This window comes from Xyrauchen texanus, chromosome 2, assembly GCF_025860055.1.
Source record: "Xyrauchen texanus isolate HMW12.3.18 chromosome 2, RBS_HiC_50CHRs, whole genome shotgun sequence".
NCBI classification, from domain to species: Eukaryota; Metazoa; Chordata; class Actinopteri; order Cypriniformes; family Catostomidae; genus Xyrauchen; species Xyrauchen texanus.
This window is the reverse complement of record NC_068277.1, coordinates 14,494,149-14,713,893: the sequence shown is the minus strand read 5'-3', so window position 1 is coordinate 14,713,893 and position 219,745 is coordinate 14,494,149. Positions and strand designations below refer to the sequence as shown.

General features: G+C 39.9%; 3 protein-coding genes across 3 annotated transcripts; 2 read left to right on the top strand and 1 right to left on the bottom strand.

The window, feature by feature from the left end:
• Positions 1–13,506: 13,506 nt before the first annotated feature.
• On the top strand, positions 13,507–17,505 carry LOC127618679 (L-rhamnose-binding lectin CSL2-like). Its single transcript, XM_052091272.1, has 10 exons — positions 13,507–13,614; positions 13,780–13,803; positions 13,959–14,015; positions 14,109–14,241; positions 14,314–14,423; positions 14,806–14,856; positions 14,994–15,032; positions 15,750–15,879; positions 16,023–16,132; positions 17,233–17,505. Exons 1-9 carry the CDS (start codon positions 13,545–13,547, stop codon positions 16,126–16,128), a joined length of 720 nt encoding a protein of 239 aa, XP_051947232.1. The 5' UTR covers positions 13,507–13,544; the 3' UTR covers positions 16,129–16,132; positions 17,233–17,505.
• Positions 17,506–18,895: 1,390 nt separating this feature from the next.
• LOC127661498 (succinate dehydrogenase assembly factor 2, mitochondrial) lies at positions 18,896–22,994 on the top strand. Its single transcript, XM_052152234.1, has 4 exons — positions 18,896–19,041; positions 21,287–21,498; positions 21,821–21,930; positions 22,550–22,994. Exons 1-4 carry the CDS (start codon positions 19,015–19,017, stop codon positions 22,675–22,677), a joined length of 477 nt encoding a protein of 158 aa, XP_052008194.1. The 5' UTR covers positions 18,896–19,014; the 3' UTR covers positions 22,678–22,994.
• Positions 22,995–40,278: 17,284 nt separating this feature from the next.
• syt7b (synaptotagmin VIIb) lies at positions 40,279–215,995 on the bottom strand. The gene is made up of 11 exons (XM_052151998.1): positions 215,884–215,995; positions 161,091–161,194; positions 146,942–147,039; positions 143,341–143,475; positions 105,164–105,283; positions 59,780–59,903; positions 56,076–56,343; positions 48,156–48,325; positions 42,294–42,408; positions 41,332–41,531; positions 40,279–40,394 (listed from the first exon to the last, which is right to left on the bottom strand). Exons 1-11 carry the CDS (start codon positions 215,915–215,917, stop codon positions 40,290–40,292), a joined length of 1,473 nt encoding a protein of 490 aa, XP_052007958.1. The 5' UTR covers positions 215,918–215,995; the 3' UTR covers positions 40,279–40,289.
• Positions 215,996–219,745: the final 3,750 nt, after the last annotated feature.

Below are 219,745 nucleotides of genomic sequence, written 5' to 3'. Positions count from 1 at the left end.
TGAGGTCATTCCACAGCATCATTATTGGGTTAAGGTCTGGGCTCTGACTGGGCCACTCCAAAAGGTGTATTTTCTTCTTTTGAAGCCATTCTGTAGTGGATTTAGTTTGATTTTTAGGGTCATTGTCCTGCCGCATCACCCAACTTCTACTGTGCTTCAGCTGGCACACGGCCACCCTGACATTATCCTGTAGGATATCTTGACAAATTGGGAATTCATTTTTTCCTCGATGGCAAGTGGTCCAGGCCCAGAAGCAGCAAAGCAAACCCCAAATCATGATGCTCCCTCCACCGTACTTCACCATTGGGATGATGTCTTCATGTTGGTATGCGGTGCCCTTTTTATGTCGTATGTAATGCTGCATGTTTTTCCCAAACAATTCAACCTTAGTTTCATCAGTCCACAGTACATTTTCCCAGTAGCGGTGTGAAGTGTGACAAGATTGTCTTTGACAGACTTCAGATGCAAGCAATATTTTGGTTGGAAAGCAGTGGCTTCCTTTGTGGTGTCCTGCCATGAACACCATACCTATTTCAAGTTTTCTGTATAGTGGACTCCAGAACAGAGATGTTAACCAGTTCCAAATATTCTTTCAGTCTTCAGCTTTCACTCTAGGATTCTTTTCGACATCATTGAGCATTCAAGTGCGCCCTTTGAGTAATTTTGGCCAGATGGCCACTTCTAAGGAAAGTGGCCACAGTACTAAATCGTCTCCATTTATAGACAATTTGTCTAATTGTGACAGCTGAATATCTAAGCTCTTCAAGATAATTTTGTAACCTTATCCAGCTTTATGCAAAGCAATAATTCTTGATTGTAGGTCTTCTGAAGTCTCTTTTTTTTTTTTTTTTTTGGCAAGGCATGGTCCACGTCAGCAGATGCTTCTTGTGAATAGCAAACTCAAAATGTTTGAGTGCTTTTTATTAGTCAAAGTATCTCTAACCCACACCACCAATCTTGCTTCATTAACTGAATGCCAAGTTTGCCCATTCCTGATTCTAGCATTGTTTGTCACCTTTAGCCTTGAGGTTCACTTTTTCAACAGCACTGTGAATGTATAGTGGGATGAGTTCAATAAAGACATTAAAGATTATAATTGTTTGTGTGTTGTTAGATTATGCACATTGCCCTTTGTCTACTTGTCTATAAAGATTAGATCACATTTTATGAGCAATTCATGAAGAAAACCAGCTAATTCCAAAGGGTTCACATACTTTCCCTGGCCACTGTATATTTTAGAATGAACTAATAAGTTCAGAGCCGAGCTTACTTCTTTTGGGAGCATATCTAGGGTGTATGAGAAAAACAGTTGGAAAGAAAGAGGAAGAACGTATCGGTTACCTAACGTAACCTCGGTTCTCTCTAGATGAGGGAACGAGTATTGCGTATGCTAGCTTACGCTACGGGAAAGATTCATCTTTTCTGAGATATTGAAGCCAAATTATCCTTAATTTTTGTATCCATTGTCAACGCAGTGCGGCAGCTGCAGACCTTGAGCGGGCTAGCTAGCGAGCTCATAGGTTGCTCTGCGGCAACTGCTGCAGCCTATAGACGAGCTTGGGCGAACTCGCATCCAATGAGAGGCGTCCGCGCGCTCGCTGCAACAAAGCCCGCCAAAATGGGCGTGACTAGATTGCATATAAGCGTAGTTCGTAGGCTGGAACCCTGGTTTTCATTGACTGAAGCGAAAAGTCGCTCGTGGCGCGAGCACGGCCGGCTACGCAATACTCGTTCCCTCATCTAGAGAGAACCGAGGTTACGTTAGGTAACCGATACGTTCTCTTACGAGAGGTTCTCTCGTATTGCGTAAGCTAGCTTACGCTACGGGAACCCATTGTCAACGCCGTGCGTGCCAAGCATCCACTGTATGAGCCCCAGGGAATTAAGGGGGGGACCCGTGGGAGCCCTTATGAGTGGGGAAATAATATTTGGCCGGCAAGAATGCGGGTCATTGATTGTAATACATAAGCACATAGTGGGAAGGGAACGACAGAGCGGCGGTGCCGGTCTGTGTGGAATGTGTCCCATCAGTGCAGCTCACCAGGGGAGCTGTAGCATATTAAACCGCTAGTAGTTTTGCCTGCAGAGCGGGCACTTCCATATTGTAAAATCTGACAAAGGTGGAGGGGGAAGTCCATCCCGCTGCCACACATATGTCGTGAATGGAAATCCCGTTGGACCATGCCCACGAGGATGCCATGCCTCTAGTGGAGTGAGCCCTAATGCCCAACGGGCATGGCAGGTCTTTTGACGCGTATGTAGCAGCAATAGCGTCCACTATCCATCTAGATAGTGTCTGTTTCGAGGCGGCGAGACCTTTGGTGCGCCCTCCGAACGAAACGAAAAGCTGCTCAGAGCGTCTGAAAGCGGCGGAGCGCGCAGTATACAATCTCAGTGCTCTGACCGGGCAAAGGAGATTGGCGTCGCGTTCACTAACGGGTGCTGGCAGCGCCGATAGGGAAATGACCTGTGCTCTGAAAGGAGTACCGATCACCTTGGGAACATAGCCGTGTCTAGGCTTTAAAATGACCTTGGAGTCACTTGGTCCAAACTCAAGACACGCAGCGCTGACAGACAGCGCGTGAAGGTCTCCCACACGTTTGACTGATGACAGGGCAGTCAGAAAAACGGTTTTGAGTGAAAGGTATTTCAAATTCACGGATTGAAGTGGTTCGAAAGGGGGCTTTCATAGTTTCGAGAACTATAGAAAGATCCCAGATAGGAACCGATGGGGGCGCGGGGGTTCATCCTTCTAGCTCCCCTGAGGAAGCGGATGACCAGCTCGTTTTTACCCCATGACTGGCCGTGCAGGGGTTCAGCGAACGCCACAACGGCCGCCACATACACTTTGAGCGTGGATGGGGATCTGCCCTTATCCAGCAGCTCTTGTAGAAATACGAGCAGCGACGACACCCCACATGTCCGCGGGTCCAGGTCTCGGTCGGTGCACCATTTTGAGAACACAGACCATTTTGACGCATAGAGTCTTCTCGTGGAAGGGGCTCTAGTGTGTATGATGGTGTTTATTACTCCTTCTGGCAGAGCGACGGGTAGTTGTTGATCACCCACGCATGCAGCGCCCAGCGCTCTGGGTGGGGATGCCAAATTGTGCCGCGAGCTTGAGAGAGGAAATCTGCTCTCACTGGGATGGGCCACGCCGCTGTCAGTGACAGCTGCGTAAGCTCCGGGAACCATGTCTGATTCTCCCAACGCGGGGCTATGAGGAGCACCGAGTGACGCGTTTCCCTGATCCTCTGCATTACCTGTGGCAATAGCGAGACGGGAGGGAAGGCGTAAAGAGGGCGTCTGGGCCAGTCCTGGGCCAGCACGTCCTCGCTTTTCGAGAAAAATATTGGGCAGTGAGAGTTCTCTTTGGACGCAAAGAGGTCTATCTCCGCTCTGCCGAATAGGTGCCATAACGTCTGGACTGTTTGAGCGTGCAGGGACCATTCCCCTGGGGGAATATTGTCTCTGGACAGTCTGTCCGGGCCGTCGTTCAGGTGGCCTGGCACGTGCGTCGCCCTCAGCGAGCGTAGGTGGCACTGGGACCAACTCAGTATGCGTTTCGTCAGATGGAAGAGGTTCCTGGATCTGACACCGCCCTGACGGTTTAGGTAGGATACCACAGATCTGTTGTCCGAACGGACCAGGACGTGGTGACCCTGAATGACCGGGAGAGAGCGCACGAGCGCGTACTCGACCGCGTACTCGACCGCTATCATTTCCAGACAATTTATGTGAAGGAGCTTTTCCTGAACTGACCATAGGCCGAAAACCGAAGAGCCCTCGCAGACCGCGCCCCAACCCGTGTTGGACGCGTCTGTCGAGATGACTTTTCGGCGAGATACAGCTCCCATTGTCACTCCCCGCTGATACCATTCGGCCACTGTCCAGGGCTGCAGAGCTGAAATACAGGTCTGAGTCACCTTGATGGGCTGGCGGCCTGTGGCCCAAGCCCGGCGAGACGCGCGGGTGTTTAGCCAATGCTGAAGCGGGCGCATGTGCAGTAAACCCAGCTGAAGTACTGCTGCGGCTGAGGCCATGTAGCCTAGCACTCTCTGAAATTTCTTCAGAGGTGTGAGGCTGTTCATCTGAAATGACGCGGCTAGTCGCTGCACACGGCGCCGCGCTGTGTAGATAAGCAAGCCGTCATTGCCACTGAGTCTAGTTCTATTCCAAGGAAGGAAATTGCCTGACTGGGCTGTAGTGAGCTCTTGGTCCAATTGACTGCAAGGCCCAAACTGTTCAGATGACTGAGGAGAACTGTCCTGTGAGACAGAAGCTCCGTATGTGATTGTGCCAAAATCAGCCAATCGTCCAAATAGTTCAGAATTCGCAAACCCTGACTCCGCAGGGGTGCGAGCGCCGCGTCCATGCACTTAGTGAAAGTACGGGGTGCTAAGGACAGGCCGAACGGAAGGACGGTGTATTGATAAACCTGGCCGTCGAAGGCGAATCTCAAGAATGGCCTGTGACGGGATTTATCTGAATCTGAAAGTATGCATTTTTCAGATCGAGAGAAATAAACCAGTCCCCCTGGCGCACATGCGCGAGGAGTTTGCTGGTTGTAAGCATTTTGAACGGTCTTTTTGCAAGCGCTTTGTTCAAAACCCTGAGATCTAATATTGGTCTGAGGCCGCCGTCTTTCTTGGGGACAAGAAAATAACGGCTGTAAAACCCCGACTCGCTCAGGGGAGGCGGCACTCTCTCTATGGCCCTTTTGCACAGAAGGTTTGCTATTTCTGAACGAAGCATGCACGCTGCTTCCGTGTTCAAATTAGTTTCGAGCCGTGCTCTGAAGCAAGGAGGACGGCGATCGAACTGTAGCAAATAGCCCTGTTTTATTGTGCTTAACACCCATTCGGATATCCCTGGAATATCTTCCCACGCTTCGAAACGTAATGTTAGAGGGTGAATGGCCAAATCGCTCTGATTGCCGCACACAGCGCGCTGACTGTGCTTATGTGTGAGCGCGTGTGTGAGCGCGCTTACTGTGCTTATGCTGGACTGCTCGCAGACAGCATGGACAGGCTGTCCTGTGAGTGACTTCCCGATTGAGGTGAATGGGGAAAGAGTCACGTCTGTTAAGTGATGCGCAAGCATAGCCACGGGCACGGGACTTACATACAGAGAAGTGTTTGCTGGCCGTGTGACAGAGCGGGCAGAGAATGGGCGCGCGCACGTATTCGTGAGCGCATTTATGGACTCTAACACTCGAGTGGTTCGTAACCGCTTTTGAGTGTGCTCTGATGGGGACACGGAACGTGTAATGCTTGTGTGTAGAGGTGAACACTAGATCGTGGGCACATTTTCTACACATAAGGCTGGTCGTGTGACAGAGCGGCCAGAGAATGGGCGCGCGCACGGATTCGTGGGTGCGTTTATTAACCCTAACACTCGAGCGGGTCGTAACCGCTTTATGTGAGTGTGCTCTGATAGGGACACGGGACGTGTAATGCTTGTGTGTAGGGGTGAACACTGAATCGTGGGCACATTTTCTACACATAAGGCTTTATTTTGGGCCGCCGTGGAAACGGCGTTTGAGTGCAGGCAAGCGGGTAATATCACCGGCTTGTTGGCTGCTGAATCCACCACTGCAGTAGCCTGAGAGAAGGGGACTGACAAGGGGCGTACGGGACTTACATACAGCTGGCCGTGTGACAGAGCGGGCAGAGGAGGGGCGCGCGCACGGGCTCGTGGGCGCGTTTATTAACTCTAACACTCGAGCGGGTCGTAACCGCTTATGTGAGTGTGCTCTGATAGGGACACGGGATGTGTAATGCTTGTGTGTAGGGGTGAGCACTGGATTGTGGGCACATTTTCTACACATAAGGCATGTTTACTCTTTACAAGATTTCTTTGGGTCGCCGTGAAAACGGCGTTTGAGTGCAGGCAAACGGGTAGTATCACCGGCTTGTTGGCTGCTGAATCCACCACTGCAGTAGCCTGAGAGAAGGGGACTGACAGGGGGCGAAGCTTTGACGGTGGTCCGGCCGTGGCGGGACTGAGCCGTCGTTTTCTCAACAACGCTAGGAGGACTTCGGTTGCTCAGGTTTCAGTACAATCTTAGGCCGAGGCCCGCAGGGGGGCGGCTGTCTGAGCGCGATCGAGGGCGGCCGCCCTGTCGACGCTGAGAAGTCTGGCTTGTTGAGCTGGGCGCTGTGAAGAGGCTCGTGCAGGAGGCTGGTCACGTGGGCGGCCTGCAGAGGAGCTAGCGCGACGAGGCAGAAAGAGATTCAGATCTGAAACAGCCTCTGTCTGTAAGACGGCCATGGAATGCAGAGCAGATGCGGCTTGGCCGGCGGCGGTATAGGCGCGGCCAACACAGGCGGAAGTAGTTCTGCAGGCCTTAGACGAGAGCACCAGCTTAGACCGCCATCTCGCGGAGGGCGGGCAAAGGTGCGGCGTGGAGTCTGTTGGGAGCCTGTTCAGGGGGGCGGTGACCACTCGAGCCCGAGGCGGTCGACGGCCTGTGTGAGGAGGCGCGTTAGTTCCCCTTCGACTCCGGCGCGGGTCCTGCTGGATTCCTGGGCCGAGGAGGAGGCGTGTGAGCCTGACCACTCCTCGTTGTCCGAAGCCATGATGGAACAGCCCTTATCCTCCGCTTCTTCGTCCGAGATGGCAGCAGAGCAGCCGCTCGGCGGCAACTGCGCGTCCCGAGTGGGCGGGGAGGGTGAAGGCGATGCTCGAGGGAGGGGCTCCGGCGAGGCAATCGCTTCTACCACTGGTTCCGGCAGCCTTTGAGAGCGGCGCTTTTTACTGCGCGGCTGAATGGAAGGCGGCGCTGCAGCTTCGGTCCTGAGCGCTTCGAGTCGAGCCCGCAGGGTCGACATCAGAAGCTCCTCGCAGAGATCGGATCCGCCTTCAGCGAGGGCGAGCTCTGCATGCCCCAGTCCCAGGCAGAGAGCGCAGATGACGTGGCGGTCTCCGGTGCTGAGAGGGGCGCAGCATGAGGCGCAAGTGGAGCGAGACATCTTTAAAAAGACGCTCGTACTCTTTTGTGAAGTTCATAAGAACTAGCTTGCTTTAAAAAGGATACGTCGCCGGATGGCGTAGCTCGCAGGACGGCTGAAGGTGGCGAAGATGGCCGGCTTCTTCGAGCGCTGTCCACGCTTGCTTGATGCCCCTCAAACGGCGACGCGGCTTCCAGTTCAGAGATGCGAAGAGCTTCGCTGAAGAGATGAAAATCAGGGTTCCAGCCTACGAACTACGCTTATATGCACTCTAGTCACGCCCATTTTGGCGGGCTTTGTTGCAGTGAGCGCCGGACGCCTCTCATTGGATGCGAGTTCGCCCAAGCTCGTCTATAGGCTGCAGCAGTTGCCGCAGAGCAACCTATGAGCTCGCTAGCTAGCCCGCTCAAGGTCTGCAGCTGCCGCACTGCGTTGACAATGGATACAAAAATTAAGGATAATTTTTTTTTGGCTTCAATATCTCAGAAAAGATGAATCTTTCCCGTAGCGTAAGCTAGCTTACGCAATACGAGAGAACCTCTCGTAAGAGAACCTTCGTCTGAATCGTCATGTAACTATTGTATATACTGTATGTTTAACAGATAAACAAGTCTTTTACAAGACATTTTGAAAGAATATGATGCTTATAGGATTTAATATGAAATGTAAGAAGTGCCTGTTGGAAATATGTAGCAAAACATTCACTTACAATAATTGTCCATGGTAACCATACTGTACTTTTCCATGTGGCAGTTGATAGCAAGTTAGCACATTTTTACGGTGTAGTAACTAGTAACCATGGTTTTTTGGCAGTGACTTACCATGGTGAATTTTGTGAGAAATAGTAGTGGGGGCAACAACATTTTTTAATTAAGCAGAAACACTGCTGTAAGATTATATATGCAGGAGAATTCCACCAACATGATTTAAAACGAGAAAAAACAGCCTTTCAGTTTGGAATGTTTCAACTTCATAAATCCCAGGCCTTCACAAGAACCCCCACCCAGTTACACCAGGCTGTTTCTGTGTAAGGTTACAAGGACCATCAGATTTGCACAACTCTAAGACATTTCATCTTAATCTAGCCTATAATGCTGAAAATTGCTTTGAACTGTGGTAACGTTTGTACCTGACAAATGAATGATTATAGACTTATGGAACTCTTTGTGTAGTGTGTGTAGTGATGTGCAATCATCTATAATTGATAAATATAATCTTTAATTCTGTATGATTCATCTCATTCTACTAAGAATGGTAACTATAAGGTTTAACTTGATAAGATACTATGATGTGCAAAACCAATATGATTTTGTAACCAGGGATTTAAATTTTTTGTCACCTACACATATAAAATCCATAAAAAAATGTCATGTATAGTATGTAAGGCTTCGCTGGAGAATGAAGAGAAATCTGGTGAAAATGAATATCATGTATCTTGTACCATTCTTAAGATATAAAACCTCATGATTAAATATGTTCCGTTTTTAATAGGGACATTTTTAAGAGTCTGGGGACCATAACTCAACTGTCGAAAAAGACAGCCCAGTTGACCATGTGACTCTGAAAAGCCACTTCTGATTGGCGCAGGACACATTTTGTGGATGCGGCCACTTTCTTTTAAAATTGTTCCAAACAGGAAGAACACGTTCTCTTCTCCTCTCTTCACTTCTCTTCACTTCGCTTCTCTTCACACTTCTTCAGCTTGCACGTGCTTCGTCTGGTCAACAGACATTTGTACTGCCAAATGCATAAATGTAAATGTAAATTACCCTACATACAATGGTGGTAAAATGCATGCAAAATACCCATTTTAACTGACCCCGTCCACATCTCTAAATTATATATGTAATACCCTACACTGCTATAGCTGATTCAATGCAGAGCAGATAAATTCTCAAGTTTAAATGTAGTGTGTAAAAATTTACTCAATAAAATGTCAAAGTATCTTACCAAAAATATACTTCAGTGAAAATACTTAAGTGTTAAAAAGTAAAACTGACAGGATATACAGTTAAAATATGCTAAAACAAATAAAAAAGAATAATTAATTATATAGTTGTAATATTTTCATAATATGATTACCACAAAAATATATTTTGATTTGCCATTCCTTTTCTTTAAAAAAGAAAAAGTCTGGGTTACAGTGAGGCACTACAATGGAAGTGAATGGGAACAGTCCGTAATCCAAGGGCGTAGCAGCCATGGAGGACATGAGGGGACACATACCCTGCACTCTTTAAAAAGGTGATTGTTGTCCCCAGCACTTTTCCAAGCTAAACCCATAACGAGTCCAAATGGTGGATTTGTAAACAGTATTCTTTGCGTTTTGTTACTTTGGGCTGATTGAGCGTCAATCCAGCCAATGACAGGTGAGTTTCATGAGCCGAAAAATCCTTACTTTGTGGAATTTGATAATTTTCCACGGCACACCTGACAATCTTTCACGGCACAATAGTGTGCCACGGGACATTGGTTGGGAAACGCTGATCTGCGCCCCTGCCATAAACGTTAAATATACTTTATACTTATACTAAATATAGTTTAAAAGTATAACTACAAGATGTAAACAATATGCGTGTTGACACAATTTTAGTGTGATGAAATTGCCATGACAATGTAAAGGCATAACACTGAAACAAATGTAACGATGATTTAAACAACTACACCTCAAATAATATACACGCTTCGATAGAAGAATTAATGTCCTTTTATCAAATTAAAAGCTTCACATTTCCGCTTTTAAACCTTCCATAAATTGGCCCCATTCACTTCCATTTTAAGTCCCACAATAACCTAGATTTTTTTTTTTTTTTTAAGGAAACAACACGATTACTTGGAAACTCAAGTGTGTACATCTTTCCTTGTGGCCTGACTAGAAGTGCGTTGCGTCAGCATTGTAGCAGACCTAGGTTCGCATCTCACATTGAAAATACAATGTAATCGTTTTTGCATTGTCAGTGACAAGCGCAATTTGGAGGCTGCATTTTCCCCCTAAAATATTTTTTTTTTCTACCAATGGTTAGGTTTGGGGATTGGGTTGGGGTATTCCTCTTCACACAGCATTAAATATTGTACAGCTTAAACAACTCGCTTTACAGAGTGCTTTTGGTCCCCCTCCCTGGAGATTCCACCCAGAAAACCAAGTGGGTATAGCTGCTGGCCGGAGACCTCCAAATGGGGCGGAATCTTCAAAAAGGGCAGGGTTACTACAGAAGGGGCATGGTTACTTCAAAAGGGGGTTGTTCCAACTTTAAAAGGAGGCATCACTTCCACTCATGGTTAAGGTTAGGGAAAGGGTTATGTAAGGGGATCCCTATATATATTTGTTTTTTTTTTTGTGTTTTAAACAAATACATTTTGTTAGATTTCTCTGAAAATATCTTATGTAATAAAGCTTCTTGAGTAAATGTATCTTGTTTTAAGGATGTTTATAAGGTTTGCCCACCTGGGACACTCTGGTACACTTACTGTCTCTTGAAGACGAGCCTCAGATTAATAGAACTCCACAGAAATACTGTCACTCTATCGCAGGTGCTCATTTGTCTCCAGAGAGATGTCTGTCAACCTCCTGCTTCTCCCACTTGCACCATGCTAGCCATCCTTAGGGGCAAAACAATTAGAAAAAATGAAGAAGCATATCTGATCTCACATACCACCTACAGGAAGTTAATTTTCTAGAATGAGTAATTCATTGCCTTAACTTTTAGAAGATGTGAGACTCCACACTCCCCATGATGACACTCTTGACCTTTTCTACACACCGCTTTCCAAGAAAAGATGTTCAGTATTCTCCAGGCACCTAAAACCTATTAAAGCCAATCCCCAAAAGATGTCACTTCTCTGGGAGAGTTGGTCATCGAGTTGAGGACCACAAGGAACCATTTGAATGTGTACAGTAGCATTGTACAATGATAGCATCCTTTTACTGTGTTGTTTGTTCACCTGGCAATGTTAATCCTGTATATTATTTTACTTTTAACATAAAGTCTGTCCTTTCATAGTGCTGTATGTTCACCTGGTAATGTTAATCCTGTTTTTATACATAAAATCAGACCTTTTGTTGAACTGATAATGCTAATCCTTTTAATTATTACATTTTTTATGTAAATTCTGTCCTTTTGTAATGTTGTTTGTACACCTGGTAATGTTAATCCTGTTCACTTATAGAAATGTTAGGATGCTAACATTAGAAGTTGCTGTCTTTTGTCCTGTTTCAAATGGCTTTTTTCCCTAAATAATAATATTAAAATGTGATTGATTTATTTATTGATTATTGTTTGCCGGGTATTTAAATTATTTGTGTTAACATGCCTGTACTATTGACAAACATATTGTGCTAGTGTGTGATTAAAATAAAGCTATGACTATACGTTCATTGTAAGTTCATGAAAAGAAGTACATATAAAGTTCATGATAACAAAAGATAACTAGCAAAACAACAACGGCATGAAGTGTTAATTAAAAAAAGATATCTGTAGCAATTATCTGGGTGTAAGGAAAAAAGTCCTGTGGACTTTTTAAGGAAAGTGTCCTATGAGAACTTTGCAGAACAAGGTTTACCATATAGACAAATCCTTTACATTATAATTGGGGCTCTATTGAATGTCTGCTAATATAATGTTTGCACTGTTGTGTTTCTTTTGTAGAATATGTAAGGCATTCGGGTATCATTTTTTATCAATAATCTCGGTGAGCTATACCCATTTAACATTTACAGTTGAAGTCAGAAGTTTACATACACTTAGGTTTAAGTCATTAAACACCTTTTTTAACCACTCCACAGATTTAATATTTGCAAACTATAGTTTTGGCGAGTCGTTTGGGACATCTACTTTGTGCATGACTCAGTCAATTAAAAGTGAAACAATCTGTCTGAAAACAATTGTTGGAAAAATTACTTATCACAATTCCAGAGGGTCACAAATGTACATACACTAATTTATCTGTGCCTTTAAGCAGCTTGGAAAATTCCAGAAAATTATGTCAAGCCTTTAGCCAATTAGCTTCTGATAGAAGGTATACTGAAATTGAGGCGCACCTGTGGATGTTTTTTTAAGGCCTACCTAAACTTAGTGCCTCTTTGCTTGACATAATGGGAAAATCATAATAAATCGGCCAAGACCTCAGAAAAAACAAACGTGAACCTCCACAAGTCTAGTTCATCCTTGGGAGCAATTTCCAAATGCCAGAAGGAACAACGTTCATCAGTACAAACAATAGTATGCAAGTATAAACACCATGGGACCACACAGCCATCATACCATTCAGGAAGGAGACACATTCTGTCTCCTAGAGATGAACGTAGTTTGGTGCAAAAAGTGAAAATCAATCCCAGAACAACAGCAAAGGACCTTGTGAAGATGCTGGAGTAAACAGGTGGACAAGTATCTATATCCACAGTAAAATGTGTCTTATATCGATATAACCTGAAAGGCTGCTCAGCAAGGAAGAATCCACTGCTCCAAAACCACCATAAAAAAGCCAGACTACAGTTTGCAAGTGCACATGGGGACAAAGATCTTACTTTTTGGAGAAATGTCCTCTAATGGTCTAATTAAACAAATATTGAACTGTTTGGCCATAAGGACCATCAATATGTTTGGAGAATAAGGGGTAAGGCTTGCAAGCCAAAGAACACCATCCCAACCGTGAAGCATGGAGGTGGCAGCATCATGTTGTGGGGGTGCTTTGCTGCAGGAGGAACTGTTGCACTTCACAAAATAGATGGAATCATGAGGAAGGAAAATTATGTGGATATATTGAAGCAACATCTCAAGACATCAGCCAGGAAGTTAATGCTTGGTCGCAAATGGGTCTTCCAAATGGACTATGACCCTAAGCATACCTCCAAAGTTCTGGAAAATAGCTTAAGGACAATAAAGTCAAGGTATCCATCACAAATGGCCATCACAAAGCTCTGACCTCAATCCAATAGACAATTTGTGAGCAGAACTGAAAAAGCGTGTGTGAGCAAGGAGGCCTATAAACCTGATTCAGTTCCACCAGTTCTGTCTGGAGGAATGGGCCAAAATTCAAGAAAATGATTGTGAGAAGCTTGTGGAAGGCTACCCAAAATGTTTGACCCAAGTTAAACAATTTAAAGGCAATGCTACCAAATACCAACAAAGTGTATGTAAATTTCTGATCCACAGGTAATGTGATGTAAGAAATAAAAGCTGAAATATTTCGATCTCTACTATTATTCTGACATTTCACATTCTTAAAATAAAAGTAGTGATCCTGACTGAATTGTGAATTGAGTTGAAATGTTTTTGGCTATGAGTGTATGTAAACTTCTGACTTCAACTGTTTTCATGAAGAGTCCCCAGTAAGTGCTGGTCTTTTATTGCCGGCAACCGAATCACATTTTCAATAAACACAGGGTATATATTTTTGTGTTTATTACAGCCAAATGCAAGCTGGTTAAGGCTCCATGACTAAAGTCTATGCCCACGACTTTAGGGTTATGAGATTTAGTCCCACCCATTTGAACCTATTTCAGTTTCAGGATTGCCTTTATAAATCAATCAGTTTCCTGTTTGTCTGTAGAAATCTGGTTTCAAGTTTGCCCGAGGATTTCGGCTTGTCTTCATGTATCGAAGGCTACTGCATAACAATATGCTATTCAATATGCTACAACGAGAGCTAAACTTGATTACCTGTAAGTATGCTGATCTGTTTTTTAAAAGGAATAGCTAATTACTTTCATGCAAGCATGTGGTTTACCTGTCAAATGTCTGTGTATAAATCCTTTTGTTAGCCATGTTATGCTTTGAAAGTCACAGATGTTTCAACATTATTTTGTTCTGTATTTTGAATTCTTCAGTGCTGGTGCTACTATGCCAACATGGTAAGAATGTTATGTCTTAATTTTCAAATATATGATGTGAGTACAGTAAGCAATCCAACCAGTTTTAGGTAATATTTAATCTTTCATGAATAGGAAAACATCATATTGATCTTCATGCCATCATAAGATCTAAACAGTAGTTTGTCTCTCCCCAGGTGTCAAAGCAGTGGAAATCCATACCTGTGAGGGAGAGACTGCCAGCCCCACCTGTGGTTAGTTACCTATGCCTTTTTCAACCTTGCATTTTTTTTTAACACAAGAACATTTATGTGAAGCAAAATTAAGTAGGTTCTCTTTCTCAACAGCACAGGGAACCATTAAAGTGCTTGCAGCCAATTTTGGGCGCACAAACACGACAGCCTGCTCCACTGGATGGTCAGTTACACAGCTCTCAAACATTCAGTGCACCAAGGACATTTCCGTCAGTCTGGCCAGCCAGTAAGAGCCACTTCCATCATTTTGTATACTTTTGGCATTCTTTTTTGTATTCACTGTTATTTTTAATCACAGGTGTGATGGAAATCAGAACTGTTCCATTATTGTGAACACTGCAGTTTTTGGTGACCCTTGTCCAGGAATTTACAAATATATGAATGTGTCTTACACTTGTGTCCTACCAGGTAAGATAAAGATTTGACACTATTATAGAGGAGATTATGGCTTGTTGTAACACTTTTTACATCAGTGAATATGTCTTATGGTCGAGTTAATAGTTTTGTTGGGACATTTTAACAGTAAAACAACACTACTACTAAATAGTTGTTTGTCTCTCTCTCCGTGTGTAAAAGCAAAGAAACTCCTCAGCTGCATCCTGTGTGATACAGAATTGCCCTGTATTTAAGGGAGCAGGATAGCATTCCGTACTAGATCCATATATCTACTGAGCGCACTGTGTTCCAATGTTCATTGGATGTTTTTATAGTTAAATATCTAGAAAATCATTCCACTTTCAGACAGGTCTTTTACTAAAAAGAAACTGAAAATGTTTCTTATTTTCCTCAGCTGAAGTTGACGACCCTATCTGTGAAGTAAATACTGCCGGCCTCTACTGTGGTGAGTTCTTTGGGTTTCATTAAAACTTTGCAATATCGCATATTTTACAATGATTCATTTTTAGCACATGTATGTAATAAAATGGATGTAATATATACCAATATGTTTTGCTTCTTTTATCTCCAATATAATCCTAGAGAAAATCTGTCAAAATAAGCTAAGGACCATTAGCTGTGGTAAGACTTATATTTCAACCAGAAATGAAACATATGTCATCATTCACACACCCTCATGTAGTTCCAAACACGTATGACTATCTTTCTTTCATGGCACCCAAAAGGAGATGTTAGGCAGAATGTTAGCCTCAGTCAACGTGCACATTCACTGTATGGAGTAAAGATGCAATGACAGTAAATGGTGACTGAGGCTAACATTCTGCCTTTTGGGTTCTACGAAAGAAAGACACTATTCCTTTAGCTGAAGTGTGTAACTTTTTCAGAGTGAAAAGACTTTCTCCTATTCCATCTGAATATTCAGATACAACTATAAGACACAACCTTTCACTTAAAATCTACCTGCATTATATTGTTGACTCTTGCTTGCATGTATGTCAGTAAGGTTTCATTGTATTCACTTCGCAACAGCTAATACAAAAATGTGATAATACTGAAATTACAGTTTTAAGTATATAATTCACAAACATGGCTCTAATTAAATTAGGTTTTGAACCAGGTGTTTGTAGACAACCTACCACTATGAAAACAAGCATTTGCACAATTTAGACTCTGAGATATAGACTTTATGACAACTTCCCCATGTAACAACTAACCCCTGTCTCCACTATATAAATGTACAATTAAGTCTAATAACATTTTTGAGAAAAAATGCTAACATGCTAATACTTATTAATTTTAGACTCACAGTGATTCCAAAAATGTTTTGTGTTGTTGCAGAAGAGGGACGCACAATTAGCGTTCAAAAAGCTAATTATGGGAAGAGAGATTTTTTGATTTGCCCGCACTCCGATTTTAATGCCACATCTTCCAAATGCAACTCCCCTCAGACCAAGGTTCTCCATCTTTGGTAGTACAACTGCTTAACATTAGATCAAATGCATACATACAAATGATACCACACTGTCTTCTGTTATTTAAAAGGGAATTTATTTAACCAAAATAACGGAATCATAATAAAGTGAACTTACAAATAACTTCTTATTTCTTAAGGTGTAAAGGAAAACGTCACTGCAACCTATATGCTTCAAGTTTACTTTTCCTTGATCAGTGTCCTCACATCTACAAATATTTGGAGGTGTCATACAGTTGTGTATGAGCATGTAAGTATTTTTAGAAGTTTCTAAAGCTTGGCACACTTGTACCTCTCTTTGCAACTGCCTTGTTTATCTAAAGATATGGATCACTTTATGATATATAACTCCTCATTGCTCACATAGATTCTCTTGTCTGGAATGCTGCAAACACAGAAAAGCAGTTTGATACAAATAGTGAGGTGTCCCAGTGCTGTTATACTAAACATCTGCCTTTTGCGGTTAAATAATCACACCGAGTCATGTAGCGACATGTTCCAGTGGCTGTTCCAGAGGTGTAAAGTTGACATCAAAAACATACAAGCTGAAATTGCTGCGCTCAGATTCCAAAATTAATTTCAAAATTAAATCTCCATTTAAATGGAGAAAAAAAATAAATAAATACAAAATAAATCATATGGAATATGAAATATCATTATGTAATATTTGCTGTAATAATAATAAATAATTAATATTTGTATTATATTTAAGATCTTACGTCTGTGATGCTCTGTTGTGCAGCACTTTATTTGACAAAAATAACTCCAATGTTGTATTTTGGATTGAACTGTAACAGTCTGTATAAAAGTACTTATAATGCAATGTTATTTTGGAAATTAATTTTTATATTTTCACTTGACTAATGTTTGAATGAATTCATTTATTTAAATGCCCTTTTAATTACAAAAATTATTTCAACCTTCCAATACGAAATTCAGAAAATATTAAAGAGAAAACACAGGATATGTGAGATGTTTTTTTTTTATTAGATTTTTTATAATTTTGTGACAGCTAAAAATATATATTTTTTGATGATGTATTTTGAGTAACAGTAGTTGAAACATAATAAACATGCATTCCTCAAATCATCCAAAAAAATGCATTTGAAAACAGCAACATTCCAAAAAATGTAACGAAAAAAGTATCAGCGTGTACAGAAAAGGAAAGGTCTCCAAAAAATAATATTGGGACATCTGTGTGTGTGTGTGTGTGATACCTCTGACATCAAATAAAATCATGACAAGCATCCCTCCTAGCACAATTTTGAAGTAGGCCTATTGTGAAAATGTTATTGCCTAGCCATTTATAATGCCTTCCGTTGTACTTGTACATTTTTTTTTTTTCCATAGACTGGTGTTTCAGAAGGGCCAGACTCTTAAATCAGCAATGACAACATCTGCATACCTCTAAGTGACCTTAAGGAATAAATATTCAGTATAATTTATTAATCTGTGTTCTTCTTTAAGTTATATAAATTTGTAAATGATGTTATATTAGTTTATAGAATTTAGGTATTTTATTCACTAGAAGACACTGCTGTATAATAAACACATATATAGCCTATTGCAGTGGTGCCCAAACTTTTTCCTATAGGGCCACTGCAAAACTCTAAACTTTTAATAATCAAGTGTCCTATACATGCACAATGCACATAATTGTAATAAAAATAATTTTTATGTATGTAGTGTCTCTTTCTCATTTGTGAGTCACTTTGAATAAAATGTCTGCTAAACGACTAAACATAAACATCTCTTAAAACATGGTTACTGTCTCTTTAAGAACAGTGCATCTTCTCACATTAAACTCACGGTAGTTCTGTGCAGTTTTGCAGACTTTTGGTGAGATGAATATACAATGGCATGACGTAATACTATCAAGTATGATATTGTTTTGTGACATAGTACATACTAAAGATATTTCTTAACATAGACCTAGGCTATCCTTGATTTCACTCAGTATTACCATTTACTGGGACTGCCAAACGTAATATGATAATTTAATTGAACAATGGTTGCAAATAATTGAAAAAATATTTGTGCATAGTTAATGCAAAAAAGTTTAGCCTACTTACTTTTACCTGACATTAAAACAGTTTTCCTGTTGTGATTTCAAAAACTTTAGAGACGATGGGATACGGCTGAATGCATTACATTTGGAAAGGAAATAAAAGCTACGAAGCACATTTCTGCAAATTAAAAAGACGAGAAGCCTATTAATTTCGTTGACTCCAAAATATGATTATGATTAACAACCTGCCGAAATATGGCATTATATCTTATGGTTATTAACTTGCAGCTATCTGTTTTTAGGCGGATAGTTGCACCTGTCTGGCGTTATTGAATGCCCACTGCCGCCTTGAGCTGACCATATTGAAGATTTTGGGGTGGCACCTGGAATGGCCAATAGAGCTAACTTTCAGACAGCAGGAGGTTTTAAAAGTCATTAAAGTACGCATATACTTTATTTTTTATTATTAAATCAAGTGTACTCTCTACTTTTCGAATAAGCTACAGTTTTTGTAATACAAAAATGAAACAATAAACGTTAAAACAAATATTAATTAAAAACGAAGAGCTGTATAAATGCCATATTTTTTTCTTCTATTTTCCCCCTCATGTAAAGTTTTCATCACGGGCCAATTTTGTTATTGAACAAATCTGGCCTCATTGTGTGTGTGTGTGTGTGTGTGTGTGTGTGTGCTCTGTTTTGGGGGAATGATGTTCAATATTGTGACGCTTAGTTGTGTTGTATTATTTGAAAAAACAAAAAAGAAACATCTGCTCTCACATGAGCTCGCCGAAATAAATTCCCTAGGAAACAAAAATCTCCCTGCATTATGTTCCCACACCTCTTACATGTACTAATATCTCGCTCTTGCAGAAGAATAAACGCCCCGAGCTGAATGTCACACGTCTCTTGTCTACACGACCTACAAAACAAAGAGATATTCTCAGCAACATTCAAATTATACTGAACTAAGTAAATAAATAGTGACCTTACAAACATGGCGCCCGACAGAGTCCATGCACTTCCTGCGTTGATTGTGAAACAATTGCATAAACTCTCTCCTAAAACATATCGCCATAAGCCGATCATACTCAGACATCACTCAATAATAGCAATACAACGACATGCTTTCAGCAACTATCGCAAGAAAGGTACGTTTAACTGCTTTTCATTCACGTCTTTTGAATGACATGATTTCGAGATCTCATTTGACCTCACGTATATTATACGAGATGTACTGAGATAAATTTATGCTGTCCGTGATTGACTTAAATAAACGAATATACCCAATATATTGTATTCAGATTAAATGCTTGTATTTGGGAAGACTGTTCTGCTGAATATTTAGCATGTCTTGTTTTAAAGTGACTGTCTGCGCAAGGACAGACGAGGACTGTTATAAAACTGCCTTCTCCATTAAAAACATAAGATATACTCTTCTTATAAGACAGCTTAATGTCCTGTAAAGGTATCCTTGGTGTTAGCATAGTCTTTTTACTTTACTATAATTTTTACATTTATATGTGGTGCAGTGCATTTTTTTCATTTGCTTACTCAGTTTATTGCTGCTAGAATCTAGCCTTACTCTGTCCAATACAGTTGAAGTCTATACCAGGTATACCATTACATACTCTGTATGTTTAAACTATAGTATTATATTATGTGTTTTTTTTTTTTTATGTTTGCCAAACACTATGTGTGTTGACAATTATTAATATTAATTTATGTTTAAACCTTGGGCATTGTTGGTTTTAGACTTGCACTTGTATTGTTTGAGGTCAGATTTGACCACAAACAATAAACGTGTACATTGTGTATAGTGTTATGTAATAAAGTAAAAACACTAAAGTTGTGCTTTTTTGGGGCATTGTATGCTTTTTTTTAAATATGCTCTACATCTTGTGTTTGTGTGTGTTCTGCATTTTTGTTGAATTATTGATTTTATTTGACAAATTCCAAAAAAACAAAACAAAAAATGATTGTGTAATTTTAATGTTATAGTGTCACCCATTAATTAGAGAGAGCGCATTGTGTTCTGCAATCTCAAGTCAAGTGGTTTTTATTGTCGTTCAACCATATACAGTTATTACAGTACACATTTCCTCCAGGAACATGGTGCTACATAAAACAACATAGGACAAACACAGAACCACATGAGACTACACAGACTAATTTAAACAATGTTATACTAATTTTCACTTAATTTATACTTTTGTGTGTTCAACGTTGTGGCTAAATTATGGATTTTATGTCACAAATCCCCCCCCCCCCCCCATATAGTGGGTTTCAATCCTACTATTTTTATGCACATTTTGATATTCTTTGAAGAAATCTTCAATGGAAATTCTTGGTATGAGAATAAACCTTCTAAATTCGATTAACATTTATTGCGCAAATAGGAGATGGATTTTCAAGAGCTTCGCATTAGTTAAAATGTGCATTAAGGTGATGGAAAAGGTTTAATTGCAAAACGATGATGTGTTTTGGCCATTCGTGCATGTGTTATGAGTGTGTGATAGCTTGATGTGACAAGCCCATCAAAAGGTCCAACCTTGGCACACAATTCTTAGAATATAGCGCTTTTCATTCTGAAGTGTTTAACCCATAAAGGGGGTTCTCACAATCCTCCAGAACGGTTTTGAGAGCGGGCACTCCGGGGTATGTGGAGACTGGAGGTGGGTGGGCGGGCATCGCAGCTATTTCAGCCCACATTATATCAGATATTACACTTATTCTGCTGTGTCTCATGGATGCATTTAATAAAATGAGATACTTGCTCCATAAACTCCAACTTTAAAAATTAGATACTTAAAAACTGCTAATAAAACTGTCCCCAAAGCTGGGAGTGGTCATTCAGCTGCTCCATCATGACGAGGTGTCTACCTCATCATAATGCGCATTACATAGTAGATGGAAACGCCCAACAATTTGTATTTTCTTAAGTTTAATTTTTAGAAATGCACTTAAAAATTTTAAACATTTTGGATGGAAACCCAGACATAGTCTCACAAATTAATTTCCTATGGTCTGTCAAATCTGTCCTAAACTCATCCAATCCAGTCCAAATATTTTTTGTGTGTTAAGATGGCAAATGTAGGAAAAGTAACAAAGCCTCAAGCAATCATATGCTCGTATACCATTTTTTATTAAAGAAACTAAAATTGTTTTTCTATGATATAATGGTAATAATATTCAAGTTTATGTCATTAGAAATTGCCTTCACAATTACACGTTATATTTATGACATACAGGGATGTCCAAATAGCCATTCTTTTTTTGCAGTCATATAAAACCTAGACTGCGAAATAAAGTCAGTTTATGTCTATTTGGATGATAAGGTTAATAGAGTTAACAACAGTGGAGATTTTCACTATTCTCATTTGTATCTATTTTCAGGTTGTAAGTTCTATTTGCCGGGCATCACTGCGGCCAACTGTTGGTACAGTGATTTCTCGAGGTTACCGTGGTGATGCCCCAGAACCAACCATGATTGAGATCCCTCTGCCCCCGTGGCAGGAGAGGGCGGGTGAGTCCCTGGAGATCAAAAAGAAGAGACTCCTATATGAGAGTCGCAAAAGAGGCATGCTGGAGAACTGTATCCTTCTTAGGTTAGTATGTCAATCAAGACAAATCTATAAACTTTACCATCTCACAAGACATCAAAACTTACTCAGCCAGCAAAGTCTATGACATATTGTTTATGTTGTTATATTTTTGTTAATATTCGTTAATAAAAATACAATTGTTCATGTTAGTTCATTGTGATTTAACTACTGTTAACAAATACAACTTTTGATTTTAAAAATGTAATACTATATGTTGAAATTTACATTAACCAAGATTAATTAAAGTTGTAAAAGTATTGTTTAAAATCAGGGGACAGCAACTCTCTGAGTGGTTTTTTTTTTTGTGTTTTTTTTTGTTTACCAGCCTTTTTGCAAAGCAGTACCTAAACACAATGAGTGAAGTTCAGCTCAGACAATACGACAGACTCATCAATGAACCAAGCAATGATTGGGACATTTACTACTGGGCAACAGGTACAGTATGTGTGAAGGGACAAAGACTAATGATGTAAAATGGTGTTGAGGTCTGCTTGGGCATTAATTTGAAGCAGGAAACCTAGTCCATCTCTCTCTTTTTATTTCCACTTCAAACAAGGAGAACCAGACACAGTGATTCTCATAAGCATGTTCAAAATTATTTAAATTTAAAGCTCAAACCCAAAGCAAACCTTGGAGATGCAGACATGACACACCACAGCAGTAATCAACAAAAGAAAGGCAATGGAATAAATACGCAAGTGCACAAACAGATAAAATCTTAACCTGTGTGTGAAAGTTTTCCAAGTAGAATGATACATCAGTGAGTTTGCTCTTACATTTTTTCTATATTTCGGATCAAATTAAGAACCAACTCAAATTACACATATGCAAAAAATCTATATAGATAAATAAATAAATGGAAAAAAAATATATGGAAATCACAAGGGTAGGAACAAGTTTTATGTTTGCACCATCTGGCAGGAATTCTGCATTAGAATCTTTTTGTTAGTAAAAACACTTGTGTGCAGTAAATGAGACTCAATGTGAGAGAAGGCATGATATGAAAATAATTTGAGTTTGCACACATTCTTATATGCTGTCGTCCTGCCAACAGAGGCTCAGCCAACACCTGACTTGTACCAGGGTGAGGTGATGAACATGCTCAAAGAGTTCGCCAAGAACAAGGACATGGAACAGCGTCTAGATGCTCCCAATCTGGAATACCTGGACAAGAGCAGTTAATACACACACTTCTATCAGTGACTGTTATAACAGCCCAGATCTGAGGTCAAACGAGCACCTGTGACATCCTGTGTGTGGACCTATCACAAGACAGTGGTCATAAATATATTACTTAAGAGAACATAGATGTGCGCCCCTTTTTAAAACCATTGCAAATGCATTGTTGGGATGAGATGTTCTAACAGATGTATCATGAATATGGACTTGACAACTTGGTCTGACTTATAAAAACCACTTGACTTGATAAAATAATTTGCTCATATTTATATATTAAACAGATTGTATGTACACCCAAATAAACTATTAAACATGTATGACAACATTTGCATTCAAAAGCTGTTTCTTTGATTAATAATGAGTAATTATGATAATATAATTTATAAAGCCATAGTTCCCTCAAAAATAAAATTGTCATTATTTACTGTGGGACACAAAAGGAGATGTTTGGTAGAATGTTAAGGAATGACAGCCTCACCCCCTAATCACTTTCATTGTTTAGGAAAAGCATTTTTCATTTTATGGGTTAACTAAATATTTAATAAGTTGCACTACGTAACTTGCTCTCTAGCAACATCTGTGGTTGAAATTTTAAATCGCAAGCAGTTTGCAGAAGAACACATTATGTCTGTCGTGTTTTAACACTAACTGCTCTGGGATGAATCTCATGATTTGAGGTTACCTGGACGTCGTCTGTGTGACCATGACTGGAAAAATTATAACGTGCTATTTTCACATTGATATCATTATTTTAATTGATTAAGCAGTTAAAAATGAAACAATACTTGCTTTGATGAAGATAAACAACACTCTTATTTACATATTTTGTATGAATGAATTGTACACTTTTCTGACATTACACTCAATGTGCTTTTAACATAGAGAACAGGGGACTCTCCTGAATCACCACCAGTAACAAGTATATTTTAATATGATTATTCAAGTGTTTTATCGACTATTCATTTTTGTATTGTATTATCAATTTAAGAGGTGAAACTCGTGATACTGCTGATTCGAGTTCAGTGAAGACTTCATATTTTTACATTATTAATCTAGTAATACGAAATAAATGATGAAAACTTTTGTTGACGAAAGTTTTTTTTTATTTTGGAAAAGCAAGTGAAAATGTAGGCCTAATAACACTGTAAAATAAAAACATAAAACGAGCAATAATGGGGATAAAACATTCTTTATTAAAAATGAATATAAAATGTACAAGATGTCAATTTCAGAAGTCATACAGTAACTTCCCCTGACAACAGATCACGATCGGTAAACACGGGTAATATTCGATTCATAAGCATTACAACTCTACTAGACCATACTGTATCCAATTACAAGCATTATAGCAGGTAAACAACTTCGCCAAACAGCTAATAGATAAACATCCATTCAAGCTGCAGCGATGCCATCCTGAACTGTGTGATTGTGACTGAACTGAACAGCATCCTCAGCTGGAACATGTGACAGCCGGCACTTCTTTTCTGTGTTTACGGACATGACATCATGATGCAAAGAGGAACGACATAAGCCAGTGGTTTCGCGCCAAATCTGACCCAACAGCTCAAAATACAAATGATAACTGATGAATCAGGGTAAGGTATAAGGACATTGTTTTGAACACTGTTTATGTACTTAATAATGGCGATTTGTTCATTTTAACCAAACAATATTACATAGTGCAGCTTTAAGGCTTTAACTGACATGTTCATGTCATAAAATAATACATAATTCTGTGTTGGTTAATTTACTGTGCTCAAGATGTACAGATCACATGACATGGTAAATGTACATTCATTCTCACAGACAATTTTTTATATATATATATATAATAAAAATTTTATTTATATTTTATCCCCTTTTCTCCCAATTTGGAATGCCCAATTCCCACTACTTAGTAGGTCAATGTGTTGGAGCGGTTACTCCTCTAAATCTGGGTGGCAAAGGACAAGTCTCAGTTGCCCCATTGAGAGCGAGAACCACTAATCGCAACCACAAGGAGGTTACCCCATGTGACTCTACCCTCCCTACTAACTGGGCCAATTTACATTTACATTTATGCATTTGGCAGACTTACAGTGCAATTATTACAGGGACAATCCCCCCAGAACAACCTGGAGTTAAGTGCCTTGCTCAAGGGCACAATGGTGGTGGCCATGGGGTTCGAACCAACCGACCTTCTGATGAACAGCCCTGTGCTTTTGCCACTACACCACCGCCACTCCATTTTGGTTGCTTAGAAGACCTGGCTGGAGTCACTCAGACCACCCTGGATTCGAACTCGTGATTCCAGGGGTGGTAGTCAGCGTCAATACTCGCTGAGCTACCCAGGCACCCACAGAAATAATCCATATTTACTGATTCTGAGTTAATGCTGTACAATGATTGTAATGAGACCAGTTGTATTTAAATGCTCTAATCATATGCTCACCCTCATGCCATCCCAGATGTTTATGGCTTTCTTTCTTCTACTGAACATTAATTAAGATTTTTGGAGGAATATCTCTGCTCTGTAGGTCCATACAATGCAAGTAAATGGGTACCAAAATGTTGAAGGTCCTAAAAGACATAAAGGCTGCATAAAAGTAATCCATAAGACTCCAGTGGGTAAATCCATATCTTCAGAAGGCATATCATAGGTGTGGATGAGAAACAGATCCATATTTAAAGGAACACTTAGTAATATTTTAATAATTTAAAAGGTTTAACTCCTAAAGACATGAATTGTAATTTTTCAATATCATGAAATCATGAAATCATGACCAGCTGAATACTACTGACTTAATCTCAGTAACTGTTCTGTTATTTGACACTTTCACTCATTGATTAAAGTAATCATGGCTGACTGTGAATCCTACATTTCAGTAAGTCCAAGATGACACAAAGACAATCATTTCTGAGTGCACCTGTAGTGCACCCTCAATCTCCACTTTCACTTTCATATTCTTCTCCTTTTGCTTTTGGTAATTCACATTCTTGGTGCATATTGCCACCTACTGGGTATTTTGGAGAATTTACATTTTAAAAGGACTTAATTATTGATCTGTTCATCACCCACATTAATCATATAAGATTTAACCACTGGAGTTTTATGGATTAAATTTATGCTGCCTTTATATGCATTTTAGAGCTTCACAATTTTGGTACCCATTTACTTATATTTTGAGGACCCACAGAGCTGAAATATTCATCTAAAAATCTTTGCTTGTGTTCAGCATAAGTAAGTCATCCACTTCTTGGATAGCATGAGGGTGAGTAAATAATGAGAGATTTTTTGTTATTTTTAGGTGAACTATCCCTTTAAGTATGGGCATGTTCCATTAACGTTTGACAACAGGAATGTGTCCAAATTTTCAAATCTTCATTTTGAACACAATGTCTATCATTTATCATTTAAAACCTAACAAACTAGTTTTTGTAAAATGTTTGGCTTGAAAATTGTACTTTTGCAATATATCTTTAAAATAAATGCCACTTGGTTTGATATTTTGTTATCTGATTCAAGGTCATACATTTTGAAGTGTGACATAAGTGTCCTAGTACATTTCGGGGTGACTGAATATATTGACTAGTAAAGGGCTGGCAGAAATAAGCTGGGTATTTTGACATCTCTCTGCCAGAAGATGGTAGACTTGTTCTTGCTTACAAGGTGAATCTAAAGGAGGGCTGATCTAACTGGGCTGTAATGCTGTGTTTCCTCCCTGTTGAAAATGAAGTATTTTGACCAATCGAGTCCTTTGACATCATGCTCAAAAAGCTGTTGTGTGCCGCAGGTGTAAGCATACTTTACACAAAAACTGATACGACACTGCACTGAATGACGTCTGAGGCACTCACAAATCAAAGCGATTTGATGGCAGCGAGCTTTTAGTTAAGACAGTTGCCTTAAAGCAAACACTGTCCCAGATATATCTGTGTACCTGGGAAAGTGGCCCTGTAGTTTTTGTAAATGATTAGATTCAAGCCTATTACGGCTAAAAAAGCACATTGAAAGCAGAGGTCCCAGGCCATGATTTCATGCAGATTTTGCAAGGACAAGCAACATTCATTTGTTCTTACTGTTATGTTAATGAAAATGTATGCTGTGCATATCACCCTGAATCCTGGATAAGGTAAATTTGTCATATAGCTTTAGAATAGAACAAATGGAACTGTTACAATGCTTTGAGAGAAAAAGAAGTGGAAATAGATATAATGGACAGAAGAAAAGCCAACCAGCAGGAAAATGTGACAAACCTATTCCTTATGTGATGAAAGTCAAAGTGTGACTACACTAATAAATGCTCCTACATATAATACTTCCCACATCTTACATAAACAGGCTTGTCTTTGATATGCTGCACTTGTGAAGAAAATCTTAGGCTGCTTTTTCTTTTAAAGGACACACAGTAATTTAACACTCTCATGAGAGGCTGGTAGACCTGGTGTGCTTACACATTTACGCACACACCACAGACTGAGAGTCTGTGTGATACCTGGCTCGCAGGTGAGCTCTGCCTTTATATAGCTTTGAAAGTGCATGCTGTGTGATCTCACTGACCTCTTTCCCATCTGTCTCTATGGAGATGATGAAGCATGTGCTGCTTCCTAACACATCTACACTGCACTGAGCGGTGCAACAAAACTACATCATTATAATAAGGGACGGAAATGGGGGGAACCAACATGATCTCATGGAAAGTTGACATAGTGCTACCGAATTTCTTTCACCCTAACATCGACCCCATTCTGCAGTTACTGTCAAGCACCATCTCCCCTCACACATTTTTACATCAGTTCAAGTGTGTTTACCTTCCCCTGTGGTGCAACTGAATGCATGTTGGGTCAGGAGTGTCACATACCTGTGTTTGTGTACTGTATTGGAACCAGAAAGAAATCACGTTCACATAATCAATTACAAGCTTACGTTTTTTTACGGTTATGGAATTATGGTTCCATTTTCCATCTAAGATTACATTTTTACTCCACTGGCAGTTAGGGTTAGGATAGAGTTAATAAATATGCATTTCTCATTACTGTATTACATCATTGACATCTAAACTGAAATAGCTTTATAACTCGCTTTTGTCAACCTGTGGACAATTCACCCAGAAACTGGTGCTCACATGTGCCTTTACATTCAAAAACACTTCCTGCTTCGGCCACTGAGGGAAGTAGTTTGAATTTTGGTATGTACAGACCGATTTTAGCTGAAGAACATTTGACCTTCATTTGCCAAATTCACAGTGAGATTAGTTTGTTCCAAATGGTTAAATTTTTTAAGGGAAAATCCCCAACAAAAGGATCCACCTCTACATGTGTTTAACCATTCCTGATGTTCAGAGCACTAAACTGAGAGGTAGCCATCCAAAACATCCTGCAGTTTTCTCTAACTTGCCCCCTGACTCCTCAGCTAGGGTCCAACTAATTCATCTTTTAAGTAATTTCCACCACTGATAATAATCACAAAACGATCTACACTGTAACCCACCCAACTAACAAGGAATGTTACAGGTAACACTTTATAATAATGGTCCATCATTAATAGGTAAATGCAGGAATTAATGCAGGACAAATGAGTAGTACTACATTAACACTTTAGTTACTGCTATTACCTAAACATGATTAACCAATCAGCAAGAAATAGCAAACTGATGACTGAGGTAGGTCACTGTTAGGTAATCAATAATTACTTAATTTGATTTGCCTCATTGAGAACTATTAACTAACTATGGCTAATTTAAAATAACTTCTAATTAATTACTAATCAAAACATTAACATGTGTCTAAAATGTGAATGATTATGTTTTTATTGTGAACATCATTAAATGTGCCTTTAGAGAAACATGCGCCTCACGTGTTCTTTGCGGGAATTAATTTATGGATTTAACAGGTCGCTAAATCAAGGCTACAGTGTCTGATAGAGTATCATAGTTAAGGATGTAACCAAATTTAATAATAATTATAAGAAATAATTAACATTGGAAAAAAACAAACATATCAGTAGACCATTATTATGAATATTTGTGGGGACATGTCCCCCTCAATGTCTATAGTGGTTACTGCCATGATCATAGTTAGCTTACCTTACAGAAATAAAGCGATGTATGTGCCCAACCTGTAAATTCCTTGGGATATCTCTTCTCTTCATTACAAGTTATTAACTTCGGCAGGATTGATATTGCTGATGGTCTTTTTTTTTTTATAATTAAAAGTAATGAGTAATTAGAGAAGAAAGAAGAAAGTAATGAGTCAAGTGTTACCACAAGTTAGGGAGCTTTCACACTTGGTTTGTTTGCTTGGACTGAACCGGAGTTTGTTTCCTCCCTCTCCTGCCGCCCCCGTTGGTCTCTGTTCAAGTCATATTATTTGGGTCTGTATCACTGTCTAATTATGCCATCAACATGAGTACAAGCGGCAGCTGTTTTATCACTGTAACTAGGTAAAAACTCGAGAATATGTCACTGTGTTAAGTGAAGTATTAAAGTTTGTCTCTTTGGATTTACCAGGAAAACTTGCCGTGCACATTTTTTGGCTCACGCAAGCATTGATTGTGCAATGATGTGATGAATGTTAGCGTTTACTGACACAAGCATGCAGATGCGTTGCAAGAGAATCAAAGAATGTGAGCTGCTCTATGAAAGGAATTTATTTGGACACAAATAATGTAAACTTTGGTATGAGAAATGCATTCTACCATAATAATTGCAATCGGGAGCCTGCAAAGACACAAATTACATCATCACAAGCGGTTCACTTTCACAATTTGGTATGATTGCATTCATATCATTAGCCCACCAACCAGAGTTTACATGAACCGTACCCTAGACCACCTTTTCAAGTGCTGCTGAAAAAGAACTGCTAGCAAGACCCAAGAAAGCCACATGTTTTAACTTTAAATGAAATATTGTTTACATATAGTTTAAGTGTTTTGACTGGATGGCGTGGCTCCCACACCAATGTTCTTTATATACTGTATGGTATGTAAGAGAGAGAGAGAGAGAGAGAGAGAGAGAGAGAGAGAGGAGAGAGAGAGAGAGCACGTCTAATTCTTTGTTTTTTCTTTTGCTTAATTGGTCTGAAACTGAAAAGTTTGATAAAACCACCAAGATTCATTGAATCAATTCAGATTTTTGTGTGTGTGTTCAGATGCAAATGTAGGAAAAGTCACCAAGCTCTGTTCCGCTCTGAAGGAAACCATTTTTATATATAAAATATCAAAATCAAATCAGTCAAAAATGACAGAAGACAGTAGAAGGGTTAATGTTTTTTTTTATTTTTTTATTATAAAATCACTTAATTGTGATTCCTAATAGGAGTCTGTTCACTGCTTGGTAAAAGAAAAAGAGTCAAAGAAACTGTTACATTACAGTTATGCAGATGTGTTTCAGAACATTGTTGCACAGTTTCAGATGTCACTGGTAAGATGACATGGCTTGCTGAATGCAACTTTCTTCCCTTGTATCCCCTACTGAATATGAAGTTGGGATGAGACAAATTAAAAGGCTCATGCCTTTTTTTTTTTTTTTTTTTATAAATTTGCTAGTGGCCTTAAGTATTAGGAAAGATGCAGGAGATGGAATTCCAGCAAAAAAAGTTCAATCAGTTAGCCCGGAAGAGAGAGACTGTAAGTTTTGAAATGCAAAGATGTGGACACCCCCTCCTAATTAATGACTGTGGCTATTTCAGCTACACCTATTGCCAACATTTAGGTGCATAAAATGGAACATGAAACCATACAATCTCTTTTGGGCCCTTGACTAACTTACTAACCTACACAAAGGCCAGACCTGAACCTCATTGAACACCTTTGGGATGAATTGAACTGCAGACTGTGAGCCAGACCACATTACCAAACATCAGTGCCTGAATTTACTGATACTTTTGTGTCTGATGATGGCAAATCCCCACAGCCATGTTCCAACATCTAGTACAGTGGAAAGACTTCTCAGAAGAGCTTTTATAACGAGAAGGATAAAGCTGCAGACAGAGCTAAACCATAAGCAATGATATAGGGATCCCCTAACCTAACCTTTTCCCTAACCGTGAGTGGAAGCGGAGTTGCTCTTGGAGTTGCCACAACTCCCTTTTGGATTAATCTTGCCCTCTGTTGGAGATACCACACCCATTTGGAAATCCCTAGCCTTCAGCTTTACCTACTTGGTTATAGCAGCAAAGGAAATACCAACTCCCTATTAATGATGTTTTGAAGTGAAATGTTTAACAAGGGAATGGTGATCATGTGTCCACATACATTTGGCCATCTAGTGTACTGGCTACAATTCTATTTTGGATGCACAGAAACATATAGATGGCATAAAAGCCAACAGACTAAAAGCCACAGAGCCCAATTTTGATTTCAGACATTTTTATGTTCCCACATTCAAAAGTGCATGCTAGTATATGGTGAGACACTTACAATTTTAAAGTCCCAGTGAAATGGCTTGCTGAGTGAATAAGGGGGAGGGACATTCTTGTTCTAGAGCGCATTTCATTGGACAAAAAGAGTGAGTGCAGTGTGAGTCATAAATATTTCTGGTTCGTATTCCAGCAAGAGAGACTATACATTTTAAATATCTTATATGTGCTTAAAGTGAATTTTGCCAATGTTTAAGTGTACTCTAGTAAATACAGCAGATGCTTCAAAGCACACTTGGACTAAATTAACAAAACTCCAATTTTGATTTCACTGTATCCAAGTCTCACGATAGCCTTCTTCAAGTAGCTCTGGACATCAAAGAATATTACAAAATATTTGCACTTACTATGATATTGTGTTCAAACTCATTAAATACATGTTTAGTATTCATGGAGAATTAACCTCTTTCTCTAGTCATTGCTTGGCTCTTCACCACTTTTTCACTCTGTTGTCTGATTTACCACCTGTGCTGTTTCTCATGATCTGCTCCCAGAACTTGACACTTAATTTCTTGCATGACAAGTTAAATGGCAAGAATTTTAGCTATCCAAGCTGCAATCTTCTTTTTCCTATTCTGTATGTACTGCACACACATACGTACACCTATGGATTTAATAGTAATAATGTTCAAAGCACGTGGCTTATTTATGTGTTTGCCTACAGCTTGTTTCATGTGAGTGAACTGTTGTTCGCCCACACATCTCTCCTCTCGTTTCTCTTTCCATCTCTCTGACATGTTCCTGTCATCCTCCACCGAGCTGAGTATGTGCATGGTGTGTGTGTGTGTGTGTGTGTGTTTGAGTCGTGACAGCCAAGTATTTCATCACTTTCCCTCATCTCAGTTGCTCCCTTCTATGTACCACAATTTCTTTCCACAATTATGCATTACTCTTTCCTTGGTTTACTGTAGTAAACTGCATTAACATTACTCTAGTGCTCACAAAACATACAATAGAGTCAAGTAATAGAGGTCAGAGGGCAAACACAGCTATTTGTCAATTGCCTTTCCACGAGCAATGCCATGTTCTGTGCATATATACAGTGGCCCAGAGATGCAAATCACAACCAAATAAGTAAAGTGAACAAAAGCTGAAAACACAACATAAATAAGACACAAAACAAAAGACACTCAATGTTATTACAATGAAATGCAATGCAATTAATCCACAATACAGCGGCAGGGAGCTCATCCCATTGCAAGTCACTCACAAGAGAAGTTCCTGGTCAACACGTCACAAGACGTTCCTTAAAGTGATTTGCAATGAAGCCATCTTGCTTTTTCAACTCCTCCACTCCAACCACCTGACTCCATTCTGGTATTTAACACCCAAGTTTCATAGTCCAATCAATTCTGATGGATAAAATCATGTCACATCCTGTTGCAAATGAGTAGTGAAAATGCTGTTTTATGTACACTTTAAAACACACACAAACTTTCCAAAAAACACAACAGAAACTCCTACCTGTAGGAAAGAAAAGTTATAAATTAGTTCTCTTTACCTTTATTTACAGCTCTGTACTCTACACATGACTATATGTCAACACTTGCTTATTTTGTTGAGCCTATTTTAATTTATTTTAAGGAATTATTAAAAAGAAAATAAAACAAATAAGAGAAGTCCATCATGTCTCCTGAGCCATAAAAGAGCATCTTCTGAGCCATTAAATTTTTCTCTGTATAAATCTACTAAGGTTATTTTCCACTCCCGATCTGCATCAGCAAGGACAGGTGTAGTGCCCTGGAAGAGCAAGACGCTCTATGACAAAGACAATGAAAGTCATTCCTCACAAACTTAGAGGATGTGTTTTCCACCAATGTCCATTTATTAGTATCAACCGTATTCTTTTTGAACAAAAGACAGACAAAATCTCTGATTCATTTTGGAAGCTGGTAGCACTGTTTAGGGATTACAATTAGGGTAATTGTAAATGAATCAGATTAACTCAATTTACGGCAAAAAAAGATGGTGCAACATCAGAACAATTTTGTTGAATCAGCACACACGCACACACATAATATCTTAAACTGATTGCTAGAAAAACCCCACAGAACATCAGAATTGTGCATAGACAAAACCAGTCACACAATCTAACAAGTTACTAAAAGAAGACAAAAAAGAAACAATTCTATCACAATATAACTATCATAACAAGTTCACTCATTCTCTCAACTTATAAATTAAGAGACTTCAAGAAACGAGTCATTTTCCTTCATTTATATACAGGTTTACATCTATTTACACTGTACATTTATGCCAAAATAAATCATCATTATGTTAAATCATATTGTGCACACCACAGGGATGATGAGAAATATCAGGGGTTTTCATCAAAACTCCCCAGGTAACATTGATTTGACAAGCACACAAACAAGTTCACACAACATCTTTAGATGAGTTGTCGTCACATAAATCAAAGTTCGGTTTCAAATCTGTCACTGCACATTCAATTGTCTGTAACCGTCTTTGTGATAACAGACGTGACCATTCAAATGCTGGTTGTTTTACACCTGGTTTGGCATTTTGTTTCGTAATGCAAAAACAATGGAGTCCACTTCTGCAATCCAACTGTTGAAAAACGAATTTGTGGATACAACAGTACAACAGACAAGCACACATTAGCTGCCTCACCGTGGTGAGTCATACAACAAGACAAGACAAAACAAAGCATGCCGTTCACTTGTGCACTCTTCTGCATTTACTTTCATTTTCAGTGTTAGGTGCTCATTGTTTTCAACTCACGAAGTCACGAAGTTTTGGATGCTAAAAGCAGGGCTGGAGACATTGTCCCGGGTCCTGTGATGAGGGCAACATACATAGGGTGTTTTAGTCTCATAATAATTAGTACGAGATGGTGAAATCACAAGAAAGCGTAGAAGTTGACTAGTACAAAAACGTACAACCTTTAGTCCCATGAGGACCAATCAATCAACAAAAAGAATTTCAAGTCAATACAATACAGACATCACATTTTAGCTTGCCTCATATCCACCACTTTTTTTAAGAAAGGAAATGTCAATGAACAAATTTCATTGTATCAATTATTTATTTATACAATACAAATGACTGATGTCAATAATCTGTAATATGCTTCCCTAGTCTCTTTCCAAACTTAGTTTTTATCTTCCATATGAAAAAGTAATTTCCCTTGTAAAATCATGGCTAAGGTTACAGTTTGGGTAAAGCGTTAGACTTTATGGTTAGGTTTAGGTTTGGGATAGCAGTTAAACTTAGTTTAAAATGAACAAAAATATTAACATCATCTGATGGTCCGTTTATTTTCACTATGGGACTAAAAATCATACAGTGTGTTTTGTTATGAGTCAACTTGTAAGCTTTCTTATGATTTGCCATCTCATACTTATTACTATGACTTATCATGAGACGGGTTGGATAAGGGAAATAAATTGCAGTTACAGTAAGGCACTTACAATGAAAGTCTATGGCGCAAGGTATTTTGAGGGTACAAATATGATGCTCAAAATGCTAAGTTGTCCTTTTTGAGGTGGGACTATTTTTCTTGGTACAATTACATGATTTACGCTATATTTTAATGTTTCAATTATCTCTTTTAGTTCACTAAATTGTATATCTTATTTTCGAGGGACATAAAGAATTTGTCCAGTCCTTTTAGAAATGAACTGTCTGAAAACAAATGAAAAGCATATTGGCAGCAGTTGAACTAACATTGGCAGTGTCATTGCAAACTGGTGAAGTGGTTGATGCATCCCTCTGCAATATGTTAAGTGGTCCTTTTTGAGGTGGGACTATTTTACTAGGTAGGTGAACTTCTGGAGTGCATTTCAGAAATAATTGTATGCATTCTATACTGCATGTAAACAGTGCATTATGGATCGTTACGTCACATCTCATACTGGCATCCTTACGTATAGCATGTGAAAGTTACCTGGTTCAACAGTGTAACGCGGTCTTGACATTGAAAGATTGGATAAAACATGGCACAGATGAGATCAGTTAGCAATTCTATCTCACTAGTCTCATGGCAACACATATGTTTACTGTAAGTCTTGTGGCTTTACTTGTTATTGACTTGCCAAGTGTACTTCAATTGTACGTAGGTGCTTTACTGTTATCACGATTTATACAGTCCCCATGAAATCAAGCGACAGCCCTGCTTAGAAGTCCAAATAAAGGAATTAACACTTGTATAGACTGTGCCATCAAATGGACAGGCTGTGAGTTTTTAGCAGTGAAATTCACTTTGGATGTCTCGTCTGACACTAGGAGCACAGGCATATGGAGGGGAGAAAGGTGATGTACTGTTTCACTTCCTAAAAGGACTATGTGTGTGTTTGTATTTGTACATCTGTGCATTTAAAGCCACTTGACTTTATGAACAGATATGAGCACAAGTCCTAACCCTGAAGTGATCACTTACATTTACCGTTACCTTCCCTAATGTTTAAACATATATATATATATTGCTTATCTACAGTACATTGTCTTATTATTTCAAGGACGGATAAAGCAGTTACCTTCTTTAAAGAGGTTTTGTCTTCTTAAAGATAATTTGTACTCTGACTGTGTTATTATAACAATAGTCATTTTTCATAATGGTGAACCTTAGGTTTAATTTTACTGTTGACATGGTAACAATTTAAATTCTTCCCTTCCTATATCTGCCTTTTCTCTGTTATGTAAGTAACACTTTAAGAAGAGACAGAAATCACAAGCAAACACAGCAGTTTGACATACAATGTTTGAAAAACAAAAATGAATGGTATTGCTATTATACCCTGTGGACCTGTTGATCAGTTCCCATCTACAATTAAAAGAAACTTGACATTTATGTTAGCTATAACACCTTTCTCAAAGCTGAGCAAATGCTGCCTTAAAGTCATGTAAAAATTATTGTATTTACAAGATCAGCGCACACAAATTACGAAATAAGCGCACTAAGTAATTACAAGTAGAACAATCAGGATTTTCTTAGAGCTCCAGCTAAATGTACACATTAAGATTATAATTTTGTTAAAATTGAAACTGTTGCTCTGCTATGAAAGTAGTTGACCTGAAAGAGAAAACTGACTGTAGAAGACAAGTTGATGCTAACGCTTATGCTAACACGTTAGCGCCATGTGTTATAAACTGCATTCTGACACACTACACTTGGGATTTTCTTTTTGAATGTTACAGTTACACTTGGGCACATCAATGTGTCACCGGCAAATGGATATAAATGCGATCTTCAATTCCCACGCTATATGCAAATAAAATGGCGTTCACTTCTGTGATTATGCTAATTCAGGGCAGTGAATTTAAATGATGTGCTTTATTATTTGCTTCCAAGTGAATTTGTAAATGGACGCTGTGTATTTTTCCCCTAGAGGGTTCTCGTAGGAAAGATGTGCCATGCGTGCCAGCTGCGCTAATGTCAGTGCTAAGTTTCAGTTTCATCAGCAATTTGCATCAAATTAATGAGGAAAAACTTCTGTCTCTCCTACAACATGCATTCGTTTCTGTCTTTGTTATTATTTACTGCATGAGGCAAGCCCTATTCAAATATTTGGTGACAGCTGAAATGTTTAGCATTTTTTCTATGCTGACATAGCACTGTTTGGGTGGGGTAAAGATTACATATGTGGCTTGAACAGCAAGATGCATTTAGACTTGACCAGTTTCACCTGAAATACATCTCAAACCACCTCCTGAAGTGGTTTGAGCGATCAAATTGTAATCAATGTGTTTCAGAAGGCATTTACACCTGGTCTTTTCATGATCGGATAGCCATTGGATCAGTGGAAATGCATGCAGTTGCCAAGTGTAAACAGGCCCAAACTTGGCATGACCAAACTACATTTCCCATCATTCTTTACCCAAATAAAGCATCAATTACACACCCAGCGTTGGGGGTAATGTGATAAAAGTAATGTGTGTTACATAACCAGATTACTTTTTTAGAGTAATGAGTGAAGTCATTAATATTTTTATTTTAGACCATAATATCTGAGTTACTTTTTAAATAAAGTAAAGCGTTGCTTTTGCACACCTCTACTGTCCATGCATTGCGAGAAATCAGGAGTAAAAGTGTGCAAACTTCGGGGAGGAGACGTAGTGCATGATTGGCATTGTAGTTCTAGAGAGTGAGTGGCTAGATAAGTCACTTCTATTTAAATGTATGGGAGAAATTGGAACACCCAACCAAGTAGATCTAGCACCCAACTTTAATGGATATAGAAAGGAAGTCCAGCCTTGCAGGCAGAAGAGCCAATCACCTTTTAGATACAGACATCGCCTGTCAATCAACTCGCTAACACGCATGCACATTTAGTGTTTTAGAGTAATATGAGGTCAACATTCTTTGAGTGAAACACGGTTGATTTGTGTGTTAATACACACTGCATTCAAAAATCAGTAAATGCAGGCAGAGGGATTGTAAGAATAGTCTTTCACTGGTCAAGACATGATACACAGGGTGAAATACTCGCTCAATTCACTGACTTATGCAGCTAAACAGCTCCATGTTGCAGCTCCCTGTAACTGGGAGAATGGGATGAGAAAAGCTGACTCTGGATCAGTGGCTCTGAGCAACGTTCTACATTGATTGTGTATGCAGAGAAAATGTCTTCCTTTCTAAAAATGTTTGTTTTATAATAAACAATAGTGTGATTCATGAAAAAAACAGTTTTTATGACATTTTGGTGCATTAAAACGATTCCATTCAAGTTGTATCAAAATGCACCTTGGAAGTTGTGGCATCTATATGCACCGTGGATCAATTCAGATCTGAGAGGACTTAAGTGAATAATATTTATTTATTCATTGAACAAGTTAGACTGGCATTCCCCACTGAATTTTATCCTGACTTCTGAAGAACATCTCAAGTTGACTTTGGCATTGTCGATGGGCACAGCACATGATGACATGATGATGCAGGTTTAAGTGTTGTACTTTGCTGCTTTAGGGAAGATAGCGGTCATTCTTCTTTATTCATATTGGCTGCCATGTTGATGGAAATATGTATTTATTTAATTTATATGTATTCTTTAATATAAATATGACATGAAGACCTGCTTTCTAAATATCTGTAAAGTTTGTTTACTGTTTTTTTACACGAGTATTGTACAGTAGCTATCATGACCTGTAATATCTCTTGTATGGAATGCATAGCATAGCAGAAGAGAAAATGGCTGTGAGCAAAAGTAGAGAAACACTTTTCTTTCCATAAAAAATAACTTTCTAATTAAGTTACTTTTTTAAGGTGTAATGCAATATTCTTAACATGAATTTGATTCCAACAAAAAACGCTTGAACACACATCGTGTCATAATTTCATTTTCCGAACTCATAAGTATGTCACAGGAAGACTTGAAGGCAGCATAAGAAGCAACTAAATGTAATTTTTACTTACAAATCAATCATATGACTGTTGTAATCCAATCCTCAACACAGACAAATACTGACTGTGACAAATGCATACAAATATACACACATATACACATACATACACACTAAGCCAAAGACGCACAAACAACTTTTACAATTACATGATTTTGTTTTATATTTTCTGGTTTCACTTATCTCTTAAGATCTTAAGATTTAGTTCAATAAATTGTATATCTTATTTTCGAGGGACATAATGAACTCATCCAGCCCTTTTGGAGTCTGAAAATAAATGAAAAGCATATTGACAGTGGTTGAACTCACATTGGCAGTGTCATTGCATACAGGTTAAGTGGTTGATGCAACCCTCTGCAAAGTGTGTACGGAATGCTGCTTTAGATAAAAGTATTCCTACAGCCCTGCTTCTATTCAGTGTTCATCAAAAAGCTCATAAGCCAACACACACCTCACGCACAGATGTGTGCAAACACAAACGCATACATTAAAAACCCTGTCTTCTCTATTGCTCTTTGCTTTGGAAATACATTTTAACGTCTCTGTTTGACTGTAAGGCCAGAAACATACTCTACACAAGTACGCAAATGCAGATGGGGACACTGGGCCAACACATTGCAGGTGCATGGTACATTCTTAGTATGCAAACTTGCTTTACTGTCGTGGTAACAAACCTCAGTACTCAAGGGCATAATAGGGTTACCTTCAATTGGCTGAGACATTAAAGTGGATGTGTTGTTATTCATGTGGCTTGCTATTGTACATCTCTGAGCAATTTGAAACTTGTATTACAGCACTGCTCAGGTTATTGCCTCCTTATGATGAATCGCTTTTGCTGTATTCCATATTTGTAAGTCACTTTGGATAAAAGTGTCTGTTAAAAGAATAAGAATGAATGTAATTGTATACATATGTAAAGATTATCTTCAAACTGTTTCTTTCATGATTGTTGTCATGATAGCAGTTGGCCTAAAAGAGAATATTTGTCTTGTGGCAATGCATACTTGCGCTGTGTTACGCATTGCATTCTGACACAATTCGGAATGCAAAGACAAATTAAATCGTGCTCATGTAGCATGAAGTGTTTGCTTTCACGCTCCTGTGCAGAATAGGCCTATGTTGTGGGTCTAAGAGAAACCCACAAACAACAATTTTTACAATTCTCGATCTTTCAATTCTTGCCCCATTTTGTTTTTACACATTTATAGGAATGTTCTAAAATTGTTTGAATATTTTCTTTTTTTTAAACAAGACCTAATTTTTTCTGTCACATAACCCACAGTACATACTGAACATACAACAAAGAGTTCCAGAGAAATAGTAATTTCTACACTGTTCTGATAAAAAAAAAGTGAATCCCTCCGTCAACTAGTTATTGCACTGTGTTTGTGATCCTTCCAGATCTTTCCATACACTTAGAGGGATGGCACAAGGGAGGTGAGACAAAAACATAGAAGGGGCTGTTTTGGGGATTGTTTTAAGCCATTTCAAATTCAGCGATTAAAGTTAGACGAAAGACGTCACCCTGTTTGGCAGTTCAGCTGTTCAAAGAACAGTTGAGTTGTCAGACCTTTTTCTCAAGGAAGACGAGTCTGTTTACATCTCCATTACATAAGAACTTCTCTCCCAGTCTTCTTGGCAGTGCTTAGCCTCTTTTTTGGTGGGAAAAAATAATAGCAGTAAACAAAGGCAGGCTCTTTATAACCAAACTGCAGGAAAAATTGAGAAGGGAGTTAGAGAAAAAGACAGAGAGAGAGAAAGAGAGAAAGATAGTTGGATGGCTTTTGGTACCCGTGTTTAAACTTGTGCATATCAACAGGGTTTTGAAGGGTTTTGTTTACTTTTGGTGGGCAGGTCCTTCAAGCTTTGAGAGCGTGCCATTGGGAAACGGCAGTGCGCGGATGGCTCATCGTGTCTTTCCAATGTTTTACCTCTGCTGGGCCACTCTTCCATGAGAGATAGATCTACAAATATGGTGTGAACAAAAAAAGGTGGAAGGATAACCAAATTTGCAGAAATTACACATTATATTAGAGCAAAAACATGTTTATTCTATAGAATTCAACAGTGTATAGAATTCAATCGCTGTAGTGTCACAAAATGCAACACTAGCTACTTTTTGCTAGTAACTTGAAGTGTAGCTAACTACCTTTTAAAAGAGTTGCTCAATTTTAATCTAACTACTTTGAGCTATGAGTATCTTGTAGCTTGGGAAGCTACAGTTTCAGAGTAACTTACCAAACATTGGAAGTGAATATTAAGACACTTTATTTGATATTTGTGCTGGTTACGTTGTTTGTAACAGTCCTTTGCAAGTGACATTGTTCAATATACTTTGTCCTTGTGGCATGGCATTTGTATTAATACTGTTTGGGCATACGTGTGTGTGTGGGTGTGTGTATGTGTATAAGGGCTGGGCAATATACTGAATATTGACAATCTATTCACAATGATTTTGATGATGATCTAATATTAAATAATATTGAGAATATACCATATATCATTTGAATGCACTTTTAATCAGTCCATTTTACTTCCTAATGAGCTCTAGTAACGCTCATTTAAACTTCAGTAGCAAAAATGGCTTTACAGTTGTTAAGTCCAATTCATTTCCATGATTCAACCGTTCAATTAACTGATTCAAAATCATTATATTAATGCATATAAATGAAAAGGATTCTTTCTCTCGTTTGTTAATTTTCTGAAAACAGTGTGGAAAACATGCTTTGATTATTTTATCTAGATTGTTACAGTGTTTTAATCTACTTGGCAACATTGGCTGTTTGTTGAAATTACCAGTATGGGATAAATCATCAAAAAAGGCTTAATTAGTTTTTTTTTTGCAATATTACCCAGTGATAGTGTGTATGTGAGTGTGTATGCATCCCCATTACATCACACCTTGCCTATGACATCATTGCGACTCAGTCTGTCTTTGTCCATGACTGTGATGACTATGGTTGTTTCTCTGAGGATATGAGCAGGGACATCAAAGGGGAACGACTCATTAAACACGGGATTTAAACACCTCTTCATCACCACTGTCTTCTTCTTCTCCACTCGTTTATCTTTGTGCATCAGCCACACTTTGACATAGGGGTCTGAAACACACACAAACAAGAAACAGTTGAGTCCAGGCAATGAGGGGGAATTTGAATTCTTGTGATGAAATTCTAAATTAAATTCAAGAATATTAAGGTGCTTTGTGCCACACGGAATACTCTGCAGATGGTACCTTGACAAGGATACTCCATTTTTAGAGAAATCCCATTAGCATTCACGACAGCATGTGCACTAAATATTGTGAGGACTATTATACTACATTTACATTTATTCATTCAGCAGATGCTTTGGAAAGCAACATATCGAGAATGTCGAGTGATTTACATTTATACATTTGGCTGATGCTTTTATCCAAAGCGACATTCACTATATTGAAAGTACACTTTTATGAGTTTGTCTTTTCCATGGGAATCAAATACTAGTGCCATCTACCAATCTAGAGTCCCCTGGGAATAGGACCCATGACCATGCTGCTGCTTGTGCTACAGAAACATGCTGCCCATGAAAAGGGTTTTAAGGACAATTCACTATGCGCCCCACTGAAAGCAAACCACATTATAGCGACCATGAGGAGGTTACCCCATGTGACTCTACTCACCTTAGCAACCAGGTAATTTAGTTGCTTAGGAGACCTGTCTGGGTCACTCAGCACACCCTGAATTCGAACTTGTGACTCTAGTCAGCATCTTTTACTCACTGAGCTACCCAGGCCCCCCTCATCTAGACTCTTAACAGCCACCCACAGATTCCAGAAATCCACCATACATTTTAGAGTAGAAATAGGAGGCATAAGTTCATACCGGATGTTCCCCCAATGTCCATGGCTTTGAGATTCCTTGCCTTTATGATGCTCACAGTGATGATGTTGGCAGTGGGATTATAACACAGAGACACAAGCAGGTCACCCCGACTTCCCTGATGAAATGAACACAGACAGTAAGGTCAGGTCAGTACTGGACCAGTTCATTGGTTACCAATCACCTTATTTGTCATGCAAGCTTATGGTTCTCATGAAGTAACCAGACAAATAAAAAGCTCATTCTTTAAAGCTGAAGTGTGTAATATCTGAGACACTAAGACCACCAAATGGAATTGCAAAAAGAAACAATGTTTTCAAAACAGCTTTCTGAATACGCCCCTCATCTTCAGTTGTTCATACAGTCAGATACTGGGACCATTAGTTGAGTAACATTGTTGGGGTGGTCTAAGCGGGTCGCTCAAAACAAACACAAGAATTTTCATAGAGCTTTTTGTTTAAATGTAAAATTGTTAAATGTTTACATTATTATTATTATTATTATTATATTTTATTAAAAAAATATACTCACACAGCATTTTAGATTCCATATTTTTTTTATTGTACATTACACATTATTTTGCTTAGGACATTGTACTGTATTTCTGTGATTAGTATTCTTATGCTACAGTCTACTGTGCCTTTGTGTCTCCACCTGTACCTCTGTGTTTGCCATATTCAAGCCATAACTAGGACATAAATATATGCATGTACATGTATAGTATATATGTGTTGGTTTCAAACACCTAGTTCAAAAGCCAATGAAATTAGAATAAATATATATTTATTTCTATCATCAGGACTCCCTTTGAAATCGACCGAATAGTGACGTAACAATGTGGTGTTCATTTGAATAGCTGAGGTAATCAACACTGAAAGTGGTACTATTGTTACTGTAGTTTGCTTTTAACCAACAAAAAGATTAAGATCCCAAGTAAGGTCCCCAGATGTTGTTGTGTTCCTGGTTGTGGAAAAACAGAATTTCTGCATAGCCTTTCTAAGGATACCAACAGTATAAATGCCTGGCTTATTCAAACGCAGTTCCTGAATGCATCAATGTGGGAATATATGTTTATGGAACACTTCTTTATGAATGTTTTTGAGAATCAAGATTAAGATTTTCAAAGAAACTTGTATTGAAAGAAGGAACATTGCCAACTATATTGGACATGACAGTAATGCCGGTGAGTAACAAATGTAATTCTAATGTTTCATCTGCCTGTGTTTGTTTTATATGTAAGGCACTGTAAAGTCAGCTTAAAAATAATAAAATAAACCACAACTTATTACATGGTTACTTACAAAGAAATACACAATACTGTAGGTCAAGAAATATTAATTTGAGATTATATTATTTTATTATGTATCTGTATGAAGAACATGTAGGGCGGAGCGCAATGAAAGTCAATGGTGAAATATACACTAGTAAGGCTGCCAGATGTCTCAACTGTATCTTATTAGACAGAACATCCAATATTTTGGCCAAAACTAACATATAGCCCAACTCTATAAAACTATCGTTTAGCTTACTTTTGAAAAAAATGCTGGCAAAATTCCCTGTATTAAATGAAATACATTACCAAATGAATAAAGCAATAATTAAAAAAAATTATTACCAATCAAAACAATTATATTGGTAGGCCTATATAATTGCCTTTTCTTTACACAAATTAAAATGAGCCTTACCCTGTTAAAAAAGTCATTTGAATGACATTCACAGAACGTTCTACACCTTTTTATTTTTCAATCAGAAATATTTGTCCAATTTTCAGTTCACTTTCAGAAAACAAGCTTTTATACACATCGATGGATGGTCCTATGTAACACAGTTGAAGGATGGGCAAGGAGGAGGCGAGAACCGGCTTGTCAACATAAATTATATTTTAATGAGAAACTCAAAAACACATAAACAAACACACATGACGGACATGCCCATAATTCTCTCTCTCTCGAACAATCGTCACCGGCCGCCTTTATCCCTCGCGCGCCTCATCAGGCCGATTGGGGACCGGGCGCGCGATATTCCGACCGGCCGCACCCCCCTCCGCTCCACACTCCTCCCGGCGTTATCTCAGGCCGGGGTGCCACCGGCATGACGTACACCCCCCCTATCCCTGGGGCGGGGTGTATCTTGCGTCCCGCGTGGTCATCCCCGCCTTCCTCGCCCTGGGAGGAGACAGGAGGGGAAGACAACAACAACAACAAAAAAAAACAAAATAGGCGAGGGAAAAGGCCAACACGGTGCGACAGGGAGAGAGAGAGGAGAGAGAGAAAAAGCTCACTCACCGGTTCTCTGATGTACCGTCGCATGGTCCTCGAACACTCCTCCACACTCAGGCGGACGACAGCCGCTCCAACACCGGGCGAATCGGAGTGAAACCGCCGACCCCCAGCGGGTAGAACGCGCCTCCGCTTTTCTGGCGGCAAATGGGGACACTCCTCCGCCCCTGGTAGCGGCTCTACCGCTCCGGGCGGTCGGAGAGTTTCTTCCCTCCTCCCCTCGCGGACGGCGGTCTTCCCTCGACCCCTCCGCGTCTCTGGGGACGGCAGGGCACTCCTCCGCCCCGGCAGCGGCTCCCTCGCTCCAGGCGGTCGGGGTATCCAGTCCCCACTTGCCCCGCGGACGACGGCCGTACCCGCATCCGGGCGGTCGGGCTACTCCGTCCCCGGTAGATGGCAGCGGCGCTCCCTGGGTGGACGGCAGTGTCGAGGACTCTGCGACGGGCATCCCTCCTCCTTCCCGGGTTTCGGCACCAATGTAACACAGTTGAAGGATGGGCAAGGAGGAGGCGAGAACCGGCTTGTCAACATAAATTATATTTTAATGAGAAACTCAAAAACACATAAACAAACACACACGACGGACATGCCCATAATTCTCTCTCTCTCGAACAATCGTCACCGGCCGCCTTTATCCCTCGCGCGCCTCATCAGGCCGATTGGGGACCGGGCGCGCGATATTCTGATCGGCCGCGCCCCCCCTCCGCTCCACACTCTTATACTAAGACGGAAATTTTCCCCCACTACTTGAACAGGGCCATGACGATTAATTTCGGGTCGGAACCGGAACCAATTTTTTACGCAGTTTCACAATGTCGACAACAAAACAGTGTGAAAAGTGGATTGGTACTAGGTTAATGAAATTTAACTAAAATAAAAAAATGCATGACATGGCCCCTTTAAGATAAGGGTCAACCACATGAAGGTAGATTTTAACCGAAAGTTTGAACAACACTCACCTAAAGGATTATTAGGAACACCATACTAATACTGTGTTTGACCCCCTTTCGCCTTCAGAACTGACTTAATTCTACGTGGCATTGATTCAACAAGGTGCTGAAAGCATTCTTTAGAAATGTTGGCCCATATTGATAGGATAGCATCTTGCAGTTGATGGAGATTTGTGGGATGCACATCCATGGCACGAAGCTCCCGTTCCACCACATCCCAAAGATGCTCTATTGGGTTGAGATCTGGTGACTGTGGGGGCCATTTTAGTACAGTGAACTCATTGTCATATTCAAGAAACAAATTTGAAATGATTCAAGCTTTGTGACATGGTGCATTATCCTGCTGGAAGTAGCCATCAGAGGATGGGTACATGGTGGCCATAAAGGGATGGACATGGTCAGAAACAATGCTCAGGTAGGCCATGGCATTTAAACGATGCCCAATTGGCACTAAGGGGCCTAAAGTGTGCCAAGAAAACATCCCCCACACCATTACACCACCACCACCAGCCTGCACAGTGGTAACAAGGCATGATGGATCCATGTTCTCATTCTGTTTACGCCAAATTCTGACTCTACCATCTGAATGTCTCAACAGAAATCGAGACTCATCAGACCAGGCAACATTTTTCCAGTCTTCAACTGTCCAATTTTGGTGAGCTCTTGCAAATTGTAGCCTCTTTTTCCTATTTGTAGTGGAGATGAGTGGTACCCGATGGGGTGTTCTGCTGTTGTAGCCCATCCGCCTCAAGGTTGTGCGTGTTGTGGCTTCACAAATGCTTTGCTGCATACCTCGGTTGTAACGAGTGGTTATTTCAGGCAAATTTGCTCTTCTATCAGCTTGAACCAGTCGGCCCATTCTCCTCTGACCTCTAGCATCAACAAGGCATTTTCGCCCACAGGACTGCCGCATACTGGATGTTTTTCCCTTTTCACACCATTCTTTGTAAACCCTAGAAATGGTTTTGCGTGAAAATCCCAGTAACTGAGCAGATTGTGAAATACTCAGACCGGCCGTCCGGCACCAACAACCATGCCACGCTCAAAATTGCTTAAATCACCTTTCTTTCCCATTCTGACATTCAGTTTGGAGTTCAGGAGATTGTCTTGACCAGGACCACACCCATAAATGCATTGAAGCAACTGCCATGTGATTGGTTGATTAGATAATTGCATTAATGAGAAATTGAACAGGTGTTCCTAATAATCCTTTAGGTGAGTGTATGTTTTCAGGACATCGCACACTGTCATTTTCCATGAATGTCATGTGGGCATGTTGTCACATTTTTATTGGGGCATGCTGTCACAAAAGTTCAAAACATGTTCAATGAACTGTATAATGTTTCCTGGGCAATAACTGAATAGCTTCAATAATTTCAATAGCTTTGTTGTAGCCAATATTTCAAAATATTTGTCTACACAGAAATTGACTACCAAAAATATTGATTGGAGTAAAAATTGTGATAACCAGCCCCCGTCTCCCCATTTGCTAATTAATCAGCTTGGACTACATATTACTCGATTGTCAATAAAAAGAACAGATGCAGTTTTACTTCAAACACTCCAAAGCAAGCAGCTGCAAAGAATAACCACAGCATAGGTGATGGAGTGCAGACTTTCATTTTGGAATCAATACACCTGGAGATATTTTGGAGTGCTCCAGACCAGAGCCCTAAACAAAGAAGTACAAGACTTTTTGTGTTAACAACACACTTGTACGCCTCTTGTTCTTGTGTGAAGGACTAAAACATTTGACAGCACCCACTGTGTCATCACTTGAGGCATGGCAAGCTCTGCACGTCCCACTCTACCCACTGCACAATTGATGTATTATTTCCCTGTCCCTATACGGCCCCTCTAAGTCACTTCATCTCTTGGACTCTTTTCTTTGACTATTATTGGCATCTGTTATTCCCTCTTTGGATTTCTTTACACTCTCATTTTCTCCTCATGCCACATCTTCAAACTTCCCATGATAGTCTAAACCTATCTGATATGCAACACTATGCTGCTCAAACTGTTAAGATAAGACTGAAATGATCAAGGACCATTTTTTCGGAGCAACCTCGTAAATTTTCAAAATCTATATCACTAAAAAAACTGAAAAGTTTTCTTTAAAATGATACCAAACACTTTTTTTTATAAGAATTATAAGCCTTTAATGCGTAAGCCACTGAAACAGAAAAAACACCCCTAGAGCTTAAATGGTTACATTAAGTTAATATAATATATAAAAGATAACTACTACACTCATAACCCTAAAATACATTTTATTTTATTCAAATAAAAAAGAAATCCTTTTTATTTATGAATTGCTTTTTAATGTATTTACACCCCCAAATGGACATTTTGTCAGATTTTCCCCATGACATTTACAGCAATTTCAAGGATAGCTTGGTTAGAAAGACACACACAGACTTACACATACAATCAATACCGGCACACCCTATACGCATATTACGCAGTCTGCATAGGGCACCAACTCCATTGGGGGGCACTAGAAACTCCACCAGCTGGCCTTCCTGACACATTATACGTCATTCAATGACCCATAGCAGTCACAGAACACCCCCCAATCTGATGATTACGGAGCACTGCGTAGGGCGTCAATTTGGCCAGCACAAACTTATACTCACACTTCCATCACTGCAGGGTTTCAGTTCTTTCCAGAAGGTCTGCATGTGAGCCAGATCAATCTTGTTCAGAGGGATGGAGACCTCTCCTATAGGGTCATTCCTGCTGAAACGGTCATAATCCAGCACTTGCAGGTACAATGTGCGCTGCACCACCTTTTCATAAGGAAACCCTGGGAGAGAGATGAGAGGGGCATAATTGTACCTCAGTATTTCACAGAAATTATTAACTGCACAATATGAGGTCAAAAATGCAGTTTGTATAATAATAGCATCAGCTTTAGACTGCCCACAGTCTGTTCACCGTCTGCATATTGCAAAACACAAAACTGTAAAGAAGAGAAAATGGCACGCTCCAATCAGATTGTCCGCCAGTAACACAACTTTTGGTCAGGGTGCTCAGGTTTAATCATCAGGAAGCAAGAAAATGTTTAAAATTCACTAGATTGATATTATTAGTTTCTGGGATGAAGAACCCGTCATTGGATTTGACAGGTGCATGGCTTCAAATCTTACAGGCAACAAACCAACCACACTTTCTGACAGCAGACAGCTCAAGATTATGACACGTTCTTTCGTTCAAACACAGCTACATGGAGTGCAACTCCAAATGCAATTGTCTCGAGGCATGCTTTTCTAAGTTTCAAACTACATTTAGCTTGAAATAGCATCCTAAAAATGTTGTTTATGATACAACCAGTGTTGGGAAAGCTACTCAAAAAGTTTTGCTAGCTAAGCTACCAACTACTGAACAGAAAAATTAGTTAAGCTAAGCTAAAAGCTAAACGCTTTACACTACAAGCTACACACCAAAAGTAGCTTGCTACATTTAAGCTACTTAATTTTTTTTCACCAACCAGATGCACGGAGCATAATGTCATAGACAAAGCATCTAAAAGACTTATTCACACAATGGTACAGTATATTACAGTTTAGTGCAATACAGTATACAAGTATTTAGTATGCTTCAAGGAATACCATGTTACTACCATGGTCATTCTATATCTGATTGTATTTACCATTGTATTTACATGATGCTTCAAGGTAATTCAAAGAATACCATGGTACACACTCACACACACACACACACACACACACACACACAGTTGTGTTTCCATGTTTTATGGGGACTTTCCATAGACATAATGGTTTTTATACTGTACAAACTTTATATTCTATCCCCTAAACCTAACCCTACCCCTAAACCTAACCCTCACAGAAAACTTTCTGCATTTTTACATTTTCAAAAAACATAATTTAGTATGATTTATAAGCTGTTTTCCTCATGGGGACCGACAAAATGTCCCCACAAGGTCAAACATTTCGGGTTTTACTATCCTTATGGGGACATTTGGTCCCCACAAAGTGATAAATACACGCTCACACACACACACACACACACACACACACACACACACACACACACACACACACACACACACACACACACACCCACTCCATATTCATATTCTATTGTACTAACATGGTGATACCAGGTAACATGTCCAAAAAACATGCTAGTGCCATGGTACTTTTTTATGTGTTTTTATGTGTTTTTGTGTAGGCTACTAAGTGTTTTGATACAGACCTTCTTCATCACTGGCAAACATAGGCACATTTGTTTCCATTGATTGTAGATTCACTGCAACCAGCATTATCTTTAATTGGCGTGTTATAAAATATTCTGTGAACTTGTTGGCAAGTGAGAGCGTGCCCAAGCTTTCTGAGTCATTCAGATTGAATTGCGAACCGATTCAGGTCACTTTGCTATCACGCATGACCAATTCATTGTGAAGAACCAATTCAAATGAGTGATTAATTCTCTCATCTTTAGTTCTGATTCAAAACTGGCCACAGTAAACACTACATCAAAAATATAGCTTCGCTACTGAAAAGCTACTTGATTTGAGCTACCACCTCGCTACTGAGAAATGTAGTTAAGCTAATAGCTTCAGTATTTGTAGCAAAGATCCTGCCCATCACTGGACACAATGCAACCAAAGTGACAAACCAGGGGCCGGTTGTACCAGCTATAACTAATTTACAACGAAGCCTAGTTGTAGTTTTCATAAATGTAATGGATAATATTCTTAAATGGGCTGAATGAAGAGTGACATTGTAAGACATATTTATCTAAAGTTTTTTGTAACAAAAATCTTTAAATTACACAGTAATTTGATTGAAAACTGTGGAAATTGTGAATCAGTGTGACCCGCACAAGAAGAGACAGTCACAATGTCAAGCAAACAGCTTTATTAGAACAAAGCGTGCAAAGTACACAAAAAGGGCAAATCCAGTGAAGAGTAGTCAAAGGGAGCGTGAGGTCAAAGCCGGGGAATCAGTAGATGAAAATGACGAGACTAGTGGGAGCAAAAGACAGGGGAAACAGTAGAGCTGGCAAGCTAAGAGGAAGACAAGAGGAGATCAAAACTAGACGAGACTAGCGGGGGGCAAAGACACGGGAAACTAAATACAATAACCAACACCCGTGAAACGGATGTGCTGTGGTATTTATAGGGGAAGGTGCAGGTGTAAACAATGAAAGGTGATGAGACGAGTGCAGGTGAAACGAATAAAGGGGTGATTGAGACGAGTGCAGGTGGTCATAATGTTCTGGCCATAGGAGCGTGCATGAGAGCCCGAGGGGGGAGATAGCATACGAGCATGTGAGCTCGTAGCAGCAAAAACGAGCGTGCAAGCTCGAGCGAGCAAAACGGGCGTGGAAGCCCGAGGGAGCAAAACGAGCGAGGCAGCTCGAGGGAGCAAAACGAGCGTGCGAGCTCGAGGGGGCAAAACGAGCGTGCGAGCTCGAGGGGGCGGAGCGAGGGAGCGGGGTTCGTGACAGTACTCCCCCCTCTAAAACAGACGGCTCCTGACGGCCGCGCTCGGTTGCGAGGAAGTGGTGCTGGACGATCCCAACAAACAAAAAACCCTGAACAGACAACCCACAAAACACACAAACAAAATTGAGGGCAGTCCAAGGGGCACAGATGGAAATGAGACAGTCCATGGGGTCAATGGGCAGTTTCAAGGCAAGGTCAGGGGGAACATAGCGGACAGGCGGATGGTCGGGAGATCTAGGGGGCATCCAAAGGGCAGAGACTGGGTCAGGGGTTCTGGAAGGCGACTGGAGGACAGGGACTGGGTCCGGGGGTCTACAAGGTGACCACCGGACAGGAATAGGGTCCGGAGGCCAGGGAAGAGGCCACCGGACAGGGAGAGTGTCAGGAAGTCCGGGCTGAGCCGTGAAAGGCAGAGCCGTCAGAGGCGGCACAGTAGGCGGCTCTGGAGGCGGGGTTCTGGAAGGCTCTGGAGGTGGAGCCGAAGGAGGCTTTAGGGGCGAAGGCCTGGAAGGCTCTGGAGGTGGAGCCGAAGGAGGCTTTAGGGGCGAAGGCCTGGGAGGCTCTGGAGGTGGAGCCAAGGGAGGCGGCGTCGTGGGAGGTTTCTGAGGTGACGGCCTGGCAGGCTCTGTAGTCTCGGGGGGTAGAGCCGTAGAAGGCCCGAGAGATGGAGCCGTAGGAGGCTCGAGAGGCGGAGCCCTAGAAAGCTCTGGAGTCTTTGGGATCAGAGCCGTGAGAGGCTCGGGAGGTGGAGCCGTGGGAGGCTCTGGAGGGGGAGCTGTAGGAGGCCCGAGAGGCGGAGCCGTAGAAAGCTCTGGAGTCTTTGGGAGCAGAGCCGTGAGAGGCTCGGGAGGTGGAGCCGTGGGAGGCTCTGGAGGGGGAGCCGTAGGAGGCCCGAGAGGCGGAGCCATAGGAGGCTCTAGAGGCAGAGTCCTGGAAGGCTCGAGAGGCTTGGGGGACGGAGCCCTGAGAGGCTTGAGAGGAGGAGGAGCCCTAAGAGACTCGAGAGATGAAGCCATGAGAGGCTTGAGGGGTGGAGCCATGAAAGACTCGAGGGGCGGAGGAGCCCAGAGAGGCTCGAGGGGAGGAGGAGCCCTGAAAGACTCGAGAGGGGAAGCCCTGAGAGGCTTGAGAGGGGGAGGAGCCCTGAGAGACTCGAGAGGCAAAGCCATGAAAGACTCGATAGGCGAAGCCGTGAGAGGCTTGAGGGGTGAAGCCCTGAAAGACTCGAGAGGAGAAGCCCTGAGAGGCTTGGAAGGAGGGGGAGCCCTGAAAGACTCGAGAGGAGAAGCCCTGGGAGGCTTGAGAGGCAGAGCTCTGGGAGGCTCGAGGGGTAGAGCTCTGGGAGGTTCGAGAGACTTGAAAGGCAGAACCCTGGGGGGCTTGGGAGGTAGAGCTCTGGGAGGCTCGAGAAACGGAGCCCTAGGAGGCTCGAGAGGAGGAGCCCTGGGAGGCTCAAGAGGAGGAGCCCTGGGAGGCTTGGGAGGAGGAGCCTTGGGAGGCTCGTGAGGCGGAGGCCGCGAGGGCTCTGAGGGGCGAGCAGAGACTGGCAGAGCCGTGGAAGACTCTGAGGGCGGAGCAGAACCCGGCAGAGCCGTGGAAGACTCTGAGGGCGGAGCAGAACCCGGCAGAGCCGTGGAAGACTCTGAGGGCGGAGCAGAGGTCGGTAGAGCTGTGGAAGACTCTGAGGGAACCTCTGCGGTCTTGAGCATAAGACGAGACTGGGGAGAAGGGGCCCTCTTCCTTCTCTTACGTCTTTGGCCAACAGGGGACGTAGCCATGGGGACGGTCGAGGCTACAGGCGCTGGCTCTGGGGCGGTCGAGGCTACAGGTGCTGGCTCGCTGACCGTGGCAGACATGGGCGCTGGCTTGCTGGCCGTGTCGGGCTTGGGCGCTGGCTCGTTGGCCGTGGCGGGCATGGGCGCTGGCTCGTTGGCCGTGGCGGGCATGGGCGCTGGCTCGTTGGCCATGGCGGGCATGGGCACTGGCTCTCTGGCCGTAGCAGGCATGGGCGTTGACTCGCTGGCCATGCCAGGCTTCGAGACTGGGGCCGTGACAGGCTTCGGGACTGGGGTCGTGACAGGCTTCGGGACTGGGGCCGTGACAGGCCTCGGGACTGGGGCCGTGTCAGGCTTCAAGACGGGGGCCGTGTCAGGCTTCAAGACGGGGGCCGTGGTAGGCTTCAAGACGGGGGCCGTGGTAGGCTTCAAGACGGGGGCCGTGGTGTGGAGTGCTGGTTCAGTGTCTGCCTCCCCCACAGTAAACGAGGAACCAGCGTACAGTAGGGCGAGGTCAATAAACTGAGCCAGGTTGAGAGGGCAGCGACCACCAGGCATGAATGATGAGGCTGGCTCATTCAGTCCATATTGAAAAATGTCTTTTAGAGCCACCTCATCAAAATTCACCTGGTTAGCCAGGGCACAAAAGTCAACCACATAAGCCTCCAAGGGTTGACTCCCCTGACGCAAAACCAAGAGTTGGGCCGCTGGGTCCATAATGTTAAGGGCACGGTTTAAAGTTCTACAACCGCTGCCCTGCATAAACAACCCTTGGCAAGCACCCGAAGAGCCATCAAACCTCTCAAGGGGTTGAAGGCTTACGGCGCTTGGGGATGTGTTGGGAGCATAACCGGGCTCAGGGACAGACACAGGCGGAACAGGGTGAAACAAATCAAAAATCGCACGTACCTGCTGTCCCTGGGCCGTGAGCGCTCGGTCATGCCTCCAAACCGTAGCTCCTCACGCCGAATGTGACGTGTACCTCCGCTCTAGTGAGCTGCGCGAATCCTCAGCGCGGGACATTGTGACTGTCTTCGGTAAGGTTGGTTATTTTGTGACCCGCACAAGAAGAGACAATGTCAAAGTCAAACAGCTTTATTAGAACAAAGCGTGCAAAGTACACAAAAAGGGCAAATCCAGTGAAGAGTAGTCAAAGGGAGCGTGAGGTCGAAGCCGGCGAATCAGTAGATGAAAATGACGAGACTAGTGGGAGCAAAAGACAGGGGAACAAGGGGAGCTGGCAAGCTAAGAGGAAGACAAGAGGAGATCAAAACTAGACGAGACTAGCGGGGGGCAAAGACACAGGAAACTAAATACAATAACCAACACCCGTGAAACGGATGTGCTGTGGTATTTATAGGGGAAGGTGCAGGTGTAAACAATGAAAGGTGATGAGACGAGTGCAGGTGAAACGAATAAAGGGGTGATTGAGACGAGTGCAGGTGGTCATAATGTTCTGGCCATAGGAGCGTGCATGAGAGCCCGAGGGGGGAGATAGCGTACGAGCATGTGAGCTCGTAGCAGCAAAAACGAGCGTGCAAGCTCGAGCGAGCAAAACGGCCGTGGAAGCCCAAGGGAGCAAAACGAGCGAGGCAGCTCGAGGGAGCAAAACGAGCGTGCGAGCTCGAGGGGGCAAAACGAGCGTGCAAGCTCGAGGGGGCAAAACGAGCGTGCGAGCTCGAGGGAGCAAAACGAGCGTGGAAGCTCGAGGGGGCGGAGCGAGGGAGCGGGGTTCGTGACAATCAGAATAAAGAAACCTGTGAAACGTGGCTCGGAGCGACCGCTCATTCCCATGACGCAATTGTGAATGACATAATCAAGTCAATCTTCCTTCACCCTTAAACTACTTATGGTGCATTCCATTTGTACTTGGAAGTTGGATATTCCGAGTTGGAGTTCTGACTCGGAAACTCAATAAGGAACTGCAATAACCCCGACTTCAGAATCCAAAATGGCTGCTCAGCACATCAACAGTAAGTGAAACAGTAGTAAATGGAATGCACCATTATATACACTGTCGGCCAAATGTTTGGAATAATGTACAGATTTTGCTCTTATGGAAAGAAATTGATACTTTTATTCACCAACGTGGCATTCAACTGATCACAATGTATAGTCAGGATATTTCAGAACTTCTTAAACTACTTCAAAACATGCAGCAATGACAGTTTTGCAGGTCCTTGGCATTCTAGCTTGTCAGTTTGTCCAGATACTCAGATGAAATTTCACCCTACACTTCTTATAGCACTTGCGATAGATGTGTCTGTCTTGTCGGGCACTTCTCACACACCTTACAGTCTAGATGATCCCACAAAATCTCAATGGGGTTAAGATCCATAACACTCTTTTCCAATGTTCTGTTGTCCAATGTCTGTTTTTCTTTGCCCACTCCAACCTTTTCTTTTTGTTTTTCTGCTTCAAAAGTGACTTTTTCTTTGCAATTCTTCCCATAAGTCCTGCACCTTTACTGTTGTACATGGTAGAATTCAATGAAGCTGTCACATGTTGTACATATGACCTTCCACATCTCTTTCTGTCCTTATTAGAGCCAGATGTCATTTGTCTTTGAAGACTGTAATGTACACCTTTGTATGAAATCTTTTATTTTTGTTTTGCCATTTTTGACCTAATATTGACCTTAAGACATGCCAGTCTATTGCATACTGTGGCAAATCAAAAACAAATGAAAAGACACTGTTAAGCTTCATTTAACAAACCAAATTGCTTTCAACTGTGTTTATACAATTGCAAGTTATTTTCTAGAACCAAATTAGCAATTTATCATGATTACTCAATGATAAGGTGTTGGAGTGATGGCTGCTGGAAATGGGGTCTGTCTAGATTTGATCAAAAATTACTTTTTTCAAATTGTGATGGTGCTGTTTTTACAACAGTAATGTCCTGACTACTCAGTTAAATGCAACTTGTGAATTAAAGTACCAATTTCCTTCCAAAACAGCAAAATCTGTACATTATTCCAAACTTTTGGCCACCAGTGTAAATTTACATATCCTAATATTTTTCTATACTTCTAATTAACAACCTAAAATAAATAGTTTTATATATTCACCTAATTTTATTCAATAACATTATTTGGAATGCTTCATGGGATTGTAGTTTGAGCCCTAATGAAAACGAGTAAATACACAGCCTTGTACCTTTGTCTTTTTGTCCAATTTTCAAATACTTTATTGCCTCAAAACAAAGTTTGTGATGTTGGGATTCACCCTACAAACTACGGAAAGACTAGACACTCAAACTTCATAATAACGTAATGGAGACATGACATACTGCAAGGGTCTGACCTTCAAATAGGAAGGTCTCATTCCAGTGAGGGTTGAGGTTCTTTCTTTTGACCTTGGTCTCAAGTTTGTGCTTCTTGTCTGGCAAAAGGTAGAGTTTGACGAATGGGTCTGAAGTTCCAGAGAAGTCTTTTGCAGGTAGATCCTGACCCTTTAGGATCTTGACTGTTAGGGTGGAGTCCTGAAAACTGTAGCCCACGCTAAACTGGATGCGGCCCAACTTCTCGCACACTGGCCCTTCGTGTTCCTCTCCTTCAGAGCCTGGGGACAACTTAAAAATGAATGTGGTCAACATTGTTGTTAGAAGGCCAAATTGCTTCACATTTAATCATTAACAAAACCACATAGCAATATTTTCTTTACTGTAGAGTAAACAAAAGATATACTGTATGCAGAGTAAAGAAAAAATATATGCAAAGAAACTTGAAACGGCATCTAAAAAATGCAGTGCTCCTGTGGGAGATGCTAAAAATTTAGCCAAACATGGTGCAGTGGTCAAAGACATCCATCTAGTGAATGTTTACCTGGAATACATTTGAAAGTGCAAAAACACATTCATATGACAGCACTCTTTAAAGTTTTTCAAAGCAACCTATCTAAAAGGTAGTTCATTGTAGTTAAATGCTCACTTCATCCATTGCTGTTTGTTCACTGTGTTCTTAAGTATCCCAATGCTGTTTTACTGAGTAAGAAACCACTCCAAATGATTCGGTGAGAGAGCAGTCAGATGAATCGGACTGAATCATGAATCGATTCAGTCCGCTTTGCAAACCCATTTAGCTAATTCACTGAAAAGAACCGACTCAAAAGAACGATTAATTGCTAGCTTTGATTTTTGAATAGCCAACAGACATTTGGGACTCATGTCAGTTTTATCTGAAATACTCTGAGAGAAAATGTTTCTCAGGTCAGTCGGGACGCTCATGGTACTCTGAAGGCGCCACTGGTCACAACAAAAGTTGCAAGTTTACAATCTAAATTGTTTGTGATGAGATAAAAAAGGTAATCTCATTTATATTCATATATCTTTGTACGTCATGTTTACATGTACATTTTTGTACATTAGGATTGAAATCGAAACATACAATATCTATGTATTCACAGCATCTAAAATCCAAGCGCTTTTTTTTTGTGCATCTTTAGAGACATGCAATGTTATTATGTAATATTAATGTGTGTTTCACAAGACTATCAAGCCAATCAGCTCCTCCAATGTGTAATCGGGTAGCCAATCAACTTGTGTACTCGCTCTTTGCATTACATTTACATTACTCAGTTTGTAAGTAAGCCGATTTCACTGCAGTGTGCAGAGTTTTCTGTGAAAATGCTATTTTTCATAGTTGATTGTTGGGGCTTTTTCTTCTATTAGCATGCTTTTGGCCATGACACACAGTAGCTCGTCTTTATCAAGGTAAGCGGTAGCAAAATGTTTTACTTGCACACATTGCTATCTTAAGACATTCGTTTAAATAAATTCACACATAGCTGGGCTAAGTCACTAGTTAAATAAGCTCTGGGCCTTCAAGTTCAAGGTACATATTATGAGTCAAGTCAATAGCCATTTAAGCCATTCGGCCAAGCAGGCACAGACAAAAAAAAAAGATTAAGTTCATTAGCACTATGTAATTCGGCAAAGCAGGCCAAAGCACACTTAGCTAGCATACACTTGATGCAAATGAGTCTTCGGAGCAGCATCAGTGCACAAGTGTTGGTGGTGGATGTAACTGTTTAGGGTGTTGTGTTTGAGTTTTGTGTCATGCTTTGTGTTTTCATCAAATATGCAATTAGTTGTACAGTATATACATCTAATTGTGCAGCAACATTTCATACATGCTTGATGTAGCATGGCTTGTGTTTTTCCAAACTGTGCAGCAGAAGCATGTCCAAATACATAACTCAGTATGTCCCTGTATGTTCTAGCAGTAGTAAGTCTCCATACTTGCACAGCAGCGTAGCAGATCTAGTTCACTAAGACCAATAACCTATCAATATGTCATACCCACATTAACATGCTAAATCTTTCAGAGAGTTGCCATGACAGAAAGGTAAAAAGATTTTAAATTTCAAATGCTGCTGGGTATTGATCCACATTTTCTTAAAGAGACATTATTCAATGACAATTGCATTGCGTGTATCTCATCTTTGGATACACATTACATGTAACGAGTTAAACTGAGATCCTTTTACTGTGTTGAGAGTATCTTTTACAATTTAATTCTCAACACACAATGAAAGGATCTCGGTGCTTGACGTGAATTTGTTCGCATATGCAAGCCATTTACTTACATTATAGAAGGTTGCGCATAGAGTAAAAGAAAGATCTTTGGATTGTAAGAATCAATATCAGGATTATTCCAATAAAGATTTTGCTTAAGCCCTACCTTCATATACTAATGAGATAACACTGGGGGAAAAACAGGGTAGCATAAAATGTTACAAAGACATATGGACAATCGAACAGTGTAGTCTGATTTAAAAACAAATGACTTTTATCAGCTGGTTGTTTTAATGCATCATGAAAAGGACTCTTAAAGGCCAAAAAAGTTTATCTGTTTGAATAAGACTAACAAACTTAATAGGCTTCCACACTGCAAAAACACCACCACATAGGCATACATACTGCAATTCTTTAGTTTACATAACTGTCCAATCGACAAAAAAAACTACTGCCAAAAAGGACACAAAAATGATCACAATGTGATTCACATTCATCTTAATATTTGCCAAAGGACAAAAAAGTTGAGGACTCAGGTTAGTGGTCTTTATAAATACCTTAGTGATTCATCATGTAAAGAGGACTGACAACCAATAGCATATTAAATTAATGAACTCCCAATCCGTGTCAGGACCTTTGCTGAAAGTTTAGCTTAATTTGACATGCCATGCCCCGTGCCTGGATCCCCCCACTGGGACTGAAAACTGCAAGAGTTTGGTGCTTAAATGTACAAGTTTATCTGTTTGCATAAGACTAACGAATTTAATAGGCTTCCACACTGCAAAACGCCACCACATAGGCATACATACTGAATTTCTTTAGTTTACATAACTATCCTATCAACAAAACAACTCCTGCCAAAAAGGACACAAAAATGTTCACAACGTGAGTTGTGATTCACATTCATGTTAATATTTGCCAAAGGACAAAAAAGTTGGGGACTCAGGTTGGGTGGTCTTTATAAACCCCTTAGTGATTCATCATTTAATGGGGGCTGACAACCAACGGCATATTAAATTAATTAACTCCCACTCCATGTCATGACCTTGGCCGAAAGTTTGGCTTAATTTGACATGCCATGCCCATGCCCGGATCCCCCCACCGGGACTGAAAACTGCAAGTTTTGTGCTTACAACAGCGTCTGGTGCCCTCTTAAAAAGGAAACACCATCATTAGCCCTCATTACAATCTCTTTATAAAGATGCCTTCCCACCCACATAATGACATGTAGACCCTGGCCTCGGTGGTCCCCACAGCACAATGTACAAGCTCTAATTACTGGCCTTTTGTTGAGGTAAGTCCATTTTGACACATCTCTCTGTGTGTCTGACTGCAGTAAGGGAGAGCACCAATTACACACAACATGTCCCTGTGTTTTAAGGATACACACCAAAATACTAGCACTACTTTAGAGACAAAACAAAAAGAATGCAAATTTCAGGGAAAAGGAAAAAGAGAAACTTCACAAACAGACGTGATATATTTACATTACCATTAGCATGTCACTGGTGACGGAGTTGGCCAGGTCTGAGACAGAAGAGTTGGCGTCTGTCCGACGGTTGCTCTCATCGGGGGTTTGGCCCTTAGGGCTGCTGCCGGGTTTGTTACCAGCGGTTCTGGGGGGGGGAAAAAAATTGTCACCAGAGCAGTTTGTTTCAGCAGACTGTAAATTTGTTTGACTTAAGTTCCAACATGTCACTTATGAGGTTCCATATCAGTTATGATGGTACCTTAAGGACAACTGCCTATAGGTAGTAGACAACAAGGCAGATAACAGAGCCCTAGTCATGTCAGGTTTTGGTACAGGCTGAACTTTGACCACACTGGGAAGCTAAACATAGTGCCATAGTTGTAATACATGGACATTACAATTCTGGGGAGATAAATGATAAATGCAAGAGTTAGAACCTCACATTAGAGTGAAACAAACAATACAACTTCTTTGTGACTGAGATTAAAATGCAGTGAACAAAGAACAGACCAGGAGAGGCTGCTGAAAGAAGTGCAGCATGACATTCACTATTTATTCAGGTCAGAACAGTGAGAAGATAAAAGGATGGAAAGCCAGTGAGATAAAACATTGAGGTTTTTTTCTTCTTCCATTAAAGGTGCAGTATGTAAGATTCAGAAACCCTTGTTATTAATGACACCTGTGGCTGTTAAGTGAACTGTAGCCAGCTATCTGTTGCTCGTGCTCGCACTCGTGCACACACTCCATAGGGATACGAGCGAGCATTGACCAAAACAATGACACAACGTACAAAGAACGTGATTCACCGACAACATACTGACAGATGAGGTAGTACAATTAAAATGACACAGCTATGATAGTTTTACCACAAACTTTGAGACTGCATATTATATTTGACTCTCAAGTGCTGGAACAGTGCTAAAACTAAGTGTGGATATAGGTCTGACTATGTGAGACTGTAGTTTGAAGTAATCACTTTATGATACATTGACTGCATTTATAGGATAGCCTGTCGGCATTAGCTAGCTAGCCATCTTTATCAATAGCTGTTAGCTAAATTTGGTGGATGATGACAGTAGCTGTTATAATAGTCAGTAAATTATAAATATGTTGACACAATTCAGTATTGATGTGATTCCGTCACAACTGTCATTTTGATATATCGATGTGCTATTGCTTTATAATAATAGAATATATATTTTTTCTGTAACCAAGTTACGTTACACTAATGAATGGAGCATTTTGTATTATCTTGAAAATTGTCTAGCATTCATTTAATATATTATTGTAGTTTACCTTGCAGAATAATTACAGATTAACATTGACATTAACCTGATTTTTAGTATAAAGAGAAGAACGTTGAAATTATTTTAAAATTACGAAGCAAGGTAGCTTGCAATTCATCAACGTTAGCAGGCAAGATCAAGTTCAAGCTTACTTGTCCAATAAGAAGAATGCCAATTCAGGGTCGGTTTAGATCTCCAAATCTGAATGAAGGTTCCTCCAGGAATCAAATGCCCTGCCGATATTCAATCTAGTTTTCGCTCGACCACGATCCAGACAGGATGCAGTACATAATTATTATTATTTATTTTTTTGACTTACTCTGAGTTTGTGTAGGAGTCAGTGTTTTGCTGGGAGCCAGACGTTTGCTGGATTCCATCTCTAAGATGACACTACCTAGTGATGCAGACTGTCTGTTGACACTGTTGAATAGCGGATGAGAAGCTATTACTGTCTGAGGCAAGGCTCTCGGGAGCGTGCAAAAACATCACATCCTTTGGCAAATAAAAAGGCGAATATTACATGAAAAATTTTACATATTGCATCTTTAAAGAATGTTTGAATCAACAGGAAGTGAAACTAAAATTACACATCAAATAGATGCCAATGCACAAGAATAGTTATTATCAGAGGAAAAGAGCATAACACATTCATTTTGAAGAGAGATGAGTCAGATAAACAAGCAGTTGGCACATGTGCTTCATCAAGTTGAGCCTTGATGGTCATGCAGGCTAAGTATATTCGAGTTCGAGTGTATTGTAACTTTGCAAATTTATTAAAAAGTAAAAACTTAAATATCACATTGACATAAGTGTTCAGACCCTTTGCTATGACATATAAAATTTAGCTCAGGTGCATCAAATTACTCTGGATCATCTATGGGAAGTTTCTACACTTTAATTGGAGTCCACCTGTAGCAAATTCAATTGATTGGACATGATTTGGAAAGGCACACACCTGTCTATATAAGGTCTCACAGCTGAAAATGCATATCAGAGAAAAAACAAAGCCATTAGGTCAGAGAAACTGCCAGCAGAGATCAGAGACAAGATTGTGTCGAGGCAATTACCTGGGGAAGGCTACAAATTTTTTTCGGCTGCATTGAACGTTCCCAAGAGCACAGTGGCCTCCATAATTCTTAAATGGAACAACCTTGAGTCTTCCTAGAGCTAGCTGTCTGGCCAAACTGAGCAATCGGAGGAGAAGGGCCTTGGTAAGAGAGGTGACCAGGAACCTGATGGTCACTCTAGTTGAGCTCCACAGATCTAGGATTTATGGCAGAGTGTACAGATGTGAACCTCTCCTCAGTGCAAGACACATAAAATGTGCACCTAAATGACTCTCAGACTGTGAGAAACAAGATTCTCTGGTCTGATGAAACAAAGATTGAACTGTTTGGCCTCAATTCCAAGCATCATATCTGGAGGAAACCAGGCACCGCTCATCACCTGTGCTGTTCCATCCCAACGGTCAAGAGTGTTTTTCCCAGGAATTGTACTTTTTTAAGTACTTTAAAAATGGCATTCATTTACTTGTTCTTGAGTACATTTTAAGTGCTGTAACTGTACTTTTACTGCACTATTTTCTCTCCATCTGTGTTCGCTACTTCCCTTTCCTGATTTTATTTTGAGCCATCAATGTCATTGGCTACGAGAGTTTCATGACTCCTGTTAAATCAAATCATGCATGGAAAACTTGAACGGCAGCTGTATGGCGCTAACTGCAATGGATGTGGAGGATGCCTCAAGCAGCAGTTCAACATCAACACCTGAACATCCATGGCCGCACCTGAAAGGGATTTTCGCAGTGAAGAATGCCAATTGCTTGAGATTGTCATGTGAGTTTATCTTGCTCAAGCCTGTTGACATATAAGCATTAATTCTTGCTCTAATTTGAAGAAACATATCAAGGTAAATTCATAATTCTGCTTACTAGATCTATAACATAGTCTGTAAATGAGAGATTATTGGGTTGCTGTGAGAGATTTATGTAATATTAGCAATATGGCTGGGAGATAAAATTACCTCGATATTAATCAGAAAACAAAATCCTCTATATCGATGAGTAATTTTCTATATTAAGACCAGGTGTTCTCATTACATTGATCGCAATAGCAAGAAAACCACTGGTTGATTTCGGTAAAATCTAAAAGATTTACTTTTTATTCCCTCGCATCTGTAGTTGCGCACTTTTTGACTGACATGCGGCTTATGTATTTGCACTGCGCTTTCCATGAGTGTGCTCGCGCTAAAGCGTATACACACCTAAATGGTCAAATACACTGCATAATTCCTCATTATTGTAAAGTGAACATAAACAGTGGGACAAAAAGTGGATAGTGTAAATGTAAGTAATAGACCTATTTACCATTAAAAGGCTGTTAATCAAACAACAATAACAAGAAATCGAGCCAAACACTCACTGCTTTTGACTGAATAACTTTAGTAGTTTTAATAGTATTCATGTAATATAATAAAACAGTGACATTTCAATAATAATTTGTTTCAATAATATTGTAAATTTTTTAATAATACCAACCCCTGATGTAGAGAGTGTGTTAATTTGAACAGAAAATTACCAGGAATATAAAATCTTTTAGAATTATGCTCAGACTTTAACCTTTGTAGAGCAATACTTCAGACAGAATTTTCCCACCATTGTGCATCATGCATTAGAATGAGAACACAACTATTTCTGGGCTTAAAAGCTACAATAACTAAATCAATGTGCAACATTGTACCTAAAAGGGATACAACATGACCCCCACCAGGAGTGGGTGTGGCGTAGTGGGCTAAAGCACATAACTGTAATCAGAAAGTTGTCGGTTCGATCCCCACAGGGGTTGCTCCGGGGGACTGTCCCTGTAATAAGTGTAAGTGTAAGTCGCTTTGGATAAAAAGCGTCTGCCAAATGCATAAATGTAAATGTACTTAAAGCCTGATGTGGCCCCTGAACCAAAAAACTTTGCCCATCCCTGCTCTTTACCCCTCTACTGTATTGTGAAGGACGGGGTCATGCCAAGTGACAATATTTTTCTGCTTTTTTGCATTTTTTAGCATTCTTTGCATTGTTTTATGTGCAACATGAACTCGCTCTGTCTGCATTAAGGGCAATTTAGCCCTGTAAAAAACAACTGTTTGGTCGGGAAAGAAGGACGCTGGGACCCGGCTGAGTAGTGATAAAAATGAACTGGCACATGGCAGCGGTTCCTCCGTCCCCAGGTGGCCGGCAACGGCTCCTCCGCTTCCTGGCAGCGGTTCCTCTGCTTCCTGGGGGACGGCAGAGACCCCTCTGTCCCCTGGTTGATGGCAACGACTCCTCTGTCCCCTGGGGGACGGCAATGAATCCTCCACCCTCTGGTTGACAGCAGCGGCGAATTCTCTCAGACTGTGTGCTCTTCTTTCTTCCCGGGTTTCGGTTTTTCTCTGGAGAAACCTGAAAAGGGCAGTCCAACAACAGTACCTATCCAACCTGACAGAGCTTGAGAGGATCTGCAGAGAAGAATGGCAGAAAGTCCCCAAATCCAGGTGTGCACCAGTTTTTGGCAGTCCAGGTAAATCAGCTTTTATTCAAGCTTTCAGCTTTACAGACAAAGAATAGGCTTTACAGCCTCATAAACAAAGAGCAGGCTTTTCAGCCTCATGCAACACAAAACAGGCTTTCAGATACAGATATGACTTTTTAGCTTCACGCAACTGTCTCTATATCACTGCTGTTCTTGCGGCATTTTCAAGCCCATCTCCATCGTCACTGTAATGAGAAACAGGTGTTACGCATAATACATCACCAGGTGATGGCTCTCTACCTCTCTTCCAAGTGACAGACACACGACCACGTCCCGCTCCACAAGACCCTACACATAAACTGATTTTAATGTATTTTTTTCATACATTTTTGGGAAATCAGATACATGTAGATAAGTGATGTATTTTAAAAGTTGGCAGTGAAAAAGAACATTTTTGGAGGATAACGGTTTTATTCATTCTTACTGGCAAACAACAATAAAAGAGAATGTGAATTACAGTATGTACAGTATGCAACATTTTGAAATTGCAGAATACAGTGTTTATTATAAGGGAGCATAGTTATCACAACTCAGTATTCAATACTCATAGTACTTTTAAATTAGCTACTCTTTTACTCTTACTTGAGTAGTTTTTTGGATGTAACAGTACTTTTACTTGAGTATGATTTTTCAGTACTCTTTCAACCCCTGGTTATGTCTAAAGTGAACGTAAACAATGGGATTAAAAGCAGATTTGTATCAAAATGTCAGACTTGAAATCTACATTAACCAAATAGAGCACTATTATAAAAAGGCTATTAATCAAACACCAATAACGACAAAACCACTCACTGCTTTTGGCTGAACAACTTTAGTAGCTGTAAATGTATTAATGCAATATAATACTGCCCTACAAAGGCAAAACGCCGTAACATCATGTTTGGTCAAAAATGAGTTAATGTCATTTTTGGGGTATTCAAGACCTCCTTTATCATGTGAATAAATATCGTGAGTCAATTTGATTGTTTTAACGAGAAATTAAAGGGCTATGACAACCGTAACATCCAAAACCATACGAGAAACCACAGCAGAACGCCGTAACAGTTGTTACGGCTCTTAGCCTTTGTTCCGGCACGCTGAAGTTGAGTTAAGGTGTTCTGACTTTGTTTCGCCTGGCATCAAGAGAGATGTTACGGTGCCACTGTGATGTTACTGTACTCTGGCTTTGTCATACTGTCAAAGATTATTGCTCTTTTATTGTCACCAAACCGCGTAACATACACACGACACATCTTTGAACTAAATTGTAGACTGCCGACTGCTTGTTTGTATTATTACTCTGTGATAGCGATGTGATAGGGCGATGGTTCAGATCTGTCAATGTCAGTGACTGCCCGGAGCTTGCTAAATTTAATCTGTGTCACGTAAATTAGCGCTAGCGCTAACGTTGACGCTGACACTCGCCTCACATCAGATGCTGAAAACCAAATATTAAATACAGAGGCATCCTACCTTTCCATGCAATCCGATATAATCCATAGAAGATATAATCCATAGCAATGCACGTCATCTGCTGTATCCACAACAATCCATACGTGTTTGAGCCATATTTCCTTCTTGCAGGTGTTCACGTCAGATTTTACAGCTGGTTATCGCTAACGTCCGTACAAAGTAGGCTAACCTAAATAGTAAAAGTAATTCCAACTTTTTTTCGGTATACTCTGTCTATATTATCTCAGAATTAAAAAGTAGTAATCCAAGTCGAGTTCAGTTGACTGAGCATCTTGAGCAGTTTGGACTTCAAAGTTTAACCCTTTAACTGTCACCCCTCCCCCTTTTTTCGCATAGACATGAAAATCACTATCCAAACTTAATGGTTGTATTTCAAGAATGCTTTGTCATATATACCTATGGACAAGTTGTGTTCCAAATTTTAGGTTAATATCTCAAAAAATTAGCTTTCAGTAAGATTTTATTTGGAGCAGTAAAAAACTTGGAATGAGCAGTCTCTAATCTCTAATGTATTGGTCCAATGTTTAATTAATTATTACTCTATATCTTGCATTTAAATACATATACCTTTGTATTCAATTATAATTAAATTATCTTTATTGTGAAAATATTTATTGTATTTATTCATACTGTACATACTGTACTGCAAAGTAACTTATCTGTTATACTGTTTAACTGTGTTAGTGTTGCCGCACTATCCTGATCATTATAGCACTAAATAGGAACAACCAAAGGTTTTCTATATAATTTAAAACAAATGCCATGATGACTAGACCTTGGTTAGGTGTTCTTATAATGGATGTAAGTATGGTGAACAGCAAGTAAATATTGATTATATGTCAGTTACGGCCTTTTGCCTTTGCATGACTCCTGATTTTTGGCACATGATACAAAGGCAGAGTACATTAACTGCCAAACAAGGGTCAAAGGTCAATTTTGAGCTCAAGATTTTTTGCATACAAACATTTCTTCAGTATAGCAACTAGTTGTGAAATTGTTTTCTCAGTTTCACACTCTAGTGAGTTAAGGTCTTTTGCTTTTGCAGGGCAGAATAAAACAGAGACATTTTAATGATAATATTTCAAAATACCGACCCCTGATGAAGAGAGTGTGTTAATTTAAACAATATATTTCTAGTGAAGTAGAGATGATAAAATTATTTATAATTATGCTCAGCCTTTATCACATTTTTCTAATGCCTGATAGAAAAGTAGAGCAATACTTCAGGCAGAATTTTCCCATCTGTCACAAATACACTTCAGAAAATTGTGCATTATGCATTAGATTGAGTACACAATTATTTCTATTTCTGGGCTTAAAAGAACTAAACCAGTGTGGACCATTGTATCTCAAAAGGAATATAATGTGACCCCCCATGTACTTGAAGCCCGATGTGGCCCCTGTACCAAAAAACTTTGCCCACCCCTGCTCTATACCACCTCTATTGTGTGGGATGTGACATACCAAGTGAGTGTATTTTTTGCTTTCTTACCTTTTTTGCATTATTTTCATTGTTTTGAACATAATGTTTTACGCGCTACAATAACACTCTGTCGCCATTAAGACCAATTTAGACCCTACACCTAAACTAATTTTATTGTACTTGTTTCACACATTATGATTTTAAATGGTGACCAGTATATAAATAACTTTTTCATAATTCTTTCACGGTCTCCTTGTTGCAATTTTTTTTTAATCAGATACACACAAGTGATGTATTTTAAAAGTTGGCAGTCAAAAATACGAGAGGTTGAGAGGAGTTGGAGGATACCTAAATTTGTAATACTTTCTGACAAAAAGCCATAAAAGGCAATGTGATTTACAGTATTTAGGCAATGCAATTTTTTTTAAATTGCAGCATAATGTGTGTATTATAATGGGGCATATACTTTAGATTTCGCAACACAATACTCACTCACTACTCATGAGTACTTTAAATTAGCTACTTACTTGAATAGTTTTTAGGACAGGTACTTTTTATTCTACTCACACAAAATAGTAGGATTTTTCAGTACTCTTTCCACCCCTGCCAACGGTGAAGTGTGGTGGTGGTAGCATCATGCTGTTGGGGTGTTTTTCAGTGGCAGGGACTGGGGGACTGGTCAGGGTTGAATGAAAGCTCAATGCAGCAATATACAGAGATATCCTTTATGAAAACTTGTAAATGTCCTTGAGTGGCCCAGCCAGAATCCGGATATGAACCCAATCGAACATCTCTGGAGAGACCTGAAAATGTCTGTCCAACAACAGTCCCCATCCAACCTGACAGAGATTGAGAGGATCTGCAGAGAAGAATGGCAGAAAGTCCCCAAATCCAGGTGTGCAAAGCTTGTCACATCATACCCAAAAAGACATCAGGCTGACACCACTGCCAAAGTTGCTTCAACTAAGTACTGAGTTAAGGGTCTGAATACTTATGTCAATGTAATATTTCAGTTTTTATTTTTAATAAAAGTTATCAAAAATGAGCAATGACCAAATTCTTAGGAAAATAGCAAATTTCACTTCATTTACATACAATACACCCACAGTTTACACGCTAACATCCACAGTAGCGCAATGGACTGGGAAGGGGAGTGACAGTCAGACTCATACACACACCCCCAAACAACCACCCGCATCCAGACACCTAAACATACACACAGTAGAATGGAAATGTCATAATTTCTATAAACACTGTCTGCATTTGTTTTAAAGGAATAGTTCACAAAAATGAAAATGTGCCATAATTTACTCTACATACCATCATTGTGTTACAAACCTGCATTATTTCTCCAGAGAAACACACAAAAAATTAGATGTTAACACATATCTGAGCTGCACTTTTCCATATCAGGAACGTGGATGGAGTTTTATACTGTCAAGATCCAAAAATGATAAAAATGCACAATGAAAGTATCATAAAAGTAGTCAATATGACTCATGCACTATATTCCAAGTCTTTTGAAGTCATATGATAACTTTGTGTGAACAACAGACTAAAATGTAGACATTATTCACTAATAATCGTGCATTTTTTTTTGTCCTTAATTTAGCTTTATACAGTACACAGTAAATCACCATATGCTTTCCTTGTACATGTTGTAAAACAAAAACTTGAACATTCTGCTTAACATCTCATTTTGAGTTTCATAGAAGACAGGAAATAACATGTGGTCAGTACAACATAGGGGTGAGTAAATAATGACAACATTTTTATTTTAACTATACTTTCATAAAGTTCCTGACAGAGTGATTTTCCCTTCATGCCGTAATGATGATCAAAATGACAGTAAATGTCTAAGGGGTTATCACGAACACAAAAGCTGATTAAGAAACCATCTTCTATATTCTGAGTGACAAGAGAAACCTGACACAAAACTATGTAAACCTCTGAATGTCATGCTGAATAAGTTTGGAGTAGAATGTAAAGATAAAGCAGTGTTTGTCTAGTATACACTAAAGCCCTATATGCAGTTAACTTGATCTGGATTTCTAAAATCAACACAAAACAATGTTTGATTTAATCAAACTAATAACCCATGAGAGGTTGTGCTAAAATCACTGTAAGGCATGTTCAGAGTGGCTTGGTAATGTTACTTTTAGATTGTCTGAGACACATATTTAGCTGCACCTTAGCATGCTTATCCCAAGTCACTCCATAACATGTTACCTCCCACCATATCAATTATGCAATATCCAAGGTTTCCTGTGGATTTTTACATAAGCATGAGTGAGTACCCAAGGGCAATCAGGAATAGATGTGCCCTTTGTAAGCACCCATGCTTAAGGTTTTTTCTATGTAAAATTCTTCCATTGGTAGAAGATCAGGAGGTCATCGCAGCTATCATTGCATTACGTTTCCATCAGGGATTGTGTAAGCATCAGGTTTTAACCAGCGGACTTTGCTTTGGTTATAACCTTGTAACACATGTTTAACATGTTCTACTGTGACACCAAGGTCAAGACTGGAGCAAAAGCAAAACAAAATTATTGCATTCACATTTGTTTTCTTGGCAGGCAGTGTCTCACCAAAAAGACCTACAGGAGAGTGAATATTGTGTGGACAATTACATCAGGTAAAACAAAACACAGTCTGGGTCTTGATTGACGCATGTCTCTATCTGTGACAGTAGGCAGCCAGCAGAGAGACTATTTAAAACCTGCGTTGGTCACAATTCAAGAACAAATAAGATTTCAAACACAAATATTGTATACAGAACAGCTTTAGCAAATTAAAGGTCTGAATAGGCAAAGAAAGCCTTTCTATCGTGTTTCAGTAAAAACCATTTTTCATTTTCATATTTCAAGTAATTGAAGAAATTAAGCCTACATTATTTAACTTATTTAACTACTTTATTTTGTATTCTTTTAAATCAACCTGTGTAAGAAACAGAACGTCCCACCATGTATGTCGTGCTTTAAGCGAATACTGAGGTAAAGGAACACATTTTATGATACCGGTGCTCTCAGATTATACTGCTGATTTGACTACTTTTTTAGACTAATACTGCTGTTGTCCTTTGATCGTAATCTTGACCAACCGTTTTGGAGATTTTGGTCTTTCCCCATTCAAGTAGATAGGAGCTACACTTTCATGACTGGAAATAGCTTCCCAGGAGCATTCCAAAGATGGCCGCCAGTGGTCACGATAGAAGTTCCAATTTAAAAACATGAAGCGCCTGCATTGTAATCCATTCTGATTTCTAGCTGGTTGTGAATGCAAGAACACGTCTTGTGTGAATGGCCTCTAACACTCTCTTGCAATTGTGTAGTAAATGCAGTGTATTAGTTCTAACGCTCAGGAGTAATAAAGTAGATGAAGCCTAAAACACCCGAACATGGACATAAAGAGCATTTTTTGAACATCTTGGAAAATTTATTTTGACATCACACTTGGCTGGGAACTGACTGTGGAAGACCCCTTAAAGTTCCCCCAAAAATGAAAAATTCTGTTATAATTAATTTAACGTCACATTGTTCCAAACCCCTATGACACTTTGTTCCATGAAACCAAAAGCCAAATCTTTAAGTATCTTCACAAAGCTCCTTTACATACAACAACAGTTCATATTGACCATGTCTAACAATCTCCAAAACGCAGGTCACTGATGATATTCCCCTTTGCCAATGCTCTAAAAATGCTTCAGATTTTAAAATGGTGTGTTAATGCAACGCACCAGGTTTGATGTTACAGATGTCAAAAAAAAAAACATTGATTCTTAAACACATTTAAGCTCTAATATCCTATCCATCAAAATATGTGCACTAAATGGACTCTCTGCTTTTAGTGTCGGATAGATAAAGGAACATTGAGATCACTGATTTAATGTGAGACAAGGTTCTTCTGAGCTTCTGCAGGTGTCCACAATGACATCTAGAAAAAAAAACACCTCCATAAAACGGATAAGAGCGGACTCAAAAAGCTTTCCCAACATTGAAAGCACAATATACTGCTTGATGTTAAACTTATGTTACAGGTTTAAAAGGCACCTATTATGGAATTTTGAAAATTACCTTTCATGTAGTGTGTAACATAGATTTAAGTGAACAAAAACATCCTGCAAAGTTTTATATATGAAAGTGCACCGTAAAAAAAGTTATTGTCTCTCAAATGTAGGAGTCGACTCTGAGTCAATGTAATGAATCGTTTTTCCAACGAGTCATTTTCCTTTTCGTTGTGACGTCAAGACGAAAAATTATCAAATTGGCTGCGTGCGCAGACACCAGGGAAAACTTGAAAACATCATGTCGACAACAAGACGCTGTGTTCTGAAGTGCATATCAAAAGCGACTTTTTTTTCACTGCCCAGGGACGAGCATGTGAAGAATCAGTGGCTAGAGTTTATATTTACAACTATACCACACAAGTATAGCCTGAACCTTGTGCTGTGTTTGCGTCATTTTAATGACGATTGCTTTACGAACATGAATGCTTTCAAGTGTGAAGGAAGGTTCAGTACCAAGTTTATTTGGATCAGCTTCCTCCTCCGAATCACAGCTTGTAAGTATTATGAATAATTGTTGCTTTTATGTGTTTTTTAGCATGCTTAATAAGTATTTGTGTGTGGTGTGTAAGTTACGCTCAGCGCAGCTTCTAGGTATCCAGTGTCAATTCTTTTGAAATATGTGAAATGTTTGTCGATGTTATTGGAGTTGTCATAAAGAATAGAGCAATAACTTGTAGTAATGCAGTGCTTTACCAATATGTTTATGCGTTGGGCTAACGCAAACAATAACTGATTGGGTGTTTACCACCGAACTTTGGGCTATGATCGCTAACATAAATCAACTCAAATTCCTTCTCTGATTTAGATTTTTTTACTACAAAGCGGTGATGGGCGTTCTGTTTCCGACAATCTCTGCACAGAGTAAACCAATCACAACTGACTGGGTCATCTGACCAATCACCGAAGATAGGAGAAATATTTATGGCCTGTAAATTTCCTCAATTCATCTGCCATTGGAACAAAAAGTACATTTTGGACCCTGCTTGCGCCGGTTTAGAGATGTTCCAAATATATTTCAAAACCAAGACATTATCATGGAAAACGTAAAATGTGCTTGATAAACAATGTTACATCTCAGCAAATCACATTTGGGGACTCATAAAATGTTGTTTGAGGCAATATCTCCAAGTAGCCACCAATTATTAACTCAAGGGAACAACAAAACCACAGAGTAAATCCTAGCCATGCTCTATAAGTCTGCAATTATTGTCATCATTACATGCAATTCAGCCACACAGCATCCAGGCAATATCATTTCTCTAAAACAAATGACAGAAAGAGTGGGCACAAACTCTGTAAAGCATCATTAGAGAACCCAACACTCTTCTAATCAAGTTGATAATTGTGAGGATGGTGAAGAAGCGCTGGGTATATGTGTGGGAGGAAGTGTGTTGTTCAGAATAGTCAAGGTTTTGGTATAAACATACACAGCGTTTGGGATTTGGAATGGTGGATTCCTACTTATCTCTACAGCAGAATATTAAAACTGTATTTTTTGGCAACAAGCTAGAAACATGCCTGCTGGTTTTAGTGGTTAAAAATCAGTGAGATATTTTTAATGGACACTAGTCTTTGTCTTTCTAGTCTTCTATCACTTCCCAGAGAAGTACTTTATTGCTCAGAGTTTGATATTTATAGCTTAGAAGTTTTAATGGAGTCCTCAGTTTTGTTTCATGTAAACTTTCAACTTTGTCTCAGATGTTTCTGAGAAAGTTTCAATTAATCTCTCCATTTAATCATATTGTGTCAAGGAGAAACAATTGTGATATTTGTGTTTTATTTATTTATTTAAAGACAAAGAAGCGGCGTGCACTGTGCAAATGTGACAGATGGTTGCGTTGCAATAGTGGGGTTTCGCTATCCAACAGACTCCGGTGTTCCCCCAATGCACTTAAGCAAATACACACATTCTCACTCTTCAAAAACCTATAAGAATGCTACTTATGCATTAACATGGACATGTTAACATGTTCTCAAAGAGAGTGTGTTAAAGCACTTTTTCTTAACAGCCTTTATTCCCTTAAATGGCTTCATTCGCATCTATGTGATGTTTCAGAACCTCGCACTATACAAAAATCAGGGATAAGCAGTTTTCTTAAGTGCATGTAAATGTGGTTAAATTGTTGACAGAATAAAAATTATGTATGCAATAAAAGAAATAGAAGCAGAATCAAATGATGTCCACACAGCAAACTAAAAAGGAACTATGCTTCTAACCACAGGTGAAGAGCTGTAGTTCCACCCACACAACTTTGAGATGCAGTCTGCGAATGTTCACTGGAACTGTGGTTTCGGGAATCACCAAATTGTTGAACTATGCTGGTAATGATGGAACTTGTGACCATGTCTATCACTAGAGCACAGGCAGTGATTGATAGACCAGTACACAATTCTGAGAGAAATGTGTAAAGAATCTTGTGCAATTGTAGGTCTTTCACAATTAGCATAGACATGTGTAGCCATGTGTGGTTTTGGGTATCCGTAGTACTGCCAGAACCGTAAAAACTAATGAAGTGTCTAGTGTATCAGTGTACACATGCATGTGTGCTTTCTCAGAGCTTTTTTCAGTATCCAGCTCTGAAATGGAGATAGAGAGGAGAATCTCCCAAGCCTCATGGGCCTGACACTCATGTGGCCTGACAGCTCACCGCCACTCTTACGTCATCCCTCACTCAGCACCCTAACAGCCACTGAGAATCAGCTGCACTTAGTAGAACAGAGGAGTGGTGGAACAGATACATTTTATGACCAAAATTTGATCACAGTATGAGTACTTTCACATCACGGTAATGGTATATCGTTATTTGTTTTAGAAATTCTATTAAAAAAATGAGTTATATATTAAATAACCATGAGGTAATGCCAATTTTTGTATAATCCCTTAAACGAAATACTTTACAATTTAAAGTTATTTTATCTCATTAGAACATATGACTTTTACCCCCAAACCTAAACCTAACCATAAAGACTTACTCCTTATCCAAACCCTTAACCTAACCAGGAAGTTATAGCAGTTATATTTATGTTTTTTATGTTTATGTTTCATACAAATTTTGTTCAGTTCAGTTGTTATTTTTTAATCGCTCTAATAGTTCCAAACAAAGCCAAAGCAGAATGAACTGTTGCATGTCGCTAAACAATGCACTGTTGGAATGTCGCTTATCCAGTCAAATTAGAATACCAGAACTAACTTGTATATACAGTCATACCCACCAACCCTTGTACAGAGAGAAGAGAGAAGGAACATGGGATAGAAAAATGAGCGTGTAAGAAAGATAAAATCGTGAGAGGACTGTGAGATGGGAAGGAATACCTGTACATAATTGTAGAAGAGAGATAAGGAGAAAAGAAAGGATATAACTAAGGGTAAAAACTAACTAGAAACTATAAAAGCAAAGATGAGTGATTGAAGGGAAGGATGGAGTGATGGAGTGGGAGGAAATGGATAAATGAAAACAATACAAAGCAGATACAGGAGTCTGAGAGATGAGCATGTCAGTGTGGAGATGTGTTGATACACACACGCATGAAGAATGGATCTAAACTGTCAACATGTGGACAGACTGGGGTTGAGATGCCAAAGAAGGCCACTGCATAATGGATGATGTTCCCATGAATATCCAATCGCCTGTGGAGAACAGAAGCCCAGGTACTTATGAGAGTTGGATCCACTGGCAACAAACCACATCACTGCTTGACTGGTGGAAATATCTGTGTAGAGGCTTTCTTACGGAGCTGAGAACACGTTTACCCACACGTTTACATCACACATTCCCCACATAAATGTAGCACATTTGCTCCTTCATTGCTCTAATGGTCTACGATAAATGGCACAACTTGGTGGGTCTCTATAATAGTACCCAACAGCACCACTACACCACTGTGCATTCAATAGGAAAACAACTGTGTTCTGGCACAGATTAACCATAGGGCCGATTGGGCCATTGCCCACAGGCTTCTAAATCCAAGGGGCCTTGAGCTTTTTTATTTAATGAGCCATCTATTATAAATCCATGTATGTAAATATCAGCCTTATGTGGCACAAGAGTTTTTATTTGAAGGACTACAGAGAACAGCCTCTGATTCAAAAAATGCTTCCAAACACAGAGGTTCAGTTTACCCCCTTATTTTCTTAAAAAAGAATGCTAAAATCTGGGTAACGGTGTCACGGTCCTGTCAATTTGTCAGTTTGAGTTTCTGTCTGACAGGACAGAAACTCCTTTCCTGCAGCAAAAATGCACAACGATTTAAAATGCACAAGACAATAATTAGAAGAATACATGTTTCCAAGTAGAAAACCTTTGAATAGATGTACAATTATTTACTAAATGAAATTTATTTCATAACCCATGTGTAATCAAATTACAATTTGAATCTACAAAATTGACATAAAAATCAAATGTTTAGGGAAAAAAAATGACATATAGAGATATAAAGAGCAGTAACCTGTGTTTCCTGTAGCCAGTGCATTTCTTTTCACCCATCTGCTGTACACATTGTAGTGATAAGGAAATAATAGTCAAGTCATATTGCTGTGCTACAGTATGAGGAACATGTTTACAATATTTAAAGTATGCGGCCTGTATTTTCCTAAATTCAGGTAGTGGTGCAAACGATGCATGTCAGGTCTGACACAGCAAATTGTGGGAGTTGGGGCTTTATGGTCATAGGGGCTTTTATTTACATAGTGTAAATTCATATTCTTTCCATGTGTTATTTGTTTTTATGGTCAGAATATGAATTTACACTATGTCTAAATTTCTATATACAATTAGAATAAAAATTCCACAGATATGTTGTAAATATAGGTAATTAGATTTGTACTTAATTTGAATGACTCAAATCTAGTAAAGGCAAGATCAGAGCTGAAGTGGGTGTTACATGACATGGGGTTTTTCAGTGAAGTATCAAACATTTGCATTTTTGCAAATGTAATAGATTGGGTATCTGTCCCAAAAAAAAAAAGAACAAAAGGCTCTTTTATCAGTACTGATGAAAGGTGCTCTGAATATAATGCAATGTTATAAAAACTAGGAATAATTTCTTGAACATGTATTTTTTGGAACAATTGTAAAAGCCACTGAACGTCTTTTAATTGTCGAAATGAGGACCGGCAATTCCCCCTGTTCGTTTCTTCAAGAATGTCACTTCATCTCTGTTCCTGATCCCATAGCTGAAAATATGAGAAATAAAATCCTTCTTATCGCATATGTAATCATACATATGCGATAAGTCCCATCATCGTCCCATGTCTGTCTTGTTTTTCATTGTCTGTCTTTCTGTGAGTGCACGGTTTCGGTTGAATTCCCTGCCATGCACTCTTCGATCTTTCTTGTTTCATGTCCGGAGCATGGTGTCTGGGTCCTGATTCCTGTCTGGTTTGGTCTGTGTCGGGATCCGGACACATCTGTCTGTTATTGACATGGTTGCAATGCGCTTATGTCATCTTGGCAGCATGCTCTCGCGTCAATAATTTATGTCTGTCTCTTGCGCTACGCGCCCGGGTCGCACGTTGTGCTGAGGTCTTCACGTTGTGCTGAGGTTCAGTCACTTCGGTCTGAGGTTTCAGTTTTGTGTGTGGCCAAACTCTCTCACAAGTGTCCTGTCTTGTTTTGTCTCCTGTTGTGTGCATCACGTGGCATTTGCCTCGCGATGTATGCTCAGGTTTTGTTTAGTGTGATAATGCGTGGCGTCTCTTTATTCGCTGCGCATTCTCTCATCTTTTTTGTTGGCTAGCATGAGTGTATATTGCATTATTGTCTTGGCGATGTGAGCTCATGCCATTCGGGTGTTTTGTTGTCTTGTGAGAGCATTTGGCTTTGTTTTGTTCCTGTATCACATGCCGCCACGTGTCTCTCTGTCTTACGGCATACCCCGACTCCTTGTTTGCCCATTATTAGTTTATTAGTCACACCTGCCCTGTCTTGTTAACCTGTTGATTTCGCTCCCCATTTTTGTCTCCTTGTGTGTGCAGTTCAATGCCTGTGTATTCAGTTGGTCCTGTGTTATCCAGTTGGTCTTGTCTGTTGGTTGGTCCCTGTTGGTTGGTTGGTGTTTATGTTTACATAGAGTGGTGGTGGTGTAGTGGCTAAAGCACAGGGCTGTTAATCAGAAGGTCACAGGTTCTAACCCCACAGCCACCACCATTGTGTCCTTGAGCAAGGCACTTAACTCCAGGTTGCTCCAGGTGGATTGTCCCTGTAATAAGTGCACTGTAAGTCGCTTTGGATAAAAGCGTCTGCCAAATGCATAAATGTAAATGTAAATGTTTATTCCCTATCCTTACCCAGTCTGGTCAGTTTCTGCAACCAGTTTCCCCAGCCTGGATTGCCTTTTCTCCCCTTCGGGTTGTTTATGTTTATTTTCTCCATTGTGGGAGTTTTGGTTTGATTTAATTGATTTTTGTGTCAATATATTCCTGTTTTTTGCAACTCTGCGCTTGGGTCCAGAACATCTCTTATTCTCTGCATCACTGCTGATTCGTGACACAGTGAGGCACTTACAATGGAAATGAATGTGGCCAATCCGTAAGTGTTAAAACTCTGTTTCAAAAGTATTGCAACAAGATGTAAACAATATGTGCGTTAACATGTTTTTAGTGTGATAATATTGCTTACTAACCTTTTCTGTGTAAAGTTATTTTACAACTTCATTGCCATGGCGATATAATGTCAACAAACCCTAAAACAACTGTAAAAATTATGATTTAAACAACTGTACAGCTCAAATAATACATGAGTTTTAACAGAAGAATTAATGTAAGTACATTTATCAAATTAAAAGCTTCACATTTCTACCTTTTAACCCTCCAAATATTTTGGTTTTAAACCCTCCAAATCATGTGACAAGACAACAATGTAGCATAGTACTGTTTGAAATGATTATCATGGCATATTGCTTTACAAACTTCAACAAAACAAACAAACAAAAAAAAGTAGGCACTATGAGGTATACTAGTTTTCCCTTCCAAATGTACCAGTATTCTTTCTGCAAGTCTAAAATTCTGAGCCTCCAAATAGAGACTTATCTTCTTTTCTGCCTGTAGTCTTACCTGAGGTAGTTCTCACATGAATAACTTTCTCTTTGTGACCTACTCTAAGACTTCTGTGTACTTACTAGGTTTTTACTGGGCACATCTTTCTAACAACACAAGGAATCTCTCACACAAACATTATTATTTTTGCTTATACTAAAAGACTTAAACAAACCCCTTAACTTCCATATTAAACGTAATGCTTGTACTGCACTGTTTGAGCTGAAAAAATATACCTGCTGTTTGTTGAGGAGAGGTGTGCTTTTACTTTTTGATTCAATCAGACACACAATTTCCATCTGATTGATGATTAAAAAGAAGGAGGGACCTGAGACATTTATCTGTGTCAACCATCCAGAACACATTAGAAACCACATAGCAACACTCTAAAAACATGCAGAGCCCAATTGGGAACTAAAGCAACCGAATGAGGGTTAGGTGAAACTACATGGGCATAACAAAGATTAAACAGGAAAAAGATACTACAGTTAATGCATACCTTTTTCCACATATGTAGTTTCTATCAACATTAGACAAATAAAAACAAATTACAAACAAAACTGATAAAAAATAAGAATAAATCTTTTCTGTAAGCTTTTAGATTGCTGCTTTTGCAGTTTCATACTCTAATTTGTAATACCGAGTATGAAGTTCTTGTGTTCCACCTTCTAATTTATTAATGAACATGTCCAGAGTACAGGTGCAGGCATAAGGCTGTTTTGAGACGTGGTCATGGCGACGCTGGCATCTCCCTGTCTGCTTTTCTCATTTGATTACACATCACTGTTAGTTAGCTGGACAGCTGCAACTGCACACCTCATTTTAGATTAAATTCGTTACTTTCCAGGAAAATTAGAAAGACACACACACACACACACACACACACACACACACACACACACACACACTAGTACGGCTATCCTTGTGAGGACTCTCCATAGACATAAGGATTTTTATACTGCACAAACTGCATTTTTACATTTTCAAAAAACTTTGTCTAGTATGGTTTTTAAAGCAATTTGAATTATGAGTGTTCTCATAAACCACATTTAAAGCATAATACCCTTGTTATTACCAGTTTGTATCCTACCCACATTTAAATTGACATTTAAAGATACTGTACTGTTTGATTTGAAATAGCATTTAAAAAGGTAAGGGATTTTGTATGATGTATTATCCCATTGCTTGGTGTTAATCTGTTTTCTACTGTACATTCCCAACAAAAGGTGGATTGACATTGTGAAAAGTTGCTAATTAAATGTAGTAAAAAACTGATCTGACACGCAAAAACAATTTTAACTGTAAACTAAGAGCATTTGGGTGAATGGTACTCAATAAAGGCTTCATATTCATAAAGAAAAATATTATTTGTTCTTTTGTTCTTTTGATTTTGGTGTTAAATTGATTGAACAAGCGGACTTGGTCTTGACAGGTTTCGTGAAATTTACCAATTTTCTCTTGCAGTTAAATAACATAACAGAATCTTTTTTTCTCTGCAAACAATGATAATGGATCATTCTAAAAAAGTATATCAAAATATAATTTAATCATACTTTTTTTGTTTCAATTGTTTCATGTTTTTAGCAGCCAAGAATTCAATGCACAAAAAATACACTCACCGAGCACTTTATAAGGAACACCTGTACACCTACAGTTCTTATTCATGCAATTATCTAATCAGCCAATCGTGTGGCAGAAGTGCAATGCAAAAAGCTTCAGTTAATGTTCACATCAATCAGAATGGGAAAAAAATTGTGATCTCAGGGATTTTTACCCATGGCATGATTGTTGGTGCAAGATGGGCTGTTTTGAATATTTCTGTAACAGCTGATCTCCTGGGATTATCACACACAATTGTCTCTAGAGTTTACTCAGAATGGTTCCGAAAGCAAAAAAAAAACATCCAGTGAACAGCAGTTCTGTGGACAGAAATGCCTTGTTGTTGAGAGATGGCAACGGAGAATGGCTTTTATAGGACCATAGTGTTCCCAATACATTTCTCAGTGCATGGATGTTTCTCCTAGTAGCAAGTGAAGCTGTTTTTAATGTCTTGGGTTGCAGTTTTTTGGCGATGGGTGAATGTCAAACAACCTGTCCAATCTGGCTAACTTCATCAAGTGACATATGCATTTGTGGTAAAATATCAGAGACGTTGATCATAAATGCAGCCTTAACATCAACAACAAAATATTTGGGAATCATTTATTTAGCTATACTAACTACTGTATGCACGATAAAAAATTACATCAGAACAGACCTGCAACTCATATTGGGTTTCCACCCACCAGTTCAGAACCACTGATCTAAAACAATTAAGCTTTGAATAATGTAACAGAGCCCACAGTACATCCTAGAGAGGTACAGACCAGTGCACTAGACCATCATCCCACATAAAAGAACTGCCGATGGCCTGTTGCACACATATGCGGTGCACATCAGAGCACTGAACCATGTGACTTAGCACACATTAGCCTGTCTTCCTCCCTGAACCCTGTCTCCAAACATGCGGGAGAGTGTTGAAGCTTTATTTATGTCCTCTGCGCTAGCGTGTCTGCGGGCACTAGCTCGCAAAGCCCAATACTGTCACGCGTGGCCACTCTTTATTTCCATATCACAAGGAGGACGATAGTGAGCCGGCCTGGCCCTGCCTCTCTGGCTGAGATCTTCTGTAGCCATCTGTGCATGTGTGTATTTGTGAAAGCGAGAGAGAAATTGTGAAATGTATATGTGTGTGTGACAGTGACTTAAGCTGTCCATCTCAGCATGATGCTTCTCCTCAAAACTGACACACAGCTGTGAATCTGGCAACAATGAAGAGGACAGAGGTGATGTACAATACTGGTGAGCGGCAGACTGGATATTTGTGGGCAGTATTCCTGAAATCCATGTCTGATCCTCTGTAAGCCTAATATTTCACCATCATTAAACTTCAGAATGACTGATTGCATTGCTGAAACTGATCAAAGGGTCCAGATTTAAAATCACCTGAGCTCAGGGATGGACTGGTCATAGCAGTGGTGGCTGGTGCTTTTCAAGTGTTGGAAAGCACAGGACATTGTTTTTGGTTCCTGCCATGTTGCTACCAAAAGCTGCTCAAACTAATTCTCAAAGAGTGAAATTTCGTAATGAAAATTATTACCAAAGCTAACAAAAAATTTTGCAACAAAAAAGTCACATTGTGAAAGCTGAAATAAACGTGTTGCGCCAAATTGCATACAACTGCATGTGTATCTTAGAGCCACCAAAGTCTCTGCGCTCGACAGTGCTTTTATGTTTCATATGTTGTCAAACCCATACATCATTTGACACCTCATCCAATCATCATATGGACAATCCAAGCTTTCAGACAAGACAACAAGTGATTGAATGCTAAATGTCCATTAGGCAATAAGATGCTGCTACAATGCAAATCCATATGATGGAATGCCTTGAGAAATGCCTTGTTTATGTAAGAGGTCAATGTAGAATGGCCAGACTGGTCTGAGCTGACAGAAAGGCAACGGTAATTCAGATAACCAATCTTAATTGTAGTGAGCAGACCAGCATCTCAGAATGCACAACACGTGGGACCTTAAGGTAGACAGGCTACAACTGAAGAAGACCATGTTGGGCACTTTATTTGGACCATAATATAACCATAAACCATATAGATTATTTGTATATTTATCAAAATTTTCATCGCCACATTTCTTATGAAATTAGGTGGAAGCCGTACTTCCCATGGCATATTAAAGCAATTGCCACTAGGTCATAGGGAGCACCAGGTGGGCTGGCTGTTGTTAACGTAAATTAATTTCATTTAATGGGTAAAAAGTTAAAAAGTCATCATGCCAGCCCACTTAGTCTGCAGTGATGGATCCTCATATAGGCTCCATGTTCTTTAGTTCCAAAGGTTTTATGGGATTGCGCCTGTTTTAAGTGACCATCCACCAGTCACATTGACAATTCCATACCACACAGTACAGGTAAAGTCAATCAAGTAAGAAGAAAATGCTGTCAAATGTGCCCCTAACTATATTATTGAAAAGGTTAGGTTGTTCCCCCATAATTTAAACTTGTTTCTGCAATTTCTTTGCAAGACATTTACCTTTTCACCACCTGAACATTTAAACTGCAATGTGAAAACGTCTTTTTCAGACAGTTATTACTATATCAGTATCAAAGTATCATGAACATCCTTATGTGGGTGTTTCTTCAACTCCTGGCAATTTCGTGTCCCAGAGGTTGTTTTTCAAAAAGATTTGAACTTTTCTTCTTTTTGTTATATGAAGGTCTCATTAAATCTGACTTGGACACTTTTAACCAGGCCTTCATCCTTTATTTTTGGTACATTCAAATGCCATTTATGCATAGATTTTACTGTTTTAGCCTTGTCCCAGACCCAGAATTTCAATATTAAACTACGAAAATCCATTATGAAAATACAAATAAACGTATGTTTAAATCTATGAAAACAACATAGCATTTAAAGTGGTCATGAAATGGAGAATCACATTTTCCTTGATATTTTGACATATTCTGTACTATAAAAACACTGTAAATTTCAGAACTCCCTCCCCAGTCTAAAAATAGCATTTATAGTTGACACCTTGTAGAAACATCCATCCATCCATCTTCAGCCGCTTATCCGAAGTCGGGTCGCGGGGGCAGCTGCTCCAGCAGGGGGCCCCAAACTTCCCTATCTCGAGCCACATTAACCAGCTCTGACTGGGGGACCCCGAGGCTTTCCCAGGCCAGTGTGGAGATGTAATCTCTCCACCTAGTCCTGGGTCTTTCCCGAGGCCTCCTCCCAGCTGGACGTGCCTGAAACACCTCCCTAGGGAGGCGGCCAGGGGGCATCCTTACCAGATGCCCAAACCACCTCAACTGACTCCTTTCGACGCAAAGGAGCAGCGGCTCTACTCCGAGCTCCTCACGGATGACTGAGCTCCTCACCCTATCTCTAAGGGAGAAGTCCGCCACCCTTCTGAGGAAGCCCATTTCGGCCGCTTGTACTCGCGACCTAGTTCTTTCGGTCATGACCCAACCTTCATGACCATAGGTGAGGGTAGGAACAAAAATTGACCGGTAGATCGAGAGCTTTGCCTTGCGGCTCAGCTCTCTTTTCGTGACAACGGTGCGATAGAGCGAATGCAATACCGCCCCCGCTGCCCCGATTCTCCGGCCAACCTCCCGCTCCATTGTCCCCTCACTCGTGAAAAAGACCCCAAGGTACTTCAACTCCTTCACTTGGGGCAAAACCTCATTCCCTACCTGGAGTATGCACTCCATCGGTTTCCTTGTAGAAACATCTTTTTTTTAAATCTGTCTGTTCATGACATCACGAAACATTGCTCATTTAACATGCGTTATCGCACCCTTGGCACGCCCACTGGCACGCAGATCAAGTCAACAGAGCAGGCCTTCTGTGGCTAACTATTCCTAACATAACACCTAAGGGGACCCATCTGAACTATTTTGAAATATTTTGTATATAAACACGAATTACACAGACTCTTTGAACGCTGCAATTTATCTTGTTGCTTTTAAAAGACACGGTGCCAAGTTACAACTCTGAAAGGCAGATGCAACTCTCTGTTATTTAGCTGCTGCCTCTTGTTTTAATCATAGATGCATCATAGACGCATTCTTTTGCCCACCTGTGCTATTTTTAATTGTTGTTTTATGTAAACATAGGACGTCTTTGACGATGGACTTCTTTAATGATGGACGTCTTTGACTGTTTCAGTGTTTCCGGTGATGTGCACCTCAGTGCGCCTTCAATATGTGCGTGTTGTAATTTCACCATGATTTGGACTATGATGTGTTTGGTTTTTTTTGGCTCATGTCAGCATGGATCGCTTGTGAATGGTCATAATACAATTCAAGTTTTGCAAAGGAACTGTTATTGAACTATGGGGCAGTTAAAAACACTTCAAAAACGTAAGTAAACCCGTTCATTCAGGAATATTTCAAATGTCATGACTGTTTGATAGTTTATGGTGCTGAGTGTTAACAGTTGTGCTTGAGATGAACAATTTAATATATTCAGACGCAATGTGTTGGATGTGTTTTATGTGTAAACCCTTCAATTTTCATAATGTTGAAGTTCTTTCTCTTCTGATTGAGTTTGATGAATTTGGGGGGCTGCATGTAGCCAATCAGATCAGTGGGCATTTACTTTGAAGTTTTAATGAGCGTTTCAGACAGAGGGCCAAAAACAGGGTGGAAAATTATCATATATATAACTAAATTGTAACTTTTTTGTTGCAAAAAGACTTATCACTGGACCTCAGGGAAGATAAAAAAATTATTTAAAAAAATTAATGATACCTTTAATAACTATGATCATAAGGAGTGAAATAAACAATTTCAATATTTATTGTGTAAAAATGATTTCTATCATATTGTTGCGTCATTTCCACAACACCAAACAATTTTGCCCCTAATTAATTTTTTTCAAAAGTTAGTGTCCTTGTTAACCAAGTGGAAAAAAATGTCAGTGAAAAGCATGCTTGAGATGAAATATGAGGTAATTGATGTGTGAAGAAAACAAAGAAAAATCAGGGTAAATATCACTTGTGAGTATGATATTTTAATTGGGTTAAATTTCAAATAAAGCTGTACATTTTGTCAAATTATGCAAAAAATTTGAATGTGTGTATTTAGGATACAGTTAGTTATTAGTCATTAGCCTTAGCAATTAGCCTTAGAGGCTGCCATTTTATTTAATGATGAGATTTTTTATGACTTTCAGAAAAAATGACAGAAATGACTCAAATCTCCTGTGATTGTTAGTAGACAAAATGTTTAAAAAAGACTAGTTTCTAGTCTACTAGTCCACAGTGCTAAAAGTGCTTGAAGTTGAAGAAACCCAAATTATCAACTAGAAAATACAACAAGCATTGATTTGTTTTATATGTGTGTGTTATACATATAGTGGAGGATTGTGAGCTAAAACTAAAACTAAAACAGTGTGGAAATGTTATCTCCATCTTAAATTGCTCATTCAGTATTAATGAGTCCAGAGCATTGTGAAAAGATGTGTCATTAACCCCTTCATTTTTATACAAATACATTTCACCAGCAATTCACTCAACATGGAGTGGTGGTGGTGTAGTGGTCTAAACTCAACTCAATTCAACTCAATTTTATTTATAAAGCACTTTCAAAAACCACACTGGGTACCAAAGTGCTGTACATGAAGTAATAAAAAATAAATAAAATCACATGACTGGTAATCAGGTAATCAGAAGGTCGCTGGTTTGATCCCCACAGCCACCACCATTGTGTCCTTGAGCAAAACACTTAACTCCAGGTTGCTCCGGGGGGATTGTCCCTGTAATAAGTGCACTGTAAGTCGCTTCGGATAAAAACGTCTGCCAAATGCATAAATATAAATATAACAATGTCTGAATATCTAGGAATCATCACGTGTGCTCAGTCTCCTGTGTATCAATCAGTGTGTCTTTACTACAATGAGTTCAGCACCATGGACAGCAGACAACTAAAAAGCACACAACTGGAACACCAAGCTGGGAAAACAACACACTCTCTCATTCTTTCTCTCTGAAAGCACAGACTAAAGATAAACCAGGCAGGATTAGTCTCATAAGACAGATTTTAGACTAAGGGCATAATGTTTGGTGCATGTTGTAAGAATTGTCTTGTTAATCTGGATTTACAAATGGGCTTGCACAACTACTTATTTCTAGTAGATGACTAGTCAGAAAATTAGTGTTTATTTTATGAAAATGAAACACCACATAGGGTAACGTCATGTTAACAGCAACGACTCTAATTAGTTTCTTTAGAATTGAGGGAAATATGGTAGGCCTATTTGTTCTTCATTATAGGTTATCAGAGGAGCAGTCACCCTTTAGGAATTTGGCCCAAATATTCTGACACAGCCAGAACTCTGTTGGAGGCCAAGATTCATCATAATTAATCGGCCATCAGTAGACACTCAGTTGGCGGTGTATGGGTGGCTTTCTTAGACTAGTGCAGCCCAAGCCTCTGATTAAAATGTCTTCTTTCCTATATTGCATCATAAGAGCATCACCACACTGATCTAAAGAACTTGCTTTCTCTATAGATCAACAGGCAACACTTCCTAATAAGTGGACATGCATCAAATAACCACAGAAAGTGGCAGGATTAGAGCCAAATATGCCTGATAAAATTGGTTAAATTGGGCCGGAATTGGAACTGTTCAATTGTAGTAAGCAGAATAGCACCTCAGAATGCACAACACGTCGAACCTTGAGACAGATGGGCTTCAACAGCAGACTATGTCTGGCACTTTATTAGGAACATAGTGTTCCAAATTACATTCTCAGTGAGTGTATATCAACACTCTATAGGGAAACATTGCTAGTACTGACTAAATGCTCATGTTACATTGCTTTTCAGAGGAGGTTGGGCTTTATTCACAAACCCAATGGCCTATGCTACTCAACACCGATCAATAAATGTAATATCGCTTTGTCCTCTCATGAGCACACATTGTCCAAATGTGCTTTCTGGTATTATGTATATATATGATCATAGTCATAAGTGGCTCACACAGGAGAATATAATGGAAAGATATAATTGAGCTGTGGCAGGTGGATATTGATACAGATACATTTCTTAAATTGTGCGTCCACCAGCGAGCGATAAGGCCATGGCATTATGCTTTGTTTTTTAAACAGATTGATTTGTGGGGCTCCTGGAGAGTGAAGCTGGTCGATGTAGAGGCTTCGGGGCTCTATTTCACTGTGATTCATTTCAAACGGGGCCACGGGAGGGTGGGGGGAAAGAGATGTAAGCCGTGTGAGTGTAAAGGAGCATGATTATTTTAACTAGGAGAGTATATGTGCATTGATGAAGAGCTTGGGTGTCAGGGGAGCAGGTTGAGACTAGGGGTTGCACAGACTAGTCGGCTAGTCGACTTGTCGACTTATATGCTCTGCCATGATGCTTTAAGCTTGACATTGACCAGTCGCTGATCATGTGATTTTGACACTAACAACATGGCCACCTTGCAGAAGACAAGATACCAGCAGCAAAGCAGCAGTGGTACATCAAGTGTGTGAAAATACTTCACAAAATATCTTCCTGAAGTACAACAAGAGTACAAGTGCAATGTACACTCATCTGAAAATGCATCCGCTAATGCTAGGTGAGGAACGATGCGAATCATCTCGACAGCAGTCAATTAGCGACTTCACCAAAATACATGACGGCAGCAAATAACCAATTTGCTGTTGAATTTAATTGTCAAAGACATGCAACCATTAGGTGCAGTGCACATAGAAGCTATGAGAGAAATACTGCACTTTTTTTTAACCTGGCTACGATGTCCCATCTTACAACACACTGTGGAACACTATCAAACACCAGTACTACAGCCTGTGTGAAATATTGTGAAGGAGATGAGAGGTGTCACTAACAACTGACTTGTGGACATCCTCCACCATGGAGCCGTACATTACGGTAACAGCTCCCTTCATCACCGGAAGCTGAAGGCTCGAGTGCTGTGTACATCTATGATGCCAGAGAGACATACTGCAGTCAACATTGCTGACTGTGTGTCTGAGATAATCAAGGAATGGGGCATACTGGAGTTATTCACAGTCCACGATAATACCAGTAACATGAACTTTGGATCTATGTAAAATATTTCCCAAAGATCTGGGGTGCACCGGGCACACTGACTTACCTGATGTTGCGAAGTCTATTTATGCAGCAAGGAGAGTTGTCAGCCACTTGTGCCCTGAAGAAATGTCAGGAACAACTTGGCATAGGAGCCAACAAACTCCAGACTTACTTTATGGTCCGATGGAATTCCACATTCGTAATGGTCCAGCAGCTGTTCGAGCAAATGATCACAGTGCAATCTGTGCTCGCAAAAATCAGCCAACCTAAAGTCACTCCCCATGAGAGCATCATAGTGGGAGCTGCTGTAACAGTGGTGAGTTGCATGTGGGGCTGTCTTTCATCTTTCCAGTCATTTCCCACATGATCAGCACCACTCTGCGTGTAAAAGAATCTGACCTGACAACTGTATGTGCCTTTAAGAACAAGGTTCGACGGCAGTTGGAAACATGGTTCAAACTGGAGTCTGACGATCTGACAGCATCCATTCCGACTGTGGCCTATAGGAGTGATGGTGGCGTAATGGGCTAAAGCACATAACTGTTAATCAGAAGGTCACTGATTCGATCCCCACAGCCACCACCATTGTGTCCTTGAGCAGGGCACTTAACTGTAATAGCACACTGTTAATCACTTTGAATAAAAGCGTCTGCCAAAGGCATAAATGTAAATGTAATGCTCAATCCCTGGTTCAAACATCTTCATTTCATCCCAGAGAGTACATTTACATTTATGCATTTGGCAGACACTTTTATCCAAAGTGACTTACAGAGCACTTATTACAGGGACAATCCCCCCGGAGCAACCTGGAGTTAAGTGCCTTGCTCAAGGACACAATGGTGGTGGCTGTGGGGTTAGAACCAGCGACCATCTGATTAACAGGTGATTAACAGCCCTGTGCTTTAGCCACTACGCCACCACCACTCCACAGAGTAAAAGAGAGGCTGCCCACAGCCACCTGAACAGCTTGCTCCAGGATGAGGGAGAGATGCTTGCAGCAAATAGTGGGTCTGATGAATGAAACTGCGCTAGCATAATTGATTTAAAATGCTGATCTGTTGTTGTTGTTATAATACATATACAGATGTTATAATGCATATACAGATGTGGTGAATGTATAGCCTAAATAATTGTCATCCTAGGTGAGGATGTACACAGCGAGGACACAGTTGATAACGAAGGTGAGCCAGTAACTGGGAAAAAGGCCCGACTTGAGCAAGATTTTGAGCAGCTTTTTGGGCCACACAATCACAGTGGGAGGAAAATGGGACACCACTCCACAGCAGCCAAAGAAGTCAGTGAATATTTATTAACAACACCACATATTCCATGGAGAACCCCATGCAGTGGTGGGCCCGCAACCAGGACAAATTTCCCCATTTGGCCAAGCTATGCAAAAGCTACTCGGCTGTCCCAGATACCAGCACCCCAAGCGAGAATACTCACTGGCTAGGAATACCGTCACCCGACAGCGGGTGAGCCTCCATCCAGCCCACGTCAATGCCCTCATCTTCTTACACGCAAACCAGGAAAAAGCAAAAACTGTGACTGAGCAGGACTGTGACAGTGAGTAGTTTTACAGCCTTGATCTTGCGTGAGTGTCATTATTATAATAATAATACATAAGTCTTATATAGCGCTTTCCAAGGAACTCAAAGACGCTTTACAAATGAAACAATCAATGGTGAGAGTGGTATTATAGATTGTAGGCAAGGTGAAATAGATGGGTTTTGAGCAGTTTTTTGTAGGTGGTCAGTGAGTCCGAGTTTCTGATGTGGATGGGGAGTGAGTTCCAAAGGGTGGGGGGCAGCGATGGTGAATGCTCGGTCCCACAAAGTTCGGTGTATTGATTTGGTGATGAGTTTGAGAAGGCCTAAGTCGGCAGAGCGGAGGCATCGGGAGGGGCGGTGATGCTGTAAGAGGTCTGTGAGATATGGAGGTGCCAAGTTATTGAGGGCTTTGTAAGTGATGAGCAGAACTTTGTAATGGATGCGCTGTTGTACAGGGAGCCAGTGAAGCTGTTGAAGGACGGGGGTGATGTGGTCTCTGGAGCGGGTGTGGGTGAGGAGGCGGGCAGTGGAGTTTTGAACGTATTGCAGTTTTTTTATATCAGAGGATGGGAGACCATATAGGAGACTATTGCAGTAGTCGAGTCTTGATGTAATGAATGCATGAATGAGAGTTTCCGCAGCAGATGTGGAGAGGGTAGGGCATAGACGAGCAATATTACGTAGGTGGAAAAAGGCAGTTTTGGTGATATGACGGATATGGGACTTAAATGTGAGTGTGGGGTCAAAAATGAAACCAAGATTTCGGATATGGGGAGAGGTGGAAACTGTATGGCCATCGACGGAGAGAGTGAAGTCTTGGGAGGAGGGGAGGAGTGATTTGGGACCAATGACGATGATTTCCGATTTATTGCAATTTAGTTTAAGGAAGTTGGCGTTCATACAGGATTTTATTGCAGACAGGCAGGTTGTGATGGTTAATACTGTGGCAGGAGTGATGGATCTGGTGCTAAGGTATAGTTGTGTGTCGTCTGCGTAACTATGGAATTTTAATCCATGCTTATGAATGATAAGTCCAAGGGGAAGCATGTACAGGATAAACAGAAGGGGACCTAGCACCGAGCCTTGAGGGACTCCGTGATTGACAGGTATGGTGTGAGACGTACAGTTGTTGATGGATATGAATTGAGATCTGTTGGTAAGGTAGGAGGTGGACCAGGACAGAGCTAAGCCAGAGATGCCAAGATATTGTAGGCGTTGTAAAAGGATGGAGTGGTCAATGGTGTCGAAGGCGGCAGAGAGGTCAAGTAGGAGGAGGATGGAGAGGGAACCAGAGTCAGAGGCGAGCAGGAGGTCATTTGTTACTTTGAGTAGTGTAGTTTCTGTAGAGTGATGAGTACGGAATCCAGACTGAAAGGTTTCGTAGAGCTGATTTGATAGGAGGTGGTGTTTTAGTTGAGAGGCGACCGAGCGTTCCAGGATTTTAGACAGGAAAGGTAGGTTAGAGATGGGGCGGAAGTTGTTGGGGTTGTCAGGATCCAGGCCAGGTTTTTAAGTATTGGTGTGATGGCTGCAACTTTGAAGGAAGAAGGAACTGTTCCAGAGGTGAGAGAGGAGTTGATGATAGCCATGATGAGTGGGCTGAGGCAGGGGAGGCAGTGCTTGACCAGTGCAGATGGAATGGGGTCCAGTGGGCAGGTTGTGAGGTGGATTTTGTTGAAGTGGTTAGTGAGATCGGTTTCTGTAATGACTGATAGGGAGGGGAGAATGATGTGAAATGGAATGGATGAGTCAAATTGAGGGTCTGTGCTGGGTGAAATGTTCACAGAGAGTTCTTGGTGAATGCTATCGATTTTGTATTTAAAGAAGTCGATGAAGTTATTGCATTTGTCCATGGTGAATAAGTGAGTGATGTTGTCAATGGGTTTGAGTAATTTATTAACTGTGGCAAACAGAGTCCGAGGGTTGGAGGATCCAGAGTGAATGATCTCAGAGTAAAATGCTGTGCGGGCTGATGTGAGCGCTGATCTATAATGATGGCTGTGATCCTTGTAGGCTTGTAGGTGTACGGTGAGTCCAGTTTTCTTATGTAGGCATTCCAGTTGTCTGCGTTCTTTTTTGAGTTTGTGCAGTTCAGGAGTGAACCAGGGATGAGTGGGAAAAAATAACTGTTGCAGTTTTCAGTATTGAGGCTGGATGTGAGTGTGCAATTGTAGTGAGCTACTAGGTCGGCGGTGGTTGAGTTTTCAGGGATGCTGGGTATGAAAATTTTGTTTGTGATATGGGAGGAAAAGGCGGTGAGACAGAGGGACTTTAGATTTCGGTAAGATATGGTGCATGTCTGCTTGAAGTGAGGGCTGGGGGGGTTGATGTGAAATGTTATGGCGAGATGATCAGATATGGCCAGGTCTGTGTGTGTGAGAGTGTCAATATTAAGTCCAGTTGAGCAGACCAAGTCCAAAGTGTGTCCACGGGTGTGGGTGGGGAAATCGACATGTTGTGTGGAGTTAAAACTGTGTATAATGTCCAGGAAATCCATGGTAGGTTTGGAGATGGAAGAGTCGATATGGAAATTGAAGTCACCTACGAGTAATATGGTTAATGAAGTTGTGCAGAGTTGAGTTATAAATTCTGAGAAATCTGACAGGAAGGAAGGATTTGGTTTGGGAGGACGATAAATTGTTGAAATAGTCAGAGGAGCGGGGCCTAAGAGTTTAAATGAGAGGTGTTCAAAAGAGGGAACCGATGGGATGGGGAGAGGGCGAAGCTTGAGAGTTTGTCTGTGGATGACAGCAATACCACCACCCCTGCCTTCAGGACGAGGTTGGTCCATATATGAGAATCCAGTGGGGGTGGCTTGGTTGAGGGAGAAATAGTCATGAGGTATTTGCCAGGTTTCAGTTAAACAGATTAAATCTAATTGTGAGTCCAGGATGAATTCTTTGAGAATGATGCTTTTATTGTTAAGGGATCTTATGTTCAGTAGTCCAAGCTTGAGAGATTTTTGTTTTGAAAGGGATGATGCGGAAATGGGAACTGACCGGAGGTTGAAATGGTTCACGTGACGTTGGCTTTGATGACATTGTGCGTTGCTGTTTTGATGCCGGGACGTAGAAGAGAAGCAATGAGGAAGTGTTGCGCCGAAGCTGTCATTCCCGGTGGATATGTGTATTAAGTTTCTACGGGAGCCTCTGTGGATGTAACGGTGGCGTTGAAGTAGTCCGAAGGTTTTTATTTCAGCGATGAGCTCCGGAGTAGCCGATGGATAACAGTTTAGCTGGAGTAGCTGTTTGGCTGAGTACCGGAAAACCATGAAGTTGTTAGTGGATTTTGGCAACCAAGGAGGCAGGATGAAGAGCAGAAAAAGAACTAGGACCAGGTACTGCATCGTCCGGGAGGAAAGATTGAGTTGTCTTGGGCAGGAGAAGTTTGCGTAGCCACCCGAAAGCGCAGGTATTTACCCGATCGATCCAGCGGCGTTGCCAACTATACGATCCGTAGTCCCTAAACGCAGCCAAACCAAACTGGGTCGGGTCCTTCTGTAGCAGGGACGTGCAGGCAAAAAGGTCCAGGTAAGTGCTGAAGTAGTTTTAATTCAATAAGAAGGTTTGTTTTGATTTCCCGGAGGGAGAAGCGGCAGCCAAAAAACGCGCCAGCGTCCTCTCCCAGCCAGCATGTTATGCCAACATGCATAAATAATTTTTCTTTTGCACTAAAATGGGATTAAGTGTTATGGTTGCATTGTTAACATTAAATTGCAACATGTTATGAGCTGTCTGTCCGCATCTGTAGAATTTGTTGCAAATAAATTGCAAATTGTGCCATGTTGCAAACATTCCCATCTAGTGTTTTTATTAGTGACGTCATCAGCAATTAGTCAACTTCAACTCGACTTTAATCACATAACTATTGACTTTGAAAACTATCGAAAACAAAAAATCTGAGGTTAAACCCCTAGTTGAGACACTGTCCCGAAGGGGATGTTACTTACTCTTCATCTCGTTTTTATCCTCAGAATCGATCATATGTATCGGTTGTTTCTTGTGACCTAGGCTGTATATCATCTCGCTACCCAGTTCCCTATTTAGTGAATCAGTATATCTGAACAGTTCTGATTAACAGTTATGTGCTTTAGCCCACTACGCCACCACCACACCAATTAACACTTCTTTCCAATTGCAACGATCTTGGGGAGAGCGGTATATGAGAGTCAATTTCACCAACAAGAAGAGAGAGAGAGTCTGGCACAGAGAGACCAATTGAGATTATGACTAATGAGTTAGTGAAGCTGAAAAGCTGTTGCGTTATTTTGGAAGCTGTAAAACATGGGAGTTGATTAATTAAAAAGCCTTACCTGTGATTCGAAACATCCAGTTTCCCTTGTCCTCCTTCCCTCCCTGTGTGAAGTTCTTACACTGGTGCCAACCCCGGGATTGTAATCGAAGACAGTATGCCTCATGGAGTCCTCACTATTGGCAGAAGTCCTCAAGTCCCTCGCTGACCTGCACCACTCCAACCAACAGGCCCTACTTGAGCTACAACAGGACCAAGATCGCTGGTTCCACGAGATCATCAGAGCTCAGGCAGAGGATCGGCAGGTGATCCGAAATCTCCTCAGCCAGGTGAAAGACCTGGCCGCAACACCGGTCAACAGTAGCCCCATGCCCCCGCCCATGCTCTTGAAGATGGGGGTGGAAGATGACCCAGAAGCCTTCCTCTACCTTTTTGAGTGGACTGCTGAAATCTGGGGTTGGCCGTGTGCACAATGGGCAGCTCGGCTCATTACTTTGTTGTTCGTGGAGGCCCAAATCACAGCTCAACAACTGCCGGCATCCAGTCTCCTGATTTACAGACGGACACTTCAGACAGAGGGCTGGGTCCGTGCCCTCGCAGGTGGTAGAGGGGGAGGAACGACCAGTGCTGTACATTAGTTTAAAGCTCTCGCTGAGGGAGACTAAGTACAGCACCGTTGAAAAAGAGTGTCTTGCCATCAAATGGGTGGTCCTCACTCTCCAGTACTACCTGTTGGGGTGGGCCTTCACTCTCAGTTCAGACCACGGCCCACTCCAATGGCTCCACCGCATGAAGGATACCAATGTGCGGATCCCCCGTTAGTATCTGGCTCTTCAGCCATTTATTTTCAAAGTGGTCCACAGACCGGGAGCACAGATGGCTGTCATCAACTTCCTTTCCAGAAATGGGGGGAGTGGTATACAGGCCGAATATCTCCCGGCCTGAGTCGAGCAGTGGGGATATGTGGCATTGGGGCCGTGGTCGAGCAACCGCCCGGAGAGAGAGAGAGAGCAGTAAGGATGCATACACCTGAACCAGATTATGATTATCACCTGTTTCCAATTGCAGTGACCTTGGGGTGAGCGGTATAAAAGAGACCACGCCACCGACAAGAAGAGAGAGAGATTCTGGCACAGAGATGACCAGTTGTGAAGCCAATGATTTTGGGAAGCTGAAAAGCTGTTGCGTTATTTTGGAAGCTGTAAAACGTGGGAGTTAATTAATTAAAAAGCCTTACCTGTGATTTGACGCACCCAGTTTCCCGTGTCCCTGTGTGAAGTTCTTACAGTGACATCATCCAAAATGGAAATTAGTTTCAGAGACGGAGCAAGTTACATTTCGATAAAAGATTCCAAAGACAATATTTTTTACATTTTTATAATGTTCACATATTAATCCTACATCAACTCTATGTGCATTAATAGGGTCAATTTTAATTTAATGTTGACTTTTTAACATTAACATGGTATGTTGAAACCATGGCCTAGTGGCTAGTACATTGGTTTGAATCCAGCCTGCAATGTTCAATAAAAAAAAAAATTTATTACATGGGTTCTGATTTCTAGTGTTTGTGCTATATTATAATCTCTCTATATTCCTGTCCATTAGTGCCCTATTGAAAGACCAAGGGATGGATGGGTATACACCTACAGTTACCCTAGTGACAGTAGCCTGGCCACTGAGTGGAATGATTGAAGGCAGTTATTAGTAGAGCAAGGACACTCTCCATGGCGACCATTCCAGACAGACCCTGGAGGTCCAGGGTGAGCTTTGATCACAGTCTGATTCTTTGACAGGCACCCTACCCACAGAAAGCAAGACAGCAAAGGAGAAAGAGAGAACAAGAGACAAAGACAAAGAGAGAGAGTGAGAGCAAAAGAAAAATTGGGAGAAATAGTCCACACTACACAGTAGCTGAATATGGTTGACAATCCTGTTTTAGAGTAAATACGTGGTAACACTTTACAATAAGGTATATTGTAAGGTGAAAAAATAATTACTTTATGTTGACACTAACATTAAATGACAATTAAGTTAAGTTAGAAAACTCTACATGTTGCGACTGATAGGTCCACCTTGTCCGACGCACCCAATCAGAAGCTTTTCCCTTGTGTCAAAATATATAAAGCTGCTACTCACCTCAGGCAATACACAGGGAAATGGCTACAGCAGTGCAATATGTGTAGTGCTATCCCTCCACCTCCCCAGCACCAAATGTCTTGATCTGTTTTAAGGGGGCTTTATCTTGATGTTGGTAGAGTAGCAGCAGCATGTCTCTTCTGTCTCAGCAGCATCATGTTTTTCTGCCAACAGCAGCAGCATACTGACTCATGTCAAGCAGCAGCAACAGCATGCGTAAAAAGATCTAGTCCGCCAAGACTAAGCATACTTCACTGTCATTATCATCAATCAAAATCTTTAATTTATATCAGAGTTGTTTTAACTGAACTAAGATGAATAAATGCTGTGAAATTATTGTTCATCATTTGTTCATGTTGACTAATGTTGTTAACTAATGTTAACAGATGGAAGTTTTAAAAAATTATTATTAAGTGTTACCAGATATGTTTATGTTCACACACAGTTTATTAACCAGAGTGACTATAGAGACTATAACTCATTTTTTTGATTCACAACCACCTTTTGTTTAGAAAACAATGTTCAATAAACCTTTTCTGTGTGAATGTCAAGAACGGTAAAATGCAGTTCTTGGTCAAAATGCCTGCCTGTTGAGGTATAAATGTACAAACTGTTTTTTATGTCTAACATGATCACACAGGAAATCAATGTGTTTTTTCAAAAATTAATATACCCTTTAATGAACCACATTCTGCTGAATTACTTTCAAGTGCAATTCCCCATCAGATAGTTTTGCATCATTTCATATGTGGTCACCTTTCCCTCTAGAACTACATATAGCGTTTTGCGATGAGCAACCTCAGAAACTCTAGTTCTGGTCCTGTGAGAACCATGTTAGTGCGATTCTTGCCTCTTTGCATCTTCCCTCCAAGATAAAATTTTTACTCCACTGATTGGTTTAGGGTTGATGTTTAGGTAAGGGTGATAGTTAATAAAATATACATTCCTGTTGACTGAATCACATCATTTACAACTATAAATACAATTCACTTTTGGTGCCACTCTGTGGACATTTCACCAGGAAAATGGAGCTCACACATGCCCACACATTCAACTACACTTCCAACTTCAGAGGTAAGCACAGACACATTTTCTACTGTTGCTGAATTCACAGTGAAATTGTTTAAAACATTTTTTGTCAAAATACTAGACCTGTGCATTAGACCTTACAGTGTAAAAACAATAAATCTATGAAATCGCTAATATTAATCAATCAACAATACAGACAAGTAAATCACTCACTGCTCTTTGCTGGATGACTGTGGTTTAAAAAGCCCTCTACAAAGGTAGAGTTAACTAAAGATATATAATTTTTATACAGTATATATATCATATTGATAAATATGATCTACTAATCGAATGAGTTTTAATGTACTGTATCTAATAATCATGCGATGAAGTCTATGCCAAAAATGTATTCACATTGTGAATACGGCCCCTAATCAGGGTTCAGAGAGGGATAAAGGCCAACTGGAAGCTGCAGTGCGAGAGAGAGAGAGAGAGAGAGAGAGAGAGAGAGAGAGAGAGAGAGAGAGAGAGAGAGAGAGAGAGCGAGAGATTTACGGGCAGCTGTCCGATACCTTTGTGTGTTTGTCTTTTTGGTTAAGTTTCTTATTAAAATATTATTTATATTGTCAAGCCGGTTCTCGCCTCCTCCTTTCCATTAATCCCTTTACACGCATATGATATATTTTCAAAAAAATGTTTTGTACACTTCGCAATTGCTATGAATGCAATCCGTTCTAACAAGCAAAAGTAAACTGCTATTGATGATGTGTTATTTGCATCCTTGCATGCACCCAACGACAGTTATTATATTATAACGCATTTCTCTCAGCTGGTTGTTTCAGAGCAAACTGCATTCGGAAAGCACTTTGCATGCTTCACATCTCTTGCAATGCATTTGTGGCAGACAAACGCAAGTGTCGTTCTGTGAGTGAAAAGTTTGTTGGAAATCCAAAGGGATTATATGATACAGTAAACTGATTCAATTATGTAGTTAATAGACTCATTCCCACCTACAGTGGTAAACAACTGCTGCTAGTACTCATATTGATGCATGATGCTACCCTGAAATGAACCCAAACTGACGCATTACCGACAAGCACCATCACCCATCAGACAGTTTTGCATCATTTTAACCACGGTCACCTTTCCCTGTAGTGCATCTGGAGCAAGCAACCTCCGAAACTCGGGTTCTGGTCTCATGGAAACCAATAATTAAGCATGTTCACTTAAGCAATAATGAGTGTGGTTTGAGGTTGCATTTTTACTCCACTGACGGTTAGGTTCAGGGTTGGGGTTTGGGGTAGGTTACAGTTCATAAAAACTTTCAAACAGCAAAACTTCCGACCTGTGATGTGAACTTCCTTTGTGTTCAGATCTAAAAGTACAATTTGAAAAGAGTTCTGGAGGCAAGGGGAGGGGGGTTTGATCTCAAACCAAGCAGTTGAACTAAGTGTTAAAACAGCCTTAAAATTTACAATATATGGCCAAAAGTATGTGGACACTCCCTTCTATAACAGGTCTGAATCTTCCAATAATTTCAGTGAGCAAATGTTAGAGCATCAGTCAGGCACTGACTACAAACGTTCGCTTCCGTACATCTGAGACGTGCGCTCATGAGAGGTGTATTTGATCAAATAGTTAGGGTTGGGTGAAAAACGTAATCTCCTCTTCTCTTCTAAAAACACAATCCTCCGACATCATGTTTAAGATTGTTTTGGACTGTTTTGGATTGTGAACGGCGCTTGGTCTGTGGTCAGTGCAAGTTTCTCTTGTAAACAATGATGCGCTTCCTGCCTCCTCCTCCACGTGTGACCTTACCAACAAGCTTACGTCATGCCTCTCCTAAGCACGTGTCACAGAGATGTATGGAAGTGAACATTTGTAGTTAAAAAGTATATATAAGTATTGTTTTGTTTCTAAAAATAATCAATAGTTTGGGTTCAGAAGATCTTTTTTTCGTGTGAGTCGTGTGGTTTATTTTGATGCACTATAAATATGCATTTAAAGGAGGAGGCTGGAAATTAAATCCTAAAAATCTTCAATTCTGTTTTGATGAAGAAAGAATACATCTTGGATGGCCTGAGGGTGAGTAAATTATCAGCAAATTTTCATTTTTGGTGAACTATTCCATTAACTTTAGTAAACGCATTAGATATTATGAAATAACAATGAACAACATATTTTTTTACAGCATTTATTAATCTTGGTTAATGTAAAAAAAAATACAATGGCTCATTTTTAGGTTATGTTAATTTATAATGCATTAACTAATGCTAAAATATACAACTTTTAAATTGTGTAATTGAAAAAATGTATTAGTATATGTTACATTTTTATTAGTATATGTAAAATTTACCAAGATTGATAAGTGCAGAAAATGTATTGTTCTTTATTAGTTCATGTTAATTAATTTAACTAGCTAACCAGAGGTGGGTAGTAACATGCTACATTTACTTGAGTAACTTACTCAAAAATTACTTTTAGAGTAGGTTTAAAAGTGGGTACTTTTTACTCTTCACTCAAGTAAATTTCTAATGAAAAATAATGTCCTTTTACTTCTTTACAATGGGCTGCATTCCTGTCGTTACATTACTGGGTTTAATTTTAGTTAATGTGTAATTTATTGAGAGATTATTGAATGGGAATTATTGATTATTGAATGACAGTGCAAGTTCACACAGCTGCGTGCACTGTCACAGACTGTCACTCAACATGAATCTATCACTGCTGCAGCATCAATTCTTCAAAAAAAACTTTTAAGGCAGCAGGTTGAAGTAAGTTGTGGCTCTAATGTAAATGCTGGCTTTTCTGTGTAATGTAATGGTCATTTTCAGGGTGATTCTGTAACTGGGCTCTTATGACATTAGTTTTTATGTGTACATTTTTTTTAAATCAGTGCAGCAATATATCAGTGCACTATGTCCCGTGTGTCACGAGCAGTATTTATGCATTTAATGGAAACTATCACAGCTACTTCAGGCTGATTAACTGTATAAATCCATGTAAATATCCAAGTTAAGTGTAAATGGCTTTTGCTCCACCATTCGCGTGACTGACAACTAGAGTGCGAACAGACAGCATTTCTGCATGTGCAAGTGAGGCGATCGTATGGCGAAGAGAGTAGCTGTGTCCGAAATCGTTCACTTTTTCACTCATTCCTGTATAGTGAATGGCAATTATTGCACTATATCTCAGCAGTGAGTGAACGAAATGAGTGAATGACTTCGGAAGCTGACGTATACACAGTGCATCTGTAACATTCTCATTTGACTTTTGTTTTTGTACTTTTATTTTGAAATTTCCTGTTTAGTTCCTGTTTCCTAGTCTTGTCAATTCCTGTTTTCCCTTGTTCATGTGTCCGGTTTTCATTGGTTTATTGTTTGATTACTTTGATTCAGTTCTGGTTTGTCATTGGTTTTAGTTAATTGTCTTGTTATCTTGTTTTAGAGTTCTGTTTTGTTTATTGGCCTTTGTCACCCATGTCTTTTGTATTTAAACCCTCATGTTTACCTTTGTAACTTGTCAGGTATTGTACTTGTAACCTTGTTGTTCTGCCATAGATTAGTCTAGCCTCTGTTTTGTGTAACCTTGTAGTTTTAGTCCAGTCCAGTCCAGTCCAGTCCAGTCTTAGTCATAGTTATTTCATGTCTAGTCTAGTTTTGCCATTATTAGTTAGGTCCTTGGTTTCTTGTTTTGTTTACTTTCACACTGATAGTTAGGGATATTGGTTTCACGTTTGGAAGAATAAACTGCACTTTGGTTCATCTTCACATCATCATCATCATCGCCTCAGCCTGTTTTGTGTCTTCATCGTTACAGCATCGGAGCTCTGGGACTGTTGCAGAAACAACGACACATATTAACTTTTAAAATATTGGGCCTTTCTTGTTATTCTTATTAAATAATATATTAATACAATAAATTGTCATTCTGTTTGTCATTTTTAATAAATATGTTAATATAAAGCGTAAACACATTTTATATAATGTACACCAAAGTTATCATAACCTACATGATATAATCAAATATTTAACTCACAGAATTATCATGTCCACTGTGTGCAGTCTCCTGAGTTAAAATAATATCACCTTAGTGAATTTTTTAGTAAATAAAGAATTCTTCAGCTTAAGGGCAAAATTCTGTATAAATATAAACATAAATAGTGTACATTTTAAAATGTATCTGTATGTTTTGCCTCTCTATATGCTACTATGTTAATCATGTAATGATTTGTAAAAGTAATTTAATACAGCATTAAATAAAACATTGCAGTAGTGAAGGACACAGTAAACTCTCAGCACGTAAGTCTTCCCCTCGGTGGATTATGGGCAATTAACCATCGTGAAGTGCACATCAAATGAACACTCAAAATTAGAGTGCATTGAGGTGGCTCACTCAGAATTCAGATACTCCTACAAAATAGTGGACACCCGAAATAGTGCACTATATAGTGCATAGGGGGTGGTTTCAGACACAGCGAGTGTTCCACGACTGGGGTTGGTGCCCTACACACTAGGCTGAACTAATGATTTAAATTCTTGCTTTTGTGATCTTGCTTTGTTTTATTTTTCAGCATTATATATAATGTCCTTGTGGGACATTTTCATGTTTTCACTGTAATAAATACAAGAAAGTGGTTTCCAAAACTGTTCTTGTTGGCAAGATCACTTAAAGACACAGTTCACCCAAAAATAACATTCTCTCATCATTTACTCACCCTCATGCCATCACAGATGAGTATGACTTTCATCTGCTGAACTCAGATTAAGATTTTTAGAAGAATTTCTCAGCTCTTTTGGTCTGAATGGGTGCCAACATTTTAAAGCTAAAAAATTAATAAAAATCAAATAAGTCAGCATAAAAGTAATCCATAAGACTCCAGTGTTTAAATCAATATCTTCAGAAGCAATGTTATATGAGAATGTGTGGATGAGAAACAGAGAAACAGATCACTTTCACATTCTTTTTCTTTGGTGATTCACATTCTTCTTTGCATATCGCCCCCTGCTGGGCAGGGAGAAGAATGTCTAGAATGTCTAAAGGACAAATTATTGATCTGTTTCTCACACACATTCACTGAAAGTAAATAGTGACTCAGGCAAACATTCTGTCTAATAGCTTCTTATTGTGTTTCATGAAATAAAGTCATAATAATAATAATAATAATAATAATTCTGTAATACATGTTAAATGTGTATTATGTAATGGAATATAGGGAGTTAACGTCCATTATGTAATTTGTGAAAGTAACGAGTTACTCACTACTTGAGTACTCTTTTAATTGGATACTTTCTTACTCTTACTCAAGTAATTATTAATTATTATTAAATATGTTAATACTGTTACTTTTACTTAAGTAATTCTTTTAAGTAATTGTACTTTTTCTTGAGTACAGTTTTTGGCAACACTAACCACCTCTGTAGCTAACTAAAGTTAACAAATGCAACCCTTTTGTTAACATATATTAACTGTTACTAAATGATCTTCCTCAACAAACAACATGCTGTATATGAATAGTTGTTTGAATAGTTTAATATAGTTTAAAACTTCTATGTTTACTTCTGAGGAACAATTACAAATTCGTTTTTTTTATGTAGGCCTAAACATGAGAAGCAGTTATACTGTATGTGCTTTGGGATTTCATTTATTAAATCCTTAAATACATTTACTGAATGGTGCTTAATGACATTATTTTGAAGAATAAGGGTTCCTACACCTTATTACAATTCATTTCCAAGACTTTTCCAGACATTTGTGACTACTAGATAAGGATTTGTTCTATAATCCAATAATAATACTTTACTGTAGATTACTTACAAAGAGCAATTCTAGCTGATGAAATGTTCCACAGCTATTTATACATATTCACTATAGAAATTTCCATGACTTTTCCATGCCTGAAAATTGAAGATTTAATTTCCATATTTCCTAGGCTGTGGAAACCACGAAGAACAAATAACTTCAAAAGATATGGTCTTGCAGGAACAGGACATTATTTAAGAGGGACTGGGTGGAAAGAAAATCCTTATACTGTAAGTTAGGTGCAGGTGGACAAGGGGTAAAATTCAGCAGGAACGAGCCAGTTCGGAATGAAACTTCCAGGACCAAATGGGAAAATCTGTCCTTGCACACACATGTCTACCCTGCAGTTTAACTAGTCTGTTTCTGAGAGTTTGTTCTAAATTCCTGTGTGTGTCTGACTATAAAGTGGTGTGTGTATTTGTGTGGGTTGATGTGTGTTTAAAGAGTCAAGACTTATTCTCCAGGCAGAAGCCAGAACTCTGCGTGTGTGTTTATGCACGATATGAATCTCAGCCAGACGGGGGAGGGTGTATTTTTAGGTGGGACTACACACTCTCTTATAATGAGCACACCCCCACTGCGATCCTCATCACCTTACTGAAACACAAATCACAGTGAGTGAGAGAGAGTGTGTGTGTGGATTTGGTCTGTTTTTTTTTTTATAACACAGACCAAATTAGCCAGACAAAGAAACAAGAACAAACAAACATATAAGATTATTTGTATGAATAAGAAAACATACATTAGCATTCACCAGTGTAAATCAGTATTGTTGTTATGCTAACCAGAAAATTCATATAGCAGGAAAACAACATTTGTTTTCACACTTGTTTTATGCTTGATAACACTAAACGCATTGAACATTTAAGTCACCAAAATCCAAATTGCAGGAAAGCCTTCACTCTTATTTTGTGCTTTATAACGCTAAACATACTAATTACTAAAGTCACCAAAAATCTAAATATCCACATTTCTGGGAAACCCCACATTTTCCTGTTAATTTGTGCTTTATAACACTAAACAAATTACATTCTAAAGTCACCAAAAAACTACATTTCCAAATTGCATTAAAAAACAAATTTGTTTTCGCCACTCTTCTGTGCTTTATAATCCTAAACATGTTGAATGCTAAAGTCCAAAGTTGAAGCGAGCATGGAGGAGTAAAGTCACTACTACAAGTCATTGACAGAGTGATTGATAACAGGCTAAGCTACACAAGGGCAACCATCGATTTTGTGATAGGTTTGTGTGGATTGAGAACTTGATTAGCAAAGAACGGACCTTGTACTTCGGAACTTGCGAATGACTAACTGTTGATTTGGTCATCTCCACTTCCTGTGTATTGATGGCACCAGTGATGCAAACTGAAGGCTGATAACTCTCTAAATACTCTGTAGACTGTAAAATACAAACAATATATATAGATATATCGCATTGACAAATGAATGACAGGGTAATGACCAATCAAATCAAAGTGGTGACATTGCCTCCTCTCACATTACTTTTTGCCTGTATTCCGCAGTTACCCCACTCACATTCACGCCACTCTTAGGAGCTCAAGGAGATCGCAATGACCTGAAGGGAGGCAAGGGTGGTGAAGCCACCTTCTGAAACTTTATCCACTGGTCTCACTGTTGGACAGTGTAATTTTAGAAATATGACATTATTTGAGCTCACATTTTTTCACGTAATATTTTATTTGTTTTATTTATGTACGGTCGAAATTTTTTTTCATCCAAATTTTTTGAGGAGGCACTGTCTCCCATGCCTATTCGGAGGAAACTCCACTGGCCCTGAACAGAAAATATTTGTCCTATTAGCCCGGAAGAGAATGACTGCAATTTTTAAATGCATATAACCACAAAAAAAGTACAGCAGCAGACCAGTTTCTTAAGGACTTTCTGTTTGAATTAAGAGCCATTCCGATGAAAACACATTCTTTCTTTAAAATACTTTTTTTTTTTCTTTAGAAGCAGCGCAACAAGTAGAATACAGGTGTCTTGAGACACATTTTAAAATGTATCTTGAATTGGCATTCTAAAATATGCCACTCCTGCACAAGATGCTGCAAAAAGAGCAAGATACAGTGCAGTGGTCAAAGATGTCCATTTATCACCAGTTTACATAGAAAAACTATTTTAAAAAACAGTGCTGATGTACACAAAAATGTGTTTTTAAAACATGGTGTGAATAGCCCCTAAAATAAGTTGTTACCTTTTGTCAGTTGGAGTAGTTTCCATGCTTGGTGGTGCCTCCTGTAAGTCTGGAAGGTTGGCAAAGTCATCTTGCTCGGCCAATCCAATTGCGAGAGACAGCACAACCATCTTCCCCTCTCTGTTACAAAACACAGACACAGAATCAATCATTCAAACAAAGAAAAACTGAGCAAAATATGTAATGATGCAGGTGAGAGGAAGCAACCATTATAACCTAGAAAAGGAAAGATCATCAAAACAATGAATATTGGCTTGACAAAGCCTTGCCTGTATAGAGAGACAGACAACAGAAAAATGGCAGATAGATGATCTCAGTTCTTGAAAATTACTGCAGTAGTTGGGCATTACGAATCATCATGAAGTGATCATTTTTCAAAAGACAAATCGCCATGAGGACAAAAAATATATTTACACTCAGGGGAACAAATCTTAGTTATGTTACTAGTTTGAATTATCTTGGTCTGACAATTTAGGCCACTGGACAATTTGACATAGCAGTAAAAGACTTAACAGACAAGGCTTGGTGGGCATTTTACAGCATAAGGAAATCACTATTTAAATGTAACAAATATTTACATTTCATATTAAATTGTGGCTGAAAATCTTTGACAGAATCATAGACTCATCCTTCTGTGAAATCTGGGGCCCCAAATATAAACTGAATTATGAGACCTAGGACAAAAGTCCAGTTTAAATCTTCCAACTTGAATTTTGTCAAAATATCCTTGGAGTTCAAAGAATCTTGACAGAAATTCAAAAGAGAGCCAGTAAATTCTGGTTCCACCTATCAGACTCTTCCCCTTAAAATCACCATCACTGTGTGTTTATATACAGAGCAGCATCCCCAGAGAGTGACCCTTTACAGTACTTAGTTGACAAGCACCAGCTAAATGTATCAATTAAATTTAGGCAAGCAAAATTAAAACAAATATAAAACACACTGAAGAAGAATACATTCATCATTGGCAAAGCAAGCTCAAAGAAACAAACAAATTATCCTATTTCCAAAAAATTAAGACAGAATATAAATTGGCAACATATCTGACCAAATTGAAAGACTACTGTCACAGAAAGCTTCAGACTAACCACCCTGTGAGTGAGCACGATCTGGCTGTAGAGACGGGTCGGCACAGGCAGAACTGGAGACCCAGAGAGGACAGACAGAGTGTTCACACTGCACTCAAGGAGTCATAGAGGATGAACTTCCTCACTGAGGGCAGTATATATGAGACCATCAGACACACCTGTTTCAAAGTCATAGGACAGACACTGCCTGACTTCAGCAGAGTGAGCAATGCAGAGAAACTTTTATATGTTCTTGGAGAGAAGGCTGAATGTATAGATTTAGCAGCAGATTATGTTTCTTCTTGTCATGAGCTGAGGGAGAGAGGATGACCCCTCACTAACTGTTACTCGTTGTTCTCGGTAGTCACTTTTCTTTACATTCTGTGTACTTACTTGTATGGTTATTATTATTATTTTATTGTTTGAATTTTTATGTATGTAATACATTTTTTGTTTTTTGTTTGTTAATGCATGCTTTGGCAACATTGACATACGATAGATAGATAGTTAGATAGATAGATAGATAGATAGATAGATAGATAGATAGATAGATAGATAGATAGATAGATAGATAGATAGATAGATAAAAATAAATATGACAGAAAGATGGATAGACAGAGAGAAAACCAATAGAAAGATGATGGACGGACAGACAGAGAGGCAGACAGACAGACAGACAGACAGACAGACAGACAGACAGACAGATAGATAGATAGATAGATAGATAGATAGATAGATAGATAGATAGATAGATAGATAAACAGAAATATGACAGAAAAATGGATAGACAGACAGAAAACCAATAGAAAGATGACGGACGGACAGACGGATGGACAGAGATAGATAGATAGATAGATAGATAGATAGATAGATAGATAGATAGATAGATAGATAGATAGATAGATAGATAGATAGATAGATAGACAGATAGATAGATAGATCCATATAAGGATTTTAAAGAAAAACTAACTCAAGTCTTTGTCAAGCCAACATAAATATTGAGTAAAGCTGGCAAAAGGTAGAAGTAGAGTGAGAAAAGAGCACATTCTGGACGGACAACTGGGGACTCAGCATTACACTCTTTCACTCACACACACTGTCCAACAGCCTGGACAAGTCTTCAGGTCTCAATGATACATATGCCTCTGTGGAATGACTCATTCTTCCCTCAGACTGTTCCTGCTCTCCTGAATTTTTCTTTCTTTATTATTTTTGTCCACTTCTAGCTCTGATTCATTCTATTTCCCTTTTCTCTCCCAATGGATTTATGCCAGCCCACATGAAAGAAAAAATATATAAATTAGATCTCTTTATAATCTCAAATGTTTCTCCAAGATGGCAACAAGATTAAACAGAAAGCAAATTCGATTTTTTTAAAGAAACTTTTGCTTAAGTTTCTTTTAAGAAAAAAATACTCCAGTAATCTCATGTGTCTCTTCTAGAGATTTTGATATGAACTCAAACATTTCTCATCAAATGCTTCCAAGACTAAGTAATCTTAGATGTGCTTTCTACATTCATCTTACAATGTATATCTATACTTGCACATCTTACTGTATGTTAACAATTGTCAAGTTTGTTTCAATCCTTATATTCTACAAAGGTATTTTAGGACAAATATCTGCAAAAACATTGATCCTTAAATGAATCATAATTGAGATCTATGAAAGAGCAACTTCTGGGGTATAAAGCTTTCCTCTGGGAGAGCTATACTTGCTAAACCTATTAATTGAATCACATACTGCCAAACACTTCCTCTGTAAACTTCATTAACATTTCTCGTTCCATTCTACAGGAACGTTTAGAACAAGTTTAACATTCCTTCATCTCTCTCACTATGATTTTTTCCTCTTCTCTCAGACTCCATTAATCAACAGATTTTACAACAATTTATGCTTGTAAAGGATCTATTGCTACAATGGCACTTACACATGCTTTTGCTGGGGGGTACGGCATAATTAGTGATATGCAGGGAGCACATTAAGCCCACACACTTGTATTATTGATTAAGCTGAGTGAAACACATCACCGTTACATGGGCTATAAATGGCTTTCATCAGAGCCACTGATTCTAAATTAACAACAGGGTCATAAAGGGAGATATATTCAAAGTGTGGAAGAGACTCGGTACTCCTGCCGTACTGGGGGTTGATCTGCAAATAGTGCCACCTCAAAAACAAGAGTATGGACTTTGGGCTTCTTTGTCTTGTGGATTTAGTTAGCATTGGACAAAATATGGCTGGTAACTTTAAAAAGAAACAGAGAGTCAAGATAAGGGAGAAATTAAAGATGGGGCATCAAGACATCTATTGATAATCCAATTTAACAAAAAACTAATTTTTTTATAATTGTATTAATGAAAAGGTTTGTTTATTTTTATATATGTTTTGTGAAATTTTATTTTGCAAAGGTTGTTTAATTTATTTTAATTTTTACTATGTACAGTTAAAGTCAGAAGTTTACATACACCTTAGCCAAATACATTTTTTTTTTTTAAATCACAATTCCTGACATTTAATCATAGAAATCATTCCCTGTCTTAGGTCAGTTGGGATCACAACTTTATTTTAAGAATGTGAAATATCCAGATAATAGTAGAGAGAATTATTTTTAATAATTAATTGATAGAAGATTTTTTATTTCATCACATTCCCTGTGGGTCAAATATTGACATACAATTAGTTAGTATTTGGTTGCATTGCCTTTAAATTGTTTAACTTTGGTCAAACATTTTGGGTATCCTTCCACAAGCTTCTCACAAATAGCTGCTGGAACTTTGGCCCATTCCTCCAGACAGAACTGGTGTAACTGAGTAAGGTTTATAGGCCTCCTTGCTCGCACATGCTTTTTCAGTTCTGCCCACACATTTTTTTTTGGATTGAGGTCAGAACTTGTGATGGCCACTCCGATACCTTGACTTTGTTGTCCTTAAGCCATTTTTCCAGAACTTTGGAGGTATGCTTGTGGTAATTGTGCATTTGGAAACCCATTTGCAACCAAGCTATAACTTCCTGGCTGATGTCTTGAGATTTTGCTTCAATATATCCACATCAATTTCCTTCCTCATGATGCCATCTATTTTGTGAAGTGCAACAGTTCATCTTGCAGCAAAGCACCCCCACAACATGATGCTGCCACCCCCATGCTTCACGGTTGGGATGTGTTCTTTGGCTTGCAAGCCTCACCCATTTTCCTCCAAACTTAACAATGGTCATTTTGGCCAAACAGTTAAATTGTTGTTTCAACAGACCAAAGGACATTTCTCCAGAAAGTAAGACCTTTGTCCCCATGTGCATTTGAACTGTAAACTGTAAATGGACCAAACTGTATTCTGGCTTTTGTATGGTGGTTTTGGAGCATTTGCTTCTTAGCATAACCATTCAGGTTATGTCGATATAGGACTCGTTTTACTGTGGATATAGATTCTTGTCTACCTGTTTCCTCCAGCATCTTCACAAGGTCCTTTGCTGTTGTTCTGGGATTGATTTGCACTTTTCGCACCAATTTACGTTCATATCTAGGAGACAGGATGCGTCTCCTTCCTGAGCGGTATGATGGCTGAGTGGTCCCATGGTGTTTATACTTGCATACTATTGTTTGTACAGATGAACGAGGTACATTCAGGCGTTTGGAAATTGCTCCCAAAGATGAAACAGACTTGTGGAGGTCCACAATTTTTTTTCTGAGGTCTGATTTCTTTTGATTTTTCCAATATGTCAAAAAAAGAGGCACTGAGTTTGAAGGTAGGCCTTAAAATACAGCCAGAGGTACACCTCCAGTTCAGTATACCTTCTATCAGAAGCTAACTGGCTAATTGTCTAAAGGCATGACATAATTTTCTTGAATTTTACAAGCTGCTTAAAGGCACAGTTAACTTAATGTATGTAAACTTCTGACCCACTGGAATTGTGAAATAGTCAAATAAAAGTGAAACAATCTGTCTGAAAACAATTGTTGAAAAAATGATTCATGTCATGCACAAAGTAGATGTCCTAAACGAATTGCCAAAACTATAGTTTACTAATATGAAATCTGTGGAGTGGGTAAAAAATGAGTTTTGACTTCAACCAAAGTGTATGTAAAATTCTGACTTCAACTGTACATATTTTCTTTTATATATATATATAAATATATATAAATAATAATCTTTATTCATTTATAGGGGTTTAAAAATATTAATAAGAGGCTTTCAGAAGAAGCTCTTGCTCACATTTAACAATACTTCATCGTTGTCTATGTTCACTTATTCTGTTTATCAATAATTTGTTTTTGTATGTATTCATATCAATAAAAGAGACACTGCTACAATCCACTAGAGTCCAGCATCAGTGCCCATAAGCCCAGATTTTCACAACTCCAGCCCAATAGCACAAATCACTTGTGTCCCTTATACAGGCAGGAGCTTAATTACCTGTCAGACAGTCATAGTACTGGGGAATTAGAGCTGGAGCCAGTTACATTTTTGTGACTCTTTGAAATGAAATATTATAACTAGTGCACTAAAGTCAGGAATTTAAATGTGCTGGAAAATAGAGATTACAATTTCAATTGGTTGAAGATGATAAGTTACATGTAAATATCTAACACATTTATACTAAGTAAAAGTTTGGACACACCTACCAATTCTTTATTATGACTATTTTTCATATTTATATATGTCATCAAAACTATGACATAACACAAAAAGAAGTATGGGAATTATGTTGAAAAAAATAAAATAAAAGACTCCACACACTTTTGGCATTATAGATGTGATGAGAATGCTGGGCACTTGTTGGCTGCTTTTCCTTCACTATCTGGTCCAACTCATCAATTAAAAAACAAATTAATTACAGAAAAGTTTTTGTTTTGTAAAGAAATTCATATATACCGTAGGCATAAATTCTACACAAATACACAAATGTGCCTACAAAAATTATTTTAATCATGTAACCATAAGCTATTAGTTCAAAAGGTTTGTAAGATATGAGAATTGAAATTCAGTCAAGTGTGTCCAAACTTTTGAATGGTAGTGTAAATTGGATACATTCTGTCTGAGAGAAAGTGCCTGAGGAAAGTGTGCATACTCCAGAACATTGTTCTTCACTCGATTAGTCGTGAGTTAGAATTTGACTTCAATCATTTCCCGATCATATGCCCCCCTCTTCTATCACCTCTCCACTGTCCTTTCAATTAAAGTGCCAAAAACATTTATTTTCTTCATTAAAAACCCTATTAAATCTAAATGAGAATTTTGTTGCTTTTATGCCAATGTATGTGTACTTTGAAGACATCTTTATACCAGTGTACATCTAAACATAGACAAAATTCACAGCTGATCCATGCGTTTAAAACTTACACCATGCATCTGGATATATGCCAAGTCATAGAGATCTTCACCATCATTTAATCACTTCATTATTTGATGAATTACTGCTGATGTGATAGAAAATGTACACAAACATCTTGTTTAAATAAAATAAATGTTACTGTCTGCTTTCATCTGTTAACAGCACAATATAAATGAAAAAGGACGTTTGTGAGGAAAAGGAATAACAATAACTTAATTAAAATACTGAAGACTCAGCGCTATTTGAGCATCTGCATCTGCTTAAACTAGATTATGCGTGGTTAGTGAATAAGGTGCAGGTTTTTGCACTGAAATACCAACTGCAAGAGTGGTGCAGCTGTTAAGTGAATTTGCCCTTTCTCTTCAGTGAAAAATTACCTAAAATATTGATGACTCATCTTGCACTACAACATTTTTTGTCTAATCAAAAACTAGAATGAGAATGTACCTTTTTCTAAAACAACCTACAACTTACTAGCAAGTAGCAAATCATGATTCAATGCTGTCTTTTAACCAAAGCCTATGTAATCAGACTGTTCTCACTGTGAATTCTGCAACAGTAGGTTGAAATTACTTGAGCTACACTCAGTCTGTGCTTCCTGAAAATCTAATCACTGCCCGTAGTGGCATGTGTGAGCTTCGGGTGAAATGTCCACAGAGTGGTGCCAAAACGTGTTGTTTTTAGTTGTAAATGATTTTAAACAGAAATGCATATTTTATGAACCATATGCCCAAATCCTAACCCTAAACCTAGCCATCAGTGTAGCAAAAATTTAATCTCAGATGCAAAATCGAACCTCTAAATCACTAACTGGTTTATACACGGGACAAGAAGTTAGGTCTCCGACACTGTTGACACAAAACGCTATCAGTTACACTACAGGAAAAGATACACACACCTGAACTGATGCAAAAAGGTCTGATAGGACATGTCACTTGTCAGTAACTTGGCAGAATGGGTCGATGTCAGGGTACTGGAACATTTGGTAGCAACATGACAACTTTCCGTATGATCATGTTGATATACTGTAGTGGACGAGCCCTTCAATATGTCCTGCCTGAACATCCTGTTTCAATAGAAAAGGAAACATAAAGCCATTTTATGAGGTCTTTAAATGGTCCTCAATGTGAACCACAATGTGTCTCTCTCTCTCTACTTCATGACAGTTAATCATGGTTGTAATGGCCCTAAGGACAGAAGATCAATGCTGTGTAGAGTTGACCTGCCAGCAGTGAACAGAACACATACTCATACTAAACCTCTGACCACACACACTCTAGGATTCGAAAACCACCTAGGGATTGTATACTGCTAAATATCCTTGGTATACACACAAACAGGCATGTGTAAGTTTAAAGGCTCTCTCTCCAAACAGACACATAAATTAATTGTAAACTCTGTGAGTAAATTGAAAATAACTCATTTATTTCCTCCTCTTTCCTTCCTTGCTTTTCTCTGTCAGAGAATGTATTCATTGAATTGGGTTTCACTAAAGATAGTGGGTATTTTAATAAGCCTTAGTTATTAAGAAAAACATCAAAAGGCCTGAATTTCTTGGTTTTGCATTGTATATATCTTGCCAGATCCTCCAACAATGCAATGTTTCCTCCATCACTCTGCTGTATCAACAGTGCCACAACAAAATGTTGTGACTTTGTCGTCTGAATTGACTGTGATAAAAGACTTTGTAATGTAAAGTTTTTGTAGGTATAGTAAAATAATACAAAGACAATAGACAACAAGTCTCTCTATTGCGTTGTCTTCGCTACAGTCCAACCTGTATAGTCTGATTAATGAACAAATGGCTCTTATGAGCCAATTCTAGAAATTAATCAGAGAAAGAGACACACCCTGCATCCCAATCCGGAACCTATTCACCCCAAAACAGTACTCGAGATAAGAATCAAATGTCCAAAACCATAGTACTGTATGTGGACATGAATGCCCCAAAGCTGCCCTCATTTTATTTTATGGTCTACTAGTCCCAGTGTGAATGCGTGAACACTCTTTCAGTTACTACTGCCCACAATCCCTTGCTCGACAGAAGAGGAGTTTGACCATTCGCTTCAGAACTACATTTGTCATACTTGTAAAACTACAAACATGGCGGTGAGACCGACAGCGCATCATCACTTCATTATGTTTTTACAACATAAAACAACATTAAGCATTATGCAAGATTGGCTGAACGCTTTGAAGAGAAACTTCTTTGTTCTTGCTGTCGGACAAAGATGCTGATTGGCTCATTAAATCGTGAATGATCAAGCGGCTCCATTTACACTGATCAGAAAAGGGTATGAATGATTAATAATGCTCACTTTGGCATCATGCATTCATTTATGCCTATTTACTGTATTTGCACTGCTAATTTTGGATGCTCTTTTATCGTGGATCTTGGATGATTCTTAAGAGCTTCTTTTTTTAAATTAACCACATGAACACAATTGTCTGTTCTCATTTTATTTTTGTCATCTATTGTATCACTGACATATAGCGAAAGTCAGATTTCCTTTCAAGAGACTGTTGTAATGCTGTAAACAGTACAGTATGTGATGCTGCCAAAGGAAAAATTAAAACAATAAAGTGATACAGCACATTGCCAATCAAGTGTTCAGTCTTTCTGAATTATAACATTCAAATTAAGTAGATAATCTAATCTAGATTTTCACTTAAGTTAAAGGTGAAACATAAGATCACATATTTAACTTTAAATATAACTGTTATCAGTGCTATATTTCATCTGCAACACATTGTAAACATCAACCGTTGAAAAGAGATAATGACTGGAAAAGAGACAAATTTGATTTGTATTACATTACATGCATTATTATATCTAAACATCAGTGGCTCTTCTCATGAAACACCCCGTGACAGATTTTCAATGATGCACTGTTTCTTCTCAGATTATGTAGAAATCATTGTAGGGTATCACAAATTAAACGCAATGAACATTTTTTAAATAATGGTCAGTGGTTTGAGTATTTATGTAATGGTGCCAAAAATAAAAAACATCCAGTGAGAGGCAATTCAGTGAACAGAAACGCCTTGTTGATGAGAGGTCAACAGAGAATGGCCAGACTGGTTCGAGCTGACAGAAAGGCTACAGTAAGTCAGATAACCACTCTGTACAATTGTATTGAGCAGAATAGCATTTCAAAATGCACAACACATTGAACCTTGAGGTAGATGGGCTACAACGGCAGAAGGAACCAGATTAGGACCATCTTGTTCCTAATAAAGGGCTCAGTGAGTAAAAGATAGTACCAATTATATGTACAAATGACTGAAATTGACTCATTCCTGTAATACATAAGTGTTGAATTAGATTAGGTCATTGTGCCCTAAAATAGCTAAGCAACCCAGATTTGGATGAAAATGTATCGATTATGTAAAGTAGTTCCCTCCTCTATAGCACAGATTGAAATCAGCATTGACTTAATCTATGTTGAAAAGATACAGATAGGCACACTTGAATAATCAATTTCCTCTGGCCCTTATTCTACCTTGCAGTGTACAGGTGTAGAGCCATGATGAAGACTCTCAAACCAAACAGATGGGCTAGCACAGAGAGACAGTTGGCCACAGAGATGCAGGACGCAATCAAGCATGAGTAAGCGATAGAGCATTATGACAAACAAAGAGCTCAGACAGGCATGTGCTAGCAATGGCGCATGAAAGAAGTCATGAATCAGGCATGAGGCCCAGATTTTGCAGAACTTTGCAGATTTCTTCAGAATTGTGACATTTGACATTCATAAAAGTTATACGCATTCACATCCCCACCCCCTGCATGTTTGTTTATTAAATATTTTGGTTAAGAATTACAATTAAAAATCTACATGTATCTATAACTCTATCTGGCAATTTTAAGCCTTCAGAAAAGGCTTTGTCAAGCTAACATTAAAGTTTGTCTAGACCAACTTTTTTTTTTTAAGAAAACCAATCAATTAAAAAAGATACAGCAAACTGGGTCACAACAGGCTGAAGGACTGTGCCGAGTTTGGTGGATGTAACTTGTAAAGTCTAGGAGGAGTTTTAGAAGGACAATAAGGAGGACTTATTGCCCTTCTAAAATGTCTAGCATTTGTTGTGTTTTTGGTGCTAGTGTCTCCATCAGTGCTGGTGCCCCCTTAACAAGCTTTACCAACAAGACTTCCTAGGTTTCTAACTAAACATAGCAGGTGAACAGCATGGCTATAGTGGCCAGCCAGTTAGACAAGCACTAACATATTATAAAACAGCTTAAATCAGCATGGAGATTCATGCAAGTCTAAAATGGTCTTTTCAGCATGGTGAACATGTAGCTGGATCCAGTGATATAAGGGCGTCCTAGGCAATGATATTTCAAGGATTTGCTTGGGGCAAAAACATCAATTACATTAGGCAATCTCAGCAAAATTATAAATGGAGTGGTTAATATAGAGTCATTAATAAACCCACTGGTATAGCAACACGCAGTTCATTAGATGGACGTGAAGATTCCACAAAAAAATAAAATAATAATAATAATACAGTAAAGATGGTAAATATTCACACATTTAGTACATTATTAAATAATTTATGCTTTATGGAAAAAAATCAGAGATGCATATCTCAACCAGTAGTACATGCATGATATATAAAACTGAGGTGCAACTAGTTAGCTTGGAGGATGAGCCCCTTACAGTTGAAAGAGATCATAAAAAGTGGCGATAAAGTAATCAAATGAACTGCTGTTTTAATTAATCAAAAATGAAAAAGTGAGTCTAAAAGGATAACACACATTAAAGTTCAAAGGTAAAGTGTGTATTTTTTATCAAAATATTTGATCCTATCCTAGTTTAATGTGCAGAAACAATCACACATTAGGGAACTAACTTCCCGAAGAGTGTATATGCCGTACTGCTTTCACAACATTGCTCTGTTTCTTTGAGTGGTTCGACATTTCAAATTCTGATTTACTAAATGCAGTACAGTTTAAAAAAAAAAAAATTACATTTAAGGTAGTGGTGGTCAGGGCGGAATGGGCGGTAGTGTTTGTGAAACCTATTTGGAAACAATATTATTGTAATTCCATTTGGTGCCACTAGTGGTTCAGAAATTACACACTTCACCTTTAAGGGCAATTTTCAAAATCCAAAAGAATAATCAATATAAGTTGGTATAGCAGACTCACAGGAATGACTTGACGTCCATGCCTCTGTTTCGGATCTGTCCCACCATGTGGTCCCAGCTTCCAGGATTGGAGCGTGATCGTGCCCCTCCACCCGACCTGTAGCGGGATGCCCCTGCCCCAGCCGGGCTACCACGCACCCCCCGCGGGCCCCCCCGTTGGCCCCCACCCCCAGGCCCAGTGTGCAGTTGGCCCAGACTCTGGGAGGTGGCTGGGGGGTCGTTGGGGCCTGGCGGGGGCTGGTGGGTTAGGGGCTGCTGGAGACTTTGCTGCCTGACCAGGGGTCTGGGGCGGGCTGCTGAGGATGGGATGTGCTCCAGGGTGGAGGTGGTGGACAGAGAGGGATCCCCAAAACTGGCACCATATCATACGAATGGGGCCAAGTTGTGGGGGAAGACAAAAATGAGAATAGAGCAGAACAGGGAAAGGGAAAAAAATCACAAAATACAGGAAAGAGAAAGAAGATAGTATTAATGTAAAGGGAAGTGAAGAGTAACAGAAAGTGGAAGCCAGGTATGAAAAACAACACAATGATTGTTGGGATATAGAAGAGAAACAAACATGGCCATAGAGTTGAGGGAGGGAAGGGAAAGAGAAATTGACAGAACAGACATTTTAAGACATCCATTGAGGGAGACAGAAAGGCACATTGAGGGAATGAAAGAAGAGAAAGAAAGCAAAGTTGAACAGCAATGTTAACAAAATGTGCAATGTTCACTTAAACATCACATTAGTCCCTTTTCCTCTGAAAGGGTGCTTAGAGCTGGTGCCCAGTCTTGAACCATTCTGTCTTTTTCCACTGTTTTGGAAAGGTCAGTAACTTACCGGTCTCTAAAACCTGCTGGTCTTGAACCAGAAAGGTAAAAGTGCTGGATAATGCCTGCACCAACTATAGTTTTCAGAACAACAACTTTAATTATACTGATGCAAAACAAACATTGGAGCCCTATTTTAAGAGCGTTAAGTCTGAAGTGCAGCTTTATGCAATACTTCAAATGTGCAAAGTCAGTGGGCATGCCCATTAAGGTTTGCTATTTTCTTGCAAGCGTGCACTAAGTCTAGGCATCAAATTGGTTGGTGAAACCACATGCGCTAATGGGCTGGTTCAAGTGCAATTTAATTCTTAGGATCGTCTTTGATAATTGCACCATCTGCCAACATATTATACTGTATATTTCATTCCATTCAAGGAAAGTCAATATAAATAAATAAAGCCTATTCAAAAGTTTAGTAGTGTAACTGGGCTGTATGCAGAGCATTAGAAGAATAGAAATTTGAACCGTTTGTGTCTTCTGTTCTTTGCATAATTACTACATCCATGCTGTGAACGCTTTCATTTCTTGTTTTGTCTTCCATTGTTCCAATGCTATGGTTAGGGTCATAGCTAATGAGGTGAAATGTGATAATGTTTCTAGGGGCATAAATGTCCAAGGGGCCAACAACAAATTTTAAACTTAATTTTTTAAAGTGGCCTGTACCAATATACAGTCAGGGGGCCTAAAATTCTTGCTATAGCCCTGGCTATGGTGTTTTGCGTTGAAATACGACTGTAAATGTTTATGCGTTGGTCTGGTCCACGATGAGTTCTCTATTTGCCTCTTTGGGACTGTTTGCTGTCGTCCTGCTAGCCCATGTCTCACCTGCAGTCAAGATGCTTGAAACATGCTTTACTGCTTTCCCACTGTTCACTGTTTTGTAATGTTTTTTGCGCTGGCACGAAAATTGTGCTTAGAATTAGTGTTCTCACAAAAATTGGAAAAGGGATAGCATACGGCCATTGCACATGGCGCAGTGCCTAGCATAGTCATGAAAATAGACACCTAGATTTGTCTCAATATAATTAATGAAGCTGTGTATACTGGAGATGTCTAAATGTGCAAAGAAAAGTAGCAGTTGCATCAAAAGGAAACAAATGTCAGTTCTGACTAGGTTTGCAGTTCCTCTGGCTTAGCACCAGCCAAGCACTGGCTCCGGCACAGGCACCTTTTCAAAGGAAAAGGGGTAAGTATGTCTCTTATGGCATGGTGTGACAAATGCATGTGTCTTTTAAACCCAACGTCCGTCCACTAAAGACCTCTATACGCTCTACGCTTCCTACACATATTCACCATCTGCACACCACATCTTTTCTGTGTCTTCAGAATCTCAATTAAATTATCATTTCTATCCTCTGCACCCTTGACAACAGCTTCCTTTGGTCTGTGTCATGTCTGATTAGTGTAAAGTCTTGCTGAGCTGTTCTGTTTAATGCTAATTCTCTGCTGGAGGATTTACTGCACCAGGGTTAAGCGCCATGCATCCCTATGAAGGCTTCAATCCTGTAACCCTGGAGACGCCTCAGGCGTCCATGGTGAACTGAATGAATGTCAGCAATAACTCAAACTCTTCCCCCATTCTTAAACACTTGTCAAAGTTGCAGAAGGAGCGGCGGTGTGTTAGTGGACATAAATTCATGTAGATAACTTAAATGAAATAGCTACTAGACACTGTTACTGTCTTTTGAATGTTATGCCGGAAAGCTAGTATGATTGTTAGACATGATGACTAGGCATTTCTTGCCATTGGAAATTGCAGATTTAGCCAAGTGATGTTCATGAATCAACATCCTTTGTTGGTCCTGGAACAACAGAGCTATTGGCCAGTCAGATTTCAGGAATAGGTTAAATGGTAGGGTTAGGGTTAGGGTTAGGCTTAGGGCTGAGGTTTGGAGCTGGCACACCATTCCTATGAATTTATAATTTCCCTTTGATTTTTATGTTATGGTTAGGGTCGGGTTGGATTAGCGCTCGGTTTCTTTGACAGGAATAATGTTCCAGAACCAACAAAATATGTTGGTCAAGAAGCATAGGCTACTTGGCAAAATTATGATGATCAGACATTTCTTACCATAGGATACAATGTAATTTAGCCAACTAGGATGCAAGTCTGGATCAACATTACTTTGTTGGACCTACATTTCTATCAAACCATTATACCCCAAACACTTAACCATATCCTAACCCTAAAATCAAATGAAAATTATTGATTGGAAAGAATGTTGTTCAAGGCCAAACCCCAGCCCTAAAGGGCCCGTTCACCTAACTCGCATAAATATTTCCCAATGCATTGAACACCATGGAGGAAAGTTTCAAGCTAAAGTGTTAATCCCAGAGTTACAGGTTGTGCCTGGACCGGTCAGGAAGTTGGTCCAGGAACATTTCCTGCTTTGTTAAATCAGGTTAAGCTGTTATAGACATTTAGTGAATGACTTTAGTGACTCCATACAGTATATATATATATATATACACTGAATGAGTGTATGTAATGTGGTACTCTGCACTTTCAACCATTATGCAGCTTGAACTGTCATTAAACAACTTAAAATCCCCATCTACTCATTTTCTCATCTCTGCTTCAGTTCTGTGTGTTATAAAAAAGGGTTTGAAAAGCAGGAAACAAAGAGAAGAGTTTGGGGGTTGTGGACTCGGTAGGAACAATGATCAAAGCAAGAATACGCTGAGACAAATTAAAGCATAATCAAACAATAAAAGAAAAGAATATGGCTCTCCAAATGAAGTCTTTCTGTTTTGGTTTCCTTAGATGAAAAATTTAAAGGTTTTCTTGTTGGATTCAGCTAGCCTCTAACTGCCACTAGACGTGAACAAATGTGTGAAATTCGACATAAAAGTACAACCACTTTGTTAAACAATGTACTTACTAGTCTTAATTTAAAGGAGAAGTTCACCCGAAAATTTGGCTATAATTTACTCACTCCAATATGGGCTATTCCAAACCCATAAGACTTTCTTTTGTGGAACACAAAAGTGAATTTTAAAAAAAATATCTTGGCTGATCTTTTTCATGTAAAGAAAATGAATGAGGACTGGGGCTGTCAAGCACCAAAATAAAAACAAATTAAAAAAAATTTAAATACCTCAAAAGTACGTGCTAAACTCCAATTCTTCTGAATCCATATGGTAGCTTTGTGTGAGGAACAGGCAGAAATGTAAAGTAATTATTTACAGATAACCATCTTCTCTGTCGAAGCTCTGAAATGAAATACAAAAGTCATATGGACTTCGAAAATGACATATAGACACTCTTTGATGCCAAATATCATTGCCTATTGCATGTTCCATGACCTAACATCACTGATGTCAAACCCTTTAATGGGGCCATATTTTAGAGCTACAGGAGAGGTGAAGATTTCCAGTAAATAACTATTTAAATTTCAGGATTAGATGGTTTCAACAGTCTTGGAATATAGCGTACAAGTTGTTTTGAGCACTTTAATGATACTTTATGGTGCTTTTTTGTCATTTTAGCGCTTTGAAGCACTTTGGAGCCCCCATTGATTTTCATTAAATGGAAAAGAGCAGACAGGGAATTTACACTTTGCACAGGAAAAAAATTATAATACAGGTTTGAAACAACATAAGGGGAGTAAATGATGACAGAATGTTTATTTTTTTTGTGGACTAATCCACTCATTCACTATCACAAAGGGGAGATCTCTACTGTTCCTGTCTTAAAAATTATTCCCTGGTAGACTCTTACACTTATCCTGACAAGCACTGCACTCATCTAAACACTGGTTGAAGGAGAAGTGGTGGAGTCCTCAGGAAAATCCTTCAGTATTAGCAGAATCCTCTAGCTGCTTGTTATTACAGAGCCTCAAGACATCAGTTGATAGAAACCCTGATGGAGAATGTGTGTATAAGGGGGCTGACGGAATAAGAAGATCGTAGGAAAAGGTATTTTGAAATGTCCCTCATCAAATAAAAATGGCAAAACAAAATTCCTACATGTCAGGTGTCTACAGGTATCTGCAAGCCAGCAGCAATCTTTTACCAAAGCGACAGGTTCCTGTTTAATCACTCAGTCAAAACCTCTTATACATATATACAGTTTTAAACTAGTTTCATGATTCTTTCTGGTCATGCAACTTGAGAGCATTAGGATATAAATGTATTAATAGTGTGTCTGCTGCTAGAGTTGGTAAGGTTGGTTAATTTCTGTGATTCAGTTCAAACTGTCTGTTTCACTGAATCAATTCAAAACTCTTGAGTCAACGAGTCCTTTGTGCTGTCATAAAGAGTCCTTTGTGTGTCACTCAAAAATAAATGTTCACTCAAGTTCCATAGTGGAATTTTTAATGTGTTTAAGTAAAATATACTGTACATTGCATGCCCAATTATTAGGTAAATTGTATTCCTCACGATTCATTTTAATGTTGAACAAACACAACGCTCTCAGTCAATCCAAAATATTATTGAACCTCAAACCTGAATGTTTAACAAATAAAATGTGAATTTTGTCTTTCTCTAGGGAATATATAAGTGTGCACAATTATTAGGCAACTATTAGTGTGCACAATTATTGCTGAGGAATTCTTCCTGGAACACTGCTTGAAGAAAAGTTCTTTCCAGAAACTGGCAGTAGGTTTGAGAGTTGAGTTTCAGTCCATCTTCAACTTGAAAAGGTCCAACTACCTCATCCTTAATGATAGCAGCCCATACCAATACCCCTCCTCCACCTTGCTGGCACCTGACTCGAAATGGGGCCCTGTGTCCATTAGTGATCCAGCCACGGGCCCCTCCACCTTGTCCATCAAGAGTCACTCTCATTTGATCGGTCTATAAAACCTTTGAAAAATCTGTCTTCATATATTTCTTTGCCCGATCTTGACACTACAACTTGTGAATATATTCAGTGGTGGTCGTGTTTCAGCCTTCTTGACCTTGGCCATGTCTCTGAGCACTTGGCAACTTTTTGCAACTATTGACACATGACAATCAAGATATGAACTAGGAAATTATTCAGTAGAGGAAAGGTCTACTGATGTTATGCTTGACTGTGCTAACCAGCCAAATCTTGAGTACCAGTCAAGCAACTGATCTTGAAATGAATGGGTATGCTAGTGGACAGCTTCCTCCAGGATTTTACCTTTGTTGGACATGATGGCGCCAGGTTGTTTACCGGCTTGCAGTCATGACCAACGTGACTTAACTATGTTAATGCTAGTTTTTATCTTTGTCATTGGCTTTGTTTCTCGCATGGTTTGCTGTGTTCTGGTCTATGATCACTTGGCTCTTTTAAATTTACGAACGGAGGTAACTGACTGTTTGATATGCAATCCCAGTGTCAACTGGAGGTTCCCTTCTCATGCTGCGCCGGTCACGCTGACGCAAGTCTGCCACCTGCCTGGATGTATGTGCTTGCGGAGGAAATGGCGAAGGAAGCGTCGAAAGCAGACTGGACGATTAGTGAGGTCGAAGAAGTCGCAAAGGATTACTTTCTTCTCCTCTGTGGCCTCAGTGCAGGATGGTGTTGAAGTGCTGCCGACTCTGAGGGGTTTATACTTGGTGCCTGTATATCCAACTTCATCTGGATCAGGGTGGCGACCATCGCGGACCTTGGTTTCGAGGTGGCGGCATGAAGGCCGTGGTGCTAATACATATGTGACTTCTCATCTTTCTTCTGACTCTATCTCTGTGACAATGGCTTTGATCAATGCAAGATCTCTCTCTAACAAGTCCTTTATACTGAACGATCTTTTTCTATCTCAGAAATTTGATTTTTTATTTGTTATGGAGACTTGGCTCAGCAACATGGCTCCTATTTCAGAACTTTTACCTCCTGACTGTAGTTATTTTAGCTCACCTAGGGCAGTCGGTAAGGGTGGGGGCCTTTCAGTTATTTTTTAAAACAAGTTTAAATGCAGGCTTCTGTCAACTGAGGCGTTTTTTACATTTGAAGCTCAGCTTATTATGCTGAACTCATTTAAATCTGTGTTATGTGCCCTCATCTACAGACCACCGTCATATAACAAAGATTTTAAAAATGAGTTCTCTGATTTTTTATCTGCTATTATTCCTTGCTCAGATAAAATTTAAATTTGGGGGGATTTTAATATTCACATGTGTTGTCCTTCGAGACCACTGGTCAAAGAGTTTGTTAATTTATTAGATTCTTTTGGTTTATTTCAAAGTGTTGCTGGCCCTACACATATATGTGGTCATACCCTTGATCTGGTTTTATCTCTTGGTTTTTCTATCAGCAATGTGCAAATTGCTGACACTGGGTTCTCAGACCACAAGATTGTTATTTTTAACCCAAATTTTTCATGCAGTGATCAAGCTAATGATGGCCCTGTTGCTGTCGCCTCTCGTTTTATCACTCCCTCTACTGCTAGTAGTTTTTCAGCTGCTTTTAATGTTTCTCCACTGAAATCACTGCTGGAGTCTCCTTTTTCTGATATGGGGCCTGAGGAGTTGGTCTCCAAGTTCAGCTTGTCATGTTCTGGCATCTTGAACATTGTGGCTCCATTAAAAATTAGGAAGAAAAAAGTCAAGGCTCAGCCCTGGTTGAATAGTGATACCCGTGCTCTTAGGCAGGAGTGCAGGAAGGGTGAGCGAAAGTGGCTTCAATATAAACTACTAGTGTCCTATGAAATTTTGAGAGACTGTTTGACTAAATTTCAAAGAGCAGTTAAATTAGCCAGATCAAGTTATTTTTCTAATATCATTTCAAAGAACTGTCATAATGCTAAAGTTCTTTTTTCTACCATTACATAATTTCTTCATCCAGTTGCCCTTACTCCCATCTCCCCTTCGGTGTACACATGTGAGCAGTTTTTACATTTTTTTACTGTTAAAATTTCTGGTATGCGCTCACGGATCTTACCTGTTGTTAATGATCCTGTTACCTATACCGTTCCCCAAAAATCTGTTGACCTGTTTTGTACCTGTGTCCTTGTCTCAACTCAAACATATAATTGCACATATGAAGCCTACGGGTTCTACGTGTGATGTTATTCTATCCGCTTTGTTTAAGGAGGTGGTGGAATCAATTGGTCCAAGCCTGTTATCGATTGTTAACAGTAGCCTGACCACTGGTATTGTTCCCAGCTGCTTCAAGCATGCTGTGATTCAGCCTCTTCTTAAGAAAGCAATCCTAGATTCATCTGATATGAACAGCTTTAGACCTATATCAAAATTATCCTTTATGTCAAAAATATTAGAGAAGACGGTGCTTGCACAGTTAAATGATTTTTTTAGCTATCAATAATTTGCTCGATAAATTTCAGTCAGGCTTCAGAACTGGTCATAGCACAGAGTCAGCTCTGTTGAGAGTTTTAAATGATATTTTTTTAGGTGTGGATTCTGGTAGTCCTGTTGGTCTTCTGCTGCTGGATTTTTGTGCTGCTTTCGATATGGTTGATCATGACATTTTTATCGATTGCCAAAGAGACCAGGTTGGTCTTCATGGGTTAGCCTTGGATTGGGTCTCTTCATATCTCAAGGGTAGAACGATTTCAGTCTGTTTAGAGAACTGTTCTTCATCAGTTGTTCCTTTAACATGTGGGGTCCCTCAGGGCTCCATTTTGGGACCCGTTTTATTCTCCCTCTACATGTTACCGTTAGGAAAGATCTTTGATAAGCATGGCATACACTACCATCTGTATGCTGATGACTCTCAACTTTACTTTCCTATTAAACATGGGAAGCACCCTTCTTTTGAGTCTCTGCATAAATGCATGGCCGATGTGAAGTGTTGGCTGGCAAACAACTTTCTTCAATTAAATGAGGATAAGTCAGAGTTTATTGTTTTTGGTCAAAGGGGATGTGAGGTAAATTCAGAAAGAAATTTGTCACTGCTTCCAGGGAAAAAAACTTCCCTATGTAAAAAACCTGGGTGTTATATTTGACTCTGAGCTCAAGTTTGATTGACAAATAAATGCTGTTGTTAAAAAAAGAATTTCCATCTTAGAACTATAGCAAAGTTGAAGTCCATCCTTTCTTTTGATGATTTGGAGAAGGTTGTGCATGCTTTTGTGTCTTCTCGATTGGACTATTGTAATGCTTTGTATCTGGGTGTCAGGTCTCTCTCTCTCTCGCCTGCAGCTGGTCCTGAATTCAGCTGCTAGGCTTTTAACTGGAACCAGGAAAAGAGACCATATCACCCCAGTTTTGATTTCACTACATTGGTTACCGATCCAATACAGAATCCAGTACAAAGTGTTGATGTATGTATTTAAGGCTCTTCATGGTCTTACACCAGAGTACACCTCTGCTTTAATAAGTTTGCATCAACCTTCAAGGTCTCTCCGCTCTGGAGATCAGCTGTGTCTGTCAGTTCCTCGATCTCGCCTAAAAACTAAAGGTGATAGAGCTTTTGCGGTGGCAGCCCCTAGACTTTGGAATGAGCTTCCATTGGTCATAAAATCATCTCCGTCTCTATTCTCTTTCCAGGGGGCTTTAAAAACGTATTTATTTTCCCTAGCTTTTAATTAATTGCATTATAAATTGTACTAGGTCAATTTTATCTTATTCTTGTTTTATTGGTTTTAAATGTTTTTTGCATTCTTAAGCTGTATTTATGTGATTTTATTTATTTTTCATAACTCCATGTACAGCACTTTGGTACCCAGTGTGGTTTTTGAAAGTGCTCTACAAATAAAATTTAGTTGAGTAGGGTGCAGTTCTGGAATATGGTGGCATTGGAGGATAATGGGCTCCTGGTAGCTTCATGTTTAGTTCTTCTCAAGACTTTTGCAGTTCATTTTCTTCTCCATGTGTTTTTTGTGCCCGAGTTGACTATTCGCAACAAAACGTTTGATTGTCCGGTGGTCACACCTCAATATTTTTGCTATTTCAAGAGTGTTGCATCCGTCTGAAAGGCATTTTACAATATTTTACTTTCAGTGTCAGTTAAATCTCTTTTTTGGCCCATTTTACCTGAGGTAACGAAGCTGCCAAATAATTATGCACACCTTGATATAAGGTGTTAGTCACTTTCGCCACACCCTCCCTCATTTCACAAATACATACCACATGAAAATGATTGAATCCAATAAGCATTCAAGTTTATATGGTTTTGAGTTGGAAAATGTGCACGGAAATAATAATAATAAGATCAGAATACTCACTTGCCTAATAATTGTGATATATATATATATATTAAATTATATATTAGATTATATATAAAAATGGTTTCCTCAATCTGAGTGGTACAAGATTTTATGACTTTTCCAAGATTTGCAATTTGCACATAGAATTTTTTTTTGACTTGATTCATTGAGTCTATGTGGTTGAAAAAATTAATAAATAAACGTAACACCTTTGCTGTTCGAGGTCAATATTGACAGACCATAGGAAATTAATGGAAGAGACCCTACAATTAAGTGGGACTATAAAACATCCAGAGTGCAGCACATACAAACATGTACTAACACACACACAAACACAAATTAATTTGTGAGACTATAAATGTACCAAAAATTTATAAAAAATATTTTTTTTTGATTTCTCAAATAAAATCAATAAATCAGCCACAATGCAGAACACACACACAGAAATTAGGTGGTGAGACCATAATACACCCACAGTGCACACACACACACACACACACACACACACACACACACACACGTATGCACGCACAAATGCACACACACACACAGAACAAAGAACAAAAAACAAAGTCTGAGTCTGACCTCAATGTATATGCTTAGGTGTGGGAGCTGCACCTTCCACACAAAACAATACATCTTTTTGTAATGGAAACAAACAAATTTACATTACTGAGTTTTTGATTTTGATATTTAAAATAAATGATTGGTAAAAAAAACTTCTATTTGTAACACCATGGTCAGGTTTGACAGTAAACACACTGTAATGTCACATTAAATAAAAAACTGACATTTCAAAACAATTAATAAAAATGATACAATTTTACAAAAATATTTTTTGTCTAAATAGCTATGCAATTGCAGACCTTGTGAAGTCTAAACTAAATCTAAAATTAGAAAATCAAAAAGTAAGATATAAAAGTAAATCAGGCCATAAAGTCTTTGCAGCTACTAGTTATTATTGTTATGACATTATTTTGAAGTCATGTAATTTTTTCCACCAGATGTAAGCAATAATATGTAAATGTAGGATTTTACTGAAGTGAAGTTAACATAAATTTGCTTGTTTGCACATGCAAATTAATGATGTTATATATATATATGCGTGTGTGTGTGTGTGTGTGTGTGAAAAAAAAATTAAAACCTGTTTGGCTTGCGGTCAAAAATGACCTCAAACAGCCAAGGTCGACCTTTATTGAACAGCCTTGGAGGGTAAAAATCAAATAAGAAAAAATACCCACAATTTTAAGCCATTTCAGAGCAAATGTATAAATAACAAGAACAAGGTATACAGTAAATTTAATATTGCAATATAAGGTCCCTATGTCATGTCTTTTGAAGTCTCCTCCAGTCAGCTTGCACTGAAAATAGGGCTCATCAATTATGGTTAATTTCATTTTCCTGTGTATAGTCACAAATTAGATATTGTTGCACATATTTAAATCCTTGCAGGCTGAAATTGACAGCTTAATGTCATAAATGTCATCAAATGATTACAGAGTTACAACACTAAATGTAATGATCATCTGTCTGATGCATTTTAAAATTGGTTTCAGCTACCAACCTGGCTCACAGTCAATGTGATCATTGCAATCACCACTTTGGGCAACATAAATGCATGGATTATGTAGCTAATTGATTATGAAGCCACTGAATAATGATCTAAATTTTAACAAATTGCTTTTACTGTTGTTAAATATTATTTAAAGGAATAGTTAACCAAAAAAATAAACTTGTATTATTATTTAATCACTCACATGCTGTTCCAAACTTTTGGAGCACAAAAGGATACATTTTGAGTAATAAAACCATACAGGTTTGGAACAACAAGGGGTGAGTACACAGTGACTGAATTAAACATTCTAGGCAATCCTTTAACTAAACCATTCTGTTATGCACGACAGCAGATGTGCTTTCATGTCATGGAAACCTGCCCATACTCCTCAAAAAGAAAAGAACTCAGCCTATGACACTCACTTGCTGGGTCTCAAGCTGCCGGAGTGCAGGTGGCTCTGGACAGTTTGCCACCTCGCGGACTTGCTGGTCCCTGCACCTATGCAGCTGTCACTGCGACTGGGACCACCCACTGCCCCCCCACCCACTTCCCCTTTCTCCAACGAGCCACTAAAATAGGAAAGAAAGAGCAGCAAATATGATGGAAGAACAGAAATGAGAGGGGTTTGAGTATGCATAAAAGCAAAGAATAAAAAAAAAGTTGAGACAGATTATTCAGAAGCTTTAGGCAAAGCAATAAGGGATAGAGGTTGAAAACAATCCTAGCAGAGCTCCAGCTGTAAACCAAACAGGTGTAGACGCTGCAGGTTCCGAGGGGGTTTCGATTGTGGTGCTTGAAGACCAAGCAGTAGGGTCTGATTTACTGGGAACATGGGATAACAGTAACAGGAAGGCAGATGGTGTTTGTATACAGCATTTGCTGTGGAATAGTGGCAACCCATTAGTTGTCTAAATCAGACAGCTAAGCAAAATAATGATGATACATGCTACTATCAATGCACAAAAGTTGAATAATTTTGGGATCAGGGATCAGAAATTAGACAGTAATTAATGACTAATAATTGTACTTGTAAGAGACTAGTTACTGACTTGTTTAGAATTATAAGGTATTTATTAAGCCTTTGTTTGCTGATTTCTTGCTTAATAGCCTCTTTACATTTATTTTTCCTAACAATAAACTTATTAGGTAAAAACAAAAGATAAAAAATAGCTAGTAAGATGCAAAATACATCCTTTATAGGTTCTCATTACACTGTGTGAATGTGCAGGATATAAGTATAAACTAAATATAGAAGGCAGAGACTTTTGTTGCTAAGTGTAAAAAGCCACAAAAATGCATGTTCTTTGCACTGTGCAAATAGTGTTAGATGCTATTTTCACACCTTTCACACTAACATACATTATAGGGGCATCACTGCAATATGTTTATTGTGATTATTTAGAGTCCCACAGACAACCTACACCAAACCCTAACCCTAAACCTAACCCTAACCTTCCCTGCTTTGTTGAAATACTATATGCATATTACATATATTGTATACTTACAGTATAAAGGCAGCCAATAAAGGCTTAATAAATACTGTACATTACAAGTGTAATTATTAGTCATGAATTACTGTCTAATTTCTGATCCCCAAATAACATTACCATAATTATTTCATTGTCTCTAAGAAAATCATAATAACACATAAGCCTTTTCAGAATCAACTTATCTGTTATCTCTATATTGGGCTGCAATAAAATCAAATTATAATCGAAATTGCGATTTGGCCTTGTGCAGACCATTGCAAAAATATGATCAGTGTTAGGTGCAATCTGATACCAAAGTAATTAGTTACTGTAATCTATTAACAGTTTTTGTAAAGAAATAGTGCAAGACATTACATTTTAAATGATCAGATTACAATTATATATATTCCAAATATTTTAAAACATCAATTATATTCACATGTATGTCTGAATGCATTTATGTGAGGTATAAGTGGGGTGCTGAGTGTATGGCATTATTTTGAATTCGCTGAGGGGAAAAAATTTTTTCTGTGAACGTGTTTTACAAGGTACCCTAAAACTACTAATATGATTACTTTTCCCATAAAGTAATCAGTAAAGTAATCTGATCACATGTTTAGAGAAGTAATTAGTCATTTGAATCAGATTAACTTTTTAAATATCTTACCCAACACTGAAAATGATAGATATTGTCACATTTCTTTAGCATTCGGGAAAATTATAAATTTGATCAAATCTTAATTTTTGATTTCAGTAATTTCTATCAATACATAGTAGAGATATAGGCTGCCAATTCCTATTCTGTTAACCATTATTTATTAAACAATCATGCTTTTCCTTCAAGTGCAACAGAGACTGATGTTCAGCACATCTGGACAGTAAAACAACAGAACTAACATTTCAAACAAAGGTGCTGTGACTCGCAGAGAAGGCAACAGATCTGTGATGGCAGTTTAAGACGGAGATGACCCATAACTTAACATTTGTGCAGCAACCTCAGCAGGTGGACAGAAACAGGGGGAACTTGATGTAAAGAGTGTTTTAATCTGAAAATGTATTTAAATGTCCCTTTACTTTTTACTATCTAGTCAGGAGTGATTATTTTAATACCCCCTTTTTAAGGGGCATTCATGCTGAAAGTAATTTACAGCGACAATCGGAATGACAAACTTTATCCTACCACCTACAGCTGTTATCGTTCATGTTGCCTCAAACTAAAAATGAATGACTCATTTTAATACGAGGCAAAATGAACAATAGCAAATGTTGGTGATGCAACAAAGTTGAGAAAAATACAACTTTATGGAACTTCAGGTACAGCATCTGAGTAGTAACGCCTCCATTGACCTAACTGCTGTTAAAGTGAATGCATGTTTATGTTTATGTTGTTAAAATTAAGTAAATCCTAATGACTATGATGAGTAAAATGTGAATTAAGAATAAATCAAATTATATGAATTAATTAAATGCAACTATGAAAATAATTATAAAAAACAAGTGAAAAAAAACAGTATCATGTTAAACTAAATTCAAGGGTGAAAATGTTTGGAGAATTGGCAACTTTTGAAACTGTGTCCCATACTAAGTGTCAAACTACATACGGGAAGTGACAGGTGATTTGAGAGACAAATACATATACCACAAAGGGCACAAAAATATAGTCATGAAAACATAGAAATACAGTAGTAGAGTAACGGTCAACCCTCTACATTCAATAAGATGTGGAGTCAGGACTAGATAAATGGCAAGAAACCAATCTAGATGTCCTTGAATGTACATGAACCGTTAAGGTTAAAGGTCAGAGGTTCTGAGGGTTGTCCGTCTCCATGGATACCATCCATGTGTTTGGGGGTGAAATGTTAGCAGTTTAAAACATTAGTGGTGCTGGCAGGGCTGTAGGGAACAGGGGACTTTCTTGGGGCAAGATACATTTATTTACATTTGCTAATGTTTTTAGAGTTTGCAGTTTGTCTTTGTCTGCTTGTGTTAGGTCTTTCAACCAAAAACTTGTAAACCCAAAAGTGAAGATTTTGTCATTATCTACTCACTCTCACAGCACACAAATAAAATTGTCTATTTTTATGGTAATTTATGGCAACCATTGGTCCCCATCCATTGTTGTTGTACAAAAAAATCCGCTTGTACATTCTGCAAAATATCTCCTTTTGAATTCCACTGGAAAATGACAAAAGCGTAATGAGTTTATGCAGATATGGGCCGTTACTTGAAAAAACGATTTATTGGTGGGCCCACTTACTCTATGCTGAATGAGTAGGTTATAGCATAATGGACATTAGTGGGCCTCCCTCATTCCATGGCCTGGGACTATGTTCCCAGTTGCCCTTCCTTGACCCTCGTGTAGATGATGAAAGAATTTTCCTTTTTGGGTGAACAATCCCTAAGGACAGAACCAAACTATTACAGAAGCACCTTCTTGACACCTGAACAGAGCTACAGTACTATCTCATCCTCTAAGATGTGATGATGTAAGAAGATGGGGTAAAGTGATTGGTTCCAAATACGGCTAAGTTTTGTGATTGTAGAGTGGATTACTGAATATACTGATTAAAGATTAATTCTGACTAAAGATTAAATCTAAAGATTAATATCTAGTGATTTTATGGGCGTGTGTTTGTTTGAGGGATTGTAGACTGTAATTTTTTGCATGTGGATGAAAAGTGGAGGAGACCTCCAGCCTCCTGCATCCATTACTGTCTGCTGTCAATTAGATTGTCATTTATCCTGGGAGATAAGCCAGAAAAGCCTACTTCCCCTCGAAGATAATGACTTCAATTATGCAATTAAAACACAAGGAAACGCAAGACTGCAGCTAACCCCAGAACCCTCGGTGGAACCAAATTCACGTCTCTTTGAGGCAGAGGGAGTGATGTCTTGACCCATAGATTGGACAGTTCTCGTTTCAGTCTGGATTGTGGTGTACACTGAATGATAATAAGCCTACTAGAATGCTAGAAAATGATATGGATTGCCCTAGATATAGCTCTTACAGATGGGGTCAATGGGAAATGTATGACTGACGTGACTGGCATACTTTCGGTATGCTTTGTGGATTGCTCAAATTGACCTCACAGAAAGAAGTAAAATGTTTAAAACAAGTCATCACGTTTTTCAGCCTAACTTTAATTGTCAGCTTGTGGGTCGATCTCACAAAGACCTTTAAAGGCATAGTTCACCCAAAAATGAATATTCTCTCATCATTTACTCACCCTCATGCCAGCCCAGATGTGTATGACTTTCTCTCTTCTGCAGTACACATTTTTTTTCCAACTCTGTAGGTCCTCACAATGCAAGTGAACGGTGGCCAGAAATTCAAAAGTCTAAAAAGCACATAAAGGCAGCATAACAGTAATCCTTTAGTGGTTAAGTACTATGATAGGTGTGAGTGAGAAACTAATGCTAATGCTTATGGGTCATTGAAAAATAAGGTTGTCTGAGGGGTTTCAAATATGTAGTCATTTAGAAATCTATTATAAAACACTTGTGTCAAGTTATTAGAAATATAATCTTTGTGTCCAATTTTGGAAAAACCTTAATAGCATTTTCTACAAAAATGTTAACTTTAGAAATGCCATGTGGTGTAACCATCATGTACAAATTATTATAATATTTTGCACCCTGAATACATGAAGGAATAATCAACATAATCCTTTATTTCAAAAAGTTTTCAAACACATTTTTCAAGGTAAAAATATTACCGGAATCTTTGTGAATTTCATTTTTTCTGCCGACGCAGACACAGTCCTAAAATACTCCGACAGTGTTTCCAGCAGCACAGCTCTACTGACGTAAATCACAGCTCTACAAGTGTATTTGATTCCCAATCTCTAGCTGACTCTATTCTTTCAGGAATCTACAATGTGCTTCTGTTATATTTTGATTCCTGAAAGAATTATTCAAAGGAGCCAGACCTTATCTACAGCGCAAAACATTCGCCACTTTCCGGTATAGTCCGATTACTGGAAAAAATATTCTAATGAGCCTGATCATTTGAATCTACATCGCAAAACATACAGCGCTTCCATTTATAGTCCAGAATACATGAAATTAAATAAGAACTGTTGAAATCTCATAAGCCTGATGTAAAACATTAGGCTTCAAACACAGTCAAAACTATCTCTGGAACTGTTCCTGTTTATTTAATGATGACCTGTCTCATCCCTAATTAAAACGTATTTTTTGTAAATAATTTTTGAGTGAAAAATATCAAGAAGTTCTCTTACGAGAGGTTCTCTCGTATTGCGTAAGCAAGCTTACGCTACGGGAAAGATTAATCTTTTCTGAGATATTGAAGCCAAAAAATTATCTTTAATTTTGTATCCATTGTCAACGCAGTGCAGCAGCTGCATACCTTGAGCGGACTAGCTAGCAAGCTCATTGGTTGCTCTGCGGCAACTGCTGCAGCCTATAGACGAACTTGAGTGAACTTGCGTCCAATGACAGGCGCCCGCGCCGTCACTGTATCAAAGCCCGCCAGAATGGGCGTGGCTAGAGTGCATATATGTGTAAGTTCGTAGGCTGGAACCCTGATTTTTCATCTATTCAGCGAAGCTCTTCGCATCTCTGAACTGCAGCAGCCGCGTCGCCGTTCGAGGGGCATCAAGCAAGCTTGGACAGCGCTCAAAGAAGCCGGCCGTCTTCGCCACCTTCAGCCATCCTGCGAGCTACGCCATCCGGCGACGTATCCTTTTTAGAGCAAGCTAGCTCCTCAGCGAACTTCACAAAAAGAGCAACGAGCGTCTTTTTAAAGATGCCTCGCACCACCTGCGCCTCATGCCGCGCCCCTCTCAGCGCTGGAGACCGCCACCTCATCTGCGCTCTCTGCCTGGGACTGGAACATGCAGAGCTCGCCCTCGCTGACGGCGGATGCGACCTTTGCGAGGAGCTTCCGATGTCGACCCTGCGGGCTCGACTCGAAGCACTCAAAACCGAAGCCGCCGCACTGTTGCCATCTCGGATGACGAGGCGGGGGATAAGGGCTGCTGTTCCATCATGGCTTCGGACAGCGAGGAACTCCCAAGCCTCCTCCTCGGCCCAGGAATCCAGCAGGACCCGCGCCGGAGTCGAGGAAGAACTAACGCGCCTCCTCACACAGGCCGTCGACAGCCTCGGGCTCGAGTGGTCACCGCCCTCTGAGTAGGCTCCCAACAGAATCGACGGCTGCTTTCTTCAGAGCCGTCGCCGCGTGGCGCCCGCGGCCCGGGCCGCTCCCTTCCTGCCGGAACTCCACGCCGAGCTCTCTAAATCGTGGAATGCGCCTCTCTCGGCCAGGAACCGATCCCATGTCTCCACCTCTCTCGCTTCGATGGACAGCGCCACCGAGAGGGGCTACTCTTCCATCCCCCCGGTCGAGGATTCGGTAGCAGCACACCTTTGCCCGCCCTCCGCGAGATGGCGGTCTAAGCCAGTGCTCCCGTCTAAGGCCTGCAGAACTACTTCTTCCTGTGTTGGCCGCGCCTATGCCGCCACCGGCCAAGCTGCATCTGCTCTGCATTCCATGGCCGTTTTACAGATCCTCCAAGCGGACCTTCTTCGAGAGTGGGATGAGAAAGGCAGGCACCCAGAGGCTGTTTCAGATCTAAGGAGCGCGACGGATCTCGCCCTTCGCGCCACCAAAGCTGCAGCTCAAGCCCTAGGGAAGTGCATGGCCGCGCTGACTGTGACCGAGAGACACTAGCCGACATGGGAGAAGCTGAACACTCCACGTTCCTCAACACGCCACTCTCTCCGTCCGGTCTCTTCGGTTCCGCGGTGAGTGGCATTGTTGACCGTTTCTCGGAAGTCCAGAAAGCCACCCAAGCCACGTGACCAGCCTCCTGCACGAGCCTCTTCACAGCACCCAGCTCAGCAAAGCCAGACTTCTCAGCGTCGACAGGGCGGCCGCCCTAGAAGGCGCTCAGACAGCCGCCGCAGACCGCCGCCCCCCCCGCGGGCCTCGGCCTAAGATTGCGCTGAAACCTGAGCAACCGAAGTCCTCCTAGCTTTGTTGAGGAAACGACGGCTCAGTCCGGACGCGGCCGGACCACCGTCAAAGCTTCGCCCCCTGTCAGTCCCCTTCTCTCAGGCTACTGCAGTGGTGGATTCAGCAGCCAACAAGCCGGTGATACTGCCCGCTTGCCTGCACTCAAATGCCGTTTTCACGGCGACCCAAAGAAATCTTGTAAAAAGCAAACATGCCTTATATGTAGAAAATGTGCCCACAATCCAGTGTTCACCCCTACACACAAGCATTACACTTCCCGTGTCCCTATCAGAGTCCACTCACATAAAGTGGGCACAGCCAGCTCGAGTGTTAAAGAGTTAATAAACGCACCCACGAATCCGTGCGCGCGCCCCTTCTCTGCCCGCTCTGTCACACGGCCAGCAAACACCTCTCTGTATGTAAGTCCCATGCCCGTGACTATGCTCGCGTATCACTTCACAAATGTGACTCTTTCCCCATTCACCTCAATCGGGAAGTCACTCACAGAACAGCCTGTCCCTGCTGTCTGCGAGCAGTCATGCATAAGCACAGTAAGCACGCTCACACATTCTGTTCAGCTCGCTGTGTGCGGCAATCAGGGCGACTTGGCCATTCACCCTCTAGCGTTACGCTTCAAAGCGTGGAAAGCTATCCCAGGGATATCCAAAAGGGTGTTAAGCACAATAAAACAGGGCTATTTGCTACAGTTCGATCGCCGCCCTCCCCGCTTCAGAGCGCGGCTCGAAACCACTGTGAACACGGAAGCAGCCTGCATGCTTCGTTCAGAAATAGCAAACCTTCTGTGCAAAAGGGCCATAGAGAGAGTGCCACCTTCTCTGAGCGAGTCGGGGTTTTACAGCCGTTATTTTCTTGTCCCCAAGAAAGACGGCGGCCTCAGGCCAATATTAGATCTAAGGGTTTTGAACAAGGTGCTCGCAAAAAGACCGTTCAAAATGCTTACAATCAGGAAACTCCTCGCGGACATGTGGGGTGTCGTCGCTGCTCGTGTTTTTACAAGAGCTGCTGGATAAGGGCAGATCCCCATCCACGCTCAAAGTGTACATGGCGGCCGTCGCGGCGTTCGCTGAACCCCTGCACAGCCAGTCACTGGGAAAAAACGAGCTGGTCATCCGCTTCCTCAGGGGAGCTAGAAGGATGAACCCCCCGCGCCCCCATCGGTTCCTATCTGGGATCTTTCCGTAGTTCTCGAAGCTATGAAAGCCCCCCTTTCGAACCGCTTCAATCCGTGGATTTGAAATACCTTTCACTCAAAACCGTTTTTCTAACTGCCCTGTCATCAGTTAAACGTGTGGGAGACCTTCACGCGCTGTCTGTCAGCGCTGCGTGTCTTGAGTTTAGACCAAGTGACTCCAAGGTCATTTTAAAGCCTAGACACGGCTATGTCCCCAAGGTGATCGGTACTCCTTTCAGAGCACAAATCATTTCCCTATTGGCGCTGCCAGCATCCGATAGCGAACGCGACGCCAATCTCCTTTGCCCAGTCAGAGCACTGAGATTGTATACTACGCGCTCCGCCTCTTTCAGATGCTCTGAGCAGCTTTTCGTTTCGTTCGGAGGGCACACCAAAGGTTTCGCCGCCTCGAAACACACTGTCTAGATGGATAGTGGACGCTATTGCTGCCGCGTACACGTCAAAAGACCTACCATGCCCGTTAGGCATTAGGGCTCACTCCACTAGAGGCATGGCCTCCTCGTGGGCATGGTCCAGCGGGATTTACATTCACGACATATGTGTGGCAGCGGGCTGGGCTTCCCCCTCCACCTTTGTCAGATTTTACAATCTGGAAGTTCCCGCCCTGCAGGTAAAACTATTAGCGGTTTAATACGCTACAGCTCCCCTGGTGAGGCTGCACTGACGGGACACATTCCACACAGACCGGCACCGCCGCTCTGTCTTTCCCTTCCCACTATGTGCTTATGTATTACACACACACTGGCCCACACTCTTGCCGGCCAAATATTATTCCCCCACTCACAAGGGCTCCCCCGGGTCCCCCCACCCCCGGGGCTCATGCAGTGGATGCTTGGCGTGCACGGCGTTGACAATGGGTTCCCGTAGCGTAAGCTAGCTTACGCAATATGAGAGAACCTCTCGTAAGAGAACGAATCGGTTACCTAATGTAACCTCGGTTCTCTCTAGATGAGGGAACGAGTATTGCGTAGCCGGCCGTGCTCGCGCCACGAGCGATTTTCGCTTCATTCAATGAAAACCAGGGTTCCAGCCTATGAACTTACGCTTATATGCACTCTAGCCACGCCCATTCTGGCGGGCTTTGATACAGTGACGGCGCGGGCACCTGTCATTGGACGCAAGTTCACTCAAGTTCGTCTATAGGCTGCAGCAGTTGCCGCAGGGCAACCAATGAGCTCGCTAGCTAGCCCGCTCAAGGTATACAGCTGCTGCACTGCGTTGACAATGGATACAAAATTAAGGATATTTTTTTGGCTTCAATATCTCAGAAAAGATTAATCTTTCCCGTAGCGTAAGCTAGCTTACGCAATACTTGTTCCCTCATCTAGAGAGAACCAAGGTTACGTTAGGTAACTGATTCGTTTTCTCATGGTTACACCACATGACCTAAACATAATGTGCCTGATTAATTAACATAAATGTCTATATTCTCTACAGGTGTCAGGGATCAATCAAGCTCGTTTCAGTCCACCACTCAAAGATCACTCTCTCCAGAATATTAAACACACACACCTGTTCATCATCAATTACCTCATCAACCAGCTCATAAGAACTCTCACTGTGATTTCAGTCTTTGTCAAGCCTCCAACAGGAACAGACCGTTCTGCTTGTATCCTGAAAACCCTGTTAGCGCTGAACTGTCTAAGAATTCTGTTTCCTTACCTGACTCAACTAACCCTCTGTGATATTGTTCTGCCATCTCCAGATCTCCCATCTGATTCCTGAAAGCCCATGTTCAAGATTTGATCACGCTACTCTGATCATTCCTAGTAGAGAGAAAGGATTAATGAATGGAGACTGTGTGATTATACTACTACTGAAGTTATCTGGATTACCTATCGTTCTCCGCGCATCAAGCGATCTTCACTATATCTGCACCTGAAAATTCACCATATACTCACCTTACACGATTGTCACCTGAATAAAGCTGTATTTGAATCACTTACCTCCGATCTCCTGGTCTCTATCCTGACAGAAGGCTTGACCTGGAAAAGAAGAAACAGCGCGATGGAATCTGCCAGTAATGTCGTTGATCCTGCACAACCTACAGCCGCCGCTGTGAATCCCAGTCAGCCAGCGCCCAGTACTTCCGCAAACCCCGCTTCCTCTCTGGTTTGCTTCGCAAATCCAACTTCTCGTCCAGCGCCATTCTCCGGCCGGGCGGAGGATTGCAACGGGTTCCTATTACAGTGTTCACTCGCTTTAGAACAACAAGTCCAGTTTTATCCCACTGAAAAGTCGAGGGTTGCTTTTATTATTCAACAGTTATCAGGAGCTGCATTAAGATGGGCTGAAACATTGTGGCTGCAGGAATCTACTGTTACTTCTTCAGTACAGGAGTTTGTAAACCATTTCAAAGAATTTTTCGGGTGTCCAGTAGATGATTCATCCATCAGTGATAAACTGTTACAATTACATCAAGACAAGAAGTCAGTTTCTGATTATTCACTGGAATTCCACACTCTAGCCGCCGCCAGTGGGTGGAACGAAAAGGCGCTCATCTCCGTCTACCGACGTGGTTTAAATCCTGCGCTTCGCCTTCAACTCGCGATTTATGATGATAGCCTGGGAGTTGAGAAATTCATACAGCAAGCTCTCCTTGTGCACCAAAGATCTCAAGGTTGCTATCGTGAAGCTCAACAACCCACTTTCTTACCACCTCAGTATCCCGCTGAACGTCCCTCCGAAGTGGCAGTAGAGAAGATGCAGGTGGATACCTATCGACTGTCTCAAGCTGAACGTTCTCGACGTCGAGAGTTAAAATTGTGCCTGTATTGTGGCATGGGAGGACATTTTCTTCGTTCATGCCCTACACGACCTCCTAGAATGCTTGTGAGTTCTGTCCTTACGTCCGTCTCTGTTTCAGCTCCGTTAACGATATCAGTGATTCTAAAATCTACGAGTTTCCATGTCTCTGCTACAGCCATTGTGGACTCCGGGTCGGCAGGAGATTTCATCTCCGGACAGCTCTGTCAGAAGCTCCAACTCCAGAAATCCACCACCACCAAACCATACTCCATCCATGCAGTGACTGGTGAAACCATCAATCAGGGGTACATCACGTCTCAGATTAAACCTATTCTACTCTGTATTGAAGACACACACCATGAACTGTTTGAACCTTTCGTATTTGAGAATAGCCAGACTGATATTATCCTTGGCCGTCCATGGCTTATACGACATCAACCTAACATCAACTGGAGATCTGGTAAGGTATTGAAATGGGGTTGCATGTGCTCTTCCACGAATGTTGAACTCTCAGTCTCGTCCATCGCCAACTTACCCGACGCCATCCCAGTGAACTCAACTTCCATTGAAAGCCCCATAGAAAACCTGTCGGTGTCCATCCCTTCATGTTACTCTCAATATTCTGATGTATTCAATCCGTCGAGGCTGCCAAATTACCACCTCATCGATCCTGGGATTGTGCCATCAATCTGATTCCCGGAGAATCCATCCCCAAGGGGCGAATCTACTCTCTGTCTATCCCTGAACAAGAAGCCATGCAACAGTACATTGGAGAGGCATTGAAACAGGGTTATATTCGGGCCTCTACTTCACCTGCTGCTGCCAGTTGTTTCTTTCTCCCTAAGAAAGATGGAGGTCTACGTCCATGTATAGACTATAGAGCCTTAAACAAGATAACTGTGAAGTTCAGTTATCCGCTCCCATTGGTTCCCTCTTCTCTTGAACAACTTCGAGAAGCCAAGATATTCACCAAGCTGGATTTGAGAAGTGCATACAATCTTATTCGAATCCGAGAGGGCGACGAGTGGAAGACCGCATTCATCACCCCAGCAGGACATTACGAATATCTCGTCATGCCATATGGTCTGGTAAACGCCCCTTCAGTCTTCCAAAGTTTCATGGATGAAATTTTCCGAGACTACCTGAATCAGTTTGTAATAATCTACATCGATGATATCTTAATCTACTCCAGAAACTTGGTGGAACATCAGCGACATGTCTCTCAGATACTCCAACGGCTATGTGAATTCTCCCTGTTCCTGAAAGCAGAGAAGTGCTTCTTTCATCAAACCTCAGTCGAGTTCCTCGGTTACCACCTCAGTGAAAAAGGAGTAGAGATGGATGATCGTAAAACCAAAGCCATTACCTCCTGGACCACTCCGCTGTGGTTGTCAAGGTATTCGGCTTCTTCACCCAAACCTATGCCTTGCGCATTTTTCTCTCACAAGTTATCTCCTGCAAAGTAAATTACGATATTGGCAATCGAGAACTCCTGGCGGTTAAGCTTGCTCTAGAAGAGTGGAGACACTGGTTAGAAGGAGCCAAACATCCATTTCTGGTTCTCACAGACCACAAAAATCTTCTGTACTTGAAAGAAGCAAAGAGACTTAACCCACGCCAGGCGAGATGGGCACTCTTTCAACAGGGTACTTTAGATGTGGATGGGGGTTGAATATGTGTATGTGATATAATGTCTTTACTGTGTTGTCTTTTACTGTGATATGTTGGTGCGGCTATCCTTGTGAGGACTCTCCATAGACATAATGATTTTTATACTGTACGAACTCTACATTCTATCCCCTAATCCTAACTTTTAAATGTTTTACTTTAAGCCCCAGAAAATATAAATACATATATATAACAACTTAATAGTTTTCTGCAACATATGTTATTGTATTTACTGATGAATTTTGTGAAAAGGATCCATGTAAAGATTGTGAAAAGGTTTTTCTCTGGATCAGACGCTCAACGATCAACCACAACATTAAAACCAACTGCCTAATATTGTGCAGGTCCCCCTCGTGCCACAAAAACAGTGCCAACCCACATCTAAGAATAGCATTCTGACACACTATTCTTCTCACCACAATTGTACAGATTGGTTATCTGAGTTACCGAAGACGTATCACTATGTATCACTATGTTAGTTCGAACCAGTCTGGCCATTCTTGCAATCACATTTCACGATATGCGACTAAAAAGTATAAACTGGGCAACTGGCTGGTATATGTTTACACTCACCAGTAATTGTGTAGTGTAATGGTGGAGTATTATGCAGCGTGATCGTTTCACAGCATGTTGAGAGTAAAATTTACTCCACATAATGTGTGTCCAAAGACAACATCCACACAACCCATTGAATAATGTCTCTATTAATACCCTTTTGGACCTCAACAGTCAGTTGTGGATAAAAAATAACAAAAAATAAAAGTTTAATTCTAATCATGCATGGCAAAAATTGAGATTAAGCCATTCAAGTCCTATCTCTTTAACATGTGCTCATTTACATTTACACATTTGGCAGATGCTTTTATCCAAAGCGACTTACAGGACACAATGGTGGTGGCTGTGGGGATCGAAAAAGCAACCTTCTGATTACCAGTTATGTGCTTTAGCCCACTATGCCACAACCACACCATTTACAGACTCTCTTTACAGAAATGCACTTTTTTGTTAAAGAGACAGTACCAGTTTTAGCTTGTGTTCAATAAATCAATGTAAATACATGTAAATAATACAAATTATAATTCAACAATAAATATGTAACAAAAAATATTATGTGAAATATAATATCTTATTTATTAAAGCCCAAATGAGTCCAAAATTATGAGAAACTAATATAATTAATTATAAACTAAATATAATAGGTAAAATGTATATTTTCATAATGCATCTAGTAAGAAGGTCCCCTGTATAATTAGCAGCATTAGCTGGAAGAGAATTTCTTTCATATGTAAGCAAAAGGAACATTATAACTGAAATATACCCATATAAATCAATATCCAGTTGAAGCTAATTGGAATAGAATCAGGAAATCTGTTTCATTATCCAGCCCTAGTCATATGGATGACTTTTATGCTGCTTTTATATGCTTTTTGACCTTCAAAGTTCTGGCCACCATTCACTTGCATTGTATGAACCTACAGAGCTGAGATATTCTTATAAACATCTTTATTTGTATTCAGCAGAAGAAAGAAAGTCATACACATCATAGATAGCATGAAGGTGTGTAAATGATGAGAGAATTTAAATTTTTGGGTGAACTATTCCTTTTAGAATTGTCCAGGACATAATTCACCCTAAAACCAAATGAAAAACAAGAAATAAGAAATTATATTTTACACAAGGAAAATGAAGCCCATTTTAGTATCATTAAGATTTTTGGCATTGTGACAAATTTGTTTTTATGACAATAGCACATTTTACACCAAATTCTCGGTAGCTCACTTGTTTTCGGGGGAAAAGAAAATCATATTCTTAATACTGTAATTGGGAATAAATACAATAGAATATTTACATAATATTTCATATAATTTGATAGACAATTTATCTTGGAAATATGACCCAGACATTTCATTTTTGAGATTCAAACTTATTGGTTTCTGTCATTACTATGAGGACACAGAAAAAAACGTTGTTAGCTAAAGGGGATCATGGAATGGAAGAGACAGGAATGAATGCACTTAGCTCAGGGAAAAGGATGGCCTTCCCCTTTCAATACAGCCCTGCGCAGAGAGAAGGGGTCCCTTACCAGCCGTAACCGAGACTCACTTGGGCGTGAGGCGAGGGTCTCCGTAGGGGGCGTAGGGGGACATGTTTAGAAGGAACTCCTTGGGTGGATAGGAGCTCCAGCGCTGCTGCACAGTGCTGCTGTCATTGTTATTCCAAAAATCCCTGTCTAGATCACTTAGACAAGAGAAAGAGAAAGAGAGACAGGTCAGAACATCACAATGCAGCCTCATGAAGAAAAGGGAAAGAAATAAAAAACAGTAAATACAGATGAGGTACTTTTCATTTGTTAAGTATTTAATTTAATACTTTGTCTAGAAATTGGCATTATCACATGTTTACCTAATATGAAGTATAAATAATTTTTGAATTTAATTTAACTGGACTTCAATTAAATCATGATATGCTGTTACTGTGATATAAAATTATATGAATAATATGTGATATAAGATGTTGGTCATACCACCCAGCACTACTGGTGAAGTAGAACAATTTAGCCATCATTTTAGTACAGTGTTCAAAAGTATTGTTTCTACATGGCATTAATTACTGAAAAAGTAAAACATTTCTAATATCCTTAAGTCGTTTCAATACTTGAGCAGTTTGAAGAGAGTTTTAAAGTTGGAAGGTTATATAAGCCTTGTGTTGTTTGAAAACAGTTATATTTGTCTTGCTATGTGGTTGTTAAGGTTTTGTGAGAGGAAGTTGCCAAGTAGTTGCTAAGTTGTTTTGGGTTGTTGATAAGGTGCTATTAAAAAGAGTGTTTTAAGTTGCTTCTAGGGTGTTGATTGGTTGTTGCTAGGCTAATGTTACAGAGTTTTGAGATTGATTGAATTATTTATTGACTGACTGACTAACTGACTGATTGATTGACTGATTGATTGATTGATTGATTGACTGACTGAATGACTTGTTGACTGACTGATTGATTGATTGATTGATTGACTGACTGACTGACAGACTGATAGATTGATTGACTGACTGACAGACTGACTGATTGACTGACTGACTGACTGACTGATTGATTGATTGATTGATTGACTGACTGACTGATTGATTGACTGACTTGTTGACTGATTGATTGATTGATTGATTGATTGATTGATTGATTGATTGATTGATTGATTGATTAACTGACTGACTGACTGACTGACTGACTGACTGACTGACAGACTGACAGACTGACTGATTGACTTGATTGATTTATTCAGAATATTCCATCAATTGAAGTCTTTGGGACATGTGATTGTTATTTGAAAACTGTTCGGTCAATTTTGAAAAAATACATAATAAAATACCATTCACACAGGATGCATTTGTGCATTCAAAAACAGTGGAATGGAGCAAAACATGGAAAAAAAATTGGGCCCTCCTTGAGCAAAAACATAATCCTGTAGAAACACTGATGTACACATACAGTACAGTTGCAGGAAAAAGCATATATGAATTCCAAGTTAGCTGACTGCTGATTCCAATTAAATTTTAGAAATGTCTACCCTGCAACGGGAATGTTTACACGGTGTGTAAGACAGAAATCTGTATCACTGTTTTTGTGTTATTTTGTTAAGCAGACTGTGTTTGTCTATTGTATTTAAATGTTCTTCAGTGGTGTTGTAGGTTCCATACATTTAGGAAACTCTAGTGCCTCATTCGCAGTCTGAAGAACACAACGAAATCGGCAGTGGAACAGCTCTTCCTGCCCTTGTGTGGTCACAGGTGATTAGCTGACTGGCCTCTCATACTGAAATGAAAACAGTATCCATCTGGTGTGAACTGCATTTGTGTCTAATTAGAGCATTGGCTGATTAATATTCTGTCTGCATTGGCCATCAGAGCCAGTGCTCCAAGTGGACCAGTGCTGGAAGTGTTCAGCTACAGACTGCTGAACTGATCAACATCCTCAAGTGTGTGGAAGCCATCGTTTCACTCGCAGTTATTACTTTTAAAGTGGTCAGAGGTTATTCCTGTGGTTTGTTCATATTGGCCCTTGCCATAAACACTGGCTGTGTTCAGACTGGAATACTAGTGTACGATTGGCTCAATGCCAAAATTTTGGTTCCAGTATAGCAACAGCTCTAATACCTTGTTAAATTGATACCTTTACAAACAGATGCTAAAGGAAGTGCATAATTACATAGCATATAATGGGAAAATTTTTAGAAACAAAAAAATTAAGTTCTTTCATGTACAGTTAAATCAAGCAGGGTCATAGAATTAACTAATCCAGTAACTATTTTATTAATGTAGAAAACTGATCATCAAAAGGCAGGTGTCTCAGCATATTTTCAAACCACTTTTCCAAACCAGAATATAAATTACTGTATTTTGCAATTGAGCAAGAAAATAGCGATTAATTTACTTTGCTCAAATTGCTTAAACATATGAATAATGACACTGAAATTAATTTCTGCAGCATGGATTTTCTAAATTGAAAATGTGCCCTTTTTTCCTCAGCCTCGCATGCTCAGTGTCTGTAATATGCACATTGTTGGATAAAGGCATGATCACATTTACCATTTTAAATCTGTGTAACTGCAATCCTTTATTTGCGGTGGTATAGTGCACATCACTATACTAGTGTACTGCTTAATGTATAGGTGGTAGTACATTATGTTGTTGTCACATGATCTCACAATCTCTACAGTGAATGTTTAATTTAGCCAATGGCATCCAGTTATCAATTCACAATTTTTTATCAATTTTGTGTAAAAATTAGAGATCTTGAAAAATACTTCTGCTCCATTTGTCGCTTTTGTTTAAAAACAAATTTGGGAAAAAATTGTGTGAATTGCATTGTTTGACACTATTCGTCGCAGTGTGTTCTGCTGGTACACTGCACATTTTGGTAAATGTAGTTGGTCATCCGGGTATTCCATGACTAAAAAAAATGTGCATGCTGTGCACAGTTTATACACTGTATAGTGCAAAAAGAGTAGTATGGCATTATGAAAACACTCGCTTTTCTTTGAAGTTGCGATGGAATGAACAGTGTTGACCATGAAACATTTTACTGATGGAGTGAAAATCAAATGTGACAGATCACTTTCAAACTACAGGTTTCCCAATCATTTAGACTAATTCACTGAAAAAAACTGACTCTAAAGTACAATTCAGTTACAAATCGGACATCATATTGGCTTGCAAGGAAGTTTTACTCTAAACAGAGGCAATATCCAGCTCATTTAAAATTTCCATGACTTTTGAGACTGTATTTCATTCATTTTCATGACATTTCTACGTCTGAAAAACAAAATTGTAAAATTCCCTGATATCTCCAGGTTTTCCATAACCGTAGGAAACCTGAAACTATGATATAGCTGTCAAACTGATTCTCCTCAATAAATTATAATGATGGTGTGATATAAAATACAAAATCAAACATAATTTCCGAGATGATAACTGGAGGCCTATGGAGGTTATGAGGTCATGTGACAACACTGTAGCAAACTACTGTGTACTATAGCTTTTCACATACTATTGAAAATAGTATGCAGTATTCAGTTTATTGTGTTGTATGGACGTATTCAATTCAGAACACAGCCTTAGACTTTTCAGCACTATGCACAACGCAAAGTAGTACTAACATTATTATTTTCCCTCATTACCGAGACATTAACTGCAATAGTTAGGCCCTGCAGGAGGCACATACTTGATGGCTTTATTTTCTCCTCTGCCTCTCCCAGACACAGACACCGAGTCTGGGGTTCCCGCAGTCTCCACCCCCGGCTTATTCCTCTTCCCCTTCAGACACAGAGAGAGAGAGAGATAAATATGAGAACATTTTTAAATGAATGGGAAATGGAAGATGGTCTGTTATAATTTGGTAAGGTGCCGTGTTTCAGCATATTATGGATGATTCCTGCAAGTCACATTTTAACTAAAGATTCAATGCCAGTTTTTATGTCAACACTGCACTGATATAGCTACATTAGTACACACCAACAATGGCCAAACAGAGGTTTGACACAGATGGTAATGACAAGTCTGAAACCCTCAGGGCACTTACAGTACACACCAGTAAAGCTCTGATGGAGCGTTTGACAGATGGGAACTTGAGAGATACATTTTAAGAGTTTGGAAAGAGTTTTGTCAGTTTTAAATCAAGCTGGAATATAGCGAATTGGATTTCCAAAAATTCAACTGGACCCGCTTGACTGAAATGTTTATTGGTTAATGGATGCCTACATCAGAAAAGTGAAAGACAGACAGACACTTTTACAAACCCTTTTTAGTTTATGTCTGTACAATCCCCATTGAAATCAATAGATTTGCAGGTTTCTCTGACCCAGCGTCAGTTTGTAGGCGCCCTTGCTAACGAGTGATGTGCCAGTAATTAACTTTCTTGCTAATAAGAGACAAAGACTGTTTCAAAACCTTTTGGGCTTCCAAACAGCCATGTTGGGCTGTATCATAGGTATGTTTGAACTACTTAGGAATCTCCAGGTTTTGAAACAGACTAATTAAATTGTTGATGTTTTCAGAGTGCTGGCTCAGCGGTTAAGGCTCTGAGTTACTGACCAGAAGGTCAGGGGTTCAAGCCCCAACACCACCAAGACACCACTGTTGGGCCCTTGAGCAAGGCCCTTAAAACCTATGCTCCAGGGGTGCTGTATCATGGCTGATCCTGCACTCTGACCCCAGTTTAGCTGGGATATGTGAAAAATAAATAATTTCACCATGTATATGCAGAAATGTATGACAATTGAGTCAAGCCTTTGGTTACAATTCCATATATATATATATATGAGAGTTCAATTGGTCCATTGTTGCCTCACATACTGTAATCCTTGTCATTCATGAGTGTCGTCAAGTTATTATAATTTTTTTGTGACTTAAGTTTTCATCTCATAAAGTTTTCATTCATTGTCAGAAACAAATACTAACATGGTCAAGCAGTGTGTAAACGCACATTCAGTAAGAGATGTGCATGCATACTTAACAATAAAAAATCAACAGACATTCAGCCTTAGTCTCAGTTTAGTTTGAGAAAACACTCATATGCTTCCATAATACACAAAGCATTAAACAGTTGCTATTGGCAGACAACTCAATTGATCAATGTAACCAGTTACATAAAGGCTAATTTCATCATTTCCTGTCTGTCAAAGTTGCATTCCTCCACACTATCTTTTGATTGGCCGATCCATCTAAAAGTGACTCTGCAGGTGGAGGATTCATTACAAAGTCCTCTGAAAGCCATTAGATGCTTGCAGTTGTGTAAGAGATGATAAATTATCTGATTGGTAGGAAGAAAAAGCAGAATCTTGGCCCAGGCACAGCAATAGCCTACCAGTTTCATTTAAATGATGCTGCCTGCCAGCATGCAATCGCTCCTCTGCCATGATCTGTCTATTGGTGTCATAAATGGTAACAAAAGTGGAGTGATACAAGTGTGTTTATATACAGGTAAAAACATCTTGAGCAATAGGACTCATTTACATAGACGAACATTGAGAAAGCAACTTTCATTTAAAATAAATGAGAAATGATCATAAATGATGAGAAAAAACAACACAGCAAGATATTAATAATACACAAAGTTTTTAGAAGATAAAAAAGTAGTACGAAATGATTAATTTGATCTAGTCATAGTATGTTTATGCATGTTTTTTTCTGGGGTTTTTTGTCATTTTGCTATATAAGAAAAACATTTTATGAAGACAAAAACGGGCCTCACGTGTCTGGGCAGCGATCACACTTCGGCAGCGTTTGTGGATGTTTCATGTTCTCATTGCGAGAATATGACAATGGCAATGTTGTGGTCGTGACCATCCTTCTTCCGCGGGATTTGCCACTGTAGCCGCCCCCCCGTGCTGCGCCTTCTATCTACGGTATGAGGCCAGCCCGGCTGGCGCTGGAGGCGATTTGGGGAGTTCAATAGGCGTGGCCTCACCGGGTTATTCCCAGCGGACCTCCCATTCTCTAGCATGCTCGTTTGCTCCTGTCTGGTCCCGAAATCAGACCAGCCTGCCTCACGGCCTGTATGACAGGTCTGCCCGCCCAGTCTGAGGCTGACGCAGAGCTGACCGACATGTTTGCCTGGGCCGCTGCGAGCAGCAAGTTGGACGGGAATCCTCCACCCTCCCCTGAGCGCTTGAGGCTTGATGATTGGTTCCTTAGTTCGGGCGCCACTCAGATGCGATCATCCCTTTAGTGCCCCTTGCCTGGAGTTTGGACGCATGGCTAATGCTTTCCAACCTGTCACGGTGGCTGGCCAGGACCATCCGACTCGGCTACATGATTCAGTTCGCCAGGCGCCCGCCCTGGTTCAGCGTCGTCCACTTCACTTTGGTGCAGGACAAGAATGCCACCACCCTGCGTGCAGAGATTGTGACCCTTCTTCGCAAGGGCGCGAAAGAGCCTGTCCCTCCAGCCAAGATGGGGAAAGGGTTCTACAGCTCTTACTTCATCGTGCCAAAGAAAGGCGGTGGGTTGTGGCCAATCTTGGACCTGCAAGTTCTGAACCGGGCCTTACACAGACTCCCGTCCAAGATGCTGACGCAGAAACACATTTTGACGTGCATCTGGCATCAAGATTGGTTTGCGGTGGTAGACCTGAAGTACGCGTACTTTCAAGTCTCGGTTCTACCTCGACACAGACCCTTCCTACGGTTTGCCTTTGATGACCAAGCGTATCATTACAAGGTCCTCCCCTTCGGCCAGTCCCTGTCCCTTCGTGTCTTCACGAAAGTCGCAGAGGCAGCTCTTGCCCTGTTAAGGGAAGTGGGCATCCGCATACTCAACTACCTCGATGACTGGATGATTCAAGCACACTCTCGAGATTTGCTGTCCGCGCACAGGGTTTTGGTGCTCAGGCACCTCAGCCGTCTAGGGCTTTGGGTCAACTGGGAAAACAGCAAGCTCTCCCCGGTTTAGAGCATCTCTTTTCATGACATGGTTACTGTCATAACCTCCGTTCCCTGATGGAGGGAACGAGACGTTGTGTTCCTCTTGCCACAACAATGTACTAGCCACTGAAATGGCCGGACCGTGTCTCGGCTCCTCTGCACAAAACCTGAATGGAATTGCTTTCCAGCTCTTTTTATACCCATATGTCTGGGGGAGTGGCATGCAAATTCCACTTGCCAATTCTCATTGGCCTTTTCTCAAAGAATGGGAGGTGTTCGGGGCTCTCAAGAGCGACCCCTAGTGTCACTACATTGATACAATGTCTCTTTCCCTCCATCAGGGAATGGAGGTTACGACAGTAAGCATAACGTTTTTGCTCTCCTTTACGACTGATGCTGGTCAGATTGTAATATATGATGGCCAGCATATCGTACAATGTTGGGTGATGTTGGGTGAAGCCCATGACAGAGTGTCCACATCAGCAGCTTTTTACTTTAGACTGTACAATATGCATCTTAGCTAAGACTTTGACCACTACTGACACTGCTGAGTGTTTCACATCATCACCAAGTCACATTCTGACATACTCATGGACACGCAAAATTGTAATTGTGTGGTGCAGTTTTTGGTTATAATTTGTTTCCTATCAAAAACAGATGCTAGCAGTTTTGGGAACTAATTAATTAAATGGATTGCACAGGAATCAGTGATCATAAAAAGTTGCCATGACATACTAAATTAGATCCACGTTGATGGAGAGAAGGGGTTGAAAAAGTAAGAGTAATTTGTGACATCAGTTAAACAATAAAGAATTTTCATAGGTGGAGCAAGTTATTACTTTTTTATATAAAGTTTACAAATAGAACATTTATTTAGAATAACATGCAAATAGGGTAAAAAAAAATGTTGTAGACTTTTAATTAATACAAGATAAATAAATAAAAGATAAATACTATATGGAAAAGTACTGTTATCCATGATAAATATGTTCACTTTCCACTTTGATGGCCCCCAAAAGAACAAACTTCACAATAATACTAAGCACAAACTGATATACTTCCTGCACCAAGTAGAAATGCAATTTAGACATTTGACAGGCATGGAGTATGCTATCAAGAGTGTCTTATCTATCATTAAAGATGATCATAAAATCTTCAGTAGATAGGCAGGCTAGGGAGAGATCATGGAAAGGCAGAGAGGGAAGAAGAGCAGGGGGAGAGAAATCAAAGAGAAGATGAGACAGAAAGAGAGTGCAAAGGGATGAGCAGAAGACAGGTGGAGGTGCACAACAGAAGGGGTAAAGTGATGGGAAAAGACATGGTGAAAAAAATATGGAAGGAGGAGTTGGTTGGCTTTTCCACAAAAAAAAAATAATTAGTGGAGTGAGGGAAATGATGATATTATTGGCTGAAAGAGAGATTGTAAAGAAGAGAGAGAGAGCGAGAGACAGAGATTGAGGGAGATTTTGTTACTGGTGGTCTCTTGGTGGTAGTCTCAAAACAGATCCAGCTCTGTCCTCTAAATGTCTGTTAAGAGCACATGTTATGAGCACATGTTAAGAGCACGCTGAGCACTCTGTCCCCAGCTCTCTCCTCTAAAATTCTCTTTCACTTTATCTGCATTTCTTTGCATGATTTCCTACTGAAAAATTATTCCCCTCAAACACATCACAAGGAAAAGTTTTAGAAAAAAAAATGCAGGCATGGAAATACTGACCTAAAAATTATAAAATGGATGAAGGAAGAAAGCAAGCAATGGTGGATAGATGGAAGAATTTAGGGATGGATGGATGGATGGATGAAGGAAGGAAGGAGCAAGCAAGGAAGGAGGGAGGGAATCATGGGTGAAGAATGGATGGATGGTTGAAGGAAGGAAGGAAGGAAGGAAGGATGGCTGGATGGTTGGATGGCTATTGAAGGAAGGTAGGAAGCATGGATGGATGGTTTGAAGGAAAGAAGGAAGAAAAGAAGCAATGAAACATGGAAACATGGATGGATGGATAGATGGATGGATGGATGTTGAAGGAAGGAAGCAAGCAAGCACTGGTGGATGGATGGAGGTAGGTAGGAAGGTATGAAGGAAGGAAGGAAGGTGCAAGCAAGGAAGGCAGGAGGGAAGCATGGAAGGAATAAAAAATGGAAGGAGGGATGAATGGATGGATGTTGAAGGAAAGAATGAAGAAAGGAAGGAAGGTAGGAAGGATGCATGGATGGATGGATGGATGGTTGAAGGAAAGAAGGAAGGATGGATGATAAAAGGAAGGAAGGAAGGAAGCAAGCAAGCAAGGAAGGAAGCAAATGTGGATGGATGGATGGAAGAATGGATGAATGGTTGAAGGAAGGGAGAATGGATGGATGAGAGAAAGAAACGCACACTCGGCTGCCCTGTGTATGTGTTTATGTTGCTGTGTTTTCAGTTTGATGTTCTCTTTGACTAAAAGTTTGTTGTTTGTTACTCCAGTTCCCGCATCCTTCTTTCTCAAACTGTTACAATGTTAAAGGAAGGAAGGAAGGAAGTAAGGAAGGAAGCTAGGCAACAAGCAAGCAAGCAAGGAAGGAAGCATGGGTGGGTGGATGGATGGATGGTTGAAGGAAGGAAAGATTTATGGATGTTTAAGGAAGGAAAGAATGGTGGATGGATGGAAGGACTAAAGCAATGAAGGAAGAATGAATGCATTGATGGAATGGATGGATGAAGGAAGGAAGGAAGAAAAAAGGATGAAAGATTGAAAAGTGATTGACACTACAAAAAGAAAAATACTTTTCTGAAAGAGGTGGCAATGCAGTCTTTATAAACAAGATGAAACATAAAGACATTTTTTCAGAGATAGCATTTATATTATTAATATAACATAACATTTCTTCAAACATCATCATAAAAAAAACAACAAAAGAAAACATGCTAATCGCACATCTCAGTATGGAATTATTTCATACAATGCATTAGCTACTCCACACCATGTTCAGAGAGTCAGAACTGAATCAAATAGAAAGAAACTCTTGTAATCTTTACCTGAAAGCACCGAGCACTGTCAAATCTGTTTGGGAGGAGAACGAGAATGCATGCAGTCAGAGTGGGGCATGGGGTGTTGTGGGCAAAAACATATGAATCACTGCGGCTTGGCAGTATGAGGTATAAAAGCTTCTTGCAGTGCAGCATTATGTATTCTGACTTATTCATTTTTTTAAGGATCAGATGATCTTATTTTGTTCATCTAAAGATTGACCAAAGCTGCTTTAATTAAATGGACAACACTTGTCCTTTACAGGATTGAAGTCCGCTTGAAAGGTAGTTTATTGTTTGGATCATTTGAACATTAGCATGGGTCACACTTGATGTTAGCATCATGAAACCTGGCAAGAACAAGCCTGGGTCATATTCCACCCTTAAATCAAAAGAAGGAAAGGCATTATATTTTGATTTAAAAAAGCAACATGGTAGTATTTGTTGTATGACTTTAAATGTTGACTGATTTAAAGAACATTTCAATACAAATGTGATTAATTGTCATGAAAATAATGTTACATGCCAAAAATCTAAATGGTTTTGAAAACAGATATTATTTTAAGCTCTTGTTTTCATTTTTATTTTAATGGTAAAATGTGACATGGAACTGTTTTTGTGAGATTCAAGCAATCTGGAAGTAAACTGCTATTGATCAAATATATATTTGCATAAATAAACAGCTTCTACTGTTATTTCCAGTGGTACTTCAGCTTTTTTCACACTTGGCTTGGTTGCTCAGTCCACAATTACTCCCCTCCTCTTTCTCCCTCAAGTCTCTTTTCGCATTGTGGTATGGTGGAACTGTGTTACATTTGGAGTACCTCAGTAAATTCTACTGGCTGCTGTTTATTGCTGAAGCTAAACTGCCAAAAATAGAAATCGTTATTCACTTAACTTTCTTACTTATGTTTTTGTCACATTTATTTTACTACTGATTTAAAACATGCAAGGAAGGCTGAAGCAACTGTCTGTCATGGATGCACTAAAAGAGATGTGAAAAATGAAAGCTGCTATCTGAAGGTAAGTAGTGCAGAGAAGAGCAGTAAAGAGAAATGTATTGTACTTACATCACCAAGCAGTTCACTTCCATACATTTCCCATGTCCCCTGATCCCCATGTTCAAGATTTGTTTGGTTTCTGACCAACCAAACATACCAAACTCTGATGTAAAAAGGACCACTGTCCTCACCAGGGCAGTTGCTTATATCCACAGGGCCTGTTTTTTTTGGTTTGTTCATGCTTTTTGACATGTTTGTGCCTGTCTAATTTGGATAGCATTTCCAAGTGACAGATTAATTTGTGCCAAAATACTGTGAAAATAGAGCTTGATTTGATGCACAAGCTCCTCCCTTTTCAAGTGTATATGCCAATTAAAATGAATGCAATTAATCACACCGACGTTATAAGGAATTTTTCTACCAATGGAGCAATAGACCAATACTATGGCACAGTCAGAAGTGGTAGCAAAAAGAGCAGCTCGAATAGTAAAACAAACAAGTACTCAAAATGTTAGCAGTTACCTTTAAATTGTCTGGTTAAACAAAATGGAATGTTGTGCTGTGCTGTTGGTTGTCAAAAACCGAGTGCTTCACGTTCATAAGATTCCGTCAACAGAGTTGACTGGACCGAGGAGATCATTTCCAATTCACGGCTATGCAGCGTACATTTGATTATAGATATGCTATTATTTCATATCATTATAATAATAGTATAGCTAAGAATATTCTGTATTTATGATGGCTTTGTGTCATACTTTCGTTTAATCAATGATTATAATTAGGTGTTTTACTACCAATAGTGTACCCAAACCTAGCTAGCTTTGAATTTGAAGGCTAATTTTATTCTATATTATCCCTTACAAAAATCGAAAGTTCTGGCAAACTTGCTGCAAACTTGCGTCAAACTCTTCATTGTTCCCAAAGGTTTGTTGCAGGCTTAGAACTACCTGTGAAGAGCTTTGAATGTCTGGGCAACATCTGTGGTAAATCGCAATTTCATTGGCATGTAAAAATGAATGGGACATTTGTGGCAGTTTGGCAGAACTGTAGATTTTTTTGTAAGGGATTATTTTAGCAATATTTAGAGGAGCTAGCTAGCGTTAGCTAATCTGTCAAATCTAACAATTTGGTTCACTTAAAGCTCCAGTAACAAACTCCCTTATGAAAACCGAGAGTTCATGGCAAATTGGCCACAAACTTACCAGAAATTTGCCACTGATAATATTTCAAATGCAAATGTGCTTTGAAGAAAACTTGCTGCAAAGTGTTCATTGTTGCCAAAAGTTTGCCGGAGGCTCATCACTACCGGTGAAGAGCTACAAACGTCTGGGAAATATTTTCAGCAAATCAGTTTAGTACTCTCAGGTCAATTTAATAATTTGCATGTGAAAATAACAAGTGGCAAATTTGTAGTAAATTTGTGGCTAGTTCAGATTTTTTGTATGGGCTGACAGCTGATCAAAACAGCTGGACGGAACAGTGTGGAGTGCAGGGGTGTTGAGACGTGTTTTTTAAAGTTTCAATCCACATTTTACTTGACGCACCACCCTAAAATGAGTCATTATTGCTAGAGAGACTCTGGCAAGTGAAAATCAGTGAAGTGCAATGCAATTGTGACATATGTGATTCATAAAACTTGCATGCATTCCCCATCCCATGCATGTCTGTTTATTAAATATTTTGGCAAATTGTATAATGCTTTAAGCCATCAATAAGAGTTTAGTACTCTCAGGTCAATTTAATAATTTAAAATGCAAATAATGTCCACAGATTCCATCTGGGACTTCTTATGTTCATTGATATGATAATAAACCTCACATCTTTGAATTATGTAAATTATATATTTTTTATATATATTGATAATTTTTTTCATTATTATATTTTTAATTATCTTTATATACCCTTTCAGCAAATATTGATCAATTTGATTCATTCATCTGCATATCATGTAATTAATTAGATTAAATATTTGAATTGATTGACAGCACTTATCAACCCATCAGTTGATAATCTTAGTGGGCTCCCCTCTTCAAGTCAAGTCATGTCATTTTTATTTAGCGCTTTTCACAACACACATAATTTAAAAGCAGCTTTACAGAAAATTCAGCTTTAACAGAAAAAAGCTATAATATAGTAGTAATGTATTTGAGTCATAATAGTGCTGTTTAATAAAAAAAAACATGATTGTAAATTGTACCATAATATAAAATAATTATATTTATATTTAGTCTCTAAGTGAGCAAGCTTAAGGCGACTGTGGCAAGGAACACAAATATCCATAAGATGTTGGTTAATTAAAAAAAATAACCTTGGGGGAAACCAGGCTCACTGTGGGGGCCAGTTCCCCTCTGGCTAATCAGCATGGACAAGTCAAGATTTAAAATGAGTAAACTAAGTAAGTGTTAGGGGCCAATGTTTAAGTAAAAAAATGTTGTATTAACTGTAAGATTAATGATGAAAGTCTTGGAATTTACATTCTTAATTAACTGTGGAAGTGCAAACAGATGCAATGTCTTTTGTTATTTAGCTGATCAAACCAGCAATTAATTTATTGTCTATGTAATCCATTTTAAGAGTGTAGTCCATCCCTTCACATGTTCCTGGTCCTCATGAAAATATCTTATTATGTTGTTGAAAAACTTTTGCACACGTATCCATCGTTTGAAATTATGTTTGGCATCCCGGACCCTGGTCCCCTGGTGTTTTATCAAGACTAGAATACTAAAACAGAAAACTAAAATTTTCAGAGTGACACCGTCAGAGTGGATCCTCATTTTCACCTCACAATACAGGTAAGATACAATTCTTCTTTGATTTATGATTTTTAAATTACTGACATTAAAGAATCATTTATCTTAGAAATGAACCGTTGCTAGAGGTTCATTAAAAAAGCATGCAGTTAATGTGCACATGCTTGATTTTGCAGGTACTTCTCTAACACTACATGTTAGCTAACTATCAAACATGTGTAATGTTTTAACATGGATGCAATGTGGAGAAATATCTTTGTGTATTTATTTTTCTGTGCCTGTGATGAGCGGCCCTCCCTCAGTCTCTTTAAATATGCCTTAAGAGTTAAGAGGACCCCCCAAGAGCTCTGACACAATTCGAACACTGCATGTATCATGGTTCGAAACAACATGATATAGGAAAACATGAGAGTGAGGCAATTGAGAAACAAGTTTCTATTCCCTTATTGTAATAACAATAAGATGGTAGATGCCTGCAGGGAGTGCATGAGGTGGGGAACCTATTACTGACTGTAATTAAAGCCTGAAATCTCTTTTTAGCCACCCTGCATTCTGGCCTGTCTGCATCTCACTCCTCTCATTTCATCCCTTTACTTACTCCTTCTGGCCTCTGCTAACCATCTCAAAACTGATCAGCCCTACCGGTGGATGAATGTAAAGAGTAGGTTCATATGGCAAACGGTTCTGGCACAATGCCTCCAACCCAGAATCAGCTGATTCCATTTGTGCTGGTTAAACACTGAATGTTACATTAACTGTGTTTAAGATAATTATTTTGAATAATAGGCAGTCAGTTTATTTTGGAAATGGGGTAATTCAATTAAAGGGAACAAAGGTGATTTATTCTGCTTGGGGATTCTATTTATGAACTGGTTATTGATCAAAGACTCGGGCCATGATTTATTAAGATCCCATATAACAAGTGCAAATTTGCTTGTGCAATCTGTCTGTAAAGTGATTAATGGAAAGGAGGCAAGAACCGGCTTGACAATATAAATAATAGTTTAATGAATAACTGAACCAAAAGACACAAACACCCACATACAGGTGTCGGTAGCAGCTGCCTGTAAATATCTCTCTCTGTCGCACTGCCATCTCAGGTCAGCCTTTAGCCCCTGGCATGACGTACACCCCCCTCCCCCCCCCACCCCACAATACATTTACTCGCGGTTCTCCGATACACCGTAGCTTGGTCTTCAGCCACTCCTCCACCCTCTAATGGACAACAGCCGTGCCTCCCCGGGCGGATCGGAGGCAGTCCTCCGGACCCTGGCTGAAAGAACGGCCTGCCGCATTTTTGGTGGACGCTAGGGTTTCTCCCCTGCCCCTGGCAGCGGTAACCGCTCAAGGTGGTTGGTTGGGAGCCTCTCCTCGCAGCCGGTGGCCGTTCCTCCACTTCCAGGTGGCCGGGCACCTCTGTCATCCGGGGAATGGCCGCGGCTGCTGCTGCTTTAGAGTGGATGGTAGCGGCGAGAATTCCACAATGGCGCATCCCTCCTCCTTTCTGGGTTTCGGAACCAGTGTAAAGGGATTAATGGAAAGGAGGAGGCGATAACCTACTTGACTATATAAATAATAGTCTAATGAATAACTGAACCAAAAGACACACACACACACACACACACACACACACACACACACCCACCCACATGTTGGTCTACCTATCATTATGAGGACTTTCCATAGACATAATGATTTTTATACTGTATATACTATAGATTCTATACCCTAAACCTAACACAAACCCTAAACCTAACCCTCACAAAAAACTGAATTTTTACATTTTCAATAAAACATCGCTTAATATGTTTTTAAGCGATTTAAATTATGGTGACACTAGAAATGTCCTCATAAAATACATTTATAGCATAAAACCCTTGTAATTACCAAAAGATTGGCCTCGTAAACCACATAAACATGCCCACACACACACACACACACACACACACACAATCATGCAAATAACTACATGTGCAATTATTTTGGACACCCTCCAAAAGGAGGCTTTCGAGTGTGCCAACTGCACCAAATGTCCACTCACTTACAGAACAGCTCTCACTAAATAATACTATCTTATTTTTATTCAATTTAATATGGCATTCATTCATAGAATATTTATTAATCGGATTTAACAATATCATCATAAAATCCCTGCTATTTAGCATGTGTAGGAGAAGTTGATGAGAATGCCTGTGTATGACACTCTTCTCTTTAACTCATAATTCACAATGAAGAAAATACAATATTATGTACATGTTAAGCCATCGCATCACTGATGTATACTAAAATGAAATCTGAATTTCATCAGAATATTTCATCAGTTAAAAACAATGTTTAAAACATTAAATTATAACATAATTTTGGCATAAATTGGTAGTATGCTTTTTTATCTAAAAGTTATAGGAGTTGTATGATCATTAGTATGTTAACAGTTATGATATCGAATTCTTAAATAACAGAATAAACCTATAATTGTTTTAATTTCACATTAATGTGTGTCAATAATGGGTTTTCAATGTATTCTCTGTTCTCAAAGTCTCTTTTTTGCCACAATAACAGCATGATTCACAGCGCAAATCAAATTAATACCTGCCTTTCATTCATATTAATTTGCTCTCGCAGTTTCCGTTTCTGAAATGACTTTCAGGCTTGATAAATCACTTTTCTGGTGCAATTTGATTCAATGCATCAACACCGCCCTTTACTATGTGAATTTGTGGGCACTGCTCTAAACTGCAATTTAATTTTGAGGAACAGAGAAAATTGCCAAGACGTGCTATTTTGCGTATCTGAAAAATGCAATCATTATAAGACTTCGCTAGTAGATCGGCTCTGACTTTCTTTTCACGTGCTTTCAGTTTTGCATGTGTTTTTATACATGCAAACTTTTAATAAATCAAGACCTTGGCCTGTAATCACATCTTCATGTTTATTTATAAATTATTTGGTCCAATTATTCCCTTTTTTTTCCTATGCACTCTTTCTTCTCTCGAGATTCAGTCTCGTTTGGCAGCCTTTCGCTGAATTGCTTTACATGAGTTGAAAAACAAATCTTGTTTAGCAGATGTTGAGAGTGAATAGAATACTATGGGCTAAACACCTAATTATACAAATAGAAAATAATATGTACAATTGTGGAAAGTCAATCTGGGTCTTGGTCTAATATAAACATGAACAGAGGCACGTCATGCTACAATACTACTCCAATTTAAATTGTTTCATTATGCTTTTACTTTTTTTTTGTTGAAATGGAAAACAAAAATAATCATATGACCCCAAGGCATCTCCATATTTTTCGTCATATTTTTCAACTGAGCACCCAATACAGTTCTAGGTTCAGTTCAAACTTAGTGACACAGTGGCTCCGTTTCAAAACCTAGTGAGCTTCCTTGCTGCAGTTACATTGGCAGCTACCTTCTAAGGTTGCATCCTAACTGATATGGAAACTCATGAGTGATCGATTTGGAAAGCTTGACATAGGCAGCAATTGTGTATACTGCACACAAATAGTGACTTCAGTTCACAATTCATTCCAATAGAGTTTGATGTTAGCATGTTGCTAAGCTAACTACACAATGATCTAATAAGCATAAAAATACAGTACATTGCACATACAAATATTAAAAGTTTAAACCCACTTTTAAATTAAAAAGGTGTTTCTCTTGCTTCATCTGCCATCTTGGACAAATTCATACAATGCATTATCGGATTGTCATCACAGTCAAAGATACATGTGATGTTGCCTTTGATCTTAGCAAAAAATAAATAAATAAAATAATAGAGCGTTGTGACGAGGAGGAGGGAGGGGCCAGGCCATGAGTGTGGATGCCTGGCCCCAATCGAGCTAATCAGCTGAGGAGAGGGATAAAGTCAACTCGATGTGGCAGTTCGGGAGAGAAAGAGCCACACGAGGCTGCCTTTATCCCTCTCCTCCTCCTCCTCCTCCTCCTCATCACAAGAGCATGTGTTTATCTATCTTTGAGGTGATGGTAGATGGTTGTCAGAGCAAAATGGACAAACAGCCATACAACAGAACTAGGAAATGGAATCAAGAGACATAAAGACCACCTAAACACACAAAAAGACAAAACAAAAGCATGTTTCACACTCTAAATGATATCAATGTCCATTATCATATATGTTTAAGCTAGTGTAAACTTATTCTTGTGCAAGAAGTGACATCACTCACCAGTTTGCGTTGGCACCATCCACAGACCCCGCATAGCGCGACCAGCCATATCACACACACTGTTAAACCCACCGATACTAGGAACACACTCAGAGACAAAGAACCTGCAATGAGAGAATTGCTTAAAATGCATCTCAACTGTGTAATAGCAAAGAGAAAAACAACCAGAGATAATGAAGTAGATCATGTGAAACGTGGCTTGCAATCATTTTATTTTCATTTGCCTGTTGTGTTGAATATCGGCCTGGTGGTGTATTTCAATTTTCAGAAAAGGGAAACATTTGCAGAAGCACTGCAATTCATTCTCAAACAATTCTGTGTTGATCCATCATAATGTGTAATCATAAAAATACATTAATTATTAATAACTATGTTTATTGATCATAAACAAACATTATAGATATAGATAAGTGCCATGCGGCGGGACTTAAGATAAGTTCACTGTCCAGCCAAGGAATTAAACAATCCAGAATTTTGCGTCATGAACTACGTATATATTTAAAGATAAAAACTATATTTAAAGATAAAAACTATATTTACACAGGAATCACAATAGCAGGAAAAATATTATTAAGCGCTTGAATGTTTCATGTAGATGGGCAAGAGGTAGAGTGTAATTTCTGCGCAACTAGCGCAGAAATTACAGATAGTCCCGCCCCAACAATCAATGTTGTTGTGTTGGGCAGGATGGGTCCCTCAAAATAAACAGAGGAATTTTAATAGCGTCACAGAGACAAACTTTTAAAGTTTTAGAGAATATGTACCTATAAATGGCTTATCTGTTGTTGTTTCTGCATATTACTTTAAGCTGGGATAGGATAAAGTATTTTAACACTAAAAAAGATACAAACTCCAGCTTTAAAGGTCCATCTGCAGCTTAACTCACAAAACATTTGCACCCCTACACTTGTGCTGAAAATTTTAGATGAACTAAGAAACGTTCTGGAATCAGATAGTGACTCACTAAATCAAACTGTCTAAAGATTCTCACCCCACTTTTGGAGCAGTTTCCTGACCTAAATACCAGTCAGGGTTTTTTGGTTGGTTTTGCTGCCAGGGACAAAACGAAATGTTTTTATTTGTTTAGTTTTTCTAAGCTGAAACTGTATTTATTCATTCTGTGAATGGTTAGAAATAAAAAAAGAACAGTTAACAATGTTATTTTAAACATTATATTACAGTACTCTCTGCTAAGAGTGATATGCCAGTTGCAGTGTAGCCACATTTTGCATGAGAAACAAGTGACCTAGTCTGGAAAACAAAATGAGGGACTGGCCATACCCAAAATATACAAATATTTTTTTTTTCAGCATAGGAGTTGGGAATTGTCAGCATAGAACTCATGAGCATAATACAAAAAAAATTATGAATTAATAATAAATTAATAGCCTAAATCTCTCTCTCTTCTGCATGAATGACACACTGTGTGGGCACGTTTGACTACACGCCACCTTATATATTTAATCCCTGTGTGCCCTCAGAGGGCATGAGCATATCATGTTTTCTAGAGCTAATAAAGTCCTAAATCACCTTAATACTGCTTTATTAAACAACGCTGGGGTGAAACAGAAGAGAGAATCACACACTCATTTCTCTTGGCTCTATAGCTGTAATAAGTGGAACTTGATCACAATGTAAGGCTGAAATAAGAAAATATATACAGTATCTGTATTGATCATTTATTTTAATAACATATCTGCTTCTCAGGCAAAATCTGACAGCTTCAAATCTGTATTATTTTTATTTTTTTTTACAATCAGTTACTTGCTTTTCTCATTAACTAGTATACATTTTCAAAATTCTTCACACTATCAAAGCAACATCAGTGTCTGTGGACTGAACTGTGGATCATCTTTTCAATTATTTGATACAAAATGCATTTAATGACCACACGTTTCAAATTCATGAAATCTATTCTCACCCAAATGCAACCATTAGATAAACTCTGAATATCTACAGACAATTTTGCACACTTTTAAATACTGTTTTCAAAACAGTCAAATAAACTGAATTAGACAGCAATATGCTTTATTTCTACCATCATTTCATATTGAAGAATATTTAAGATTTGTAAAACTTGAAAAAACAACAACAACAAATAACAGCTGATTTCTCTTTCAACTGATGACCTACTCAACATTTTTTACTGCTTTACAGTATCACTGTTGAAACCCTCTATATACAAATCAATTGAGAGAAAGACCCAAAGTGAGAGGTCTTCCCAAGGTGTATTGCCATGCAGAGAACACATTCAATGTGATGTAGAAGTTTTTCTGGGTTTGAGCAAACTGTTAACACTCACATTGGCTGTATGAAACTTAGCATATAGCCCGCTGGCTGGTGGTTCGATACCCCTGTCCTAGCGCATTTAATTTGAATGCGAATTTTGAGAGTTTATTCGCATATCAAGTGTTTCCATTCAGTATTTCTAATGTGCATTTTCAGACAGACAGACAGACAGACAGACAGACAGACAGACAGACAGACAGACAGACAGACAGACAGACAGATAGATAGATAGATAGATAGATAGATAGATAGATAGATAGATAGATAGATAGATAGATATGAGTTTTAATATTTGTGGCCTGTTTGATCAGTTTAAGTCTACACATCAGTTTGTTTGTTTTTCAGATTTTGTCTGATGTCAATGCCATGACAATTTCAGTAAGATCTGTTTTAGGAGCTTCGAGTTTTTGGAGTTTACGTAAATGATTTGGGTGGACAGGAGGGAGCTTTTTCATTTTGTATGTCTACACAGTACATTCAAAGTAGGTTACTCTTTTTATTTCAAAAGAGCAAGGAAAATCTTGTTTTCCATTATATGTACTGTGTAGAGTATGCCAAAGCTTTAGACAAAGTCATACCATGACATTAGAGCCCATGAGAATTCTTTGTCACAGATCTGTGAGATATACAGAATATTTACCTTTAAATATGAATATAGGTGGGAGGTGAGATGTTTTTTTAGAGACCAGGAGAATGAGAGATCTCTGAAAGAAAGAGATCAGTGGTTACCTTTTCCTTTTAAAGTTGGTGTAGGAGCATAACTGAAAAGTTTGAGGTTTGAAGAAGTAATATTTTAGATAAAAAAATGTTCGAGAAAATATGACAGTAATCCAGTAACTGAGAAGGCGAAGAAAAGAGAGAATAGATTGTGGAATTGTGTCTGTCAGAAAGGGGGTGGAAGGGAGCAGGATGAATTATTTTATAATGTCTCAAAAAACTTAAAATGAGGAGAATTGCAGTGTGAGGAGGAAGGAAACTGAGAGGTGTGCGTGTGTGTGAGTGTGTGTGAACATAATGAACATAATAAACAGGTATTTGCAAAAGCCAGCAGACATTGAATGGCTGTAGACATTTGAATTCAGTGGTGGATGCCTTCACTTTTGTAGGTCTGTTGACAACATTCATTGTACCATGAAAGACGAGAAAGTCCTTATGGTCTAAAACTCCTCTAAGGGACAATATTTGCAATTGCTTACTGCTGAGTGTGGCATTAGGGGCTATTAAAATTGATTCTTTCTGGCTTTTTATAGACAGGCACAGTGTAAGAGAATACAGAAAACAATGAAAAAGATGGGATCAGGAAATGATGCAAGTTCGGGTTGAACTCACACTAACCTGCATAAGCACCAATGCTCCATGAGTCACAGCGTGTGCAGTACCTGCTAGACCCCCTCATTATATAGAAATAGAGCAGGGTGGTATGTAGGGTTGGGAACCGAGAATCAGTTGTTATTCAAAAGATATTCCATTTAAAGAAAATGACCAGAACAGTATGATTTTCATGAATTTAGGTTCTGTTAACGGTTCTTGAATGTGCAATTTCCACTAATGTGGACAGATCACCTTACGACAATACTCCCACAGTGTTTCCTGCAGATCTATTTAGCGACAGTGGTGCCCCTCTACTGAATCTACAGAGCTGAACATACACCGAAAGCAATGTAGTCCGATTTCCAAATCAATGGCTCTATGAGCCTGTTCTTTTGAATTTACAGTGTGACCAGCATAGTGGAGGTCCCCAATGATTGACTCTTATGTGCCTGTTCTTTTGAATCTATGGCAAAAAACACACAGCATGACCAGTGGAGTTCGATTCCTGAATAAATTACTCTTATGACTATACAGCATGACCAGTATGAGCCGGTTCTTTTTAGTGAATCACTTAAATCAGGCAGTGCAATGACTAAATGGTGGTTCATATGGCAATGTGTAGTTAAAGATTGGCCTACACATTATGAGTTGTAATCTGTGGAATTTTATAAAAAAATAAATAACATTAATCAAATATGTGCAACAGAGTTTAAGGAATGCATGGGAAGGAGGAAGCTGGGACCGGCTTGACAATCCACGTCACATTTATCGACAACACTTTTCAGTGTGACACACACAAAAATGTTCACAAACACTGCTTTTCAGCATCACCAACATCATTACACTCACACACAGCTTTGTTGTGTCACCTTTCCTTAAATACTCCCCCAGCCCCTAACTGGACCGCGAGACTGGTGTGGCGCACAGGTGGAACTCGTTTACCACTTATCTTCCCAGCCTCGCTCTGCCCAGACACTGCTCAACCCCACCCTGCTCGCCACAATACGTTGGCACATGTTTTGTTTAGAATTTCTATTTAATATATACACTCACTGAGCACTTTAGTGATAACACCTGTACACCTACTTATTAATGTAATAATCTAATCAGCCAATCGTGTGGCAGCAGTGCAATGCATACAATCATGCAGATACGGGTCAGAAAAATTAGCAAAAAATAGATCTCAGTGGTTTTGACCGTGGCATGATTGTTGGTGCCAGACGGACTGGTTTGAGTATTTCTGTAACTGCTGATCTCCTGCACAACAGTCTCTAGAGTTTACTCAGAATGGGGCCAAACATTAAAAACATCCAGTGAGCGGCAGTGCTACGAACGGAAATGCCTTGTTGATGAGAGAGGTCAACAGAGAATGGCCAGACTCGTTCGAGCTGACAGAAAGGCTACAGTAACTCAGATAACCACTCTGTACAATTGTAGTGACCAGAATAGCATCTCAGAATGCACAACACGTCGAACCTTGAGGTGGATGAGCTACAATAGCAGAAGACCACGTTGGGCTCTTTATTGTAGAGTGGTGGTGGTGCAGTGAGCTAAGGCACATAACTGTTAATCAGAAGGTTGCTGGTTTGATCCCCACTGCCACCACCATTGTGTCCTTGAGCAAGGCACTTAACTCCAGGTTGCTCCGGGGGGATTGTTCCTGTAATACGTGCACTGTAAGTTGCGTTTGATAAAAGCATCTGCCAAATGCATAAATGTAAATGTATTAGGGCCATAGGTTCCTAAATGTTCTCTTACGAGAGGTTCTCTCGTATTGCGTAAGCTAGCTTACGCTACGGGAAAGATTAATCTTTTCTGAGATATTGAAGCCAAAAAATTATCCTTAATTTTTGTATCCATTGTCAACGCAGTGCGGCAGCTGCAGACCTTGAGCGGGCAAGCTAGCGAGCTCATAGGTTGCTCTGCGGCAACTGCTGCAGCCTATAGACGAGCTTGGGCGAACTCGCATCCAATGAGAGGCGTCTGCGCGCTCACTGCATCAAAGCCCGCCAAAATGGCCGTGACTAGAGTGCATATAAGCGTAGTTCGTAGGCTGGAACCCTTATTTTCATCTCTTCAGCGAAGCTCTTCGCATCACTGACCTGGAAGCCGCGTCGCCGTTCGAGGGGCATCAAGCAAGCGTGGACAGCGCTAGAAGAAGCCGGCCGTCTCAGCCACCTTCAGCCATCCTGCGAGCTACGCCATCCGACGATGTATCCTTTTTATTCAGCAAGCTAGTTCTTACGAACTATTCACAAAAGAGTACGAGCGTCTTTTTCAAGATGCCTCGTTCCACTTGCCCCTCATGTCGCGCCCTTCTCAGCACCGGAGACCGCCACATCATCTGCGCTCTCTGCCTGGGACTGGGACACGCAGAGCTCGCCCTCACTGAGGGGTGGATGCGATTTCTGCGAGGAGCTACCGATGTCGACCCTGCGGGCTCGACTCGAAGCGCTCAAAGCAGAAGCCGCCGCGCCGCCTTACATTCCGCCGCGCAGAAAGAAGTGCCGCTCCCAAAGGCTGCCGGAAACTGTGGTTGAAGCGACTGCCTCGCCGGAGCCTCTCCCTCGAGCATCGTTTTCACCCTCCCCGCCCCCCCGGGACGCACAGTTGCCACCGAGCGGCCGCACTGCTGCCATCTCGGATGACGAGGCGGAGGATAAGGGCTGCTGTTCCATCATGGCTTTGGACAGCGAGGAGTGGCCAGGCTCCCAAGCCTCCTCCTCGGCCCAGGAATCCAGCAGGACCCGCGCCGGAGTCGAAGGGGACTTAACACGCCTCCTCACACAGGCCGTCGACCGCCTCGGGCTCGAGTGGTCACCGCCCCCTGAGCAGGCACCCAACAGACTCGACGGCTGCTTTCTTCAAAGCCATCGCCGCTCTACACCCGTGGCCCGGGCCGCTCCCTTCCTGCCGGAACTACACACGGAGCTTGCAAAGTCGTGGAACGCTCCTTTTTCGGCCAGGTCCCGTGCCCACATCTCCACCTCTCTCGCGTCGGTGGACGGCGCCACCGAGAGAGGCTACTCCTCCATCCCCCTGGTCGAGGACTCGGTAGCAGCACACCTTTGCCTGCCCTCCACGAGATGGCGGTCTAAGCCTGTACTTCCGTCTAAGGCCTGCAGAGCGACTTCCGCCTATGTTGGCCACGCCTATTCCGCCGCCGGCCAAGCCGCATCTGCTCTGCACTCCATGGCCGTTTTACAGATCCTACAAGCGGACCTTCTTCGGGAGTGGGATGAGAAAGGCAGGCACCCAGAGGCTGTTACTGATCTACTGGCGCGACAGACCTCACCCTTCGCGCTACCAAAGCTGCAGCTCAAGCTCTAGGGAAGTGCATGGCCTCGCTGACTGTGACCGAGAGACACCTGTGGCTAACGCTGGCCGACATGGGAGAAGCAGAGCGCTCCACGTTCCTCAACGCACCGCTCTCTCCGACCGGTCTCTTCGGCTCCGCGGTGAGTGGCATTGTTGACCGCTTCTCAGAAGTCCAGAAAGCCACTCAAGCCATGAACCTCTTCCTGCCGCGTCGCTAAGCTCCTCTGCAGGCCGCTCACGTGATCAGCCTCCTGCACGAGCCTCTTCACAGCGCCCAGCTCAACAAACTCAGACTTCTCAGCGTCGACAGGGCGGCCGCCCTCGATCGCGACTCAGACAGCCGCCGCAGACCGCCGCCCCCCCGCGGGCCTCGATTTAAGGTAACGCTGAAACCAGAGCAACCGAAGTCTTTCTAACTTTGTTGAACAAAGGACGGCTCAGTCCCGCCGCGCTACAGTGCTACTACAGTGGTGAATTTAGCAGCCAACAAGCCGGTGACACTGCCCACTTGCCTGCACTCAAACGCCGTTTTTACGGCGACCCAAATAAATCTTGTAAAGAGCAAACATGTCTTATGTGTAGAACATGTGCCCACAACCCAGTGTTCACCCCTACACACAAGCATAACACATTCCGTGCCCCTATCAGAGCACGCTCGCGATAAAGCGGTTACTGAACCGCTCGAAGCGTCAGAGTCAATGAAGGCGCCCACGAATGCGTGCACGCTGCCATTCTCTGGCCGCTCTGTCACACGACCAGCCCTATGTGTAGAAAATGTGTCCACAATCCAGTGTTCACCTCTACACACAAGCACTACATGTCTCGTGTCCCCACCAGAGCACGCTCACATAAAGCGGTTACTGAACCGCTCGAGTGTTAGAGTCAATAAATGCGCCCACGAATACGTCGTGCGCCCATTCTCTGCCCGCTCTGTTACACAGCCAGCAAACATTCCTCTGTGTGTAAGTCCCGTGTCCATGACTATGCTTGCGCATCAAGTAACAGATGTGACTCTTTCCCCATTCATTCCAATCGGAAGTCACTCACAAAACAGCCTGTTCATGCTGTCTGCGAGCAATCATGCATAAACACACTAAACGCGCTCACACATTTTGTTCAGCTCTGTGTGTGGCAATCAGAGCTGAATTGGCCATTCACCCTCTAGCGTTATGCTTCAAAGCGTGGGAAGCTATTCCAGGGATATCCAAGTGGGTGTTAAGCACAATACAACAGGGCTATTTGCTACAGTTCGATCGCCGCCCTCCTCGCTTCAGAGCGCGGCTCGAAACCACTGTGAACATGGAAGCAGCGTGCATGCTTCATTCAGAAATAGCAAGCCTTCTGTGCAAAAGGGCCATAGAGAAAGTGCCACCCTCTCTGAGCGAGTTGGGGCTTTACAGCCGTTATTTTCTCATTCCCAAGAAAGATGGCGGCCTCAGACCCATATTAGATCTCAGGGTTTTGAACAAGGTGCTTGCAAAAAGACCATTCAAAATGCTTACAATCAGGAAACTCCTCGCGCATGTGCGCCAGGGGGACTGGTTTATTTCTCTCGATCTGAAAGATGCATACTTTCAGATTCAGGTAAATCCCCGTCACAGGCCATTCTTGAGATTCGCCTTCGACGGCCAGGTTTATCAATACACCGTCCTCCCGTTCGGCCTGTCCTTAGCACCCCGTACTTTCACGAAGTGCATGGATGCGGCGCTCGCACCCCTGTGGAGTCAGGGTTTGCGAATTTTGAACTATTTGGACGACTGGCTGATTATGGCACAGTCACATATGGAGCTTCTGTCTCACAGAGCAGTTCTCCTCAGCCATCTGAACAGTTTGGGTCTTGCAGTCAATTGGACCAAGAGCTCACTACAGCCCAGTCAGACAATTTCCTTCCTTGGAATAGAACTAGACTCCGTGGCAATGACGGCTCGCTTATCTACACAGCGCGCGCGCCGTGTTCAGCGACTAGCCGCATCTTTTCAGATGAACAGCCTCACGCCTCTGAAGAAATTCCAGAGAGTGCTAGGTTACATGGCCTCAGCTGCAGCAGTACTTCAGCTGGGTTTACTGCACATGTGCCCGCTTCAGCATTGGCTAAACACCCACGCATCTCGCCGGGCTTGGGCCACAGGCCACCAGCCCATCAAGGTGACTCAGACCTGTATATCAGCTCTGCAGCCCTGGACAGTGTCTGAATGGTATCAGCGGGGAGTAACAATGGGAGCTGTATCTCGCCAAAAGTCATCTCGACAGACGCGTCCAAAACGGGTTGGGGCGCGGTCTGCAAGGGCTCTCCGGTTTTCGGCCTATGGTCAGTTCAGGAAAAGCTCCTTCACATAAATTGTCTGGAAATGATAGCGGTCGAGTACGCGCTCATGCGCTTTCTGCCGGTCATTCAGGGTCACCACGTCCTGGTCTGTTCGGACAACAGATCTGTGGTATCCTACCTAAACCGTCAGGGCGGTGTCAGATCCAGGAACCTCTTCCATCTGACGAAACGCATACTGAGTTGGTCCCAGTGCCACCTGCGCTCGCTGAGGGCGACGCACATGCCAGGCCACCTGAACGACGGCCCGGACAGACTGTCCAGAGACAGTATTCCCCCAGGGGAATGGTCCCTGCACGTTCAAACAGTCCAGACGTTATGGCACCTATTCGGCAGAGCAGAGATAGACCTCTTTGCGTCCAAAGAGAACTCTCACTGCCCAATATTTTTCTCGAAAAGCGAGGACGCGCTGGCCCAGGACTGGCCCAGACACCCGCTTTACGCCTTCCCTCCCGTCTCGCTATTGCCACAGGTAATGCAGAGGATCAGGAAACGCGTCACTCGGTGCTCCTCATAGCCCCGCTGGGAGAATCAGACATGGTTCCCGGAGCTTACGCAGCTGTCACTGACAGCGCGTGGCCCATCCCAGTGAGAGCAGATCTCCTCTCTCAAGCTCGCGGCACAATCTGGCATCCCCACCCAGGGCGCTGGGCGCTGCATGCGTGGGTGATCAACAACTACCCGTCGCTCTGCCAGAAGGAGTAATAAACACCATCATACACGCTAGAGCCCCTTCCACGAGAAGACTCTATGCGTCAAAATGGTCTGTGTTCTCAAAATGGTGCACCGACAGAGACCTGGACCCACGGACATGTGGGGTGTCATCGCTGCTCGTATTTCTACAAGAGCTGCTGGATAAGGGCAGATCCCCATCCACGCTCAAAGTGTATGTGGCGGCCGTTGCGGCGTTCGCTGAACCCCTGCACGGCCAGTCATGGGGTAAAACGAGCTGGTCATCCGCTTCCTCAGGGAGCTAGAAGGATGAACCCCCGCGCTCCCATCGGTTCCTATCTGGGATCTTTCTATAGTTCTCGAAACTATGAAAGCCCCCTTTCGAACCACTTCAATCCGTGGATTTGAAATACCTTTTACTCCAAACCGTTTTTCTGACTGCCCTGTCATCAGTCAAACGTGTGGGAGACCTTCACGCTGTCTGTCAGCGCTGCGTGTCTTGAGTTTGGACCAAGTGACTCCAAGGTCATTTTAAAGCCTAGACACGGCTATGTTCCCAAGGTGATCGGTACTCCTTTCAGAGCACAGGTCATTTCCCTATCGGCGCTGCCAGCACCGATAGCTGAACGCGACGCCAATCTCCTTTGCCCGGTCAGAGCACTGAGATTGTATACTGCGCGATCCGCCGCTCAGACGCTCTGAGCAGCTTTTCGTTTCGCTCGAGGGCGCACCAAAGGTCTCGCCGCCTCGAAACAGACACTATCTAGATGGATAGTGGACGCTATTGCTGCTGCATACGCGTCAAAGACCTGCCATGCCCGTTGGGCATTAGGGCTCACTCCACTAGAGGCATGGCATCCTCGTGGGCATGGTCCAGCGGGATTTCCATTCACGACATATGTGTGGCAGCGGATGGACTTCCCCTCCACCTTTGTCAGATTTTACAATATGGAAGTGCCCGCTCTGCAGGCAAAACTACTAGCGGTTTAATACGCTACAGCTCCCCTGGTGAGCTGCACTGATAGGACACATTCCACACAGACCGGCACCGCCGCTCTGTCGTTCCCTTCCCACTATGTGCTTATGTATTACACAATCAATGACCCGCATTCTTGCCGGCCAAATATTATTTCCCCACTCATAAGGGCTCCCCCGGGTCCCCCCTTAATTCCCTGGGGCTCATACAGTGGATGCTTGGTGCGCACAGCGTTGACAATGGGTTCCTGTAGCGTAAGCTAGCTTACGCAATACGAGAGAACCTCTCGTAAGAGAACGTATCGGTTACCTAACGTAACCTCGGTTCTCTCTAGATGAGGGAACGAGTATCGCATAGCCTGCCGTGCTCGCGCCACTCTGTATGTCCAGCCTACGAACTACGCTTATATGCACTCTTTGGGCTTTGATGCAGTGAGCGCGCGGACGCCTCTCATTGGATGCGAGTTCGCCCAAGCTTGTCTATAGGCTGCAGCAGTTGCCGCAGAGCAACCTATGAGCTCGCTAGCTAGCCCGCTCAAGGTCTGCAGCTGCCGCACTGCGTTGACAATGGATACAAAAATTAAGGATAATTTTTTGGCTTCAATATCTCAGAAAAGATGAATCTTTCCCGTAGCGTAAGCTAGCTTACGCAATATTCGTTCCCTCATCTAGAGAGAACCGAGGTTACGTTAGGTAACCGATATGTTTTCCCCCATTCTGATGGTGATGTGAAAATTACTTAAAGCTCCTGACAAGTATCTGTATGATTTTATGCATTGCACTGCTGTAATGATATGCTGTAATTAGATAATCGCATGAAAAAGTTGATGTACCAGTATTTCTAATAAAGTGCTCAGTGAGTGTATATTGTATACATGAAAGCAGAGACACATAGTGCCTGTAGAAACCCCTGGCATTTTCTCAACTGTACATAACGATCATAAAATACTCTTAATAAAGTCTGTTATGAGACACTGGCCCAAATCAAATCAGCCCTGCAGTTCAGCACATTTTAGGTCATGGCACCGTGTGACAAATGTGGCTGTGCCATGTCTCATCGGACATTTCTCTAGCAGCGGTGAGAAAGACTCTGACAGGGTTGTGCCAAATAACTGACAAGATTATTTGGGGTCAGATCCTAAGCAAAGTCATGTAGATCGATCTCTCAGTGACTTCTAAACTGGCCTGCTGGCATAGACTGTACTCAGATGACACGTTTAGATTGGTATTGATTGGTAGTTGATTAGTTATAGTAGATGCATGATTATGTATGGTACATACAGTATGAACAACATATAATTTGCATACCTACATTACATTTCATCCAAAAGCACAGGATTCCTGTAACAGCAACTTTTAATTATTAATTTTTTTAATCCTGATCAAAACCACATTCGTAGGTGGTTTGAAATCCGATCAAAATCAGATTTTTGTTAATTTTGTCTGAATGCTAAGATCTGATTTTATGTGTTTTTTCCATCTTATGTTGTGCGTGACGAGTTATGTCATGTTTTACGACAAAAGACAAAGTTTGTATTCCAAACGCCATAAACAAGGCACAAACAATAATGATGACCATACTGTAAACTTTAAAATAACCATTTTATTACATCGTTCAGCCCTCCAAAACTGTCATAGAAGGTAAATACTTTGAGAGAAATAGGGCATAGGATGATCTTTTCTGAAAGAAATGCTCCCATATGTCAAATTTATCTCAAATGGCAGCCAAAGCAGTGCAAACCTCTTTTACGGTAATATAAGCATTGGCATTACTCACCCAAAAAGATGTGCAAAGGTGCTGTAACCCACACCATCGTATGTGAGCCACCAAGCCTTCAATATGGGACGTTTCACTGCCCACTAAAAATACAGAACAATAGTATGGGACGTCGTTATTAAGTCCTGGCTAAAACTGGACAGTTGTCAACCCTTGTAGCAACAAACATGACATACTGTATGCCACCTCTGGACATTATCTGGACACATATAACAGTCAGTCAAAAAAAATCATATTTTATAAAAAATTACAATAATCAGATTTTCACTACTTTCTAAACAAAGCCTAGGTATGTTGCACCAGCTTTGACATAGACTGCAAATAGCATACTAATAGTTCTCGCATGTGTCCTGACCGATCATGACACATCCATTTTCAAACACGAAATGAGATCTGAGAAGTGCATCTCTCGCCCCTCAGCCCCACGAAAGATTCAAGTACAAATAAGTAAAACAATTGATTAGGCTCGCCTCCCAAAAATATGTTGTAATCATTAGCATTTTTGGAATAAGCCCACTCATACAATGCTAGCTCACACTGGATGAGCTATTTTTGCAATAGTCTTATTCATCTCTTAAATGCTGAAAACCAATCGTCTTGTTGTCTTTGTGTGAGCCCTCAAGAGACCTGCCACTGGATATCTCTGATTACTACAGCAGTTCAGGTAATCAAACAAGAACGTTCTTGGTATTGTCACAGAAATAGGCTGGGTCAAGTGAAATTTAATTTTGAGATTCTTCTCCGGTTATTCCACTGACTGTGTCCTATTATATAGTCCATTCCCTGTCAAGCACCAACAATATAACTGCATCCTTGTCAGGCATTTTCCTTTGACAGTGAAACACTCTTTTAATACATATGGAGAATGTTGTTGTCTTCAGGATTTGTAGGCTTCATTAAATTATAGAGAATGTAAGTGTTATTATTCATTTTCATCAACTGACACACAAATCATGGCTCTTCACTTCCACCGGACGATTTTGATTTTGAAATATTAAATCAATTTACTGAAACACAAAAAAATGTAAACTAAAATATTTCTAAATAAATTTCCACAGATAGCACAAACAATCCCACCCACGCCCACTTGTGCATTGTGCTCTCAAGAAACTTGGATAAGACGTTGCCTTTGCGCCTAGCACTGCGCTTTGCATGCTCACAGAAATAGAGGCACACATTTCGTATCATTTCATTATATTATATCATATTATAATGTTTCAATACATTTCATAACACATTGTACTGTACCTAACCAAATGTTTTGTTTTCATTAAGTTTCATATTGTATCATACTGTATGTACTGTTTCATATCTTACAATAACATTTCAATACGTTTCATATCACAGCATATTGTACCGTTTAGTGTGGTATCAAATTACCATCTGTTTGAAATTACATTGCATTTTTTGGTAACACTTTGTAACATACTGTTCTGTCCCAGATATCACATGTACATCACCAAGATGTCTGTTTTAGATCTTTTCATCAGGAAAGCATCACAATCTATTAAACATCTGCTAAACATCTTAAAAATCTACATTCTAAATCATGAATATCTCAAATTATTGATATCCGAGAGAGCACGTCTTATAGACATATTGCATATGATCAAATAACCTAAAAAAATATGAGGAATAGAGTTAAACAGCAATAGCTTTACTGTTCATCGCTGCTTGAGATGTGTGACAGTCGCAGGTCAATGCACACACTCAATATATATACACACCTGTATGATCAAACATGGATTTTCTTGATAAAAAAATTTAATGGTGACTTGTAAAAGGGCTAGAAATAGCATTTTAGCTTAGCATAAAGCTAAATTTCACCTGAAATCTTACACAAGGTTAACCATTTCTACTGCTCCAAACTTACTTTGGAGCAGTAGAAATGGTTGCATGGAGTGGTGGTGGCGTAGTGGCTAAAGCACAGGGCTGTTAATCAGAAGGTTGCAGGTTCTAACCCCACGGCCACCACCATTGTGTCCTTGAGCAAGGCACTTAACTCCAGATTGCTCCGGGGGGATTGTCCCTGTAATAAGTGCACTGTAAGTCGCTTTGGATAAAAGCGTCTGCCAAATGCGTAAATGTAAATGTACTTCAAAACCCCACAGAGTGTACACAACAACATATTTTTCCTCCATGATGTCATATCCATCATTTCATTCATAATAGTGTAAAAGCGCCCTCTGTCTGCTCCTATGAACGAAACGCATTTTAAGAAAGTGTTTCACCACTTGGATCGTATCGTTTATATGGAGAAATGTTTTCCAACTAAATAGGCTAAATATTAAATTAAACAAATGACAATAAAATGCAAAGTAATCTCTTCAGTAATCAAAATATTTTTGTGTGTAATATAAATGTAACTGTTCTGATTACCAACTATTTAAATTGTAAATGTAATAGAGTACAGTTACTTATATTTTGCAATAAATTCATAATCCCTTTACATGCATTCCGTTACTGCCCAACTCTGCACAGACACACGCAAACATACATCCTTGTTTCTCCAATAACATGTTAGAAACAGCCCAAGCTGTCGATACTAGTTCTAAAGTGACGTTTTCGAATTAGTAACAGAGGAAAAGGCGCATCTTTTGAACAAGAAACTTCAGATGCTGATCCGTAAGAAGGTAGTTCCGTGCACAAATGTGTTTTCTTTTTTTGGTGACAGTCCTTAGTTTTTCCTCATTGTTTTATTAAATTGTTAATTGAACTGTTTTATAAAAGCATATATCTTATAAATAACAATCAACACTTGCAATCGATTGTTACCTATGGACAAATCACAGCCATGCTGATTGAATCATTACAAGGGAAAGGGTCAGGCAGCATGAGACGACAGTATTAGAGCCATTCTGGATCTCCAGCAACCTACTTTACAGAAGGGCCAGCAGTGGCTGGAGCCCTTTCACAGACCTCCATGTGTCTGCACAGCATGTCAAGAGGCTTATTTAGGCTAACTCTGCCCCCAGCGCAGTCTTCAAAGATCCAACGGTCTGGTGCTGGCTGCTGGTGTCATCAACTCAGTGTCTGTATGAGGAACAGCATTTCGCCGTCACTGGGAGGTAAAGAAAAAACTGGAAAAAAAACTGTTTTTTCTTGCTTACATATTTGACTAAGACAAAGTGTACAGCAGTCTGCTATTTTTAAATTTTTTTATTTTTATTTGAATATATTGTCTTCCTTTATTTGTCCAGACAAACAATACGTTGGGAACACACTGCCTTTATAACAAAAATTTGGCTAGCAATCTGAAACTCTCTGCAATTATGAAATAGATTTAATTTGCCACATGCTTTTCCAGGGCCCGCTCGGTGAGAAATGTCTTAGCCAATAAAGACAATCAGGTTGAGTAAATTAGAGATTATGTAACACTGAGCTATGATGCTGGACAATGGCTGGACGATTAAGCTTCCCATTAAAAGATTATTTCCATCTAAAGATAAATGTATTACACAAAAGAACTTAATCTTTTTTAAAGCAAAACATCCTGCTAAGATTTCAACAAGAAAAAGGGTCATCATTTACCCTTATGTTGTTTCAAAAACCATGTGAATTTTTATTTTATTTTGTAGAATACAGAATAAAATTTTTTGGTGAAGAATATTTCAACTCCCACCACTTAATTCTCTCAAATATGTCATCAAAAACTCCAGTCATATTCATCAAATTGAAGCCCATAAACCCCAGCACATAAACTGTTGGTTATGTCAAATTTTAAGACTGAACCTGGAATTACTCTTTTATTTCCTCTCTGAGCAATGTGACCCAGACACATGGATTCTCACAGGTCAGACTCAAAGATGTGTGTGTGTGTGTGAGTGCGTGCGTGCGTGCGTGCGTGCGTATGTGTGTGTGTGTGCAAAATTAGTGTGGTGAGATTCAAACTAATAATTTATTGTTTCACACAAGCTCAAACCACAAGATATACATGAAACACATCTGTGTGCCTCATGGCCAGCGCACCAGGCAATCACACAAGAGGTTACCTCAGTGCTTTTGTAGGCATCAAATGGTCCCCTGCACCTTGGGAACAAGTCGACTGCACAAAAAATCAGGACTGGCTGACCCAGCCGTGGACTCTTCTCTTTTTTTCTCCCCAAAAGGAACGAAATCGTTCAGCTGGGGGCTATATAAGGTCCACTTCAGGGGGTGTCCCTCCAAAGAGGAGGACACCGTGGAGACCACACCCAACCCAGGGGGGGGGTGGGTGGACTTTCGAGTGGAAATACGTTACATGGTCTTACCAAGTCTGGTCGGAAGCATGTCATGTGGAAGGGTCCCGTGGTAGGTCCTACCAGAAGGGGGAGGAGTTTCAAGAAACACGGTGTCCAGGGGCAGAGGGACCTCTGCCCAAGGAAGATGCCTTTTACCAACAGGGAAACCATTTTGCTTAAAAAATCACACAGGGTTACCAAAGGGATAACCAGTGCATGTGGCGCACCTACCCCAGTACAGGGCCTAATTAGCACACCTACTGGGTCGGTGGCAAGTTTCACTGAAAACTCGCCAGCCACAAGGCGGAGGAGGAAGGACATTCACACTTCAGCTGGACCACCAGGGGGTGGAGTCTCCACTGTCCCCTGAGCGTGACCTTCCGTGACAGCGTGTCCACTCTGCTGTTGAGGTTGCCCGGGAATTGAGTGGCCCGCAAACAACTTGAGTCGCTGCTGACTCCAGAGGAGGAGACGGCGACATTCGACGAGAGCGTAAGCCGCCTTGGCTTACTATAGCTGTGTTGTCCGTCAGGAATCAACACGTGCTTGCCCCAGATCAATGGCAAAATCCTCTGCAGGTCAAGTAATACAGCCAGCAACTCAAGGCAGTTGATGTGCCAACGCAGTCTCGGACCAGTCCACGCTTGGGGGTGTCCGTCATAACCGCAACGTGCCTAGAGACCTAGGGTAACTTCTGCCCTGCTAGGTCAGTCCAAGGGCTGAATGTATGGTGGCAGACTCCACCAGGTGTCGCGCTCTGTGGGCACAAGTGTACCGCGACTGCCTGATCCACCTGAGGAATCACCGAGTACCCCCTGACCCCACCACCCCCACTGTTGTGGGTAGTGTGAGCAGAGGGGTTTGTGAATCGGGTGTAAATGGTGCCTGCCACGAATGCGTAAGCTCCTCATGCACCTCTGGGAAGAAAGGAATGGGGGCGGAGCACGGCCGTGAGCGGCACTCTGGCCCCAGGAACCAATCGTCGAGCCGCGAGGGTTCAGGGGAGAGCGGAGGGTTCCACTTCAGCCCGACACTCGCAGCTGCCGGGCAAGCATGGCCACCAGCTCCGCATCAGCCTGCGACTGGACCACCGCACCAGGGTGGGAGTCCAGTCGAGTCTTCTGTGTTAGACATGAAGAGCCCGCTCTCCGATGCTCCTATCAATAACTCATCCTTCTCACGAGCCCCAAAGGAAACCGCAAATTTGCCCTGAAATGGGCCCATGGTCTCATCCCAGAACTTGACCAGGGCATACGAGCATGTTGGGGAATGGGAGGTCCGTGGGGCGGTTTCCTGGCAGAGAAGCTCCCATTGAGGTCCCCAAATCGACCCCAGTGCTAACCGACTCAGCCTCATACCCGTAGGTAGAGGGACTGAGATGGGGAGCCGCTGGGGTGGCTTTCCCTCTGACGAATGAAAGCCACGACCGCAACGTAGCCATGGTCATGTTCTTGCAATGAGGGCATGAACCATCCATGAATGATGTCTCCACGTGGATAGAACCCAAACACATGATACAGCAATTGTGGCCGAGATAGCAACCACGAATTATACACAAACGAAAAGGCATCTTGAAAACAACACTTTCATAGGTGCCACTCTTTTAAAAGGGAAATACATTCTCTTTTAGAGAAAATCTGCTCTTTTTTCTGCTGCTGAAGGGCCCTGGTGCACAACGCCGGTTTAAGAGGGGGAGAACCGCTGCAATGCGCCGTAGAATCCAACAGCTCGTAAGAGACACAGAGATGAATGGATGACAGAGTAATTCAGAACACAACCGCTCGGCTCAGAGAAAGAAATCTGAATGAGTGGCTGCATTCCAGCTCCTTTTATACACGTATGTCCGGGGGAGCAGCATGTAAATTCCAATCAGCAATTTTCATTGGCCTTTTCTCAAATATCAGAGATGTCTAGGGCTCCCAAGAGCGAACCCAAGTGTCACTTCATCGACACAACGTCGAGTGAGTGACAGAAGGGGAATGTGATATTTTGTTGAGTCCCATAGGGCTGGGTTTGGGTAAGAGACCTCTACTCTCAGATTCTGTATTTGTCCAATTCAGAGAGCTCAGCAGATTTCCATAGAATTGGAACAAATGTCATCCATATGTTTGTTTAATAATCCTTAAATGCATACCTCAGGTCTTAAAGGATTAGTTCACCTAAAACATTTTAATTCTGTAATTTTTTACTCACCCTAGAGTTGTAATAACCCTATATGACTTTCTTTCTTTTCTTAACACAAAGGGAGACATTGTGAAAAAAATGTGTGCTCAGCGGTGTATGGCAGCTTATGGTGACTACCTCTTCAAGCCTCAAAAGATCACAAAAGTATCATTCAGAAGTCTAATGGTGAGAAACATACCAAAGTATAATGTATTATTTAGTGAACATGTTGACTGACTGCACAAGAATGATCAACTTTCAGGCATGTAAATAATTCAGGCATGGCTAAATAGGTCTATATTGCCTCAGTGCTTATACCGTATTAAATTATTAAACAGAATTTTTAATAATTCATTTAAAATTAAGATTACACGTGTTTGTGATTCCATTCAGAATCATTTAAGATAGAATCATGATGCATTGGTCAATCAGGTTTTTTTTCCAACCAACCCCAGTGTCTACTGTCTTGTTCATGAGTTTGCTTGCTCATATACAGTAATCCTTAGATTAATGGTACACAGATTTAGCGAGCTGTCCAGTGAGCAGGGGGCTCAAGTGCTGGATTCTGCTTGGGCTTAAGATCCCACCTGCACTGTCGGATTAGAGCAAGGAGATATATAGGTGAAAACATGGATCCTGTTTAGAACTTCTAAAATTCCTTAGGAGGGATACAAATATACATAAATTAGATTTTCATTTGGGATTTTTCCTACCTAAGTGGTGTGAAAAAGATAGTATGAGTATGATAAAAAATTATTAATTTAGGAATTATTAATACTATTCACCTGCTTAAAAGCTACATGCCCTGCTCACTCTCTGTCTTGCCAACTGATTATTTCAAGGTTATTTTTAGATTTTTCCACAATATTTGTACTCTACCTCATCTAGCCTCTGTTATTCCATGTGTGTTCCACCGATGGGATAGAAGGAACATTGTTAGATTTACTGCCTTTGTGTACAGTCACACTGACATATATTTACTGCTGTACATGTGAGGTTTTCTCTCTTATCACTCTTGCCATATTTCAACCAGAATCTGTAATTCCATAACATTTGAGACTTCTGATGTGGGATCATTTGAATTTCTCCACATGGCATGTTACAAATGCTGCTCCAGTAGCAGGCGATTCGCTTGGCTGCCTTATTCATGCGCCTGTGACTGTCCATGCTTCAGAGCAGCCCGTTTATTCAGACAAAGTGAAACAGTAATGCTGCTGATCAAACACAGCCCTGGCTTCCTGGTGTGATTGACAGCTGGCTTTATCAGGGCAGTTCACAAGCAAATGGCTGAATGTCTTTCGTTTACATGTGTGTTAAATGAGGCCTGTAACTAGTATCCTGCTGAAATGACCAGTATAGCTTAGCTTTTCCTACTAGATACTTTTGCTTTTGCGACACAGGAGCCAAATAAGTTTGTTAGCCTGATTCAGACCAATAACTCGAGAATTTGTGAATCTTTTTCTGACTGATTCACTAAAAGAACTGACTGGAAAAGAGTCATTTGTTTGCAAATTTAGACTACACTGGTTGCACTGTATGTTTGTTTGTTTTTAAGCTCATCGCACAAATCAGTCACGAGACAGTGGCGTTTGAAAACACTGACGTCAAACCTGTGTCATAAATGAATGATTTTCGAGGTGGCAATTTTTGCTCTTGATGCCTCGGAGTGAGAACGACTTGAAATTGAATTAAACTTTGATTTATAAATGAGCTCATGCACATTTTTTAAAATGTATAAATGTTTGCAGAAATTATTTGTGTTTTCACTACTTATTCATGTTTGATTAATTAATGTCCTGCTAATTAGTAACTTATTAATGCTATTGCTATTTACACATTATTACAAATCATTTATTAATTATTTGTTACGTTTTAAGCAGCAAACTAACTAAAGTTGAAACCATTTATCCAGTGTAAATGTTTATAAAGGTTTACGCATTATTATTTAGTACCTTTATAGATATCACAATTTGAGCTACTGTAACAAAGTTTGTGTAATGCGTAGTGGCCACTACACGACTAAAGCTCATCTCCTTTGATGTTTTGAGTCGCAACTGGTCTGCGACGAGAAGTCTTGGATCTCACCACAAAAGGTCTTGTTGTGTGCGCACTCCTGCAACAGGCTGAGACGTGTCCCAGATGCTGTGACAGTTTTCAAAACGGATTGATACCTAGATGTTTTTTTGTCATGTGTGCGCACTCGTCTTGACGAGCAAAAGACCGACAATGAGCCACAATCAATGAAATATTGAGATATCGAAAGAGGAGGGCAAGGTATTAGGAAGCAGAAGGCAATAAATCATTAGAATATAATAAAATTTAACTTCACCCACATTTCCCTATACCCTCTGTCATTATTTTTTTAATCTGCAAATAGCAAAATGGCCACGAGCCATTCTTTCATGTTTGTTGAAAGAGGAGAGCAAGATTTGGGTAGCAGGAGACAAAATTACTCACATCTCCCTACCTGCTGTTTTTATTATCATCAGCTTATTATTTTTTCCATTGCAAGTAGTTGCAGTAAAGCACGAAAATGGGCGAGAGCCAGTCTTTCATGTTTTTTGACATGTATCAAGAATAAAATGTTTGTGAATGAATTTCGTTATCTTAATTTTAAGATGCATTTTTGGTGAACACATGGGCTTAGTCAGGAACGAATGGTCATGTAGTTGAAACACTGCAGTCCTGAAGTGTTCACACCAGCATGACGAAAAACCAGAGTGTGAGTTGCAGGACACCGACTGCAAGACGTGGAGTGTACACTTGGCTTAAGGGGTGGTTTGTTAAATTTTGTACAAACTTTTGCAAATCCCATGATAAGATCTTCATCAAACACGCTTGCTATTTATATGTGCAACATGCATCAGACGGTCATTGAACTGACTGTGAGACTTCCCCCAATAATGGTGCACTGCATTGACTATACTGTTCCACCAGCTAGACCAGTACCAAACCAGCACAAACCAACCTGGACCTAAAGCTGGTTTTCATAGGCTAGAAAGCCTGGACTTATTTGAAAAAAGGTACTGAAAATCACATACATTATTTTGGAAGGAGAAGGAAGAGCTAATGTGTGTAGAGGAGAGGGGCTGGAAAAAGATGAGTTAAAAAAAGATGGATGCAGGATGGAAGTTAAGATGAAACGGCCTGAAGTTAAGAAAGTAAGTGCTGATAAGGGAGGGGGGCATTTGAGAGAGGAGGATGAAGAAGACACAAGGATGAAAGAGAAAGAGACAGAACTAAGAGCAAGTGGCATGAGGCTAGAGGACACCCAGGAGAGAGAGATGGAGAGAGAAAGCAAGAGAGAGAGAGAGAGAGAGAGAGAGAGAGATGGCAGCTTATGAAGGAGTTTGACAGATGAGACACTGAGTGCTACTTGAATGACAGAATGCAAAATGAGAATGAAGGAGGAATAAAGGATAGAGGAAAAAAAATCAGAGATGGAAAAGCTTCTATCAAATATAAATAGAGGTGGGCAGTATGACCAAAAACTTATCTCAAGTTCTGAGCAATTTTATATCATGGTAATGATATACATTTAAGGATTATGTACAATCAGATGGTCATTCAGGGTGATCAGGATCCAACAGGAAAAAATGTGTATGTTTAATAACCATGTGTTAATGCATTTTTTGGCTCACCAAGTGAATTTACGCTGTACAGCTGAAAGCTACTTCCCATTATGTACTGTAAAACTTGAGTTAAATTGATAGTTCACCCAAAAATTCTCTCAACATTTACCCTCATGCCTTCCTAGATGTGTATGACTTTCTTTCTTCTGCTGAACACAAACAAAGATTTTTAGAAGAATATCTCATCTCTGTTGGTCCTTTCAATGTAGGTAAAAGGTGGCCAGACCTTACATTTACATTTATGCATTTGGCAGACGCTTTTATCCAAAGCGACTTACAGTGCACTTATTACAGGGACAATCCCCCCAGAGCAACCTGGAGTTAAGTGCCTTGCTCAAAGGACCAACAGTGGTATCTTGGTGGTGCTGGGGCTTGAACCTCCGACCTTCTGGTCAGTAACCCTGAGCCTCAACCACTGAGCCACCACTGCCCCACTGCCTACCTTAAAAGTAATCCATACGACTCCAGTAGTTAAATGTCTTCTGAAGCGATGCAATCACTTTGGATGAGAAACAGATCAATATTTCAATCCTTTTTTACAATAAATCTCCACTACTACTTTCAGAATATGAAATAATGTGAAATTGGAGATTTATAGTAAAATAGTTTATAGTTTTTCACCCACATCTATTATATTACTTCTGAAGATATAGATTTAACAATTGGAGTCATATGGGTTACTTTTATGCTGCCTTTATATGATTTGGGGAGCTTGAAATGTCTGGTCACCATTCACTTACACTGGACCTATAGAACTGCAATAGTCTTCTAAAAATCTTCATTTGTGTTCTGCAAAAGAAAGAAAGTCATACACATCTAGGATGGCATGAGGGTGAGTAAATAATGAGAGAATTTACCCCTAGTGAAATATCACTTTAAAAACAAAAGACTTGAAACAGTAAAGCTAATATCATAAAACTGATAGTTCAGACTCTGGATGAGCCACATTCAAAGCTGTTGTAAAATAGCTGATATACTCAGGAGTGTGTTTGTCATTACTGGGAGTCAAAGAAAAGTTCTGAATTATTGGTCTGTGTGCATTTGCATCAGAGGGTACCATGCAATTGTCAGTTGAGGAGATGTTAAATAGAAATTGCAGTGTGATTAATATGTTTACATGCTGGATGTAGACAAGGCACAACGCATTATCTAGGTCTTTATAATTCAACTTCACAAAGTCGGACTAAACTGTTTACCTGACATTTTAAAAAGATGAATTATTGTTTTAGGCTGACTGATATCGAACTTTAAAGTGCATGCAAATATAATGAATTGCTACGTTTTTATTTTTGTGTTTACGCACATGAAGAGTATGTTTCTGGCATAACTGGCATCAATTCTGGCTCCATTCCATTGCACCCCATATAGCTGTTTTTGAATGCAAGAAAACATCCTGTATGTACACCCTCTAACTGCTTTTTGGCTTGTAAACAAAGTCTGTTAAAAAGATTTCCTTTTTAATCAAGACATTTCAAGATTATATAAGAAATATAATTTACAACACATAAAATATATGCTGTCGTAAACATAATATACCTTGGTTGCTCTTAAACTTCAACCTGTAATTCTGTTTTGGAAAGGCAGTCAGTTCTGACTTTTCACCATCTACTGTACAGTACATAACGGCTGGTGGGTCAGTAATAACAAATGAAGCGGGACATTCTTGTAAACTGAGGAAATAAAACCAGCAATGCTTTATTTGGAGAAACCGAGGCTGTCAAGGCCAGTTTAATGATGATGAATTGCATGTTGAATTTGAGGACACATTCTTTCAACTAATTTGAATTGAACGAGACACACTGGAATGTTTAAAAATGTAATTTCACAGCTGACCAAATGGCTGTTCTGGGGACAGCATCGCTCGCTTATCAACGGTATAGCTGAAAGAATGATTCAGAACAAAGCATGTCCAAGAGACAGACAACTCGAAAGGTGACGTTGAGGTGGTTGTTAGTTGTTCACAACCTAAAGTATTTACTTAATCTATCACTCTGATCACTGTGACTTTTGAAAAATGTCCTTTTTCAGAAGGGCTTTTACTTACAAGCACTGTGAAAACCATTCTAAACCATGCATTTAGCTTTTCAGCTTTTGCAAGTTTGAAGGCAACAATTCTCGACCATAATGAACACTTGAGCTAAATTTGTCTCATAGACCTTGTTTACACCTGGTATTAACATCAGTCTCAAGTGGTTCCATCACAAATGTTAAGGCAAGACAGGTTATTGTTTATTTGAGTCTCAAATTACTACCTGTGACCATTTGTGATTTACATTTATGCATTTGGCAGACACTTTTATCCAAAGCGACTTACAGTGCAATTATTACAGGGACAATCCCCCCAGAACAACCTGGAGTTAAGTGGGCACAATGGTGGTGGCTGTGGGGTTCAAACCAGCAACCTTCTGATTAACAGCCCTGTGCTTTAGCCACTACGCCGCCGCCGCCACCACCACTCCATTGATTGGATTTCGTCAATAGGAGAGTCGTGGATTTCATGACAACATATACTGTTGATAAACCACAAAACTTGACACTGTTGCTTAAAACTTAGTATTGGTCAACCAATATGTTTTTTTGTTTTTTTTTATGTATAATGTTGATACTTTTACCTACAGAACATTTTTAATGCAGATATACTTTACACTGAGTGTCTGAGATGCTATTCTGCTCAATACAAATGTACAGAGTGGTTATCTGTGTTACCATAGGCTTTCTGTCAGCTCGAACCAGTCTGGTAATTCTCCGGTGACCTCTTGTTTGGCAAAAAATAAACCAGCCCATCTGGCACCGTAAATTATGCCAAGGTCAAAATCACTGAGATCACATTTTTTCCGTATTTTGATGTGAACATTAACTGAAGTTTCTGATCCATATCTGCATGATTTTATGCATTACACTGCTGCCACGTGGTTGGCTGATTAGATAATCGCATAAATATGTAGGTGTATTGTGCAGGTATTGCTAATGAAGTGATCAGTGAATGTACATAATAATTTAAAGGGATCAGGTCATTGACATATAAGAGGTCATTCTACTATAAAAACATACTCTAAATTTCAGAATTTAAAACTTACTCCCAATGCAATAAAAGCATTTATTAAAACCAAGCTGCAAAAATGCCTCTTTCTCTACTTCCATCACTAGGGGCCCATGACTGCCTCTGCAGCAACAACATCAACACCTACAGTACTGTGCAAAAGTTTTAGGCACTTGTGAAAAATGTTGCACAGTGATGATGTCTTCAAAAATAATGACATAAATAGTTTTCATTTATCAAGTAATGCCATACAAAGTCCAGTAAACTTAAAAAAGCTAAATTAATATTCGGTGTGACCACCTTTGCATTTAAAACAGCACCAATTCTCCTAGGTACACCTGGACACAGATTTTCTTGGTTGCTGGCAGATAGGATGTTCCAAGCTTCTTGGAACTTTTCTTGGAAAAGTTCTTCTATCTATTTAGTCTCTTTATGTATGTTTCTTCTCAAGCAAATGTATCTTTTTTTTAAGGATGTTTAGACAATTTTAAATGAAAAACAAGACAAAAACAATATGATAACAATATGATTTTTTGCAGTGAATTTCTTCACTGAATTAAACTTAATAAAAAAAGTATTTTCCCCTTTAATTCAGTGAATGTAATTTGGGTATTTTTAAAAGATGATTTTGTCCTCGTTATTGTTAGTTAGCACATTTAATACAACCTTTAAAGTCGGGGTACAACCTGAATAATTGGTTAAGAGCTAATGATTCACATAGTCGAATAATTGTTATAATAAACGTTAGAGTAATCGATTATCAAAATAATAATTAGTTGCATCCCTAATAAACATGTTTTTGTGTATTTTGTGTTTAGAGCAAGTTTTATGTCTCCATAAATGGTATGCTTGTCTGTTTGCTTTCTCTGTGCCCTCTAACTCTCTCTGTCATGCTGTCTATCCATCTAGCTGTCTCTCTGTGCTCTATACATGAAGACCCATGGGGCCTTATAGTGGTTTAAGATTAAAAGTAAACTGTTGATACGGGACCAGCTGTTTCTACTCACATCTCATCGAACATCCCAATAGAGTGATAAAGAGTGGAATTTTTTGAACTTTTCAATCAGAAATGCTCTCTGAACCCCTCATGGCGATCACTGCATTTGTACTGCATGTGTAAGGGTTTATTAAAACAATAGTGAGATGCTGCCAGAAGATCTCCAAAATGTTACAGTGCAGTAATGCTTACATTATTTAAATGTTAATGTTAACATTTAACATGTTCATGTTATTTACATGTCATATGTATTTACTTTCACTTCAGAAAACATGGATTAAACCACTGGAGCCTTATGGATTACCTTTATATTGCCTTTATATCTTTTTTTGGAGCTTTACATTTTGGTCCCCATTCACTTGCATTGTATAGATCTATTCACATCATAACTCCATCAAAATATCTTAATTTGTGTTTCATGGAAGAAAGTAAGTATTTTGAGCTTGAGTTGACATTAGGATGAGTAAATGATGAGAGAATTATAATTTTTGGGTGACCTTTTCTTTTAACGATATTTAATTAATATTTTTGGCTTGCGTAAAGAGACTAATGTAATAAGATTAATACAATTTGATAAGTATTTTAATTAACTGGGTTATCCAAAAATAGGCAGTGCCACAAGGTTACTTAATATATTAACCATTTTTTAATTTAATATTCCTGCAAAAACAATATATACTTATATATATATATATTAATGTAATACAAAATTCGATTTTAAAATCATAAAGTCATGCCTATCTCTAGCTACAGTCATGTTTCCCTTCTCTTTCTCTGTCTGCATTGACATAAATCAGCAATTCACTGTAACGCTCTCAAATCTATCACTTTGTGGAAAACTCTGAAGATCTTTTTGTTCCACAGTATGGTCAACTGTTATGGCATACACATTAAAAAAATATTGAACTACATTCTATGGTTACCAGATCATGATTGTGCTATAACACGGTGTCCGATCATGCCTCTCCAATTGTATGTGCAGCAAAAGCTTCTATTACACTGAGCCATCATGACGGTGTTCAGCCCAAAGCAAATTATATATTATTATCATGATAATATGTCTAATATCATACCTTTGAATCATGAAGAGGATATTTCTCTATTCCCAGAAAAGAATTATTGTAATAAACTCTCAAATCAATGTCATTCCTCATCCACCACGAGGTGCATCAATTATTATAACCATTCGGCAAAACAAACAGCGTGAAATGATAATAATAAACCATGTGCCACGGATAATCATGTCTTTTCGTGATATTAGTAAGGCACTCTTTGAACACTAAATTGCTTCTGAACTGGCCCATATATAGTATGCAAAGGAGAGGAGATTTTGTTTTGCGTGACTAACAGCTTGAACAAACATCCCAGTATCAAAGCACACAGTGAAAAAAGTGGGCATCCAATTTCAGAAAATCAGAGCTAAATGCAGGGTCTAACGGACAAAGCTATGGTAGCATATTAGCTTTATTCAAGAGAGAAGAATCTTATAATGCTAAGCTAACTCTGTCTACAATTTTAAACAATGCTAATGATTTCAGCTTAAGGGGAAGTCACATCTACTGCAGGAAGGCAAAAACTTCTGAACCTCTGTTCCAAAATAGTGAGCTGCCTTGCTCTACTTCCAACATAGCACACTAACTTAAATGGATATGTGACCAATTTGGAACACTCTGCCTAGGTAACTGGATACCTATAATAATTTTTGGTACTGAATCAATTTTATATATTATCAACATATCTCTCTCTCTCTTTGTCTTTGTTCTCCACAAAGGATACATGTGGTGCTGTTATAGAATTTGGCCAAAAGCAGGTATCTTAGTAGGCAGCATAAATAAAATGCTGCTTATTTAGGCAGCTAACTAAAACTAAGCCTATTTGTCAACTTGCAAATAATTACTAAATGGCTCCCAAATTGTATTCTGCTAAAGTCTGAAAGTTACAAAAGTAAATTCCATCACGTTGTTCATAAGCACCTTTGTGCAACTATTCAGAGCACATGCATCTGCTAGGCCACGACTCCAATAGTTTTATTCTATTCTAGAATGGAATGGGATATCATGTTGGGAAGTTAACTACACCCATCTCAGGTCTCAGATGCACCTTTAAGTGGTTCACTTAAACATAAATTGGCAATACAAAAACACCACAGGTTCACTTTATTTAGACTTTTGTGCAGTCTAAATATTTTTAGCAGTTAAACATTCAAACAAATAAATAATAAAAACTCACACGCCTGAATGGTTGTGGGCAGGTGCATAGCAAAAAGCCAAAAGCAAAGATAAGAGTTCCCACACATTATTATAGCTTGCAAATAAATACTTAATATTTATTGAGAAAGCAATGTTTTGTGTGCTGTATTCACATTAATTATATCATGACTTTTCTTTTTGCATTCTATGTTTCTTATTTTTGCATTATTTTAAAAAAAGAAGTGAGACAGGAAAACAGGCACCCATTAGTGGTAACCTAAACTGGGTTCCAAAAACCCATTCAAAAAGAGAAAACAAAAAAAAACGTTGCACCAACTCGTTTATGAAGTGATACATTTTATCAGATATATACTCAATGAGAACTTTATTAGAAACAACTGTACATTTACATATTCATATGATTATCTAATCAGCCAATCGTGTGGCAGCAGTGCAATGCATAAAATCAGGCAGATACAGGTCAGGCGCTTCAGTTAATGTTCACATCAACCATCAGAATGGGGAAAAAATGTGATCTCAGTCATTTCAGCATGATTGTTGGTGCCAGACAGGCTGGTTTGAGGATTTCTGTAACTGCTGATCTACTTGGGTTTTCATGCAACAGTCCCTAGAGTTTACTCAGAGTTGTGCCAAAAACAAAAACATCCAATGAGCAGCAGTTCTACAAACGGAAGCGCCTTGTTGATGAGAGAGGTCAATGGAGAATGGCCAGACTGGTTCGAGCTAACAGAAAGACCCTAGACGCAACTCTACTTGTCTTTCCAGCCCAACGACACCACAGTGACCGTTCGAATCGCTGCCTGTCTGGCAGACATCTCGGCCTGGATGAAGGAACACCACCTTCAACTCAACCCTGCCAAGACCGAACTCCTTGTCTTTCCAGCCAACCCGGCTGTTGAACACAACATCACCGTGCAGCTGGGTCCAACTACAGTTTCGCCTTCCAAAACGGTCAGAAATCTAGGGGTAACCATTGATGATGAGCTAAATTTCACAGACCACATTTCAAAAACTGCAAGATCTTGTAGATTTACACTCTACAATATCAGGAAGATAAGACCCTTCCTCTCTGTACATGCCACACAACTGCTCGTTCAGTCCCTTGTCATAACTAGACTGGACTACTGTAATGCTCTCATTGCAGGCCTTCCTGCATGTGCTATTAGACCTCTCCAAATGATCCAGAATGCAGCAGCACGTCTGGTCTTTAATGAACCTAAGAGAGCACATGTTACACCACTCTTGTCTCTCTCCACTGGCTGCCGGTTCATGCCCGTTTTAAATTCAAGGCCCTGATGCTGGCATATAAAACAGTCACTGGGTCTGCTCCAGCATACCTTAAAACATTTATGCAGAGCTACGTTCCCACCAGAAGCCTGCGGTCGGCTAAGGAACGTCGCCTTGTCGTACCAAAACAAAGAGGCACCAAAACACTTTCCCGGACTTTCAGTTTCATCATACCACGGTGGTGGAATGACCTTCCCAACTCAATCCGGAAGCTAACTCACTCTCTATCTTCAAAAAGCGGCTAAAAACACATCTTTTCCAAAAGCACTTAACCGGTCAATAAAAAAAATATATATATATATATATATATATATATATTTACATTTCTTGTTGCACTTAAATCTGTTTTGTATACTATTATGATGATAGTGAAACTTTGTAATATGGCACTTTTTTTGTACCACTGTCTCCCTAAGATGATTCGCTGATGTTCTTCCTCTTTTGTAAGTCGCTTTGGATAAAAGCGTCTGCCAAATGAATAAATGTAAATGTAAAGACTATGGTAACTCAGATAACCACTCTGTACAATTGTAGTGAGCAGAATAGCATCTTAGAATGCACAACATGTAGAATCTTGAGGCAGATGGGCTACAACAGCTGAAGACCACATCATCACTTTATTAGGACCATAGTGTACCTAATCAAGTGAGTGTACAACCTCATGAATGTTTCATGACTTTTTTCTGTATGTTTCCATTACACTGATATTTACCATTGTGAATATTTGAAACCCCTAAACTGCAAGTTTAACAAAAGGATGTAGAACATCTGCTATAAACCAAAGTCACTTTGGCCTAAAATTCTTTCGATTGGAGTCAGTTAAGGACAGTTGCCTTTTAAAAGACTTAATTTCATAGAATATGCTTCAATTATGTTTGATCCAAATGTTATGAAATCATAATGCCTGAGGATTTAATATTTTCCTTTGTCATAAAATGTGTGTAATTATGACCAAATTAAAGCCTCACCTGGAGCTAACCATCACTTCCTGTCTTTTATCTAACTTCATTACTCCTCTATTAGAAAACAGTCCCAGGCAATGTTCTGTCCAAGTTGTGAATGTGCGAGGCCAAGCACTTCTAGTGTTGCTCCAGGATCGCATACTAGAATAGTATGGAGGTTTCAAGTTTATTGTGGCACTGCAAAAATATTGACTGTTTTTAAACATACGGAAGCCCACAGACACATTGCGTCTAGATAAAAAAATGTATTTGTGGTGCTTGCTATGAAAATAATTATTATTACTATTTTACATATATACCATTAGGAATTTGAACAAACTCCAAACTGTAAGCATTCATTATGTGTATATATCCCCACCTGCACCATTTGATCTAAAAGAAAAACATTCCATAGACTCACATTGGAGGGGACGAGCCATATCAAGGGAACAGAATATCACAGAGACTTGAATATAGCCTCTTTTGACCTATGAGCCTGTAAGCATCCACCTTATAAGCACCCAGAAAACCTCAGCAACTACATAGCAATGACCTGGCAACCACCCAGAGCACCCAAGCATTGTTCAGTAGGGTTAAGTTTTTTCATGGGCAAACACCACTCACATTTTCTTCAGCAAATGTTAAAATGTAGTTAATTATATATTATTTCTCCAGAGCTAGGCCAACAGTACCGGAGGGTAATGTGAAGCCATTTGAACTCAAGTTCCCTCTGTAGTGCTTGCATTATTATTCTCCCTGTGAATCACTGCTGAGGAATCACAAACGGATGGAAAGGTCCACATACAACAGTCATGGATCAGTGTCCATCTGCATTAAAGTGTCAGTAGATGTCATTAGCTCCAGGATAGATGTGACAGCTATCCTCAGATGCACGCTTCTTTTTGGACCATATAAAACCATGTACACTCAGTTAGCACTTTTACCTACGTATTCACAGGCTTGGGGAGCATGGAATACTTGTAATGGTGTTACGTAATCAGGATACAAAAACTGTGTAACTGTAATCTGTTCAGTGCAATTTAGAGAATACCTACCAGTTGTGAAGATGCAGTGATTTTCCAAGAACCCGACATATAATTTTAAGAATCATTTAAAGCACTTCTCATTTCCATCTTAACTTCAGTTGAAACTCTAAAATAGTTTTCTGAAATGCGTTCATGTTGTAATGACAACAGTAATTGGGAAGGGGGGCACCTTGACGTGGTTGTGTTGCAGGACATGGAAACATAGTGAAAAAAGGTGTGGGGCATGGCCTGTTGAGACAGGGCGAGGAACATGAGACCGGGGCAGAGCCCATGGGGGGTGGAGACATGAGAGGCTCAAGGGGTGAAACCATGGAGAAATGGATACCTGGAGAGTAGCCGAAGACTCGAAGGGTCAGGGAGTTGCAGGGGCGTAGCACCAAATTTTGGGCCCTGGGTACAAACCATCTTGCTGGGCCCCCGTACCAAATATGTATGTATACAAAACTGACTTCTAAGGGGCCCCCCCTGCCTCGGACCCTGGGTACTCGGTACCCTTTACCCCCCCATTCCGACGCCCCTGGGGTGGAGTTGGAGGCAGGGAGGACCAAGGTGGCGACGGAGGCTCAGAGGACCAAGGTGGAGCCATAGGGATGGAGGTCCCCAGTGGATCTGAAGAGAGACGAGGCATAGCCAGAGGATTGGAGAGCCAAGGCGGAGCCATGTGACCAACAGACCAAAGAGGAGCTGGAGTTTTTGTTCAGAAGACCAGACCCCAACCTTGAACCTATTAGGAGCATGGAGCTGACGGGCGAGTTTATGGAGTTGTTCAGACCAGATTTTCCTCTTCATGGTTAATGAGCCAGTGCCCATGCCTGCCACGGTCAATGAGCCAGAGCCAACGCCTGTAGCCTCGACCATCCCAGAGCCAATGCCTGTAGCTTCAGAGGCTCCACCTTGCTTGGCTCTTCTCCTCGAGCCTTCCATGACTCCACCTTCCCTGGCTCACCCCTCGAGCTTTCCATGGCTCTGCCATCAATGGCTCTGTCCCTCAAGCCTCTCCTGGCTCCGCCTTCCTTTGCTCTGCCAGTCGAGCCTCTCATGGCTCCCCCTGCGTTCGTCGAGCCACTCCTGGTTCCACTTGCCTTCGTCAAGCATCCCTCGGCTATGCCCTCTTAGTCTTCCACGGCTCCACCCTCGACCCCAGAAACTCCACCTCCTACTGCCTGCTTCACCACGGTCTCCATCTCCTAAACCTCCTACTCATGTTGCTCTTTATCCGGATCCGCCTATGGCTCCGCCCCTAAGTCTCCACCGCTACGGATTCACCAGGCTCCCTCTCTCACTCCACACTCCACTCTCTCTCCCTGAATTACTAATCGCACACACCTGATCCCAATCTCTCAATCACATTCCCTCATAAATACTCACCCCACCACTTCATCGAGGTCTAGTCTTCCCATGGAATACAGACTCACTTACCTGCTACTTACCTGTTCTCCAGCTAGCCTCCAAAGTTCCAGTGATATTCAGTGATTTCTCCAAGGTTCTTCTCCAATGTCTCCTACTATCTGTTTCTCCTCTCCTCGTGTCTCCGTCTGATGCTTGTGTGTGTGGCTCTTCAAGGACTCTCACTCCTTACATCAATACAACTTTTATCAGGTTACTTCTCATCATTACTGCTCAACATCTTTTGATTGATACTCACCTGTTTCCTTAAACTGTGGTTTTAATAAATACCTGCCTTCAGGTTCATACACCATCTTCGAGTCTGGGTTTCAGTTAGAGTAGTCTAATTCCCAAACTAATGACTCTTTTGAAACTTTTCTTTTTAGTGAAACAACAACTACTGTGCTACCAGTGTTTTCCGATTCCCAAACGAATGACTCTATGAGCTGGCTCTTTTTAGTGAATCAAAAAGTCTTATGAATCAATTGGAGCTGACTGTATAAATTGACACACCAAATAAACCACAAACTGTTATTGTGTTATGTGTTCTTAAGGCTCATGAGACTCAAGAGAGTTAATTACTGGTCATTCACATGATAACATGTAGTTTAAAATACAAATGTAGCTTTTTTCAATAAGTGAATAATCTGAAAAAGAATTCTAATTGGAAATCTGCGGTCTGGTTGAACATGCTTACGGTTCTTTCTTGTGTTACTCTGGTAAGATGCAATAAATGTATTGACTTTAACTTACTTGCTCAGCAATAATCTCTGTTGTTGCCCTGCCATGAGAGTAGTTGTCTTAAAAGAGAAAACTCACCATAAAATGGAAAGTCCAGAGATTCAAGAGCATTCCATAAAAAAAAACTATTTGACTGACTAAAAGATTGCCATGGATATTTTCCAGACTGGAGGTCATCCGCAATATTATCAATGCATCTGCTGGTGTGTCCATAAGTGTAAATTGATTGCAACTATTCATGTGAACTCACAGCTAATCAACAAGTCTCAAGCAGGCATGTACCAGTTATCCAATCAGAGTGCTCTGTTCTTTAACAGGGCTTCATTTGGCTTTGGGGGCTTACGAGTCATATGTTATCTTTCACTGCATGCCTGTGGGGTAATTATTCAGTTATGAGGGCTATTTTTAGCCAAAATTATCCTCGCATTTCTCTCTCACTTTCACACCCATAAAAAAATTATTTATTAAAAACATATGCTTAATCATACCTTTTCCTTTTTTCTTTTTTTTTGCACTTTTGCCCCTGGCGAAAACACATAATTAAAAACACACAACATGCAAATGCAGCATGACACATAAAAACTTATATGTAAACACATAGAAAACACACAAACACCCAGCCAGGCAAAAGGCAACATGGCCTGCATAGCAGCAGATAAAGGCCTGTTATTCACAGTGGACTGCTTTCGGCCCGATTAGAAGGTTATTTCCCCTGATCTTTCAAACTTTAATACCTTCTCCCATATTTCAGCCCTGTATCAATCACTTGGTAGTGCAAAATCATATTCTTTAAAATCCTCTCTATAATTCCCTGTCAAATAGCGTCAAATTATATTTTCTCATCATTGCAAGTTGCAAGAGCCTGCTCCAGAGCCTACATAGGCAGCATGCAAATATCTTTATGGGTGGGATGGGTGGGACATGTCCCACCACTTTTTGCCTTGGGCAGTTTTGTCCCCACCCCTTTATTTAAATAGCTTTCATCAGGTACATGTCTAATTTAGATTAAACATCTCCAGTTCTTGAGCAGGAGTTTCCATTTCATTCTAGTGCAGATCCGGCAAGAATTTGTTATTTTGAATGTTAAGATAAGTACTCCAATTATACGCACTGTAATAGTATAAGGATGGGCAAGGAGGCGGCGGGAACCGGCTGAACAGTAAACATAAAGTTTTAATGTCAAACTCAACTTACACAAACATAAACAATCATAGACACATATGCAATGCGGCCGAATGCATCTCTCTCTCTCTCTCTCTCCGAACCGGCATTTCCGGCTGCACTTTATCTCGCTCTCCCGCTGATCAGCTGATTCAGCGCTGGCCATGCTCCATCATGGCCCAGCCACGCCCTCCTCCTCGTCACATTCCTCATTTCCCCACTCATTATGTACACTCACTTAGCACTGTATTAGGAACACCTGTACACCTACTTATTCATGCAATTATCAGCCAATCCTCTGGCAGCAGTGCAATGCATACAATAATGCAAATATGGGCCAGGAGCTTCAGTTAATGTTCAAATCAACCATCAGAATGGGGGGAAAATGTGATCTCAGTGACTTGGACCATGGCATAATTGTTTGTGCCAGAAGTGCTGGTTTGAGTATTTATGTACAGTAACTGATGATCTCCTGGTATTTTCACACACAACAGTCTCTATTGTTTACTCAGAATGGTGCCAAAAACAAAAAACAACCAGTGAACAGCAGTTCTGTGGTGGGAAATATCTTGTTGATGAGATAAACACTCTGTACAATTGTAGTGAGCAGAATAGCATCTCAGAATGCCCAACACATTGAACCATGAGCTACATGGGCTACAACAGCAGAAGACCATGTTTGGCATTTTATTAGGACCATAGTGTTCCCAATAAATTGCTAAGTGAGTGTACATCCAGTAACGTTCAGATGCAGTATTAAAATTAAAAGATATATTAGGGCAGATTAGAAACCAGAACCACTAATACAGCAGGTGAAGATGTTACAACTAGATCAATCAGTTATGCTCCTAAATTAAGTGTTGATACATGTGCACTATGTGGCCACTTGACTGGCCTGCACAAAGCCCAGACCTGAACCACTGTACACCTTTGGGATGAATTGGACACCGACTGCTAGCCAGGTTCCATCACCCAACATCAGTGTCTGACCTCACTGATGCTCTTGTTTCTGAATGGGAAAAAATCTCTGCAGCTATATTCTAACATCAAGTCGAAAACCTTTCCAGAAGAGTGGAAAATGTTATAGCAGCAAAAATTGGGATTAATCCCTATGGTTTTTATGCATGTTTGTGTTCAGGTGTCCGAAAATATAGTTTATATCTTTATCAATGTTCTGAGCTGTAACATTCTTCAATGTCAGTTAGGAGTTGTAACATTCTAGAGTCTCACAGTTTTGAGCCATAACATTCTAGAATATAACAGTTTTGAGCTGTAACATTCTAGAATATCTGTTTTGAGTTGGACAATTCTAGAATATCAAAGTTTTAAACCATAACATTCTAGAATAGTTGCTGCCTAGAGCATTCCAAATCGGTTACTTTATACGGTTCGATTTCATTAAGGATACTGCCATAGTGCCTATGAAGGAAGTTAACAGCAAGACAGCTCACTAGGTTTTGAATAGAGACAATTTCCTGTGGTGAATGTGTCAACTGTAGCAATAGAAGATATTCATATGCCTATTTTGTGTGTCCATAGAGTCCTTAAAGTGACTCTTGGTAGAGTCCCTAAATAATTCACTGATCTTAAATGGACACCACCATCCTCAGGCCTTCCACAGATTTCCACTCATCCTCTCCACGGTGCACTTGTGGCCCAGTTTGCACCAACAAACACTCACACACACATGTTGGTACTCCTACATCATTATTTTATACTGTGCAAACTATATATTCTATCCCCTAACCCTACAACAACCCCTAAACCTCACCATCACAGAAAACATTTGTCATTTTTAGATAAAAAATATATATATTGTTTAGGATGGTTTTTTAAGCCATTTGAATTACAGGGACACTAGGGGTATACTCATAAACCACATTTATAGCATAATACCAAAAATTCCTTGTAAACCACCAAAACCAACTCACAAACACACATAAACACACACACAGTCTGAAATACTTGGGCTGTGTTTGGAATAGCATACTACCATAGTACTCTTACTATTGCTGCAGTATATACACTCACTGAGCACTTTATTGGGAACACTTTCATCTGCTGTTGTAGCCCATCTGTCTCAAGGTTCAATGTGTTGTGCATTCTAAGATGCTATTCTGCTCACAACAATTGTACAAAGCGGTTATCTGAGTTACTGTAGCCTTTCTGTCAGCTCGAACCAGTTTGACCATTCTCTGTTGACCTCTCTCATTAACAAGTCTTTGAACTGCCATTCACTGGATGTTTTTTGTTTTTGGCACCATTCTGAGAAAATTATAGGGTCTGTAATGCATGAAAAATCCAGGAGATCAGCAGTTAAAGAAATATTCAAACCAGCGAATGTGGCACCAACAATCATGCCACAGTCGAAATCACCGAGATCACATTTTTCTCCATTCTGATGGTTGATGTAAATATTAACTGAAGCTCCTGACCTATATCTGCATGATTTTATGCCCTGCACCGCTGCCACACGATTGGCTGATTAGACAATCATATGAATAAGCAGGTGTACTTGTGTTCCTAATAAAGTGCTCAGTGAGTGTAGTGTGTATACTGCACAGTCTGCAAAATTTCTGTGCACATAAAAAACCCAGAAGACCTATTACATGTACCAAAATGTGCAACAGGGCTTAATGTGCACAATTCTCTATGATTCATAAATGCAATGGCCTTGAATTGATAATAATTTCTGGGATTTTATCTTCTTATTGACTCATTATTTGAAGAAACTGCCAAAAGTGAAGACATTTTAACACAAACTGGATTAAAAAATGCAATATGTATTTTCTTCCAAGATAATAACTGCCCTTACAAGAAATCTAGATTTCTGGTAAACTAGCCGCAAACCTGCCAAAAACGTGCCATTTATTATTTTCACTTGCATGCAAATGAGATTGTGATTCACCAAAAATGTTTGCCAGAAGTTTGCAGCTCTTAACTGATAGTGGTGAACCTGCAGCAAACCTTTGGCAACAATGGATAACTTGCTGTAAATTTGTTGCAAAGCTCATTTGCATGTTAAAATGGACAGCTCTCACTGAATTAAACAACCTAATGAGATCATGTGTCAACAATGTAGCATAGTACTGTATGAAATGTTGGTAGTTAAAATAAAAATACAGTATACAGTATAATGCACATTTTCAGTACAAAGTAAGTTAGTATTACATTACTTAACATAGCATATCTTAACAGACAGCATTACAGAAAAGTATGTTAGAGTTTGTGAGTAGCTATAATACAGTGCATTAAAGGATTTCAGGAATGTTACATGTTCTATATGTTAAGTTAAGCTCTATCCACAGCATCTGTGGCATGCTGTTGATTACCACAGAACATTTGGTTTTCATTTGTAACTAACTAAAATTTCTGTCACTGCATGCGCTCAGAAAAGTGACAAGTGTATTATACTGGTCAATGTGATGCCAGACACACAGAGAGAGAACAATTTCACAAGGCAATAGGAGAAAAAGCTGAGAACTAAGAGAAAGAGAGAGAAAGACAAAAGGGCATGTGGGAGTGGGAAAGGTTGCTGTGGACCCTCTGTAGACAACTCTGACTTACAGTAGTGGCAAAGCAAACAGCAGATGATAAGCAGTGTGCTCCAGCAGTGAGCAGACTACTGATGAAGCTCGTGGAACTGAAGGGGTCCACAACAGCAAGAGTAACAGTGGGAGGAGGGCAAAGGAGTGTGTGTGTGTGTGTGTGTGTGTGTGTGAGCGTGTATTTATCACTTTGTGGGGACCAAATGTCCCCATAAGGATAGTAAAACCCGAAATTTTTGACCTTGTGGGGACATTTTGTCGGTCCCCATGAGGAAAACAGCTTATAAATCATACAAAATTATGTTTTTGAAAATGTAAAAATGCAGAATGTTTTCTGTGAGGGTTAGGTTTAGGGGTAGGGTTAGGTTTAGGGGATAGAATATAAAGTTTGTACAGTATAAAAACCATTATGTCTATGGAAAGTCCCCATAAAACATGGAAACACAACATGTGTGTGTGTGTGTGTGTGTGTGTGTGTGTGTGTGTGTGTGTGTGTGTGTGTGTGTGTGTGTGTGCGTGTATTTATCACTTTGTGGGGACCAAATGTCCCCATAAGGATAGTAAAACCCGAAATTTTTGACCTTGTGGGGACATTTTGTCGGTCCCCATGAGGAAAACAGCTTATAAATCATACTAAATTATGTTTTTTGAAAATTTAAAAATGCAGAATGTTTTCTGTGAGGGTTAGGTTTAGGGGTAGGGTTAGGTTTAGGGGATAGAATATAAAGTTTGTACAGTATAAAAACCATTATGTCTATGGAAAGTCCCCATAAAACATGGAAACACTACGTGTGTGTGTGTGTGTGTGTGTGTGTGTGTGTGTGTGTGTGTGTGTGTGTGTGTGTGTGTGTGTGTGTGTGCATGCTTGCAGCAATCATGGTGAGTAGAATGGTTGTCACAATAGCAAAATTTCAGTAGTTGGTATCAATATTAGTGACATTTCATGATACAACATTTAACATTTAACTGATATTGTATCTTATCAAACACACTTTATACAATTATTCAAATTAAATACTAATATAATGATAATTCTCAGAAAAACCTAACTATCTTATGCAGTGTTGATTCTAAAACAAGTTCAATCAAATTGATCTTGTTTTAAGGATTTTTTTATATTTTTACAGGAAAACAATAAAAAAACTATTATCAAGAATAAAATTGTTGCCCTAATATCAAAGGTCTTAAAAGAAAACATAAATTATGATCCAACGTGAATTTTCTTGATAAAAAAATATGATCGTGCCTGGTAACGTGCATGTACAATGACTAGAAATAGCATTTTAGCTTAGAGTAAAGCTGATAATTTACACAATTTCTGTTTCTGGAATGTCTGCTTGTATGAATGTAATGCATCATATGAAAGTGTTTCACCGCTGTTCAAATGCACTTTGGATCACATCATTTATATGTATAAATGTTTTCCATCTGAAAGGACTAAATATTAACTGAAAGAAATGACAATAAAATGCAAAGAAATCTCTTCAGAAATCAAAATACTTTTTGAATGTAACTGTATTCTAATTACCAATGATTTAAATTGTAACTAGTGGAATACAGTTACTTATATTTAGTATTTTAAATACATGATCCCGTTACATGTATTCCGTTACTCCCCAACCCTGTTTACAGTATAATAGTATAATTTTAATATAACTATTAATCATTGTATATTTAATTATTTTTATGTGGCTGCTGTATGCTGCTATTTTTTATGCTAATTATTTTTTGATTAATTAATGAATCATTCAATTACAAATTTTAATCTAATGACTGTCCCACTTACTGATTACAATCTTAGTTGTGTATTTTGCAATCAGTACTAGATTACATTTCAGAAGCAATCTACCCAACACTGCATGAGGCACAAACACTCTTCACAGAGCATGCACACACACAAACACACGCGTTCGAAAGCAGCCACCTGTAGTCAGTACGTGGGTACCAAATTGAGTCTGTACTCAATTATTCCAATATTGCAGAATGGTATTTTTATTTTAGTATCGACCAGCACCAGAGGTACTGGTACTTTTTATATCCTTGGTAGAGAGTATCTTTTATATGTTGTTTTTTGGTATGTCTTAGTTTGTTGCCATTGTAGATGCAATATTTATTATGTTGACTTGACAAAGCCAACATTGTACAAACTTTGGATACAATTTTATCAAAATCACTTACCCCTCAATGTGCATCCACCAAACTTAGCATAGTTTTTGAACCTTTTATGACTTAGTGTGTTGTATCTTTATTAACTGACCAAGCTCACACAGTTTTTCAGTAGCTGGCAATCAAAATCACAAAACATCCCATAGACTTACATTGACCGAATGGTCACCAAAAGACATGGCTTACTTTCCTTCGTGGAAAACAAGACGATGCAGAATTTTATCCTCGGAATAACATGAGAGTGTGTGATTGATGACAGAGGTTTAACTATTTGTATTTTGTATTATCCCTTTATAATCTTTGTTGAGACGAACCTTTGCTTGTGTGTATAGGTGGAGAAAGATGCCTTTCAAAATACACACAGGTGGATAATACATGCTGAAATTACATCTTACGCTTTGTCATTTTTCATTCTTGTCCAAGCAAATGTCACTTGAGTCAAATGGTCACTATCTAATGATAACAGATAAGAATAACTGTTCATTAAATAGTCAATTGCGTCATGCAATACGCTCCTATTTAACCAACAATCCCCTCAGCCCAGATTTGCAAGATACCAAATTATTGAATTTGAAATAAAATATTGCATTTATTTGGTTGCAGCTGTTTCTGTTTTAGTTTTTTTAGTTTTTTTGTTCTTTGTATAATTGACAGCATCTGCCATCAGCCATTTTGACACACACTGACAGGTATATGCCACTGTTCCATAATAACAGATAGTTACTGCAGGTAAGCAATCTGATGTGGATACGCTGGGATTTTCAGGCAGTAATTAAAGTATCAATGCAGTCTGGATCTGCAGCTTTAAACAAGATACTCTTAATGCATTCAAAATAAAGCAATAAGACATGAGAGGCAACGTGTGATTTTGCATGCGTATGGTGTGTTCTTAAGAACAAAACAAGGCTCAGATAACCAAATGATCTGAGACATTTTTGCAACTGGGTTCAGACGCGTGCGACCAAACCGGTGCGATCTCCATTCGTGCAGCTGTTTACCAGAAAAGAGGGACTGAACCAGTTGTCATAATGAACCAGCTGCTCAAATAGTCTTTCCAACATCACAAAATCATATTTTTTTATGATACAAACATTCAAACAAGTTTAAAGCCGTTACCTTTGGAGCTAACTGTTTTGATGCAGCAATGTGGACAGGGGCGTAGATTCCAGGGGGGTGGGGGGAGATAACCCCTCAATAAATAAAACAAGCAAGTACAACCTCTTAGATCAACGCCCTTAGATGTGGCCATGTTTTCTGAGGTCAAACAAAGAATATACAAACTAGTTAGTCCACTCAAGCCTTCTCCCATTCCATCCGTCACTCATTCTAACTACTTCCGGTGCTGGGAAAGTGGAAGGGCTAGGTTTTTAGAACCTTCTGTGCTTCTATGCTATGATGAAATCAATATCCCTTGCTGCATTGTAATGTAAACAATATGATGGCTCGCATAGCCGAGTGTATATGTTTATTTCAATATCATAAGATAAGATTTGTGTGAAAGACAATAAAAATCATTGTTGTTGTAGCGCCTCTAGTGTTTATTTCACCAGGAATCTGGAAAATTGATTACAAGTTTGCAGTTTGGGATTGTCAAAAATCCTGAAGGCAGGAATGCTGTGTGCTAGACTGACTGTAGGATTAACACACACACACACAGCACACACACACACACACACACACACACACACACACACATAGAGCAATTAATTAAGGTAACATCACTGAGTGAGCATTCATTACTAGGTTATTACAATTAGGTTTTACTGTGTGCATGTGCAAACATTGTGTCTTGTACTTTCACAGTCTGTTGTGTGTTGGCATACCTTGCCATTCTGTCAGAGAAAAGATATGTCTCACCATCTGTTCCTTGACATGGATGAGTGTGTGCATGTGTCTTCTAGTGTGTGTGCGCGTGTGTGTGTGTGTGTGTGTGTGTGTGTGTGTGTGTGTGTGTGTGTGTGTGTGTGTGTGTGTGAGTGTGAGTTTTTTTTGGTTACAAACTGTCAATTACAAGGGAATTATGCTATAAACATGGTTTATGAGGACATGTCTAGTGTCCCCATTATTGAAATTGCTTAAAAAACATACAACATTTTTTTTTTTATGTTTTTTTTTTTTTTTTTAAATGCTGAAAGTTTTTTGTTAGTGTTAGGTTTAGGGGTAGGGTTAAGGGATAGAATCTATACTTTATACAAAATAATAATCATTATGTCTATGGAGAGTCCTCATAAGGATAGCCACACCCACATGTACGTGTGTGTGTGTGTGTGTGTGTGTGTGTGTGTGTGTGTACAATCAGCACTCCTGTCCAACATACCTTCCTGTCATAGTACACATAAAGGGTGGAGGGTGTGACCAAAATCTTCTATCACAGCATGAGTACATCACAGTAGAAATACTTTAGCTGGAAAATCATCTGAGAATTTTTTTGATATATATAAAATAACCATTTGGTTATGTCTATTCTAATTTCTGATTGTATGAGCTACATTTAAAGCTGTTGTAAAATAGCTGATAAACACACACCTGGGACCGCACATCAGTTGAATTTTTAATAAGTCAAGTTGCAAAGTTAGCTATACAAATATATCTACCATGGTTTAAATGGTATAGCAAAATGTTTACAGCTTGACACATTTCTACTGCCACATATTATTTAAAAAAATTATTTCCTGCACTCTCTTTTTCACAGTCTCAGATCACTTTATAAGTACTCTCCCAAAAATCACTTTACTATTGTAATGGCTGACATATTTCAGCTCTAAATTTCAGCTATGCTGTAGCTCAGCAGGTAGTGTATGGCATTTACAACTGTGAGGTTAAGTATCTGTCGAACAAATACATGTAAATGTTAAATCTTGATCATTCATCAATCATTGAATGAGCCATGTTAAAAGCTGTTCTAAAATAGCAATGTATCATCGTAACACGTTGCCTATTGTGGCTTATTGCTTTTTTTTTTTTTTTTTAAATGAGAATATTTTGTGACTATGTCTGCTTGAGTCAATGCCTCTTGTCACTTCCTGCCATTTAAGTAACATGTACAAACTGCTCATCAATTCAATCTGCCCACACAGTTCTACTGACCTCTACTCTGGTGCTCTCATTTTCTCTTGCTCTCACCCCTCCTGCCTGGTCTTCAGATAAGCGTTCCCTTGACCAGGTTAATTTCCATTGAGAGGATTTTACACATACTTTGAAGCCCATGGCTGGAATCCTCAAACACGTTCACACTGAAGGGATCAGAATGGATTATATTTTATGAAATAATGACCTGCACCTCAGGATTTTAGATGTGCGTTTACTTCTACTACTATGTTAAACAAACGTTTTTCACCCTTAATTTACTCACTCTCATGTTGTTCCATGATTTTCATTCTTACAAAAAAGGATCAAATTTGAGGGGTAAATTCTCTAAAAATTAATTGCACCTGGAAAAAAGCACTGATTATTTGCCCACACTGTCTGTGTTGGTTTAGCAGCCGATTCACTAAAGTTATTATGCAGACAAGGCAACCGTGCAAACACAGCAATAAAATCTGTTCTGAACGCAGTTTGCATGGCGCAATTCCCAATCTCACAGGATGATTCTGAGTGCTACATAGTGGGGGATGCAGCAGACCAATGCAATCTGGCACAATTGAATGAAGGTTTTGTGAATGAAGCACAATCAATAATGAGCCAAATTTAGAGAATTGTTTTCTCGGAAAAGGAATGGCAAATGAACTAATTTAAAAACTCAACTAATAGCGCTATTTTAGAGGGGTTGGGGGGTTGGGGGGGGGGGTATCATCATATCGCAGCACTGTTGTGCAGCCCCCTTCAGCTTATTGCGGCCTCCATCGATATATCACGACCCACTTTGGCAAATGGAAAAGTACTCCTGAAGGCCAGTCCACATCTGGACACAACTAGTGAATTCGCCCCTGAAGAATGTTCACCCTGCTCTTTTACATATAATGAAAGCAAACAGTGAAAAGCACCATAAAGTACCATAAAAGTAGTCCAAAACAATCAAATCGCATGTGCTTCTGCATATTGAAAATTGATGTTTAAACCAATGACATTTCAAGTTTGAATATGGGCAAGCGCAAATGAGATTTGATGCTCGCTGATTTTAACGGTGCATTCTGGGAATTGTCAGGGAGTGGACATTTCAGTGCACAGGGATGACTTGGAGAATGGTATAAACCTAGAAATGGCCAACTCCCTGGCCATCATACATCAGATAAAACAGATATTTTTGCATCAATTCAGATGTGTTCACCTTTCTCTGTGGTGATATCGCATAGAGCATTATGCGAGTAATCTCTGAGGTATGGGTTCTGGTCCAGTGGAAACCAAGAAGTTCTCATAAACAATGGTGAGCATTATTCAGAGGTTGCATTTTCAATCTAAAATTACATTTTTACTTCACCGAGGGTAATGTTTAGGCTTGGGGTTTGTGTTAGGGAATAGGGTTAATAACACATGCATAAAAATACAACTCACTTTTTGCACCACCCTGTGGGCATTTCACCTCAACAACACTTCCCGATTCAGCCACTTGGGGCAGTGGTTTTGAATTTCAGTGAATTTCAGTGAACATTTTCAACCTCCTGATTCTGAATTCCATCTCTCTGGTCTCAGGTGTCACGCTAAGAAACCCTTGCATTTTCCCTCTATGTCCCTGCAATATACCACCCTCAATGAAATCAGTGGGTATGCCGTGTTCTCTGGAGAAATTTAAACATTAATGCATATGTGCATTTAACTTGAAGATCCCACAGTCGCTTGTGTTGGTTCTTTCATTATGACATAGACATTTCTTCAGGCCAAATCTCTTCAAAGATTTAAACAGCATTTCTGACATGATAAATGATGCCAAAAATGTACAGATATTGCAGCATAAAAATTCTGATGCTGAATTCGCTGGCTGAAAATGGTTCTCCATTTCTGTTCAAAACAAAAGCTTGACAAATTGGTAGCCCTTCATCTCACCCCATATCTGTCTTTCTTCATGCCTCTGAGCACCATCAATCCCTTTCTCAGTTCTTACTTCTTGCGCTTTCACTGTTTTGCTCATTCTCTTCTAAATCCTTTCCCTCTTGACATAAAAAAAAAATTGCTGCCTTGGCTTGAAAGGTTAAACAATAATTTTCTCTTTTTCAGTTACATTTATCACTTTTTTTGTTCTTCTTCAATATTCTCAACAGATCTCTCCATTAACGGACCTTGCACAAGTCGTCCTATATGCATATTTCTCTATTAACACATTATTAGTAGGGCTGGCCATTCATCACATATTCACAATATTTTCACAATAATTTTTCTGGCACAATGAAATGAAGAGGGTTCTAATGCATATATTTGGTCACATATAAGTGTCATTAGAGTAGTTTTGCCATCCTTTTTGTCTGTAATTTATATAATTTTTATAATATAATTTGTAATATAATAATTAACTGGACTAAACCACCAAGCCCTAATTATTAGTGATGTTTGCTGAGGCAGCAATCTAGTAACCACTTAACAATCCCTAGCAACCACCAAGAAGTCCCTAGCAACTATTTATGCATTTGGCAGATGCTTTTATCCAAAGCAACTTACAGTGCATTCAAGATATACATTGTATCAGTTTGTGTGTTCCCTGGGAATCAAACCCGCTGTTGCTTTTTGAGATACAAGAAATCATATAGCAATGTTTTTCCAACCACATAGCAACAAGCAAGCATTTTTGTGGCAGGTTTTGCATGGGCAAGCACTTTGACCTTGCTATTGCTCTCCAATTTGAATTTCCTCATTTCTCTCTTTGTCTATAAAGCCTCTCTCTATTCTCTCATAATTCATCAATGTTCTCAATGACGAAGTGATGATGATTTTACTTTTCGCCATAAAAATGAAAAATAAACTTGAGTTGTCCAAAGGAGGGTGACAGACGTGGTTGCTCAGAATATAAAGAGATCAACAAAGAGGAGGATAAAGTGGGGGCAAAGAGAGGAGAGGAGGGAAGAGAATAAAGGGAGGACATTTGAGGTGTGCCGACGTGACCGAACATAAACGCATCCCAGATTCCCAATGTGACTGAACTGATCCAGAGACAGTTACATAATACAACACACACACACAAACACACACTGTCATATGCTAGCACTCAGCCTGAGATCTCTCTCTTTCTCTGATCCAAAGGCCCAGCTCTTGGATAATGAATGGTAGGGGGAATGTACTGAACTGTATCAGACTGCTGTGTCCTTCAGAGAACATCATATTTAGTAGATTCGTATGGGAAGAAGGTTACTGGTGTGTGAGTTTACTCTAAAAATCTGTTACCCTGAAAAGGTCTATAAAGGTCTATTTCAATTACATGTATAAGCTAACTAATCACATCAAAGATTTAAAATGATAAAAAATAATAAATAATCACGGACCCTTCGGCATTTCACAGCGGCATTTTATGGCCCTCTTCAGCATTTTTTGGCCCCGTTCGACCCACTGGTAAAAGTCCCGTTTCTCCCTATGGCCAGTCTGCCCCTAACAGAATGTATGGTGTACTATGCACTAATTTGCTGGCAAAATAGTACAATCTTTTAGTTATGCATCCGAGTGGTATGAATAGTAGGCTTGGGATAGATGCATTTTCACGCATTGATAATCAGAAGATTTTCCTGATGATTATCGAAATATATTAGTTTTTGTTTTATAGAAATAGGGCTGCTCATTGCCAGAGGTGGGTAGTAACACTACCCACTACATTCACTCGAGTAACATTTTGGGGAAAATGTTACTTTTAGAGTATGTCTAAAAGTGGGTACATTTTACTCTCACAAGTAAATTTCTAATGATATTTTTTAACTTTTACTTCTTTACAATGTGTGGCATTACTCTCGTCACATTACTGGGTTTAATTTGAATGAATGTGTAATTGTGTAATAAAAGGACATGCAAATTCTCTCTGCCAATTTCTCATTGGCCTTTTCTCAAGTTCAGAGGGAACCGAGGCCTTCAAGAAAGATGCCTAGTGTTGCTTCATTTGACACAACATCGAGAGAGGCCCGTAGCCTCGACCGTCCCAGAGCCAGCGCCCGTAGCCTCGACCGTCCCCGTCCTGTGGCCGCCTCCCAGGCCTCTTGACCCAGTCCCTGTCCTCTGGCCACCTCCCCGGCCTCCTGACCCAGTTCCTGTCCTGCGGCAATCGCCCAGGCCTCCAGACCCAGTCCCCACCTTGAGGTCATCCCCTTGGTCTCCAGACCGTCCGCCTGACCTTCTCTGGTCTCCTTGGTCCCTGGCTCCATCTTGGCCCATCCTCCTGGTCTTTGCCCAATTCCCCTCATCCCCTTGCCCCTTGTGCCCTCCTTGGACTACCTGCCCCTCCAAGCCCCCCCTTCACTCCATGGACGATTTGTTTTTTTTGGTTTTGTGGGGGGGGTTTGGAGCGTCTAGAATCCGCTCCTTAGAAGGGGGCTATGTCACGATTCACTGTTGTCTGCCCTGTGTTTCTCACCTGTCATCTGTTCCCGGACTACACTTCCCATAATTCCCTTCTCTCATCACTGCCAGCTGTCCCTCATTGTTCCTCACCTGTGTTTAATGTTCTCATTAGTCTTTGTGTATTTAATGCCCTGATTGCTGTTCAGTATTGTCAGTTGTTGTATGTATGTTCTTGAATGTGTTTTGACCTACCGTGTTCTGCCTGTGCCCTTCGTGGATGTTTTCTCTTGTTAATGTTTTGGTTTCCCATCGTGGATGTTTTATTTGTTCCCTGTGTTTTTGTTTTACTCTGAGTTAACCTGTTCATCTTTTGTTTTTTCATTAAAGCTGCATGTAGATGCTCATTCCTCGTCTGCCTCGTTGCACCCATAGTGCAATAATGTAAATAAATACGTCATGTACATATGTAAATTAACTCCTATTTAATTAAATAACTGTACATACCCCTACCTTGCACACATATTACCACTTGCACATGTACATGTGCCATTCTATGTTATATGTCCTATTTTTTGTATGTCTGTTTATACGCATAACATGTTTTATATTCTCACTGTAATGTTCTGTGTTTCTCCTATTGCCAAAAAATAAAACATTCCTTGTGTACATGAGAACACATGGCAATAATGCTCATTCTGATTCTGATTCTGATATGCAACACTCTATCAGTTGAGCTACTGTGCAATTTGATCACACTTAGACAAGCTTGTAAATGTAGTTGGTTATGTAATGCAAACATTAAAATGAGTCATGAGCTATAGTTTGTATGTCATAAGATAGCATTGTGTGAGGAACAGAGGGAAAAGTTAGTGTTTATGAACTGATAATCTGCTGTTTAACTTTTGATTTGAGTGAAACAGGATCAAAGTAATTGTTGTTTTAGTGCCTGTAGTGTTCATTCCACCAGGAATTGCTGTGTTACGTACAACAGGCCAAAAAAAAATTAAATCATTTTGCAAAATGTAGTTATTGTAACATGATTCTATGACCAGGTTATGAATGCCACTGGGGGAGAAATGTGACAGTCGTCAGAGACAGTAAAAGGGTGACTTAACAAACCAACTGAATTTAACAACATCCTCACAAACTCTCCTCTCTTGATTTCATTCTAGCAAGGAAAAAAGTTACTTTTTACTTTTTTATACTTAAGTAAAATTTATTGTGAATACTTTTTTACTTTCACTCAAATATGTTTTTGACTAGATACTTTAAGTATAATTATACAAGTATACTTTCTGAGTTCTTTTTACACCCCTATTGCCATGGTAGTTTCTGATAAAAAAAAAAATAAATAAATAAAAAACCTGTGCACCCTGACTTTCACAAACTGCGTTGGATAAGCGAGGATATATATATATATATATATATATATATATATATATATATATATATATATATATATATATATCTTGCTAAATGTGAGATTTGTGTGAATTATGTGAAATTTGTGATATTGAATCTCTATGCTGGGACATCTCCTGTTTTAGCCTGAAAAGAAAATCTCTTAATGGATAAAAATATATATCAGACAGCTATTACACACAGCGCCTGACTAATCATTGCTCTTGTCTCCATCTCTGCCTCACTCCGTCTGTCTGCTTGCACCACACCACTCATTCTTCCTTTCCCTCTCTTGCTCATTTCTCAGTACACTACACTCACCTCTCATTTACTCTGTCTCTGAATGAAATATGAACAAGACTTTTTACAATAGGACTGGAAACAGCCATTAATACACAATTACCCAGAGATGTGTACAAACTGCAAGGTCAACCTGCCTCTATTTTTCTTCCAGTCTCTCACACTTTCTCATCTCTGTCAACTTTCCCTTTTAGTGCAGACCTAGTATGGCAGGTTTATCTCAACCACTGGACTCTCTCTATGATCATCGTAACGACAGCACCTTAAACCCCTGGGATGTCTGTAGATAGCAGCGAGGAGCGTTGAAGGATGGTTGATGGTTTAGCGATAAGATCTTAACGATATGTTAGCAAGGAGGTCTGTCAGTTACCCTGCAAGTGGACAAAGCTGTAACATATAACTCTGTTCCAGATTGTCAGGAAACAAGATAGATCTGGGCCGCTATTGTCAGAGGCTAGTGAAGGAATAATGTCCTTCCAAGTTTTCAAAACAACTACTTAGTCTCGCTAGACTGAAGCAAAATAAACTAAATGACTCCCATTATGATCAACAAAGCTGACTATACTGGAAGTGTCCGATCCTGACTGATCTCACTGTGAATTCGTTAACACTGTGAATTCGGCAACAGTAGGTCAAAAGTTGTTCAACTGAAATTCTTACCAGACACGTGTAAGCTCCAGTTTTCAGGTAAAATGTCTACAGAGTGGTGTCAAAAGCAAGTTGTTTTTAGTTTTAAATGATGAAATATAGTGAACCATTCCCTAACCTCAACCCTAAACCTAACCATCAGTGGAGTACAAATTTAAACCTAGAGGGAAAATGCAACCTCCTAACCATGGTCATCATCAGTAGCTCCACAGGAAAAGGTAAACACATTTGATTTACTGCAAAAATGTCTGATGAGAGATGAGGCTTGTCAGTAATTTGGCAGAATAAGGGTCGATTTCAGGGTACTAGAATATTCGGTAGCAACAGGTCAATTTCCTGTGTGATCGTGTTGGCCAAGGTGTTGCAGCAGGCATTCAGCTGACAACTTTTTCTCATGTTACATAGCTACTCTTGCCACTTGTAAGGGCAAAAAATGCCCCTGAAGTGAAGTTTTATGTTTAGCTAATCTTTGATATATTTCATTGTATTCTGTTCTAGGCCTTATATAAGCCTTAAAAAACGCATGATGTGCTGTGTGTGTTTGTGTGCATGTTTACGTAGTCGATTTAAATGCAGGTCGCTTTCAGAGAGTGATCTGCAGATCCCCCAGCCGAACACCGGATCCGCAAACACCATCACCATTTTGGTGGTGAAGGGGTAACAGAGCTCTCACTCTGGCCGTTTAATTAAATTGGCCTACAGCCATTTACTCAGGTGACATTTTCAGTCTGGATGCATCAAGCTCCAAATGCAAGCATCATCTTATCCTTCCCCGGCCACCGGTGATCATCGATGTGTGCTAAAAGCATTACAAACTCACAATGTCACTACAATCTGAGAGCAAGTGATTGGCGGGCCTCCAAAAGCACCTGTACCTCCGCTGCATCTCTCCACACTCTCCCAACTCCATCCAGTGTTGTCCTCTGGCAACCCCTCCACCATCCGCTTAGCAGCCGCCACTTGACCTTCTCGCTGTATTTGTCTTATCATGTTGCTGCTACAACATCAGAACATGCCAGGAATGCCAATGACGTTAAGATCCTATCCATGAGACGGCCCAGCATCTAGCCCAGAATCCGCAATATGTCAAAGCTCTTCTTCTATCAGCAGTTAGAAACAACTGTTGTTATATTCCTACAACTTCAAACAATGTGCATTTGGGTTGAGAGAGAGAGAGCATGAAAGGGATTATAAAAAGTAGATACTGGCCAATATCATAGGTTGCATGCCGAATAATAGCTTAGTGAGGCAGACATGCGAAGTAGTCTTGAGGAAGAGACAGATGGCTTAAGGGATGTAAAATTATCTGATGTGATTGAAATCTTGCCTCTGTCAAAGATTAACCTTTATCGGTATCATATATAGGTTCTTATCACTGATTGCACACCAGCACAGCAAAACCACCGCTGGGTAGGTCTGCGAGATTGTGAGAACACATGGAAACTGGCAAGTATCCTTGAGCTGTGAAGTTTGCTCTTCAACTGTCCTTACAGTCATTATGGTACACTACCATTCCAGTTCACTTAGTCATAGGAAAAACATTATTTTCCCTGCCAAATAGCAGCATTCCTCTATTTGGATGTGTCTATTTTCTGTTCAAAAGCATTAGTGCCCACATCTGTATTTTATGGAAACCAACGGAGAAAACGCTGCTCAGTTCAGATGATTGGGCTCAGCTTTTCTCCAACTCGTTATTCCCAAATCCATCCTTTTAAAATCTGCTTTTGTATAGTACAGCATTAAATATCCTGCAATACATTCAGTGTGAGAATCTTAACTGTATTCACATTAAGAAGTACTAAAGCTGATTATAGTCATGAAGCTTATAAAACTCTCAAACAAATTAACACCCCTTACAAATATGGTAGTTTCCACCACAATACCAGTTACTTCAGTTATAGTTGCTACTAAAACTGTGGTTACTTGGTATTATCCAAAATAATTGACAGAAAACTTCTTCCATTGTTTGAAGGTGAACCCTATTCATTTATTATGGTTTTACAATCAGGATTCCCACACTTTTTGTCTAATTTATTTCCATGTCTTTTTCATTACATTTACAGACATTTAAAACAATTATTTGAATTCCGATTCACTAATAAATCATTCAGACTCGCTTACAAATCAGACACCTCTTTATATACAGTATATATGGTAAAAAAAAAAAAAAAAAAAAAAAAGGCCATGTCTTTTAGGATTGTATTAATTTCCATGACTTTCCGTACCTCTGTGTTTTCAAGGAAAAAATAATTTTATAATTCCTTTGCAATTGTCAAGTTTTCAATGAGCGGGTGAGCCCTATACAGTAGAAAGATCAATAACTGAAGTATTGGTGTTTAGTTAGCATGGAAATTTTATTTACATTAAAATTATATTACAATATCATCACATTTTTGTAAAATGGTAGTTCTAGTGTAAACAAGTGAACAAAACCATTATGGCAAGTGTAAAATAATAAAGGTCGATTTTAACCACTACTGGGGCAAAATATCAATTTGGTGTTTCTTTAATGTAAAAGAAAAAATGCCAACTCACTCTGTAAGTGACAACATGCCACACTATTGTGGAAAAATATTAATTCGGCTGTCAACTACATCTTGAACCTTGTAAATAACCATGGAAATGTCCAATAGCTCTTTAGTAGAAAATACTTTAAGGTATGTGTTTATAGAAACTGACTTGCAAATAAACCCACCCTGAGAAACATGAATTGGAGTAAAAATTGTGCTAGCCCAGGTCTCCCAGATATATTTTTCACCTAAATATCAAGAAATTCCATCACAAACATCTCACAGACCACGTGTTGATTGTAACGGATACGATAACGGAGTTGTGCACGCGCGAGGGACAACCATCGATAAATCAGCTGTTAAATCGCATACAAACGCGCGCGCGCGCGCAGGCTCCACCTTGAGACGAGACACGCTGGGAATTCTCAAGGAGCACGGCACGCGGAGCGGGAAGCACCGGCATGCGAGGGAAAACAGACCAATCAGAAAAGCATCATGCCAAAAGCGAGTCTGTGTCAACAATATAAAAAAACAACAGTGCCTGACTCCGTAGAATAGGCTACACGACGTGAATGTTATACATTTCCACTAAATGTCAAAAAAAAAAAAATGTTTTTACTCACATTCTCGTAATATTACCTCAATAGCCTACAGTTTATATGCAACAGACACCAACACGGTTGTTTTATGACGGTTAGTCATTATGTCTTTTACAATAAAATCAACACGTGCGCTCATAACAATTCATAATCATAATCTAAGCAACAGGAGGGGGCAGAGGCCAGCATATAGGCATCTCCCTTCGTCCTCACAATGACCCATCATCAGTTCCCTGCACGAAGTGGCCGGTGCACTCAGTCACGGGTACGAAAGAGAGCCGCATACTTCTGTCTCTAATAAACGCACGCGCAGACACCATATCATGACAATGAGATGAGGATGTCGACCTTGCTCGTGCATGGATGGCAACTCCCTCAAAGGCATAAGGGTAAATAGGCTACATTTACCCTCATATGGCAACACAACAGGTGCTATAAGGGTGTGTGTGGGGGTGGTAGATTTGTGCAAATCTGAAAGAATGCATATATACAGATCCGTTTGCACCTGTTTGCGGGTTTGACAGCTGGCATGTAACAGTTTACAGTAGAGGGCAAAATGACACTAAAAGCACCAAATCACCACTGGGTCATTAATGACATGTCTGGAAAGCGGTAACGGGTTCCGACAGACCGTCTGCTATTCAAGGGCGGGCGTTCTTCATGAAAACAATCGAGAGTAATCCAGCAAAGTACGATAATGGCACCTGGCTGCATTTATATCTCACCTTTTCCGTCCTCGTCCTCTCGATTCAGGTGCATGGCTGTTTGCCTTCGCCACGCCAACAGACGCTGTTTCTTTTGACAAGTCCCCTCCAAGAAAAAGTCGAATCCAGAATATATTCTTGATCTTACAAAAGTCGAGTGAGCATTGAACAGATCGCGCTCCCTCTCCTCTCCTCTCCTTATGTCTTTCTTTCACTCAGCTGTTTTTTCTTTCCCTCCCTCTTTCTCCGAGTCCCTTCATTCGATTGATCTTGGAGGATGGCAGAGAGGGTTTGACGGGAGGGATGCAGGCGAGGTTGGCGAGTTTTGCGTCCGTGTCACAGCCAGCTGATGGCATCTCTGTTTATGTCTAGTTGAGCAGTTCTGTCTCTAACCTAATGCAATTTAACCACTTGTACCATAGCCATCATCTTCTATTGCACCAGAATTTTTTTTTATTTGATTCTATTTATTTATTTGCATTAAATGTTATTCATATTACATGATAAATTCATGGTAATATTTTTTCATTTTAATAAAACATAAAATATGTGCTTCTATGATATCATCTAGAGATGGGCAAAATTCATAATTTAAGAATGAATGCATGACTTAGAATTTGTATCGAATTGGCCACGTCCCACAGGATACTACATTGGGACGCAAATTGGAACAAAAGGAAGAGAAATTGACTATATTTTGCAAAGAAATTCAAACACCACAGAGGACCTGTCCAACACAACAAAATGGTCAATAATAGAACAGATAACATGTTTTTAATTTTCTAAGCCTGCTTCATGTTGTTTGGCTCTGGGGTAAATTAGAACATTCTGGGAAATTATGTGATATATATATATATATGTTCCATGAGCACTGATGGTGTGACACAATCAGCACTTCTACGCTAATCATCCATGCAATTATCTAATTAGCCAATCATGTGGCAGCAGTGCATAAAATCATGCAGATACTGGCCAGGAGCTTCAGAAAGGGGAAAGATGTGATCTCAGTGATTTGGACTGTGTCATGATTGTTGGTACCAGATGGGTTGAGTAATTCTGTAACAGCTGATCTCCTGGGATTTTCACTCACAACAGTCTCTAGAATTTACTCCAAATGGTGCCAAAAACATCCAGTGAGCGGCAGTTCTGCGGATGGAAATGCCTTGTTGATGAGAGATGTCAACAGAGAATGGCCAGACTGGTTTAATCTGACAAAGTCTACGGTAACTCAGATAACCACTCTGTGCAATTGCTGTGAGAGGAATGCTATTCTGAGATGCGGGTTGGTGCTGTTTTGGTAGCACGAGGGGGACCTACACAAGATTAGGCAGGTGGTTTTAATGTTATGGTTGATATATATATATATATATATATATATATATATATATATATATATATATATATATATATATTAGGGCTGTCAATCGATTAAAAATGTTAATCGAATTAATTACATGGTGTCTCGATTAATTAATTGCGATTAATCGCTTATACAAATATTTGCTGAGAAAGCCGCTCATATAACAATAATTAAATATATAATGATGAATTAATGATACATAGTTATCTTTAAATATAAAAAATTATATATTTTATATATATATAAAATAAAAACATATTCAGATAATTAAATCTGCTTTACATTCTTGTGGCAGAAGAGTTAATAATTGATAAGACAATACAAAAAGCGGCTTTAGAATACAATGTATTGTTTACTATCATATTATTGATCATAAGTCAATCATTGGCATACAGTTCACAGCAATCCATTTCACAAGTGAATTTGTCAATCAGTTGGAGATTTATTAGGAGGGCTTGTTTAAGGACCCGTCAATGAACTGCTGTGTCAGACATGCTTGTGTAGCGTCTTGGATGCGTTGCATCATAAACATAAATTTTTAGGTCACTGTGTCAAGTTAAATATAGTTTAATACTTAGAACACATATTGAGATCCCTTAGTTCGGATTTGCACTGCATCAACTGTTTTGAACGCAAGAATGTAACGCATGTTTGTGTTGTTCTGCTCAAGGGGGTTTTTCTTCACTATATAAAATGTGCATTGCCATGCAGCTGAAGTTTCACATACTGCCCTCTGGAGTAAACAGGTGGTACTACAAGCTTGCATTTCTCAGGAATCTTCCATATTACGTTCCGGGGGGCATTGCGATTAATGGTGTACATTTTTTTACTGTGTTATTTTTAGTCAAATTAATCGCACTGAATTAACGCATTGAATCAACAGCCCTAATATAATATATAATACTAATTATACAAAAATGATGGGTTCAAATTATTAACGCATTTAATCGCATGCTTGTAGTACCACCTGTACCACCCTACTCCAGAGGGCAGTAAGTGAAATTTCAGCTGTGTGAGCAACACACAGTTTATACAGTGAAGAAAACAACACAGATATGCTTTACTAAGGGTTCAAATGCGAACTAAGGGATCTCAATATGTGTTTAAAGATTGAGTATTTAACTATATTTAACTTGACACATTGACCTAAACATTTTATTTTTATGATGCAACACACCCGAGAAGCGACACAAGCATGTCTGACGCAGGTCATATGGTAGGGTGACCCAGTCCCGAAATTGGGAGCTTTGTTCCGCGTCCCGCAAGTCATAAGCAGTGTCCCGCATTTCAATTTTGTCTGTATAATTTTTCATCTTTATTATTATTTCGCCATCATTTTATTTCATCGTCCTTTCATTACAAAATCACTATAAAAAATAGTTAATAAGAAAACACTGAACATGCGCAGCCTTTTTTCTTGCCAGAGCGGGAAACACTGGAAAAAAAATTGCAACAGAAAAATCCAGAGCTCCCGAGAAGAAAAAGTGCCTTTGTTCGTATAATAAAGAATTGGAGAAAATATACACATGGTTAAAACCAGTTACAAGTGACCCTAAAAAAGGAGAGTGCAGGGTATGCCACCAAAGTTTCACGGACAGCTCTGCTGAAGCATTTCAGTGCCCCAAACATGACAGCTCTGATATCTTTGGCTTTGAGCATTCCTGTCACCAACGCATTCGTGGAGAGCGTGTTTTCACTGATGACCGCTGCGTGGACAGAGACAAGGAACTGAGCATCTTTGGACCTCATCAAAAGTGAACTCCTGGTAAAAGTGAACACCTACACCTGCCAGGAGTTCTACAGTCATAATGAATGAGAAAGCCCTACTCGAAGCAGCCAGATCAGACCAAATTTTTTCATTCAAGATGCACTAAATCTGGTAAGAACGCATTTAATCTTTCTAGTCTTTAATAATGGAATTGATGTGCTTATTTGGAAATGTGCTTTTTAACGATTAGATTATTATTTTCACACTATTTACATTGAGTAGGTCTGTGCTGTTAAAATTAGTTTGTATCGTAGACCCTATGCCAAACTGAGTGACATTCACAGCGCCGTCATTAACATTTAACATCACTGCAAAAATACATCTAATATAAAATCAATATTTATTCACCTAGTACAATAATAGTAAGTTATCTCTCCCTCGTGTCCTGCATTGTCCTGCAAAATCAGATCTGCTGACCTGCAACAGAGCAATAGCCAGGTGGTCATCCTATCATATGGTCTTTACCTCACAAATATTTAATTACCAACAAGGTTAAGGAGATGTCCTTAAATATATTATTTAAATACTCTTTCTACCTCCAACAACTCCAAAGCATTGAAAACCATTGCACTATGTAATGAATATAATGTTGTGGCATTATTGTAAAATATTTCTGTAGTATTGTGTACTATGTACCCCTTAAACAAGTCCTCATAATAAATCTAGAACTGATTGACAAATTCACTTGTGAAATGGATTGCTGTGAACTGTTTGCCAATGATTGACTTATGATCAATAATATGGTAGTAAACAAT

Coding starts and splice junctions, on each gene's coding strand:
- LOC127661498 (XM_052152234.1), top strand. CDS start 19,015: ATGCTTTCAGCAACTATCGCAAGAAAG. Junction 21,499..21,820: donor GAGAACTGTATCCTTCTTAG/GTTAGTATGTCA, acceptor TTTGTTTACCAG/CCTTTTTGCAAAGCAGTACC. Junction 21,931..22,549: donor CATTTACTACTGGGCAACAG/GTACAGTATGTG, acceptor TCCTGCCAACAG/AGGCTCAGCCAACACCTGAC.
- LOC127618679 (XM_052091272.1), top strand. CDS start 13,545: ATGTATCGAAGGCTACTGCATAACAATATGCTATTCAATATGCTACAA. Junction 14,857..14,993: donor TACTGCCGGCCTCTACTGTG/GTGAGTTCTTTG, acceptor ATATAATCCTAG/AGAAAATCTGTCAAAATAAG. Junction 15,880..16,022: donor ACCAAGGTTCTCCATCTTTG/GTAGTACAACTG, acceptor TTATTTCTTAAG/GTGTAAAGGAAAACGTCACT.
- syt7b (XM_052151998.1), bottom strand. CDS start 215,917: ATGCACCTGAATCGAGAGGACGAGGACGGAAAAG. Junction 59,904..105,163: donor ACTACTCCAACTGACAAAAG/GTAACAACTTAT, acceptor TCCCCCCCCCAG/AACCGCTGGTAACAAACCCG. Junction 42,409..48,155: donor AACCCTGCAGTGATGGAAGT/GTGAGTATAAGT, acceptor TCATTTCATCAG/GGAAGTCGGGGTGACCTGCT.